The following is a 288,358-nucleotide window of genomic DNA, read 5'->3' on the forward strand; positions in this document are numbered from 1 at the left end:
TTCTGCCTCATCTACCAGCACTTCTGCTCTTCTCTCTTTGAGGTCTTCCTTGATCGCATCTCTGTACTGCTTTGTGAGCTCAGACATTAGCTTGCGGTTGCCTGAGGCATGCGACAAACCACACTGGTGAATAAGCTCAAGAGTTTTCAAAGACAGGCGTTTTTTTGTGGCTATCTCTCTCTTCGCATTCCTCGCACAGTCATGGAGGTGCTGAACCAGTTGATCGTATTCCTTGTCAATGTTGTCAACAATGGCATTTTCCCATGAAAAAATAATAATCTTTAATCTTTCGGGAAACAATTAAGCACATATCTGCATATATTATCGTTTTCATTCTTTTGTTGAAGAAATAGTTACTTCCTTTTAAAATCTTGATACTTTATACTTAATCTTAATGCATCTTAAAGATTGATTTGTGATTGCATGCAGACTATTTTATAATTTTAACACTGTATACTCCATTATATGGACCAATTCCCTATTGATATATATGTTAGTTGCTTCCAGTTTTATTTATTACAATGCTGCAACAAACATTCATTTACATATATTTTGGTGAATTTCTTCAAGGATATCCAAAAGGAAAATTTTTACTGACAAGATTGTTGAAGATAAGGAGGTATGGTGCCGCCAGCAGGTCAATCTGTACCTGTGAGGTGAGTGCATCAGCAGCCTGGTGGCACCTTCTGTCTTCCAGATTGCTGCTGTGCCTTTGGCCAGACCCCAAAAACTTGGGGCAAAGTTTACCCAGAAAGTAAATGGCCAAAAGTTAGGTATGTGGGAGACACACCCACAAACCACCTCCGGCTCAGCTATATAATTGGAGGCACGGCCTCTCTGGTTCCTGATCAAACTGCTTAATGGCCATGATCCCAGAGACTCAGAAACAAATCTCTAAACCCAACGGCTTTTGGCAGAAATGCATCTGGTCCCTGCAGTAGGTTACCGGCGCTAGCTAACTCAGGTAGGAATAGGTTTCGTGCCTTGGCCTATTTCCCTTGGTGGCCCGGTGGCCGCCATCCTCTAGAGGCCACTGCACAGTCAAGTTTGGGCCCGCCGTGATGAGACACATGGGGCCTCACGGGATGGGGGGAAGCCGCCCTTTCCTCCCCACCTGAAGGAGACCCCAAGTCGTCACCCATGAACGGCCTCTCTGGCTCCTGATCAAGCTGCTTAACAGTCATGATCCCAGAGACTCAGAAACAAATCTCAAAACTCAGCAGCTTTTGGCAGCAATACTTCTGGACCCCGCAGTAGGTTACTGTCGCCGGGCCACCCCAGGGCGGAAAAGGGTGCTGTCCTTCCACCTGCTCCCCCCAGGGGGCTCAGTGGATGCCATCCTCCAGAGGTCATTGGACAGTCAGGTTTGGGTCCTCAGTGATGAGACACGTGGGGCTTCATGTGATGGGGGTGGAGCCGGCCCTTTCCTCCCCACCCTAACGAGACCCCGAGTCGCCGCCCATGAACGGCCTTTCTGGCTCCTGATCAAGCTGCTTAATGGCCATGATCCCAGAGACTCAGGAACAAATCTTGGAACTCAGCGGTTTTGGCAGAAATTCCTCCAGATTTAATTGTTAAAATTTCGGAATTTCAAAATTGTGTGGCCACTACTGCAGCATGCAACATCATATGTTATTCTTAACCAGCAATAGAAAACAAATTGTCTACTGTTGCCTTTTCAGCAGATCTGAGTGTAAAATCCCAAATAATAATGGTGGGTCTGGTGTCAAAATATTGAATGTGATCAAAGTAGAGAGAGAGCAATGTGGAAATCATCTGCCCCACAGGTAGGGGGAGGGTGTGGGATGGTGGTATACTGGGGTTTTTGGTGGTGGAGAATGGGCACTAGTGAAGGTATGGGCGTTTCATTGTATGACAGAGACTTAAACCCGAAAGCTTTGTAACTGCTCTCACGATGATTCAATAAAAAAAAAATTATAAAAAATGAAAAAAAAAGATTGTTGAAGATATTGGTTAAAATACCTTTGGTTTCAAGAAAAAAGTCACAACTGTGGCAGTATGATGAGTTTGAATTAGCCAATTCCTTTCCTTCTCTAAGTCTGGCCCCAAGACCAGCAGCATTAGCATCATCTAGGAATTTCTTAGAAAATGAGATTCTTAGTCTGTCCTTCAGACTTAGAGAATCTGAAACTCTAGAAGGAGAGCGCAGTCTGGATTTTAAAATATTAGGTGATTCTTATGCATTCAAAAGGTAGACAACCATTTCTTTATCCAATGCCACAGGGGAGGCTGTGATTGGCTTCCTTTAAGTTCCACAGAGAAAAATTCTGACCCAGAATTCCAAAGGAGCATGACTCTCAAGACTTACTATAATTAGGTTCCCAGACCTCCCTTCAATTAATAATGCCTGTGGCCAGATCTAGCATTGATTTACCCCAAAATACATAGTCTTAAATAAATGCATGAACCATGAATAGGAAGAAATACACAATAAGAATCAAATTTGTTAGAAAGGTAAAAGTAGGGAATGATTCCTGAGAGGGTAAAAAAACACATAACATTCATAGTATAAACTTGTTCTATTTTCATCTATATGCCAAATTGTACCTGCAAAAAAGTTGAATCAGGGTCTGGAGCAATGGTACAGTGGGTAGGGTGTTTGCCTTGCACGCGGCCAATCTGGGTTCGATTTCCAGCATCCCATATGGTCCCCCAAGCAACCGCCAAAAGTAATTACTGAGTGCAGAAGCAGGAGTAACCCCTGAGCAACGCTGGGTGTGACCCCCCAAAATAGTTGAATCAACTTACAGTCCCACCAATATTTTATCTTCTTACTCGTGCCCTCGGGGTGGAGCAATAGCACAGCGGGTAGGGCATTTGCCTTGCACGCGGCTGACCCAGGTAGGATTCCTCTGTCCCTCTTGAAGAGCCCGGCAAGCTACCAAGAGTATCTTGCCTGCATGGCAAAGCCTGGCAAGCTACCCATGTGTATTCAATATGCCAAAAACAGTAACAACAAGTCTCACAATTTGTTGTGAGATGTTACTGGTGCCTGCTCGAGCAAATTGATGAACAACAGGAGGACAGTGCTACAGTGCTACTCATGTCCTCACTTGACTCTGTATATAATTTTAATTGAGACTCTGTGGTTCACAATTAATAAATTAATTAATGCACATAATTACAGTACCACACTGTCACCAGGTTCCTATCTCCCACTCCAAAGGCCCTAACATCCCTTCTTCTTAGTGCCCACAACTCAAATGTGTAGGTCAGCTCTCCCATAATTTTGTCTTGGGACCTTTGTTGCTACATCACTGCAAACTTTAAGTCCCGGATATGAGAGATCATTCTGTTTCTATCCTTTTCCTTCTGACTGACTTCACTCAGCATGACATCCTCTAGTTCCATACATACTGCTGTAAATTGCATGATTTTGACTTTTATTTCTTTGTGAATGAGCCTGAACATCTCATCAAAATCTCTATAGATGTGTATATGTGTCTCTATAAATCACTTTCTGTGTGTGTGTTGGGGCCACACCTGGTGGTGTTTGGGAGCTACTGACTGATCAAGAATCACCCTTGCATTGTGCAGTTTTGGGTATCTCATTACAGTCACATGTGAGGCAAGCATCTTAACCCCAGTACTAGCTCTTCTGCCCCTCAAGACATTACTTGTGTGTAATTTTTTGCAATTTTTATATATTTTATTTTCATAAACTAGTTCACAATAGGTCATTGCAGATAATATTCAAACACCAATCCCAGCACCGAGCACCTTCCCACCACAATAGGAGGGAAGTGTGTGAAGATTGTTGTATGTTATTGTATTTCATTCTGGAGCCATTTAAGCCCGTATACAAACAAGTATGTTAAAACCAAACAAATGTGTGCTACTTTTGGTACATAAGTGGGCTAGAGTATAAGAGGTTGCTCCAGTACATTCTGTGTTGATCTCTTCTGGGAGCTTGAGTTTATAGTCTCTGCACCTTGGCCATTTATGAGATTACATGACGCCTGGGGCTGTTTGTGAGTGTGACTGCCAATCTACTGGAAAACCGGGGAGCTGGGAGGAGGAGGCCCAGTTCTGATATGAGCAGGTTTGGAGGTCTCAGTCATGGGGCCTACATACTTGGGTTCTTCTGCTGGTTCCCGCCTTGGTGAAGCTTATCTGAGTGTGTGGAAGGTAGCCTTGAGCATGGCAGCAGTTGGGTTCTGGAGGTTTTCTGCTGCTGGGGTTCTGCTTAGGGTGGGGAGAGAAACTCAAACTTGTGTGTATTTATATTATGTTTGGATGTTTAACTTTTTTTTTTGCTTTTTTGGGGTCTCACCCAGAGATGCTCAGGGTCTACTCCTACTTCTGCACTCAGGAATTACTCCTAGAGATGCTCAGGGATGGGATGCTGGGGATCGAACCCAGGTCTGCTGCATGCAAGGCAAATATCCTACACACTGTACTACTGCTCCGGCCCCAAGATGTTTAACTTTCATATGGTTTCTTCTGAACACTTTATAAATTGAAGAAATTAGTCTGTTGGCATACACATGGCAAATTTGTTTTCCTAGTTTTGCTCTTCTAAACATTTCTTTATTTGCCTCACAAAGCAATTTTTGTTTGTTTGCTTTTGGGCCAAGCCTGAGTGTGCTGATGGCTTACTTCTGGCTCTGCACTCAGTCAGAGAATCAGTGTCCAGCTAGAGATCGAACCTTGGTCAATTGCAAGCAAGGCAAGAGCTCTACCCATTGTGATATGGTACAATTCTGTTCTTTTAAGCCAAACACTTTTTTTTGTACTTTGTTATATCATGCCTAGGAAACTAATATAACCCTATATTAAAACTTATTTTAAAATTCTCAAATACAATTCTGATATACCACCAGTGTTGAGAACTACTAAACTAAATAATAATGATAATTATCCTTGACCATTATTAATCATTATAAATAATAATGATAACCATATATTAGAAGGAGAAATAAAGATGACTGAAATACTCCTTTAGGCATGGTATTCATACCATCAGTTTCCTTTGGGTTGGGGAGGTTATTCCTATATCATATCAAATTCACTACAAAAATAAATTTTAGGGGCTGGAGCGATAGCACCGCAGGTAAGGCCGTTTGGCTTGCATGCGACCGACCCGGGTTTGATTCCCAGCATCCCATATGGTCCCCTGAGCACCGCCAGGAGTAATTACTGAGTGCAGAGTCAGGAATAACCCCTGTGCATCGCTGGGTGTGTCCCAAAAAGAAAAATAAATAAATAAATAAATAAATTTTAAAAGAATTCTCAAAGCTAGAACAAGACAAAATTCCTAGCTTTGTGGGTTACAATTGATTATGGAGCTTACAATAAAAGGAAAGAGATCATGAACAAAGAAGCAAATAACTTCACAGAGGTGATCTATTCAAGAAAAATCAAGGCAATAAAACAGAGCATGTTTTAATGGTTACTGGGTGGTTAGTTTAGTAGGTCAGGACATACCTCTTATATGAAGCAGTATTTAAGCTGATCTCTGAATGTGTCAGTCATAGTAGATACAGGGAGGCAAAGAGTTCCAGACAAGAGAAAAAAACAAAGGTTTTGAGGAGAAAATTAATAAGTAGATTATATACCTAGCAATGGGTAGTAAGAGCGGTAGGCTCAATGGCAAAGCCTTGCAAGCATGAAGCCTCAAATTTGATTTCTGTACTGAGCCCCTATGCACCAAGCCCAACTCAGCATCTCTGCTATTTGGGACCTCAGCACTGCAACAGAGTATGTGATCTCCAGCACACTGCAATTAAAGTGTGTGATCCCCATTAAGCAAATGTTCAAGCATTATTTTTAACTAAAATAGTTGAAATTGACGTTGCTAAAATTTTTGATGACTTAACTGAATTTGCAAAAAAAGTGAGTCCAAAAGATCTTCAAATTATCACATTAGACAAAAGAAAATACAAAAGAAAAGAGATAAGAAAATTGTGTTGGGAGGATCCCCAAGAAGTGCTCAGGAGGTCCAGGGACCACTCCTGGTGATACATAGCTGGACTATGTGGGCCTTAAAGTTTAGTGCTTGGGTCTGAAATTCTGTGCTGCTCAATCCCAGAAGCACAGGGAGCAAACAGGACCACCCCAACGGTACTCAGGGGCCATTAGGACTGTATCTGGTGGTGCTTGGGGTGGGCATGCTGTGCTAGGGTTGAACTGGGAAGTTAGTACATGAAAAGCTTGTACTCCAACCCTTTCAGTTATCTTTCCAGCACTAATATGGTTTTCTTACTAAAATGGAAGTGTTGTGAACATTCCAGTGAAGGTGTCCTTTTTCACAGGCATATTTCTGTAGGCAGACCCTCAGAAGTGGATTTCAAGGCCCTGGGTTATGGATATTTTATGCATTTTAAAATTTTATTTTTAGCACAGCAGGTAGGGCATTTGTCTTGCACGAAGTCTGCTCAGTCGGCCCAGGTTTGATTCCTCCGACCCTCTCGGAGAGCCCAGCAAGCTACCGAGAGTATCTCGCCCACACGACAAAGCCTGGCAAGCTACAAGGAGCAAAAAAGACCACCCCAACGGTATTCAGGGGCCATTAGGGGTTTCTCCCAAGTGGTGCCCAGTAGTCTGGGGCCCCTTCCCAATGCAAAAGGCCCCTCATAGAGAGGGACCATGTGGTGCTAGGAATCAAATTGGTATCATCCTTATGCAAAGCAAGTGGCACTATTTTGTATCTGCAGTGCACTGCGATCCATTTCTGACAAATTATTTAAAAATAAATTTTAGTGCAAGTAGACTTGACGATTCTCGTGGAACAATTTTTATAAAAGATTTAACTTTATAAAATCACTTTTGTATGTCTGACTCTTACTTTAAATATAAATTTAAATTTATTTATTTATTTATTAATATTTATTTATTTATTTATTTATTTTTTAATAATTTAGGAGTACTGCTACTTATTCAGCCATTGATTAAGCTAATTGAATTGGAAATGATCTGCACATTACTTTTTAAAATTCAGAATGTTAATTTTATTTTATTATTATTATTATTATTCTCACCTCCTCCCTTTTTTTGATTCACCGTGAGATACAGTTACAAAGCTTTCATGTTTGAGCTTCGGTCATACAATCATCAAACACCCATCTCTTTACCATTGCACATTTTCCACCACCAAAATCCCAAATATTCTCCTCCACTCCCCCATTCCAACCCTTCCCCTGCCTGTGTGGCAGACAATTTCCCCCATACTCTCTCTCTCTCTACTTTGGTTACATTCAATATTTTGACACCAGTCCCACCACCACTCAAACCTGCAAAAAAAGGCAATGCTAGATGATTTGTTTTGTATTGTTTGTTATGGATAGAATATGATTTCCAGGAAATTTTGTGTCATTCTCTTCTGGGAGCTTTGGTTTATAGTCTCTGGGTCTTGGCCTTTGATGAGATTACATAGTGCTGGGGGCATTTTGTGGATGTGACTGCCAAGCTTCTGGAAAACTGGGAACCTGGGGGGAGGAGGTCCAGTTCCAATCAAAGCGGGCTTGAAGATCTCAGTCACGGGTTCCAGCTTACCTCTGAGCTACAGGCCCTAACTGCATCTTTTGATCTCTTTTGAGATTTATGGGTCTCTGAAATAAGGCCAATAAATGAGCTTATATAGCTGAGCTAGAGGAGGTTTGTGGGCGTGTCTCCCACATACCTAACTTTTGTCCGTTTAATTTCTTGGCCGACTTGGCCCCTAGTTGTTGGGGTCTGGCCAACAGCACAGCAGCAATTTGGCGGTATCTGGAAGTCTGAAGGCACCATCAGGCTGCTGATGCACTTGCCCTGTAGGTATAGGTTGACCTGTTGGCGGCACCACACCACCTTACATATATACAATGATTTTTTAATGTTTCCTATGACACCTTCTGTAATATGTGGCAAGACCACTCTAGTGGTCAGCTACAGCTGGATGTTTATATCCTCCCCAATTTATCCGTTAATTTTCTAACACCCAATCTGATGGTATTAGGAGGTGGGGCCTTTGGTAAGTGATTAGATTTTGAGGGGAGAGCTCTTAGAAATGGGATTAGTGCCTATATGAAAGATAAACTGAAGAACTCCCTCACTCCTTCCACCACACAGCAAGAAGATGGTCATCTATGGTTTATTTTGAGGGGACACAATCAGTGGTGCTCATGCTTTACTCCTGACTCTGTGCTCAGGTATCACTCCTGGCAGGCTCAGGGGACCATATGTGATGCCAAGGATCAAACCTGGTCCTTTGCGTGAAAGGCAAGTGCCCCTATCCTCTTGGAGGCCCAAGCCCCAGAGATGGCTATCTATGAACAATAGATTGAACCCAGACACAAAATCATTTTCAAAACTGGCAGAATTAGGTACCCAGTAAATTTTTTGTTATAACATCTTCAACAGACAAAGAGTCAAAGAAGAAATAGAAAATGGCTTCATGATATGTTTATAATTCAAAATACAAGGGAAATTCCTTTAAAAAGTTTTCCTCATTAGTAACTGGTAAATTGGAAGTTTTCCAACTAGTGTGATAATATTCACACTTAATTTTTATTTCTAAGCTTATGTATCTTTGATTTTCAATACCAAAGATTTCAAAGAATTTTACTTGCAAATGTATTTTATTGCAGTGATCATGAGTACATTTTATTTTATAATAATCTACTGGCAAAATGTATTTCCTGTACACCAGCAGTTCCTGATTAGGCCAGAGTTAGTATTAGAGCATATGCTTCAGGGACAGACTTTCATGACAGAAGTGCAAGTTTTCCCCTCACAAGCCCCTTCATTGGCTTCATGCAGGGGCTGTTCTCTCTCAGGGCTATGGTAATTGCCACCATCACAAATATATGCCACCATCATCATCACTAGTCCAAGGATCCCCTCCAGGGCCCAGTGTGCCCTAGCTGCATTTTGCATATCAGGTTCTGGACCAAAACTCCACCTGCTGTACCCACAAACTGTATGTACCGCCACCCAATGTATCTCTTTCATCTCTATGCTTTACTATCAAACTGGAGTAAGAAGTAACATGTTCAAAGATAAATTTATTATGAATGTGAAGGCAGAAATAGGAGAAGAAGCAATAGCCCTGGGAGAATGAATTTGCGTTCTTAGTTTCCTAGTTTACAGTACTTGGGGGAACATCCTGTTAATTTTTATTCCAAGTGAGTATAAAGCCTGTTTTCTTTCTGTGATTCAAATTAGGCAAAGAACTGTTAATTATTTTTTCCTATTAGTATCCCAGTTGCTGTTAATTCACAGCAGTGGTCTCAGGGAGCCTGGACCTACCTGTATTGCCAGGAACTCCAGCTTGGATACCCACTAGCTATGTATCCTTGAGCAAGTGATTAAAGTTTCTATTTATATGAACTCAGTTTCCTCATTCATAAAAATGGGGATCAGACTAATATCTACCTCATAGGGTTATTGCTATAAATATTCATTCAATGCATGTAAAGACCTTAGAACAGCAATAAGCATACAGAAAATTCTTAGATGTTATTTGTCATTACTTTCTCTCTGCCTCACCCCCTCTTTTACACTGTCCTTATGCTTTCAGATCTGTTTTGGAGCAAGTCTGTTCTTCTGCATGGAGTTTTTCTCTTACCCTTGTTTTCCTCACCTATTTTTATAGTACTCATAATTTTAAAAAATCTGTTATTTGTATATATATTCAGTGACATAAATCAGAACAGAGCCCACTAAGGTTCCTTCTGGGGAGATCAACAGGAATTGCATGGTGAGTTTGGGATCTTCAGCCTCAATGTTTAACTATTTACAATGGGAATGTATTTACTACTTGTGTTTTTAAAAACAAATGTGGAGAAGGAGAGAAGTGTGGAGTGGAGATGGAAAGGGAGAAGAGGAAGATGAAAAGCAAAAGGAGTCAGGAGAGGCACATGTACAAAAGTGATGTTAAGGAATGATAGAGTCAAATATCCAAACCACAGAGTAAACAACACTGAAATCAAGAAACTCAAATTTTAAGCCATATTTAGAAAGGTGCCTGTCATAAGGGCAGACTGTGGAGGAGCAGGGGCATATGGAAGGGATTCTGGGAACATTGGTGGAGGGAACTTGACACTGGTGGTGGGAGCAGTGCTGCAATATTGTATGTCTAAAACTCAACTATGAATAATTGTGTAAATTACAGTGGCTTTAATAAAAATGTGGAACATAAAATAAATAAATTCAAATAAACAAATATGTGTTAAGTGGAGGTTGCATAGAGGAGGAAGGTTTGTAAGGCAGAGCAGCTAGTTTAGATTATGCACTAGATTGGAGTACCTATTTCCAGGGCAGCAGGTGGCTGCCTCCCATCATTGACAATACTAAAAGTTCCTTTGTCAGCATATATAATTGTCTTGAATTTGGGTCTAATGAAAAAGTTCTAACTTTTACATTATCGTCTAGCACTCCAGCTCACCTCTCAAGAACATGAGGAACTGTTAGGGCTGCTTGTTAGTACCATAATATCTGGGTCAAAATTCTTCTCCTGTGAAGCCCTTCCTGACACACCTACTGAATGTGAACCCACTTCCGTCTGTTCCCAAACATATTGCTCTAGGGGGCACTGAGGACTTGATCTTTCTCAACTTTGTTATTGTTCATTGTACTATGCTTCCCACATTAAACTGAAACCACTTTAAGGACACAAACAGGGCCTCATAGTCACGTCTAATACATCACCCCAATCCCTACCTGTTCCCTACCTAGTCTGTCTTTAATGCTCAGGAGGTATGCTTGAGAGGTTGCATTGAGCAAGCCTCACCACTATTTATGTGCATTTATTAAAAGTTTTGGTCCACCCTGGCAATGCTCAGGACTTAGTCCTGGCTCTGTGCTGAGGATCACTCCTGGAGGGGGTCCAGGGACCCTATGTGAAGCCAAAGATTGAATCCAGGTCAGCCACATGCAAGCAAGCATTCTACCCACTGTGCTATTGCTCCCACTATGATATTGTACAAATGGATATTTTCTTTCTATTGTTCTGTCCCTCGCAAGTTCCTGTTATTCAGGTCTCAGCTCATGTGACACCTCCAAAAAGCCTGTGAATATTCTAACAATAGATCACCTTCTATCTAAATCATCCTCTATCCCATAACTTGTTTTATTTTCCTCATAGCACTCACCACCACAATCTCAAACTTGACTAACTTTATTGTTTATCTCCCTTGGTGGAATGTGTTTCACAAATAGACAGAGACAGTGTCTATTTCTTTACTTCTGGTGTATTGTAGGTGCTCAATAAATATTATGAATGAAATTGTATATTGTTATTGACTGAACACATAGTAGAGTGATTTTCAAAGTTTGTGTGTATATGTGTGTGTGTGTGTGTGTGTGTTCAGAGGGAGTGGGGTATGCTGTAGTCATAGGTGAGGGTGATAGATGTTTATGCTTCTTCACATCAAGAAGGTAGATTTCTAGGAAGTCACTGAATAACTATTTTTCTAAAATAGAGGCAGTAAACCAAGTAAGTTTGTGAACCTCTGTACTAGTAAAAGGCCAAGACCTTCTCAGGGTTACTATTATATTCTAGGCACATAATATAGTTCCTGGAACATAGTAGATGCTCACGAACGAAAGTATTTCGGGTGAATGGATTAACGTCCTAAACACAGCTTACTCAAAATTTTTACTTGGTCTCTTCTTCCTGCTTTATACACCTTTTCCTTCTTAGGAGGAAATCTTGGCTATGTATCCTCTGGCAACAACATCTACTTTAATACCCAACCTAGAAATGAACTGTTTTCACTCTTTCACCTACTATTTTCAATTAATCCCATGCTCCATTCAACCTCCAAAATATCCATCCCACTTATGTGAACTTTTAGTACCTCTGTTGGTTCAGGCCTTATCTTTTTGAAGAACTAATGCAAAAAACTTTTCCCTCCATTTTCTTTTATCATAGACTTCATGAATTTAGGTGCCATTATTTTGTAGAGTCACAGTATTTTTTTCTATCTTTCACTTTTTTTGGTTTTGATTTTTGGGCCTCATCAGGTGGTGCTCAAGGGATGTTCCTGGTTTAGAGTCCATAAGGTATTGGGGATTAAACCTGGGACTTTGGCATGCAAAGCATATACTCCAGCTTATTGAGCCATCTCCCTAGCTGTCTTAGCTACTTAAATATATGTTCTGCTTGCCAAACCAAGGCTACTACCCTCTTCCTCCCTGTGGAGCTAAGAAAGCTTAAGCTACAGAGTCTGTCACTTATAATATGGTCATATAAAAAATAACTATGTTTAATAAATTTTTCAAAATATATTTAAACCACAATTGGTTTAAACTGCTGTCCCAATCCACAGAGAGTTTTCACGGCCACAATTTCCCTTGTAGTATGTGCTGGAGCTGCTTCAGACAATTTTTGTGAACAAGCTAAGTGAGTGGAAGTTGATCTGGGAGATACATTAATTTTGGGTTTAGTGGGACATTTATATGTGGTTTTAAATTGCTTTCATTTATATACCCAGGTGTAGGAATGGTTTCTAGAAACACTTTATTTTTGAACTTAATTTTGTGTACACAAATATAAAATGTTCTTTTCTAAGATAAATTCCACCTCACAGACTATAAAAGTTCATGTCCCCCTAGATCTAGATTTTTCTTTTTTCTTTTCTTCTCTCTCTCTCTTATTTTTTTTTTTTTGCTTTTTGGGTTACACCCAGTAATGCACAGGGGTTACGCCTAGCTTTGCACTCAGGAATTACTCCTGGCGGTGCTCAGGGGACCATATGGGATGCTGAGAATCAAACCCAGGTTGGCTGCTTGCAAGGCAAACTCCCTACCTACCGTACTATTGTTTCAGCCCCATTTTTTTTGCTTAGTTTTTTTAAGGCAGAAATATGACCCCATTGCTTCAGTTCAAAAACTTTAGTTGTTGGAAATAATAGATAAAATATAATATTCAACTTTTGTGTAAACATTCACAATGTACCTCTATGCATTTGTCTACATATTGATCTTTTTATCTATTAAGGTTTTTTTTTTTGCTTTTAGGGTCACACCTAGCAATGTTCAGGGGTTACTCCTGGCTCTGCACTCAGGAATTACTCCTGGCAGTGCTCAGGGGACCATATGGGATGCTGGGAACTGAACCTGGGTGGCAGCGTGAAAGGCAAACGCCCTACCCGCTGTGGTATTGCTCCAGCCCCCTCTATTAAGTTTTTTCTTGTTAATTTTGTGGAATTTATCTTTCAAGTCTCAATTCCATAGCACTTTCTTAGATTCATTTTATACTTTGCTAGAGGTTAATAGATGTTTTCCAACTGCTTACTTGTGACCTTGTAAGGGCCCTACACTGGCAGTTTATAACAGTAGAGTCTTGTTATAGCATCACATCTCTAGATCTTAATGTACCCTCACTTAGGAATATGTGTACTCATACACATTTTTGTGTGTGTATTGGGCCACTACAAGCAGTACTCAGGCTTACTCCTGGCTCCGCACTAACGAAAAACTCCTGGTGATGCTCAGGGCCATGTGTAGTGCCAGGGATCGAATCTGATCTGAGTTGGCTACTATCTCTCTGACCCCTCTACATTCTATTTTTTAAAAAAGTGGTAGGGCTCTGTAAGGAAGAGAATTCCAAGAGACTATTCTAGAACATCTGGAGCGGAAAAGCAGTACCATCTTGAAGCACTATAGCTAAGCAAAACACTTATTACGGTCAGTTCTGTCAGGCATTTCTGTACTACTCCTCCCTCAGGCTCACGACATATGAGCAAGTAAATAAATTTATACTGAATTGAAATGAAAAGAGTAGGCTCAAAGAAAAAAAGTTCAGAGGGAGCTATTAAGTTGACAACTTAAGGAAGAACTCCAATGGAAGGACCAAGGATAGAGCTCAGAAGTAGAAGGTATAGTGTTCCCGATTTGGCTTGGGAAGTGAAGTCACTAAATTTCCCTAAGCCAGGGTCCTCATTTGGGCATACTAACAGAATTTCCATTGTAGGGGGAAGAATGTAGAGGGAAAACTTGGAGATGGACCATGTGAAAGAGACCAGCACTCTGAAGTTGTCCCCATGAGTACCGTGAGTCCCTTTAAGTATTTTGCGCTCCTGCCTCCTCATTGATTTTTCATCTTCCTGGAATTTGGTATTCTGTGTGGTCTTAATTCTTTGCGGGGGTGGGAGTACTGAATTGAAATGATGCTTGGCCTCACTCAAAATGGAGCCAAGTGACTGCCGTGCATAAGATGGCTGCTTCTCCGCCTCTCGGCTCAGGGTCCGCGGCGTCAATTGGGTCCCTTGTGGAGATGAGTGTGTCTAGAGGTAATTGAGTCCCGCCCCTCTTTCTCAAGGTGGCTCTCCGCCCCAGATGGCGTCACTAGGAAGCAGGCAGCCCTTCCTTCCCCGCCTCTGCCGCTGTTACCTCGCTTGCCCGGCCCTCATAAGATGGCGGTAGGGTCGCCCCTGCACGGCAGCGCCGCCACTCTTAATATGGTAACTGTTTACCCAGATTTCCCCTCCCCTCTTACAGTTCAACTTCCTCGTTGTTTTGAATAAACTTTATTGACTACTTGAATTTCTTACCACCGCCACTGGGCTTTCCCGGAGACTTTTCGGGACCATCTTGATCCGATTTGGCCGCAGGGTCATTACATTCTTCGTTGCTTTACTCAAGACTCTCTTACGGACCCAGCGAGGACGCCGCTTGCCCGTTGCCCGGTGATGCCGCGGGACTAGGCCCGAGTCAAGGTTACCGGTAGGCCTTAACAGCCGGGCCGGGGCAGAGCTCCGGGTAAAGCTGCCCAGAAACATCGCCGGGCGAGCGGGGCCTCACCACCCAGCGGGTGGCTAGTGGGGAAGGCGAGTAAGGTTCGCGGCACAGCCGTGAAGATCCCAGAATTCGGCGCGCGCGTCGCCGGTGGTGCCCGGAACTGCCGTCCGAGCCTCAGCTGAACTAAGCCCAGAGTCGCTCTGGAGCGAACCGGGCCGCCGGCGCCTCGGTGGGACCGAGCTCCATTGGTCTGAAGAATCCTTGCAGCTTAGCAGTCGAAGAGGTTTCCGTGGGGCTCGGGACGGAAGACATTCTTGTCAGGTTTGGGGCGTGAGAAGGTTCCTGTCAGTTTGGGAGGCGTGAAGAGATTAAGTTTCGGGGGACTGTAATGATTATACTTGACAGTTTAAGGATTAGTGATGGGCATCCTGTCAGTTTGGGAGGTCGGGGGCGGGGGTAGGGGCTTTCTCGTTACTTTGAGGGGCTGTGAGGGCATGTATGTCTTGACCGAGCGGTGGCGAAAAATTCTTATATAGTTGCCATAACGCAAAGAAATTCTAGACCGTTTAAGGGGGTTCAAAGAGATCCTTTTTTAATTTTGGAGGTGTGACGAGAACATTTGTCATTTTTGAAGTAGAGGACGAGCTGATCAGTTTTGAAATTTGCATTGATTTCAGTTGTAGTGGGGGTGGGGGAATAAGACCACAGACTAGTGAGGGCTGGAAATGCTAGAGTGAATGATTTTTTGAGCGAGGAAAAACATCATTTAAACTCTGAGAACGCGACCCCAGAACTGCGTTTTGAGTTGGGCGCTTCGTCGTGTCTGCCGTGTTACTGAAGGCATTGAGATAATTTTCAAGTCATCTGAGTCGACTTGCAGGGATCCCATCAATCTCACTCTTCTCTCTCCTTTCTCTCTCTCCCTCCCTCCCTCTCTCTCTCTCTCTCCCTCTTTCCTTCCCTCCCTCTCTCCTTCCCTCCTTCTCTCCCTCCCTCCTTTTCTCCCTCTCTCCTCCTCTCTCCTCCACTGTGTGTGTGTCTCTCTTTCTGTTTCTGTGTCTCTCCCTTGTGGCCCTTGTTTGAGGGGTGAGAGTAGGGTATTTTTTTCTGAGGTCCTTCACCTCAGTTCTTAAAGCATGACTAGCGTCATAATTAAAGCTCTGGGAGTAAGATTGTGAGGTAGGAGAGGACGCCGTCTAGAACTCAAGATTCTTTCTGAGAAGGCGTCAGATTGTCCCCTGAAACCCAGCTGAAGTTCTCACTTACTGGGGGCCAAAGGAGGTAGGGAGATAAAAAGAAAGATAGAAAGCAAGCAAGCAAGCAAGCCAAACAAGCAAGCAAGCAAGCAAGCAAGCAAGCAAGCAAGAAAAAACCGCCTTCGCAGCAGAGCGCCTTTCTTTATTTGTTAAAGAAATTCTGAAAGCCGGTGGACTTTCTACGATTGCCCCCTACCGCCTCACCAGCTGTGTTGCATCCCAGAGCGTTATCTCCGCATTAATGCAGAGGGTTTGGTACGCTGGGGGATTTCATTCACTAGGTGAAAAGTGTTGTTTGTGCCTAGCCTTCGTCGCGTGCCGCTCCCAGCTTCTGTTGACCTGGACACTGGCTGGTAGCAGAACGCCGAAAGACCGGGCGAAGATGGCCTCAGTGCCAGTGTACTGCCTCTGCCGTCTCCCGTATGATGTGACACGTTTCATGATCGAGTGTGACATGTGCCAAGACTGGTTTCATGGCAGGTAAGAGAATCATACCAGACTGGATAGGGTGCAGTGGCCAGGTATTCCCTGGGACCTTCACCTTAACTCAACTGTTTTAGGTTCTCTTTCTGAGAATGAATTTCAACCCACTTCTCACCGCTAGGTTCTTTAATCTTTGTAGACCTTATGTATTTCTTTTTGGGGAAAATTTTAACCTTTTTTCCAGCCATAAATAAAGTGACTTTTTAAATTCTGCCAATTTTATTTTTCTATAGGGGAGATACTATAGCATTTTGGGGTTTGTTTTTGGGTCATAATTGGTGGTGCTTCGGGGTTTCTCCTCTCTCTGCACTCAGGAATTATTCTTGGTGGTGCTCCAACCTGGGACAGCCTCATTACAAGGCAAGCACCTTACCCGCTGAACTATCTCTCCCACCCACTACTGCATTTTTAAGATACATGAGCTGTGGTTTTGCAACTTACTATCAGAGGGACCTTGGGCAAGTTGCTTTGTCTCTCTAGCGCTCATACATCTAATACTTCCTTTCTGATTGTTGAAAGCATTCTCATGCACTCAGTAAATGGAAGCAGAAATGCAATCGTATTATTTGTACAGTACCTTTTAAATTTAATTTTTAAATTTACTGTGATTTACGAAGTATTTATATGGTATTTATCTGAAGAATGGTTCAACTAAGTTGAATTAAGCGCAAGAGACATTGGGTAAAATAGTTGGAGTACAACAACTAATGAATTCCCCATACCTGTCACCCAGGATTACAGACAAGTTAGAGTGTGGAATAAAATTGTAGTATTATCCATTATTATGACTTAAAGCCAAGTTTTGGAACAAAAATCACGAGAGGGATTTGTTAACTGGAGTATAACAAAATAGTATATGATGCTCTGCTTCTGTTGGCATGTTATATTTTAGAATTTTTAGCTGTCATTAGTCCTTTCTAAGGAGCTGTTACTATTATCGTACCCAAGACTAAAGTGGAGGTTTTAGTGCTGCTATAATTCTGTTCACTAAGGGGACTGCTCTATGTAGTACATCCAAATTCAGATTCAGCTTATTTCTAGTGAATATTTAATATGTGGTTGGTGCAGTGTTCTGTTTACTGCCTCGTGTTATTTGAAAGAGGATAGACCTATAGGGAGGTGCTTTTCCCGTTCCTCTTAAAGTAAGATGTCTTTCAGGGTTCCTGGTATATTTGTTAGTGCTGATCAAGTCACTCCTCTGCTTAAAATTCTTTTGGTGATTCCCCTACATAATAAAATCCGGTTTTCTTTGTGTGATAGACAAGACTTTTGTCATCTACTGATTCGGTCTCATTTCCCACCACTCCTCCTCTCTTGTTCTTTATACCCCAGCAAGACTAAACTAGTCTATAGTTCTGGGAAAATTTACTCTCCTTTATGCCTCTTTGTCTTTGCATATGCTCTTTCATTAATGTTGTCCCTTTCACATCTCACAGGTTACCTCCTCTGTAAAAGGCCTCCTTCCTCTGGATCCAATTATAGTTTCTATACATTCTTATTGATAGTAATTCTTCCATCATATCATTTAGGTGTTTGTAGCTTTCACTAGCCAGAGCTACTTATTTGAGTGTTGAGATGTCATCTTTCTCTTTATTTTAATTTCCAGAACCTAGTTCAGTTGTTAAATGTATAGTAGTTGCTGAGTACATTATAGAAAGAAGAGATGATTGAGTCCTCTCAAAAGAAAACACACATAAAAAACCAACTATGACCTTTGCTATGGATCCTATGGGAAGCATGTAGGTTTGTGTAAGTTCAAACCTGAAAAATTAACTCTTCCCCATGATCCAGAGAATTGGAAGCAGGAATGAATTTGGGAAATTTCCACAGGAATAAATGCTTCCTGAATGCTGAATTCTAGACCCCATGATAGGGAATTTGCATAAATTGTTCTTTTAATCTACATCCAAACCTCAAAATTAGATATTTCCTCTTTAAATGTTTTACATTTTCCTAATTAAGTACCTGAGTATGCTCATTGTAGGAAATACAGAAAAAAGAATAATGATGAAAATAAAAATTACTTATTTTTCTACTCTCCAGCACAATTTGCTATTAAATACTTCCTTTCATTATCCCCCCATTTAGCATAGAATGTGAGTATGCATTTTAATTGCATAGGATTTTGTCATAAGTAATGTCTTATAAAATGACTTCTAATCCTACTTAAACATTATAATGTGACTATTTTATCAATTCCTTAAATATTCATCTGAATCTGATTTCTGATATCCCATCATTTATGTGTTATATTTGGCTCTTTCCTTCCATAGCTGGATAATGATTAGAAATGTATAGGTTTTGCTTTAAAAAAATTGTGGTGAACTTTTGCACTGACACTTGAAATTTATAAGAAATACCACTGAGGCTCTCAAGAATTTAAAATTTACAGGCATGAGAGATAGTACAGCTTGCCTTGCATGTGACCTACCTGAGTTCGATCCCTGGCACCACATATGGTTTCATAATCCTAGCCAGGAGTGATCTCTGAATTCATTGTGAGGAGTAAGCCCTGAGTACCACTGGGTGTAGTCCAAAAACCAAAATAAAATTGAGAATTTGGACCAGTCTCCATACTAATCACATTTCTATGAGAATCCTGTGTTTCTCTGTATCTGTCACTGTCACTGTCCTCCCGTTCTTCATTGATTTGCTTGAGCGGTCACAGTAATGTCTCCATTGTGACACTTGGTACTGTGTTTGGCAGTTTGGCATATCAAATATGTCACAGGTAGCTTGCCAGGCTTTGCTGTGTGGGCAAGATAACTCTTGGTAGCTTGCCGGGCTCTCTGAGAGGGGCGAACGAATCGAATCTGGGTTGGCAGGGTCAGCAAGGCCCTACAAACTGAAAAAAAAAATAACTCTATTTTTTCCCCATGAGCAACCAAGTTTTTAATCTCTTCTAATGTTTCTCTTTCTGGAATGCTAGAAAACAAAAAAGCCAGTTCAGAATCAGATCTTTGATTGCTAAGTGACTGCTCTTATATACTCAGTGCATAAGGCTAGGTTCGCAGTGCTCCATTTCAGTTTATATGTAAGGACAATTGAAAATTACTACAGGGGCCAGAGACATAGTAAAGGCATCAAGGCATTTGTTTTGCACATGGAAACCTCAGTGTTCTGTTTTGTTTGGGGGCTACCCCAATTGGTGCCCAGGGATTACTCCTAACTCTGCACTCAAATTTCAAAGATCACTCCTGGTAGGCTCAGGAGATCATATGGGACGATAGGTATCAAACCCGGTCAACCACATGCAAGGCGAGCTCTGGAGAGTACTGTCTCTCCAGTCCCCGAAACCTCAGTCTGATCCTGAAGCAGTTCCCAAGGCTGCCAAGTCTGACCAAAACTTACTCCTCCCCACACCCCACAATGAAGAAAAATACTACATATTGTGGACTCTCCACAGTAAAAAAGTTGCAGAGATATTTAAGCCCACAAATACTTATAGATGATTTAAATCTCTGTTAACTTCTCTTGATGGCTTCCATAGGCTCTGATGACTTCCATATTTTAAAGTAATTTTAGGGATTAGTGATGGCAAGTTACTTTCAGGGAAAATCATAGCAGGGAAGGCTACTATTTCATTTTAGGTTAGCATCTGGAATACACAGAGGGTAAGTGACTCTGAATCTTTATTTGAATTTAGAATTATCTGGCTCCACCGATTCCAGGATCTCAGAATAGAGGGAATATGATTTAGTTCGATTTCCCCTACTCTAAGGGGCTTTTTTCAGAAACGTTTAAAATTTTTTTAATGAAACATCATGAGATACAATTACAGACTTACACACTTTTGTGATTATGTTTCAGTCATACAATGGTCGAGTACCTATCCCTCCACCAGAGCCCATTTTCCACCACCAACGTTCCCATTATCCCTCCTGCTACCCCCCACCCCATCCCCCACCCCCTGCCTTTCAGAAACATTTTAATTTATACAGTATTTTTAATCTACTTTAGCACTGCATCAGAACAATTTGGAAGATCTGTTAAAACACATGATAGGTAGGCCTGTCTAGAAGATTTCTGATTCAATAGGTGAATGGAGAATTACCCTTGAGAATGATCAGTTTAGAGCATTAGGCCATCTAACTTTCTTTTCCTTCTCTAGAGTGTGATAGCTTCTGATACCGGGGAATGGACAAACTAACATACCATTACTTACACTGTTGTTTTCAAGGCATGGTTCATTAACTCTGAATTTTTTAAAGACACATTTTTGACCTTGGACCCAGTAGTTTTTAACAATCAGGTGATTCTGAAGCACTTTAACATTTGAGAGTCATTGTGATATGCTGATGAAGGAAGTTAGGTGTTAGGCATTTACTGATGACAGGGGCTTTCATAAAAACTCTACCCCTTTACAGATTTTCTATGTATAGAAGAAATGTTGGTTGGCACGTACTTTAGAATGTGGTTCCGCTCTGGACTATAAACTCTAGAGGATATGGCACTGGTTTCAGAGCTGGATTTAAATTCTGACTGGTGCTTGGAGGCTTGGGAGTTGATGCTTGGGCATTGCTCCCAGTGGTGCTTGGGGATACAACCATGGCATCCCAATGCAAAGCTGTCTTCGTACTATTCTGTGAACTTTCTCCCTGGTAGTGAATGTTACCAATATTTTTTTGGTGGGGGAGGGTGGGCCACACCTTGTTTTAATAATATTTTCTTATGTTCAAAATTCTATCACCTGTGTACCCACATCAGTACCCCAAGGACTCCATTGGCCCTCCCTCTAACCCCCCAGACCAACTCAGTTCTGTGAATCAGTTCTCATTATTTTGAATGTTTTTTGAGCACGAACATCAAAGTCTTTATTGTACATTATTCATAGGAAAGGAAGGAAGTAAGGGAAAATAAGAGAACTAAGAGGAGATTGGTATAAAGAAACAAATTCTTCATTTTAGTTTGGAATTGATCTTATTTCACACATTTCTTTTTTTTTTTTTTTTTTTTTTTTTTTTTTTTTTTTGCTCTTTGGGTCACACCCGGCGATGCACAGGGGTTATTCCTGGCTCATGCACTCAGGAATTACTCCTGGCGGTGCTCGGGGGACCATATGGGATGCTGGGAATCGAACCTGGGTCGGCTGTGTGCAAGGCAAATGCACCCTACCCGCTGTGCTATCGCTCCAGCCCCTCACACATTTCTTGCTGAAATATAAAGAATATGAGTTTTGAGAAAACTTCCCAAACTACTTAAAGCAGGAAATTTGCTTGTTTTCTATGTGGAGAGCCCGGCAAGCTGCCGAGAGTATTCAATATGCCAAACACAGTAACAACAAAGTTTCCAATGGAGACGTTACTGGGCCCGCTCGAGCAAATCGACGATCAACGGGAGGGCCTTTACCTTTACCTATCTATGTGGATATAATAATATTTGCATTTCATACTGTTTGCTAGGACTGGAGCGATAGTGCAAGCACAGTGGGTAAGGTGTTTGCCTTGCACGTGGCCAACATGGCCAACCCAGGTTCGATTCCTCTGCCCCTCTAGGAGAGCCTGGCAAGCTACCAAGAGTATCTCGCCTGCACGGCAAAGTCTGGCAAGGTACACATGACATATTCAATATGCCAGAAACAGTAACAAGTCTCACAATTTGTTGTGAGATGTTACTGGTGCCCACTTGAGCAAATCAATGAACAACGGGAGGACAGTGCTACAGTGCAGTGCTACTGTTTGCTATATACACTAAACCAGTCTATATTCCAATCAACAGTGAATGATGGTTCCTTATTTCTATGTCCCTAATAGTTTTCGATGTTTCTGGCCTTTTGATATAAGCCATTCTCATTGGTGTGATGTCATAATCAGTGATTATGAGAATTATGATGCTCATTTGATTATAGCATCATAATCAGCAAAGATCAGCATTGCTTTTTTGCTTTTGGGGTCCCAGTCAGAGATGCTCAGGGGTACTCCTGACTCTGCACTCAGGAATTATTCCTAGCTGTGCTCAGGGGACCATATGGGATGCCGGAGATTGAACCCAGGTTGACCACATTCAAGGCAAGTGACTTATCTTTTGTACTATCTTTCTGGCCCTAGATAAGCATATATTTTTCATCTGCCTATTGTCCAGATGTATGCCCCTGGAGAAGTGACTGTTCAACTCTTTCCTGCACTTTTTGTTTGTTTTGGGGCCACACCTGGCAGAGCTCAGGGCTTACTCCTGGCTCTGCTCAGAGATCACTTCTGGTGAGGTTACCATATAGGGTACAAGGGATTGAATGTGGGTCACCTGTATGCAAGGCACGTGCCCTGCCTCCTGTGCTATCTCTGGCCCCTTTCTCACACTTTTTGATGGGGTCTTTGTCATTTTGTTGTTGGTGTTTTAAAAATTTAAAAAATAAATTTTAATTTGCGGGTGTTTAGGGTTCAGTGCTAGGGAGCTATTCTAGGCTCTGTATTCAGGAGTAAAGTGCCTTACCCACTGTATTCTCTTTCCAGCTCTAAAATAGAATTTAAGTTGGGGAATATGATGCCTCCCAAAAAGAAGATATTATCATCTTCTTTTGTTCTAAGGATTGCTCTGGCTATTTCGGGGATTTATTTTCATTCCATATAGATTTTAGCAGCATTGCTTCTATGTCCTTCACTATAATGCTTTTGGTAGGATGGTCATTTTATATATGTACGTGTATAATCTATCCCGCCCACATGGCAGAGCCTGGCAAGCTCCTCGTGGCGTATTCGATATGCCAAAAACAGTAACAAGAAGTCTCACAATGGAGATGTTACTGGTGCCTGTTTGAGCAAATCAATGAACAATGGGAGGACAGTGCTGTAGTGCTACATGTATAATATTATGTATGTGTTTATGTGTGTGGTGTGTGTACATATATATGTGTGTGAGTATATATATATACATATATATACATATATATATATTTTTAGTTTGAGGTCACACCCAGCCATGCCCAGAGGTGACTCCTGGTGGTGCTTGCAGGAGGATCATATGTGATTCCAGGAATTGAACTAGCATTGGCTACAGGCAAGGCAAGGCAAGCATCTTAAACTCTGTACTATCTCTCTGGTCACACAATGGCCATTTTAATAATGTTAATTCTTCCAGTCTGTGAACATGAAATATTTTCCCATTTTCTTGTGTTATATTTCTTTTAATATTGTTGCATTTTCAGTGTTTAAGTCCCTAGCTCCTTTGTTAAATTGATTCCTAGGTACTTGATTTTTGTCTCTCTGTTGTAATTGAAATATTTTTTTTTGTTTTCTTTCATTGTTTACAAACAGGAGTGCAACAGATTTTTGTACTTTGACTATGTACTACCTTGTTGTATTTGTTGTTTTTAACAGCTTTCTGTTGAGTCTTTTGAGTTTTCTATGTGAATAGTGATAGTTTAACTTCTTTTACAGCTTGAATATATTATATTTGTTCTTATTGCCAAGTTGTTATAGTTTGAAATTATTTCCCCCCAATTTTATTTTATTAAAGCAGTGTGAATTACAAAGTTATTCATGGTTGGTTTTTTGACATAGTGTTCTATCACCAAGCCCCTCACCAATGTCAACTTATCCCGACTAGTATTCCCAGGTTCCCTCTCCTACCCCACATCCCCACAAACCCAGTCTGCCATTTTGATAGGCACCTTTTAAACTTGGTTATTGAAGTTTGGATCTTGTGATTTTAGTGTTATTGACTCTGGTTTGGATATTTAGCTCTTTATTCCTTAACATCACCTATGTACCTGAATCTTCATGCTCCCTGCCCCTGTTGCTTTTCATCTATCTCTTCTCCTGTTCCCCTTCACTCTATTTCTTTCCTTCTCTTCTCTAAATTCTGGAACCAAGGGTGATCCAATACTATATTGAATAATAATAGTGAGAGTGTCTTGTGCCTGACTTTAGAGGAGAAGCTCTTGGTTTTTTACTATTGAGTATAATTTCACGTGTATGTTAGTTGTGTTTGTGGTTTGTTTACTAATAAAGTTCCTTTTCTCATCTTTTTGTTGATAGTTTTTTTGGAAGGGCTTTGGGGCTACCTACAGGTGCTTAGGGGTTACTTATGGTGGTTCTCTGGTGATGATATGAAATGCTAGAGATCAAACATTCAAGGCCTTATACCTTGAATACCTTAACTCCTGTATTCTCTCTCCAGCTCCTGTTGAAAGTACTTAATCTCATAAATGGTTGTTTAGTTTTCTTTTTTTTTGCTTTTTGGGACACACCCATTGATGCTCAGGGGTTATTCTTGGCTCTGCACTTAGGGATCACCCTGGGGACCACATGGGATACTGGGGATCGAAGATGTGTCGGCCATGTGCAAGGCAAACACTCTACCTGCTGTACTTTTGCTGGGGCCCCAAGGATTGTTTTATCTTGGCAAAAGCTTTATCTGCTTCTCTTGATAAATTAGATGATTACTATCTTTCATTCTCAAGCTCCTGCACAAATTTTGAAGAAACTGAAATTCTTACAGTTCTTATGAGAAAAATAAATAGCAGAGGCATCACTAAAACTGAAAATTACATATATATATATATATGTTTTCTTTTTCTCCCTGAGATTGGTTGTTTTGTACTTTATACCCCATCAAATGTGGTGCACTACTCTTGGTATATCAGTGGTGTAGTGTATGCGCTCCAGGAATTCTAAAATTTTAACTATGGTTATATAATGGGCTGGAGCGATAGCACAGCGGGTAGGGCGTTCGCCTTACAAGCGGCCAACATGGCCGACCCGAGTTCGATTCCTCCGCCCCTCTCGGAGAGCCCGGCAAGCTACCGAGAGTATTGGATATGCCAGACACAGTAACAACAAAGTCTCCAATGGAGACGTTACTGGGCCCGCTCGAGCAAATCGACGATCAACGGGAGGGCCTTTACCTTTACCTATATAATTGAGGTTAATTTAATTTTTTAACTGGATGGTGACTTTGGGGTCCGGAGGCATCATTGTGGTGTGTTGCTCTCTTCCGAGAGATTTGTGAATCTCTGGATCATGGTCATTAAGGAGCTTATATGGCACCAGAGGCAGTTCGTGGATGTGACTGTTATTGGAAACAGGGAGATGAGGGAGGTTGCCTATTACCCACTCTGGGTGAGCCTGGAAATTTCAGCCACAAATCCCGCATATTTGGGTTTTTCAGCAGATTCACTCATGGATGATGCTCGTCAAGTCTGCGAAGATTGGCTGTGAGCATGGCAGAGAATGAGTTCTGAAGGTTTTTCGTTGCCAATGCTCTGTTGGGGCGGGGAGTGGAACTCACCCACCCACCTCCAGGTTTCCCTTGATGAGACAGCCTGGTGTGGGGTCCGGAGGCATCTCTGTGATGCCAACACATTTTTTAAAAAAATTTTATTAGTGAAACATCATGAGGTACTGTTGTAGACTTATTTTTGTGCTTGGGTTTTAATTATACAATGATCACGTACCCATCCCTCCACCAGTGCCCATTTTCCACCACCACGAATCCCAGTATCCCTTCCACCCCCCAACCCCCCCGCCCCCCCCCCCGTCCCACCCTGCCTCTGTGGCAGGGCATTCCCTTTTGTTCTCTCTCTCCTTTTGGGTGCTGTGGTTTGCAAAAGAGGCATTGAGTGGCAATCATGTTCGGTCTATAGACTACTTTCAGCATGCTTCTCCCATCCTGGGAGGATCCTCCCAACACCCTTTATTTGATGCACCCTTCTCTATCTGTGCTGCCTTTTCCCCTAGCATGTGTGGCTGGCTCTTAGCCATGGAGTAAACCTGCTGGTACTTATCTCGGCTATTCTTGGGTGTTAGTCTCCTATTTTGTTACTTTATGTTCCCCAGATGAATGCAATCTTTCATTTTTTTTATTAGTGAAACACCATGAGGTACAGTTGTAGATTTACAAATTTTGTGCTTGGGTTTCGGTTATACCATGATCAAATACCCATCCCTCCACCAGTACCCATTTTCCACCACCATGAATAATATCCCTCCCACTCCATCCCCCCCCCATCCCACCCTGCCTCTGTGGCAGGGCATTCTCTTTTGTTCTCTCTCTCCTTTTGGGTGTTGTGGTCTGCAAAAGAGGCATTGAGCGGCAAACATGTTCAGTTCATAGTCTACTTTCAACATGCATCTCCCCTCCTGGGAGGATCCTCCAAACACCCTTTATTTGGTGCTCCCTTCTCTATCTGAGCTGCCCTTTCCCCTAGAATATCCGGCTGGCCTCTAAGCTATGGAGTAATCCTCCTGGTGTTGATCTCAGCTATTCTTGGGTATTAATCTCATATTTTGTTATTTTATATCCCCCAGATGAATGTAATCTTTCTATGTCTATCCCTCTCTTTCTGACTCATTTCGTTTAGCATGATACTTTCCATATTGTACCACTTGTATGTAAATTTCATGACTTCATCTTTTCTAACAGCTACATAGTATTCCATTGTGTAGATGTACCAAAGTTTCTTTAACTAGTCATCTGTTCTTGGGCACTCAGGTTTCTTCCAGTTTCTGGCTATTGTAAAGAGTGCTGCAATGAACAAACAAGTGCAGATGTCACTTCGACTATACAGTTTTGCCTCTCTGAGATATATTCCCAGGAGTGGTATTGCTGGGTCAAATGGGAGCTCAATTTCTAATTTTTTGAGAAACGTCCATACTGTTTTCCAAAAGGGCTGAACTAGTCGGCATTCCCACCAACAGTGAAGGAGTGTCCCTTTCTCGCCACATCCACGCCAGCACCGGTTGCTTTTGTTCTTTTGAATGTGGGCCAGTCTCTGAGGTGTGAGATGGTATCTCATTGTGGTTTTGATCTGGAATGCAATCTTTCTATGTCTGTCCCTCTCTTTCTGACTCATTTCGCTTAGTCACCTTTACATACCATTTGTATGTAAATTTCATGACTTCATCTTTTCTAACAGCTACATAGTACTCCATTGTGTAGATGTACCAAAGTTTCTTTAACCAGTCATCTGTTCTCGGGCACTCAGGTTTTTTCCAGATTCTGGCTATTGTAAGCAGTACTGCAATGAACAAACAAGTGCAGACGTCACTTTGACTATACTTTTTTGGCTCTCTGGGGTATATTCCCAAGAGTGGTATTGCTGGGTCAAATGGGAGCTCAATTTCTAATTTTTTGAGAATCGTCCATACTGTTTTCCAAAAGGGCTGAACCAGTTAGCATTCCCACCAGCAGTGAAGGAGGGTCCCTTTCTTGCCACCTCCGCACCAGCACCGGTTGCTTTTGTTCTTTTGGATGTGGGCCAGTCTCTGTGGTGGCCAACACATATTTTTAACTATCTGAATTTAACAGTATACGTAAAGGATTATATATCATGATCAAATTTGACTTATTTCATGAATTCAAGGATGGTTAAACATACATTAATCAAAAGAGATGTAATGTATCACATCAACAAAAGGTAAAGAGCTTAGAATTTTTAGATGTTTTCTAATGTAAGCATACTGTCAGTTTCCCCTTTATTGTTGATTTAGCTATATCCTACAAATTTTGATATGTTTTTCTTTTTATTTGTTATGTTATTTTAATATTGCTTGAGATTTTCTGTGTGACTAAAATTATATATATATTCTGTCTTTTACACCAAGTGTTGTAGATTTTCCTGTTATATTGTATTGATTTGTACTTGTTTTTATGTTATCAGAATATAAATTCTATATGAGATTTCAACTCCTTTAAATTTGTTGAGGTTTGTTTATATGTTGTATGTTAGGAACTTCTGTCTTATTATATATCTGTGGTCACTTGAAAATATATATATTCTGAAATATACATCTGAAAAGATATATATTTTGAAATGAGGGGGACCAGGTTTGCTGAAGTAATTACAGTGATAGAAATGTATAATTTTCAAATACTTTTGAGATTGTCTACTAAAGATGTATGTTCTGCTGATTTTCAGTAGAGTGGTTCTTACATGTGAACTTACTCCTGTTGGTTGATAGTATTGAGAAATTCGTGTCCTTGATGATTATCTACTTACTTGTTTAGTCACTTGTTGAGAAAGGAGGGTGTTGTGTCTAGCTATAATTGTTGGTTTAATTCTACTTTCAATCTTTTCATTTATTGCTTCACATTTTGCCTGTTATTTGATGTATATGTATATAAGATGTCTGATTTTCTCCTTTTATTATTATATAATGCTCTCTGTTCCTTCCAGCTTTCTTTTATGGAAATCTTTCTTATCTGATATAGCAACTTGTACTTTCTTTAGATTAAAGGTTGTAGAGTATACCTTTTCCCCATCACTTTACATTCACTGTACATCCTAATACACTGTGTTTCTTGTATAAAGCATGTAATTCAGTAGGGCAAATGCCCTACCGACTTTTGGCCTCCCGAGTTTTGAGAAATATGTTAAGACTATTTTTTAATTGGAAAAATGTCATAGTAATTTTGCAAACCTAATAATATAGCCTAATACTTAACTACCATCCCTTATAAGGCATAACCTCTTGGACCCACTGTTGTTTATTCAATACAGCTGTTCAACTCAGCTGTCACTGTCACTGTCCTCCCCATTGTTTATCGATTTGGTCGTGCGGGCACCAGTAACATCTCCATTGTGAGACTTCTTGTTTCTGTTTTTGGCATATCGAATATGCCATGGGGAGCTTGCCAGGCTCTGCCGTGCGTACGGGATACTCTCGGTAGATTGCCGGGCTCTCTGAGAGGGGTGGAGGAATTGAACCTGAGTCAGCTGCATTCAAGGCAAATGCCCTACCTGCTGTGCTATCGCTCCAGCCATTCAACTCAAACATCTTCAAGCAATGTGTGATTGTGTAGCTTTTCAGTATTCCTTAGGTATTAATTTACTTTACTGTTATATGCTTTTAAAGGGTAGAGATATTTTTGCCTCCTTTAAGCAATAAACCCATTACATTTATTTCTAGCTGTTTTATTGGTGTTGATGTTATGTTAACTTGATCACTTGATTACGTGACTTCCCGTTAATCGTCGATTTGCTTGAGCGGGCGCCAGTAACATCTCCATTTGTCCCTATCGCGTGTTAGTGTAGCCCAATGGCATCTGTTCGCTCCAGGAACATGAAGATCCTCAAACCGATCATTCAGGGTCTTGACGAAGATGTCTGACTATCTGGTAGGCGGGCGACCATGCCGTGTTTTGACATTCCTTGGAATCCATTCGGTAACAGCTCTAGTCCAGTGGTCATCTTTAAATCTCATTATGTGACCAGCCCATCTGATTTTTGACACCTTGGCAAACGAGATAGCATCCCTGATTCTTGATCGTCGACGGATGTCGGAACTCCTGATTCTTTCTCTCATTTGAGTGAAACGTGATATTCCAAGCATAGCTCTTTCAATTCCTCTTTGGGAGACCCGAATAGCATTCTCATCCTGTTTGCATAGGGCCCAGGTCTCTGAGGCATATGTTAATGCAGGAAGAACAGTGGAATCAAAGAGATGTGCCCGGAGCTGGAGGTTCTTCGTCCTCTTAGCTATTTCTTCGATGCTCTCGAAGGCGTTCCAAGCTGCTCTCTTCCTCCTGTGCACCTCGGTGCCAGGTCATTTGTCATGTTGACTTCTCGACCTAGGTACACATAGCTGTTGCATTCGGAGATGGTCATTCCGTTGAGAGTGAATGGGGCGTCAGGAACCAGGCTATTTCTCATAAACATTGTCTTCGTAAGATTCAGCTGCAGTCCGACCTTTCCACACTCATGGTCGAAGTCGGCCAGCATTTGTGCCGCTTGGCTGATGTTTGGTGTTATTAAAAGAATGTCATCAGCAAAGTGGAGGTGGTGTAGTTGCCGACCATCTATCGTAACGCCCGCCTGTCCTTCGCCAACTACAAGACCAAGATATCTGCCCTCCGACATCCTGATGGATCTATCACATCCTCCAGAATGGCAATGGAGATTATCCATGACTTCTACTCAAATCTCTTCGATAGCCATGTCCACTTGCCGACATACCAAATTCCACAGGATGGATATGTCGTTCCTAATGTTCTCCCTTCCGAAATCCGACACGCCATTTCGTCAGTAAAGAAACGAACAGCTACTGGCCCAGACAAGGTCAGACCTGAACACCTGAAGAACCTGCCGTCAGTACTCATCAATACACTGGCTCGGCTCTTCACACACTACCTGTCTGAATGCAAGGTTCCGTCCCAATGGAAAACCAGCAGGACTGTACTACTATACAAGAAGGGAGACAACCACGACATTGGCACCTATCGCCCGATCTGCCTATTGTCTGTCATCTACAAGTTGTTCACTCGAGTCATTCTAAATAGGATTGGCAGAACACTAGATGAAGGACAGCCATGCGAGCAAGCTGGGTTCCGCAAAGTATTCAGCACCATCGACCATATCCACACGATATCCAAGCTCTTTGAGGTTTCTCGGGAGTTCAATTTTCAATACATCAAGATCCTCCGTGAGCTGTATTACGGATTCACTACCAGGATCTCACCATTCTACAAAGAAGTAATCATTGATGTCAAGAGAGGGGTTCGGCAGGGTGATGCCATTTCACCAAAACTCTTCAGTGCCACCCTCGAGAACATCATGCTATGACTGGAATGGGAAGGAATGGGAGTGAAGATAGATGGTTATGTTAACAGGGTCCTTTATTTGTTTTTGTTTTGGGGGCTATACCTGACCATGTTCAGAGGTTACTCTGGACATTGCACTCAGAAATAACATCTGGCAGTACTCATGGGACCATATGGGATGCCAGGAATCGAACCTGGGTCATCCATGTGCAAGCGAACACTCTATCTACTGTACTATCACTCTAGTTCTACTTTAGAAAAAAATTCTTATTCAGGTAATTTATTAAAAAAACACTTTACTTTTAAGAATAATTGTGGATTTTTTTAAAAAAAAAACTATATACTCACAACCCTGGGGGCCAAATGTGGCTCTAACTGGTTTTCTTTCTTCCATGACATTTTGAAAATAGCTTAAACAAATAGTACATTATCTTATCCTACAATATTGTACCCTATTTTAGGAGTTCAAGAGACCCAAGATTGTTCATAATTTGTTCATAAATTGTACCCTATTTTAGAAGTTCAAGAGATCCAAGATTTGTAGTAATGGGCAAGCATATAAACTCATGGGAAAAATTAATAGATCCAGAGAATTTTATTTATTTTTTTGTGAAGCAAGAAAGTTTTTTGTTTTTAAATTTTATTTAATCAACGTGAGATAGTTATAAGCTTTCATGTTTGGGTTACAATCACAGAATGATCAAACACTCATCTTTCCACCAGTGCACATTCCCCACCACCAATATCCCCGGTATACCTCCCCTTTCCCACCCTCCCCCTGCCTCCCTGACAGACAATATTCCCTATACTCTCTCTCTACTTTTGGGCATCATGATTTTCAGTTGGTCCGAAGGATGTGAGTTATTGTTAAACTGGTCTACTTTGGGGCATTATGGTTTTCAATACAGATACTGAGAGGTTAACATATTTGGTCCATTATCTACTTTCTGCACACATCTCCCATCCCAGCCAATTCCTCCAGCCATCTTTTTCTTAGTGATCCCTTCTCTATTCCATCTGCCTTCTCTCATTTGCTCATGAGGCAGACTTCCAGTTTTGGAGCAGTCTATCTGTCCTGTGTATCTACTATCCTTAGGTGTCAGCCTCATGTTATGTTTTATACTCCACGAATGAGTGCAGTCCTTTTATGTCTCCCCCTCTCTTTCTGACTCATTTCACTTAGCATGATATCCATTTCACTTAGCATGATATCCAGGGGCTGGAGTGGTACAGTGGTAGGGCTTTTGCCTTGCATGCAGCCAGCCTGGCAGAGCCGGGTTCAACTCCTCCACCCCTCTCAGAGAGCCCAGCAAGCTACCGAGTATTTTGCCCGCACGGCAAAGCCTGGCAAGCTACCTGTGATGTATTCGATATGCCAAACACAGTAACAACAAGTCTCAAAATGGAGACGTTACTGGGCCAGCTCAAGCAAATTGATGAACAACAGGGGGACAGTGTTTGTTTGTTTTGATATCCATCCATCTCTATCCATTTATAAGCAAATTTCATGACTTCATCTCTCCTAACAGCTGCATTCCAATGGGTAGATGTACCAAAGTTTCTTTAATCAGTCATCTGTTCTAGGGTACTTGGTTTGTTTCCAGATATTGGCTATTGTGAACAGTGCTGCAATGAACATTGAGGTATAGATGTCATTTCTACTGTGCTTTTTTGCATCCTTGGAATATATTCCCAGAAGTGGTATTGCGTTGTCAAAATGGAAGCTAAATTTCTAGTTTTTGAAGGACTGTCCGTATTGTTTTCCAGAAAGGCTGGACTAGTGGGCATTCCCACCAACAGTGAAAGAGCATCTCTTTTCCCCCTTATCCATGCCAGCACTGGTTGCTTTTGTTCTTTTGAATGCGTGCCAGTCTCTGGTGTGAAATGATATCTCATTGTTGTTTTGATTTGCATCTCCCTGATAACTAGCAAAGTGGAGCATTTTTTCATGTGCCTCTTGGCCATTTGTATTTCTTTTTTGAGGAAACTTCTGTTCATTTCTTCTCCCCATTTTTGATGGGGTTGGAGGTCTTTTTCTTGTACTATTCTACTAGTGTCTTGTATATCCTGGATATCAATCCCTTATCAGATGGGTATTGAGTAAATATTCTTACCCATTCTGTGGGCTCTTTCCGTATTTTGGTCACTGTTTCTTTTGAAGTGCATTAGCTTCTTAGTTTGATATAGTTCCATTTGTTTATGTTTGCTTCCACTTGCATGGTCAGTGCTGTTTCATCCTTAAAGATGCTTTTAGCTTCAATTTTGTGCAGAGTTCTGCATACATTTTCCTCTGTTTACCTTATGGATTCATGTCTGATATTGAGGTCTTTAATCCACTTTGATCTGACTTTTGTGCCTGGCATTAGACAGAGGTCACTGTCAAACACTGTCTTCCTGTTGTTCATCGATTTTGCTCGAGCGGACCCAGTAACGTCTCCATTTTGAGACTTGTTGGTAACTGTGTTTGGCATATTGAATACATCATGGGTAGCTTGCCAGGCTTTGCTGTGCGGTCAAGACACTCTTGGTAGCTTGCTGGGCTCTCCAAGATGGGTGGAGGAATCGAACCCAGCTTGGCCGGGCTGGCTGTGCACAAGGCAAATGCCCTACCACTGTGCTATCGTCCTTGATCTCAGACAGAGATCAGAGTTCAGTTTTTTGCAGGTAGCTATCCAGTTTTCCCAGCACCACTTGTTGAAGAGGCTTTCTTTATTCCTCTTCACATTTCTTGCTCCTTTGTCAAAGATTAAGTGATCATATATTTGGGGGGTCTGTGACAAAATATTCAGCTCTGTTCCATTGGTCTGAAGGTCTGTTTCTAGCCCAGTATCATGCTGTTTTAATTACAGTTTGAAGTTGGGGAGAGTGATGCCACCCATCTTCCTTTTCCCAAGGATTGCTTTAGCTATTTGTGGGGATTTATTGTTCCCTATGAATTTCAGGTGTGTTTTGTCTATTTCTTTGAAAAATGTTATGGGTATCCTGGTAGGGACTGCATTAAATTTGTATAGTGCTTTGGGAAGTATTGCCATTTTGATAATGTTAATCCTCCCTATCTATGTGCAGGGGATGTGTCTTCATTTCCTAGTGTCCTCTTTTATTTCTTGAAGTCATGTTTTGTAATTTTCCTTATATTTGTCCTTCACCTCTTTGGTTAAGATGATTCTGAGGTACTTGATTTTTCTGAGCTACTGTTGTAAACGGGCTTGCTTTTTAATGTCTCTTTCTTCTCTTTCGTTATTTGTATATAAGAAAGTCATGGACTTTTGGGAGTTGATTTTGTAGCGTGCCACATTACTAAACCAATCGATTGTTTATAGGAGCTTTTCTGTAGAGTCTTTAGGGTTTTCTAAGTATAGTATCATATCATCTAGAAATAGTGATAACTTGACCTCTTCCTTTCCTATCTATATGCCTTTGATAACCTTTCTCTTGCCTAACGGCAATGGCCAGTATTTCCAGTACTATATTGAATAGGAGTTGTGAAAGTGGGCAACCTTGTTTTGTGCCCGATCTTAGAGGGAAGGCTTTTAGTGTTTTCCCATTGAGAATGATGCTTGCCGTGGGCTTGTGGTAGATGACTTTGACTATATTGAGCAAGTTCCTTCAATGCATATTTTGCTGAAAGTTTTCATCATAAATGGGTGCTGGATCTTGTCAAATACTTTCTCTGCATTTATTGATATGATCATATGGTTTTTATCTTTTCTTTTATTGACATGATGGATTATGTTGATTGATTTCCAGACGTTAAACCGTCCTTGCACTCTTGGGATGAATCCTGCTTGGTCATGGTGTATGGTTTTTTTTTTTTTTGATGAGTCGTTGGATTCTATTTGCTAATAGTTTGTTGAGGATCTTTGCATCTGTGTTCACCAGGGATATCGGCCTGTAATTCTCTTTCTTTGTGGTATCTCTGTCTGCTTTTGTTATTAGAGTGATACTTGCTTCATAGAAACTGTTCGGAAGTGTTTTTTTGATACTTTAATTTCGTGGACAAGCTTAAAGAGGATTGGGAGTAAGTCCTCTTTAAAGATTTGGAAGAATTCACTGCTGAATCCATCTGGGCCAGGACTTTTGTGTTTCGGGAGACTTTTTATTACCATTTCAATTTCCTTGATGGTGATAGGTATTACAGTTCTTCTTGGTTCAGCCTTGGGAGGCTATAGGAATCTAGGAATTTATCCATTTCCTCGAGGTTTTCGTGTTTCATGGCATAAAGCTTCTCAAAGTTATCTCTTAGGATCCTTTGAATTTCTGTAGTTTCTGTTGTAATTTCCCCCTTTTCATTTCTGATTCGGTTTATTAGGGTTTTCTCTCTCCCTTTTGTGAGCCTTGCTAGAGGCTTATTGATCTTGTTTATTTTCTCGAAGAACAAGCTCTTGGTTTACTTGATCTTTCGGATTGTTTTTGGGGTTTCATCTTGTTAATTTCTGTTCTGAGTTTTATTATTTCCTTCCTCCTGTTCGGATTGGGCTCCTTTTGTTGATCATTCTCCAAGTTCTTAAACTGTGAGGTTAGATTACGTATGTGGGCACGTTCTTCCTTCCTGAGGAAATATTGTAGAGGTATAAACTTTCCTCTTAACACAGCTTTTGCTGTGTCCCATATGTTTGGTAACTCGTGTCCTCATTTTCGTTCGTTTCCAGGAATCTTTTGATTTCCTCTTTGATTTCCTTTCTGAGTCACTTATTGTCCAATAGTGAGCTGTTTAATTTCCAGTTGTTTTATTTAGTTTTCTGTTTGTGTGTGTGATTTACTTCTAATTTCAGCACATCATGGTCTGAGAAGATTGTTGATACAATCTCTATGTTCTTAATTTTATGGAGGTATGTTTTGTGGCTCAGCATGTGGTCCATCTTGGAGAATGTTCCATGTACACTTGAGAAGAATGTGTATTCAGCTTTTTTGAGGATGAACTGTCCTGTATATATCTACTAAGCTCCTTTCTTCCATTGTTTCCCTCAGATGAAGTATGTCCTTGCTGAGCTTGAGTCTGCTTGATCTATCAAAAGGTGATAAAGCGGTGTTGAAGTCTCCCACTAGTATTGTGTTGCTATCCATGTCTTTCTTTGAGTCTCTGAGTAGTTGTTGTATGTACTTTGCTGGTCCCTCATTAGGTGCATATACATTTAGTATTGTAAGTTCTTCCTGTTGTACAGATCCCTTGATCAATAAGAAATGACTTTCACTGTCTCTTGTGACCTTCTTTAGTCTGAAATCAGTGTGGTCTGATATTAGGATGGCTACCCAGCTTTTTTATGGGGGTTGTTTACCTGTAGAATTGTTTTCCAACCTTTGACTTTGAGCCTGTATTTTCTCTGACTGTTGAGAAGTGTTTCTTGCAGACCGCAGGACTGCAGAATGTTGGGTTCGATTTTCTAATCCATCCTGGCACTCTGTGTCTTTTAATCGGTGTGTTTAGCCCATTGACATTGAGAGAGATTATTGTTATCGGGGGTTTTGTCCCATTTTTCTGCTGAAGTTTGTTGTATTTGAGGGGCCTGTCTTAAAGTAGCCCATTTAGTTGTTCTTGTAACCATGTTTTGAGTCTATGAAGTTCCTGAGCCGTTGTTTGTCTGTGAAACTGTGTGTTGTTCCTTCTGTTATGAATGAGAGTCTAGCTGGGTAAAATATTTTTGGTGAGGCATTTATTTCATTGAATTTTTCCACTATATCCCACCACTGTTTGGGGGTTGTGAAGGTTTCATCAGACAAATTGGCTGTGAATCTTAAAGATGCTCCTTTAAAGGCAATTTCTTTCTTTGATCTTGCTGCTTTCAGAATTTTGTCTCTATCTAAGGTTTTGGTCATTTTGATCAGAATGTGTCTTGGGGTATTTTTATTTGGATTTATTCTAGCTGGTACCCTTTGGGCCTCCTGAATATGTTTGCATGTTTTCTTCAACTCTGGGAACATCGTCGCAATGATGTCTTTGACAGTTTCTTCTTCATCAGGGTTTTCTTCCTGTCCTTCTGGGACTCGAATAATTCTTATGTCACTACTCTTGGCTTCATCACAATCTTCTCTTGCCATCTGTTCTCAGATTGTGGGTCTCTTTTCCATTTTCTGCTCTTCTCTGGAGAGTCTCTGAACTTCATCTTCGAGCTCACTGATTTTGTCCTCAGCAGCTGTTACTCTGCTCCTGAGACCTTCTATTGAGTTTTCAGTTCACCTACCAGATTTTTCAGATCTGACATTTATGTTTGTAATTGTGTTTGCATTTACTGAATTTCTACTTTCACATTCTCTTGTATTTTATTGGCGGTGCTTTCCATTGTTTCTTTTAGCTCCCTATGCATCCTCAATAGCTCCCTTCTAAATTCCTTGTCAGAGAGGTTGTCTAGCACTTCATTACTGTTGGGGTCTTCTGGACTAGCCTCTTTAATAAGTAAGCTTTGTGGGCTAAGCTGTGTTGCTTTACCATTGTGACCTGTGTGGTTTAGCCCTTCATGCTCACTGTTGCTATTCTGCTATTAACGCAGTGATAATTGAGGTGGACTTAAAGAACTATTGGTTAATATGGTTCTGGTGGTTAAGCTAAACTACTTAAAGTTCCACCTAGGAGGGTAACTTTAGGTTCTTATGGGATATGGAGGGGGAGAATAACTCGAGGCTGCTAATGCGGCCTCGGCTCCAGAAGGGGCTGTGTATACAGGGCGGGTACCTGGATGCGATAGTGGAGAGGGTGTCCGGAATGCTGCAGCTTTGGGTCTGTGCTTTGTGCCTCAGTTCGCATCCCCTGCAGCTCAAGGATGAAAACCGGCTGCCCTAGGGGCTATTTAGACACATGCTCTGGAAGGGGCCCTGTATACCTGGCAGGTACCTGGATGAGATGAGGGGAGAGGGTGTCCGGAATGCTGCGCTTTGGGTCTGTGTTGTGTCGAAGCAAGAAAGTTTTTATTGAAACTTTATTTAGAAAGATGTGAATGGAGATAAAGGGATAAAAGTACATGTTCGAGAGTGAACATTCTTCTCCAGATTGGAAAAGGCAAGCAAAGAAACAGACGTGCCAAGCAAGCAAGATACGTGTTCTCCCTTGAACACAGGCTTGATGAGCAGGCCTGCTTCAGAGATTTTATAAAGATCAGTTTATAAAAATGATTCAGGGCCGCATGGGAGCCTGGTGGAGAGCAGGTCTGAGCCGGGGGTGGGGGCGCGATGGATACCTCATGGGACGGGGGGCGCTCCGGCCTGTCCTTCACGTCCGACCGAGGTAACCAGTTGCCCCCCACGAGCGGCTCTCCGGCACGGCCACAGCCCCAGAAGCACAGGGACTTAATACAGAAATCCAGCAGCTTGGAGCAGAAAAGCGAACGGACTATGCATTAATCCGCGCCATCTTGCCTGCCCGGAGGGGAAAGGGTGTTGCCCCATTCGCCCTCTCCTCTCTGGAAAGAAAGATGGCGGCTGCATGGGAGCCTGGTGGAGAGCAGGTCTGAGCCGGGGGTGGGGCCGCGATGGATACCTCATGGGACAGGGGGCGCTCCGGCCCGTCCTTCACGCCCGACCAAGGTCACCAGTTGCCCCCCACGAGCAGCTCTCCGGCATGGCCACAGCCCCAGAAGCACAGAGACCAATCTCTTAATTATCTGACTCTCAGTAGAAATACTTGCAGGGTTAATAAATAAAATAGCAGAAATCCAAAACCGCGACATAATTTAATTCTTGAACCCAGCTGTAGAAAGCAGATCATTTCACAATGCTTTTTCAGCATGGCTGAGTTTGGTGGGGGGGTAAAGTCTAAATAATAATGGTGCAACTTTTATCAAAACAATGAAGCTAGTCAAAGTAGACAGAGTGTTAACTAGAATTCATCTACCCCACAGACATTGGGGGGGGGGTTGGGGGGTGGGGGTTTATTGGGGTTCTTCGTGGTGAAAAATAAGTATTGGTAAAGGGAATTGTGATTGATATTTGCATGACTGAGACCTAAACTTGAAAGCTTTGTAATTTTTCCCACAGCGATTCAATAAATAAATAAATAAATAAATTTAAAAAATATGATTCAGTCACTTCTGGAACAACATGGAGTAGATATACTTCTCCCTATTCTTCCTGCTAAATTTATTTATTTATTTATTTTTGCTTTTTGGGTCACACCTGGCGATGCACAGGGGTTACTCCTGGTTCTGCACTCAGGAATCACCCCTAACAGTGCTCAGGGGACCATATGGGATGCTGGGAATCGAACCTGGGTTGGCCGCGTGCAAGGCAAACGCCCTACCCGCTGTGCTATTGCTCCAGCCCCCTTCCTGCGAAATTTAGCTGAAATTTTCATATTATATTCTGGAAAAGCTGTCTTTAAAAAGAACAGTTTTTGTTTTTGTCATAACAAGAAGAAATGTTGGGTACAAAATTAGGTAGATTTGGTGTGGGAATTTGTGATAGTTCCTATTTGATTATTTCAATTTACCTAAAAAGTAGGAGGCAGGAATATTAGTTGAGAGTGAAGAGAGAGGGAAAAGGGTCAGAGATTAGAAATAGCCATGGCAGATAATGGGAAGAAGAAATGAGAAAGGAAATACAGGAATAGTGTTAGCAGCATGATCCAGATATATTATTAAATAGACTTTGTTTTTTAGAGAAGTTTTTGAATCATAGCAAAATTGAGCAGAAGGTACAAATATTTCTGATATTCCTCCTTCCCACACACAAATAGCTTCTTTCATTAATATCCCACACAAGAATGATATATTTGTTACAGTTGTTGAATCTACACTAACATGATTGTCAGCTAAAGGTTTTAGTGTTTGTTTAAAAATTTTTTATTTAGGCATTATTATTTACTGTTAACAGTGTTTCACACATGCAGTTTTGCTATACCACACCAACCACCAGAGTGTCTATATTCTTCTACCACTGTGTCTAGACACCCTCTTACCAGCCCATCTTAGTAAACTCAGTTCTATAAGCTGACCCTAGTCTCCTGGAAGTGCTTTGGTGAACATCTAGGGTTCTGGGGATTGATCCTGGGTCAGCTCTTAGAAGGCAAGTGTTATTTCTTTGAGATATATTAACTTCTTTTTAAATCAAATTTTTAATGTTACTGAGTTTTAAGATTTAAAAAATTAAATTTTGGATAGCAGTTCTTTACCAGATGTCTCTTGCAAATATTTAGCTTATCTTTCCATTGTCTTTTTTTTAACATTTTTGCGGGGTGCTTGCAACTTAATTATGGCTTTGTGCTCAGGGATCACTCCTGGTGGTGGTCCGGGGACTATATTTGGTGCTGTGATCAAACTGGGTTGGTCATGTGCAAGGCAAGCACCTTAATCCCTGTAGTATCTCTCAAGCCCCCTTTCTATTATTATAGCAGTGTTTTTCTAATGACAGATTTTCATAAAAAGTTTTTTGTTTATAAATTTCTCCTTTGGTGTTGTATCTAAAAAGTTATTGCAGAACCCATTGTTATCTATATTTTCTTTTAAGGTAATCTTTTAGGACTTCTATTGGTTTGTATTTTAAACTTTAAATTCACTATGATCTATAGTGAATTCATTTTTGTGTATTTTATTTTCAAATATGTCCAGTTCTTCTAGGACCATTTGTTTGAAAGTATTGTCTTGATTACTGTGACCTTATATAAAATGTAAAATATTATTTTTGCGCCACACCTGACTGTACTTGAGGGCTAGTCCTGGCTTGGTGCTTGGAGGTCACTCTGGATCCTTTGTTGCTGGGAATCAGACCCGGGGCTCCTGCATTAAGTTCTATACTCTAGTCCTTTGATCTAGCTTCCTCGCTTTAACAGTATGTTTTGAAGTTAGGTGGTACCAGTTCTCCAGCTTTGTTATTTTTCCTTACTGTTTTTCTATCTTATGACATAGATATATTGAAGAGTCAGAATTTATTGAGACACTAATCTAATGGGTGGCTTTTCTTCTCTTGTGTCCATTGGTACTGTATCACTGTATCACTGTCTTTCTGTTGTTCATCGATTTGCTCGAGCAGGCCCAGTAACGTCTCCATTGTGAGACTTGTTGTTACTGTGTTTGGCATATCAAATACGTCACGGGTAGCTTGCCAGGCTTTGCTTTGCGGGCGAGATACTCTTGGTAGCTTGCCAGGCTCTCTGAGAGGGGTGGAGGAATCAAACTCGGCTTGGCCAGGCTGGCTGTATGCAAGGAAAATGCCCTACCACTGTGCTATCGCTCTAGAGTCCAGTGTACAGGATATATAATTAGATTGAGCCAGGGTTGGGATTTGCATGTGTGGGTGACAGGACGACAACAGGGCAAGTGAACTGAGGAGGCCTATTAAAAAAGTTGATGAAGAATATCAGAATCTATCCTAGGTAGAAAAAAATGGTGGTCAGAAATGGGTAAGTAGGGTCCCAGGATAGTACCTCTAAGAACTTGTACACATGTTTTGCATACTCGAGGCCCTAAATTCCATCCATGAAACTTCAAACTCCCCCTATCCACGCATCTCCAGGTGTAGTTCATGAGCACCATGGGGCCTGATACTCAATTGTCAGGCATGCACAGCCAAATTAATTATTGCCAGGAGTTACTTTGTGGGCCCTACCTTTGCTTGGAGGCCCTTATCCCAAAAAAGAAAGGGTAAATAGAAATAAGAAAAAGATTTTGAGGGCTAAGAGCAGTGTGATGAATACAACTGGATGGATATACTTGTGGTCTGAGTGATGTATGAATTTTATATTCCAGAAGTGGAGTGTTTCAAAGTGTTGACAAGATCTGTGGGATGGCCATGAGAGTTAGTAGTTGAAATAAGATTGAAGTTAGTAGTCTGTGAAGATGCAGAGGTCAAAAGACTAAGAGATTAGGTTATTGATTCTTTACAATGATGATTGATTTCATATGGGATATTGGCAGGAATTGGGCTCGAGGGAAATCTGTGAGCAGATTCTTCAATAAATGAAGATGTTGTTTGGGAGATGAGCAGTTAATAGTAAAGAAGAGTAGTAACTGTTATAGTAAATCTCAGAGAAAGTAGAACAGTTTATACAAGGGTAGAGGAGGATGATCTTGAAGTTGTACTATTGAGAGAGAGAGAGAGAGAGAGAGAGAGAGAGAGAGAGAGAGAAAGAGAGGGTGTTTACCTTCAGTGTAGCTATAAGTTGTAAGAGTGTGGTAGAATGTGCAGCTTCTTCCTCGCAGGGCTCTATCTTACACAGTGCTTCTTGGACTTTCTATGGTGAAGAACAAGGGTGTTTTTTTTCTTTATTTCTAATCCATAGTTAATCGATCATTTTGCAAAGTAGTAGAAAGTGGCATGAACAAAAAATGCTATAAAATGTGTATGACCAATTTTCTCATTTATTTTTTGAAATAACATGGCTTTATTTAGAAAAAAATGTAAGCGGTAATCAGAGAATGTATAGGTCATTGATTCTGATGTGCACAACAGAGAATGAGCACCCAGGTTTTTGCATGGCTTGCCTTGCACATGACAGACTTCAGTTTAATTCCCAGTACCACATGTGGTCCCTCCAAGCACTGCCAGGAGTGAGGCCTAAGCAGCATCAAGCTAGAAATAAGCCCAGAGCATCACTGGGTACGACTTTCTTTTTTTTTTTTTTTTTTTTTTTATTTATTGAATCACTGTGGGAAAGGTTACAAAGCTTTCAGGTTTATGTCTCAGTCATGCAAATATCAAACACATTTCCCTTTACCAATACTTATTTTTTACTCTGAAGAACCCCAATAAAACCCCACCCCCCACCCCTCCCCGTCCCTGTGAGGCAGATGAATTCTAGTTAACACTCTATCTGCTTTGATTAGATTCATTGTTTCAATAAGATTCACCACTATTATTTAGAGTTTACCCCCCCCCCCAAATCAGACATGCTGAAAAAGCATTGTGAAGTGATTTGCTTTCTACAGCTGGGTTCAAGAATTAAATGTTGGTTTTGGATTTCTGCTATTTTACCTGTTGACCCTGGAAGTATTTCTACTGAAAGTCAGATAGTTAAGAAATTGGTTTCTGTGTTCTGGAGTCGTGGCCGTGCTGGAGAGCCGCTCGTGGGGGCAACTGGGTATGACTTTCGACTGGCCCTGTTACCCCCTCCACAAACAGTAAAATTGTGCCAAATTGCTAATAAAAGTTTTTGTAATATTTCATTTTCTGTAACTTTTCCTGTTACAGACCTGAAGTAAGTAGTTTACCACTTGGCTGATCCACACTTTCAGTGGTTGTAGTTTAAATTTTTCCTTCTCAGGTAGAAAGTGAGTCTGTATACAACTGTATAAAATCTGTATACAACTCCTTATAAATTATAAATTTATCTTTTGCTTCCCCCATATTTAGTTACATGACCCTATGTTGGGTCATAAACCACAGTTTAAGAAACTGGGCTCTTAGTATAGAGAAGTGTTTATTTTGTAAGAGAAGCTGTGTTCCATTAATCCAGGAAGGTAGAAGTGCTTACTCCTGAGCTTTCCACTCAGGAATGATTCTCAGGAGTGATGTATTTTTATATTCTCTGCTATATCTGCCTAACCAAATATTTGAGAAGTTTGATCTTTGCTAGAAGTTATTTAGAGAGTGATGTCTTTGGTGAGTAAAGTTTTAGTTTTGTGAGATTACCACTTCACATTCATGCAGACTCATTTTCAAAATTAAGTCTTTTTAAACAAAAAAAATTTAGATATTCTAATATGAAATAAGTAATACATTTCAGTGAAGAAAATTAGATAGTATTGGGATCCAGAGTGATAGTATAGCAGATAGGGCACTTGCCTTGCACTCGACTGACCCAAATTTGATTCACAGCATCCCATCTGGTTCTCCAAGCACCACCAGGAAAAATTTCTGAGTCAGAGCCAAGAGTACCCTCTGAGCATTGCTGGGTATGGCTCCAAAATTTAAAAAAAGCAAACCAAAAAAAGGAGAGCAAGAGAAAGAAAGAAAATTAGTATTGAAAAAGAGAAAGGAAAAAATCCTATAATTATTCTCTTGGAGAAACTCTTGATAAAATATTTCATTCACTACTTTTAAAATATCTCAACTAAGTTACAATTCTATTTTCTGTTAAAATAATACTTTATGTGTAAATTTAAATATCATTAAGATTATTTTATCTGCTTTTTGCCATTTTGTTTTAATTATTTAAGTTTTCCAAAGAGGGTAATATTGCTTCCTTGGAGGGACCACAGGGTTGTGGTAGCCTTGGGCGCAGTTGGGGGCTGCTTTCTGTTTTCTTAATGGAGGTAGATTTCCAGGTGGATTCCTAAGGAATTTTTTTCCTGAGAAGGTGTCATTCTGACATGTTGGGTCCACGGAACCGGCAAGAGAGCTGGCAGTCCACCCAACCCCACCTGTTGCACAACAGACAGGGAAGGATGATAGCCCCTAGAGGGAGGATGACTACGTGAAGCTGTATGAAAAGATAAGACAGAAAAAACATGACAGACAAAGACATATGGGGAACCTTTGCAGGGAGAAAAACTCAGTTTATTGCAATTAGGCTTAAGTTTATATATTTAAGAGAAAAGGGAGAGCAAGGATGAATACTTTTTGGGGTTAGATTCCCTTACAAGCCTACAAGCAGTCATACAGAGTATTCTAGTTTCTCATTCTCCCTGGCTGGCTGGGAATTAGCTGGCTCAGTGGTCCCTGACTTTTTATTTTATGCATAGTAACTGGACACTGTGTCTGGCTTTTTGAAGAGGGAGGGAGGAGTCATTGATGGGAAGTCAAGGGAGGGGCCGCTTCGGTCAAATCTCATGAACTCATCCTTGACCCCATCTGTTCCCCCATTCATCCACTGCAGCACCCCATAAAGAGGGCAGTATTTCAAATAAGTTTGGGAATCCTGGTTTAATAGTAAGGAAAATGAAAATGGCCATCACCACAAAGGGGCTTTTTCACTACAAAAGATATAATGTGTATAATAGATCAGGGATACCTAGAAAATGCCACAAAAAAATAGGAAAACCTCAACAAATACCAAACTGTCATTTTCAATGGTTCATTAACACAGAACAGTGAAAGTATTATAATATATTAAACCTGATTGCATATTAAATATACAGCAGTTCAACATTAGATCTGATGTGCTTCAAAATGGAAATAGAAAATTTTACCTCTTAGGGAAAAATCACTATTTTTTGTACTGTTGTTAAAAGATGACTTGCAGCAGCTTGAAAAATTGCGCAGGGGATACAGTGTCTTACTTGTATGCCACCCTGGCAATTTATAGATATGGTCCCCTGAGCACCGCCAGGAGTGCCTAAACAAACAAAAAGATGACTTTCTGAATTCCTGTACTTTGATATTTCTTTTTTAAATCAGTTACTCCCCTCTCTTCTCTTATTTTTCTTTGTTGCGATGACCAGAGGTTGCACACACTTGGTGTGGTATACTGGAGATCACATACTTTGTTGTGGCACTGGGGATCCCAGACAGCAGAATTATGTAGATTATGTGGCAGTGTCAGGGACTGAATATGTGACCTTACTAGTTTCAAGCTTGCAAGGTAGGTGCTTTTGCCACTAAAGTGTTCACTCCTTCGAATATTTATTTCTGAAGATAACTAGTAACAATCAAGGATGTTAGGGTGAGCTTTAACAAAGTATCAGCACTGTCCTCCCGTTGTTCATCGATTTGCTTGAGCGGGCCCAGTAACAGTCTCCATTGTGAGACTTCTTATTACTGTGTTTGGCATATCAAATAAGTCACGGGGAGCTTGCCAGGCTTTGCCGTGCAGGCGAGATACTCTTGGTAGCTTGCTGGGCTCTCTGAGAGGGACAGAGGAATTGAACTAGGGTTGGCCATGTTGGCCGCGTGCAAGGCAAACGCCCTACTGCTGTGCTATCTCTCCAGCCCTAACAAAATATATTTACAATTTATTAAGAAAAATATAATTACGGTTTTCATACTGAGAGTCTTTTAAACATTACGGATGGATTATTTTCCTAAGGATTTCTTATATATTTGATTTATTTCTCATATTGATTTGTTCCCTGTGGGACTTCTCACATTGAAGGTTGTGAGCCAATTGAAGTCTTTTTTCATGCTGTTAAATTCAGGATGTTTTAATACAGTGGTTATTCTTACACCATTAAAAATAACTGGATTGACAAAACTTTCTGTTCTTTTTTTGTTTTTGGGGGGCCACATTCAGTGGTCCACAGGGGCTACTTCTGGCTTGGTACTTAGGGGTCATTCTTACCAGTACTGGGGGACATACCGGTCTCCTGCATGGAAAGCGTGCATTCTAGCCTGTTTAACTATCTCTCCAGCACCCATTTTTTCACATAATTCTTTGTTATTATATTGAAAGCACTACTGATTTCTGTTAATTTTGTATTATTTTACTGTACTGAATGTGTTGATTTAGATTTAATAGGGTTTTTGTGAACTCGTTAGGGTCTTTATACATAAGGTCATGTCATCTGCAAATAGGGACAGTTTTAATTGTTATTTTTCTAATTGCTGATGCTTTTTCTTTCTTTTCTGAAGCAGGGAGTTGGGCCACACCTGCCACTATTCAGGGATTACTCCTAGTAGCACTTAGGAGACAGGGATTGAACTGGGATTGATTGCATGCAAGACCAAGTGCCTTAACTCCTGCACTATCTCTCTAAACCTACATTTTCTTGCCTAATTGCTGTGTTTGGACGTCCAGTTCTTTGTTGAATAGGAATGGTGAGAGTGGGATTCCTTGTCCTGTTGCTGATCTTAGAGGGAGAGCTTTTCAACCTTTTACCATTAATGTGAAATTGTCATATAAAGACATATAAAGACTTTATTAAGTTAGGGTACTCTTTTCTATGCCTAATTTATTGAGAGCTTTTATCAGGAACAGATGTTGAATTTTGTCAGATGCCATTTTCTATATTTGTTGAGTTGATCAGGTCATTTATATCTGTTGAACCATCTCTACATTCCTAGAATGTATTCTACACATCATGGTGAATTTTCAATTTATTTATTTATTAAAATGTTCATTTTGCTGTGTTACTGAATTTGATTTGCTAGTACTTTATTGAGATTTATTTATATTATTCAGTCATAATTGGCCTGTACTTTTCTTTTCCTTATATTGTTCTTGTTTGGTTTTGGTATTGGAATCTTACTAGACTCATCCACTGAATTTGGAAGTTTTCTTTTACTTGAATATTGGAAAGTTTTAGGATTGATATTAATGGTAGTTTTAAAATTTTTTCTATATTGCTTATTTCTATGTTACTAATTTAAATTTTTAACATTAGATATAAGAAATTATAAGGCCTATCATAAGTATCTAAAACTAAAATTATTTATGGGTAATGCTGTTGAAAAAGAATAAAACATAATGAATGATTATTAGAAACTTAACTTTTCTTTCAAGAGTAAATAACTCTTTGGGGTGGATGGTGCCCTAGGAGCATTCAGTGGATTGAGGGCAACTCACAGCAATTTTTTCCCCTCAATTTTTATTGAGGCACTGTGATTTTCAATACTGATAATAAGAGTTTCATGCATTTTAACATCATATACACCATCACAATATGTGCTTTTCTTCACCAGTGTCCGAAGACACCCCCCTCCTAGCCATCCCCCCTCATCCCTCTATTGTCAGCCCAGTTTTGTAGATCATCTCTCAGGTTTGCTTGCCTTTGGCCCTTAGTATTCCCTTACTATTCTTTATATCCTACATCTAAGAGAGATAATTCTGTGTATGTCCTTCTGACTTCACCCAACCTCATACCTTTTTTTTTGCTTTTTGGGTCACACCCAGTGATGCACAGGGGTTACTCTTGGCTCTGCACTCAGGAATTACTCCTGGCGGTGCTCAGGGGACCATATGGGATGCTGGGAATTGAACCTGGGTCGGCCGTGTGCAAGGCAAATACCCTACCTGCTCTGCTATCACTCTAGCCTCAGCCTCATACCTTCTAGTTTCATTCATATAATGTCAAATTGTATGATTTTATCCTTTTTATAGTATTTCATTATATAAATGTGTATACAGCTCTCTCCCTCTCTCTTTCTCTCTCTCTCTCTCTCTCTCTCTATATATATATATATATATATATAGCAATTTATGCAATTTATTTACCCAATTGTCTGTTCTTGCTCACTGAGTTGTTTACAGATATTGGCTTGTGAATAGATGTTAATTATTCTTTACCTTTTCTGTTAAATGAAGCCATTTGGTTCTAGGCTTTTGTTTGTTTGGAAAGTTTTGATTACTGATTCATTCTATACTGATAATTGGTGTGTTCAGATATTTTTTTTCTTGTGGATTGAGTCTTGCTAGATTTTATGTTTCTAAGTAGTTTTCCATTTGTTCTAGGTTGTCCAGGTTTTTGGTGCATAGGTTCATAGTAACCTCTCCATATTTCTGTGGTATATGTAGGACTCACCAGGACCACCTTGGTAGTGTTTTGGAGGCCCCCTGGGCTATACCCAGAGATGCTCGGTGGCCATATGGTACCATAGATTGAACTCAGGGCCCAGTACATGCTAGACATGCTCTTCATCTCTCATGATGTCTTCCTAGCCCCAGTCTTTAAATATTTCCCTTTTTGTAGGAGTCAAACATATCAGTGCTCAGAGATCACTCCTGGTGGTATTTGTGGTGCTGGGGATTGAACCCATATCTGCCAAGTGCAAGACAAGTTCTTTAACTGCTATACTATCTCTCTGACTCCTCAGCCCTTATTTTTAAATGTAAGAATTTATTGCTACAAATAAAGTCTGTTGGAACCCCTTTGCTATGAGGTGGAATGACCGTACAGAGGTTAAGGCACTTGCCTATAGAATACTGGGTGAAAAATGTGTTATAGTAAAGAGGGCTGGAGCGATAGCACAGCAGTAGGGCATTTGCCTTGCGTGCAGCCAGCCTGGCAGAGCTGGGTTCGATTCTTCCGCCCCTCTCGGAGAGCCTGGCAAGCTACCGAGAGTATCTTGCCCGCATGGCAAAGCCTGGCAAGCTACCCGTGACGTATTCAATATGCCAAAACACAGTAACAACAAGTCTCAAAATGGAGACATTACTGGGCCCGCTTGAGCAAATGTGACAGTGACAGTAAACGGGGATTGCTAAGATCACCCATGACCCCAGTGTTTAGAGAGGAGAACAGAGAAGGAACGAAATCAATGGGGGAAGAAGAGATCAGAAAGTAATGACTTTAGTTATACTGGTGATATAGGTGAGTGATATCCATATATCCACAACAGATTCAACAACACTGAAAATATGAAATATAAGCTGCAACCACTGGAACTTTTTTATGTGTTTTTTTTTTTTTATGGTTGACAGGTGGGAGATAGCACAGGCGTTGAGGGCGGGAATGTAATATGAGAACACTGGTGGAGGGAAGTTGACACTGGTGGTAGAATTGGTGTTGGAATATATTTGCATAAAACTCAATTATCAATAACGTCATAAATCATATTTCTACAATTAAATTAAAACATTTATTAAAAAACACACATGGTTCCCTAAACCATGCTTAGTTTCCTGAGCAGAGAACCAGGAAAACCACAATGTGTTGCCCCAAAAGAACTAACTTTACCTATCCCAGAAAATTTGGTATGTTTAGTTTCCTTTTTCATTGTTTAAAGGTACTCTTTTGTGGTTTTGAAGTCACACCTGGCAATGATCAGGGTTACTTCTGGCTCTGCACTCAGGAACCACTCCTGGCAGTGCTCCAGAGACCATATGAGTTGCTGGTAATCAAACCTTGGTTGATCACTTTTAAGGTAAGCACCTTATCTGCTTTACTCTCTCTTCATCCCATCAAGGTACTTTTTTTTTTGGATTTTTGGGTCACATCCAGCAATGCTTAGGTATTACTCCTTGCTCTGCACTCAGGGATTACTCCTGGTGGTGGTACTCGGGAGACCATATGGGATGCTGGGGATTGAACCCGGGTTGGCCGCTTGCAAGGCGAACACCCTACCCACTGTACTATCACTCCAGCCCCCCCCCCCCCCCATTAAGGTACTTTTAATTTTTCCTTTTATTTCTTTACTGCAGTGGTTGCTGAGAGAGTTCTTCACTTTCCATTTCTTTATCAGTATTCCATTTTTCTCCTCTTATGGCTTCATATTTTCGTAGTTAAAGAAGATATATGGTATGATTTTAATCTTAATTTGCTAACACTTGGTTTGTGAGCAACTACATAGTCTATCCTAGAAAATGTTTCATGTGCACTTGAGAAGAATGTGGTTTATTGTGTCATACAGAATGTTCTGTATATGCCAATTGAGTTCATTTGGTCTTTAGCATTGTTCAACTATACTATATATTTATTGCTTTTCTAGATGATCTAGACACTTTACACATTTTATTTTTTGTTTTTTGGGTTACACCAAGCTGTGCTCAGAGCTTACTCCTTGCCCTGAGCTCAGGGATCACTCCTGGAGTGCTCAGGGAAACAGGGTGCTTAGGGTGCCAGGTATTTGAACCTGAGTCAGCTGCATGCAAGGCAAGCCTCTTATCAGCTGTACTATTTTCAGGCTTTATCTAGACATTTGTTGAGAGTATTAGAATCTTCAATTATTATTTTTAAATTAAATTTAATTGCAATATTATAGTGTATGATACTATGAAGATGTTGTTTTATAGTTGCAGAGCTGCTACACCAATCCCTATGCCAGTGTTTAAAGATTCTTCCACTGATATCCCACAGACCGTTGCCCCCACCCCTACACTCTTCAATCCCTAGTTTTACTGATTATATCTCAGGGATTGTTTAAAACAGGGATCGTCTATCCCTTTGTTTCTTTATATATTTCTGGAGCGATAGCACTGCGGATAGGGCATTTGCCTTGCATGTGGCCAACCCGGGTTCGATTCCTCCACTCCTCCCCGAGAGCACGGCAAGCTATCGAGAGTATCCCACCTGCACGGCAGAGCCTGGCAAGCTCCCCATGGCGTATTTGATATGCCAAAAACAAACAACGAGTCTCACAATGGAGATATTACTGGTGCCTGCTCGAGCAAATTGGTGAACAATGGGAGGGCAGTGCTACAGTGCTACTTTATGGTACAGGTTTATAATTTCTAGGAGTCTTTTATTTATTTATTTTATTAGTGAGACATCATGAGGTACAGTTGTAGACTTACAAATTTTTGTGCTTGACTTTCAATTATACAGTGATCAAATACCCATCCCTCCACCAGTGCCCATTTCTCATCACCACGGATCCCAGTATCCCTCCCCCCCCCCCCCCCCCCCGTCCCACCCTGCCTCTGTGGCAGGGCATTCCCTTTTGTTCTCTCTCTTATTGGGTGTTGTGGTTTGCAAAAGAGGCAATGGGTGACAATCATGTTTGGTCTATAGTCTACTTTTAGTGTGCTTCTCCCATCCTGGGAGGATCCTCTCAACACCTTTATTTGGTGTTCCCTTCTCTATCTGAGCTCCCCTTTCCCCCAGCATGCGTGCTGGGCCTCTAGGAATCTTTTAAATGGAGTCTTTAGAGTTTTCTGTGTACAATATTATGTCATTTGTAAATAATGACGGTTTAGTTTTATATCAATTTGGGTTTCTTCAATTTTTCATTTTTGTCTAATTGTAATGGTAAGGACATCCAGTACTGTCCTGAGTAATAGTGGTGAAAATGAACTTCCTTGTTTTGTGCCTGATCTTAGAAGAAAGGCTTCAGTTTTTCCTTTTAAGTATTGTGGTAGCTGTGTATCTGATGTATATGGCCCTTAAATTACTGAGATAACTTCTTTAGTGGATGTATTTAATTGTCACTAGTCTCACCACCAAAGTTCCAGTGATATCATGCCACAAAAGACCCCTGTACTCATTCCTCCCACTTATCTACTTTCATTCTAATATAATAATCACCATGGTTCTTATAGAATCTGGGATCTAGTTTTGCCCATTTTTTTTTTTTTGCACCTAATGATGAAAATATTCTGCATCAAGGTCTGGGAATGAAGCCGCATTTGGGCATATTACAGATGAGGAATAATCCATCTATGTTGAGTACAAAACCCAATTGCAGAATTATTTCTTAGTTATTACCAGATACCTCAAATCATTAATGCTTAATTGAAATAAAACACAATTTGCCGCACTGGAAAGCTATAAGTGAAACATGATGTAATTTAACCAGCAGAAATAAATACAGCACTGATATATTCCTGATTTTTAATATATATATTAAAAACCAAACCCACCAACTATTGGACAAAATAAAATATTGAGGAAGAATCCTGGCCTTATGCGCATCTTACCTGACATTCAACTAGAAAGCTAGACCATGAATTTTTATTTTTTAATTTAATTTTTATTAGTGAAACAACATGGGATACAGTTGTAGACTTACAAACTTCGTGCTTGGGTTTCAGTTATACAATGATTGAGTATCCATCCCTTCACCAGTGCTCATTCTCCACCACCAATGATCCCAGTAACGCTCCCACCCCCTCACCACATTCCCCCACCCCGCCCCACCGCTGTGTCAGGGCATTCCCTTTTGCTCTCTCTTTCCTTTAGGGTGTTGTGGTTTGCAATAGAGGTATTGAGTGGCCATCGTGTTCGGTCTATAGTTTACTTTCAGCATGCATCTCCCATCCCATATGTGCTGTTCCCTTTACTTGGTGTTCCCTTCTGTATCTAAGCTGCCTTTTCCCCCAGAAGGCACTGCCGGCTTCCAAGCCTTGGAACAAACCTCCTGGTACGCATCTCAACTATTCTTGGGCGTTAGTCTCCCATTCTGTTACTTTATATTCAACAGATGAGTGCAATCTTTCTGTGTCTGTCACTCTCTGACTCATTTCACTTAGCATGATACTTTCCATGTAGAACCACCTATATGCAAATTTCATGACTTCATGTTTTCTAACACCTGCATATTATTCCATTGTGTAGATGTACCAAAGTTTCTTTAACCAGTCATCTGTTCTCGGGCACTTGGTTTTTTTTCCCAGATTTTGGCTATTGTAAACAGTGCAGCAATGAATATAAAAGGGGAGATGTTATTTCTACTGTACTTTTTTGCCTCTCTGGGATAAATTCCTAGGAGTGGTATTGCTGGGTCAAATGGGAGCTCAATTTCTAATTTTTTAAAAATTTTTATTAGTGAGACATCATGAGGCACAGTTGTAGACTTAAAAATTTTTGTGCTTGGGTTTCAGTTATACAGTGATCAAATACCCATCCCTCCACCAGTGCCCATTTCCCACCACCACAGATCCCAGTATCCCCCTCACCCCCCATCCCCCCCATCCCACCCTGCCTCTGTGGCAGGGCATTCCCTTTTGTTCTCTGTCTCTCTTATTGGGTGTTGTGGTTTGCAAAAGAGGCAATGGGTGACAATCATGTTTGGTCTATAGTCTACTTTTAGTGTGCTTCTCCCATCCTGGGAGGATCCTCCCAACACCCTTTATTTGGTGTTCCCTTCTCTGAGTTCCCTTTTCCCCTAGCATGTGTGGCTGACCTCCAAGCCATGGAGTAAAATTCTTGGTACTAATCTCGGCCATTCTTGGGTGTTAGTCTCCTATTTTGTTACTTTACTTTATGTTCCCCAGAGGAATGCAATCTTTCTATGTCTATCCCTTTCTTTCTGAGTCATTTCGCTTAACATGATACTTTCCATTTAGTACCACTTGTATGTAAATTTCATGACTTCATCTTTTCTAACAGCTACATAGTACTCCATTGTGTAGATGTACCAAAGTTTCTTTACCCAGTCATCTGTTCTCGGGCACTCAGGTTTTTTCCAGATTCTGGCTATTGTAAAGAGTGCTGCAATGAACAAACAAGTGCAGATGTCACTTCGACTATACTTTTTTGCCTCTCTGGGATATATTCCCAGGAGTGGTATTGCTGGGTCAAATGGGAGCTCAATTTCTAATTTTTTTTAGAATCGTCCATACTGTTTTCCCAAAGGGCTGAACCAGTCGGCATTCCCACCAGCAGTGAAGGAGAGTCCCTTTCTCGCCACATCTGCGCCAACACCAGTTGCTTTTGTTCTTTTGGATGTGGGCCAGTCTCTGTGGTGTGAGAGGATTTCTCATTGTTGTTTTGATCTGCATCTCCCTGACAACTAGTGATGTAGAGCATTTTCTCCTGTGCTTTTTAGCCATTCGGATTTCTTCTTTTTTTTTCTTTTTCTTTTTGAGTCACATCCAGCAATGCACAGTTGTTACTCCTGGCTCTGCACTCAGGAATTACTCCTGGCAGTGCTCAGGGGACCATATGGAATGCTGGGAATCGAACCCGGGCCGGCCGTGTTCAAGGCAAACACCTTACCCGCTGTACTATCACTCCAGCCCCTGGATTTCTTCTTTGAGAAATTTTCTGTTCATTTCATCACCTCATTTTTTGATGGGGTTGCATTGGAGTTCATCACTGCCCTGTATATCCTTGATATTAACCCGTTATTGGATGGATATTGGGTGAATATCCTTTCCCATTCTGTAAACTTTGCATTTTGGTCACTGTTTCTTTTGAGGTGCAGATGCTTCTTAGTTTAAGATAGTCCCATTTTTTAAATCTCTGTTTTCACTTGCTTGGCTAGTGGCATGTCTCTTTGAAGATATTGTTAGCTTCAATGTCGTGGAGGGTTTTGCCAATCTTGTCTTCAGCGTACATTATGGATTCTGGTCTGATGTTGAGGTCTTTAATCCATTTTTATCTGACTTTTGTACATGGTATTAGGTAGAGTAGATCATGAATTTTTAGCACTTTATTGTGTGGAAAAATTAGTATCAATGGATTTAGTGACTAAAGGGGCATATTTTGGTGAAAACAGCAAAATAAACTCTTTAGGAAAACGTTTCAAATTGTTTTCACAATATCTAATGAATATGCTGATGTTTAGGAAAATATCTAGTCTAGTCTGTAGAAATTCATCTTGAAATATGAATGAAGCAAATAATTTTTAAAGGGTTATTATATATGCTTTTCAGATTCCAGTAACAATGATTATGATCATTTTATAACAAAGCAATGCAATTTAGAGAGCATTGTTGCTTTGGAGACCACCCACACCCACATAATTGAAGAAACCAGTCTTTGCCATCAAGTTAAGAGATGGGTAGATGAGGTCAGTTTCAGATGGTAGTTCTTATCACGGTCATTCAGATTAAATTTCAAAATTCTTTTCTTCTATCGTTTGACTCATCTTCAGATAACCTTTCACAGACAACTCCTTTTCTATTTTATGTAACATTTGGGGGGCTTTCATTTTCCTCAAGTTATTATGATTTAAAAATCTTTGAGTAGCATATTGTGATGCTTGTTGCAGTGCCTCACACATGAAAAGTTAGCCTTGAGTTGCTTTAAAGACTTTCATACCATCTGACTGCCGTATTGGTCTTTACAAAGCAGTTATTCTGGAATCTGCTAAAAGCACAGAACTGGTCTGAAGTGTACTGACAAGGTGATGCTTGCTTTTTTTGCAAGTCCGTTTGAAGTTCAACGGGGCTTCATCCCTTCACCAATGTATTTTCTTTGGTAGTGGTTGTCAAAAGCAGAAAGCATGTATGTGTCCAATGACATACATGTTTTCACAAATCTGAAACAACTTTGCTCTGTTAGTACCATGAAACACTTTCTTTGCAAAAAATTAATGGTATTGCTGCTCTTCATGTATGGGCACTGCTCCACATCCCTGAAATGAATTGCTGTGCCAAAAGCCACAAAAAATATGAAATTAATTTTACACCTGCCAGTAGTTAATTTTTCCCTATTATTTTCCTGTTAAGCTGATTAGATTTTATGGGTTTTTTTTTCTTTTTGAGTCACACCCAGCAATGCACAGGGGTTACTCTTGGTTCATGCACGCAGGAATTACTCCTGGCCATGCTCGGGGTATCATATGGGATGCTGGGGATCGAACCCAGCTTGGGCCGTATTCAAGGGTAACTCCCTACCTGCTGTGCTATCATTCCAACCCCTGTTTCTTTCTTTTTTTTAAAAAAAAAGTTGGACTTTTATATTTATAAATTACGTAAAATTTTCAAAAAACAAAAAAACTTTGCTTTCATCACATTAGTGAATACCTTGAAGTAGTTGAGTGAAAATGCACATTTAATACCCCTACCAACACTGTTCAGCACTTCCGTTATGTTATCTCTATTAGTTTTAGATTAAAACAGAGAACAGTTTTTCTATAACAGTTTAATGCAAGTTCTGTAATAATTTTATTCTGATCCAATTTTAATAACTGGTTTAGGAGCAAATTTTTATTTGAGAAATTTAGCCAATACATTATTAAACTTATTTCTGGCACTAGAGGTGAATATAAGAAAAATTATAATTTTTGTTATATTGAGAATACAGCAAAAGAGAAGTACAGAGCTTCTCTTTCCCAGCTCCCTTCCCCATTTTTAAAAATCTAGATATCATTCATTTTAGAGAACATGAAGTGTACATTCTCACAGGAGTTTTGAAAGTTGCCTGGTTCTCAGGCAACCCTTGATAAGATGGAGGCTGCTTTTCCACTAGCTGGACTGGGTGATTGGGAGCATGTCCTTAGCGGCCTCTGGCTGAGAAGCAGGAAGCTTTCTCTACCGAGCCACTCTTGGACTCAGAATCCAAGGAGTGGCAGCAGGCTCATCATATCCGCATCACTTTCATCTCATGCACTGGGAGTGGAGCTATATGGAAGAGATGAGGGTCTCTCAGTAAGGAACATTAATTCACCAGCATCAGAAATATTTTTACTTTGAAAGTGCATTTCTACTGGAAACTGAGTCTCTTTCAGGACTTGTGTATGAGAGGAGCTGAGGAAGTCTTATATCTCTCCTCAACTGTATATCTCCAAAACTGGAGAATAGAATTAACAGTCTCCCATGTAACCCAGAATTCCATGGGGATTTTAGTCCCCTCCTTACATGCCATGTAGACACTTTTCTTATTTCCAGATCCTGGTCTCTAGAGTCCCTTCATCTGGGAGTCATGGGTTTATTTCATAAACTACTTTAAAGCAGGCCCAGAGTTGGTCTCTGGAAATGCAGTCTTCTGGGACCCCTGTTCTATAGGAGAGATACTGAATCAAATTCATAAATGGCTTGGCCCATTCAGTCTGGCTCGAGAAACACTGGAAAAGCCTGGGGAGGCCCAGAATCTGTTCCATCTTAGTTGGGGGATTGCTGCTAGGATTCTAACTCCCAGCACCCTAAAAAACTACTATCTCACTCTCTTCTGAGTGGGGGATATAGATAGGACTTTTAAGTCCCCAGAAATGTGAAACTTTGTTCTCCCACTCACCTCTGTACGTGGGGGTCCACCAATACAGTCCTTACCTTTAGATGCCCAGGCACAGGGATGTCAGCTGTGAGTTCCCAAGAAAAAGCATGGGAGCACGAGAGGAACTCAAGCATTCATTCAGTGGCTGAGATCCATTCTCCTAGCTGGCCCCCATGGTGATTGATGGATGAATGACAGGGCGGTGGGGGGTGGGGGAGGCGGGGAACAGAATAACAGGGCTCTGGGCTGGTTGTTAGTCAGTTTATTTCTCTCTCCTCCCAGGAGGTGTAATTTGACCTCTCCCCTTTAGGCACAATCATAGTCTTGTTTTGGTCGTAGTCCCAGTCATCATAGTTTCATCATCCTTGTCTTCTTGTAGACCTCAAAGTCTTCTACCTGTTATATTTTCTTCCTCATCTCCTCATAGTCTCATAGTCCTCTACTTCCAGTCAACATTGTCATCTAATCATCCTCCTAGTCCCCAAAGGCCTCAAAGTCCCAAAGTCCCAAAGTCTCAGTTCTCATCCTCCCCTCTTTCCCCTTACAGCATACTTATATAGGAATCATGAACAATGGGGCTACACATAGGTGGGGTTGAACATTATCATAAGAAGAAACAGGTAAAGCCACCCCTTTAGGAGATTAACTCAAGGACAAAATCTCATCTGAGGGTTCAGCACTCAAGATTACTAGGAGATCAGTTCAAGGGTGGGATTCCATCCAAGGTGTATTGCTTTCTCCTTTCCTCAGCTAGTAATGCATTTAAACAATCATAGTAAATTTACTTCTTATAATATTTCTAGTCATTTTGTATGAACACAGTAAGAGATATATTAAGCTTAAAGATTGACTCTTCCTGGGGACATCTTGCTATATATTCCAGGCCATAGTCCTCAGGCCAGGTTAGTCTTTCCTAACTCTAGCAGGGTCCTTATTCAGTTACTCCTTTTTGGGTCATGACAAGAGTTTGTCCCATGACCATGCTCTTACTATACTTATGGCACTTAGCTTGTCTCCTTTCAATGCCAGGGTAGCTTACAGCTTGCCCTGGGTCCATCCAGTCCCTTTGTCAGGACCCTGCTTTTGGAATGCAAGGAACTAAGGGCAGTTGGGGCTTAAGTCCAGTAAATATGGATGCCCAGGAGTAAATATTATTTTGGAATCAAATAACTCCCATGTTATAAAGCATAGCATGAACTGTTTTCCTGTGTCTATACAAAAAGGACTTTGCTAAATAAACCATGCAAATGACAAAGGAAAAAGAAAAGCAATATAGGATTATTAGTCTTAATGGAATTGGGTGTGCCTCAGGGGCACTGTTGTGGGAGTAACTCAATGAACCTTAAGTACCTTCAGGAGGAGCAAGGGTAACTCAATGTTATCCAACAGTTGAGTAAAAATGCACATTTAATACCCCTACCAACACTGTTCAGCACTTTCCTTATGCTATCTCTCTTAGTATTAGATTAAAACTGTGAACAGTTTTTCTATAACAGTTTAATACAAGTTCTGCAATAATTCTATTCTGATACAATTATAATAACTGGATTTATGAGCAAATTTATATTTGAGAAATTTAGCCAATACATTATTAAACTTATTTCTGGCATTAGGGGTGAGTATAAGAAAAATTAGAATTTTTATTATACTGAGGATATAGCAAAAGAGAAGTACAGAACTTCTCTTTCCCAACCCCCTTCTCTATCTTTTTAAAATCTGGGTATTATTCATTTAGAGAACATGAAGGATACATTCTCACAGACACGAGTTTGAAAGTTGCCTGGTTCTCAGATATGTGAGTTTGAATAGAAGTTCAGCATCCATCTGATCATCTACCTTTGGTTTGGCATCTGCCTCTGTGGTGGGCTATTTCCTGAGCATTTACTTCCACTTTGACTGAAGTGGTTCACTTTGCAGAGCTTCCTGCTATTGGTGCTGCTTCACCAGGGTCAATATTTCCTTAATTTTTCTCTGGGCTACCCGGCAAGCATAAAAGTGACCAATTGTTTTGACAACCACTTTATCATTTTTATCACAAGGGACAACAACTTCTGCACTTGACAAATTCTGGAACTCATTCATCATATTGCTTCATTTTCTAGTAATTATGCCAGCAACAAAGGATGGCACTCTGATATGAGCTTCAAGTTTCACCTCTTCTTTAGGACAAAAAATCTTTTCTTAATTTTTCCATAAACTCATCCCTAAGCCTTAAGCTGAATCTCTAGTGGCCCAGTAACAATCATCATCCTCACTTTACCATCTGGTGCTGGAGCAATCTTAATAGAAGTTCCTACAAAGCAAGAAAGCTAGTTTGATATGCTGCCCCTGCTTGCTGATAAAGGTGTCAACAAATAAGGGCTAGAATTAACAAATGAATAGTTTTCATTTCTGAATACTCAAACTGTTGGTAAGGAGGAGTCATAGCTGAAGGGGGCCCTGAGGTAGGAAGTGACTTCGCTGAAGTGGGTAGGAACAGACCCAAAGCATCAAGATGTAGTCCAGGAATTAAATGTGCTTGAAGATTCATAGAAGCAATATTGTTTTTATTAGGCTCCATGATTTTCTCAATCTCTTCCTCAGCTTTGTCACATTGCCTTTAACTGTATTGGTGCACTCCAGATGGTACAGCATGAATTATTGCATTGGAAATATCGTGTTTATATTGGCTGGGCATACTCCATCCAGATCCTCCACCTTCCAGTAGGCAGGGATCACACCCAGCAACTGGCCCCCTGGCGCCGTGTGATCCCATCAATGGCCAAGACCCAGAGACTATAAAACCCAGCTCCCGGAAGTGCAATGCGGCCGCGCGACATCTTATTATCTCATTCTTACTTTGGACAAACTGGCAGGCTACCGAATGTAACCTGCCCACACAGCAGAGTCTGGCAAACTCCCCGTGGCGTACCCAATATGCCAAATACCAGTAACAATGATGGGTCTCATTCTCCTAAGCCTGAAAGAGCCTTGAATATGGCACTTTTAAAAAAATCTCAGGGCTAGGATGAAGGAGACGTTACTGGGGCCTGCACGAGGCAATCGATGAACAACAGGATGATCGTGATCATGATTGTCTATGCCTTTCTCAATTTTCTTTACTTTTTGGGCCACACCTGGCAGTGCTTAGGGGTTACTCATAGCTCTGCACTAAGGAATTACTCCTGGCTGTGTATTGGGAACCATTTGGATGCCAGGGATCAAACCTGGGTTGGCCACGTGCAAGGCAAGCACCCTACTGTCTGTACTATTGCTCCAGCCCATTTTGCTCATTTTTTAAAAGATTTCTTCCTTCTTCACCAATAAGATAACCTACAATGAGTATATACTTTGGATATTAGTCCTTTATCTGAGGTATTGTGTACAATTATCTTCTCCCATTTGGTTGGGTATCTTTTTTGTTATTTTTGGGTTACACCTTGTGGTGCTCAGTGTTTCCTTCTGGGTCTGCTTTATTTAGGCTACCTGGTTAGGTGGACTGAAGGCTATATTCAGTAATGGACAGGATTTACTTTACTTGCCCAGATGGAGCATAAGAGCAAGCTCTTACGCTTGCGATCTTAACTCAAGCCAATTCACACGTTTAAATTCCCTTGCTAAAGAGGGCACTGAATTTGCTTTGCAGATGATCAGATCTGCCTGTCATAATCTCTCTGCTTAAATATTGTTGGGTAGTAACAGTTTCTGGGTGTTCTGGCTATCTGGTGAGATGGGGCTAGGAGCTACACTCACTCATGTGTTAGGCTATGTCTCAGTTGTCATCACTGGGTGGGGACGGACCAGGTTGCAGGAATAGCAATGTTCTTTTAAGACCGAGGTACATAGCATTTGTACCATACCAAGTTCCCTGATCAGACTGTGCTACAGATTTGGCATTGCAAATAAGCAAAGTTTGGAATTGCTGCTTGAGTACTGTATCACTGTATCACTGTCATCCTGTTCATCGATTTCCTCGAGCAAGCACCAGTAATGTCTCCTTCGTCCTAATCCTGAGATTTTAGAAAGTGCCACATTCGAGGCTCTTTCAGTGTCAGGAGAATGAGACCCATCATTTTTACTGTTTTTTTTTGCATATTAAATATGCCACGGGGAGTTTGCCAGACTTTGCCTTGTGGGCAGGATACTTTTGCTAGACTACCAGGTTCCACGTGCTTCTGGGAGCTGGGTTTTATAGTCTCTGGGTCTTGGCCATTGATGGGATTACACGGCACGGGGGCATTTGGTGGGTGTAATGCCTACACACTGGAAGATGGGGGATCTGGGTGGAGGAGGCCCAGTCCCAATCCGAGCAGGCTTGGAGACCTGCACCCTGGGTCCCGCACACCTGGGTTCCTCTGCCGGTTTCTTCATGCGTTAGGCTCGTCTAAACATGTGGAGAGTGGTCGTAAGCATGGCTGTGGCTGGAACCGGAGGTCTTCAGCTGCCGGGGCTCTGCTCGGGGTGGGGAGGGAATCTCAACCCACCCTCCTCCAAGGGGCCCCAGTGAGGATAGTCAGGTGCAGAGGCAGGAGACTCTGTGCTGTTCTCTTTCGGGAGCTCAGTTTTATAGTCTCTGGGTCTTGGCCATTGATTACCACAGAGTCTCCTGCCTCCGTGCCTGGCTGTCTTCACCAGGGCTCCTTGGAGGAGGGTGGGTTGAGTTTCCCTCTCCGCCCCGAGCAGGGCCCTAGCAGCCCCTCGGAGGAGGAGCAGAGGAACCTAGGTGTGCAGGACCCAGGGCATATATCTCCAAACCTGCTCGGATTGTGACTCAGCCTCCTCCACCCAGATCCCCCATCTTCCAGTATGTAGGCATTACACCCACCAACCAATTGCCACCCCCCTGCCCCCGCGCCGTGTAATCCCATCAAATTGAGTACTCTAGATAGAAAATAAGTCTACCAAGATCTAAGACCTGGTTGGTGCAAACTCTACTCCGTCATTCTAGATCACAATTAAAATTCTTGTGGTCACGGTCCACAAATTCCTCTATAGGAATTCCACGATTCACTTTTAATTTCTATATGGTAAAACTGGAATGGAGGCTCCCAGGAAATTACCCACAATACTGGAGATGCTGGATAGTTACCCCCTGAGCTTTCTTCCCATTAGAGAAACTGTAGACTTAGGGGAGACTGATTGTGGTTCTGTGCTCATCTTGTGTCAGGAGCTTTGTAGTCAGCATCATGTAGCTGCTCTCGTTACTTTTCAGATGCAGCCTCTGGTGCAGAGAATGCTTCGGCCCTTCCCCATATATGATTTACTCTGAGTTCTCTTGATCATGAGAGGTTCTTACTACTTCTTAGGGGAAAGGAAACTATGGGAAAACCTATGTTACCATCTCAGGCCATTCTGAGTCTTTTTTTATTTCATTTTTTATAATTTTAATTATTGAATCACCGTGAGGGCAGTTACAAAGCTTTCGGGTTTAAGTCTCGGTCATACAATGAAACACCCGTACCTTCACTAGTGCTCATTCTCCACCACCAAAACCCCCAGTATACTCCCATCTCAAACCCTCCCCCTACCTGTGGGGCAGATGGGATTTCCACATTACTCTCTCTCTACTTTGATTACATTCAATATTTTTACACCAGACTCACCGTTATTATTTGGGATTTTACCCCAATACTTAGTTCTGCTGAAAAGCCAACTGCAGTTGTTTTCTATTGCTGGTTAAGAATAACATATGATGTTGTGTGGCTGCAGTAGTGCTCACACAATTTTGAAATTTCGAAATTTTAACAATGAAATCTGGAGGGATTTCTGCCAAAACCTGCTGGGTTCCGAGATTTGTTCCTGAGTCTCTTGGATCATGGCCGTTCAGCAGCTTGATCAGGAGCCAGAAAGGCCATTAGTGGGCGGCAATTCAGGTCTCATTGGGGTGGGAAGGAAAGGGCCAGCTCCACCCCCATCCCGTGAGGCCCCACGTGTCTCATCACTGAGGGCCCAAACCTGACTGTCCAATGGCCTCTGGAGAATTATGGCTACCGAGCCTTCTAGGGGGAGCCAGCGGAGGGACAGCACCTTTTCCCCCCTGGAATGGCCCGGTGACAGTAACCTATTGTGGGCTCGGACGAATTTCTGTCAAAGGCCACTGGGTTCCGAGATTTGTTTCTGAGTCTCTGGATCATGGCCGTTTTAAGCAGCTTGATCAGGAGCCAGAGAGGCTGTTTGTGCGCGGTGACTCGGGGTCTCATTGGGGTGGAGAGAAAAGGGCCGGCTCCACACCCATCCTGTGAGGCCCTGTGTGTCTCGTCACTGCGGGCCCAAACCTCATTGTCCAGTAGGCCATTCTGAGTCTTAATGAAACTTTGTTTGTACTTATTTTGGATTTTGAGGCCATCCCTAGCTCTGTGCTGAATGTGTGCTCAGGGATCACTTCCTGGTAGTGCTCAGGATACCATCTGTGGTGCTAGGGATTTAAACCTGAGATAGCTGCATGCATAGCAAGTGCATCACCTTCTGTACTATGTCTTTGTCCCATATATGTACATTTTTAACTCATAATTATAACTGTGGTTCAATAGAACTTCATTTTGGTTGTTTGATAATCTGTTCAATATGGTAACCTCTAGCCACATGTGACTATTGAGCTCTTAAAATGTACTTGGTGTGTTGGAGAAACTGCATTTAAATTTTCACAGTGGATAGGGCATTTGCCTTGCATGCGGCCGACCTGGCCGACCCGAGCTCAATTCCTCCGCCCCTCTTGGAGAGCCTGGCAAGCTACCGAGAGTATCTCGCACAGCAAATCCTGGCAAGCTACCCGTGACTTATTCGATATGTCAAACACAGTAACAACAAAGTATCACAATGGAGATGTTACTGGGCCCATCAAGCAAATTGATGAACAATGGGAGGACAGTGCTACAGTGCTACAGTGATACTTTAAATGTAAATAGTTATATGTTCTGGACAACACACTTCTAGGCCTTGTGAGAAAATTTCCATAAACTTTTGTTGGTTTTCTCTTTTCTAGCTGTGTTGGTGTTGAAGAAGAGAAAGCTGCTGACATTGATCTCTACCACTGCCCTAACTGTGAGGTCCTACATGGCCCCTCCATTAGTAAGTAGAGATTTGAGTTTTTAAAGGAAGGTGGTCAAGAGAAATGACAGACAAAGGAATCGTGGACAGGAAATTGCCTTTTGTCTGAGTGCTTCAGATTTATCTTTCTTGGTAGACAGAAAAATCAGTGCAGACTCCTTAGTCTAACAGCTGAATCATTGCAAGGGCAGAATTGCATATCTTAACCCCTCCTTTCCTAGGATTTTCACAGAAAAAGTGCTAATACCTGTTAGAAACTTTCCTGGAACAGCAAGGGCCTCATTAATTCTAGATGCTCTAAAAGGTTGTTAGATTGGATCAAAAGTAAGACTTGCTGAGGTTTTTGCTCTGTGACCCATTCATTGCTCATTGCTGTTCTGATTCATAATCTTTTTCCCCCCTCTCCCCGGCTCAGTGAAAAAACGCCGTGTCTCTTCAAAAGGGCATGATGCACACAGGGGGAAAGTAGTGAAGACTGGGAGCACTACATTCATTCGAGAACTCCGAAGTAGGAATTTTGACAGGTGAGGACGCTTACCCTTAAGGCATGTGAATACCATGGCCTATGGAAGCACACATCCGCGAGTGTCAGCCGGAAAACTCTTAGTTCTGTTCCCGGGGAGAAACTTTTCTGAGAAATGTTGATAGTTTCATTTGATATACAGAGTACATTAAAGACTACTTGTAGTAAAAACTTTTGGTTGATTGGCAGTGGGAAACTGTTACATGGGCCCTCCATTAATAAGTAACGGTTATTTTTATGCATCCAGGAAATATTAGAACCAGGATTCTTAAAGATAAGTTTAATTTTCTCATAGAAAAAATTTGATTGTTCATGTTTAGCAATCAAAATTTTTAAAAATTTAAATTAAAAAATTTACTTAAATTAGAAATAACTTTTGTAATGAATTTACTAGAAATGAAGTTTTAAATTTATTTGGTCCATTTTAATTTTCCTGTGATTGAAATGTTATTTAAAATTATGTTTCTTCAGTGTAGCATTTTAATTTTGTTTATTTAAAAGCAGTGAGTCTCCTTTCTAGCTTAGACTCCTTAAATCCCTTCTCCAAAGTCAACTAATTTCTTCCTATTCTTTTTGGTTTTTGGGCAACACCTGGCTGTGCTCAGGGTATACTCCTGGCTCTGCACTCAGGGATTACTCCTGTTGGTGCTCAGGGGACCATATGTGGTGCCAGGGTGGAACTTGGGTTGGCTACATGTAAGGCAAGCATCCCACCCACAGTACTCTCCCTCGTCCAAAGTCAACTAATTTCTTGATAATTTTTCAGAAATAGTTTGTTTTTGAGGGTGTTAGGGGTTGGGCCACACCTGGACATTCTCTGGAGTTACTCCTGGGTCAGTGCTCAGGCGTCACTACTAGTGTTCAGCGAATAAATAGCCTCATGTAAGAGAAGTTTGTTAACCCCTGTACAATCTCTCTGTCCCCAGAAAGAGTTTTTTTTAAACATATAATCATGTGTGCATTGTATGAGTGTTCATCTTTTAAATTTGTCATCATTATTATTATTTTTTTCTTGAGGTTCTTCACAAGTTATGCTCAGAGGGCCTAGGGGCCACTCCTGGTGACACTTCGCTGTGCTATATATTTGCAAAAAACACTAAAATACTATATTGTTATGTCTTTTTTTTTTTTTTGCTTTTTTGGTCACACCTGGCAATGCACAGGGGTTACTCCTGGCTTTGCACTCAGGAATTACTCCAGGCGGTGCTCAGGAGACCATATGGGATGCTGGGAATCAAACCCAAGTTGGCCATGTGCAAGGCAAATGCCCTACCCGCTGTGCTATCCCCCAGCCCCTATATTGTTCTGTCTTACGTAAAAATATTTTTGTTCTTGTTTTCACCCAGTGGTACTCAGTGCTTGCTCTTATTCTATGCTCAGGGATAACTCCTGGCAGTGGTGCTGAAGTTGGAACTGGGGTTGGCCTCTAGCAAGGCCTTAACCTCTCTTTGGTTCCTGTTTTGCTTTTCCCTTCCTTCCCATTATTTTGTCTTTTAAAACCCAAATCTGTAACACTACATTCAGATTATCTTCATTCTTTTTCATGGCCGATTAGTGTTTCACTATATGAATATACAATTTATTTAATTGGTTCTCTCTTTAAGGTGGCTCTACTTTGCTATTAGAAAAAAAGTGCTGCAATGAACATTTTCTAAGTTTTTTGTTTGTTTCTTTGGGGTTTTTGGTTTTTGTTTGGGGGCTACACTGGGTGGCACTCAGGGCTTGCTCCTTACTCAGGGATCAATTCTGTTGGTCAGGGTACCATATATAATGCTGGGGACTGAACCCAGGCTGGCTGTGTTCAAGGCATACACCTTAACCTCTGTACTATCTATCTGGCACTATACTTTCAGTTTTTATTTATGGGGGTAAGTTTATATGTAGATTTACTCACTAAAAGAGAAACCGCTAGTCAGAAAGTATGTACTTAAAGCACATTCTTCTGAAACATTTGAAAAGTATTTATAAATATTGCCAATATTTTTCCAGGGGCCAGAGAACTGATACAGGGGTTAAAGATACTTGCTTCCTATGTTTAATCCCTGTGAATACATGTGGTCCAGTGAGCACAGAACTATGACTAGCTACTGAGTATTGCCCCAAACCCCAGAACTAACACGGCACACAACAAAACAAATTATTTTCAAAGTGGCCATACCTTTTAATACTTCCATTAGACAATATGTGAGGTGCTAAATATACCCTACTATCAAAATTATTTTGACATTTTTGATAAGACAAAAAATGGAATACTGGGGCTGGAGCAATAGCACAGTGGGTAGGGTATTTGCCTTGCACGCGGCCGACCCAGGTTCTATTCCCAGCATCCCATATGGTTTCCTGAGCACCACTGGGGGTAAGTCCTGAGTGCAGAGGCAGGAATAACTGTGCATCGCCAGTTGTGACCCAAAAAGCGCTAAAAAATGGAATACTGTTTCCACATATATTTCTTTTGTTATATATATTAAACATCTTAAAGTCATCTTTATATCTTTTTATGTTAACTGCTTATTATTGTTTCACAAATTTTCTTTTGAATTTATGGTTTGAGCCTCACCCAACAGAGCTTAGGGGATAGTCCTGACGTGGTGCTCAGGAATGGCTTCTAGCAGTGCTCAGGGTCCAGGTAGTGTTGGGAATAAAATCTTCAAATCTTCATGTGAAGCATACCCTCCATAAATGCTTTTTGTTTTTTGGATCATACCCGGCGATGCACAGGGGTTACTCCCGGCTCTGCACTCAGGAATTACTCCTGGCGGTGCTCAGAGGACCAAAATGGTTGCTGGGAATCGAACCTGGTCCGGCTGTGTGCAAGGCAAACGCCCTACCCGCTGTGTTATCGCTCCAGCCCCTCCATAGATGCTTTGATCTCCTTGATCCTTTGATAATTTTCCTATTGGATTACTATTTCTTTCTGTTTTATAATAGCTTTTCATGCAGAAATTTTTGTATTTTATAGCTAAATTACCATTTTAAATAACAACCAGGCCTTGTCTGTCTAATGCTGTGTCTACTGCTCTGTGACTTTATTTTTTCTAGTTTAATATTTGAGATGTCTATAATTATGTAGAGTGAGACTGACATTGAGTTCATTTTTTCCCAGATGTTTGTCCCAACATAACTTGTCATAGCTGTTTTGTGGCATGATTTGAAAAATCATGTGGATCACTGTGAGGAACACAATGTTCCCACACTCATCCCTTCACCAGTGTATATCTCCCACCACTTAGCATGACTTTTTTTTTGCTTTTTGGGTCAAACCCAGTGATGCACAGGGGTTACTCCTGGCTTTACACTCAAGAATTACCTCTGGTAGTGCTCAGGGGACCATATGGGATGCTGGGAATCAAACCCGGGTCGGTTGCATGCAAGGCAAACGCCCTACCCACTGTACTATCGCCCCAGCCCCTTAGCATGATTTTTTAAGGTAATTAATTTTGATTTTTGCAATACTGAGGCTTGAACACAAAGCATATACTTACCATTGAGCTAAATCCCAGCTCTCCAGCATGGTTTATTTTAACTTGTTTTTTAGGTAACTGAGTATGCATAACAAGTAAGTGGTTCCAATTTTTTAATTTTTTTGTCCTTTGGCTTTTTGGGTCATACCCAGTGATGCTCAGGGGTTACTCCTCTATACTCAGGGATCATTCCTGGCAAGGTTTGGGGGATCAAATAGGGTACCAGAGATCGAACGGGTCAGCCGCATTTAAGGCAAGTGCCTTACCCAATTACTATCTCTCCTGCCCCTAAACTTTTGTCTTTAGTTGCCAAAGTTTTAAATAGAATAATACTGATCTTGGTTACAGTCAATCAGATAAACTTGTTAGATATATCTTTTCTTCTTGGACAAGCTATTGATTACTTTCTTCCTTTATCATTCAGAAAGGAACACCAATTAACAGTCTTAGCTGCTAGGTTTAGTTCTTTACTTCTGCCGGTGATCTGGTCCTTGCGCTTGGAAAGGCCATTTCTTCCCTGGCAATTGTGGTTTATGCCATTAATTGTTAACCATATTAAGTTCCTTCTGGAAGACCCCACCCCTTTGGGTAAGTGTCTGCATCCAGTGAGACCTTCAGTGGACAGGACTTTGAGGCTCAGGCTTTGTCTCATGTGGCCCACAGCTCAGATGAAGTGATTTTGAAGCCCACTGGAAGTCAACTGACTGTGGAATTTCTTGAAGAAAATAGCTTCAGTGTGCCTATCTTAGTTTTGAAGAAGGATGGGTTGGGCATGACACTGCCTTCACCATCATTTACTGTGAGGGATGTGGAACACTATGTTGGTAAGTACCACTAAATCTTAATTGTGACATTGTTTATTCCTTTGAGACCTGTGATTCTTCCTCTCCAATCTACTTTTCCATTTTCTGTCTTGTCTCTTGTGAATCTGAGGTCACTCTTTGGCAAAATTAGAATCAAAATCCTGGTCTTCTCTTCCTTTTCCTTCTAAGAGACCACAAAACCTCAGACTGAGCCCTATTTTTTTGTTTTGTTTTTTGGGCCACATCTGGCAGTACTCAGGAGTTGCTCCTGGCTCTGCACTTAGGAGTTACTCCTGATGGTGCTCAGGGGATCATATGGGATTCCGGGAATCAAACCCTGGTTGACTATGTGCAAGACAAGCCTTCTACCTGCTGTACTATTGCTCCAGCCCTAGGCCCAATTTTTTTTTACCTGGGAAAAAATTCACCTAGATTGTGCTATAAATCCAGCTGAGAAACCTGGGTTGGGCACATTGGTCTGAGGTGATTGTGAGGAATTCCTACTCCCAGCTCCCAAACATGCACATACAAATACAGTGTCTGAGGACAGAAAATTTGAATGTTAAGTCCTTTGTAGGTACTGGTGAGTCTTTCTCTGTTTCCGAGACTTCCTGATACAGAACCTGTCTATCCTTTTACTTTAGGCTCTGACAAAGAAATTGATGTGATTGATGTGACCCGTCAGGCTGACTGTAAGATGAAGCTCGGTGATTTTGTGAAATACTATTACAGTGGAAAGAGGGAAAAAATTCTCAATGTCATTAGTTTGGAATTCTCTGATACCAGGTAGGAGGGTCTGCAGTAACTAAAAAGCATGATATATCTTTTTCTTTAATTTGGAGTAGCATTATGTAAGTTTCAAGTGTGTATCATTGAAAATTAAAATGTGATTATACTACATTAAGTTCACCACTAAAAGTACAATTCTGATCTTCACCATAGTATATTCTGTTTGTCCTAATTTTAACTAATTTCCTTTCGCCTTTCCTTCTAGTAACCACTTATAGTATAAAAATTTATTTCTGCTTTAGTTTACCTAGTTGATATTTCTATATTCCGCATGAGTGAAATCATTGTCTTCTTACTGACTTTGTTGTTTTTCTCTCTGACTTAACTTCACGAAGTATAATACTCTCTATATCGACCCATGGGCTGGAGCGATAGCACAGCGGTAGGGTGTTCACCTTACAAGCGGCCAACATGGCCGGCCCGAGTTCGATTCCTCCGCCCCTCTCGGAGAGCCCGGCAAGCTACCGAGAGTATTCGATATGCCAAACACAGTAACAACAAAGTCTCCAATGGAGACGTTACTGGGCCCGCTCGAGCAAATCGACGATCAACGGGAGGGCCTTTACCTTTACCTTATATCGATCCATGTCTCTGCAAATAGCAGGTTTTCCATCTTTTTTCATTATATATGTATATATATATATCACTATATAACTGTATCACTGTCATCCCGTTATTCATCAATTTGCTCGAGCGGGTGCCAATAATGTCTCCATTTGTCCCAGCCCTGAGATTTTAGTAGCCTCTCCTTACTCGTCCTTCCCAATGGTTCCTTATTGGAGGCTCTTTCAGGGTCAGGGAAATGAGACCCTTTATTGTTACTGTTTTTGGCATTTTGGATATGCCACGGGGAGCTTGCCAGGTTCTGCCATGCAGACGAGATACTCTCGATAGCTTGCCAGGTGCTCCGAGAGGGATGAAGAATATATTTTTAGGTATGCCAGTGGGCTAGACTATAAGAGATCTCACGGCTGCAAATGCAGCCACGTACTTCTGAGATCTTTGTTTTATAGTCTGGATCTTGGCCATTGATTGGATTACATGGCTCTGGGGGCAGTTTGTGGGTGTGGCTGCCAAGCTACTGGAAAATGGGGGATCTGGGTGGAGGAGGCCCAGTCCTAATCCAAGCAGGCTTGGAGATCTCAGCCCCGGGTCCCACATACCTGGGTTCTTCTGCCAGTTCCTTCATGTGTGCGGCTAGTCTGAGCATGTGGAGAGTGGCCTTGAGCATGGCTGTGGCTGGGTTCTGGAGGTTTTCGGCTGCCAGGGTTCTGCTTGGGGCGGGGAGGGAAACTCAACCCACCTCCCTCCAAGGGGCCCCAGTGAAGACAGCCTGGCGCGGCGGCACTCTCCACATGCTCGGATGAGCCTCACACATGAAGAAACCAGCAGAAGAACCCAGGTATGCGGAACCCGGGGCTGAGATCTCCAAGACTGCTCAGATCGGGACTGGGCCTCCTCCACCCAGATCCCCCATTTTCCAATAGCTTGGCAGTCACACTCACAAACAGCCCCCGCCATGCAATCCCATCAATGGCCAAGATCCAGAGACTATATACTTACACACACACACACACACACACATACACACACACACACACACACACACACACACACTTTCCATAACCTCATTTTGGGAATTGAATTTGTCAAAGTAAAAGGGTGTGTTTTCATTGGACATTATCTTATTTCTTTATGAGCACATATGAATAAGACAATTTAAGATTTCTTTTGCTCTTTCTGACATTTCACTGTTTATTCTACCTTGTCTTGATATTATTTCATCATGCACTGTTAAACAGAGGATGTTCAAAACTATTGTTTATATATACTCATTTCATCTTGAGAGACTTTTGTGGGGGGTTTTGGGCTGCATCTGGTGGAGCTCAGGGGTAAGTCCTAAATCTCAGCTCAGAAATTACTCCAGGGGCTCTGGGGACTGGGATGTTGGAGTTCAAGCCTAGGTTGGCCACATGCAAAGCAAGTACCCTGCTCGCCATACTAGTTTTCTGGGCCCTTGAAAGACTACTTGAAATAGTTTATAAAAGATGCAGAGAAAAATGAGAAAATTGGAATTTTTATGGAAAAACAAAGGTGAGAAAATAGGATATGTTTGATTTACAAGTTTTTATAGGACATATATGGAATATCTCTGCACACAAAATGCATGTATAGTCATTCATGTGCAGATACATGGTAGAAAAGAACTTCACTGAATTATCTGAAGGTCAGGACAGAGTGTAATGCACTATGTTTATAGTTTTATATACTGTAAAAAGAACCAGATATATTTTGAAGAAACACTTCTTCACCTAGAATTGAACTCTGATAAGTTTCTCTGAAGGTTCCTCATAAGAAAGACACTGATGTGGAGAGAGTACATACATAATAATAAATCAGTATTGTGGGAATGGGGAACCTAAGCAATTATGGGTGGAAATAATCACCTTCAAGTGGAGGAGACTGTGGAGTTAGAACCTGGGACTTCTGGAGATGAGAAGAATGAGGATGCTGACTAGACTTAGAAATAAACTCTATGTGACTTTGGGGATTCTGTGGGCATAAGTTATTCTTTGTCTTATCTGACTCTCACTGAGATGGGGGAGCACATTTTATTCATGTTTCAGCTTTCAAGTTCCAATTAACTGATACCTGCTCTATGCTACTTTCTTCCTAGGCTTTCTAATCTTGTGGAGACACCCAAGATTGTTCGGAAGCTTTCATGGGTGGAGAACTTGTGGCCAGAGGACTGTGTCTTTGAGAGGCCCAATGTACAGAAGTACTGTCTCATGAGTGTGCGAGATAGCTATACGGACTTTCACATTGACTTTGGTGGCACTTCTGTGTGGTACCATGTGCTCAAGGTGAGAATAGAGACTGCCAGAAATTGAGACTTCCTATTTGTCACAGCACAAAATAGGTGACTGAAGCCTTTCTCCCAAATTGGGTGACATTCTGTATATGTACTCTTTGCTGGGTATGCCATGTAATGTGTCTCTACAATTTTCATGCTTAACATTTTAAAAAGTAGTAACAACAGATACCTAAAGTTTTACCTTGCTGTCATCTTTTTAATTGAATCAACCTATACTCATATGCCCATATTTACTGCAGAAATGCCTGGTAACATTACTTTCCCTTACCCCAGCTTTATTAAAGTATCATTGCTAGAATATAAAATCTATTTTGAATGTATAGTTTTATGAGTCATATAGCTACCACATCAGTATAGAGCATATATATGAGAAGTGTTTTGCTTTTGGGCCACATCTGACTGTGCCCAGGGCTTATTCCTGGCTCTGTGCTCAGGGATCATTCCTGGCAATATTCATGAGACCATATGTGGTGCCAGTGATAGAAATCTGGTTAGCCACATGCAAGGTGAAGTTCCTTAACTGCTGTACTATTTGGCCCCATTTGGAGGATTTTTGATGATTGGAAAATTTTTCTTAAGTAATTTTGAGATCCATCACTGTTCATACTACTTGGTTATTAGAAATTCTAAGGAAAGAGCAAGAAAGTCTGGATGTGGCTTTTTCCCAAATGCTCATAAATCCTGAACTAGTTGTTTCTGTTGGTTTATCATGAAGTATATTTAAACGAAAGTGCTGTTATGCGAATTTTATTTTATTTTGTTTTGGGGCCATACCTGGAGATGCACGGGGGTTACTCATCGCTCTGCACTCAGGAATTACTCCTGGTGTTGCTCAGGGGACCCATATGGGGTGCCGGTGATTGAATCTAGGTTGCTTGCATGCAAGACAAGTGTCCTACCTTCTTTGCTATTTCTCCAACCCTGTTATCATGCAAATTTTAGACTTTAATTTTTAATTTATACTTTGGGGAGTTTCTAAGACTGATGAGGTTACCAGAGCTACGCATGAGATGCTTGGGAAGCCACGTAATGCTTGTGGTTGAATGTAGGGCCATGAGCAAGCCAGGCATGTACTCTAGTCCTTTGCGCAATGTTCCCGGCTCTTGTTTTAAATAACTTTTTGCATAGAAAAATTGCACAAATAATACAATTTTTGTGTGTTCTTCACATAGATTCCTAAATGTTACATTTTATTACATTTCCTTGTTCCTAAAGCAAATATCATAGAATGCTTTTACATATTTTTTTCTGAAATATTTGAATAGTTGCAGACTTTGCATTAAGTGTCCCTTTAGATTATATATTTTTGGTAAATAGTATATGTGTTATACATAGATAGGTTTATTTCTATATAGTTTTTTAAAAAATGCATTATTCACATGCTTTCCAAATAACCCTTTCCCCGCTTATACTGCACAAAAACGGAGTATAAGTCTTTCCAGTATTGCCTCAGACTTTCCAATGCAGCCAGGGCCAAGAAAGAACCCTATCTCAATATCTTTTTGTTTGTTTGTTTTGGGGCCACACCCTATAGTATTCAGGACATACTCCTGGCTCTATGCTCAGGGTTCACTCCTGGCAGTGCTCAGGGGACCTTATGGAGTGGTGGAGATTGAATCTAGGTTGGCCATGTGTGACTAAGTGCCAGACCACCACAAGGCAAACACTGTATCCTTCCCTTTGTCTTAAGCACCTAAAGAAATAACTTCCCTTCTTAGGTTCTGGGGGTTATTCATGCAGCATCATTCTTAGGACCAAAAGGGAATGGAGAGGAGAGGAAAACAACTATATACTGTGACATGGTTTTCAGATGAAAGTATCTAATGATTCCTAGGATAACTTCCAGAATATTTAGCGTGGGAATAAACAGGGTTATGTCCTGTTTGACTCTTCACATGCTTTCCAAATAACCTACGGTTTGAGAGTAGTTTGGAGATTAGGCTTGCAGAAATAGGGATAGCTAGGAGAAGATTATGCTGGCAATACAGCATTTCTACCTACTCACTGATATGTTAAATGGGGATAGGCATGGTTCTTAAAAAAACAGGGAAATAGCAGAGTGGGAAATGGGAATAATTAAGAAAATCACCTAAACAGAAGTACCAACAAAAACAATTTGTATTCACCACTTATGCTGAAAAGGTGTAATCTCCTGGATATCACTACCAAGCATCTCTCTTTCTCTCTTCCAGCTTTCAGTGGGGTGATATCTATTGTTTTCCCTTGCTATGATTTTTAGATTATTTAAGTAAACTGTGAAAATTAAATGTCGTTCCCAATGTTCTCCCTTCCGAAATCCAACATGCCATCTCGTCGGTAAAGAAACAAAGAGCACCTGGCCCAGACAAGATCAGACCTGAACACCTGAAAAACTTACCATCAGTACTCATCAATACATTGGCTCGACTCTTCACACGCTATCTGTCTGAATGCAAGGTTCCATCCCAATGGAAAACCAGCAGGACTGTACTACTATACAAGAAAGGAGACATCCACGACATTGGCAACTATCGCCCAATCTGCCTATTGTCTGTCATCTACAAACTATTCACTCGAGTCATCCTGAATAGGATTAGCAGAACACTAGATGAAGGACAACCATGTGAACAAGCTGGATTCCGAAAAGGATTCAGTACCATTGACCATATCCACACAATAACCAAGCTCATTGAGGTATCTCGGGAGTTCAAGATGCCGCTCTGTCTAATGTTCATTGATTTAAAGAAGGCCTTTGATTCTGTTGAGACGGAAGCGGTCATGGAAGCCCTAGCCAATCAGGGCGTACAAACTCAATACATCAGGATCCTTCGTGAGCTCTATTGCGGATTCACTACCAAGATCTCACCATTCTACAAAGAAGTAATCATCCATATCAAGAGAGGGGTTCGGCAGGGTGATACCATTTCACCAAAACTCTTCAGTGCCACCCTCGAGAACATCATGCGACGACTGGAATGGGAAAACATGGGAGTGAAGATAGATGGTCGGCAACTACACCACCTCCGCTTTGCTGATGACATCGTTCTAATAACACCAAACATCAGCCAAGCGACACAAATGCTGAACGACTTTGACCGTGAATGTGGAAAGGTCGGACTACAGCTGAATCTTACGAAGACAATGTTTATGAGAAACAGCCTTGTTCCTGACGCTCCATTCGCTCTCAACGGAACCACCATCTCCGAATGCAACAGCTATATATACGTAGGTCGAGAAATCAACATGATGAATGACCTGGCACCTGAGTTGGGCAGGAGGAAGAGAGCGGCTTGGAATGCCTTCAAGAGCATTGAAGAAATAACTAAAAGGACAAAGAACCTCCAGCTACGAGCACATCTCTTTGATTCCACTATTCTTCCTGCATTAACATATGCCTCAGAGACCTGGACCCTATGAAAACAGGATGAGAACGCTATTCGGGTCTCTCAAAGAGGAATGGAAAGAACTATGCTTGGAATATCACGATTCACTCAAATGAGAGATAGAATCTGGAGTTCTGATCTTCGTCAACGCTCAAGAATCAGGGACGCTGTCTCATTTGCCAAGACATCAAAAATCAGATGGGCTGGACACGTAATGAGGTTTACAGACAACTGCTGGACTAGAGCCATTACTGATTGGATTCCACGGGACATCAAAAGATCACGTGGACGCCCACCTATAAGATGGTCAGACTTCTTCGTCAAGACCCTAAATGATCGGTTTGAAGCTCTGCATGTTCCTAGAACGAACAGATACCATTGGGCTACGCTAGCACGCAACCGGGATGAATGGAGACGTTACTGGCACCCGCTCGAATAAATCGATGAATAACGGGGATTAAGTGATTAAGTGATTAAGTGAAAATTAAAAGGCACTGGAAGTAAAAGCAATTTCAGGAAGCGTTAGTTTTAGAGTTCTTCTGGAAGCACAAGGAGATGGGAGAGGGCTTCCATTCCTGACTCCTTTTGAGCCTGGAGATTTCAGTCACAAAATCTGCATCTATTTTTCATTGGATTCATTCTCTTGTGTGAGGGGCTGATCCCGAGCCTCTTAAGATTGGCCGTGAGCATTCTGGCAATTGGGTTCTGGAGGTATTTGGCTGCCTGGGCTCTGATGGGACAAGTGGTGGACACATTGGATGAAGTCAGCCTAGTACAGGGTGAGGAGTCATCTCTGCAGTGTTTTGCTCTCTTCGAGATTTATTTGTGAGTAAGCTCATTAATGGTCATGATCCAAAGACTCACAAATAAATCTTGGAAAAGAACAACATGCCGGAGATGCCTCTGAACCGCTGAATCATTGTCCAGGTAAAAATTTAACTCCAGCTCTATCACCCTATTTAAAATTTTAGAATTCCTAAAATCTCATATACTCTGGGCTGGGGCAATAGCACAGTGGGTAGGGCGTTTGCCTTGCATGCGGCCGACCCGGGTTCGATTCCTCTGCCCCTCTTGGAGAGCCTGGCAAGCTACTGAGAGTATCCCTCCTCCACAGCAGAGCCTGGCAAGCTCCCCGTGGCATATTCGATATGCCAAAGACAGTAACAACAAGTCTCACAATGGAGATGTTACAGGTTCCCGCTTGAGCAAATCGATGAACAATGGGAGGACAGTGCTACAGTGCTCATATACTCTACACAACTGGTATGCTAGGAGTAGTACACCGCATTGGATTGGGTGAAAAGTAGATCTTGAGATGTATATATATATATATATATATATATATATATATATATACTGTTTGACTCTTCACATGCTTCCTAAATAGCCTAGGGTTTGAGATTAGTTTGGAGATTAAGCATGCAGGGATAGGGATATCCAGGAGAAGATTATGCTGTCAATACAGCATTTCTACCTACTCAATGATATGATATTATATATGTATATATATACATATTTATATGTATATACACACATACATACGCACACAAAACTCAACCTGTACCATGTTAGTGATCTCTTATACAGGGGCTTAAATGGCTCCAAGGAGACTTGCAGTCATTTACTTGGAGTACTTTTACTTCAAAATAAGTGAAATGCATATACTTCAAAAATTATATTATAAGGAAGGTAATCTTAAAAAGACTTGCTCCTACAACCTGGACTTACCTGCAACAAGGGAGAGCTTAACAGCTTTGTAGGTTTCATTCTTCTGGCCACTGCTGAGGATAGCACAAAGCTTGGTCAAGATCAGCTTGACAGAATGGGACTAGGTGGTAAGGGGTGAGATCTGGCATTACTCAAATATTTATCATTTACTACTCACTACTCCCAAAGAGACACTCCTTTGAAGATATCTCACAGTAAAGAGCCTAATTAGAATAAATCCATGATAATGACAGAATTGCCAGTCAGGTAACAATTGGGGAGTATCAACAGAAGGGGAATATTTAACCAAAAAACTATCCGTAACAGGAAATACAGACATACGTCTGAATTACATATATTTTTTATTCTAGCCCAGTTGCTATTTTAACTCCAAACCACAATGTTTTACTTAGAATCTGTGGATTGAAAAATGAAAACAACACAAAAATCTAAGAGAATACTACTCAACTGACAAGGCAGAAGGCAAGGATTCCAGGAAGGAAGGAAGGAAGGAGGAATGAATAGTGTTATTAAATATGATCCAAGTGCAAATTCCCTTCTGGTAGGCCCCTGTGAAGTGACATGCTAATGGATGTTCTATACTGGCGCAAAACTAACTAATGTCACTCAACTCATCTTTGGCAGCTGCAATGATAAATGATGGGTTGTTAAAGTTTATTCTTCTAAAAGTCTGTGAATGGGGGAAGATTCTCAACTTAAATTAAGTATTCAACATATTTCTCAAAAGGAAATATTGTGCAGCAGTTGTAATGTAGGAGCAGAGTTACTCAGCCAGCTCTCTAACATTAGGCATACCCAGCAATTTCTCTGGTTTGAGTGATTTGGCCAGGAGTAAAAATTGTTCTTAGTTCTTCCTTGTCACCTTCACCTTGGGATTTATAGCTATACTGAACTCGGGGACCTGAACAGATGCTGCAGATCATTATATGGAAGTTTCCTCTTCTAGTACACAGAGCAGAACAGAAAACCTGGCTGTTTTTCCTGGTGTTTCTTGCCACCCCCCTTAGAAATCTGCTCTGGCCACTATCCAGTTTGTATTTCTTTAAAACAAGGTCATTATCTTTGATAATCATGGTACAGTTATCAAAATCAGGAAATAAACATTGATATACTACTATTACCTACTGTATAGAACTATTACCTACTGTATAAAGTTCCTCCACTTGTGCCGTAGATAAATGCATTGTTGTTGCTTTTCTGCATTATAATTTATAATGAAATATTAAAATAATCAAGCTGTGGATTGGAGATATTTTTATGCTAATTTTTTTTCCTGTTAAAATACTATCTGATGATTATCCAGGCAAAACTTAATTAGGAAATAAAATACTCTCCAAACAGAAAAATCACCTAACATCTAATCACCTAGAAGTTCTTGGGTGATTACTAAAGTTTTACTCTTTTTTTAGCTTGATTGCAGGTATGAGAAGAACACTTTCTGTAAGTGGCATTTAAAGGCAGTTTTAATTTTCTTAACAGTAATGTGGCCTTAAGTTGCGCTAGGACTGATAGTATTGATATACTCCTCTATAAAGGTAATTTTGAATTTTGGCATTGCTTTAAAAATGCATCGTACATTGCATTGTTTTACATTATTTGTCCTAATTTAAATAATTATATTTTAAATGTTTGAAACTCTTTTTGTCAATTTTATAATGCAGAATTCAGATTGATCTTTGGATGTTTTCTAAATTTAAATAAAAATGATTATTGTATGCTTTGAGAAAAGAATTTTGACATACTGTGCGGTTTTGAAGCATGGGGAAAGAGTAGCCTTTTGGAGATCTCCCGGAGGACTTTACTGGAAACTAGACATTTTTGTCTTCAACCTTTTTTGTTTGTTTTCAGGGGGAGAAGATCTTTTACCTGATCCGCCCAACAAATGCCAACCTGACCCTCTTTGAGTGCTGGAGCAGTTCCTCTAATCAGAATGAGATGTTCTTTGGGGACCAGGTGGACAAGTGCTACAAGTGTTCTGTGAAACAAGGACAAACACTTTTCATTCCTACAGGTCTTTTCTTGGGCCATTCTGGGAGGATTGATGGAGAGTGAGAGAAGGAGGGGAACTTGCAGCAGATCTAACCCCTACCCTTAAATGTAGGCTATCCCTGTCATATCAACTGAAGGCTCAGAATTGGCCTTCAAGAATCATTGTATGCCTAATGTATGCCTAACTCAACTATCAGTAACTTTGTAAATCATGGTTCTAATTAAGAAAATTCACATCATGGGGACTAGAGTGATTATACAGGCAGGTAGGACGTTTGCTCTTTCACGCAGCTGACCTGGGTTTAATCCCCAGCACCTCATATAGGCCTAGGAGCTTGCCAGGAGTGTTCCCTGAGCACAGAGCCAAAAAAAGAAAATTCACATCATGGCAACATAGTTTCTTGGTAAGGTTTCAGGTGGGGAATACAAGAAAGAGGTGGATGGACTCCTTTGCAGTGGCCTAATATTGACTTGGTTGACAAAGAACAAGATTCTTAGACCCTAGAGTCTAGGGACAATGACTGGAAGGCCAGTATTGTAGGCTGTAAATTATAATGGACTGGGGTTGGGGTGCAGCTTTTTGCCTTAAACAATGCATGCTTAAGTATTGCCCCTGGAATCATTGATTTATAGGTGTGGCATAGGATCTGAGTGTGTATGTGTGTTTGTATTTTGAAAAATTTCCCCCAGTTTTCTTCTTTAAGGAAAATTGGTTATCTTCACTATGTTTTTTAATGATCTTTACCATGAGCCTTTACTATGAGTCTTTAATAAAAATAGCATTTCTTTATGTTTATTTAGATTTTCCTTGATTTCTTAATTCCTTCACTTGAGAATTTATGTTAAACTTTCTCAAAATGTTTAATAGAATTCTTTAGTGCAATCATATAGACCTGAAATTTTCTTTTGGGGAGAAAGTTTTTAATTCGCATTTATTTTCCTTAAATTTTAATCTATTCAAATTGTCTGTTTTGTGTTGGATAAATTGTGATAGTTTGTGTGTCTTAAGGAATTGATTCATTTTTCTCTCAGTTGTCAAATTTATATGTATAGACTTGTTCATAGTATGTTCTATTCATCATTTTGATGTCTTCGAAGACTAGTGATATTCTCTCTTTCATTCCCAATATTTGTTATGCTTGTTCTCTTTCATTCTTTTGATGAATGTTTGTTTTTTTCAAACTTTTTTGCTTTTTTTAAATCACCATGAGATACACAGTTACAAAGTTGTTTATGATTGAGTTTTAATTATACTATGTTCTAATACCCTTTCTTTCACCAATGTACATTTCCCGTCACCAATGTCCCCAGTTTCCCTCCCATCCTCCATCCCCTGGCCTGCCTCTGTGGCAGACACTTTCTTTCTCTCCCTTTATTCCCCTTTTCCCTTTTTAGGCACCTTACTGAAAGGTTATCTTTACCAGAAAAGCTATTTGTTTTACTGATTTTCTCTTTTTCCATTTTCAATTTCATTAATTTCTTAACCCGCTTTGTGTTTATTTTTTCTCCTTTTTCCAGTTTTGAGATGTCTTCTGATATGTTAAATATTTTTTAAATGTATTTAAAAATGTTCTGTCAGAAGTTTAGATATAATTTATATGCTATAATACTTAATCATAGTAAAGCATGTAGTTATTTAAAAAAATTTTATGCAGCTATATTTGATACCAGAAAGAAATTTTTAATATATATATTAAAAAGGTAAAGGCCCTCCCGTTGATCGTCGATTTGCTCGAGCGGGCCCAGTAACGTCTCCATTGGAGACTTTGTTGTTACTGTGTTTGGCATATCGAATACTCTCGGTAGCTTGCCGGGCTCTCTGAGAGGAGCGGAGGAATCGAACTCGGGTCGGCCATACTGGCCGCTTGTACGGCGAACGCCCTACTGCTGTGCTATCGCTCTAGCCCTAATATATATATATATATATTAAATATATTTAATACCAGAAAGAATTTTTTTTGAGTTACACTCAGTGATGCTCAGGGCTTACTCCTGGCTCTACACTCAGGGATCACTCCTGGTGGGACTTGGGGTACGATATGGGGTGCCAGGATTCAAACCCAGGTTGGGTTCAAGTGCCTTAGCTGCTGTACTATCTTTTTAGCCCCCTACTAGAAAATTTGAATTGCTTCATAATGGAACCCTGCACCCATTAGCAATCATTCTTTAGTCCTCATTTTTTTAGCCCCTGTCAGCCACTTTTATATTTTTGTTGTATTTGGAATTTGCCTGTTCTGAATATTTCATATAAATTGAATCATGAAATATCTAATTTATTTTTGGTATCTGACTTCTTTTAGTGAGAATATGTTAGAGATTATTCAGGGCTAGAGTTGATAGTACAGTGGATAGAGAGTGTGCTTTGGTCACAACTAAACCAGGTTTAATCTCTGACAACGTATATGGTTCCCAGGAGTGATCCCTGAGCACGGACCCAGACGTAAGCCCTGAGCACAGGCAGGTGTTACCCCCCCAAAAGCAAACAGAAGAACTATTCAGTGTTACAGCATTTATCATAATTATTTTTCAAAGGGGGCTGGAGCGATAGCACAGCGGGTAGGGCGTTCGCCTTACAAGCGGCCAACATGGCCGACCCGAGTTCGATTCCTCCGCCCCTCTCGGAGAGCCCGGCAAGCTACCGAGAGTATTCGATATGCCAGACACAGTAACAACAAAGTCTCCAATGGAGACGTTACTGGGCCCGCTCGAGCAAATCGACGATCAACGGGAGGGCCTTTACCTTACCTTACCTTATTTTTCAAAGATGAATTTTTTATCTCGATGTACCATGTTTATCTATTCTACATTTATAGATATTTGAGGTTTTCACTTTTTGGCTATTCATAATGCTATAAATATTCATGCATAGATTATTGTATGTGAATTTTTTGTTTTTATATTTGGACCACACCCAGTGGTCCTCAGGACTATTGTCAGCTCTCTACTCAATGTTCAAAGGTAACTCCTGGAGGAGTTCAAGGAACCATATGTTATGCTGGGGATCAAAAGTGGAATTCCTGCATGCAAAACATATTTTCTGTCCTACTGAGCTATCTCTACAGCCCTTTTTTTCAGTTTTCTTGGCAGTTTGTTTAGTAGAGGAATTGTTGAGTCACATTTAACTTCCGAAGAGCTTGCTATATTGTCCTAAAGCAGCTGCACCATTTTACACTTCCACCAACAATTTATGAAGATATCAATTTTCCATATCTTCCCCAACACTGGTTCTTATCTGTCTTTATTATTATTAGCCATTCTGGTTGGTATAAGAAGTATTATTGACATTTTAATTTGTGTTTCCCTAATGACTATTGATGATGAGCATCTTTCCATGTGCTTATTGAACATCTATATATCACTCTTGGAAAAATGTTTGTGTAAAATCTTTTTAAATTTTTTAATTGGGTAATTTGTAATATTTTTAATTGTAAGAAATATTTATCTGTTTTTGATTATTATCAATTATTATCAAAATTATCTTTTATCCAGTTTAATGATTTACAAATATATTTCTGCTTATGGAAGTTGTCAATTCACTCTTTTGAAAATATCTTATGAAATGTAAATATTACAAATTTTCATGTTCAGTTCATTTTTTCCTGTTCTTTGGGATATAGCCATAGTGGTCAGAGCTTACTTCTGGCTCTGTGCTTAGGAATCGCTCCTGACAGGGCTCAGAAGATCACCTGGGATGTCAGCGATCAAACTAGCGTCTGCTATATGCAAGGCAAAAGCCCTACCTGCTTCATTACCACTCTGGCTTACTTTATTTTTTTTGCTTGGTTTTTAGTATCATATCTAAAAGACTATTGACTAATTCAAGAGCATGGATATTTGTATGTTTTCTAGGAGTTTTTCTAGTTTTTATTCTTATATTTAGGTCTTTCATCATTTTAAGTTAATTTTATTTTGTTTTAGGGCCATACCCGTGCACAGGGCTTATTTCTGATTTTGTGCCCAGGGCACAAAATTACCCCTGGTAATTCTTTTTTCCCCCCTTTTTAAAAATATTTTTTAGTGAATCACCGTGAGCTATTGTTACAAAGCTTCCATAATTGAGTTTCAGTCATATAATGATCGGGCACGTATCCCTCCACCAGTGTACATTTTCACCACCAGTGTCTCCAGTATCCCTTCCACCATTCCACCACACCCCACCTCCTGCCTCTGTGGCAGACAATTTCTTTTTACTCTCTCTTTACTTTTGGGCATTATGGTTTGCAATACAGATACTGAGAGGCCATCATGTTTGGTCCTTTATCTACTTTCCCATACATCTCCCACCCAAAGTGATCCCTCCAGTCATCTAAGTCCTGATAGTTCTTAGGGGACCATATGGAGTGCTGGGGATTGAATTTGGGTTAGCTTATTCAAGCCAAGCTCCCTATTCACTGTACTATCTCTGACCCTTCAAATTCTACAACTGAAGTAAAATTCCAAGTTAATTATTTATTTTTGTTTTGTGTGCCATATCCAGGGCTGGAGCGATAGCACAGCATGTAGGGCGTTTGTTTGTCTTGCATGCGGCCGACCTGGCTGATCGGAGTTCGATTGCTCCACCCCTCTAGGAGAGCCTGGCAAGCTACCGAGAGTATCTCGCCTGCACGGCAAAGCCTGGCAAGCTACCCATGATGTATCTGATATGCCAAACACAGAAACAACAGGTCTCACAATGGAGACATTACTGGTGCCCGCTCGACCAAATTGATGAACAGTGGGAGGATAGTGCTCATGCTAGTGCATATCCAGCTGTGCTCAGGGCTTACTCCTGGCTCTGCGCTCAGTGATAATTCCTGTCAGGGTTTTGGGAACCATATGCGCTGCCGGAGATTGAACTCTCAGCTGATAAATCAAAAAAGATATAAAAGACAATTCAGATAGAAAAGTATAAGCACATCATGACTATGTGAAGAAGTTTATGGATATTGGAACCTAAAGTTTAAAGACTGGTAGCAGAAAAAGTGGGCAGGCTAAACTTACCTTAGAGATAGCTTTGATTTATGTGGTTTATATTGATTAATAATCATAAATTAGTACTGAGAAAAATTTTAACTAGTGAGAAATAAAAATAAACCTAATATATTTAACATAGCACAGCGGCAAGGCGTTTGCTTTGTGCGCAGCCAGCCCGGCTGAGCCAGGTTCGATTCCTCTGCCCCTCTCAGAGAGCCTGGCAAGCTACCAAGGGTATATTCAATATGCCAAACACAGTAACAACAAGTCTCAAAATGGAGACATTACTGGGCCTGCTTGAGCAAATCGATTTAACATAAACAATAAAAATTTATTCCCCTTTTCTCCCTTTTTAGTTTTTGTTGTTTTGATGACCAGAGATCACACACTTCATTGCTATATTTATTCACTTGATTGTGGTGTTTGTACACTTGAACTTGATTGTGATAATCACATGCTTCATATGGTGCTTTAACATGTATGTGCCATGGTTTGCACTTCTTAGTTTTGGTGCTTACACACATTTTGGTTGCAGTGCTTTCCAGGGGGTCACATATGTGGTTGTGATATTAATACACTAGTTGTGGTGCTTGCTTTGGTTTGAATACTTATGTTGATGCACACTTTAGTTGTGGCACTTGCTGTAGTTCTCATACTTAAGTACACCAGAAATCATATACTTTGTTATGCTTGAGTTCCCAAATGGCAGTACTGCTGGAATTGTGCTCGGTGCATATGGGGCAGTGCCAGGAATCATGGCCTTATCCTTGCAAGGCAGGCACTTTGCCACTGAGCTATCCCTGGGGCTTTTTAGCAATTTTTTATAAAAAATAGCAATTTTCAAACCAAGAAGATTTAATGATGTGAGTGACATTAGATGTTTATGGTAAATATTTAAATGTGTAGGTTAAATGACTGAATTTTCAAATCTTCATCTGTATATTGTGCTTACATATCATATAACCTCTGGAAAACAGTACATACTCATGAGACAGTAAGGGTAAAAAGCACAATTAACATTTTAGTATTACTGTGAACATAATTTTACTTTGTACATGCTCTGAAAGAATATCAAGGAGCCCACAATTCTCTGGACAACACCATGAGAACTGGTATAAATTGAACATTTAGAACATGATAAGAGATTCTAATTGCTGATAATATGAGAGATGATGAAGGATCTGAACTAAGCACTTGTAAGATATATGAATGGATGGAGAAGATGCTCTGAGCATGAGACTTAAGAAGAAAAATCGAGGGACTAGAGAGATAACGGAGTTTTGGTTAGGCTAGATTTTGAGCCTCATAGTACAGCAGGTAAGGCTTGCCTTGCACACAACTGACTCAAGTTTGATCCCTTACACTGTGTACTCACCATCCTCTGAGCCTAGCTAGGGGTGATCCCTGAGCACAGCTGGCTGTGCCTCCAAAAACAGGAGAAAAGAAAAATCAAAAGGTTCCAGAAAGAGGCAGAAGGGAGTATTTGAGTTCCAGCTAGATATGTATTTCACCACTGAACCTGTGAAAACAGTATTCCTCTAGAAAAAGGCAGCATTTTAGCATAGGTTTATCTAACACAAATCTCTTTGTTTTACCCAAGGCAGAGTTAGGAATAATTTCACCAAGAGGAGCTCTTCTTAGAGGCAAGAGAGGGGACATTTAAGGCCACAGAGTGTTGTTGTTGTAGTTGTTGTTGTTGTTGTTGTTGTTGTTGTTGTTGTTGTTGTTCTTCTTCTTCTTCTTCTTCTTCTTCTTCTTCTTCTTCTTCTTCTTCTTCTTCTTCTTCTTCTTCTTCTTCTTCTTTTTCTTCTCCTTCTTCTTCTCCTTCTCCTCCTCCTCCTTCCTCCTCCTTCCTCTTCCTTCCTCCTCCTTCCTCCCCCTCCCCCTCCCCCTCCTCCTTTCCTTCCTTCTCTCCCTCCTCCTCCTCCTCCTCCTCCTCCTCTTTCTTCTTCTTCAACTTCTTCATTATTATTTGGGCTGGAGCGATAGCACAGCAGATAGGGCATTTGCCTTGCACACGGCCAACCCAGGATCAATTCCTCTGCCCCTCTTGGAGAGCCCAGCAAGCTACCGAGAGTATCCTACCCACACTGCAGAGCCTGGCAAGCTCCCCATGGCGTATTTGATATGTCAAAAACAGTAACAACAATTCTCACAGTGGAGACGTTACTGGTGCCCACTTGAGCAAATTGATGAACAATGGGAAAACAGTGCTACAGTGCTCCTATTTTCATAAAATTGTTCATAATCATTGATTACATTCAATATTTCAGCACCAGTCCCATCACCATTACACTTTCCCACTACTATTATTTCGAAGTTTCCCACCACCACTCTAGCTGACCCCACAGGCAGATGCTAATTTATTTTGTATTGCTTGTTATGAGTAGTATAAGATGTGTATAAAGGTCCATCTCACAGTGATTCAACAAAAAAGCAAAAACAAATAGTGTGAGATATTGCATGGCTGCTTTTGTGGCCACGTGCTCCTGGGATTGTAAAAATTTAAATAATTTGGGTTTGGAGCCATCCCTGCAGTGAGCTGCTCAGTTCCAAGATTCATTTGTGAATCTCTAGATCATGGCCAGTAATGTGCTTAAATGGCACCCAGAGGCAGTTCATTGGCAAGATAGCCATGACCCCAGAAGGGCAGAGAGATTGGAGGGAACGACCCAGTCCTGACCCTGTGAGGCTTGGCGTTTTCAGTCACTGGTCTCACATGGCTGGGTTTTTCAGCCTATTTAGTCTCTTGCGTGGGGGGCTCAGGACAAGTTTGTGAAGATTTGCTGTGAGGGTGGTGGCAATTGGTTTCTGGAGGTTTCAGGCTGCCGGGGTTCATCTGTTGCAGGCAGAGAGAGAAAATGCCTGCTCCCATCTGAGATTCCCCTGTATAATCAGCCCAGCGCATTGTCTGGAGCCATCCCTGCAGTCAGCTTCTCAGTTCCAAGATTCATTTGTGAGTCCAACAGAGAGGTTTTAAAGTGAGAAAACAGAAGTAGGAGTTTTTTTTGTTTGGTTTTGGGTTTTGGGCACCCAGTAATGCTCTGAGGGTACTCCTGGCTCTGAACTCAGGAATCACTCCTGGAAGGGCTCGGGACCATATGGAATGCTGGGGATAGAACTTGGTTTGGACTTGTACAAGGAAAGTGCCCTATTCACTGTGATATTGCTCTGGTCCAAGATATAGGAGTTTCTTTTTTCTTTTGTCTTTTTGGGTCATATACAGCCATAACTGATTAGCAGTTACTCCTGACTCTCCACTCGGGAATCACTCCTAGTGGGGCTCGAGGTACCCTATGGGATACCAGGGATCAAACCCAGGTTGACTGCATGCAAGACAAATGCCATACCTGCTGAACTATCACCCTGGCTTAAGAAATAGGAGATTTTCTTTTTCTTTTTCTTTTCTTTTTCTTTTTGCTTTTTGGGTCATACCCAGCGATGCTCAGGAGTTGCTTCTGGCTCTGCACTCAGGAATTACTCCTGGCAATGCTTGGGGGACCATTATGGGATACTGGGGATTGAACCCGTGTCGGCTATGTGCAAGGCAAATGCCCTACCCGCTGTACTATCACCCCATCCCTGAAATAGGAGTTTCTTAACACCGTATGTTGATTCAGCTCGAAGTTATAATGATGACAGACTTGGCCAGGAGAATTGTTGGAATAGTGGAGGAACAGGATGTGTTGAGTCACTACCACACTTGCTGCATGAGGCAGTTGAGTATTTGTTAAGCAGGCAGTGGAGTACACAGAGCAGAAAGGCTCTTTGTCAACTACGTTTTTATCTTGTTACTCTGCAGGATGGATCCATGCTGTTCTGACACCTGTTGACTGCCTTGCATTTGGAGGGAATTTTCTACACAGCCTTAACATTGAAATGCAGCTCAAGTGAGTCTTGAAACTGCAGTGATCCTGACTTGACCATTCTCATCTGCTATAATTCTTGGGTTGTCCCCTGTAGTGAGGAGTGTATTATACAAGATGCAAGCTGACTAGAAGTGAAGGGATATTGGTTCATTCTTAGGATAAATACTTCATTCTCCATACCATTTGAACTCAAGATTCCTAACCCATAAAGTAGGATTTTACAGAGTATATGTAATAAGAGGTAATGGATAGAAAGCTTCCAAAAAATACTTGATGTTTAGCTAGGTGTTTAGTTAACAGCAGCCTTGTTATTGTTTTTAATGTGTCTAATTCCTTCAGAGCCTATGAGATTGAGAAGCGGCTGAGCACAGCAGACCTCTTTAAATTCCCCAACTTTGAGACCATTTGTTGGTATGTGGGAAAGCACATCCTGGACATCTTTCGAGGTATAGTATCATTTTCCAACTTTCCCTTTTGTCCTATTCCAGTGTGTACATATGTGTGTTTATGAGGCTATCTCCTAAATCAAATTACAGTACTACTCCATCACCCCAAAGTGACCCTTTTACAATCTTATTCCCTCTCTTTCCCTGCACTATTAATAATGAAAATAATTCATCTGTTCTTTCTTATAATTTTATCACTTCAGAAATTCTATAAAGTGTAATAATATGATCTTTTGAGATTGACTTTTTACTAAAATATAATGTAACACAAAGGGCATGGATTTTGATGAATTTATTTAGGAAAAATGACAGAGATTATTGGATCACAGTGAAATTATCCCTCCTTCCTGTTAATTAGGGTAATAAACTGAGTCTGGATAGTCTGGATAGAGTTTCCTGGCTATTCGCATAGGGACAGGTCCAGTCTGGATTGCCCTGGCACCATTGTGTTGGTTCCTGGTTATCACTAATACGCCCTTTCTTCTTTCCTTTCTGCTCTGAAATATAGTTTCTCTCTAATTTAAGATTCTTCTTTGTCTTGCCTAAGGGTGGAATCTGTATCTCAAAATTACAAAGACCTTCCAAGGCTAATGAATACAGTCTCCTACCCAACACCTCAAGTGCTTATTCTGTCATCTAGAAAGATTGTCACTAAAGTGTTCGGCGACAGAGTGACTATCTGTTCATTACCTGTTATGAATAGTTCAATAGAATATTCTTTATTGAGTCAAAAGCTGACTGTTATAAACTTGTCCTGGAGTAACCCAGAACAGCTAATCTTTCCTTTGCACTAATTGCCCTTTAGATTCACAAAAGCGGCAGTCATGGTTCTTTTAGTCACATTTTGAGCCCAAGAGGAAGAGTAGAGCAGTAGAAAGAGAACGGGCCTTGGATTCAAAAGTCTTTCATAGTTTCCAGTCTTTCCTTTGGCACATCTTAGCTATGTTTCCTTAGTAAAGTCTTTTTGTCTCTTTGAGCCTCAAGGTAAGTAATGCAGAGTAATGCCTAGTGAACAAGGTAGATATATGAGGTCCAGAGAGATAGTACAGCAGGTAAGATGCTTGTCTTGCATGTGGCTGACCTGGATTTGATAACTAGCACCACATATGGTTCCTTCAAGCTTGCCAGGAGTCATCACTGAGTACAGGGCCAGGAGTGAGCACTACTGAATGCAAAAGCTCCTTCCTCCAAAATAAGATAGGTATATGGATTAAATAGTATAGTAGGTGTCAGTGCTTGGCAGACAAGAGGTTCTCATTGAATAGACTCTATTCTAAGAAATGAAATCAAGTTGTACTCAGAATTTGAGCATTTTCTCTGGTTACCTGAAAATGGCAGCATATGCTTTACTGCTGCCTGACTTCATTGACGTTCCACTTTTCTCTTTCACTCTCTAGGTCTGCGAGAGAACAGGAGACATCCTGCCTCCTACCTGGTTCATGGTGGCAAAGCCTTAAACTTGGCCTTTAGAGCTTGGACAAGAAAAGAAGTAAATAAACATTTCTTTATCTCCTCTAGAATCTCTCCTCCATAGGGAGTGGCTTTGGGTAAATGAGTTGTGGAGGCACAAGAGAACAGGGAGGCTTGTCTGCTCCTGGAATTACAGCGAAGGACTACATTAGGATTTTTTTTTCTCTTTTTATATGTAGGAGTACTGCTATTTATTCAGCCACTGCTTAGCTGACTGAATTGGGCATGAACTCCATCTTATTTTTTTTCTCATAATTTATTATTTTTTCTTCTTATATTTATTTATTGAATCACTGTGGGAAAAGTTACTAAGCTTTCAGGTTTAAGTCTTGGTCACACAATGATCAAACACTTCTCCCTTAACAAGTACTCATTTTTCACCACCAAGAACCCCAATATACCCCCCACCCCTCCCAATGCCTGTGAGGCAGATGATTTCCACTTAACTCTTCTCTACATTGATTACATTCATTATTTCGACAAAAGATGTACCATTATTGTTTAGAATCCCCCCCAACAATCAGAATTGCTGAAAAGGCATTGTGAAATACTTTGTTTTCTATAGCTGGTTATGAGAATCAAATAATCTCGCGTGGCCGCAATAGCGGCCTCATGATTTTGGATTTCTGCAAAAAGCCAGATAATTACAAGATTGGTTTCTGTGCATCTGTGGTGTTATGGCTGTGCCAGATAGCCGCTTGTGGGGGGCAACTTGTGACCTCCATAGGGCGTGCAGGACGAGCCGGTACCACCCCCCTTCCCATGAGACTGCAGTTGCCCCGTCACCGCTGGCTCATACCTGGCTTTCCAAGAAGCTCTGAGGTGGCGGCCACCTTGTATATGGTCCAGATGCATTTCTGCCAAAAGCCCCTGGGTTTTGAGATTTGTTTCTGAGTCTCTGGGATTATGGCCATTAATTAGCTTGATCAGGAGCCAGAGAGGCCGTTTGTAGGCAGCAACTTGGGGTCTCGCTGGAATGGGGAGGAAAGGGCTGGTTCCACCCCCATCTGGTGAGGCCCCATGAATCTTGTCACCGCAGACCCAAACCTGACTGTCCAGTGGCCTCTGGAGGATGGCGTTCACTGGGCTGCTAGGGGGAACAGGCCAAGGCACAAAACCTATTCCCACCTGGATTGGCCCAGTTCCTGCTGCAGGAACAGGATGCATTTCTGCCAAAAGCTTTTGGGTTCCGAGATTCGTTTCTGAGTCTCTGGGATCATGGCCATTAAGCAGTTCGATCAGGAACCAGAGAGGCCATGCCTCCAATTATATAGCTGGGCCGGAGGTGGTTTATGGGTGTGTCTCCCACATACCTAACTTTTGGCTGTTTACTTTCTTGGTAAACTTTGCCCCAAGTTTTTGAGGTCTGGCCAAAGGCACAGCAGCAATTTTGGGGTATCTGAAAGTCTGACGGTGCCATGAGGCTGCTGGTGTACTCGCCTCACAGGTACAAATTGACCTGCTGGCGGCACCATACCCCCGTAGATTAGGATTTCTTAAATTGCATTATTGGATTTCATTTTGAAATCTTTATACTTTTTTTTAAAAAAGTAGAAAAATATAGAGGAGTATAAGGAAGGAAAAACGGCAACTGTAATTCCAATACTAGGAGAGACATAATGTTTATTTTGTGGTTTTCTTTGGTTTTTTTTATATTATTTAAAAAGCAACTGTGATAGGCTAGAGAGGTACTAAGCAGGTAGGGCACTTGAGGTTTGATCCCTGCACACCATATGGTCTCCTTAGCCCTGCCAGGAGTGATCCCTCAGCACAGTCAGGAGTAAGCCCTGAGTACTGCTGGGTATTGCCCAGAAACAAACAAAAAATAAGTAAAAATAAAAATAATTGTGATCACTCTATGCATACAATTTTGTATCTGAATTGGTTGACTTAATTTTTATGTAACACCAAACTTGTTCATAACATTTAATAGTTACATGATATTCCTTTCTTGGGATGTTATATCTTTACCTAACACTCTTTTTATTGTTGTTTTTAAAAAATTTTTGAAATTGTAGATACAGAGAAACATCAAGTAAATACCTGTATACAGCAATCTTTGTTGCTCATCTCTTGATTTGTTTATTCAGCATAGATTTCTAGAAGAGCAGCTACTCTTACTAAAAGAGCAAAGTATATGAAAATAAAAGGCTCTCTATACATATTGCCAAATTGATTTTTAAGAAATATGCCAATATCCATTTATCTGGATATTAAAATAGCTATAAAAGAAAATAAGAGAGTTCTCTATGCACCTTTTGGGAACAAACTCCAGAATTCTCAAGTAAAGGTGTAAAACAGTTTGTGTTTTGTGTTACCTTTTTTGTACAGAGTAGGGGCAGGAAAAAATACTTGTATTTACTTATATTTATCTGTACACATTATTGAAGGATATAAAAGAAACTAATAAAAGTGGTTACACCGGGGGCTGGTTTCTAATGGAGTTCATGGCAGGGACGAGGTAGGAGTAAAGCTTTTCAGTATGTATATTGTTGTATTGTTTGATTTTTTTTTTCAGGGGCCACACTCAGTTTTACTCAGGGCTTACTCCTGGCTCTGCACTTAGTGATCATTCCTGGCAGGGCTCTGGTTTTCATGGGGCACCAGGGATGGAATCCAAGTCGGCTTCTTTCAGGGCAAGTGCTTTAGCTGATGTATTCTCTTGCCCCTATTGTTTTATTTTTTAATCATATGAATGGTTTATTTTGTAAAACCTTTTAATTAAAGGTAGCACTGTAGCACTGTCTTCCCGTTGTTCATCGATTTGCTCAAGTGGGACCAGTAACGTCTCCATCATGAGACTTGTTACTGTGTTTGGCATATCGAATACGTCATGGGTAGCTTGACAGGCTTTGCTGTGCGGGCAAGATACTCTGGATAGCTTGCCGGACTCTCCAAGAGGGGTGGAGGCATCAAATTTGGGTCGGCCAGATTGGCTGTGTGCAAGGCAAACGCCCTACCTACTGTGCTATCGCTCCAGCCCTAAAACCCTTTAATTAAAGGTAAGAAATGCAAATAACCAAAAGAAATATTAATATAAGGGTATAGCCTTAAGCTTCTGATACTTTAGATTGTGGTATATAAAGTACTTTATACAGTGGTGTATAAGATCCTTCATCAGCTGAAGGCTTAAATTGCTCAATTTCCCCATTTCCTGTTGCCAACTTTCTCTTCACATAACCTTGGAATTCATGTTTTGAGCTTTTCCTTTGTTCCCCAGACTTAGCCTGTGAACCTGTTTCTCCTCATTTTTCAAATGTGGTTCCCGTGGGTTTCATCTCTTAAGTGCTCCTCCTTACCCATCTAACCCTTGTGAAATGAAATTTAGAATGACTATGTCTCAGAATCATCAAAATGGAAGATGGAGATGAGTCATAATCACTTATGCTTGGGCCAGGATTCCCCCATATAACTTGACTGAAAGGAGCTGGAGAGAATAGGGCATATCTAAGAAAGAAGTAGTGCTTGTAGGCTGGGGAGATAGTATAGCTGGCAGGTTCATTCCCTGTAGCCCCATATGATTCACCACTGGGTGTGGTCCAAAAATACCCCCAGACAACAGTAAAAAGAAATAGTACGTGTGAAAGAATTATTTGGATAAGTGCAGATGACTTCAGTGGGATACACCTGACCTCTCACCTCCCCATAGTGCCTGCCTGTATTTGGACAAAGAAACTTTTAGTTATCTAGCTAGGTCACATAATTTTTTAGCCCCCACTCTAGCCACCAAAATAAATTACAGATTGGTGATATTGGCACATCTGTGGTATGGTATCTACCCCTAAATCATATAAACATTTGCAGTTTTGTAAACCAGTATTACCTCAATTTTCAAAAAGTTAAACAAGGTCTGAAGCCATAATAAAGCAGATAGGGTGATTGCCTTGCTTCATGCAGCTGATATGGCTTCAATCCCTATGATCCACTGGGTCCTGCCAGGAGTAATTCCTGAGTGCAGTTCAAGAAATAACCACCGAGCCTTGCCAGGTGTGGCCCCTATACAAGCAAAATAATAAAATAAATTTAAAAAATTTAAATAAGAAGAAGACTAGAGGAATCAAGAAGGAAATGCTAAGGAATTTTTTGCATTTCCTCGGAATACAAAGGTGAAGTGGAAACTGGTGGACAAAATTGCAAAAGGAAAGTTTGAGGGCTCTGTCTATATAAATAATGAAATTTTTAAAGACTAGATGGATTAAAAGGGATAGAGGTAGCAGTTCTGTCCTTGAATTGACTCTTTTTTATTAAATGTAGTAGTACACATTTTATTCATTCATTGATTAAGCTGACTGAATTGGGCATGAACTCCACATTACTTTTTTTCTTCTTTTTTTTAATTGAATCATTGTGAGATACAGTTACAAAGCTTTCATGGTTAAGAGTCAGCCGTATAATGATCGAACACCCATCCCTCCACCAGTGCAGACTTTCCACCACCAGTGTCCACAGTATATCCTAACCCCCATCCCTGTCCTCATCCTGCCTCCATGATAGGCAATTTCCCCAATACTCTCTCTGTACTTTTGGGCATTGAGTTTTGCTTGAATTTTCCCACCACCATTCAAGCCTGCCTGCCAGGAGCAGATACTATATTATTTATTTTCCATTGCTCATTTTGAAAATCTTGAGTGTCACAGCCACATGCTTCTGGAATCCTAGATTGTAAATGGTTGGGCTCCAGAGACATTTCTGTAGGGCACTAATCCATTTTGGGATTCAATTGGGCAACGAGTAGGCAGAGAGCCGGGGAGGGACAGCTTAGCGTCTCTGCCACCATGTGGCATGGAGAGTTAGTCCTGGAACCTGTATTCTTGGGCCTTGATTGTGGAAGCTCTTGGTCGCTGGGATTCCTTCTGGAGTAGGTGTGGAGACTGCACCTGCTCCATCTGGGGTGCCCTGGTGAAATTGGCTTGGTATGGGGCCTGGAGAGATCTCCAGTTCTGTGGTGTCTTCCCAGACTCGCTGCTTTGTCTCTGGCTTTTGATCTCTTTCGAGATTTATTTATGGGTCTATGAAGCAAGGCAGTTTACAGGGTGGTGCTGGCGTTGGTTTGTGGGGTGACTGCCAGTGCTTCCATGTGTATTTGGAAGTGGGAGGAGGTAGCCCAGCCCAACTCAATGAAAGCCTGAAGATTTCAGTCACAAAACCCTCATACCCAAAATTTCAGCAGATTATATCTTGGTGAGGTCCATCCTGAGATGGTGGAGTCAGGCCGGGGGTATGGCGGCGATTTTGGATTGTGGAAGCAAGCAGCTGCTGGGGGCTCTTCTTGGGCAGGCACAGGCCAACCTGCCCCCCTCTGATTTATCCCAGTCTCTTCAGCCATGTGTGGGTCCGAAATTAATTGTGGCTTTTTGTTTCTTTGAGATTTATATATGGGTCTCTGAGATAAGGCCAATAAATGAGCTTGTATAGCTGAGCCCGAGGTGGTTTGTGGGCATGACTCCCACAAACCTAACTTTTGGCCATTTAATTTCTTGGTAAACTTGGTCCCAAGTTGTTGGGGTCTGGTCAAAGTCACAGCGGAAATTTGGGGGTCTCAGGAAGCATGAAGGCATCATCAGACTGCTGATGCACTTGCCCCAAAGGTACAGGTTGACCTGTTGGTGGCATCATACCCTCTGAATTGAATCTTGAAATATCTATAGGACTCTAGCTGTTCAGCACTGAGTTGTTTCCTCATAAGTGGAAAGACAGTATTGTCCCTAGAGAGCTCCCAGAGTTTTTTTCTTTTTTATTGTAATTTTTGCTTTTTTGGGCCACACGGATGCTCAGTGGGTACTCCTGCCTCAGCACTCAGAAATCACTCCTGGAGGTGGTCAGGGCACCTTATATAATGCTCGGTCTGCTGCATGCAGGGCAAGCTCCTTAACTGCTGTACTGTTGCTTCCTTCGGCCCCAGTTTCCAGTTTTTCTCTTTTTGACAGGTATAGCTCAAACCTGCACCTGAAATTCTCATACCTTTGTCACCATATTTTATTAGACATATGTTTTACAAATATTTTCTCCATGCCCATGTCTTGTTTTACTAGGGTTTCTAAATAGAAGTTTTAATTTTAAAAAAAAAATTAAACTCATTTGGATGTGGGCCAGACTCTGTGGTGTGAGATGATATCGCATTGTTGTTTTGATATGCATCTCCCTGATGATTAATGATGTAGAGCATTTTCTCATGTGCCTTTTTGCCATTCGGATTACTTCTTTGAGAAAGTTTCTATTCATTTCATCGCCCCATTTTTTGATGGGGTTGGATGTTTTCTTCTTGAGGAGTTCAACAAGTACTTTGTATATCCTTGATATCAACCCCTTGTCGGATGTGTATTGGCGAATATCCATTCCCATTCTGTAGACTGTATTTTGGTTACTGTTTCTTTTGAGGAGCAGAAGCTTCTTAGTTTAAGATAGTCCCATTTGTCTATCTCTGTTTTCACTTGCTTGGCCAGTGGCGTGACATCTTTGAAGATACCATCAGCTTCAATGTCATGGAGGGTTTTGCAACTTTGTCTTCAATGTACCTTGTGGATTCTGGTCTGATGTTGAGGTCTTTAATCCATTTTGATCTTACTTTTGTACATGGTGTTAGGCAGAGTTCTGAGCACATTTTTTTGCATGTAGCCAGTTTTGCCAGCACAATTTGTTAAAGAGGTTTTCCTTACTCCACTTCACATTTCTTGCTCCTTTATCAAAGATTAGATGATAATATATTTGAGGGGAGATGTCAGTATATTCAACCCTGTTCCATTGGTCTGCAGCTCTGCCTTTGTTCCAGAACCATGATGTTTTAATTATTACTGCTTTGTAGTAGAGTTTGAAGTGAGGGAGGTTGATCCCTCCCATTTTCTTCCCAAGAATTGCTTTAGCTATTTGTGGGTGCTTATTGTTCCATATGAATTTCAGGAGTGTTTGCTCCATTTCTTTGAAGAATGTCATGGGTATTGTTATAGGGATCACATTGATTTTGTACAATGCTTTGTGAAGTATTGCCATTTTGACAATGTTAATTCTCCTGATCCATGAGCAGGGATTGTCTTTCCATTTTCTCGTGTCCTCTTTTCTTTCCTGAAGTAGTGTTTTGTAGTTTTCTTTGTACAGATCCTTTACTTTCTTAGTTAATCTGATTACTAGGTACTTGATTTTCTGGGGCACAATTGTGAAAAGCAACCGGTGCTGGTGTGGATGTGGTGAGAAAGGAACCCTCCTTTACTGCTGGTGGGAATGCTGAATGGTTTAGCCCTTTTGGAAAACAGTATGGAAGATTCTCAAAAAATTAGAAATTGAGCTCCCATTTGACCCGAAATACCACTTCTGGTAATATATCCCAGAGAGGCAAAAAAAGTATAGTCGAAGTGACATCTGCACTTGTTTGTTCATTGCAGCACTCTTTACAATAGCCAGAATCTGGAAAAAACCTGAGTGCCCGAGAACAGATGACTGGTTAAAGAAACTTTGGTACATCTACACAATGCAGTACTATTTAACTGTTAGAAAAGATGAAGTCATGAAATTTACATACAAGTGGTACTATATGAAAAATATCATGATAAGTGAAATGAGTCAGAAAGAGAGGGATAGACATAGAAATATTGCATTCATCTGGGGAACATAAAGTAACAAAATAGGAGACTAACAGCCAAGAATAGCCGAGATAAGTACCGGGAGATTTACTCCATGGCTTGGAGGCCAGCCACACATGCCTAGGGGAAAAGGCAGCTCAGGTAGAGAAGAGAGCACCAAATAAAGGGTGTTGGAAGGATCCTTCCAGGATTGGGAGATGCGTGCTGAGAGTAAACTTTAGACAGAACATGATTGCCACTCAATGCCTCTTTTGCAAACCACAACACCCAAGAGGAGAGAGAGGGAACAAAAGGGCAGGGTAGGATGGGGTGGGGGGTAGGGGGTGGGAGGGATACTGGGATCAGTGGTGGTGGAAAATTGGCACTGGTGGGGGGATGGGTACTTGATCATTGTATAATTGAAACCCAAGCACAAAAGTTCGTAAGTCTACCACTGTACCTCATGGTGTTTCACTAATAAAAATTAAAAAAAAATAAACTTATTAGGTTTTTTTGTGTATGGGTGTTGTGGGGTGGAGGTGGCGTATGTCCTTTATGTCCTATGAAAACTTTGCCAATCCAAGATCACAAATATGTTTTTTCCTGCCTTCTTAAAAATGTAGTTTCATATTTTACATTTTGGTATCTTTTCTGTGCGTGTGTGTATGTATTTGTGTGCACCTTAATTTATGGTGTATGATAGTAATTGAGGTTATTCTCTTGACTTATTAGTATACAGTTGGTCTATTGTCATTTGTTAACTACCATTTTTCCATTGAGATTTCTGTTTATCATGAACAATTCCTTGTTCCTTTTATTTGACAGGCTCTGCCAGACCATGAGGATGAGATCCCAGAGACAGTGCGGACTGTACAGCTCATTAAAGATCTGGCTAGGGAGATTCGTCTGGTGGAAGTAAGAAGCCTGGGAGCAAGGGAAGTGTTTAGGAAGGGCTCAAGATTTAAGTGGAAGTTCAGGCTTCTTTCTTCGGCACGAAAACAGAGTGGGAAGGTTGAGGAGACTTCATGAAAGAGCTTGTTCATTCATTCAAATTATGTATGTTAAATATGTACATATCAGGCTCATTATGTTGGATACATGAATAATATGATATCTTGGAACAGGGAGGCAGTTTACAGGGACAGAACACATACCTTATGTGTATTAGGCCTCAGGTTTGATTCTTGGCACCTCATGGCTCCGTGAGCACTAGTGGTAGTAGAACTTGTGGTTCCCCAGCACCAACTGGCCTAAGTACCAAACCATCGGGCATGCTTTTTGGGGCAGAAATCACTAGATGTAGATCTTGCACTCCCTGATGCTGAGGAGGCCCCTAAAAATAATACAAGGCTTGCCCACATGGAACTCAAAATCAAGTCCAAGACTTTGGCATAGTTGCTTGAGCCTTAGCTTTCTTATCTTTAGAGTGGGGGTAATTATTTACTCTGGAGTTGTTGAAAGGGATTAAATAAGGCAATAGAGGTTAAGCAGTAATGTTGCACATTGGCCCACAGTAAAATCTAAAGGTGGATCATGTTGAGTTAGGGTGGCAGAGGTCATAGTAGTTATTATTGATAATATACTCAGTCACTGCATTATAGAAAATGACACTTCTCCCAAGTTGAAAATGATTGCAAAACCATGTTTTAATAGACATCATCTTTCATGAGGCAGAAAGGTATAGTGGTAAGAGATTCAGAAAAACTCAGTTTTTTATTTCCTGCTCTGTCACTTCAAAGCCTTTCAGAGGTTCGGTATCCAATGAGACTATCACCAGATTTTCAGAATTTTGTTAAGAGTTAATACATGTAGTTTCTCATGCAGTTCCTGGCAGAGTAAGTACTTAATAAAAGAGAGCCATTGTTGTTAATAGACTTTACACCAAAGATTGTTTCATAAGGGCTGGTGAAGTAGTAGAGGCACCAAAGGAGAACTAGACTTGAGGAAAAATAAAATTTCCTTTCTGTCAGAAGCTGTATAGTTCCATTTAATGCCTAGTATGCAGGAAATAAATCCTTTCTAAAGGGTGGTCAGAGTGAGCTACTGGGAATTTAGCCTTCCACTCTTACTGCTTATAGCATGTTTCTCTGTCTATACTGTATTGTGTTCCATTTCCTGCTTCATTTCCATTCACTCCTATCTTTCAAAATTCTTCGGAGTTTGGTTAAAAATCATACCTTTTCTCTGGCTCTTTCTACTTAAACCAGTTTGAATACACAGAACTTTGGACTGGTTAGAAGAGGACTGATGAGTTCTATTTGGTCCACTGGCTTTCAAATATTTCAAAGCAGTAGAATCTTTTATTTCCAAATGAACTTTTTTTGTTTCTTGGGGCACACCCAGTGATTCTCAGGTTTTAGTCTTAGGAGTTAGCTCTGGGCTAAAGATCACTCTTGCTCAGGGACCATATCAGGTGCCAGGGATTGAACTCAGGTCAGCTGTGTACAAGGCAAGCACTTTACCTACTTTACTATCTCTCCGGCACCTTCAAATGAGATTTTAATATAGAGCTCATTTTATACCACCAAGCAGTACAGATCATCTTTGAAGTAATGGGGAGTTTTAGTGCTGCATTCCTCTGCCTCCCATCTATGTCTTCAGTCCTTGAGAAGCTTGAAAGCGCAACAACATCCTTAGAAATCACCTTTCTAGTATGTTTCTTTTAATACCTAATACAGCAGAATAATTCCACAGTGGTCAGATGTCTTTCCCAAGGTCACAGACCCAGTTTGTAGCAAACCAGATCTTATCTCCTCCTTTCAGATTTTTCAGTCCTTAGAATTGGAATTGAACAATTTAATTCTTAGTTATTTTCTGTCTATGTCAACTACTCTTGAAGTCCTTTGTCACTAGTTTTGACAGTAGTGCAGGGCATTTCCTCTGCTTGTCTTCTTTATATGTCAATTGACTAGGTAAAGAAAATTCCACCCAGTAAATAAGTGATGACTTGTGCAAAAACTGGGTAGTGCACATCTGGAGCATATCACAACATATCTGTAAATCATAGCAGTTCTACTGCTAGTACCTAGTACCATGAAAAGACCTCTCTGCTTTTAGCATAGAAAGAAACTTTGAGTAAGCTCTAACTCCATTGTACTAATACTTTTATAGGATATTTTCCAACATAATGTTGGCAGAGCAAACAATATCTTTGAGCTGCAGAGGATCTTCCCATTTGGCTCTGTTCTCTTAACCAGGCCAGTCCATTCCACTTCAGTGTCCATATCCAGACTGTCATTATCCTCCAAAAATAATTCAAAGAAGAAAGTCCTGAAAAGGGCAAGGAGAGCTCAGCCTTTGGGCCTGCTGTCCAACTGAACTCTAATCTCATGGATACATACAATCATCAGGCACTGTGAATCAACATCACATCAGGCTCTTCCGAGAAAGTGAAGGTGGGTGCTGACCCATAGGTTCAGCCCAATTTTGGGGGCCCTTTGGAAGAGCAGGCATATTGTCCTTTATTTTGTTTTTATATTATTTTGTTTTTGATGGTGAGAGCTGTTTGTACCACACCCAGCTGTGCTCAGGGGTCACCACTGGTGGTGCTGAGGAAACCGTATATGGTTCCAGGAATTGAATTAGGGGAAGCCTGTGGAAGCCTGTGGAAGCCTTAACCCCCATGCTATCTCTTCAACCTGGAAGATCCTATTGGAAAAATAGGCTATGCTTTCCTGTTCTCATCTCCTTTAGGATCCCTGGTGTTTGGTTTCCAGTCCCACTCATTTAACAGGCATTTATTGAGACCTTGTCTATGCTGGGCACTGTTGCTTGTGAGAAAGATAGATATAAAAACAAATGTATGCAATAAAGTATTATGGATGTCACACCGAAGAGTGCATCACATTCAGTGTGACACTGAGATAAAACAGGATTATTCTATGTAGGGTCAGTAATCAGAAGCTCATCTCAGAAAACATTACACTTGAGTTAAATCTTGAAATGCTGGGATAGGACTGTCTTTTGACAACCAAGTGTCAAGTTTTAGCCTTGAACAGGTACTTGAGAAAACATGAGTCTTCTACCTTGCTCCAAGATTCTTGTGCCCTTCATATACATGTGAAGATACACATCACCTCATCTCTTTTCTGAAACATACTTTAGCTGATTGATAGGCTCCCTCTGAGCCAGCTTTGCATTCTCAACTTCTACCCGTGTGATAATTTTGAGTGGGGTTGGGGAGCAATGTAGCAGAAGACCTTGGTTCAGTATTGACAGTTATCTCAGCCTGTGAAACTGGGGGCATTTGGTGATACTTATTCACATGGGAGTTTCAGACAGGTGACAACTGAGCTTCCTCCTTCTGCAGTTCAACATCACTGGTACCTGCTTGAATAATTCCGAAGAAGACTCACCAGACTTGGACCTGGATGGGAGTGAGGGCCCGCTGACCCTATTGATGCATAATGGCAGGTGAGGTGGGGAAGTGCACAGAAATACTGGGTCAGTTTGCTACTAATAGGGCATGAATTAGGACATAGGAACTGAGTGGGGGAGGGAATGTACTTGAAAAATCTCCAGATATTAATATTTACTTCAGAGAACCCAATAGGGGATAATTGTTTATCTTAAGAAAAATATAAGTTCTAGAAATTTGAGTAAGTGGGTTAGAATTGCTTGCATGAACAAGAGTTAGTATACAGATTGGCTAATAAGTACATTAGATTTTTTTATATATCCCAGTCCCCTGAGCACTGCTTGGGAGTTTATATATATATATATATATATATATATATATATATAAATATATATATATATATAAATGACACCAAATTTGGGCTGGAGCGATAGCACAGCGGTAGGGCGTTTACCTTGCACGCACCCAACATGGCCGACCCAAGTTCGATTCCTCCGCCCCTCTCGGAGAGCCTAGCAAGCTACCGAGAGTATCTCGCCCACATGGCAGAGCCTGGCAAGCCACCCGTGATGTATTTGATATGCCAAACACAGTAACAACAAAATCTCCAATGGAGACGTTACTGGGCCCGCTCGAGCAAATCGACGAATAATGGGAGGGCCTTTACCTTTACACCAAATTTATAATCACAATTAACTCTGGAAAGTAGAATAAGGGAAAGGGGAAGCAGGGGGAAAATTTTACTTCAGTAATGTTGAATTTTATAAAAGTGAGCATGTATCATTTTTCCTCAAAATTATTGAGGCCCTAGGTTTGATCACTGTACAAAGAGAAAAAAGTAAAAGTTTTTCATATGAAAAGCATGGACTTAGAAATCAAATTTTGAGCTCTGACATGTATTCACTGTATGACTTTGGAATGTTAATTAACCTTTCTGAGCATCAGTGTCCTCGTTGTACCTGTATATAAGTAAAACTTACCTCATGATGGGTGGTTGGAAGACTAAGTGAGATAATAAATATAAGGAGCTTATCACAAGACCTGAAATATAATAATTACAGTGATTATAAAAATAATGATGAAATTAAAGGTGAAAGATGTTGATTTTGGTAATACTGATGTGGTAGGACCAGCTATTAGGTTATTAGAAACACTGAAACATCTTTAGGGAGACTGAAGAAGGCAAGAAAGATTATCATTTGGATAGTCAACACAGTACAGAGTAGTTAAGAGTCACGTAATGAGCATCAACAGTGTACGAATACATAGATACATTTTTAGTTTTTTTCAAAGAAAAGATTGTCTGTACATTCCAAGGTAAAATATAAGGATTCTTTTTTTAATGTAGGAGTCACAAATCACGAATAATGACTGTCATGTTATTCGTCGATTGCCTCGAGCAGGCCCCAGTAATGTCTCCTTCATCCTAGCCCTGAGATTATATCCAAGGCTCTTTAGGAGAATGAGACCCATCATTGTTACTGGTATTTGGCATATTGGGTATGCCACGGGGAGTTTGCCAGACTCTGCCGTGTGGGCAGGCTACATTTGGTAGCCTGCCAGTTTGTCCAAAGTAGGAATGAGATAATAAGATGTCATAATAAGATGTTGCGCAGCCGCAAATGCGGCCGCGCAGTTCTGGTAGATGGTTTTTATAGTCTCCGGGTCTTGCCCGTTGATGGGATTACACGGCGCCAGGGGGCCAGTTGGTGGGTGTGACCCCCGCCTACTGGAATTTGGAGGATCTGGGTGGAGGATGCCCAGCCCCAATCCGAGTAGGCTTGGAGATCTCGGCCCCGGAACCCACGTGACTTTGTCCCTCTGCCAGTACCTTCATGTGTGCGGAGAGTGGTGGTGGCTGGTCCTGGAGGTCTTTGGCTGCCGGAGCCCTGGTCGGGGTGGGAAGGAAAGCTCAACCCGCTCCCCTCCAAGGGGCCCCGGCGAGGGCAGCCAGGTGCGGGGGCAGGAGACTGCACTGTTCTCTTCCAGGAGCTGGTTTTTATAGTCTCTGGGTCTTGGCCGTTGATGGGATTATACGGCACCAGGGGGCCAGTTGGTGGGTGTAGGAGTATTGCTATTTATTTAGCCATTGATTAGGTTGATTGAATTGGGCATGAAATCCACCTTACTTTTTTTTTCCTTTTTATATATTTATTGAATCACTGTGAGAGCAGTTACAAAGCTTTCGGGTTTAAGTCTCGGTCATATAATGATGAAACACCTGTCCCTTCACCAGTGTCCATTTTCCACCACCAAAAACCCCAGTATACCCCCCATCCTACACCCTCCCCCTACCTGTGGGGCAGATGACTTCCACATTACTCTCTCTCTCTGCTTTGATCACATTCAATATTTTGACACCAGTCCCACCATTATTATTTGGGATTTTACCCCAACACTAAGATCTGCCAAAAAGGCAACTGTAGACCATTTGTTTTCTATTGCTGATTATGAATAACATATGTGGCTGCAGTTGTGGCTGAGCAATTTTGGAATTCCGAAATTTTAACAATTAAATCTGGAGGGATTTCTGCCAAAACCTTCTGGGTTCCGAGATTTGTTCCTGAGTCTCTGGGATCATGTCTGTTAAACAGTTTGATCAGGAACCAGAAAGGTCTTGCTTCCAATTATATAGCTGAGCCAGAGGTAGTTTGTGGGTATGTCTCCCACATACCTAACTTTTGGCCATTTACTTTCTTGGTAAACTTGGCCCCAAGTTGCTGGGGTCTGGCCAAAAGCACAGCAGCAATTTTGGGGTATCTAGAAGTCTGAAGGCACCATCAGGCTGCTGATGCACTCGCCTCACAGGTACAGATTGACCTGCTGGTGGCACCAGACGCTAGAAATATAAGGATTCTTGAGAACACAGTAAGTCCTTTTTATCTTCTCCACTAGTTTTTAGTGTGATGGTTTTGTTAACTCCTACAACTTTCAGAGGCTGCTAATAAGTGAACATAGAGAATTGAGGTGCAATATTTATAGGTGCCGGAGACATAGTACAGGGGATAGGGTGTTTGCTGTGCACACACATAACTGCCACATAATACAAAGATCAAACTATATATGGGTTCCCGAGTTCACCAAGATTGATTCCTGAGCACAGAGCCAGGAATAAGCCCTGAGTACTGCCATATGTTGTCCAAAAACAAAAAAAATGTGTAGTGTTTACAGAATGTATCGCATGTTTCAACTTTTCTTCAAAATAATACATTGTTATGCAGGGACTGAGGTGTGATTAAATTAATTTGTCTGTGGATTCATAATTGGTAAAACTTAGTAGGTGTTAGATACATGGAAGCTCATTATACTTACATATTTTGATATTTGATAGATGTTTTTTCCTAATTAGAAGTTAACAAAACATCAGATTATAAACAGCTACCATTTATTGAACTCTACCAGACTCTTAGCTTTTTCATTGTATAGTTCTCAGAACAACTCTAAAGGTAACTATTTTTATCCCCATTTTACTAGTGTGAATTCTGAGGCCCAGAGAATGTAGTTACCAGATCATCTAATTTACACTGGCCATGTCTGAGCCTCAGCATTAGCTCATTTAATCCTATAAACAACCCTATGAATTAGGAAAAATTTAATTTAATGGCAACTTATTCACTATAAGCCAGTTAACTCAGTGGCTGCTGAATCTATTAAGTATACTGTTATAAAATTTTTTTTCTTTTCTTTTGTTGTTGTTTTGGTGCACTCCTGCTGTGCTCTGCACTCAGGGATCATTCCTGGCAGGCTTGGGGGACTTTATGGGGTGCCAGGGATTGAACCAGGGTCAGTCCTGAACAAGAGAAGCATTCTATTCATTATACTATTGCTCTTTTCCCCCCCTCCCCAGTCTTAGTACTTTTATTTGCTTGTTTCTGTTTGTCTGGGGCCATAATTGGCAGTGCTCTTGGGGATACTGGGGATTGAACCTGGGTCTGCTGCATACAAGGCAAGCACCCTACCCACTGTACTATCTCTCTGCCCACCAAAAACCTTATTTTTACCTATATTTATTTTAGCGTTTGTATTGATTAATATTGTTTTCCATATATTAAGTTTTATATGTATATATATATTTCCATATATTACTTAAGCACTCTGGAACAACATGTTGCAACCCTCGATCTGGAAGTCCACCAGACATGACTTCGCATACAATTGAGATAAACTCTCATGTCCAACTGTTGTGAGTAAATGGCCTACTTGGATGCTGGGACAGATGCCTGGGGTCTGAAATGGGTATTCACTTCCCTCTGGAAGCACAGATACTGCTCCCCTCCAACTCTCCCCCCCTAGGAGAATTTATCTTCATACCCTTTCAATCATCCCTTTCAACCTCCCTACCTATTTCCTTGAAACTTCTCACCTCCTTAGGATTGGGAAACTAGGTGAAGGATGGTGAAAATTAACCATTTACAGGGAGGTGAGGGGAAACTTTCAGGGAGGCAGTGTACTAACACTGACCAGTGCCAGACATCATCAGCATGTTGAGGGATGTCAGGCATCCTCTGCCCTGCACCCATGTGGAGGAGCTGTCATGGAGCAAGCTGTTGTCCTGGCAGCTGGAAGCACCAACTGAAATAAGATACAGGTTCTATTTGGGGATCTGGTGCCTCTTTCATCATCCCACCACCACCTGTTCCAGGCTCTACCTGCCATTACTTGGTTCATTTACAAAGTCGTTAACTAGTATCTCCACCCACTCCTTTCTGTCCCTCCATCCATCCCAGAATTCCTGCCAGAACATATGATTGACCTGGTCATTCCTCAAGTTCTGGCAGGGCTGCTTGACACCTCCCCTGGTCTCTGGTCCCTACTACCTGTTGGATAGTCCTGAGGGAGGCCCACATTCCTCTGTCATGAGAACAGACTCCGTTGTCCTATAACTGGATCTGTTCCCCATGTGACCCCATGATGGCCACTGTTTTGCTGCTGCTTCTCCCCTCCTCTCCTTTTGGGGGCTCATCCTCTGTCTCTGGCACATGGAGCATGCTCATAGTCTGCCAAGCCCAGTCTCTAAGTAGTCATTCCCATCTTAAACAGAGCCTCTGTGGACTCCCTTCATCAGCCCTGTCTCAGTTTCCTCCTCTGTGAGGTAATTATTTCGGAACATGGCTTCTCCCATCATGAGAGTAGAGTCAGACCATTTCAGCTTCTACTTTTGAGCTCCACCCAGCAGGACAACCCACTGTTTTCAGATAAAGGAAAGCAGAGAGGTGGGTTAAGGGAAGAAGAAACTCAGGTATACAGGTCCATGTGTCTTTCGCCAGTCTTTTTTAGCTTTGTACTATAATCTATATCCAAATCTCTGTTCCCTGAGCATCCTTGTGATGGGTGGGAAGACAATAGGAGTGTGTAAGCTGGATAAGAGCTACTGGCATGGAGAATAATGTACTATTTTTGACTTGTGGACTGAAACCGGCATTGGTGGGCACATGGATGTTTTCTAGTGTTCTTAACCGCTGATCCTTCCACCTATACAGGATCGACCCTAAATGTACTCTGAAAGGAATAGTGATGGAGAATTTTTTTTCTGGTTCCTTGTTGCACTTCTATTTTTACTGTTCATCTTCATGGTCACTGTCACTATGACAATGTTGTTTAAAAGACGTATTGAGGGGACTGGACAGTTGCAGGAAGGATTACAGAAGGCACCTGCAGGAACTAAGACAACGCCTAAAATTGGTGCATATGGTGCAGCCAGGTGCCTAATGTTAGGGAGTTGGACACTGACTTCTAGGCCTGTGTGCAGGAGCTTCTCTTCACCCCTAGCATCATTTCTCACCAGTTGTCTACATCAGCCACCCCTGACTATCAAGCAGAATGTTTATTTCCACAACCAGTGACACTAGAAACTCAAGGAACAGTGACAGTGTCTCAGGATCTGGGGGCTAAGTATATCTGCTTGGAAAATTTAATTAAAGTCACATGTTTATGTTGTGTGGTCTTTTTTGTGGCTTTCATTCTCTGTTTATTGTGTTGCCCTGTTTGGTACGTAGAAACTTTGCTGTCCTGTTTCAACCACAGGGCTGTAGCGATAACACAGTGGGTAGGGTATTTGCCTTGCACGCAGTGGACTTGGGATCGATTCCTCTGTCCCTCTCGGAGTGCCTGGCAAACTACTGAGAGTATCCCGCCCGCACAGCAGAGCCTGGCAAGCTCTCCGTGGCATATTCGATATCCTAAAAATAGTAACAAGTCTTACAATGGAGACGTTACTGGCACCAGCTCGAGCAAATTGATGAACAACGGGAAGACAGCTCTATATTACTTAAGTTACTTTTCATTTTTTCTGCTTCCTTTTACATTTTAAAAGCTTATTTGAGGTATATTTAACATATACAATTAACCATTTTTTCTTTTTTATTATTGAATCCCAGTGTGAATTTCAGAATGACAAAGTTATTCATGTTTTAGTTTCAGTCATATAATGTCTAACACCAGTGCCTCCACCACTGTCCCCAGTTCCCCTCCCTTTCCCCCATCCTGCCTCTGTTTCAGTCTCTTATGCCTAATTTCAACTTTTTGTCTCCTTCAGAGAGACTACTTCCCTCCACCAATGTCATATTGTACCCTTTCCTGACTTATTCCTTCATCCCCAGTGGCAAGCTTCCTACTGTAAATCAGTTCTCTTCCTCATTGTTTTAGCTGGTTTTTAGTATATAATTAAATAATGTAATAATTTAAAGAATGTATTCTTTAAATATGCTTTTCGACAATCCAACTGTAGAAAAATTTGGTCACCCCCAAAAGATGTTCTTAATCACTTACATTTAGTCTTTGTTCTCATCCCCAAACACCTCCTAATTTACTTTCTCTCTCTATAGATTTATCTTTTCTAGACACTTCATGTGAATGAAATAACACAATATTTAATCTTTTGTATCTGGCTTCTTTCACTTACATGTTTTTGAGGTTTATCTGTGATGTAGTATTATTACTTGCTTCCTTTTTATTGTTGAGTATTAGATATACCATATCTGTCCATTCAGTGAGTGATGCTATGACTATTTGTGTGTAAATTTTTGTGTAAATATTTATTTTTATTTCTCAGAAGTAAAATTTTGGGTCATGTTTAGTTTTAAAAAACTTCCAAAATTTATTCCAAATCTCTTTACCATTTTACATTTTCACCAACAGGTAAAAATTTCTCCATGTACTATTAATACTTGTTACTGCCTGTTTCTTAGATTTTAGTAAAGTGATATTTCATTGTGGTTTTATTTTGTATTTCCTTAGTGATATTGCATATCAGTAATGAATATTTATCATTTGTTGTTTTTACATTTTATTGTGGTTGATTTAACATAGTTACAATAGGGTCAGTATTTATGCTTTTGGTATATAGTTACTGCACCTCCATCATAGCCCAAGTACCAGTTATCCTCTACCCATGTCCCTTTGTTTCTTCTATTTTTAAATAAATTTGTATTCATTATTACATTTTTACAATAGAAGCAATGTAATTGTTAGATACTTGAAGTGCAGCTACAACATGCCTACCACTTTTGACCATCTTTAGAGAAATACTTATTTAGGTCTTGTTCATTTTTAATTGATACTTATTTTATTGTTGAGTCCTAAGAGTTTTATCTTAAAATGTTGAATACAAATCCTTTACCAGATAAAAGTGATTTTTCCCCAGTCTGTGACTTGTTCTTTCATTTTCTCAATGATGCTTTTGAATCACAAAAGTTTTTAATTTAACCTAAACTCATGTTCCAAAGAAAAGAATGAGTTTTCTTCTTTCCTTGCTGAGGTGGTGGGGGGAGGGGGATGGAGATGGAGGATGGGGGAAGGGAGATACATCCATTAATACGTAAGGGTTTGCTCTTTTTACTCTGCACTCAGGAATCACTCCTGGCAGGCTCTGGAGACTATATGGGATGTCAGGAGTTGAACCTGGGTTGGCTGTCTCCAAGAATGTGTCTTCTTATATAAGTTGTATAGTTTTACCTTTTCCATTTATATCAAATTTTATTTTTTTAATCAAATTTTAATACTACCTTAACTGCAGTAACTTTATAGTAAAATTGCCCAGTATAAAGTCTCTAACTTTTGTTTTTCAAAATGATTTTGGCCATGTTGAGTTCTTTGTATATGCATTTTAATATCAACTTGCTAATTTAATTTGTGGGGGTTGGGGTCAGGATCACTCCTGGCAATGCTCAGGGGACCATATGGGATACTCAGCATTGAACAACCATGCGTGCAAGGCAAGAGCACTAGCCTCTGTACTATTTCTCTGGCCCTCTACCTGCTGATTTCAACCAAAGGAAGCTACATGGATTTTCATAAGGATTGCATCGAATCTATAGATCAATTCTTAGTAATACTGAATGTGATTGTTTTTATATTCTCTTTTTCCTCTCAAGTACCAAGAGGATGAAGAGTTTATCCAAGTCTAGGCGAGCAAAGATTGCTAAGAAGGCAGACAAAACCAGGCTGATAGCAGAAAAAGCACTGGAGGATGAGTTTGACTTGGATTCAGATGATGACTTGCAGATTGATGAGAGACTGGGAAAGGAGAAGGCAGCTCTGATAATAAGACCAAGTATGTACCTGTTTTCTTCCCCTGTCCTTTTCATAGCTGTTTTTAGTCCCCTTGTCAGAGTCAAATCTTTAAGCCTGAGCTTATTGGAATTCTGATTTCCCACCTCTGTAGTCCTCTATGTTCTAGGGGTTTATTTGTAAGCTAAATCCTAACCTCCCTAAAGTAGCTGTGGTCAGTAATTTCAGGAAAATAAGTCATTGTAACTTCCTTGGGCTATTGACTCATATAGTAATATTAACTTTATGGTAAGTGCATTTCATTGTTTTACAGAATTTCCCCGAAAATTGCCCCGTGCAAAACCTTGCTCTGACCCTAATCGAATTCGTGAACCTGGAGAAGTGGAGTTTGACATTGAGGTAGGAGCCTAATCTGTGGGTTTAGTCTTCTGCTTGTTTTAATCACAGTGATAAAGCACAGATTGTTTTTCTAGTTGGTAGGAGAAAAAAATCCTATCTATTTATTATCTAAAATATTCATTAAGTGAAAGATTGCCTCTATGAATACAAATGGAATATTATTTTGTAAATTAAATATTTACAAAATCTTTCATTACAGAGTATAATAAAAGCTAGTGATAAGTAGCACAAATAGTATCCAATTTGGAATATCTAATTATAATCTTAAATTATTTAACTTCTGAGCATTTGTTTCCTTATCTGTAAAAATGGGAGGTAGAATAACAACCTCACAAAGATCCTATGGAGATTAAAGTGAAAGAATATATATACTGGTTAGTACTTGGTGCTCAGAAGATAGGAATATCAGGAGGGAGATTGTTGATGCTTTATTGGGACCTTAGCAGAACAACCCTGACCAGCTGAGGTGATACCCTCTTTCCCCAACAGGAAGACTATACAACAGATGAGGACATGGGTGAAGGGGTCGAAGGCAAGCTTGGGAATGGGAGTGGAGCTGGTGGAATTCTTGATCTTCTCAAGGCCAGCAAGCAGGTGGGAGGACCTGACTATGCTGCCCTTGCGTGAGTATTGTCTTTGAACTTCGCTTTTCAGGCAATCACAGTTACTCTTTTCCTGCCCCAGTGGGATAGGTCAGCCAATCAGCAGATTTTTATCAAGTTATTTAAAGGGACAAATAATTAGCTAGGTCATTTGGCTGAAAGAAAAAAATAGACTTAAAATCTGCCCTAAGGGACTTATGATCTGACAGAGGATATATAGACATCAAGGGGATATTTTTTTTGAAATTTAAAGGAAGAGGCATAAAGGAGAACCAGCACTTTTTGAGCAGTGTTTTTAAAAAGGGAAGAATGCGGCATGGTTTGTCATCTTACCTGCCATTTATGGAGCTATTTGAAGAAAGAAACACTGGCTATTTCTTTTTATTTGTTTTTTTTTTTGGCCACACTCAGCTGTGCTCAGGGCTTACTACTGTCTCTGTATTCAGGGATCACTCCTAAAGGGACTTGAGGGACAATATGGGGTGACAGGAATCAAACTGGGGCCAGCTCGTGCAAGGCAAGTGCTTTGCCCACTGGATTTTTTATGAAAATGATCTTTGATACTAGTTTGATTTCTTGTTTTTCACCTGGGGTAGTTTTCTCCTTCCCACACTGGTGTTCACAACTGTTTTCTTTTATTCTTGATTATTCTGATTACTCATGTCTTCTGACAACTAGAGAAACTCCTACAACATTTCTCCTCTGTACCTTGCAGCGAGGCCCCTGCCTCTCCGAGCACTCAGGAGGCCATCCAGGGCATGCTGTGCATGGCCAATTTGCAATCCTCATCATCATCACCAGCTACATCCAGCCTGCAGGCCTGGTGGACCGGGGGGCAAGACCGAAACAGTGGAAGCTCCAGCAGTGGGCTGGGCACAGTGTCTAACAGTCCTGCTTCCCAGCGCACCCCAGGGAAGCGGCCAATCAAGCGGCCAGCATATTGGAGAACCGAAAGCGAGGAAGAGGAAGAAAATGCCAGTCTGGATGAACAGGACAGCTTGGGAGCATGCTTCAAGGACGCAGAGTATAGTAAGGGCAGCAATTAGATCCTGGCCAAAATGGTTTCCCCAGGCATAACCCCAATCCAGGATAGCCAGTAGTGATGAAATGAATGCCTGATCTTAAGCCTAAATTTAGCTTCTCATATCCATATTTTCTTAATCTTTAAAATGTGGGTATCTCAGACATTGATGTAAGAATTAGAGATGATTCTTTTATATAGAGCCCCATTGCCTTGCTCATGGGGATCTCATTGAGCCTTTTAAATTTTTTGTTTTGAGGTCACACCTGGTGATGCTCAGGTACTACTCCTGGCTCTGTGCTCAGATGTTGTTCCCAGGGGAGACTATGTGGTGGTGGAGATAAAATTAAGATTTCTGTAATGCAGAGCATGCACATTAGCCTCGAGCTATCTTCAGCCCCTCAGTGGACTTTTTACGTTTAGGACATGATTTCTTTTTTAAAAGCTCAGATTTACTGAATATGTATTGATACTGCAATATAAAAAATACTTTATGATTGGTACAGCTAACTTTAAAGTGTGTTTTGTTTTTATTTTTTAAAAGAAATCAATGCTTATTGACCAAAATTAGTACCAAAACAGAAAAAATGAAAATTTTTTAACTCTTTCCCCTTCTAGAAAAGTTAATTTACTCAAAGATAGCCTTTGTTTTCAATTTGATAACTGCTTATTATTCATTTTCTTGTGTTTATAGCTGCATAACCACAATATATCTATACAAATAGAAGTATCATTTAGCTTACTATGTATATTTTAAATTCATAATAGAAGCAATTCTACCTGCTACTTACTAGTATGTAGCATTGGTGTATCATGGCATATTTATTCATTCTCTACTGATTAAGACTTAAGTTGTAGCTGATTTTTTAAGTATTTATGACAGTGTTATAATGAAACTTGTAATAAACTACCCTTATCCAAATGCCAGTTATCATTTCTCTGGGGTAGTTAGGTCTTCTGGATTAAGGGTATATACAAAGTAAATATTAACAGATAGTGCCAAATTACCTTCCCAAATGTTTTGCCAGCATATGAGCAGTGCATGAAAGTTCCTCTTTCCTCGTTACAGCAATGGATATATTATCAGCTTTTTAAATTTTTGCCAATCCCTCCATTTGATTTATATGTCTGTTGCCTTTTTACTCCTTTTCTCTGAATCATCTATTCAGACTTTCATCCATTTTCTGTTAGGATAAATATATTTTATCCTTACTGATTTATAGTTCTATGCATATTCTAGATATGTTAAAGTATTCTTTCATGTATTCTGGAAATTTTAAAAAATATTTTTTGTCTGTCATTTATATTTTGATTTTATTTATGACATATTTTAACACCTGGATGCGATTTTTTTTTATTTTAGGGCCACATCCAGTGGTGCTTATGGGTTACTCCTAACTCTGTTTTCAGAGATCATTTCTGGCAGTGCTGGGGATCCAACCCAGGTTGGGTGATTGCATGGCAAGCGCTCTACCTGTTATACTATTTCTCTGGTCCCACATTTTTAAATATATTTTTTGGTTTTGGGGCCACACCCAGCTGTTCTCAGGATTTACTCCTGTCTTTGCATTCAGGAATCACTCTGGGCAGGTTCTGGAGACCATTTTGGGTGCCAGGGATTGAACCACGTCAACTGAGTGCCCAGCTACTGTATTGTCTCTCTGGCCCAAATTTTTTAGGAGCTATTTTATTTTCCCCTTTTCCTTTCCCATTCTTGTGTTGTTACAGTGACCAGGGGTTATGCTCACTTGGTTGTGGTGTCTGTGTACTTGATTGTATTGCTCACAGCGTGTTGTACACTTAATCGAAGTGCTCACTAGGGTCACACATTATAGTTTTGATGGTTGTACACAGTTGGTTTTGGTATGTCAGAGATTGTAAATTTTTGTTGTGGTGCTGTCATTACAAACAGCAATGCTATAAGGTTCACTCTTGGCATGTGGTGAGGTACCAGGGAGATTAAACTTGTGACCTTTAGTGCTGGTGCTATACCACTGAGACACAAGCCACCCACAGATTTCACTTTTTGTATAGTCTTCTTCATCAACTTTGTAAATTTTTTTTTATGTTTTGAATAAGACATGTTTTTACCTAAAACTTGTATAGAAGTTAAAAATTTTACTTCTTTTTCTGTAATTAAATTTTGTAAATTATGAAAGCTAGAATCTGTTTTTTTTCCATGTGGATAATCATTTGCCCAACATCACTTTATTGACTAGTTCATTATTATCCCCCAATTTGAATGTCCACTTTTTCTATAACACATGTAGATTTTTATTTTTTCTTTATTTTTATTTATTTTTTTGCTTTTTGGGTCACACCTGGTGATGCACAGGGGTCACTTCTGGCTTTGCCCTCAGGAATTACTTCTGGTGGTGCTCGGGGGACCATATGGGATGCTGGGAATTGAACCCAGGTCGGCCTTGTGCAAGGCAAGCGCCCTACCCCCTGTACTATCACTCCAGCCCCCAGATTTATTTTTTTATTCTAATCACAGTCCTGTTACATAATAGCTAAGTGATCTTGGATAAGCTAGTTCACCTTTCTACTTCTCTTGAGAATAAATTATACCTCATAAACCAAAAATTGAATTGTATATTATACATACAGAACTTAGAACATTGACAAGCAAATGGTAGGCATTGTTAGATTATTTCTTTGGTTTGGGGGCTGTACCCAGGAGTGTTCATGGTTTATTCGTGGGATTGTGCTCAGGGATCACTCCTGGCAGGACTCAGGGGACCATATGGGATATCAGGAATCAAACGGACGTCAGCTATGTGCAAGGCATACAACCTGCCCACTTTATTATCTCTCTGCCCCCTAGATATTATTCATATTATTCTCTTCTATAAAGTCAGTTTGTCAAGTCCTGTGGCAGTTTGGCCACAAGAAGAGCACAGATGAATTCAGCAGATCCATTATCTTGAATAATCTGTGATTTGTGTTAGAGCCATGCTAAGTTTTTCTGTAAACCAATCTTATCTTTAGCAGGCAGTCATACTGACGTATATAACCAAGACATCCAGAATTGGTTGTAACTAGTACCCTTTGAACAAAAAACTCACTCCCTCATCTCCCCCTTGATTTTTCCAGCAACACTGGAAAGGTAGTTTAACAATGAGATCCTGATCTCCTAGTTCTTCCAGAATTCCTAGGCCATTATTGAGCTTTTTTGAAATTAAGTTTCTGTTAGAAGCAGTTTGTCAGATTGTATATAAAATTTTATTAGAATGTTTTCTTGACATGACATTTGTAGATTAATTTATGGAGACTTACCATCTTCCAGCAGAGGATTTTCAGCTATAAAGGGATAAGATGTATACATTCCTGAATTTGTAGACGTCCTTATATTTGTACACATATACAAAATAAGTCCTAGCAGAAAAAAGTGGGTTAGAGGCACAGTCTGAAGAAGCTCTGACTTTGAGGCCAAATTGCTGACCCATATATGACAATCCTAATAATAATCCTTGCTCAGTTAGAGCCATTTGGCATTAATAATCAGCATCCATCCAGCCCATGCGTTTTACCCCAGGGTCCAACTTTTTCCTTTCAGATGTAAATTCTTGAGATCATTTTCTTAAAATAGATGTCTAGTCTTTAGCACCCTTTTTAATTTGTTTAAACAAAGTGGGCAGTGTCTTTCCAGTATCTTTATCTCCTCTCTCAGTCATCTTCTTCTTCCCCCCTAGAGCTTTTTTAATGGAAAATAAGCTCTCGTATTTATAACTGTAGATTTTTGTAGTTTTAATAAAGCATTTGAGTAGTAATGATGATTGGAGGCAGGTATTCTGGCTTTAGAGATAACTCTATTAATGTTTCTCCACTCAAAACAAGACTATGTAGGACACTGGTAGACTACTTTCATAAAATTCAGGGAAGTTTCTATATCAGTTCTGCTATGCTATCTCTTTACCCCCTGTCTCTAGTTTGAAAGGGGTTTGTTTCAAAATCAAAAGTGGAATTGGGTTTAATCAAATAGTTTTCAATGTCTTTTGACAATAATACGTGGTTTTTCTCTGACTGGTGGTTTATATGCATAGAATTACTAATTTTGCATCCTTTGGAAGTAGCGGTAGTTTTGGAGCAATAGCACAGCGAGTAGAGCATTTGCCTTGCATGTGGCCAACCCAGTCGACTCGAGTTTGATTCCTCCGCCCCTCTCGGAGAGCCTGGCATGCTACCGAGAGTATCTCGCCCGCACGGCAAAGTCTGGCAAGCTACCCATGACGTATTCGATATGCCAAACACAGTAACAGCAAGTCTCACAATGGAGACGTTACTAGGCCTGCTTGAACAAATCGGTGAACAATGGGAGGACAGTGCTACAGTGCTACATGATTCTTAATATAGTGTATTTTTTAAAAAATCAAAACAATAATACATCCATTTTTTGCTATTCCTCTCTAACATATGGTTGTTTACTGTTTTTTTAATTTCTATTGCTTTTATTTTACTCTTTAATATTCTTTGTATTGTATCTCAAGTTGAAAGCCCTGCTTATTTATTTTCAGTATCTTCCCTTTTGATGGTTTGAAATTTTTTATTTTTAAATTTCACATTAAGTAAAATTAGGTTTGTTGATATACACGTTTCTGTTCTTTATTGTTTTTAGTTGTGGGGGGCTACTTCAAATGCTGTTCAGGATCCCAACAGTACTTGGGGGTCCCTAGGGCCATACCCATCCATGCTTGGTATGGCCTTGTTATGATAGATTGAACCCAGAGCCTAGAACATGCAAGGTGTGTGCTCTATCACTTGGGCCACAGCTTCTATTCTTTAACTGACATCAGGAGTACAATGAAGATTCAGAACAGTTTCATTACCCTTAAACTTCCTCATAAAGACATGACGTCCATCTGTCCCTAACTCCTGGCAACCAGTGATTTGTTCATCATTGTGGTTTTGCCTCTGCCAGAATGTCATATTAATAAAAGTGTAGTATATTTGAGATTGCCGTTCTTTACGCAGCATAATGCCTTTAAAACTCATCCATTTTATTGCATGTCAGTATTTGTTTCTTCTTATTGCAGGTAGTTTTCATAATATAGGTATACCAGTTTCTTATTCCATTGAAGGACATTTAGTTTACAATTTTTGTTGACTGAATAGAGCTCTGCACATTTATGTTCAGGCTTTCATGTGAAGATGAATTTTCATTTCATTTAAATACCTAGAAATGGGATTCTTGGACAGGATGGGTAGTAGATCAATGTTTTAACTATATAAGAAACTGCCAAAGTGCTCCCCAAAGTGTCATTTTACATTTGCATCAGCAGTGTTTTCCAGTTCTTCCACATATCATCATTTTATTCCTTTAAACTGTTTATATTTACTTTAAAAATTTATTCCTTTTCCATTCCCTTTTTTGTTGTTGCTGTTATGACTGGAGGTCACGTACAATATGCCGTAATACTCCAACAGTTGGTTGTGGTGCTACTGGGGGTTGTACACTTAGTTGATGTGGTCACACATTTTAGTTAACAGTGCTCTCACACAAATAATTATGGTGTGCCAGACATAGAGACTTAGCACTCTTTTCAGAAATCTTTAATATTGATTTAGGTATTGTGACATACAGTAATTTTTTTCCTTAATTTTCTTAATGAACCACCATGAGATACAGTTACAGACTTACTAACTTTCGTGATTACGTTTCGGTCACACAATGATTGAGTACCCATCCCTCCACTAGTACCCATTCTCCACCACCAATTTTCGCAGTATACCTTCTGCCATGCCCACCCCATTCCCTCTGCCTCTGTGGCAGGCACATTCCCTTTTACTCTCTCTCTTTATCCTTTTGGGTATTATGGTTTGCATTACAGGTACTAAGTGGCAATCATATTTGGTCCATAATCTACATTCAGCATGCATCTCTCATCCCGAGCAAGCCCTGCAACCATCATTTACTTTGTAGTCCCTCCTCTATCCCAGCTGCCTTTCCTCACAGCATGTGAGGCCAGCTTCCAAGCTGTGGAACAATCCTCCTGGTCTTTATCTCTATCTACTGTGCTTGGGTGTTAGTCTCCCATTATGTTATTCTGTATTCCAAAAATGAGTGCAGTCATTCTATGTCTGTCCCTGTTTCTTTAACCAGTCACCTGTTCTCGGGCACTTGGGTTTTATCCAGATTCTGACTTTGTGAATAGTGCTGCAATGTTTATACAAGTGTAGATGTCATTTCTTCTATGTTTTTTTTGCATCTATGAATATATTCTCAGAAATGGTATTGCTATGTCAAATGGCACCTCAGGTTTTAGGTTTTTGAGAAACGCCCATAATGTTTTCCAAAAAGGCTGAACCAGTCATAATTCCCACCAACAATGATGGAGAGTCCCCTTCTCCCCACATCCACACCAACACCAGTTGCTTTTGTTCTTTTAGATGTCTGCCAGTCTCCGTTGTATGAGATGATATCTCATGTTGTTTTGGTCTGAATCTCCCTGATGATTAGTGATGCAGAGCATTTTTTCATGTACCTTTTGTCCATTCAGATTTCTTCTTTGAGAAAGTTTCTGTTCGCTTAATCGCCACATTTTGTTAATGGGATTGGATGTTTTCTTGTAGAGTTCAACCAGTGCCTTGTAGCACTGTCCTCCTATTGTTCATCCATTTGCTCAAGCTGGCCCAGTAATGTCTCCTTTGTGAGACTTGTTGTTACTGTGTTTGGTATAACGAATACGTCACAGGTAGCTTGCCAGGCTTTTGCAGTGCAGGCAAGATATTCTCGGTAGCTTACCAGGTTCTCTGAGCGGGGTGGAGTAATCGAACTCGGGTCGGCCGGGTCGGCCATTTGGAAGGCAAATGCCCTACCAACAGTGCTATCGCTGCAGCCCTTGATATTAACTCCTTACCAAAGGGTAGTAGTAGCACTGTAGTAGCATTGTCCACCCATTGTTCATAATTTGCTTGTGCGGACCCAGTAACATCTCCATTATGAGACTTGTTACTGTGTTTGGCATAACAAATACGTCACATGTACCTTGCCAGACTTTGCCATGAGGGTGAGATACTCTTGGTAGCTTGCCGGGCTCTCCGAGAGGAACGGAGGAATCAAACTCAGGTCGGCCATGTTCAAGGCAAACGCCCTACCCACTGTGCTATTGCTCGAGTGGTATTGGGTGAATATCCATTCCCATTCTGTAGACTGTCTTTGTATCCTGGTCACTATTTATTTTGAGGTGCAGAAGCTTTTTAGTTTTAGATAAATACTATAAAATAATAAACACTGTCATCCGGTTGTTCATCGATTTTTCTCGAGTGGGCCCTGTAACATATCCATTGTGAGACTTCTTGTTACTGTGTTTGGCATATTGAATACTCTCAGTGGCTTGCCAGGCTCTCCGAGAGGGGCAGAGGAATTGAACCCGGTTCGGCCGGGCTGGCTGCACACAAGGCAAACGCCCTACTGCTGTGCTATCACTCCAGCCCTTAGTTTAAGATAGTTCCATTAATTTATCTCTGTGTAATTTATTACTTTAAGATAGTTCCATAAGATAATTTAAGATAGTTCCATTAATTTATTTGTTTTCACTTTCTTGGTCAGTGGCATTTCTTCTCTTTTTTTTTCTTTTTTTTTGCTTTTGGGTCACACCTGGCATTGCACAGGGGTTACTCCTGGCTCATGCACACTCAGGAATTACTCCTGGCATTGCTCAGGGAACCATATGGGATGCTAGGAATTGAACCCAGGTTGGCCGCATGCAAGGCAAATGCCCTACCCGCTATACTGTCAATCCATCCCCAGCATTTCTTCTTTGATGATGCCTTTAGTTTCAATGTTGTGGAGGCTTTTGCCGACCTTTTCTTTACGAATTCTGGTCTGATTTAATCCATTTTGATCTGAGTTTTGTGCATGGGGCTAGCTAGAGGTCTGAGCCCATTTTTTTGCATGTAGCTGTCCAGTTTAGCTAGCACCATTTGTTAAAGAGGCTTTGCTTACACCACTTTACATTTCTTGCTCCCTTATCAAAGATTAGATGATCATATATTTAAAGGTGTGTGTAAGGATATTCAGTCCTATTCCATTGGTATGCAGATGTTTGTGTTCCAGTACCATGCTGTTTTAATTATTACTGCTTTGTAGTACAGTTTGAGGTTGGGGAAGGTAATGCCTCCCATCTTTTTTCCCCCAAGAATTACTTTAGCTATTCATGGGGGCTTGTTGTTCCATATAAAAATTCAGGAGTGTTTGAACAATTACTTTGAAGAATGTCATGGGTCATAGGGATCACAATGAATCTGTAGAATGTTTTGGGGAGTATTGCCATTTTCATAATGTTAATTCTCCCAATCTATGAGCAGGGGATGTGTTTCCATTTCCTCGTGTCCTCTTTTATTTCTTTTTTTTATTTTTATATTTTATTATTTTTAAAAAATTTTTATTAGTGAAACACCATGAGGTACAGTTGTAGAATTACAAATTTTTGTGCTTGGGTTTCAGTTATACAATGATAGAATACCCATCTCTCCACCAGTGCCCATTCTCCACCACCACTGATCCCAGTATCCCACCCACCCCCACCCCCTCATCCCACACTTTCTCTGTGGCAGGGCATTCCCTTTTGTTATCTTTCTCCTTTTCAGTCTGTGGTTTGCAAAAGAGACATTGAGTGGCAATCATGTTCGGTCTATAGTCGACTCTCATCACGCATCTCCCATCCTGGGAGGAACCTCCCAATAACCTTTATTTGGTGCTCCTTCTCGATATGAGCTGCCTTTTTCCTTAGCGTGTGCAGCTGGCCTCAAAGCCATGAAGTAATCCTCCTGGTACTTTTATCGGCTATTCTTATGTGTTACTCTACTATTTTGTTACTTTATGTTCCCCAAATGAATGCAATATTTCTATGTCTGTCCCTCTCTTTCTGACTCATTTCACTTAGCATGATACTTATCATGTAGTACCACTTGTATATAAATTTCATGACTTCATCTTTTATAACAGCTGTATCGTACTCCATAGTGTAGATGTACCAAAGTATTTATATATATACATATATATATATATATATATATATATATTCCGTAATATGTTTGGGATGCTAGTGCCATTTTTTTCTTTTTTTTTTAAATTTTTATTAGTGACAAACCAAGAGGTACAGTTGTAGACTTGCAAATTTTTGTGCTTGGGTTTCAGTTATACAATGATTAAGTACCCATCCCTCCACCAGTGCCCATTTTCCACCACCATTGATCCCAGTATCCCTCCCACCCCCATTCCCCCATCCCACCCTGCCTCTGTGGGCATTCCCTTTTGTTCTCTCTCTCCTTTTGGGTGCTGTGGTTTGCAAAACAGGCTTTGAGTGGCAATCATGTTCGGTCTATAGTCTACTTTCAGCATGCTTCTCCCATCATGGGAGGATCCTCCCAACCCCCTTTATTTGGTGCTCCCTTCTCTATCTGACCTGCCTTTTTCCCTAGCATGTGTGGCTGGCCTCCAAGCCATGGAGTAAACCTCCTGGTACTTATCTTGGCTATTCTTGTGTGTTAGTCTCCTATTTTGTTACTTTATGTTCCCCAGATGAATGCAATCTTTCTATGTCTATCCCTCTCTTTCTGACTCATTTCGCTTAGCATGATATTTTCCATGTAGTACCACTTGTATGTAAATTTCATGACTTGATCTTTTCTAACAGCTACATAGTACTCCATTGTGTAGATGTACCAAAGTTTCTTTAACCAGTCATCTGTTCTTGGGCACTCAGGTTTTTTCCAAATTCCAGCTATTGTAAAGAGTGCTGCAATGAACAAACAAGTGCAGAAATGGGAGCTCAATTTCTAATTTTTTGATAATCTTCCATACTGTTTTCCAAAAGGTCTGAACCAGTTGGCATTCCCACCAGCAGTGAAGGAGAGTCCCTTTCTTGCCACTTCTGCGCCAACACTGGTTGCTTTTGTTCTTTTGAATGTTGGCCAGTCTCTGTGGTATGAAATGATATCTCATTATTGTTTTGATCTGCATCTCCCTGATGATTAATGATGTAGAGCATTTTCCATGTGCCTTTCAGCCATTCGGATTTCTTCTTTGGGAAAGTTTCTGTTCATTACTTCGCCCCATTTTTTGATGGGGTTGGATGTTTTCTTCTTTTGGAGTTCAACCAGTACTTTGTATATCCTTGATATCAACCCCTTGTTGGACGTGTATTTGGCGAATATCCTTTCCCATTCTGTAGACCTCTTTCATTTCTTGAAGTAGCGTTTTGTAGTTTTCTTTGTACCTCCTTAGTTAAGCTGATTTCTAGGTATTTGATTTTCTGATGCATTATTGTGAACGGGATTGCTTTTTTCCACATCACTTTCTTCTCTCTCATTATTTGCATATAGGAAAGCCATAGACTTTTAGTTATCGATTTTATAGCCTGCAGCTTTACTGTAGCACTGTCCTCCCATTGTTCATTGATTTGCTTGAGTGGGCACCAGTGAGACTTGTTGTTACTGTGTTTGGCATATCGAATGTGCCACAGGGTGCTTGCCAGGCTCTGCTGTGTGGGCGGGATACTCTCAGTAGCTTGCCGGTCTCTCCAAGAGGGATGGAGGAATCGAACCTGGGTCGGCCCCATGCAAGGCAAACACCCTACTTGCTGTGCTATTGCTCCTACTCTGCAACTTTACTATACAAGTGTATTGTTTCTAGGAGCTTCTTGGTAAAGGCTTTAGGATTCTCTAAATATAGTATCATGTCATCTGCAAATAGTGAGAGCTTGATTTTTTTCCTTTCCTATCTAGATGCCCTTAGTATATTTTCCTTGCCTAAATACTATGGTAAGTACTTCCAGTACTATATTGAAGAGATGTGAGAGTGGGCATCCTTGTCCCTGATCTTAGAGGGAAGACTCTTAGTTTTTCCCCATTGAGGATAATGCTTGCCATAGTTTTGCGTTAGATGGCTTTGATGATATTGAGTAAAGTTCCTTCAGTGCCCATTTTGCTGAGAGTTTTCATCATAAATGGGTGCTGAATCTTGTCAAATGCTTTTTCTGTATCTATTGATATGATCATATGGTTTTTATCTTTTCTTTTTTTGATATGATGGATTATGTTGATTGACTTGCGAATGATAAGCCATTCTTGCATTCCTGGGATGAATCCCACTTGGTCGTGGTGTATGATCTTTTTGGTGAGTTGTTGTATTCTTTTTGCTAATATTTTTTTTGAGGATCTTCGCATTCGTGTTCATCAGGGATAGTGGTCTGTAATTTTCTCTTTTTGTGGTGTCTCTGTTTGCTTTTGCTATTAGTGTGTTATGTGCCCCATAGAAACTGGGAGTGTTTCTTTTTCTTCAATTTCCTGAAAAAGCTTGAAAGGAACTAGCATTAGGTCCTCTTTAAATGTTAGGAAGTATTTGGGACTGAATCTATCTGGACCTGGGCTTTTGTTGTGGGGAGACTTTTGATTACTGTTTCAATTTCCTCAATAGGAATAGGTCTACTCAGGTATTCCAAATCTTCTTGGCTCAGCCTTGGGATGTTATAGGAATCCACGAATTCATCCATTTCTTCTAGTTCTCTTTTTTCGTGGCATGCAGACTTTCAAAGTAATCTCTGATGATCTTTTGAATTTCTTTAGTTTCTGTTGTGTTGTGTCCCTTTTCATTTCTGAATCGGTTAATTAGGGTTCTTTCTCTCTTTGTGAGTCTTGCTAGTTTTTTTTGTATCAACCTTGTTCATTTTCTCAAGGAAGAAACTTTTGGTTTCATTGATCTTTCGTATTGTTTTTTGGGTTTCCATGTTGTTAATTTCTGATCTAAGTTTTATTATTTCTTTCTCCTGCCTGGTTTTGGCTCCTTTTGTTGGTCCTTTTATAGGATCTTGAGCTGTGAAGTCAGGTTATTTATGTGGGCCCTTTCTTCCTTCCTGAGAAATACTTGCAGAGCTATAAATTTCCCCTTTACATGGCGTTAGCTGTGTCCCACAATTTCTGGTAGCTCGTGTCTTCATTCTCATTTGTTTCCGGGTGTCTTTTGATTTTTTCTTTGTTTTCTCCCTGACCCACACGTTGTTCAACATTGAGTTGTTTAATTACCAGGTGTTTGATTTGGTTCTCCGTTTCTGTGTGTGATTCGTTTATATCGTGCATCGTGCATGTGTATCATGGTCTGAAAAGATAGTTGGTACAATTTCTATTTCTGATTCTATTGAAGTATGTTTTGTGACCCAGCACATGGTCTATATTGGAAAATATTCCGTGTGCACAGGAAAAGATTGTGTATTCCTTTTTGGGGGGAAGGAAAGCCCTGTATACATCTTTTAGCCCTCTCTCTTTCATTTTCCCCTTCAGAGCCAGTACTTCCTTGCTGAGTTTTAGTATTGTTGATCTACCCAAAGGTGATAAGGCAGTGTTGAAGTCTCCAGTTACTATTGTGTTGCTACCAATATCCTCATGGAAGTCTATTAGCAGATTTTTTTTTTTTAATTTATTGAATCACTGTGGGAAAGGTTACAAAGCTTTCAGGTTTATGTCTCAGTCATGCAAATATCAAACACATTTCCCTTTACCAATACTTATTTTTTCCCATGAAGAACCCCAATAAAACCCCACCCCCCACCCCTCCCCGTCCCTGTGAGGCAGATGAATTCTAGTTAACACTCTATCCGCTTTGATTAGATTGTTTCAATAAAAGATTCACCACTATTATTTAGAGTTTACCCCCCCCCCCCCAAATCAGACATGCTGAAAAAGCATTGTGAAGTGATTTGCTTTCTCCAGCTGGGTTCAAGAATTAAATGTTGGTTTTGGATTTCTGCTATTTTACTTATTGACCCTGGAAGTATTTCTACTGAAAGTCAGATAGTTAAGAAATTGGTTTCTGTGTTCTGGAGTCGTGGCCGTGCTGGAGAGCCGCTCGTGGGGGGCAACTGGTGGCCTCGGTAGGGCGTGAAGGGCGGAGCGAAACGCCCCCCTTCCCATGAGGTTTTAGTCGCCCCCACACTCCCGGCTCATACCTGCTGTCCACAAGGCTACCATGTGGCCGCCATCTTTCTTTCCAGAGAGGAGAGGGCGAATGGGGCAACACCCTTTCCCCTCCGGCAGACTTGATGGGCTGGATCAACGCATAGTCCATTCACTTTTCTGCTCCAAGCTGCTGGGTTCTGCATTAAGTCCTTGTGCTTCTGGGGCCATGGCCGTGCTGGAGAGCCGCTCGTGGGGGGCAACTGGTGACCTCGGTAGGGCGTGAAGGACGGACCGGAACGCCCCCCGACCCATGAGGTTTTAGTCGCCCCCACTCCTCCGGCTCATACCTGCTGTCCACAAGGCTCCCATGTGGCCGCCATCTTTCTTTCCAGAGAGGAGAGGGCGAATGGGGCAACACCCTTTCCCCTCCGGCAGACTTGATGGCCTGGATGATTTTTTAAGTATTTGACTGATCTGTCATTGGGTTCATATATGTTTAGGAGTGTGATTTCTTCCTGATGTACATATCCCTTAATTATTAAAAATGCTTTTTGCTGTCCCCTCTAATTGCTTTCAGTCTGAAATCTATGTTGTTGGAAACTAGTATGGCCACCCTCTCTTTTTTGAGAGAGTTGTTTTTTCTTGAAGGACTATTTTCCATCCATTGTCTTTGAGTCTGTGTTCTCTTTGACTGTTCAGATGTGATTCTTGTAGGCAGCAGAATGCTGGGTTCATTTTCTGAATCCATTTTACCACTCAGTGTCTCTCAATTGGTGCATTTAGACCAGTGACATTGAGAGAGATTATTGTCATGGGTTTTGTGCCATCTTTCTGTAGAGGTTTATTGTGCATGTAGGATTTTTTCTTTTCTTACAATCGTCCCTTTAGTCCTTCTTTTAAGGTTGGTTTTGATCTCTGATGTTCCTGAGCTGTTGTTTATCCATGAAATAGTGTATCATTCCTTTGAATTTGAGTGAGAGTTTAGCCAGATAAAGTATTCTTAGTGAGATGTTCATTTCATTGAGTTTTTTTTACTATATCTCACGATTGTCTTCGGGCTCAGACGCTTTCCTCTGATAGGTCTGCTGTAAAGCTAAGGGATGCTCCTTTGTATTTGTTTTCCTTCTTTGACCTTGTTGCTTGCAGTATTGTGTCTATCTGAGGTATTCATCATTCTGATTATGATATGTCTTGGAGTCTTTTTACTAGAGTCTCTTTTAGCTGGTACCCTTTGGGCTCCTTGGATCTGGATGCCTGCATTCTCTAGCTCAGGGAACTTCTCAGCAATGATATTTGTATCTGTTGCTACTTCATTGGGGTAGCCTCCCTGTCCTTCTGGTACTCAGATGATTCTTATGTTGTTCCTCTTGAGTTGTCCCCTAGTTCTCTGATTCGCCCTAGAGCTATTTTGAGGTCTTTTCCCATTGTATGTTGTTCCCTATATGTTTTTGGCAGCCTATCTTCAAGCTTACTGATTCTGTTTTTGTCTGTAGTCATTCTACTGTTGAGGGCACCCACTGAGTTTTTAATTTCATCGACCAAATCCTTTATTAGTGATACTTCTGTTTGTAGCTTTCTTATTTCTGTTCTCATTTCTTCCTGTATTTTCTTGGCTGTTCGTTCCACTGTTTCTTTTATGTCCTCCTTTTATTTACTGGATGCCTATTCTGCCATTTCTTTGAGTTCATTGAACAGACTCAACATTTCATCTCTGAACTCTTTTTCGGAGAGATTGTATTTGTGGGTCTTCCCTGTTGAGGCTTCTGGGCTGTTTTCCTCATCCACTCATCGTGGTGGGGATTCGTGCTTTTCCTTCATGTTGCTGTGGTAGTATGGAGGCGGGACCTTCCAGCTCACTATCAGTGTTCCCCTCTTGTTGCAAGAAAGAATTCTGGATGAGCTCAGTCGTTGGTGGTCTCCTTTTTCATCTTCTAGAAAACTAACTTCCTCTTTGTTGCTCCTCTGTGACTTATGTGAGGACTTTAGTGCAGCTTCAGAGGATGTGTTCTTTTATATTAAGCTTGTTCAGTTTCTTGTGTTCACCAGTATTTTGGTGAGATTGGAATAGGGTAGTGAAATGTTGTCATAATGTGTTTAGAATAGCCAGGCTGTCCTCCTCAGAATTAGATAATGAAGATTGAGATATGAGTCCAAAGCACTCTGAAAGGGGAAAATTACTGGCTTTGTGAGTGTCATCTGCCCCAGAGGCCACGTCCCTGCCACCTCTGTATCTGTGGGAGAATTGGCCGCATTGGCGCCTGAGCAGGAATAATGTCCCACTTCTGATGCAGTCCTAAAACTTGCTGGGAATCCCCTCTGACTTGGGTGCTTGCAGTTTCTTATGTACATTCCAGCATCACACCCATATCCACCTCACTACCCCAACATCCTCTATGTCCTGCTTTTTCATTGCCCCTCCCCAACACACACAAATTGAGTTATGTGGCTCAGTTCTCCTGTTTATAGCACTCAGTTCTCCTGTTTATAGTGTTTTATTGTGGTACCAGGGATCCCAAACAGCGAACCTGCTTGGACCACACAATTATATAGGGCAGTCCCAGGAATCAAACTTGTATCCTCAACTGCCTTGTGCTTACCACTAAGCCATCATTTGGCCTATGTATTTTTTGGTGTAAAGTATGATATTTAGGCAAAATATCATTCACCTTTATTAGGAGGTCATAAAAATGGATGTTCAATTGTTTCAACTCCATTTGTTGAAAAAACTGTTAACTCCATATACTTATATTCGCACCTTTGTTAAAAAAAATCAAATGGCCATATTCTTGTGTGTCTGTTTTTGAGTTTCCCTTTGCCAGTACCTCAATGGCTTAATTATTGTAACTTTATAGTGATTTATAGTGATTTCTGAAACCAAGTCATTTGAATTTTTCAGTTTTTCTTTTCCATATAATTTTTATTGACATAAAAATAGTTTAAACAAGTATGCACATTAATGTTTTAGGGGAACACATCCAACACCAAAGTACCAATATTCTTCCACTGTTTTCCATAGGACCCTTCTATTCCCATCTGCTCCCTCCAACCTACCCACTATTGTCAGAATCTAAAGATTTGCTTTCATTGGGCATGGTCTATTTCTTTGCTCATTATTTATATATCCTACATGTGAGTCATTCAGTATTTGTCTTAATCCTTCTGACTTATCCTTCTCTTATTTCTTATTTCATAGCAGCATTTAGTACCATTCATATATAGCAAAAGGCAAGCTTTCATCTTTTCTTATGGTTAAATAGTACTTCATTGTGTATATAAACCACAATTTCCTTGTTCACTTATCTGTTGTTGTGGATACTCGGGTTGTTTTCAAATTTTGACTATTACAAAGAGTGCTGGAATGAATATATATATATATATATATTATATACATGCACACATATACATGTATACATTGCATATGTATATATATGTATATATACATCACTGTATCACTGTATCGTTGCCATCCCATTGTTCATCGATTTACTCGAGCAGACGCCAGTAACATCTCCATTCGATCCAGCCCTGAGATTTAGCAACCTCTCCTTACTCATCTTTCCCAACGCTGCTGTATTGGAGGCGCTCTTTCAGGGTCAGGGGAATGAGACCCATTATTGTTACTGTTTTTGACATATCGAATACGCAAAGGGTGCTTGCCAGGCACTGCTGTGCGGACAGGATACTCTCGGTAGCTTACCGGGCTCTCCAAGAAGCATGATTTGTTACCTACTGTCTGAATCCCATCAATTATGGTAAAGGCCCTCCCGTTGATTGTCGATTTGCTCGAGCGGGCCCAGTAACGTCTCCATTGGAGACTTTGTTGTTACTGTGTCTGGCATATCGAATACTCTCGGTAGCTTGCCGGGCTCTCCGAGAGGGGCGGAGGAATCGAACTCGGGTCAGCCATGTTGGCCGCTTGTAAGGCGAATGCCCTACCCGCTGTGCTATCGCTCCAGCCCAATTATGGTAATTATGGAAAATGGGTAGGCAGTGTCTTATGATGTGTTGACTTTTCGCAGCCGCGGGTCCAGTAATTTGTTCACTCTTATGTGAGACTCGGCCGAGTGTGTGGAAAGTGGCCTGGAGTGTGGCAGCGGTTGGGTAGTGGAGGTGGCTGCCAGGGCTGGGTACCTTGGGGCGGGGAGGGCTCTCACCCGTCCCCCTCTGGGTGCCCTGTGTGAAAATACATATTAGAAAGAGCAGTTTTATATCCTTAGGACAAAAATTACTGGATTATAATGCTAGCTCTTTTTAAAAAAATTTTAGAATACTCTTTATGGTTTCCCACAAAGACTGAATCAGGAGTTTTTTTTCAGGGGTTGGTATATTTGATTTTTGGGTCATACTGGGTGGTACTTACGGCTTACTCCTTATTCTGTGCTGAGGGATCACTCTTGGCAGGTTCAGGGGACCATATGGGATGCTGGGGGTTGAAACCGTGTTGGCTGTGTGTAAGGCAAATGCTCTACCTGCTGTCCTATTGCTCTGTCCCCTATATGTTTTTTTTCTTTTTTGGGTCACACCCAGCAATGCTCAGGGGTGACTTCTGGCTTTGCACTCAGGAATTACTCCTGGCAGTGCTCAGGGAACCATAGGGGGTGCTGGGGATCGAACCTGGGTCGGCTGCATGCAAGGCAAACGCACTCACAAAAGTCAACAACAAAAATACAATAACCTCCTCAAAAACATATAGGGGTGGGGCCGGAACAATAACACAGTGGGTACGGCATTTGCCTTGCATGCAGCCGACCCAGGTTCGATCCCCAGCACCCCCTATATCTTGTGTATTAGTCTTTTGTCGGATGTATTGTGCAAATATTTTCTTCAATTCAGTATGATGCTTTTTTATTTTGACCATAGTTTCTTTTATAGTGCTGGGTTGTTTTCATTTGGAGGAATCACACCTGGCTCTGTGCTCAGAAGAGATCACCATCTGTGTTCTGGGGACCATATGTAGTTTTGGAGATCATACTAGGGTAAATTGAATGCAAGGAAAACTCCTTGACCTATCTGATCTCCTGAAATCTTTTATTAGATGTAATGCCATTTGTTCATTTTTGCTTTTGACTTTTTTACCAATGGTGACAACTCATTGAAGACACCTGTGAAGTCAGTGTCAGAGTTCTATTTTCTTTTATATGTCTTATATATTCAAGTCTAACATTAAGGTCTAGCAAAGTCTAACATTCAGTTCAGTTTTGTGTATAGTGTGATGTAGTAGTTCAATTTCTTTTTTGCATATGACTAAAAAGCTTTCCTACTACTATTTGTTGAAGAGTCTTTACTTTCTTCATTTGATGCCTCTGTCTTCTTTGTCATTAATGAACTCTCCATACATCTGAGGATTTATTTATGGGCTATCAATTCTACCCTTGGCCTGAGTGTCTGCTTTTATTTCATTGTCACACTGTTTTTGTTACTATATCATTAGTGTATAATTTAAAATTGGAGAACATAATGCTTCCCATTTTAATATGCTGTTTAGGGTGGGGGTGTGGTTTATGGTTTCTACAAATTTTAGTAGGATTTTTTAAAAAATTAGGCACTGTTATTTACAATACTATTGATGGTAAGATCATGTATAAAACATTCCAGCACCACATCCTCCAGAGTATCTGCCACCTTCCACCATTGCCCAGTGCCTCCTTTTATCCTATCCCACCCATAACATCCCCTGACATTTTAAGATTCTGTTGCCTTTGGGCATTTGTTATTTTTATAGTATGTTTCTTTATATCCCAGATATGACTGAAGATTGAAGATTGTCCTCCCGTTGTTCATCGATTTGCTCGAGCGGGCCTATAACGTCTCCATTGTGAGACTTCTTGTTACTGTGTTTGGCATATTGAATACTCTCAGTAGCTTGCCAGGCTCTCCAAGAGGGGCGGAGGAATCGAACCTGGCTCGGCCAGGCTGGCTGTGCGCAAGGCAAATGCCCTACCGCTGTGCTATCGCTCCAGCCCTATCCCAGATATGAAGGACATTATTCTGTATCTGCTAATATCCACATCTGTTTACATAGCAGCAAATTATGTGACTTAATCTTTCATTATAGCTAAGTATTATTCTGTTGTGTCTATGTATCGCAGTTTATCTAGTCATCTGGAGTTGGATACATTGGTTGTTCCCAGATTTTGGCTATTGTAGATAGTGCTGAAATAAACATAGAAATGTAAATATCTTTTAGAGTTTTGGGATCCTTGGGGGAAATTGCTCAGAAGTAATTGACTAAGAAGCTAAATTCCTAGTCTTTTTGAGAAGTGTCCATATTATTTTCCCAAAAGGTTGAATCAGTTTACATTTCCACCACCAATGAATGAGGGCCCGTTCTTTTACTTGAAAACATTTAACAGTGTTTAATCTGTTTTTTAAAAATGACATGGGTATTTTTACAGAGACTGTATTAAATCTGTGTAAAGCTTTGGACAAGATTAACATTTTGATAAAATTGACCATTTCAATCCATAAACAGGTAATTTATTTCCATTTTCTTGCTTCCTCTTTTATTTCTGTTAGCAGTGACATAGTTTTCTTTATATAAATCTTTTATCTCTTTTGTTTAGTTCATTCCTAACTACTTGATTTTATGAGAAACAATTGTAAATCCTATTATTTTTAAAATTCCTCTTCTATTGCATTATTGTCATATAGAAAAGCCATGCATTTTGTGTATTGATTCTGTAGCATGTAGCTTTACTACACTTTTTAGAGTCTTTAGGGCTTTCTTTATATAGAGTCTTGTTGTCTGCAAAAAGTGAGAGTTTGACTTATTTTCCAATCTGGATGCCCATAATTATCTCTTTCCTTTATTGCTACAGTCAGGATTCCAGTACTACATTGAATAGTGGTGGTGAAAATGGGAAGCCTTATCTTGTACCTGACTTTAGAAGGAGTGCTTGCTTTCAGTTTTTCACTATTGAATGTGTTTGCTGTGGGTTTGTGGTAGCCGGCTTTAAATATGTTGAGGAAAGTTCTCTCAATTCCCATTTTATTTAGTGTTTTTATCATGAATGTGTATTGGATCTTGTCAAATGCTTTCTCTGCATCTATTGAAATGATCATATGATTTATATTTTCCTTGTATCAACAGTGGTAGGGTGTTTGCCTTGCACGCAGCCAACATGGCCGACCCGAGTTCGATCCCTCTGCCCCTCTCGGAGAGCCCGGCAAGCTACCACGAGTATCTCGCCCGCACAGCAGAGCCTGGCAAGCTCCCCGTGACGTATTCGATATGCCAAACACAGTAACAACAAAATCTCCAATGGAGACGTTACTGGGCCCGCTCGAGCAAATCGATGATCAACGGGGAGGGCCTTGTATTGATATGATGTTTTAAACATTAGTTAACTTGTGTATATTAAACCATCTTTGCAACTACACATGAAAAAAATCGTACTTGATCACTTGATGTATTGTTGGATTTACTTTGCTAATAATTATATAAGGATTTTTCATTAATGTTCATCATGGATATAGGTTTATAGTTTTGTTTTTGGTGATGTCTCAGATTTTAGTATGAAGGTTATGTTTGACTCATAAAAGCTGTTTGGGAAGATTCCAGTTTATTCCACTTTCTGAAAAAGCCTGAAAAAGATTATGAGTAGGTCATCTTTAAAGATTTGGAAGAACTCACAAGTAAACCCATCTTAACCTTGATTTTGTTTCTGGGGAGACGTATGAATACCAGATCATTTTTTGATGGTAATTGTTCTGTTCTTCTTGATTCAACCTTGTAAAGTTATGGGGGCTCAAAATTGTATCCATTTCTATCAGGTTCTCCAGTTTCAAAGCATAAAGACTTTGCATAGTAATCTCTGATGATCTTTCAAATTTCTGTGTTATCTGTTGTGACATTTGGGGAGACTTTTGGTTATTTTTTTGGCTTTTGGGGTCACACCTGGTGATGCTTGGGTTACTCCTGGCTCTTCACTCAGGAATCACTCCTGGAAGTGCTTGGGGAGCCAGGGATCAAACCCGAGTCAGCCACGTGCAAGACAAACACCCTACCCACAGTACTATTGCTCCAGCTCCTTGGGGAGACTTTTGATTACCATTTCAATTTCCTGGATAGCAGTTGGCCTATGTAGGTGCTCTGTTTCCTCTTGATTCAACCTTATTGTTGTTCGAGTTTTGGTAGGGATTGAATTGAATCTATGTTTTGCTTAGGAGGGTCATTTTTACAATGTCAATTTTCCCAGTCCACTAGCATAAAATATTTTCCCTTTCTTTGTGTCTTCTGTTTCAGTAGTGAATAATAGTTTTCAATTTATAAGATTTTTTGTCATGATTGTTTATGACTTTGTTCATTTATTTCTTTATATTCCTGTGTGCAAACATAAATACAAATGATTTTTTAAAAATTTTATTAAAGAGCCATGATTTACAAAGTTACTGATAGTTGCATTTTAGGCATACAATAATTCAACACCAATCTCTCCACCAGTGTCAACTTCCGTCCACCAATGTTCACAGAGTCCCGCCCCATCCCAACCTCCACTCCAACTCTGTGTGTGTGTGTGGGGGGGGGGGTTGTACCAGACAACATTCTTTTGTTTGGTGTAACCCCTTTTAATTTTTTCCTCCAAAAATTGCTTTGAGGAGAATAGTGGTGAGAGATGACATCCTCACATTGTGCCTGGTTTTAAAGAAAAGGTTTTCACTAATTTGCTGTTGGATGCAATGTAGCTGAGTTTTTCCCCCTTGTTTTGCAAGCCAAGGCAATGAGATTTTTTTTCCTGATTTCTGTGTTTTTTTAAAATTTTTTTTAATTAGTGAAACACCATGAGAGACAGAGGTAGACTTACAAATTTTTGTGCATGGGTTTCAGTTATACAGTGATTGAGTACCTATCCTTCCACCAGTGCAAATTTTCCACCACCAATGATCCCAGTATCCCTCCCACCACCCACCCTATGCCGCCCCCATCCCACCCCGCCTCTGTGGCAAGGCATTCCCTTTTGTTCTCTCTCTCTTTTTGGGTGTTGTATTTTGCAAAAGAGGTATTGAGTGGCAATCATGTTCAGTCTATAGCCTACTTTCAGCATGCAGCTCCCATCCTGGGGGGATCCTCCCAACACCCTTTACTTGGTGTTCCCTTCTCTGAGCTGCCTTTTCCCCCAGCATGTGCGGCTAGCCTCCAAGCCATAGAGTGAACCTCCTGGTACTTATCTTGACTATTCTTGGGAGTTTGTCTCCTATTTTGTTACATTATATTGCACAGATGAATGCAGTCTTTCTATGTATGTCCCTCTCTTTCTAATTCAATTCACATAGCATGATACTTTCCATGTAGAACCACCTATATGCAAATTCCATGTCTTCATCTTTTCTAACAGCTGCATAGTATTCCATTGTGTAGATGTACCAAAATTTCTTTAACCAATCATCTGTTCTCAGGCACTCAGGATTTTTGCAGATTTTGGCTACTGTGAAAAGTGCAGCCATGGACATATAAGTGCAGATGTCATTTCCACTGTACTTTTTTGCCTCTCTGGGATATATTGCCAGGAGTGGTATTTCTGGTTCAAAGGGGAGCTCAATTTCTAATTTTTTGACAATTGTCCATACTGTTTTCCAAAAGGGCTGAACCAATAGGCATTCCTACCAGCAGTGAAGGAGAGTCCCATTCTTGCCGCATCCACACCAACACTGGTTGCTTTTGTTCTTTTGGATGTGGGCCAGTCTCTGTGGTGTGATCTGCATCTCCCTGATGATTAATGATGTAGAGCATTTTTTCATGTGCCTTTTTGCCATTCATATTTCTTCTTTGAGAACGTTTCTGTTCATTTCGTCGCTCCATTTTTGATAGGGTTGGATGTTTTCCTCTTGTGTAGTTCAACCAGTACTCCGTATATCCTTGTTATCAACCACTTGTAAGAAGGATATTGGGCGAATATCCTTTGCCATTCTATAGACTGTCTTTGTATTTTGGTCACTGTTTCCTTTGAGGTGTAGAAGCTCCTTAGTTTAAGATAGTCCCATTTGTCTATCTCTGTTTCCACTTGCTTGGCCAGTGGCGTGACAGTTTTTAAGATACCATTGGCTTCAGTGTCGTTCTTTTGGATGTGGGCCAGTCTCTGTGGTGTGAGATGATATCTCATTGTTGTTTTGATCTGCATCTCCCTGATGATTAGTGATGTAGAGTATTTTCTCATGTACCTTTTAGTCATTCAGATTTCTTCTTTGAGAAATTTTCTTTTCATTTTATCACCCCATTTTTTGATGGGGTTGGATTTTTTCTTCTTGTGGAGTTCGACCAGTGCTTTGTATATCCTTGATATCAACCCCTTATTGGATGTGTATTGGGTGAATATCCTTTCCCATTCAGTAGATTGTTTTTGTATTTTGGTCACTGTATATTTTGCAGTACAGAAGCTTCTTAGTTTAAGATAGTCCCATTTGGAGCGTTGTCTTTGAAGATACCATTAGCCTCAATATTGTGGAGGGTTTCACTGACCTTGTCTTCAATGTACCTTATGGATTCCAGTCTGATGTTGAGATCTTTAATCCATTTTGATCTGACTTTTGTGCATCGTGTTAGGTCGAGGTCTAAGACAGTTTTTTGCATGTGGTTGTCCAGTTATACCAGCACCATTTGTTAAAGAGGCTTTTCTTGCTCCACTTCACATTTTTTGCTCCCTTATAAAAGATTAGATGTTAATACATTTCGAGTTGAGTGTAAGGATATTCCACCCTGTTCCATTGGTCTGCAACTCAGCCTTTGTCCCTGTACCATGCTTTTTTAATTATTACTGCTTTGTAGTAGAGTTTGAGGTTGGTGAGGGTAATACCTCCCAACGTCTTTTCCCAAGAATTGGTTTAGCTCTTTGTGGGCATTTGTTGTTCCATAGGAATTTTAAGAGTGCATTCATTTCCTCGTGTCTTCTTTGATTTCATGGAGTAGCGTTTTGTAGTTTTTGTTGTAGAGGTCCTTTACCTCTTTAAGTTAGGCTGATTCCGAGGTACTTGATTTTCTGGGGCACGATTGTTAACGGGATTGTTTTTTAAATATCACTTTCCTCTGTCTCGTTATTAGCATATAGGAAGACCACGGATTTTGGGGCATTAATTTTATAACCTGCGACTTTACTATACAAGGCTATTGTTTCTAGGTGTTTCTTGGTAGAGGATTTAGGATTCTCTAGATATAATATCATATCATCTGTGAATAGTGAGAGCTTGATTTCTTCCTTTCCTATCTGGATGCCTTTAATGTATTTTTCTTACCTAATTGCTATTGCATGTACTTCCAGTACTATATTGAACAGAAGTGGGCATTCTTGTCTTCTCCCTGATCTTAGAAGAAAGGCCCTTAGTTTTTCCCCATTGAGGATAATGCTTGCCATGCATTTGGTTTGTCGTAGATGGCTTTGACTATTTTGAGGAAAGTTCCTTCAAAACCCATTTTGGTCAGAGTTTTCATCAGAAACGGATGCTGTGTCTTGTCTAAAGCTTTTTCTTCGTCTGTTGATATGATCATATGGTTTTTATCTTTACTTTTGTTGATATGATGGACTATGTTGATTGATTTTCGAATATTGAACCATCCTTGCATCCCCAGGATGAATCCCACTTGGTTGTGGTGTATGATCTTTTTAATGAGTTGTTGGATTCTACTTGCTAATATTTTGTTGAGGATCTTCACATCCATGTTCATCAAGTATATTGGCTTATAGTTTTCTTTTTTTTCTGTGTCTTTGTTTGCTTTTGGTATTAGGGAAATATGTGCCTCATAGAAACTGTTTGGGAGAGTTCCTTTTTTTTCAATGTCCTGGAAAAGCTTGAGGAAAACTGGCAAAAGGTCTTCCTTAAATGTTAGGAAGAATTTACTAGTGAATCCATCTGGGCCTGAGATTTTGTTTTTGGGAAGACTTTTGATTACAGTTTTGATTTCCTTGATATGACTAGCTCTATTCAGGTATGCCGAGTCTTTTTTGCTCAGTCTTGGGAGTTTGTAGGAATCCAGAAATTTATCCATTTCTTCTAGCTTCTCTTGTTTCATGGCATACAGACTCTCAAAGTAGTCTCCGATGATCTTTTGAATTTCATTGGTTTCTGTTGTGATGTTCCCTTTTTCATTTCTGATTCAGTTTATTAGAGTTCTCTCTTTTTCTTTGTGAGTCTTGATAGTGGTTTATCAATCTTGTTTATTTTCTAAAAGAACCAGCTCTTGGTTTCATTGACCTTTCAGATTGCTTTTTTGGTTTCCATGTCGTTAATTTCAGTTCTAAGTTTTATTATTTCTTTCCTTCGGCCAAATTTGGGCTCCTTTTGTTGGTCTTCTAAGATCTTGAGCTGTGAGGTCAAGTTATCTATGTAGGGCCTTTTTTCCTTACTTGCAAAGCTATAGACTTTCCCCTTAAGATGGCTTTAGCTGCGTCCCATAGGTTCTGGTAGCCCTTGTCTTCATTCTCATTAGTTTCTAGGTATCCTCTGATTTTGTCCTTGACTTCCTTCCTAATCCACTCGTTCTTTAACATTGAGTTGTTTAATTTCCAGGTGTTTGATTTGGTTCTCCGTGTTTGTGTGTGATTAGCTTCTATCTTCAGCGCATGTGGTCTGAAAAGAGTGTTGATACAATTTCTGTCTTCCTGATTCAGTTGAGGTATGTTTTGTGGCCTAACATGTGATCTATTTTGGAAAGTGTTCTGTGTGCACTGGAGAAGAATGTGTATTCTTTCTTTATGGGGTGTAAAGCTCTGTGTAGGTCTATTAGCCCTTTCTCTTCTATTTCTTCCTTCAAAGCCAATGTTTCCTTGCTGAGTTTTGTTCTTGTTGATCTATCCAGAGATGATAAGGCGATGTTGAAGTCTCCGTCTACTATTGTGTTGCTAGCAATGTCCTCCTTAAAATCTGTTAGCAGTTGTTTTAAAGTATTTAGCTGGTCCCTCATTAGGTGTGTATACATTTAAGAGTGTGATTTCTTCCTGTTATACATATCCCTTGATAAATAGAAAATGGCCCTCACTGTCCCTTCTCATCTTTTTCTACCTGAAATTTATGTTGTCAGATACTAGTATGGCCACCCCAGGTTTTTTTTTTAATTTTTATTAGTGAGACACCATGAGGTACAGTTGTAGACTTACAAATTTTGTGCTTGGGTTTCAATTATACAATGATCAAATACCCATCCCTCCACTGGTGACCATTTCCCACCACTACCACCCCAGGTTTTTTGAGGGAGCTGTTTGCTTGCAGGATTATTTTCCATCCTTTAACTTTGAGTCTGTGTTTGTTCTGTTTAGATGTGTTTCCTGTAGGCAGCAGAATGTTAGTTTCAGTTTCTGGATCCATTTTGCCACTCTGTCTCTTTATTGGTACATTTAGACTATTGACATTTAGAGAGATTATTGTCATGGGGTTTTGTCCCATCTTTCTGTGGGGGTTGGTTTTGCTTATAGGTGTTGTCCCTCTTGTCTTACAGGAGCCTCTTTAATCCTTCTTTTAGGTTTGGTTTTGAGTCTATGAAGTTCTTGAGCTGTTGTTTATCTATATAAAATGGTGTATCATTCCATTGAGTTTGAGTGAGAGTATAGCTGGATAAAATATTCTTGGTGAAGCTTTCATTACATTTTTTCACTATATCCCGCCATTGTCTTTGGGCGTGGAGGGGTTCCTCAGATAGGTCTGCTGTAAATCTAATGGGTGTTCCTTTGTATGTGATCTCCTTCTTTAATCTTGCTGCCTTCAGTATTGTGTCTCTATCCACGGCATCCATCATTCTCTCTATGATATGCCTTGGAGTGTTTTATTAGGGTCTCTTTTAGCTGGCACCCTTCTGGCTCCTTGGATCTGGATGCCTGCATTCTCTAACTCTGGGAACTTTTCAGCAATGATTTCTTTTTTTTTTTTCTTTTTGGGTCACACCCGGCGATGCTCAGGGGTTACTTCTGGCTTTGCACTCAGGAATCACTCCTGGCGGTGCTCGGGGGGACCATATAGGATGCTGGGAATCGAACCCGGGTCGGCCACGTGCAAGGCAAGCACCCTACCCGCTCTGCTATTGCTCCAGCCCCAGCAATGATTTCTTTAACTGTGGCTTTTTTGTTCGGGTTGCCTCCCTGTTCTTGTAGTCTGATGTTTCTAATGTTGTTCCTCTTGAGTCATCCCCTAGTTCTCTGATTCACCTTAGAGCTATTTTGAGGTCTTTTCCCATTGTTTTTTGCCTATTCGATTTCTGTTGCTCATCTTCTAGCTCACGGATCCTGTCTTCGGCTGTAGTCATTCTACTGAAGAGGGCACCCACTGAGTTTTTTATTTCATCTACCGCATTCTTTATTTGTGACACTTCTTTTTGTAGCTTTTTTATTTCTGCTCTCATTTCTTCCTGTATTTTCTCGACTGTCTGATCCACTGTTTCTTTAATTTTTTCCTTTAATTTTCTGGATGTCTGTTCCATTGATACTTTAAGTTCCTTGAACATCCTCAGTATTTTATGTCGGAATTCTCTGTCAGAGAGATCATATTTCTGGGTAACCTCTGTTGAGGATTCGGGACTCTTTTCTTCGTCCTCTCCCTGTAATGGAGATTTGCACTGTTTCTTCATGTTATTGTGGTTGTATAGCGATATAACCTTCAAGTTCACTAGTACTGTTCCCTCTTATAGTGGCAAAGGGTTCTGAATGAGCTCAGTTGATGGTGTTCACCCTTCTCCCCTTCTAGAATACGTCCTTCCTTTCAGAATTTATTCTGTGACTTATAGGCATCTAGTGATGCATTGGAGGATATGCTCTTTTATAAAGGGCTTCTACAGCTTTTTTCGTACACTGGTCTTTTGTTGGAATTGGAGTAGGCCGATGGATTATTGTCCTATTGTGATTGTGTCGGCCAGGTCTTTATCCACAGAATTAGGTGATAAAGTTTGGGATATGAGTTGAGAGTGCTGGGAGTGGGAAATGTAACTGTGGACTCCAGCGGCCGCTGGACACACAAAAGGCCACGCCCACTTTTGAGGAGGCCACGCCCCCTACAGTGGACGCCGTACCCCAGCCAGTCTCAGATACTACTCCCAGGTCCTGTCCAGCCATCCGGTGGTGGCTGCACGGCGCAGGGAAGGGGAGCGCAGTGCAGGGACGTGCTCACCGAAAAACCTGCAGAGAAGGGCAGAACTGTCCCGAGGTGGCAGGCGCTTAGGCGGAACTCCAAAGTTCCCAAAGTGTTCCCCAAAGTCCCCTCTGGTTGCCTGGCAGTGGGTGCACTGTGTGGGGAAGGAGCACGCAAGGCAGGAAAACGCTGACCGAGGAACCTGCACAGAAGTTTTTAAGTTTTTTTTGAATCGCTGTGAGATAGAACCTTACAAAGCTGTTCATGATTGGATTTTAGTCATAAAGTATTTCAACATATATCCCTCCACTAGTATCCCCAGGTTCCTTCTCATCACCCCCACGCCCACCCTCTATCTGCCTCCATTGCAGGTGCTTTTCTTCTCTCCCTCTCTCTCTCTCTCCCTCTCTGTCTCTCTCTCTCTCTCTCTCTCTCTCTCTCTTTCACTCTCCCTCTCTTCCTCTCTCTACTTTTGGGCATTGTGGTTTGCAATATTGGTACTGAAAGGTTATAAAAAAATCCCTTTACCTACTTTAACCCTCAGATCTTGTCCAGTGATCATTCCCGCTATTACTGTCATACTGGTCTCTTCTCTATCTTACCTACCCTCAGCTTCTGTAGCTGTCATTTTATTGTACATTCCCGGTATTATATTGAGGCGAGTTCCTTCTGTCCCTGTTTTATCCAATTTTTAATATAAATGGGTCCCTTCTCCTATTGATATGGTCATACAGATTTACTTTTCTTTTGGTGCATACTTGGTCATATTCGGGCTACTACCGCCTTTGTGATTGGAGGTTGCTTTGGTGCTGCTTGGGAACTATGCAGTGCCAGAGATTGATCTGGGACTTTGACATGGAACTTTCACATCAACTGAAGTCCTTTGAGTTATCTTTCCAGTCTGAGATCTACTGGGCCTGAACTCTGACCTAAATTTCACAGTCGCTGATTTCTGGCACCAAATGTGGTGTTAAATGTATAGCCAGCCTGGGCAGTGATGGGATCACAATCACATGTTTCCCCATGGCAGCTGTTAATCTTTCTGCCCTTTGTAACTACCAGAGGATTTCTGTTTGCCAGCACATGCCTATCACTATATTGCCAGGCCTTGGTAGCAACCAGTGGTGTTATATTGAAAGTGCTTAGCAAGACCTGTTGCCCCAAGTTGTAGCTTTGCTGCTGCCAGATGCTCAGAATCATAGGTATACAATTGTATATTACTTGAGTTATGTTTGAGCAGACCTGGATGATGACTAGGCGTGCAGTCACAGTTACCTTGTGGTAAGTCTGTGCAGTTATTAACCGGCCAGTTGGGCTGCCCAACTGACCTAGAGGTACTATGTTTTGAGTGTCTGGGGGTATCTTTGCATGAATTTCCTTTGTCCTGGCAGTGGGGAAGGGAGGTTATATTTGTGTGTGTGTGTGTGTGTGTGTGTGTGTGTGTGTGGTTGGGGGGAACATCTGGTTGTTTTCAGGGATTACTCCCAGATCTGCACTCAGGGATCACTTCTGGTAAACTCTGGGTCAGCTGCACACAAGGCAAATGCCTTTTGCTGTGTGGCTCTTGGTCTAAGAGTTTGGATTTTTCATGGCCCTAGAATAACTGTGTACCACCTTATTTCAGCCTCGTTGGCAGGACTTCAGATCACAAGCATCCCGAGGCACTTTGGCATATATATTGAGAATGCCAGAGTGGGAGTTAGGGTCTCTAGATTTCAAGAGTCTTATAGTTCCACAACTGCCCTGCTGTGGTCACATAGACAAAAATGTGAATTAGTACCCTGTTTGGGGCAATGTAAAATTTCTTTCATTGATGTTTTCTAGTTTTCAAATATAAAGGCTCTGTATGCTATTCTAACAAAACTTTCCTCTTAAGTTCTGAATTTTTTTTTGATTTTTGGTGGGGTTTTTGGAGGGATATTTTATTATTTATTTATATTAATTTTTTTAATTCCATGAAGTAGTTCACAATATTTGATTACATTTAATATTCAAACACCAATTCCACCACAATTACACCTTCCCACCACCATATTTCAGATGTTTCCATTCCGAACTCCAGCCCCTGCCCCAAAGCAGAACCAAAATAATATATTTTTTATTGTTTATTATAAAAAACCACTTAAAATTCTACAAAAAAAGTTTCCTTAGAGGAAAGAATGTAAAGATTGTTGTTTTTCACCCAGGGGCCATTAACTCCTTCTATAAGAGATCACTAAAATGTTGTTAAAGTTTGAGCCTTATGTGCGTGTGTGTATGCATATATGTATATATTATACGAAAAATATATTTCCTTCTAAGATTTGTTGCCTCCTACTTTGAACCTCATCAAATGTGGTGCAATACTCTTGGAGTATAGGTAGGGTGTGTGGTATGAAGTGTTGCATGGCTGTGAATGTGGCTGCACGCTCCAGGAATAAATTCACTCGTGGGTGAGGCTCGACCCAAGTGTGTGGAGAATTGCTGTGAGCATGGTGGCGGTTGAGTTCTCTAGGGTTTTGGCTACAGGGCTGGGTCCTGTGGAGCAGGGAGGGGTCTCACCCGCCTCCTCCGGGGCTCCCTGAGCAAAACTGCGTGGCGTGGGGTCCGGTAGCATGGTTATGGTGAGTGTCATGTTATGCTCCCTTCCGGGATAGAAGGACAGGCGATTCTGGATGGTAGCCGATGACAAGATTATCTGGCGTCAGCTAGAGGTGGCTTATATATATGCGTGACTGCTGAGTTGCTAGAGACAAGGGGATATGGGCAGTGGATCTCCGTTCCCAGTTCCGTTGAACCCAGAGTTCTCGGTCACAAAGTCCCACATATCTGGGTTTTCTGGGGATTCACTCATGGGTGGAGCTTGACCTGAGCATGTGGAGAATGGCCATGAGCATGGCGGCAGTTGAATTCTGGAGGTCTTCAGCTGCCAGAGCTGAGTTCCTTGGTACGGGAGGGGTCTCACGTGCTTTGGGTGGGAGATATTATAATGAGACATTTCTTAAGCCTTTGGTTTCCTATTGTTTGGTGATATACATAATATGTACATGTGTTTTTATACTAATATTAATTTTTATATGTTGATCTTTGTATCCTGGAACCTTGGTAAACTCCCTTATTGATTTGTGTATAGTTGATAATTGTCACATAAATAGTAATTTTTTTTCTTTTCCAATCTGTTGTCTTTTTTTCCTTGCCCTTTTTTATGACTGTGTGACTTGAGTAAACTCTCCTTGTTCCCCTATTCATTCAGTCTTTCACTACTATGAAGTTTGCTGTAGGTTATTATGTTAAGGGACTTTACTTCTAGCTTTATTTTGCTGGAAGATTTTTTTTAATTAATAGGTTTTAATGAATGAGTGATTTTGCTTACTATTTTTATTTCATCAATAGATACGCTCTTATAGGTTTAAATATTGTTATATGGGAGGTAACATTGATTGGTTTTCAGGAAACCATAGTTGGAGTCATAGGATGGAAATCATTTGATTTCTACCAGGTGTATTATTATTTTTAAGTAGTGCTGGACTAAATTTACTAGTATTTCACTAAGGTTTTTTTTGTATCTCTATTGATGAGGGATATTCTTTTATTGTCTTCACACCACTCACAACATTTCCATGCATTTATGCAATACAATTTTGGGATTTTTTATGGAGGCTTTCTCACATAGACATAAATTAGTTATTGATTCCATTTCAAGAACCTCTTTCTACTCTGGTGAATAGAAAGTGGAACGAAAAAATCCAAGTTTCTAATCATAGCTTGCTAAAATAATATGAAAAATATATACTATATTTATATTGTTTTAATCAGCCCATTTATTAATATGTAGTATTCTTTACTTAAAATCCCTTTTCTAGATAAATATTATTAGAATAGTGCCTACCCAGCTCTCTTTTTGAATAGTGTGTTCATAGAATGTCTTTTTCCATGCTTTCACTTTCTTGCTTGTTGATTTTTTTGGTATCTAATGTGAATCTTTTCTGTAAACAGTTGAGTGAGAATATTTAGGTGGGGGTGGATGGGTCATATCCAGCAGTGCTCAGGCTTACTTTTTGTTCTGTGCTCAGGCATCACTCCTGGGAGTAATTGGGGAACCATATGTAGCATCAGGGATCAAATCAGGATTGGCTGCATCAAGGCAAGTGCTTTAATCCATGTACTATTTCTCTTAGTCCATTATCTATCAATCTTTGACTTTTAATGGTGAATTCAATCAACTTTTTAAGTCATTACTGAAAGTAAGGTATTGGAATTAAAGTATACTCACAGATCAGTGGAATAGATGTGAGATCTTAGAAGTAAATCCTCACACATATGTACAGTTCATTATGGTAATGGAGAAAATGCCATGAAATGGAGAAAGAAAAGTCTCTTCATTAAGTGGTACTGGGGCAGTTGAATAGCTATATGCTCACACCATGTACAAAAATTAACTCAAAATGGATCAAAGACTTGAGACCTCAAACCATAAAACACATTGAAGAGAACATTGACAAAACACTACATTATATTTGCTTCCATGATTTATCCAGAGATTCAACTACAACAGCAAACAAAAATGAAATGGGATTACATCAAAATAAAACATCCCTGCACAGTGAAACTCCTTAAAATGAGGGGCTAGAGAAATGGATCAAAGGTCTAGAGTATATGCTTTGTATACTAGAGTCCCATGTTTGACTCCAGCATCACATATTTCTTAAGTGCTCTGGGAGTAACTGTTGAGCACCACTGCATATGCCTCACCCCCCCAAAAAAGAGACACCACCGAAAAAAATGAAACAGATTCTACTGAATGGTATATCCAATATATATGTCACAAAACTCAACCAAAAAGAAAGCACTTCTTTTAAAAATGGGAAGACAGCTGAATAGAATCTTCCCGCCAAAGAAGGCATACAAACGATGGCTTATTGGCACATAAAATATGCTTATCATCTGGGAAATGCAAATCAATATAACAATAAGCTCAGAACTGTAGGAGTGGACTTGATCAGAAAGAGGTCAGAGTGATAGTACAGTACGTAGGGTTCTTTCCTTACATGTGGCTCAACTAGGTTTTATCCGCAGCATTCCGTATGTTCCCCTGATCCCAACCTGAAGTGATCCCTGAGTGCAGAACTAGGAGGAAGTTCTGAAAAACAATGTGTCTGGCCCCCAAACAAAACAAAAATAATAAGTAGCTCAATACACTGGTGTGCCAGACTAGCATGTACAAGGTCCCAAGTTTGATCTCTGATACTACTGCATGGTCATTGAGCAGTGCTAGTGTAGTAGTGTATAGCTGAGTGTAGAAGTGCCTCGTGGTCCTAAAGTAATGCTGGATATAGCCCTGGTGACCCCTAGTACCACTGAGCTCAAGCAGCACTGCAGTTTGAGCTTAAAACATTAAACCTTAAAACATTTGGCTTACATATCAAGACTGAGTACCACCATAGTGTTTCTCACACCCCCTTAGCACTACTTGGGAGGCCTACCACCAAAAAAGTGTTAGAAATATGTCATATAGTGTAATGGAACAAAGGGAACTCTCATCTACTATTGATAGAAATGTAAATTGATTCATTCTCTATGGAAAATAGTATTGAGATTTCTCAAAATAGTGCAAAGAGATCTACCATATAATGGAGAAACTCCACTCCTAAGTATCACAAAAATACTAATCCAAAAATTTTTATACACACTTATGCGCATTGAAACCCTATTTATAATTGCCAAAATATGGAAACCCAAGTGCTCAACAACGGACGGTTAGATGACAAGGATGTGCTATATATACATACACAATAGAAAACTACTCAGCTATTAAGTAGAGATGTACTCTTGTTTTTTTTTTCAACAACATGGGTGGAACTGCAGAGGGTTATGCTAAGTGAAATTAGTCATAAGTAAAAAGACATGCTCGATGATATTCATATGTGGAATATAGAGAAGCAAAGTAAGGGCATAAATCAAATGAAAAGCCCTTGGACTCAGAATTCACAACTAATGTTATAGAGTGGCAAAGACAGGAATTAGTTAGGTAAAGGGGTTAATGAACTCTGATGAAAGGATATTGGTACTTTGGTGTGGCAAGTAGAGTAAGAGTTTAAAAAGGTGTGAAATCACACACCTAAACATACACAGTTGTTTAAACCATTACCTCAAAAATTCAGTTTGGCAAAGTGATAACTGTTTTTAGGTTCTTCCAGTACTGCTTTCTTTTGTGTTAGTTTGATTTTGTGGAGTGTATAACTTTTACATGAAATCAGTATACACATTAATCAATTTTACCAACTTGATTAACTCTCATTCTATTTTTTTGTATATTTTTATTTTCATAGTGGCTGCTCTGAGGATTGCAGTTAATGTCCTAACTTTTTATAATTGGTTTGATCAACACCATGTAACTTCTTTAGCATTTCTAAGTTTAGTTTTAATGACAAACTCCTTTGCCTGCTTTTATTTTTTGAGAATGTTTTAATTTGCTTTCATTTTTGTTTTAATTTGCCCTCATTGTTCAAGAATAGTTTTATCAGAAATAGTATTCTTGGTTGACAGGATTTTTTTCTTTTAGCACATTAAATATATCATTCTTTTGCTTTCTGGCCTCTATTCTTTTTGATGGTAAATTAATTATTAATCTTTATTATAATTTCTTTTTAGATGACAGGGTAATTATTCATTACTGTTTTCAAGGCATTTTCCCTTGAATTTGCCTAATTGACCTTTTCTTTTTTTAGTACCATTTTTCAGTTTACTCCAAGGTATAGCAATGACCATTTCAGTAAACATAATACTGAAACAAATGTGTTTACTGCAGAGATAATTGACCTTTTCAATGTAATGTGACTTAGTATGGATATCTGAATTAATCCTACTCAGAATTTTCTAAGATATATATATTGTGATGTATCTTTTAAAATGTGATTTTTTTTGCCCTTTCATATCTTCATGTAGTCTTTATGCCTCTTTCTCTTCTTTCCTTCTGGAAATCACATATTAATATATCAGTTAGCTTAATAGTGTTCCACAGGTCTCTTTATCTGTTTTTCATTTTTCTTTGGGGGGGGCTGGCTGGGGTTTGTGCCACATATTATGGTGTTCAGAGGCTGCACTTGGCTCAGAGGTTATTCCTAGTGGTGCTTGGGGGACCCTGTGGTGCCAGGGTTCAAACCTGGACTTTCCACATACAAAACATGCACTCAACCCATTGAGCTATCTCTCCCTTTTTCTTTATTCTTTTTATTCTTCTGTTTTTATTTATTATGCTTATTTATTATGATTTTTAAAAAATGAAAAATTAATTGAATCACTGTGAGATACAGTTACAAAGTTGTTCATGATTAAGTTTCAGTTATACAGCATTTCAACACCAATCCCTTCACCAGTGCACATTTCCCACACCAATGTCCCAGTTTCTCTCCAGTCCCTGCACCGTGCCTCTATGACACTTTACTTTTCTTCCTCCCCCTGCCTCTTTCTCTTTCTCTCAGACACTGTAGTTTGCAATACTATTACTGAAAGGGTATCATGCATATAACTTTACCTCTTTTCAGCATTCCGTTCTTGTCTAGAGTGATCGTGGATCATTTCCAACTATCATTATCATAGTGGTCCCTTCTCTGTACTAACTGCACTCCACCTTCCCCTTTGAGGCAAGCTTCTTACCATGGACCAGTCCTCTTGACCCTTATCTCTATTGTCCTTGAGTATTATTCTCATACTTTGTTTTTTCTATCTTGCAAATGAGTGCCATCATTCTATGTCTGTCTCTCTCCCTCTGACTCATTTCACTCAGCAAGTTACTCTGCATGTCTGTACATGTTGTTATGCTTTTAAAATATTCACCTTTGTTTCTTTTATTTACTCAGACTTTGTTGTTGAGCCTCCTCTAGTGAATTTTTCATTCAAGCCATTGTATTTTTCAGTTTAAAAATTCTTTATTGGTTCCTTTGTAGTTCAGGTGATAGGGTTACAATATTGTCAATGTTTAAGCTTTTGATATATACTATTGTTTCTACTGCCTCCAAATCAGTTTCATGTTTTTATCCCCTTATCAATATTCTTATTTTTGTTGAGACATGGTTCTCTTTAAGAAGTTTTTCTAAACTAACAGACTAATGGATCCAGAATTACACCACATTTCTTTTCTTGTAATGGAAAAACCTTTTATGTGCAACAAAATACCACTGGCAGCCTTTGGGAGTATTAGGAAAGGGAACATTTTGGTGATTTTCCCTCTTTTCCTTGCCTTTTGTTGTTTATATTACTAGAGGTCACATGCACTTGATTGTGTTGCTCATCAGATGTTGCACACTTCATTGCAGTGCTTACACTCTTTTTAGTTGTACTTGCTAGGTCACACACTTCAGTTGTGGTACTTGCATATTTAGTGGCCTTCACCTGGTCTTATGTTTGTGGTATACCAGATGCCACACATGTTTGTGGTGCTTGAGATCACGAAACAGCAGTGTCATTGGTATTGCACTCAGCATGTGGGATGTACCAGGGATCAAACCCAAGCACAAAAATTTGTAAGTCTACAACTGTACCTCATGGTGTTTCACTAATAAAAATTTTAAAAAATAGTTGTTTATATTGTACATAATGGTATACTTAGATATACATATATCTACTTAATTTTATAGTTTCATGTGCTTTATCATTTACATCATTCATTTATAATATTCTTGTTCCCAGTTCAGTCCAAAATATCTTTTTGTTTCTTTTGAATAATTTTGTATGAAGTAAGTCTTTTTCTGTAAATTCTGCAAACACAAAGTCTCAACAGTATGATTAGTCTCCTTAGCTTGAAATTAAGTAATTCATAGCTTTGTCCTCACAGTAAATTGGTGATAAAAGATTTTCCAATTAGGTCTTAAATACTATATTACACGTAACTCCAGTGTATAAGAGAAGGCTTCTTATACAAAATTAATCTAGGAAATACTCATAGCTATTTCCAGTAATGTATATAGGAAGAAAAATGAAAAATATATGACAATTCAAGGATTCCTGCATTTAAATATGGATTAAGTAAAGGATCCACTTTTAGATGAGTGGGAGTTGCTTTGATGTAGTATCATTTTGTGTTCGCACTTCAGGATGAGATCTCAATTTACCCTGCTTTTCCCTCTCTCTACAGTCTACCCTTCATTGGAGTCTGATGATGATGATCCTGCTTTGAAATCTAGACCCAAGAAAAAGAAGAATTCAGATGATGCTCCATGGAGTCCTAAAGGTATTCTGTACTTGAAATTTGCAGGTAGTAGAGAAAAGTAGTCTTTCCCAAAAAAGTTAATATAGGAGTATATGATTGAACCATTCATTTGTTGTTTACTCAAACATTTGGGGTCTTTATTGGAGGCACCCCTGACTCTGTTCAGGGATCACTCATGGCAGTTTTGGGGACCATATAAGGTACTGGGATACAAGTTTGCATTGGCCAATATGCAAAGCAATCACCCTACGTGCTGCACTATCTCTCTGACCCCACCTTTCGGGGAGTTGGGCCACATCCAGTGGTGCTAACAGAATTATATGGGGTACCAGGATCAAACTTGGATCAGCAGCATGCAAAGCATGTACCTCAACCACTGTACTGTCTTTCCAGTCCAATTTACTCAAACGTTTGTTGGAAACCTGCAGTATGCCAGAAACTGTGTTAAAGGTGCTAGTGTAATTGGTAATGTAGAGTTTTTTGGTCTGCAAACATATAGGTAATGGAGCATGTTGCTTCTGTTATTATATGACTTGAGCTGAAAAGAGTAAGACATTAAACAATTTTTACCAAGGAATCTAAGGCTGTAAGAAATTTTTGCACCATCATCCCAATACTTATGAGAGATTGTTGACCAAGGAAGGAAAATCTGTTAACTATTGAGTACCAGACTCTGTGGATTATCATCATTGTACATATCTGAGAAAGGGAGAAAGGACCAAACATGATGGCCTCTGATCTGTATTGCAAACCATAATGCCCATAAGTAGAGAGAGATTAAGAGGGAAATTGTCTACCATAGAGGCAGGGGGAGGGGTGGGACACAGAGGGTAGGTAAGGGATACCGGGGGCATTGGTGGTAGAAAAAGTACACTGGGGAAAATCTGAGCAAAATATAATGCCCAACCGAAATGCATCTGGACTGTCCATTTAACCAAGGTGCTATGCCACCCTGGGAGGGGAAGGGTGTTTGTCCCTCTGCCTGTCCCCCCTTGTGGCAGCAGCATGGTGGCCTCCATCTTTTAGAGCCTAATAGACAGCCAGGTATGAGACTGCATTGACAAGGCAGGCGGAGCCTCTTGGGATGGGGGTTGGAATCAGCCCTGCTCCCCACTCTGACAAGGCCCCGGGTTGCCACCCAAAAACGCCTCCTCTGGCTCCTGAATGACCATGATCCCAGAGGTACACAAACCAAGCTCAGAACCCAGGGGCTTTTGGCAATATTCCCTCTAGGCTTATTACTAAAATATCAGAAATCCAAAATTGTGTGGCTGCTATTGCGGCTACACGACATCATATGCTCTTCATAATCAGCAATAGAAAACAAATTATCTAATGATGTCTTTTTGGCAGGTCTGAAAGTTGGGGAAAATTCCAAATAATAATGTTGGGTCTTTTGTCGTAATATTGAGTATGGTCAATGTAGAGAGTGAGAGTAAAGTGGAAATCTGCCACACAGGCGGGGGTGAGGGGGTGGTTGGAGGGGGGTATACTGGGGTTCTTGGTGGTGGAAAATGTGCACTGGTGAAGGGACGGGTGTTTGATCATTGTATGACTGACCAAGACTTAAACTGAAAGGCTTTGTGACTGTTCTCACAGTGATTCAATAAATAAAACTTAAAGAAAAAGAAAAAGAAAAAAGTACACTGGTGAAGGGATGGGTGTTTGATAATTGTATGACTGGAACTCAAACATGGAAGCTTTTGTTGCTCAAGGTGATTCAATAAAAAAATGAATGAAAAAAATGAATGATCATTAAAAATGGAATTTGGAGGGTAATAAAATTACTTATGTCATTGACTGGATATATTTCATGTTGAAGGGTATTGTGAGCTTTTGTTGTTTCTCAAAGTACCCAAAACTTAGTGGCTTAGTTTGCTTATTTATTTTTGCGGGTCTCATGCAGTGCTCAGGGGCCCAGTGATGCAGCATTGCTCAGGCTCAGTATTTCTGGCCATTTATTGCTACAGATTGAATTGGACTTGGGTCTTTTCACATGCAAAGCATGTACCTCTGATGCCTAGCTTATTTCCCGAGCCTCAAAACTTAGTATTTTAGAAAGAGCAACAGTAGTTATCATGTCTCATAGTTTTGTAAGTTAACACAACTGTTGTTCTTGCCTATAGAGGTGGGGTGGGACTGTATGGTCTGAAAGTGATCTCCCTGAGGTCTCTGAGACCTAATTTGGGGTGTCTAGGGCCTCTCTACTTACAGTATTCCGTTTATCAGAAAGCCAGTCCAAGCTTTTTCATAAGTTAGCACAAAGGTTTCCAGCAACAGGAGAGCAAGGGCAAACCCCAGTATGCAGGTAATTTTCAAGTCTCAGTTTGTATCATGTTTGCTATTGTCTCATTAACTAAAGCAAGTTACTTAGTTAACAATTCAAAGGATGGAGAAATAGTTTGTCTCCATTTTTAAGTTGTTGTATTTTATTTTGGGGCCACACCTGGCAGTGATCAGGGCTTAACTCCTGACTCTGAGTTCAGGGATCACTCCTGGTAGGTCTTGGGAAACCATATGGGGTGCCAGGGATAAAACCCAGGTCAGCTGAGCACAAGGAAAGCACTCTGCCTGCTGTAATACCTCTCTGGACCTCCAACTCTTTTTTTTTTAAAAAGAGTTTTTCCACTTTTTCTTAGCTTTATTGATGTTATAAGGATCAGGGTTGCCTATGCTTTTATGTGGTGTTCCCACACTTATGCTCACCAGGGTTTGCTTTCTCCTGACTGAAAAACTCACACATCTTTCAGTTGTAGTGCTTACACATAGATTGGCTACAGGACATCAGGGATCACACACACTATTGTGGTGCCAGGGTTCACAAACAGCAGAGCCACCGGGACCAATTTTATCACAGGTCGAAGGCACCAAGGATTGAATTCAATGATTTTATTACTTACAAGGCAAAAATTTTAGGTACCGAGCCATCCCTAAAGCTATATTTCCATCTCTTGATAGAGGAAGCTGCAAAATCTTACTTTGTACACAGAGAAATATGACTGAAATGAGAGTCACTGCTATAAAAGTCTCATAGAGAAGATACTGGCATCTTACTACTTGTGATTCTCTGTAAAATCAAAGGCCTGCTCTCCTAATTCAACCTTACTGGCATTTGCTTGGAGTTTGGAAATTTGTGTGGCAGGGAAGTCCTGGAGAATGTTCTCTTACTAAACAAATGTTTTATTATTTTTAGTTTAGGCCTGTTTTCTGATTTTTCTTTCTGTTGTTTCCAGCTTATTTGCAAATTGGAAACTACAGAAAGTAGGGGGACATATAAATAAATAAGAAACTGCCCATAATTTTATTATTCAAAAGCAATCATAATAACATTTTGACATATAACCTTCTAGTCTTTTATTTTCTACCTGTCTTTATATCCGTGATTAAAATCACACTTGCAATACAATAATATACCCTACTTTAATTTTTTTGCCTTTTAATCAAAATAGTGTGTATATCTGGTAGTGAATCAAAAAGTGCAGAGGATTTTAGGATGAAATGTAAGGTTTTACTTCTGCTTTCCTACCTTCAGTGCCATGCCTAAAAGGAAATTTTCAGTTTTTGTCTTCTGGTAGTTATCTCCAAAACTCAGAATAATAGAATTAATGTCTCCAGTCTTTTTTTCTTGATCTCTGGATTACTCACTTTCTTTCTTAGGATATTGGTGCCACTTTTATTCCTTCCCTCTTCCAACTTTCTGAGTTGTTCTTTATTGTTCACATTTTCAAGGTTGTTAACACATACTTTGACTTGTGATTAATACTCTACAGAAATGTAGAGTATAAGAACTATAAGAAATTTTTTAATGACTGCAAACTATTTTGTTCCAGGGATATACCTAATTTACTTAACTAATTTAATGTGGGGCACTTAGCCTAATGCCAAGTTTACACAATTACTGATAGTGCTTTAAATGAACTGACTTAGAATATCCATAAAATTTTAGAAGAAAATAAACAGTGAAAAATCTGCCTACCAACCCTGTTTTGCAGTCTTCCAAATTCCAAACAGTAGAGTCAGCCACTATTACTGGTTTCATCGTTTTTTTAAATTTTATTTTTATAAAGTTGTTCACAATAATTTATTACATGCAATAATCCAGTGCCAACCCACCACCATTATACCTTTCCACCACCATTATTTTAAATTTTAACACTACCACCCAAGCCAGCCCCCAAAGGCAGATCCTAAATAATTTATTTTGTATTGCTTGTATTAATAGTTGGCTAAAATGACCAAAAAGGTTTCCTTAGAGTAAAGTGTATGAAAATTGTTGTATCTCATCTTGGAGCCATCAAGACCTTGTGTAAGAGGTTACTAACTTGTTGTAACATATTGTAAGATTGAGTCTTGTGTGATTATATAATTTTTTCTGAGATAGGTTGCCTTCTATTTTACACCCCATCAAATGTGGTGTGCTACTCTTGATAGATCAGTGGAATAGAGTATGTGATGTCATACAGCCATGAAATTTAGGAACTAAAATTTATAATAGGGTGATAGACCTGGAGTTAAATTTTCAACTGGATGGTGACTTTGGGGTCCAGATGCATCTCTACAGCTTGTGTCTCTCTTCTGAGATTTGTCCGTCTTCAGATCATGGCCGTTAATGAGCTTATATGACACCAGAGGCAGTTCACAGGCATGAATGCCCGGTTGATGGAAGCACAGGGAGATGGGAGGAGGTTGCCCATTCCTGACTCCATGAGAGGCTGGAGATTTTGGTCACAAAACCCACATACCTGAGTTTTTCAGCGGATCCATTCTCATGCATGAGAGGCTTATACCAACCTGTGGAGATTGACTGTGAGCATGTCGGCAATTGGGTTCGGAGATTTTCAGTTGTTGGGGTTCTGTTGAGGTGCTGGGCTCTCCTGCTCCTCTCCACAGTGCCCTGGATGAATTCAACCTGGCACAGGGTGTGGAGGCATCTCTGGAACTTGTATCTCTCTGAGATTTATTTATGAGTCCTAGTGGTTTCATCTTTATCCACACTGAAATTATATATAAACAAATAAAAACACGGATATATTTTATTTTTTAGTTAGTTGCAGACATACTTTATATAGTTATGTGCTTTATTTTTCTTAGAGATTGTTTTGCATTCACGATCACGATTATGACCATCCTGTTGTTCGTCGATTGCCTCAAGCAGTAACGTCTCCTTCATCCTAGCCCTGAGAATTTTTTTAAAAGTGCCATATTCAAGGCTCTTTCAGGGTTAGGAGAATGAGCCCCATCATTGTTACTGGTATTTGGCATATTGGGTATGCCACGGGGAGTTTGCCAGACTCTGCCGTGTGGGCAGGTAACATTTGGTAGCCTGCCAGTTTGTCCAAAGTAAGAATGAGATAATAAGATGTTGCATGCTTGCGGGTGCTGGGTTTTATAGTCTCTGAGTCTTGGCTGTGATCGGATTACACGGCGCGAGGGGGCCAGTTCGTGGGTGTGACCCCTGCCTACTGGAATATGGAGGATCTGGGTGGAGGATGCTCAGCCCCGATCCAACTAGGCTTGAAGATCTCAGCCCCGGGACCCGCATGCCTTTGTTCCTCTGCTGGTCCCTTCATGCATGTGGAGAGTGGTCTCAGCATGGTGGTGGCTGGTTCTGGAGGTCTTCGGCTGCCGGAGCGCTGGTCAGGGTGGGGAGGAAAACTCACCCACTCCCTCCAAGGGGCCCCAGTGAGGACAGCCAGGTGTGGGGGCAGGAGACTCTGCGCTGTTCTCTTCCAGGAGCTGGGTTTTATAGTCTCTGAGTCTTGACTGTTGATGGGATTACACAGGTATTGTTTTCCCTATTCATTTGCAATACAGTTTGTGAACATGAATGTTTTAGAAACTTTTGAAATGTGTTGCTAAATAGCTTACCAAAAAGGTTGTGCTTGTTTACATTCCCACTGGCTATGTGTGAGTGCACTTTTTTTTATGAAATCCCCACAAATGCTGAACATAATAATTTGTTTACCTGTGAAAAGAGGCACCTCTCAGGCACCCTTAGTGAGTGCTTATCAATAAATAGCCTTAGGGTCACAAGATGGCTGCCATACCTCTGACATAAAGGATATAAAGAACAGGAAAAGTAAAAGCACAAAGAAACAGGACTGTTCAGAAGCACCCACACCAAAAAGTTCTAAATTCCACTTTAAAAAAGTTTCCTTTGGCTGAAATTGTTACATGGCCAGGATTTTCCTCCACAGAAGCCAGAAGACTATTTTTAGTGACAATTATTGCTATTCCACCAAGTCAGATTCTGTTAGCATGCCAAAAAGAGAGAACTGTACTAGGTTAAGAACAAGCAGTGTCTATATTTGTACTATTTTGATCTTTGTTAACTTACAATAGTATCTCATTTATTTATTTACTTACTATGTATTTATTTCTTTGTTTTGGGTACTAGGGAATTTAACTGAGGGCCCTATAAATATGAAGCATGTTCTCTACCACTGAGCTTCATCTGATTTAATTTGCCTTTCTTTAATTAAACATTTCCTGTATGTTTGTATTAGCATGAGAATTTCTTCTTTTGTGAAATTTTATATGGTAATTGCCCATATTTCTAACTCTTCGAAATTTTCAGTCATAGCTTTTTGCATAGTTAGGAATTAGTCATCTGTGTGTGTGCTTAGATTCAACTGGAGGGAACATGTACTCATCTATCAAAAAAAGTTGTCCAAGAACTCAGGGCCTTCTTTTAAAACTACCACATTTACAAAATTAAGGAGAACCATACAAAATATACTTAAGAATTTATGAGTAATACTTGTGCATTGATATAGAATGCTCGAGCGGGCCCAGTAACGTCTCCATTGGAGACTTTGTTGTTACTGTGTCTGGCATATCAAATACTCTCGGTAGCTTGCCGGGCTCTCCGAGAGGGGCGGAGGAATCGAACTCGGGTCGGCCATGTTGGCCGCTTGTAAGGCGAACGCCCTACCCGCTGTGCTATTTACCCAATACCTGACTGACAAGGGGTTAATGTCAAATATATATAAGGCACCATTAGAACTTGGGGAGATTCAAACAACAGTGAAATAGCATCTCACACCACTGAGACTGGCACACATCAAAAAGAACAAGAACAACCAGTGCTGGTGCACGCAGATGCAGGGAGAAAGGGACTCTCATTCATTATTGGTGGGAATCCCAGATAGTCCAGCCTTTTTGGAAAACAGTATGGTCACGGTCCTCCCATTGTTCATCGATTTGCTCAAGCAGACCCAGTAACGTCTCCATCGTGAGACTTGTTGTTACTGTGTTTGGCATATTGAATACGTCACGGGGAGCTTGCCAGGCTTTGCCGTGCGGGCGAGATACTCTTGGTAGCTTGCTGGGCTCTCCGAGAGGCGCGGAGGAATCAAACTCAGGTCAGTCATGTTGACTGCGTGCAAGGCAAACGCCCTACCGCTGTGCTATCACTCCAGCCCAATATGGTCACTTGTAAAAACAAAACTAGGAATTGAGCTTCCGTATGACCCAGCAATACCAATTCTATGAATAGACCCTGGGAGCCTCAAAATGCACAGCAGAAACACCATCTGCACCCCGATGCCCATTACAGTACTATTTACCATAGCCAGAATCTGTAAATGAGTGCCCAAGGACAGACTACTGGATAAAAAAAAAAACTGTGGTATATCTACACAGTGGAATACTATACAGCTGTTAGAAAAATGAAGTCATGAAATTCACTTATAAATGGATGAATATTGTTTATTTTTCTTATTTAGTCATTGTGAATGACATTAATTGTTTCTTTTCTTATTTTTTAAAAAACTTATTTAGTCTGTGAAATTACAAAGTTACTCATGATTGTGTTTCAGGTATACAGTGTTTCAAAACCATTCTCTTCTCCAGTTTCCACTTTCTTCCACCAATCCCCCCTACCCTCAGCATCTCCATTGCATCCCACCCACTAATCTGCTTTTATGAGTCATTTTCTATTTTTTATATTAAATTTTCCCCCTTCTTTTTCAAAAAAGTTTTTTAATTTTAGCTGCTGGAGAGATACTATAGCAGGCTGGGTAATTTTCTTGCACATGACCAACCTGGGTTTGATACCCTGGAATCCCATATGGGCCCCCAATCCCCACTAGGAGTGATCCCTTAGAGAAGAGCCGGAGTAACTCTGAGCACCACTGGATAGTGGCCCCTCAAAAAAAAAGATAATTCATTTTCAATTTAGTAACCATGATTTATAATTTTACTGTCAACATTAGAGTTTCATGAATACAAAATTCTGTACAATAACCCCCAAGAGTGTCTATTTTCTTCTATCATTGTCTCAAGGTCCTCCTCTCACTCCTCCCTACCTCAATACCTCCCTTCTCCCTACATTTCACTGCTATGCTAAGCTCAGTTCTGTCGACCAGTTCTTAGATTGTGTTGCTCTTGTCCTTTTGTTATTCCATTGCTGTGCTTCTTTATATTCCAGAGAGAGATTGTTCTGTATCTGTGTCTCTCCTGGCCTTCTTTACTCAGCATGATACATTTCAATACCATCTACATAGTGGCAAATTGCATGATTTTCTCTTTCTTTAGGCTAATAGTAATTTCATTATATATATATATATCATGAGCAGATATTTCATTCTCTGTGTGTGTATATATATATATATATATATAAACAAAGATGATATATATATCATCTTTGTTTATCCAGTCATCTGTCCTTGGCATGGTTTGTTTCTAGATTTTAACTGTTTTCCTGTTGTTCATTGATTTGCTCAAGTGGGCACCAGTAATGTCTCACAACAAACTGTGAGACTTGTTACTGTTTTTGGCATATCGAATTGGCCATGGGGAGCTTGCCACACTCTGCCATGCATGCTGGATACTCTCGGTAACTTGCCAAGCTCTCTGAGAGGGATGGAGGAATCAAACCCGGGTTAGCTGCGTGCAAGGCAAGCACCCTACCCGCTCTGAAAATAGCATCAAAATGCCTTTTCTAATTAGATTTTTTTGGTTCTTATGGTCTATGCCCAGAACTGGAATTGCTGTGTCATATGGAAGCTCAGTTCTTAGTTTTTTGACAGGTTGCCTATGTTTTCCAAAAAGATTAAACTATCCAGCATTCCCACTAGCATTGGATGAGGGTTCTTTCTCATCACATCCACGCCAACACTGGCTGGTTTTCTTCTTTGTGATGTGTGCAAGTCTCACTGGTGTGAGATGATAGTGTGTTTTTATTTCCATTTCCTTCATGATAGTGACAGAGTATTTGGTAGGGCGTTTGCCTTACAAGCGGCCAACATGGCCGACCCGAGTTCGATTCCTCTGCCCCTCTCGGAGAGCCCGGCAAGCTACCGAGAGTATTCGATATGCCAAACACAGTAACAACAAAGTCTCCAATGGAGACGTTACTGGGCCCGCTCGAGCAAATCGATGATCAACGGGAGGGCCTTTGCTTACTTGCTTGCTTACTGTCCATCTGTATATCTTCTTTGGGGAAGTTTCTGTTCACCTCTCCATTTTTTGATGAAACTGGTTTTTCCTTATTTTTTTTTTTGAATTACCATAAACTATAAAGTTACTCCTGGTTGAGTTTCAGGTGTACAGTATTCCAACACCAATCCAGTGCCCACTTCCTTCCACCAATGTCCCTTGTTTCCCTCCCACCTACTTACCTGCCCATGTAATAGGTACCTTTTTGTCTTTTCTTTTTAGGGTCTGTGGTTTACAATACTGTTACTTTTATTGTATCATACATATTATATTTATGCTCCCTTCATGGTTATATCCCACCCACCCCCACAATGACATGCTTCCTACTGAAGACCAGTTCTCACATTCATTGTTGTTTCTATTGTATTTGGGCATTTGTTGTTCCTCTTCTATGTTTCTTTATATTCCACATGTAAGAGCGACCATCGGAATTGTAGATAAATGTTTCTCCCTATTTATAGGATGTCTTTTTATTCTGGTAATCATTTGTTTTGTGATACAGAAGCTTCTAAGACTGTTATAGCCCCATTTGTTTATTTTTCATTCTGATGGCTTAGTCAATGATATTGAATCATTGTATTGAATATGCATTTGGTGTCATGAAAGTTTTCCTCAATATGGATTCAGGTATTATATTGAGGTTCTTAATATATCTTGTATTGGCATTTGTGCAGGGTGTGAGAAAAGTGTCTGAATTCATTTTGTTTGCTTTTGGCTCATACTGAGTGCTGCTCAGGGCTTACTTCTGGCTCTGCACTCAGGGATCACTCCTGTTCAGGCAGGAGACTATATGGAATGCTGGGGATCAAATCTGGATATGCCATGGGCAAGGCAAGTGCCTTGCCCACAATACTATTGCTTTGGCCCTAAATTCTTTTTGTTTACATATGATGACCAGAGTCCATCTCTGAATTCTCAATTCTATTCCATTAATCTGAGAGACTGTCTTTATTCCAGTACCACACTATCATGGTTACTACATCTGGGTTTATAGTGTAGTTTTAAGATGGGAAAAGAAAAGCCCCCATCTCTTTTTTCCTTGGATTGCTTTGGCTATTTTGGGTGTTTTATTAATCCATATACATTTTAGCAGCATCTGATCTGCCTTTTAAAAATTTCATGAGGACACCGAGAAATAGTACAGTGGGTAGGGTGTCTACCTTGCATACAGTTGACGCAGGTTCCATCTCTGGCACTCTGTATGGTCCCTTGAGCCCTGCCAGGAGTGATCCCTGAGCGCAGAGCCAGGAGTAATATCTGAGTACCACCAGGGTGTGAAAAGAAAACAAGTCATGGGCATTTTTATAGGAATTACACTGAATTTGTATATTTCATGTGTAGGATTGTGATTTTGACAATATTAATCCTTCCAGTCTATGAACAGGGTTGTGTTCCTATTTCCTTATGTTTCCTTATATTTCTTCTAGAAGTATAATATCATTTTTTCTTTATATATCTTTTCCCTCTTCAGTTAAGCTGATTCTGAGGTACTTGAAATTTTGAAATGCAATTGTGAATGGGACTATTTCTTTATTTCTCTCTCTTTTATTTCAATGTTTGCATATAGAAATGCCATAGATTTCTATCTGTTGATCTTTCTTTTTTTCTAAATTGAAAAAGCAGACAATTTACTATACTTTTTTTGAATTTTATTTTTTTTATTTTCTTTTTTCTTTCTTTTTTTATTAGTGAAACACCATGAGGTACAGTTGTAGACTGACAAACTTTAGTGCTTGGGTTTCAGTTATACAATGATCGAGTACCCATACCTCTACCAGTGCCCATTGTTCACCACCAATGATGCCAATAGCCCTCCCACCCCACACCCCATCCCCCCCACCCCACCCCGCCTCTGTGGCAGAGCATTCTCTTTTGCTCACTCATTCCTTTAGGGTGTTGTAGTTTGCAATGGAGGTATTGAGTGGCCATCGTGTTCAGTCTATAGTCTACTTTCAGCATGTATCTCGTATCCCGAGCGAGTCCTCCAAACATCCTTTACTTGGTGTTCCCTTCTCTATCTGAGCTGTTTTTTTCCCCAGCATGTGCTGCCGGCTTCCAAGCCATGGAGCAGACCTCCTGGTACTTATCTCAACTATTCTTGGGTGTTCGACTCCCATTTTGTTACTTTATATTCCCCAGATGAGGGCAGTCTTTCTATGTCTGTCCCTGTCTTTCTGGCTCACTTAGCATGATATTTTCCATGTAGAACCACTTGTATGTAAATTTCATGACTTCATCTTTTCTAACAGCTGCATAGTATTCCATTGTGTAGATATACCAAAGTTTCTTTAACCAGTCATCTGTTCTCAGGCACTCGGGTTTTATACAGATCTGGGCTATTGTGAACAGTGCAGCAATGAACATAGAAGTGCAGATGTCATTTCAACTGTACTTTTTTGCCTCTTAGTGATGCATTCCCAGGAGTGGTATTGCTGGTTCAAATGGGAGCTCAATTTCTAATTTTTTGGGAATTGTCCATACTGTTTTCGAAAAGGGCTGAACCAGTCGGCATTCCCACCAGCAGTGAAGGAGGATCCCTTTCTCGCCACATCCACTCCAACACCAGTTGCTTTTGTTCTTTTGGATGTGGGCCTGTCTCTGTGGTGTAGGATGATATCTCGTTGTTTTGATCTGCATCTTCTGATGATTAGTGATCTAGAATTACTATACATTTTTTCAGGTAGATCAGACATTCTGAAAATTCATACACAAAGTTTATTTATTAAAAATAATGACAGTTTTGTTATTCAATCAAGCTTTTTAAAATATGTTTACTTTTTAAAGGCATAGATAGTTTTAGTGATACTCTTTTCCCTTTCCAAAAATTGTTTTTCAAAAATTTTTATTGAATATCTATGAGATAGACCACTACAAAGATGTTTGGGTTTCAGTCATACAATGATTTAACACCCACCAGTGAACGTTTCCCACCATCAGTGTCTCCTGTTTCCCTGCTACCATTCCTAACACACACACACACACACACACACACATGCCAGCCTTCCTTTACAGTAGGCACTTTTCTTCTTTATCTCTCTCTCTCCTTTTGTGCATTACAATTGCAATATAGGTACTAAGGTCATCGTGTTTGTTCACAGTGTTCAGTGTTTTTTTGCGATGGGAAGGCTGGAGTAGAATTTTTAACAGGGTGGCAGCTTTTGGGTGTGGACATGACTACTGAGGCTTCTGAAAGTACAGAGAGGTGGGGGAAGGTAGCCCATCTAACCCCAAGAAACCAGGAGATTTCAGTCACAAAAGCCGCATACCCAAATTTTCAGCAGATTAATGTCTCATTGAGGTCCATCTCAAGATAGGGGAGTCCAGCCGGGGGCATGGCAGCGATTTTGGATTGTAGAAGCAAGTGGCTGCCAGGGGCTATTCTTGAGCAGGCATCAGGCTGATCTGTACCCCTCCAATGTACCCAGTTTGTACAGCCTTGCACAGTTCTGAGAGTAACTGCAGCTTTTGATCTCTTTCGAATTGTATGGGTTTCTGAAGCAAGGACAGTAGAAGAACTTACATGGTGGTGCTGGAGTTGGTTCATGGGGGTTACTGCCAGTGCTTCCAGGACTATAGGGAAGTGGGGGAAGTAACTCATCCTAACTCTGAGAAATCCTGGAGATTTCAGTGACAAAAACTGCAAATCCAAATTTTCAACAGGTTAATATCTTGGTAAGGTACATCCTGAGATGGTGGAATCTGGTTGGGGTCATAATGTTAATTTTGAATTGTGGGAACAGACGGCTTCCAAGAACTCTGCTTGGGTGGGCAACAGGCTGATCCATCCTCCTCCAATTTACTTTAGTTTGTTCAGCCTTGCACGGGTCCAAGATTAATTGTGGCTTCGTATCTCTTTCAAGATTTAATTATTGGTCTCTGAAGCATGGCTGATAAATGAGCTTGCATAGCTGAGCTGGAGTTGGTTTGTGAGCATGGCTCTCACATAGAATTTTTGGCTGTTTAATTTCTTGGGAAACTTGGTCCCTAGTTGTTGGGGTCTGGCCATCTTGGGGTTTCAGGAAGCCTGAAAGCACCGTCAGCTTGCTGATGTACTCGCCCCCTGGATATAGGTTGATTTGCTGATGACACTGTACCCCATGCATGTTGATCTTGTAGCCTGCTGCATTACTGTACAAGTTTATTAATTCTAGGAGATTTCAGGAGGGTATTTTTCAGTTCAAGTTTTGAACCCACAGCTAACATGTTACTCGACGGAGAAGACCTAAAATCCTTTCTACTAAGATCAAGCACAAGACAAGGTTTCACACTCTCACCATTATTATTCAGTATAGTATTGGAAGTCCTGGCCATACCATTTTGGCAAGGGAGGGTATCCAGAACGGAAAAGAAGTAAACTATTTGAAGATGACATACAGAAGTATGTTTTTAAAGTATACCTAGAAAACCCTAATGACTAAAAATCTTCCTAGAAACATTGACCATTTCTGTAATTTATAATAGAATAGTACAATGAATTTCCATATTTCCACTACCAAGTATCACTAATTCTCAAGATTTTGCCATATTTGATTTAATCTATCACTTCCTTTTTTTTCAAAATTAAGTGTTTTATTTTATTTTATTATTTGGTTTTACAACCACAGCTGCCTATGTTCAGGGCTTATTCCTAGCTCTACACTCAGGAATCACTCCTGGCAGGACTTGGGGGACCATATGGGATGCCAGGGATCAAACCTTGGTAGGCCCTGTGCACTTTACTGTCTCTCCAAGCCAAAATTGTGTATGTTTTAAAGCAGATCCTAGACACTGAATTCATACTTCATGTACTTCAATATGCCACTCTAAAAATGTGGACATCTTCTCATATAAGCACAATCCCATAACTATATATAATAAAATTTATGATTAGTTTTAATAATAATAGTAAGTTAATATTTTTATCAAGTTTCTAACCAAAAATATATGTTCTACAGTGTACTTGTTTAACTCAGATACTAAACAGGCTCCATATTGGCTATCATACATTTTTGGGGGGGGATCTCAATCAAGACCAGTCTGCCCTTTTTTGTTTTATGCTATTTATTTGTTGTAAAACTGGCATAGTTGTCATATAGCATATCCCATCTTTTTTTTTATTAGTGAGACACCATGAGGTATAGTTGTAGACTTAAAAATTTTTGTTCTTGGGTTTCAATTAAACAATGATCAAATATCCATCCCTCCACCAGTGCCCATTTCCCACCACCATGGATCCCAGTATCCCTCCCACCCCCTATCCCCCCATCCCACCCTACTTCTGAGACAGGGCATTCCATTTGTTCTCTCTCCTATTGGGTGTTGTGGTTTGCAAAAGAGGCAATGAGTGGCAATCATGTTTGGTCTATAGTCTACTTTCAGCATACTTCTCCCATCCTGGGATGATCCTCCCAACACCCTTTATTTGGTGCTCCCTTCTCTATCTGAGCTGCCTTTTCCCCTAGCATGTGTGGCTGGCCTCCATGCCATGGAGTAAAATTCCTGGTACTAATCTTGACCATTCTTGGGTGTTAGTCTCCTATTTTGTTACTTTATGTTCCCCAGATGAATGCAATCTTTCTATGTTTATCCCTCTCTTTCTGAGTCATTTCGCTTAACATGATACTTTCCATGTAGTACCACTTGTATGTAAATTTCATGACTTCCTCTTTTCTAACAGCTACATAGTACTCCATTGTGTAGACGTACCAAAGTTTCTTTAACCAGTCATCTGTTCTCAGGTACTCAGGTTTTTTCCAGATTCTGGCTATTGTAAAGAGTGCTGCAATGAACAAACAAGTGCAGATGTCACTTCGACTATACTTTTTTGCCTCTCTGGGATATATTCCCAGGAGTGGTATTGCTGGGTCAAATAGGAGCTCGATTTCTAGTTTTTTGAGAATCATCCATACTGTTTTCCAAAAGGGCTGAACCAGTCGGCATTCCCACCAGCAGTGAAGGTGGGTCCCTTTCTCGCCACATCCGTGCCAACACCGGTTGCTTTTGTTCATGTGGATGTGTGCCAGTCTCTGTGGTGTGAAATGATATCTCATTGTGGTTTTGATCTGCATCTCCCTGATCATTAATGATGTGGAGCATTTTCTCATGTGCCTATTAGCCATTCGGATTTTTTGAGAAAGTTTCTATTCATTTCGTCGCCCCATTTTTTGATGAGGTTGGATGTTTTCTTCTTGTGGAGTTCAACCAGTACTTTGTATATCCTTTATATCAACCCCTTGTCGGCGCATCCTATCTTTTATTTTTATTTATTTATTTATTTATTGAATCACTGTGGGAAAGGTTACAAAGCTTTCAGGTATAGGTCTCAGTCATACAAATATCAAACACATTTCCCTTTACCAATACTTATTTTTTACCATGAAGAACCCCAATAAAACCCCACCCCCACCCCTCCCAGTCCCTGTGAGGCAGATGAATTCTAGTTAACACTCTATCTGCTTTGATTAGATTCATTGTTTCAATAAAAGATTCACCACTATTATTTAGAGTTTACCACCCCACCCCAAATCAGACATGCTAAAAGAGCATTGTGAAGTGATTTGCTTTCTACAGCTGGGTTCAAGAATTAAATGTTGGTTTTGGATTTCTGCTATTTTAATTATTGACCCTGGAAGTATTTCTACTGAAAGTCAGATAGTTAAGAAATTGGTTTCTCACAGACTCAAAGTCAAAGGATGGAAAACAATCCTGCAAACAAACAACTCCCTCAAAAAAGCTGCGGTGGCCATACTAGTATCTGACAACATTAATTTCACCTTGAAAAAGATTAGAAGGGACAGTGAAGGCTATTTTCTCATCATCAAGGGATACGTACAACAGGAAGAAATCACACTCTTAAATGTATATGCACCTAATGAGGGAACAGCTAAATATTTAAAACAACTGCTAACAGATTTTAAGGAGGACATCACTACCAACACAATAGTACTTGGAGACTTCAACATCGCCTTATCACCTCTGGATAGATCAACACGAACAAAACCCAGCAAGGAATTATTGGCTTTGAAAGAAGTAATAGAAGAGAAAGGGCTTATGGACTTATACAGGGCTTTACACCCCAAAAAGAAAGAATACACATTCTTCTCCAGTGCGCACGGAACATTTTCCAAAATAGATCATGTGCTAGGACACAAAACATACCTCAACAGAATCAAGAAGATAGAAATAGTATCAGCCATCTTTTCAGACCATGATGCACTGAGGATAGAAGTGAATCACACACAGACACGGAGAACCAAATCAAACACCTGGAAATTAAACAACTCGATGCTGAACAATGAGTGGGTCAGGAACGAAGTCAAGGATGAAATCAAAAGATACCTGGAAACAAATGAGAATGAAGACACAAACTACCAGAACTTATGGGATGCAGCGAAAGCTGTATTAAGGGGAAAATTTATAGCTCTGCAAGCCTATCTTGCAAGTCGATAGAAACGATGCACATAAACAATTTGACCTCACAGCTCAAGACCTTAGAAAAGGATCAACAGAAAGAGCCTAAATCAGGCAGAAGGAAAGAGATCATAAAACTTAGAGCAGAAATCAACGACATGGAAAACGAAGAAACAATCCGAAAGATCAATGAAACCAAGAGCTGGTTCTTCGAGAAAATAAATAAGATAGATAAACCACTAGCAACACTCACAAAGAAACAGAGAGAGAGAACCCTAATAAATCGAATCAGAAATAAGAATGGGGATATCACAACAGAAACTAAAGAAATTCAAGAGATCATCAGAGACTACTTTGAAAGTCTCTATGCCACGAAACACGAGAACCTAGAAGAAATGGATAAATTCCTGGATCTCTACCATCTCCCAAAGCTGAATCAAGAAGATATAGAGTACCTGAATAGACCCATTCACATCAAGGAAATTGAAACTGTAATCAAAAGTCTTCCCAAAAACAAAAGCCCAGGCCCAGACGGATTTACTAGCGAATTTTTCCAAACATTTAAAGAGGACCTATTGCCAATTCTTCTCAAGCTTTTCCAGGAAATTGAAAAAACAGAAACTCTCCCAAACAGCTTCTATGAAGCCCATATCTCTCTAATACCAAAAGGAAACAAAGACACCACAAGAAAAGAAAACTACAGGCCAATATCCCTGATGAACACGGATGCGAAGATTCTCAACAAAATACTAGCCAATAGAATACAACAACTCATCAAAAAGATCATACATCATGACCAAGTGGGATTCATCCCAGGGATGCAAGGATGGTTCAACATTCGGAAATCAATCAACATAATCCATCATATCAAAAAAGAAAAGATAAAAATCATATGATCATATCAATAGACGCAGAGAAAGCTTTTGACAAGATCCAGCACCCATTCATGATGAAAACCCTTGCCAAAATGGGGATAGAGGGGACTTTCCTCAATATAGTTAAAGCCATCTACCACAAACCTACAGCAAACATCATCCTCAATGGGGAAAAACTGAGACCCTTCCCCCTAAGGTCAGGGACGAGACAAGGATGCCCACTCTCTCCACTACTGTTCAATATAGTACTGGAAGTACTTGCAATAGCGATTAGGCAAGAAAAAGATATTAAGGGCATCCAGATAGGGAAAGAAGAAATTAAGCTCTCACTATTCGCAGATGACATGATACTATACTTAGAGAACCCTAAAACCTCTACCAAGAAACTCCTCGAAACAATAGGCTTGTATAGTAAAGTGGCAGGCTATAAAATCAATACCCAAAAATCCATGGCATTCCTATACGCAAATAGTGAAAGAGAAGCAAGTGACATCAAGAAAACAATCCCATTCACAATTGTGCCCCAGAAAATCAAGTATCTAGGAATCAGCTTAACTAAGGAAGTAAAGGACCTGTACAAGGAAAACTACAAAACGCTACTTCAGGAAATAAAAGAGGACACGAGGAAATGGAAAAATATCCCCTGTTCATGGATGGGGAGAATCAACATCATCAAAATGGCAATACTTCCCAAAGCACTGTACAAATTCAATGCAATCCCTATAAGGATACCCATGACATTCTTCAAAGAAATGGAGCAAACACTCCTGAAATTTATATGGAACAATAAGCCCCCACGAATAGCTAAAGCAATTCTTGGGAAAAAGAAAATGGGAGGAATCAACCTCCCTAACTTCAAACTCTACTAGAAGGCAGTAATAATTAAAACAGCATGGTACTGGAACAAAAGCAGAGCTGCAGACCAATGGAACAGAGTTGAATATACTGACATTTCCTCCCAAACATATAATCATCTAATTTTTGATAAGGGGGAAAGAAAAGTGAAATGGAGCAGGGAAAGCCTCTTCAACAAACTGTGCTGGCAAAATTGGACTGCTACATGCAAAAAAGTGGGCTCAGATCTCTGCCTAACACCATGCACAAAAGTAAGATCAAAATGGATTTATGACCTCAACATCAGACCAGAATCCATAATGTTTATTGAAGACAAAGTCGGCAAAACTCTCCATGATATTGAAGCTAATGGTATCTTCAAAGATGTCACGCCACTGGCCGAGCAAGTGAAAACAGAGATAGACAAATGGGACTATCTTAAACTAAGAAGCTTCTGCACCTCAAAAGAAACATTGACCAAAATACAAAGACAGCCTACAGAATGGGAAAGGATATTCACCAAGTACACATCCGACAAGGGGTTGATTTCAAGGATATACAAGGTACTGGTTAAACTACACAAGAAGAAATCACCCAACCCCATCAAAAAATGGGGTGAGGAAATGAACAGAAACTTTCGCAAAGAAGAAATTCGAATGGCAAAAAGGCACATGAGAAAATGCTCTACATCACTAATCATCAGAGAGATGCAGATCAAAACCACAATGAGATATCATTTCACACCACAGAGACTGGCCCACATCCACAAGAACAAAAGCAACCGGTGCTGGCGCGGATGTGGCGAGAATGGGACCCTCCTTCACTGCTGGTGGGAATGCCGGCTGGTCCAACCCTTTTGGAAAACAGTATGGACGACTCTCAAAAAATTAGAATTTGATCTGCCATTTGACCCAGCTATAGCACTCCTGGGAATATATCCCAGAGAGGCAAAAATGTATAGTCGAAGTGACATCTGCAATTGTTTGTTCATTGCAGCACTCTTTACAATAGCCAGAATCTGGAAAAAACCTGAGTGCCTAAGAACAGATGACTGGTTAAAGAAACTTTGGTACATTTACACAATGGAGTACTATGTAGCTGTTAGAAAAGATGAAGTTATGAAATTTACATACAAGTGGTACTACATGGAAAGTATCATGTTAAGCGAAATGAGTCAGAAAGAGCGGGATAGACACAGAAAGATTGCATTCATCGGGGGAACATAAAGCAACAAAAAGGGAGAGTGACACACAGGAATGGCTGAGATTAGTACCAGGAATTTTGCTCCATGAATGGAAGGCCAGTCACAGACTCTAGGTGAAAAGGAAGCTCAGATAGAGAAGAGAGTACCAAATGAAGGGTGTTGTGAGGGCCCTCCCAGGGTGGGAGAAGCATGCTGAAGGTTGTCGATAGACCAAACATGATTGCCACTCAAAGCCTCTCTTGCAAAACCCAGTACCCAAAAGAAGAGAGAGAGAACAGGGGGGAATACCCTGCCACAGAGGCAGGATGGGACGAGGGGGGGGGGGATGAGGGTGGGGGGGATGCTGGGACCCATGGGGATGGATGACGGGCACTGGTGGAGGGATGGGGACTTGATCATTGTATAACTGAAACCCAAGCACAAAATTTGTAAGCCTATAACTGTACCTCATGGTTTTTCACTAATAAAAAAAGAAAAAAGAAAAAATAAAAAAAAAAAAAAAAAAAGAAATTGGTTTCTGTGCTCTGGAGTCGTGGCCGTGCTGGAGAGCCGCTAGTGGGGGGCAACTGGTGGCCTCGGTAGGGCGTGAAGGGCGGACCGAAACGCCCCCCTTCCCATGAGGTTTTAGTCGCCCCCACACCCCCGGCTCATACCTGCTGTCCACAAGGCTCCCATGCGGCCGCCATCTTTCTTTCCAGAGAGGAGAGGGCGAATGGGACAACACCCTTTCCTCTCCGGACAGACATGATGGCCTGGATTAACGCATAGTCCATTCACTTTTCTGCTCCAAGCTGCCGGGTTCTGCATTAAGTCCTTTTGCTTCTGTGGCCGTGGCTGTGCTGGAGTGCCGCTCGTGGGGGGCAACTGGTGACCTCGGTAGGGCGTGAAGGACGGACCGGAACGCCCCCCCTTCCCATGAGGTTTTAGTCTCCCCCACACCCCCGGCTCATACCTGCTGTCCACAAGGCTCCCATGTGGCCGCCATCTTTCTTTCCAGAGGGAGGAGGGCGGAAGGGAGCAACACCCTTTCCCCTCTGGGCAGACATGATGGCCTGGATTAACGCATAGTCCTTTCACTTTTATGCTCCAAGATGCTGGGTTCTGCGTTAAGTCCTTGTGCTTCTGGGGCTGTGGCCGTGCTGGAGAGCCACTCGTGGGGGGCAACTGGTGACCTCGGTAGGGCGTGAAGGACGGACCGGAACGCCCCCCTTCCCATGAGGTTTTAGTCGCCCCCACACCCCCTGCTCATACCTGCTGTCCACAAGGCTCCCATGCGGCCGCCATCCTTCTTTCCAGAGAAGAGAGGGCAAATGGGGCAACACCCTTTCCCCTCCGGCAGACTTGATGGCCTGGATTAACGCATAGTCCGTTCACTTTTCTGCTCCAAGCTGCTGGGTTCTGCATTAAGTCCTTGTGCTTCTGGGGCTGTGGCCGTGCTGGAGAGCCGCTCGTGGGGGGCAACTTGTGACCTCGGTAGGGTGTGAAGGACGGACCAGAACGCCCCCCTTCCCATGAGGTTTTAGTCGCCACCACACCCCCGGCTCATACCTGCTGTCCACAAGGTTCCCATGTGGCCGCCATCTTTCTTTCCAGAGGGAGGTGGGCGCAAGGGAGCAACACCCTTTCCCCTCCGGGCAGACATGATGGCCTGGATTAACGCATAGTCCTTTCACTTTTCTGCTCCAAGATGCTGGGATCTGCATTAAGTCCTTGTGCTTCTGGGGCTGTGGCCGTGCTGGAGAGCCGCTCGTGGGGGGCAACTGGTGACCTCGGTAGGGCGTGAAGGACGGAACGGAACGCCCCCCTTCCCATGAGGTTTTAGTCGCCCCCACACCCCCAGCTCATACCTGCTGTCCACAAGGCTCCCATGCGGCCGCCATCTTTCTTTCCAGAGAAGAGAGGGCGAATGGGACAACACCCTTTCCCCTCTGGGCAGACATGATGGCCTGGATTAACGCATAGTCCATTCACTTTTCTGCTCCAAGCTGCTCTTTCTGCATTAAGTCCTTGTGTTTCTGGGGCTGTGGCCGTGCTCCAAACTTAACTCTGATTTTCAGGGAGAAACGTTGGGTGGTTTACTTTCCATTGATCACTTTGTATATAGAGAGATGTTGCGTGGCCGCTTATGCGGCCGCGTGGTTTTGAGGAAAAGTCCTTGTTCCCGCATACTCGAGCTGTGGTTGTAGAGGCTTCTGGTCACCGGGGTTCCATCTGGGGGAGGCGGGATGCGGTACGTACCCCATCTGGGACTTCCCGATGATCTCGGCTCTTTTTGGAACCTGTTTTTTTTTTTTTCCCCTCCGGGAGCTGTGGATCCTGCCCTCCATGTGGCCCTTCTCTTCGGCTGTATGCTGTAAAGATGGCGCTGGGGGGCGGGCTGTGGGCGTGACTTCCAGAATCAGAGGTTACCTGGGAGCTATAGTCCCGGCAGATTGGAGGAAAAGTCCTAGTTCCTGCATACTCGAGCTGTGCTTGTAGAGGCTTCTGGTCACCGGGGTTCCATCTGGGGGAGGCGGGATGTGGTACCTACCCCATCAGGGACTTCCTGATGATCTCGGCTCTTTTTGGAACCTGTTTTTTTTTTTTCCCCTCCGGGAGCTGTGGATCCTGCCCTCCATGGGCCCTTCTCTTCGGCTGTATGCTGTCGCATCCTATCTTTTAAATCTGCTTGCTTTCTTATGACATTGTCTTAAGACATTGGTCATTGTTTTAAGGGGTTAGGGATCTAGAGCCACATCAGGGGCTGCTCCCCAGCTCTGTGCTCCGGGGTTGCTCCCTGGTGGTGCTTGGCAGACCGCCTGGTGCCAAGGATTGAACTGGGATCTGCTGTATACAAGGCAAGTATGTTAACCCTATACTTTCTCTCTGGCCTGTTGATTCCTTTTCAGAGAAAACAGACCCGTTATCTTAGAAATGCCTAATTTCTCATGGTGCCATTTAACTCATTCTTTTCTACTCATATTTCCTGAAAATGAAAATATAATAAACCAATCATTTCATTTTAGACTTTTTGCAAAACTTCTTCCCAGGTAGTGCTGTAAATATCCTTTTATATTGTGTTAGGAGGTAGATGAAGTCTTGTTTCAGTATCAGTGTCACTCAGTTAAAAGATTGATTTCCTGATCTTACCATTATGAAGTGAGTCTTCTGAAATAGCTACTACTCTACTAAGCAACAGCTGATAGCTATAGAATAAGGTAAAGGCCCTCCCGTTGATCGTCGATTTGCTCGAGCGGGCCCAGTAACGTCTCCATTGGAGACTTTGTTGTTACTGTGTCTGGCATATCGAATACTCTCGGTAGCTTGCCGGGCTCTCCGAGAGGGGCGGAGGAATCGAACAGCATATCAATATTAATAAATGAGATATGATGGTATATATTGAGTACATTATGTGGTATATGTTAAGTAACCTGTACGTATCATAAGTTCAGAGGTGGAAAAGGTCCAGTGTAAGATCCTAAATGTTTCGCATAGAGGTTGACTTCTGCTTACCTTTGAAGAATGATTAAGTTTTGAATACATGGACCAAAAAGAAGAATGTGGTCCAAGAAGTTTAAATGGTGAAATTGAAGCCACAAGGAAAAAGGATGAGTTGTACAATGGAACCAATTGCGCCTGGAGAAGTTTATAATATGGTTGTCGTAATTAGATTAAGGGAAATAGGTTAAGTCAATGACGGTTGGATGGATCGCTTGGAATGGGAGATGTGTGCTGAAAGTAGATAAAGGACCCAACATGATGGCCTCTCAGTATCTATATTGCAAACCATAATGCCTATAAGTAGAGTGAGAGTAAGAGGGAAATTGTTAGCCATAGAGGAAGGGGGAGGGGTGAGACAGGTGGGGAAGGGATACTGGGGACATTGGTGATGGAACATGTGCACTAGTGGAGGGATGGGTGTTCAATCATTGTATGACTGAAACTCAACCATTAAAGTTTTGTAACTGTAGCTCACGGTGACTCAATAAAAAAATAGTTTTTTAATTTAAAAAAAATAATGGAAATAGGTAGGCCAGAAGTAGAACTAGCATTTCTACTTTAATTAAATTTCTACTATTTAATTAATTTAATGCCATGAAATGAAATACTACTTCAAGAAGGTTAACTTTTAAGGTATACAATGGGTTCTCTGTGCACATTGGGCATTTGTGAAATTAAGTCTTGTTGATGGGAAGCAAACATCTAGATTTATAAATAGCTAGAAGCAGAAAGAAGAATAAGATGACTTTCATGTTTAGCATTCAGATAAATGTCTATTTTGTTTCCTCTGCAGCTCGTGTGACCCCAACTCTACCAAAGCAGGATCGTCCTGTGCGTGAGGGAACACGGGTAGCTTCCATTGAGACAGGCTTGGCTGCAGCAGCTGCAAAGCTGGCTCAGCAGGTAGGTGATGCCAAGCAGGCCTAGGCAATGACTCTACTGCTGAGACTACTGATGATGTAGTCTCAAAACTCAGACCTTTAGGCTGATAGGATCCCACTGATCTTTCCTATCCCTGTTCAGTAACAAGCTGTTTTTACAGGCCATACAATTGACAAGGTGTAGAATGAAAGAAAATAGAAGATGTGTCCTTGCTGATGTCACTTGCTTTTTCAGTTATATAAAAACCTCTAAGATGAAAAGGATTAAGTTTGTCTTTGATAAAAACATTTGCTTTCATATTGAACCCAAAATAAATGACTCAGCTAAGTACACTAAGGGTCTCGGAACCCACCAGTATCACATAAATTGGATTTTGGGCAAAGAGACTGCTCTTGTCCACTTTCACAAACAATATTTCCTTGATCTTTACCCCTTCTTCCTTAAGAAGGCTTTACTTGCTAATTTTTGTCCTTCAAGACTCACTTCATTAGAATTCATCTAACATTTTGCAGTTTTCAAAGTTTTTTAATGTATATAATACGCTATTAACTTTGTGGACCATGGGAGGTAAATCATCCCTTTAGGTCTTCATGTTTCATCCTTCAGTTTAGAGTATTTATTGAGGATCTGCTTTGTGTTAGTTCTTCCATGTACTATGTCTCGTGTAATTTACCTAGTAGCCCTGTTCAATAGGTTATATTTTCATCATTTTACAGGTGAAGAAAATGAGGCTCTCTTTAAGTGACTAGTCCAGAATAATACAGCCAGTAGGAGGAGGAGACAAGATTCAAACTCATATCTTCTAACTACAAGTTTCATGTTACTTGATATTCAAATAAAAATGAAATAGTTTAATGTATATAGTTTAATAATTTATACTATTTAAATAAAATTTAACAGTAATGTTTTAATATGTTGTTCTATGGAACTCTAGAGTTGTTTAGAAATGTCTCAGAGGCTATTACTGGGAGTTAGCAGAGAATAAGCAGACCAGAGGCCGTTTTTGACCGAAATTTCCCTCAATATGTAATATATGGTTTTATACATATACATATATATAGTATATATAAATACACACACATGTAATTTGATAAAGGGCTCTAACTACTTTAAATAAACTTATAAATTAATTTTGAGGGGGGTCACACCCAGCTACCCTCAATGGCTATTTCTGGCTTAGAAGTCACCCCAGCAGTGTTTGGAAAGCATGCATGCAACCCTTTGAGCTATTTCTTGCCCCCTTCCACAGATAAGTTAATTAAAGATGTGTAAACTATTTAGTGCCTTTTACAGTACTCACTTCTGTTTTGGTCAATCAAATATTACATCAAAGAAGATTTTTTACTTAGTTTTGCAGGCTAAATTCTTGGAGAAAACAGGGAAGCATTCCAGAAGAAGGAAATTCCTCAATATGGCACATAAGGCCCTTGTGATTTGGTTCCTGGTCACCTCTTCTCCCTAATATCTAGCCAGACTCTCAGGCATGCCTTTTGCTAGCCATATATTTGTACTGTAATACTCAGTGTTTATTCATTATATCAGATTGTCTTATGCCTCTGTCTCTTTGCTGTTCACTGGAACTTACACTCTTTCAGAAAACACTCCTAACACCCTCTTCACACCAGTTGATTTCAGTAGCCTTCTGTTTTCTGTAGCATTTTATCATAGTACCATATTTTCTGTGTTCCTTGTGTTCCTTTTTAAATTGTAAGTACCTCAGTGTGTGAGTGTGTATACATATGTTTAGTCAGTAGTTTGGGGTGAGTGAATAAAAGATGAATGAGTAGATATTTCTGGATTGGACGTCTCATGGTGGGAAATGAGTTAGCATACAAAGAGATTAGGAACTGTATCTCCAAAACAAACCCCCCAAAAGGTTAAAAGTGAATTAGTGAGTTAGGCTACCTTAGTTTGAATCTTTCTTCACCAAGTTATTTTCTTTGTCCCTCAGCTTCCTTGTGGGTTTTAAATGAAGATTAGATAAAATATATATGTAAAAGTTCTCAAAGTTATATTAGCCACAGATTAAGTACTACTTACTCTATTAGCTTCTCAGTACTACTTTGTTAGCTTTTCATAATTACCATTATGGGTTGCCTGATTATGGAAAACCAGGTGGAGAATTAGAACTTGCACGGGGACCTAGTAACATCTTTTTTAATGAAGCAAAAGGGGCCCTGTCATAATACAGTCTAGTCTTCTTGATGGAATCTGGATGAATTATATGAGGAGATTGACAACAAAGGTAGAAAAATCAATACATGATCACTTCTATATTTGAATGAGAGAAATTTAGAAATAGAGAATAGAAATGCAGCTCCTGGTGTGTGTGAAACAACACTGTGGCCAACAAAGATTCTGAAGCCAAATGGCTTGGGCCTGAATCCCTGATTGTCTACTTATTGATTGGTTTTATAACCCTAGGGAAATGACTTTGCCTTTCTGTGTCATAGTTTATTCTCTTAATAACAGAATTCTGAATCTTTCTTCTCTAAATGAGTTAAACTAGGCATATGTTACTAATATTATTATTCTTGTCTCCCAGAAATACCTATGGTAACTACATAGCCTGCCAGATCTTCTGAAGGCAGAGTCAGGCCTGTGTTGCCAAGAGAAGGCAAATAAATGTAATCACTGATTTTGTCTGTGAGGCTCCTAACACTCATCTCAGAAGCAGCATCTCAGAAGATGAAGCATTTACATACTATCAACACCAGGTTCTCAGGCTCCAGAGACCCAAAACACACTACACAGTGGATGGTAGATCCATAAAGCAGTGGATGGATGAATTTCAAGATACTGGGAAAAGTGACAATGCATTTGTCATCTGTCCCATTCAAAATTGAGGTTTTAAGACTCCCATGGCCCGGAGGATTAAGTCTTCTATTAAAATAAAAGGACTGGAAAGAGTAAGAGAAATCATTGTAAGAAAGAATAGTTTTTATCATTTTCTAGTCCATTCTGTGTGCTGTGTTTTTATATCATTATTTAACCTTTCAAACAATCCTCAAAGGTGGGTATTTTGCAGGTGGGCATTTGGACTTGGAAAGGTTAGGAACTTGTGTGAAGTTATCCAACATAGGGAGCAAAGACCTGGATTTGAGCTTGTTCCCTTTGTTCAAGAGTTACTACTTTTTTCTTCTCAGGTGTTTGAGAAGTATGCATATAGGTATTTGGGCACGCTAGTTGAATAATGAATAATTCTTCTGCTGTGAAGCTTTGAGCTCAAATTACTTTTTTTTCATTTAATTAAAAATTTTTATTGAAACATTTTACGCCTCTGTGGCTGGAGTGATAGCACAGCGGGTAGGCCGACCTACCCGCTGGGTAGGGGCCGACCAAGGTTCAATTTCCAGCATCCCATAAGGTCCCCCGAGCACCACCAGGAGTAATTCCTGAGTATAGAACCAGGAGTAACCCCTGTGCACTGCCAGGTGTGACCCAAAAAGAAAAAAAAAACATTTTATGCCTCAGTTTTCTCATCTGTACACTGAGGAATTTTTTTAGGAATATTCTGATGATTAAATGAGATAAAGTATGTAAAGCACCTCAGCTGCTGCCATACATTTAGCTATTATTCCAAGTGTTATGGTCTACCACTTAAGATACAACATTAGGACCAAAACCCAAGTCTCTGAACTCCATCACCCTCCTCTTGCCACTGTTCTTACTAGTGGCATTGGTGACTTAAGAACAGATGGTACCAAAGAGATGACCTCAGGTTTCAGAAAGCCTATATGTATTTACATATATCCAGGATACATTTGAGGTAAGGTTGAGTAATAGAACCATATTCACCATTTTCTACTTTCCTTTCTAGGAAATTCTCTTTTTTACTCTTATATTATTCCTCCCAATTGGCTTGTATTTCAGGAGCTGCAAAAGGCCCAAAAGAAGAAATGTATCAAGAAAAAACCATTGTTGAAGGAGATAGAACAGCCTCGCCTTCAAGACTCAAGTCTTAGTGTGGCAGCGTCAGCTCCCACTCTCGCCGTTACACCCCAACTTCTCACCTCCTCCTCACCTTTGCCGCCTCCTGAGCCTAAACAAGAAGCACTCTCTGGAAGTCTTGCTGACCATGAATATACTGCTCGCCCCAGTGCTTTTGGTATGGCCCAGGCAAACCGTAGCACCACACCCATGGCCCCTGGTGTTTTCTTGACCCAGCGACGTCCTTCAGTTGGCTCACAGAGCAGTCAAGTAGGACAAGGTATGACTACCATGTGGTTGTAGAACTGAGAAGGATTATAGGGTCACCTAAGCCCTCTGATAGAGTGAATATCTGAGGACACTGATGGCCAACCTCAGATACTTGATCTCATAAGTTTTGAAGAGATATTAACTGTCATTAAGCAGAGAGAAACACAGATACAGGTTTACAAAGATCCTTCTGTGGCCAGCATGAAGAGCAGGTTGCAGAAGGGATGTCTAGAAAGGAAATACAGGTTTAATGAAGAGTAGGAATCTAGCAAAGGAAATGAGGAGGAGGAGGAAATTGATCAACCATGGAAGAGATCACATGGCATATAGGAAATGATCTGATGTGGGGTGAGAAGAATAGCTGGGGCAAGGAAGACAAGCCTCCTTTTCCTTTTTCTTCTTGACTCTCAAAACCAGATTTCTAGAGTACACAGGTCAGGTAATGATGTTGGGGGTTTCTAATGAAATAAGACCCTGAGGATGGCAATTTCAGGATTCCAAGCTATAATCACTAACCAGGCATTTATCTAATCCTGGTTGGCAGTATAAAAATGATGGAGATGCACAGTCAACTCTCCCTGCAGACTTTAGGAAGGAAAATGATTAGAACCAAAGAAATAATTGAGGAAAAGGAACTATGCTCTTACCAAAGAATTCATAGATGCTGCAGGAATTAGGAGAAAAAGCCAAGACATGTGGCTTTGGATGGAAGTAGTTAAGGAAGATGTCTTCCCAAACATAGACCTGGAGCCAAGTATAAGGAAGAAATGAGATGAGGTGGGGGACAAAGGAATGGGGTGAGGTAGGAGAGGGGTATGTGCAAAAAATTGGTGCTGGAGTTGCTATTTCCTTTGCTTATTCTCCTTTCCCCATAGGAAAGCGCCCCAAAAAGGGCCTGGCCACAGCAAAGCAGAGACTTGGCCGTATCCTGAAAATCCACAGAAATGGCAAACTACTTCTGTGAACCTCCTTGTGTGCTGATCCTGACCCTTTCAACCCCATTGCCTTCTCCATTGTCAACTCTCGGGGCACTCCTGGATCGTATTGGCCCCGGACAAGGTGCTGAGGCGCGTTGTCCTGCTTTCTTGGAACTGACCAAAGGCATGGACTCCCCCAACACCCTTCCCCACTTCTACTAAAGCGTCCTACCTTCTTTATCGATGCCTCCGAGTTGCTCTTAAATGGGACAACTTTCTAGCAAAGTAACACCCTCTTTTCTGCTGCTCCAACCTATTTCCCTTTCATGGGCTTTGCCTGCCCTTTAATCTCATCCCTACCTATAGCTTGATTGCTGGAGGAGAGAAACAAGGAAATCGTGAATCCTTGGGTATTTCCCTGCCCATGGGATCCCAGCATTTAACTTTCTACAACTATAGCTTTTTATCTAGTAACTTGTCCACATCTGCCCATTCTTTCTTCCCCTTCCTTCGCCCAGCAGATGTCACTCACCTCCAGATTCTGCCCCCTCTTGCCAAATGTTTCATGAAAATAAAAGAAGAGGGTCCAGAGAGTTTCCTTACTGCCCCAGCGCAGGCCACTTACAGAGAGATGGCCTAGAAGAACCATGAGCTGATTTCACTCATCCTTGGGAAAATAGGAGATCCCTTTCACCTCTCAGAATGGAGAAAAGAATGACGCCTAAAACCTTGATATAATTTTGTAGTCCCCTGGAGGGAGCTACTTGGGTATGGCTACAAATGAAGCCCCTTGTATTTGTGAGACCCCAGAATTTGCCAGGAATGAAGTCCTACAGAACATTATGTGGCTGTTACTCAACCCCAGCAGATTAAAAACCACCTTCCAGAAGCTTGAAAGTACCTACATCTGAAGCAGACACCCCTGTTCCTTTATCTATACCACACAGCATCCTGGACCTTCTGTAAAGAGTGTGGCTGGAGTTCAGCCCTGGGTTCTACATGGGGAAACACTCTGCTTCTTTTCCCACTTGAAGAACAAAGAACTCACGCTTTCACTCCTGGCTTTTGCACTCCTGGACATTGAGTCGGCATTCAAGCAGTGTGCAAAAAGGCCACTTAGAAGTCCACACACAGGAGAGAAGACACCATCTGAAAAGGAGCAGATCATCTGATCACCTTCTTTGTGTACATCTCTGTTGTTCAGACAGTGCCCACCCCCTCCTCTCCATGCCATTGTTTCCCTCACTTCTTCTGGCCTTGCCTCCTTGGCAACCTGGACTGAAAGGAGAGTGCCCCCTTCCATTTTGGCACTACCCAAGTGGAGCACGACCTTGCTCTCTATTCCCCACTTCAGCCTCAGTGCTTCTGGGGAACTTCACTCCATGCAGGTCACAGGGAATGTGTAAGCCTTCCCTTGTAATCTTTTTGTCTACGGTTTGTCTTTCTTTTCTCCTTAACACTGTCTATGCCATATCCCTTTTCTGTCTTGGGGACCCCAGAGATCAAGAAGTCTAGTCACACCAAAGGCAAAAAGCCTGGCTACCTCCCCCTGGTATGTGAGGTCCCCACCACTCTCCTCTCTGTTTCCACCCAGCTTTGCTTTTATCTGGGGATTTCAAAGTAGCAGAGGATAGTGAGAAGAAAGGAGGGGATATCCTGTGTCCCAGTGTAAGTAACTGCCTGACTGCTGTCACCAAGACCAGAAACCCACCCCTTTTGCCCATTAACCTCCCCTTTGATCTTCCAAAGGCAGCTAATTGCTAGCAAATCCCCCTTCCCTCATTCTGAATCTCTTTGCTCTATTTCTTTATAAGAAGTTTCTGTGGAACTGAAACCAACCTCCATTTTACTGGGTTTAGTTTAGTTGGGTTCTCAGAGCCCTCTGTTTGTTTTTTGTTTCAAATGAAAAGCAAGTTTACCTTCGGTTTTGCTTTTCCAAAGAGGCTAGTGTGCTCCCCGCCCCCCCTCCTTTTCAGTTTCTCAGTGAAGTGAGCTAGGAGGGGTTGATACTGATAATAATCAAGGTTTTTTCAACAGTGATTTTCCACCATTTTGCTCTTGAAGATGGATGGAAATGTTTTGTGGACTGACAAAATGATGTTCATCTACATACTGCCACTTAAATTTGTCATCACAGGCAGCACTGTACCACTCTACTGCTACGTGATCCAGGCATACCATGTGTTAAGTGGCAATAACTTTGAGGACCGGCAGGAAATTTCTGCAGACTGTGGACTGGCAGTTGAAAACCACTGGTTTAGAACATGCTGAGAGTTACCTCTAGTCTCTAATCACCAGCACAGAGCTGGGGGTTAGATGGGGGCAGGAAGAGAGGATTTCTATTCACCTTTAATATATTTTTACAAAAAAAAAGCAGTTTAAAAGCAAGCCCACCGCTTCTGTACATGTCTAAATATATTTTTAGAAGTGGGTAGGATTGTGAATTTCTGATGCAGGGCCTTTTTATAAACAGGTTAGAATAGCATCATACAGACTTCTTTATTGTTTTTCCCCATTTTTTTCTTATGTTGTGTTACTAATGTAATTTATATTTTTTTTAGATCCTTCCTTTCCTATAGAGATAAAAGTGATTTATCTTGGCAATTGCTTTGTTTGGATTTCTTTTTTTCTTTTCTCTTTTTTGGTGTTGGGATGGTGCCGCCTTATCATGCATTATCACTCCGTCATATCTACTCAGCATTCCCTAGCCCCAGTCTTATCCCTTAAGTGGGGAGGGGATGGGTCTTTGATCCCAAGAGTGTTCACATGATTCACACACCATAAACAGATGATGTAATGTACAGCAAGCAGAAAAGAGAACAGCAATTCAAAGATCCTGACAAATTTGTTGGAAAGACATAGCACAACTTTCATGAGCTGTTTTTAGAGGCTACACTTGTATCTTGCTTCTTTGAATATGAAGTTCTGGAGTTTTTCTCTCTTCCTACATTATTCTTCCTCCTCTCACCACTCTCTCCTTTCCCAACACTTACAACAGTGCAGAGAGACTACTCATTTTCTTGAGCCAGACTTCGCTCTTAACATTCTATATATATTGACTCATTTTATCCTCCCCAACATATGCATCCAACTAATGAGGAAACTGGCAAAGAAATTTCCCAGTTTTACACATAATAAGTTATAGGGTCAACCTGGGTCCTGAGACTGTGTTCTTACTATTCTATTCTATCACTGCTAATAATTGCTACCATTTTTGAAGTGCCTTTTCTGTGCTAGGCATTATTCTGTGTCAGAGGTTGTCAAAATTAGTTGGCCTACTGTTTTCTTTCAGAAAGAAAATTGCTGAGAAATCCAGCCCATCCCTAGAAATTTATTTCCTTTAAGTTGAACAAACAAAATCACCCTCCTCAATTGCACTGGAAACGACTACTTTGAATCATTGTGGCATTTCCCAGTTCGGGGGAGGGTAGGGTGGTATTGCCCACGTTGGGAAATACTGGACTAGGATTTTCCTTAGTATATGCCACTGAATTCTCACAGGCCTGTGAAATAGTTATTAGCTCTGTTATAGAGCGAAGGCCACTGAAACTTGCCAGTGGTTTCCCACAGCAGAATCTGGCCTGACTCCAGAGCTCACTTTCATTACTCAACCATGTTATAAGCCTTTAGCAGCTCAGTTACTCCACAGATTCTTACTGAGCACATGTTATATGTAAGCTTTTAGCACTGAGAATCATGTCCTGAGGAGAATCCCTGGGTAATGTTGAAAGTCTCAGTTCCAAATTTACTATGACTACCCTCTCTGTTTGACCCAGGGAAAGTTGCTACTCTCTGAGGGTCACTGTGACAGAAACATGAACCCAATAAGAATTCCTTTATTCTAGAGATTCTGCTTCTGTGGGGTTCAGGGTGAAACTATTTCGGCTTGGCATTTTGGATAAATGACCTCCCTTAGCTCTCAATCTGAATCTTGGTATTACAATTTGGATAGAAATAGTTCTTATCTAGGACATGGAAAAAGTGTTTCCTGTTAAAAAATAAACAGGGAAATAGAAAGGGATTTCAGAGCCCTTTTGGGAATGGCGAACTAGGAATTTGCTATCTCACCCTCTTCATGAGGGCCAAAGCACTGTCGTTAACCTCGGATTAGAAGATAAACTAGCGGTGATCAATTTACTCCTTATCCAGGCAGAAGCCCATGTCGAAAAATTGGAAGGAGAAAAAATGCATCCATCTTCAGTCTTGACTCTTTCCAGTATGGAGTTAAAAGATGCACAAGACTCTCCAGTAAGAACACAATTTCTCTGTCACTGTCACTGTCCTCCCATTGTTCATTGATTTTGCTCGAGCGGGCCCAGTAACGTCTCCATTGTGACAATTGTTACTGTGTTTGGCATATCGAATATGTCACAGGTAGCTTGCCAGGCTTTGCCTTGCACCAAGATACTTGCGGTAGCTTGCTGGGCTCTCCGAGAGGGGCGGAGGAATTGAACTTGGGTCAGCCATGTTGGCCTCTTGCAAGGCAAACGCCCTACCTACTGTGCTATTGCTCCAGCCCTACAATTTCTCTATAACCAACTAATTTAGGTGAGATTACTTGTCTGGATATCAATTTCTATATTTCCCAGCTGAAATTATCTGAATTATTAAGACCTACAGGAGATGCATAACCGTGGAGTTAGTCACTCATTAAAGCCAAGACACAAATCAATTCATTTTTCAACTTTAAATCTCAAAATATCTCACTTTCCAGTCTCTTGCCTTTCCCACAGGGCCACGGCATTATGCCAGCACTCACCAGGTAAGAAAGATATAGCATTTATTTTGTATTTACTCCGTTAAGAGTTTAGCAGTCCCCCACATTATATTACACTTAATTACATACAGTCTTTCAAAGAGCTATCACTTCAAAATCCTACTTTCATCTTCCCTCCTGCTTAAGAGTATTTTATGCTTTGCCACTTTTTAAATAATACCTTCAAGGCTTTTCAGAACCTGTCCCAAACTAAGAAATGTATTTTAAAGATGTGGTAGAAAAGGATGTACCAGGGAGCAGAGATCAATGATTTAATATAGTCCTGTCACCTGTGTGATGTTGTATTTACTATGTATTTCTTTGACTTGGTTTCATCATCCATAAAATGAAGCTATAATCTCTGCTTCATAGGGTTCTTGGGGAGGAGAGTAGCCAGTGTCTTTAAAGAACTTAATTCTCTGGCACTAAGTTTATAGTGTAATTTTCATTATTTAGAAGTTGCCCATGGGGCTGGAGTATAGTGGCCAGGGCGCTTGTTTTGATCCCTTGTACCACTGAGCCCTGCCAGGAGTGATCCCTGAGCTTAGAGCCAGGAGTAATCCCTGAGCACCGCTAGCTGTGGGTCACTCCAAAATAAATTTGCTCAACACTGCTTGTAATCTTATAAAACCATAGAGGAAGGCTTTCATAGAATCAGAGAGAACATTTCAGATCGGAGCAGGGAATTGGCTTAATGAGAAAAGTGGTGTTTGAAGGACAAAGTGGTGGGATGAACTTTACATTCCTAAGAGGAGGATACAACTAAATATATAATAGTTTCTGTAAGGGTGCCACAGAATTATTTGTACCATTTCAATGTCAGAAACTCAGTTCTACGATGGTTTATTAAAGCCTCTTTGATTTTCAGGTCCTGTGCATGTTGTTGCCTTGAGGACTTGATCCTCAAGGAGAATGGAGCATATGGCATGTAGTACACACATGGATACTCAAGTATTGAATATTGGAATACATACTAGGTACAAATAAGTATGGGGTGTTATGGAAGCATTAAGAAAAACTAGAATTAGTCTGAGTAGTAGCAAAGACTTTTAGGAAGAGGTAAGACCTGGATTGAATATTGAAGGGCATTCACCAAGCAAGATGAACATAGAAGAATGATGGAATAGAGCATTCCAAGCATAAGCAAAAGGACAAAGGGTAGTTTGGTATATGTATAAGCTCCTGAGTTTTCCTGGTGTACATGCTAAAGTAAAACGACAAGTGTTGGAAGGATGAAGCTGAAGAGGATGGCAGGGACCCAATCATAGAGGTCTGATTTTGTCCAGGATTTTGTCTTTAGTGAATTTTGTGGTGGGGAGAGACTGAAGCAGGTTAATGTGGAGGCCAGTTGGAAGGTGGTTGTGAGATTCCTTTTAAGATCACGATCACAATCATCCTGTTGTTCGTCGATTGCCTCGAGCAGGCACCAGTAACGTCTCCGTCCTAGCCCTGAGACTCTAAAAAGTGCCACATTCAAGGCTCTTTCGGGGTTAGGAGAATGAGACATTGTTATTGGTATTTGGCATTGTTACTGGTATTTGGCATATTGGGTACGCCACGGGGAGTTTGCCAGACTTTGCCGTGTGGGCAGGTTACATTTGGTGGCCTGCCAGGTTGTCAAAAGCAAGAATGAGATAATAAGGCATTCACGGCCACACGCTTCCGGGAGCTGGGTTTTATAGTCTCTGGGTCTTGGCCGTTGATGGGATTACACGGCGCTGGGGGGCAGTTGGTGGGTATGACACCTGCCTACTGGAAGATGGAGGATCTGGGTGGAGAATGCTAAGCCCCGATCCGAGCAGGCTTGGAGATCTCAGCCCCGGGACCCACATGCCTTTGTTCCTCTACCGGTACCTTCGTGCGTGTGGAGAATGGTCTCAACATGATTGTGGCTGGTTCTGGAGGTCTTTGGCTGCCGGGCCCTGGTGAGGACAGTCAGGCATGGGGTAGGAGACTCTGCTTTGTTCTCTTCCAGGAGCTTGGTGTGATATAATGAACTATAAATCAGGGTAGTGGTTGTAAGAGATACCAGAGAGATTAAACCATGCCCCTTTCAAAAAGTCAAGTAATTCATGTATCCACTATGTAAATACTTTGTTATTTTTGTTGTTAAACTCAGGGGTCACTCCTAGCAGGGTTTAGGGCACTATATGTGGTGCCGGAGATTGATAGCAAAGTGTCTCTAACTCCAGCCCCATGACTACGTAGATTCTACAGTTAGCATTTTACTAGTCTTTGAATGCATTTTATCCCTCCATCCATCGACAATTCTTTATTGTGATGCGTTACAAAATTAGACATCTTTACATCAAAATACTTAGTGTGCATAACTACTGGAGTTTAACATGTTTGACTTTTAGTTAAAATATCCGTACAACAAAATGTAAGTATCTTGACTATAATTTTAGACATTTTATTGTTTTTTTGGGGGGGGGTTACTTTTGTTTAGGGACCACAACTATTGGTGCTCAGGGTTTTCTCTCAACTCAATGCTGAGGGCTCATTCCCAGTGGTGCTGGGGGATTCAAACCCTTGGCTTTAGCATGCTAAGTATGTTCTCAGTTACTTGAGTATTTCCTTGGCCCTGACTTCATGTGTTTTGATAAATGTAAATCACCTGTGTTTCTCACACCCCTATCAAGAGACAACATTGTGCTGGAAAATGAATACATTGTGGTGGAAAAATAATAGTGACCTTGCACACAGCCAGCTTGAGTTCAATATTCAGCACTACATATAGTCTCTCCCAAACATTACCAGGATTGATCCAGTAGTGAGTCTTGAGCATAGCCAAGTGTAACCCAAAACACCCCTCCCTCCCACTCCAAAAAGAAACCTGGCAATTCCATTGCCCCAGAAAGTTTCCAATTATCCCTTCCCATTCAATCACAGCCCTTATCTTTTCCAGTGTAAACCTTGAGCTTGAAAGGGTAGTATTTGGAATATATGAAAATAGATGAACCAGATGTAGAAGGCCTGAGTGGCACTCTAGAGATTGCATAAGCATTAGTAAAAACAAAAGTGGGTATATATCTTTAGCTTACTTCCTCTCATGGTGTGCATTACTTTTATGTGTGAATGCATAAAGTAAGCAGGTCCTCAGAAGTTTACAGACAGTGGAGGCTGTGAGCAGGGAGAAAAAAAATGATAGTCACAATTTAGTGTAACAAGTGGAATGTTGCATTGCATACAAAATGTGCAATAAAAGGATATAATTTAGAAATTATATAAACACAAAAGTGCCACGTGTGTGTGAATAGTGGGGATGTAGGTATGAGATATTAGGGAGAGAAGTGATAAGGTTCTTAAGAAATGATAAGATTTAGACTCTTGGAAATAGATTTTCTCGAAGGGAAAAACATTAGCCTCTAAGAAAAAATTTATGGAAGTGAGAGAAGTTAAATCTTCAAAGATGTTGACTTTGACCATAAGTTTGACAGATAGAAGGATGTCTCAAGTTGCAAATATGCGAAAATGCAAGTCAAACATTGGGCACTGACTCAAATAAATGAAATAATATGGTGTTTGTTTCCCCTTCTGTTCCTTTATATTCCACAAATGAGTGCAATCCTTCTTTCTCTGTCCCATTCTTTCTGACTTATTCACTTACCATTATACTCTCGATCATAATCCAGTTTTATGCAGATTTCATGACTTCATCTTTTCTAAGAGCTGCATAGTATTCCATTGTGTAGATATACCAAAGTTTCTGTTACCAGTCTTATCTTGGGCACTCAGGTTTTTTCCAGATTTTGGCTATTGTAAACAGTGCTGCAACGAACATACAAGTTCAGATGTCATTTCTACTAAAATTTTTTGCATCTCTGGGATATATTCCCAGAAGTGGTATTGCTGGATCAAATGGGAGATCAATTTCTAATTTTTTGAGGGACTGTCCATACAGTTTTACAAAAGGGCTGACCCAGTCGGCATTCTCACAAGCAGTGAAGGAGAGTCCCTTTCTTCCAATATCCACGCTAACACTGGTTGATTTTGTTCTTTTGGATGCGGGCCAGTCACTGTGGTGTGAGATGACATCTCATTGTTGTTTTGATATGCATCTCCCTGATGATTAGTGATGAAGAGCATTTTTATGTGCCTTTTGGCCATTCAGATTTCTTCTTTGAGAAAGTTTCTGTTCATTTCATCACCCCATTTTCTGAAGGGGTTGGATGTTTTCTTCTTGTAGAGTCCAACCAGTGCCTGGAATATCCTTGATATGAGCCCCTTACCGCATGGGTATTGGGTAAATATCCATTCCCATTCTGTAGATTGTTTACTCGACACTGTTTCTTTTGAAGTACAGAAGCTTCCTAGTTTAAGATTTGTTTATCTTTGTTTTCACTATAGCTTGGCCAGTGACATGTCACCTTTTTTTAAATTTTAATTAGTGAAACACTGTGAGGCACAGTTGTAGACTTACAAGATTTTGTGCTTGAGTTTCAGTTATACAATGATTGAGTACCCATCCCTCCATCAGTGCCCATTCTCCACCACCAATGATCCCAGTATCCCTACCACCACCTCATTCCCCCCATCCCATCCCACCTCTATGGCAGGGCATTCCCTTTTTCTCTCTCTCTTCTTTTGGGTTCTGTGCTTTGCAAAATAGGCATTGAGTAGCAAGCATGCTCGGTCTATAGTCGACTTTCAGCATGCATCTCCCATCCTGGGAGGAGCCTCCCAACACCCTTTACTTAGTGCTCCCTTCTCTATCTGAGCTGCATTTCCCCCTAGCATGTGCGGCTGGCCTCCACGCCATGTAGTGAACCTCCTGGCGCTTATCTCGACTATTCTTGGATATTAGTCTCCTTTTTTGTTACTTTATATTCCCCAGATAAATGCAATTTTTTTAAGTCTGTCCCTCTCTTCCTGACTTATTTCACTTAGCATGATACTTTCCATATAGTACCACTTGTATGTGAATTTCATGACTTCATCTTTTCTGACAGCTGCATAGTAATGTATTGTGTAGATATACCGAAGTTTCTTTAACCAGTCATGTGTTCTCACGCACTTGGGTTTATTGCAGATTTTGGCTATTGGGAACAGTGCAGCAATGAACATAGAAGTGCAGATGTCATTTCGAGTAAGCTTTTCTGCCTCTTCGGGATATAATCCCAGGAGTGGTATTGCTAGTTCAAATGGGAGCTCAATTTCTGATTATTTGAAAATCATCCGTATTGTTTTCGAAAAGGGCTGAACCAGTTGACATTCCCACCAGCAGTGAATGAGAGTCCCTTTCTCGCCGCATCCACACCAAAAGAGTTTGCTTTTGTTCTTTTGGATGTGGGCCAGTCTCTGTGGTGTGAGATGATATCTCATTGTGTTGTTCTGATCTGCATATCCCTGATGATTAGTGATGTAGAGCATTTTCTCATGTGCCTTTTAGTCATTCGGATTTCTTCTTTGGGAAAGTTTCTGTTCATTTCATCACCCCATTTATTGATGGGGTTGGATGTTTTCTTCTTGGGGAGTTCAACCAGTACTTTGTATATCCTTGATAATAACCCCTTATTAGATGGGTATTGGGTGAATATCCTTTCCCATTCTGTAGATTGTCTTTGTATTGTGGTCACTGTATCTTTTGAGGTACAGAAGCTTCTTAATTTAAGATAGTCTCTTTTGTTTATCTCTGTTTCCACTTGGCTGGTCAGAGGAGAGTCGTCTTTGAAGATACCTTTAGCCTCAATATCAAGGAGGGTTTTGACAACCATGTCTTCAATGTACCTTATGGATTTTGGCCCGATGTTGAGGTCTTTAATCCATTTTGATCTGACTTTTTTGCATGGTGTTAGGTCGAGGTCTAAGCCCTTTTTTGCATGTGGTTGTCAAGTTATGCCAGCACCATTTGTTGAAGAGGTGTTCCTTGCTCCATTTCACATTTTTTGTTCCTTTATAAAAGATTAGATGTTCATTCATTTAGGGTTGTGTTATGGATATTCCACCCGATTCCATTGGTCTGTGGCCCTGCCTTTGTTCCAGTACCATGCTGTTTTAATTATTACCGCTTTGTAGTAGAGTTTGAGGTTGGAGAGGGTAATGCCTCCCCATGTCTTTTTCCCAAGATTTGCTTTAGCTATTCGTGGGCATTTGTTGTTCCATATGAATTTCAGGAGTGCTTAATCTATTTCTTTGAAGAATTTCATGGGTATCCTTATAGGGATCACATTGAATATGTATAATGCTTTTTTGGGAGTATTGACATTTTGACAATGTTAATTCTTCCTATCCATGAACAGGGGATATGTTTCCATTTCCTCGTGTCCTCTTTTATTCATGGAGTAGCATTTTGTAGTTTTCATTGTAGAAGTCCTTTACCTCTTTAGTTAGGCTGATTCCAAGATATTTGATTTTCTGGGGCACGATTGTGAACGGGATTGTTTTTTTCATGTGACTTTCCTCTGTTTCATTATTTACGTATAGGAAGGCCATGAATTTTGGGGCATTAATTTTATAGCCTGCGACTTTACTGTACAAGTCTATTGTTTCTAAGAGTTTCTTGGTAGAGGATTTAGGAATCTTGGGATATAGTATCATATCATCTGTGTATAGTGAGAGCTTGATTTTTTCCTTTCCTATCTGGATGCCTTTAATGTATTTTTCTTGCGTAGTTGCTATTGCAAGTACTTCCAGTACTATGTTGAACAGAAGTGGTGATACTGGGCATCTTTGTCTTTTCGCTGATCTTAGAGGAAAGGCCCTTAGTTTTTCCCCATTGAGGATAATGCATTCCATGGGTTTGTTGTAGATGGCTTTGACTATCTTGAGCAAAGTTCCTTCAAAGCCCTCTTTGGTAATAGTTTTCATCATAAACGGGGGCTGTATCTTGTCAAATGCTTTCTCTGTGTCTGTTGCTATGGTCATATGGTTTTTTTCTTCACTTTTGTTGATATGATGGATTATGTTGATTGTTTTCCAAATGTTAAACCATCCTTGCATCCCCGGGATGAATCTCACGTGGTCGTGTTTTATGATCTTTTTGATGAGTTGTTGGATTCGATTTGCTAATATTTTGTTGCAGGTCTTCGCATCCGTGTTCATCAGGGATATTGGCCTATATATTTTTTGTTGGTGGTGTCTTTGTGCTTTATATATTAGAGAGATATGTGCCTGATAGAAACTGTTTGGGAGAATTCCTGTTTTTTCAATTTCCTGGAAAAGCTTGAGGAGAACTGGCAACAGTCCTTCTTTAAATGTTTGGAAGAATTCGCTAGTGAATCCATCTGAACATGGGCTTTTGTTTTTGGAAAGACTTTTGATTACAGTTTTGATTTTCTTGATATGAATGGGTCTATTCAGGTACCCCGAGTCTTCTTTGTTCAATCTTGATAGATTATAGGAATACAGGAATTTATCAATTTCTTCTAGATTCTCTTATTTCGTGGCATACAGACTCTCAAAGTAGTCTCTGATGGTCATTGGTTTCTGTTGTGATTGGTTTCTGTTTCATTGGTTTCTGTTGTGATGCCCCCTTTTTTATTTCTGATTTTGTTTATTAGGGTTCTCTCTGGGCTGGAGCGATAGCATAGTGGTAGGGCGTTTGCCTTGCACGCAGCCAACATGGCCGACCCGAGTTCAATTCCTCTCAGAGAGCTCGGCAAGCTACCGGGAGTATCTCGCCCGCACTGCAGAGCCGGGCAAGCTACCCGTGATGTATTCGATATGCCAAACACAGTAACAACAAAGTCTCCAATGGAGATGTTACTGGACCCGCTCAAGCAAAGGGTTCTCTCTCTCTCTCTTTCTCTCTTTCTTTCTTTGTGAGTCTTGCTAGTGGTTTATCAATCTTGTTTATTTTCTCAAAGAACCAGCTCTTGGTTTCATTGGCCTTTTGGATTTTTTTTTGGTTTCCATATCATTGATTTCTGCTCTAAGTTTTATTATTTCTTTCCTTCGGCCAATTTTGGGTTTCTTTTATTGGTCTTTTTCTAAGATCTTGAGCTGTGTGGTTAGGTTATCTATATAGGCCCTCTCTTCTTTCCTTAGGAATGCTTGCAACGCTATAAAATTTCCTCTTAGCATGGTTTTAGCTGCATCCCATAGGTTCTGGTAGCTCGTGACTTGATTCTCATTTGTTTCCAGGTCTCTTTTTATTTCGTCTTTGATTTTATTCCTGACCCAGTCAGTGTTAAACATTGAGTGGTTTAATTTCCAGGTTTTTAATTTGTTCCTCGATGTCTTTGTGTGATTCACTTCTATCTTGAGTGTATTGTGGTCTGAAAAGATTGTTCGTACTTCTTCTATCTTCCTGATTCTATTCAGGTATGTTTTGTGTCCTAGCACATGATCTATTTTGGAAAATGTTCCGTGTGCACTGGAGAAGAATGTGTATTCTTTCTTTTTGGGGTGTAAAGCTCTGAATAGGTCTATTAGACCTTTCTCTTCTATTTCTTCCTTCAAAGCCAATATTTCCTTGCTGAGTTTTGTTCTTGTTGATCTATCCAGAAGTGATAATGCAATGCTGAAGTCTCTGACTACTATTGTGTTGCTACCAGTGTTTTCTTTAAAATCTGTTAACAGGTGTTTTAAGTATTTAGCTGATCCCTCATTAAGTTCTTATACATTTAAGAATGTTATTTTTTCCTGTTGTACATATACCTTGATAAATAGAAAATGGCCTTCGCTATCCCTTCTAATGTTTTCCACCTGAAATTGATGTTGTCGGATACTAGTATGGCCACCCCAGCTTTTTTGATGGAGCTATTTGCTTGCAGGATTGTTTTCCATCCTTTAACTTCAAGTCTGTATTTTCTCTGACTGTTCAGATGAGTTTCTTGCAGGCAGCAGAATGTTGGTTTCAGTTTCTGGATCCATATTGTCACTCTGTGTCTCTTGATTGGTGCGTTTAGACCATTGACATTGAGGGAGATTATTGTCATGGGGTTTTGTACCATCTTTCTGTAGGGGTTGGTTGTGGTTATAAGTGTTGTCCTTCTTTTCTTACAGTAGCCCCTTTAATTCTTCTTTTAGATTTGGTTTTGAGTCTATGAAGTTCCTGAGCTCTTGTTTATCTACAAAATGGTGTATAGTTCCATCAATTTTGAGTGAGAGTTTAGCTGGATAAAGTATTCTTGTTGAGGCATTCAGTTCATTGAGTTTTTTCACTATATCCCACCAATTGCCTTCGGGCTTGGAGAGTTTCCTCTGATAGGTCTGCTGTAAATCTTAGGGGTGCTCCTTTGTATGTGATTTCCTTCTTTGACTTTACTGCTTGCAGTATTGTTTCTCTATCCACGGCATCCATCATTCTGACTATGATATGTCGTGGAGTATTTTTATTAGGGTCTCTTTTAGCTGGCACCCTTCTGGCTCCTTGGATCTGGATGCCTGCATTCTCTAACTCTGGGAACTTTTCAGCAATGATTTCTTTGACTGTGGCTTTTTCATCTGGGTTGCCTCCTTGTCCTTCTGGTACTCCAATGATTCTAATATTTTTCCTCTTGGAGTCATCCCCTAGGTATCTGATTCTCCTTAGAGCCATTTTGAAGTCTTTTCCCGTTGTTTTTTGTTTCCTGTGCAATTTCTGTTGCTCATCGTCAAGCTCACTGATCCTGTCTTCAGCTGTAGTCATTCTACTGCTGAGAGCACCCACTGAGTTTTTAATTTCATCTGCCAAATCCTTTATTTGTGACACTTCTTTTTGTAGCGTTTTCATTTCTGCTCTCATTTCTTCCTGTATTTTCTCGACTATCCATTCCACTGTTTCTTTCATTTCTTCCTTTAATTTTCTGGATGTCTCCTCCACTGATTCTTTGAGTAGTTCCTTAAACATCCTCAGCATTTCATCTTGGAATTCTTTATTGGAGAGAGCATATTTGTGGATTACCCCTTTGAGGATTCGGGACTCTTTTCTTCGTCCTCTCCTTGTAGTGGAGATTTGCACTGTATCTTCATGCTTTTGTGTTTGTCTAGAGGTAAAACCTTGGAATTCACTAGTACTGTTCCCTCTTATCGCAGGAAAGGATTCTGAATAAGGTCAGTCAATGATCGTCACCCTTCTCCATTTCTAGAATCTTTCCTTCCTCTCAGGCATTATTCTGTGGCTAATGACGGACATCTAGTGAAGCATTGGAGGAGGTACTCTTTTATTTTGGGCTTGTACAGCTTCTGGCATACTGGTCTTTTGTTAGAATTGGAGTAGGACAGTGGATTACTGTTGTGTTGTATTTGAGGCAGCCAGGAATTTTTCCACAGAATTAGGTAATAAAGGCTGGGATGTGAGTTGAGACTGCTGGGAATGGGATATATAACTGTGGCCACCATACCGAAGGCCATGCCCACATTTAGCATGCCACGCCCCTACCATGGAAGCCATGCACCCAGTCTGTCCCAGGGACGCGGTGAGTTAGCAACCTGAGGAGGGGGACAGCACCCTGAAGTGGTGGGCAGGCACTCCTGCGGAACTCGGGCAGGTGTTCCCCAAAGTCTCCTCAGGCTGCCCGGAGGTGGGGGCCTGGCGCTGGGAAAGGGGTGCGCACCTGGGGCGAGAAAGGGACGCACTCCCTGGCTCCCTGATGAACCTGCAGGCATGTCATCTTTGAAGATACCTTTAGCTTCAATGGCATGGAGGGTTTTTCCGGCCTTGTTCTTTCAATGTGCCTTATGGATTCTTTTCTGTTCTTGAAGTCTTTCATCCATTTTGATCTGACTTTTGTGCATGGTGTTAGGGAGAGGTCTGCGTCCATTTTTTGCATGTAGCTGTATAATTTTGCCAGCACCATTTGTTAAAGAGGCTTTCCTTGCTCTACTTCACATTTCTTGCTCCCTTATCAAAGATTAGATTATCATATATTAGAGAGTGTGTAAGGATATTCAACCCTGTTGCATTGGTCTGTGGCTCTGCCTTTCTTCCAGTACTATGCTGTTTTAATTATTACCACTTTGTAGTAGAGTTTGAGGTTGGGGAAGGTGATGCTTCCATTCTTCTTTTTCCCAAGAATTGCTTTAGCTATTCATGGGAGTTTGTTCTTCCATATAAATTTCAGGAGTGTTTGATCTATTTCTTTGAAGAATGTCATGGCTATCCTTATAGGGATCACATTGAATTTGTACAATGCTTTGTGGAGTATTGCTATTTTGACAATGTTAATTCTCCCAGTCCATGAGCTGGGAATATGTTTTCATTTCCTCGTGTCCTATTTTATTTCTTGAAGTAGCATTTTGTCATTTTCTTTGTACAGGCAGAATAACAGGTTTTCGTTTTGATAAATTTCAATGTACCATTTTCTAATGTTATAAATTGTCATATTTAAGACTTCTACAATTAATCCTACATCATAACATTTTCTTCCACATTATGAAAGCTTTATGTTTGCATTTAGATTTATGATTCGTTTTCATATCATTTTGTATGTGATAACAGATTTAGGTTAAATATATATTTTTGTTATAAAATATCCAGTCGTATCAACACTTTTTTGGGAAAAAATCTCTCTTAACTATTGAATTGACTTTGCACCCTTTGACAAAAATGGGGTAGTTTTACTTGCTTGAGTCTATTTCTGGAATCTGTTCTATTGATTGATCTTAAATTTCCATCCTTTTACCAATACCACACTTTTTATTACTGTCACGGAGTAACATATTACTACCACATAGAAATCCTTAAACAAGTAGAATTATCATTCCATTCTATTTTAATGTTGGCTCACAACTCTAGGGTCTGCATCTTTTAATATAAATTTTATAATAAGTTTTTCTGTGTTAACATGCACCATGTTGGCATTTTGAAAGGAATTGTACTAACTGCAATGAAAAGGGATAGAATTTATATATTAAAGGTTTAAACATACTTTATATTTTTATTGAAGTATATATAGAAAGGCATAACATCTTTTAAAATTTTAACATTTTTAAAATCTATTATTAGTGAATCACCATGAGGTACAGTTACAGACTTGCAAACTTTCATGCTTGCATTTTAGTCATACAATGATCGAGTACCCATCCCTCCACCAGTGCCCATTTTCCACCACCAATGGTCACAATATCCCTCCCACCACCCCCACCCCGTCCCCTCCACCCCATCCCGCCTCTGTGGCATGGCATTTCCTTTTGCTTTCTCTCTCCTTCTGGGTGTTGTGTTTTGCAATAGAGTTATTAAGTGGCTATCATGTTTGGTCTATAGTCTACTTTCAGCCCACATCTCCCATCCTGAGTGGACCCTCCTAGCACCCATTACTTGGTGGTCCCTTCTCTATCTGAGCTGCCATTTCCCCCAACATGTGAAGCCAGTTTTTAAGCTGTGGCTTAATCCTTCTGGTACTTATTTCTACTATTCTTTTAGTCTCCCATTCTCTTTATATTCCACAAATAAGTGCAATCCTTCTATGTCTGTCCCTCTCTTTCTGACTCATTTCACTTAACATGATACTTTCCATGTTGATCCACCTATATGCAGATTTCATGAGTTCATCTTTTCTAACAGCTGCATAGTATTCCATTGTATAGATGTGCCAAAATTTCTTTAACCAGTCATCCGTTCTTGGTCACTTGGGTTTTTTTTCCCCAGACTCTGGCTATTGTAAACAGTTCTGCAATGAACATACAAATGCAGATGTCATCTCTACTGTAATTTTTTGCATCTCCCGGTCATACTCTCAGAAGTGGTATTGCTGGATCAAATGGGAGCTTAATTTCCAATTTTTTTTTGAGAAGCGTCCATACTGTTTTCCAAAAGGGGTGAACCAGTCGGCATTCCCACCAGCAGTGAAGGAGAATCCCTTTGTGCCCACATCCGCGCCAACACTGGTTGCTTTTTTTCTTTTGGATGTGTGCCAGTCTCTGGTGTGAGATGATATCTCATTGTTGTTTTGATCTGCATCTTCCTGATGATTAGTGATGAGGAGCATTTTTTCATGTGTCTTTTGGCCATTTGGATTTCTTCTTTGAGAAAGTTTCTGTTCATTTCATCGCCCCATTTTCTGATGGAGTTGGATGTTTTCTTCTTGTGGAGTTCAACATGTGCCTTGTAAATCCTTGATATCAACCCCTTATCAGATGGGTATTGGGTGGACATCCTGAAAAGCATAATATGTACAAATTGAGGAATTATCACAACAGGAATGTAATCACATGTAATTATCACAACAGAAATGTAATCACACAGTTTAAGAAACAGAAGTAGCATATAGAGAATTGAATTTTTTAAATGTTTAAATTTTTTACTATAGTGTAGGAAACATGATTGCACACACAAAAAATTATCTCGATTTCCTACCTCACATTAACAAAAACTGAATTAAGTTCTCTCCAGGATGCAGTAAGAAGCTGGATACAGAGTGCTAAGTGGAGAACCTGAACTCCACCCCTACGTGTCAGTAATGAGGTGGGATTAAACTTTTTAAGAAACTTCTCAGAAGAAACCAGCTCAAAGAGATTTTAATCAAGGTTCAGAGTCTCATAATATTCCAAATGTACAGGCTTTCAGGAAAAAATCATTATCTAAGAACCTCAAATGAGAACAGAAAACATGCTGACACCAAACTGACCCACAATAGAATTATCTGACTCCCACCCTCTCTCCACTAGGAACTACCACAAAAATGCTTCAAGGGACCAGAGATATAGGAGGTAAGGCAGACCTTGCTTCAAACTCAGACACTACACATGATCCCCTGAACACTACTTAGAACTTGGAGTAAGGCCTGAGAGGTATCAGTTGGAAGAAGAAGAAACCAATAAGAAATTACAGACCCACTTAGTTTTAGGGGGTGCACAGCCGATTGTACTCGGGGCTTACTCCTGGCTTTGCACTCAGGGTTCACTTCTGGTGGAGTTTGAGAAACATGGGGTTCTGGGGATAAAACTCAGGTCAGCTGCTTTTAGGCAAGCACCTTATCCACTGTACAATCTCTCCATCTCCTGTTTTGTTTCCTGAGAGTTGTTCGTTGGCTCAGTTTGTTAGTGTGTGCTAAAGGTAAAAGGTAAAGGCCCTCCCGTTGATCGTCGATTTGCTCGAGCGGGCCCAGTAACGTCTCCATTGGAGACTTTGTTGTTACTGTGTCTGGCATATCGAATACTCTCGATAGCTTGCCGGGCTCTCCGAGTAATAAATAACAAATTAGAAAACCAAAGCAATATAAGATAAAAAGAACAAAGTAAACTTTAGAACTAAAACATAATATATCTTTAACTTAGTGTGTTTGCAATAGCTGAAGAAAAGGTTTAAAATAATTAAAGAAATTGGGGATAGAACAGTATATACCAGTCTGAAAAGAGAAGCTAAAATTGAGAAATTTTTTAATTAAAGTTACAGATATAAGATCAGCATACAAATTCTCAATTGTGTTTCTGTCAATACCCAAAAGCTGGAATCTATGTAACGTAGAACATGTAAATTTAACGAATGATCATGAAAATTGCAGTGCTTATGTATAAATCTATTAGCACATATATAGGACTTATATGCTGAAAATTACAAAGTGATGATAAATCAAAGATCTAAACTGACATTCTCTCTTCATTGCTTAAATACTAGAGTAAGAATATAAGATATAGCAATTTTTGTGGATAAATATAATTCATAATTTTCCTAGTATTTTTATGGAAAGGCAAAGGAATTACATTCACTTTAGAAATTTAAATGTTGGTACCCCAGAAGATATGTTCCTGCCCATATCCTACAAACCTGTTAATGTTACTTTATTTAGTGCAAGGGTCTTTGCAAATTTGGTTCAGTTAAGGATTTTGTTGTGAGTCATCCTGGTGCCTGGTGATGCCTAAATGCAGTGGCGATTATCCTTATAAGACAGAAAAATGATTAAGCTATGTAAAGATGGAGGCAGATATTGGAGTTGTTTAATCACAAGTAAAGGAACATCTTGATCCATGAAAACTTGGAAGATAAAAGCCCTGAGAGCCTTTAGAGAGAGGTCAGCCCTTGATTTCCAGAACTGTAAACTTCTGGAATAATTTCCTCTTGTTTTAATCACCATGTTTGTGATATTTTTTATGGCAACCCAGAAAATCCATGTAACTTTTAGAAAAGAAAAATCATTCTACTTGCCTCCAAGGCATTGTATAGTCACAGGGATAAAGTGCGAAAGAGATACAGAAATGGAACAGATAGCTAGGCTATGTATACTTAAATAAAAATATTTTTTATAAGGGTGAAAAAGCAATTTCATATAAGATAATTTTTACAATAAAAGGGTGCTTAAGCAGTTGAACATCTATAGGCATGAATCTTGAAATAGACCTTTATAGAAATTAATTCAAAATGCATCATTAATTTAAATGTAAATAAAATTTATAAAATACTTGTTACATGATAAAATCTCCAGAGTCTTCAGCCTACTGAAAAGATTTTAGACATGGTATCAAAACATATCGATAAAAGGAAAAAAGTAATTGTACTTTGTCCAAAATTGTTATGACTTTGTTAAAAGTATAAAATCGCCAACTAAATGTGGAAAGTTCTTTTGCAAACCATATATCTGACAAAACAATCATATATAGAATATATGATGGACTCTTAAAACCAAATATCTGGGGCTGGAGCAATAGTACAGCGGGTAGAGTGCTTGCCTTGCACACAACTGACCTGGGTTCTATTCCTGGCACCCCATCTGGCCCCCCAATCCCTGGAATGATCCCTGAGGGCAGGATTAGGAATAAGTCTTGAACACCTCTGGGTGTGACCCTCACCCCCCCCCAAGAAAAACCCTCTTGAAACACTTAAAATATAAAATGGTCAAAAGAATGAAGAGACTTCATTGATGAGGATATGTTGGTGGAAAATAAATGCATGAATAAGTGTACATATCATTTGCCATTAGGGAAATGCAAAGTGAAATTGATAAGATAGCTCTACTGATAAATTGATATGTTCTAGTAGAAAAGCTGTAGTATAAAGTTAATGACAATACTAAATACTGGCAAAACTGATGAGAAATTGGATCTGTGTGTATCATTGATGGCACTGTCAAATTATACAGCCAATTTGGGAAATAGTTTTTCAGTTTCAAAAAAAAAAACCCTAAGATGTATTGTATGAACGGCAAGCCTATTCCTAGATATTTACTCTATAGAAATCATATGTCTGTATAAAACATATGCACAAACATTTATAGCTTTACTTGTAAAAGTTAAAAACTGGAAATGAACTGTTTATACTCACACTTGTATAGATCTCAAGGACATTATGCTGAGCAAAATAACCAGTCCCAAAATATTATATGTTCAATATCAGTTGGTAAATGGTTAAACTGTGGTAGATGCATGCCACTGAATACTACTCTGCAACTAAAAGCTATAAACTACTAATGCATACAAATTATACAAAACATATGCTTACAAATATGCATACAAAATACACAAAACATATTAATATGGCATATTAACATATTAACATATAAAGGTCATTATACTGAATGAGAAAAGATAATCTCAAACTTACAGACTATCACTCAAAATGATATTAGTATATTATTTTGAAATAATATTCTGAAAATGACAAAATTATTTTTTAAATGGCATAACATTACTAGTTGGAAGGAGTTAGGAATGGTGGTAGGGTGAGTGAGGAGTGTAGCTATAAAGGGAGAGCATGAGAGATATCCATATGGTGGTGGAATACATCTTTATCTTGAGTGAGATGGTTACATAAATATATATGTGATAAAATGACAGAGAATGCTATACAACATAATGCAAAAATTTCATGTTTCTAATTTTACACATAGTCCAATAGAATATTGGACTATAATTGGAATCTATCCATTAGTTGAAACTGAATGAATGTGAGACCTCTTTAAATTGGCTTTCCAACAGTCTTTTTTAAATATTTTTAATTATATTTTTAATTTTTATTAGTGAAACGCCATGAGGTACAGTTGTAGACTTACAAATTTTTGTGCTTGGGTTACAGTTATACAATGATCGAGTACCCATGCCTCCACCAGTGCCCATTCTCCACCACCAATGATCTCAGTACCCCTCCCATTCCCCAACACCCCCATCCCACTCTTCCTCTGTGGCAGAGCATTCCCTTTTATTCTCTTCTTTTGAGTGCTGTGGTTTGCAAAAGAGGCATTGAGTGGCAATCATGCTTGGTCTATAGTCTACTTTCAGCATGCATCTCCCATCCTGGGAGGAAAATCTAAACACCCGTTACTTGGTGCTCCCTTCTCTATCTGAGCTGCCTTTTCCCCGAGGATGTGCAGCTGCCTCCAAGCCATGGAGTGAAGCTCCTGGAACTTATCTTAACTATCCTTGGTGTTCGACTCCCATTCTGTTACTTTATATTCCCCAGATGAATGCAATATTTCTAAGTCTGTCCCTCTCTTTCTGACTCATTTCACTTAGCATGATACTTTCCATGTAGTACCACTTGTATGTGAATTTCATGACTTCATCTTTTCTAACCGCTGCATAGTACTCCATTGTGTAGACGTACCAAAGTTTCTTTAACCAGTCATCTGTTCCTGGGCACTCAGGTTTTTTGCAGATTTTGGCTATTGGGAACAGTGCAGCAATGAACATAGAAGTGCAGATGTCATTTTGACTATACTTTTTTTTTACCTCTTCGGTATATATTCCCAGGAGTGGTATTGCTGGGTCAAATGGGAACTCAATTTCTAATTTTTTGAGGATTGTTCATACTGTTTTCGAAAAGGGCTGAACCATTTGGCATTCCCATCAGCAGTGAAGGAGGGTCCCTTTTTCGCCACATCTGCGCCAGCACCGGTTGTTTTTGTTCCTTTGGATGTGGGCCAGTCTCTGTGGTGTAAGATGATATCTCATTGTTGTTTTGATGTGTATCTCCCTGATGATTAGTGATGTAGAGAATTTTCTCATATGCCTTTTAGCCGTTCAGATTTCTTCTTTGAGAAAGTTTCTGTTCATTTCATCACTCCATTTTTTGATGGGGTTGGATGATTTTTTCTCGTGGTGTTCAACCAATGCTTTGTATATCCTTGATATCAACCCCTTATCGGATGGGTATTGGGTGAATATCTTTTCTATTCTGTAGATTGTCTTTGTTTTCTAGTCACTGTACCATGCTGTTTTAATTATTACAGCTTTGTATTAGAGTTTAAATTTGGGGAAGGTAATGGCTCCCCACACCTTTTCCCCAAGAGTTGCTCTAGCTCTTCGTGGGCGTGTGTTGTTCCATATGCATTTCAGGAGTGCTTGATCTATTTCTTTGAAGAATTTCCTGAGTATCCTTATAGGGATAATGTTGAATCTGTATAATGCTTTTGGGAGCATTGCCATTTTGACAATGTTAATTCTTCCTATCCTGAGCTTGGGATATAATTCCATTTCCTCGTGTCCTCTTTTATTCGTGGAGTAGCGTTTTGTAGTTTTCATCGTAGAGGTCCTTTACCTTTTTAGTTAGGCTGATTCTGAGGTATTTGATTTTTGGGGGCACGATTGTGAACGGGATTGTTTTTTCCATGTCACTTTCCTCTGTCTCATTATTTACATATAGGAAGGCCATGGATATTTGAGCATTAATTTTATTTTTTATTTGTTTTTTTTTTTGATTTTTGGGTCCCACCTGGTGATGCACAGGGGTTACTCCTGGCTCTGCACTCAGGAGTTACTCCTGCCAGTGCTCAAGGGACCATATGGGGTGCTGGGAATCGAACCCGGGGTGGCTGCGTGCAAGGCAAACACTGTGCTATCTCTCCAGCCCCTCAGCATTAATTTTATAGCCTGAGACTTTACTGTACAAGTCTATTGTTTCTAGGGGTTTCTTGGTAGAGGATTTAGGATTCTCGGGATATAGTATCATATCATCTGTGTATAGTGAGAGTTTGATTTCTTCCTTTCCTATCTGGATGCCTTTAATGACTTTTTCTTGCCTAATCGCTATTGCAACTACTTCTAGTACTATATTGAACAGAAGTGGTGATAGTGGGCATCCTTGTCTTTTCCCTGATCTTAGATCTAGGCCCTTATTTTTTTCCCATTGAGGATAATGCTTGCCATGCATTTGGTTTGTCGTAGATGGCTTTGACTATCTGAGGAAAGTTCCTTCAAAACCCATTTTTATGAGGGTTTTCATCATAAACGGGCGTTGGATCTTGTCAAATGCTTTCTCTGTGTCTATTGCTATGGTCATATGGTTTTTATCTTCACTTTTGTTGATATGATGGATTATGTTGATTGATTTCCGAATGTTAAACCATCCTTGCATCCCCTGAATGAATCCCACTTGGTTGTGTTGTATGATCTTTTTGATGAGTTGTTGGATTCTACTTGCTAATATTTTGTTGAGGATCTTCACATCGTGTTCATCAGAGATATTGGCCTGTAATTTTATTTGTTAGTGGTGTCTTTGTTTGCTTTTGTTATTAGGGAGATATGTGCCTGATAGAAACTGGGAGAGTTCCTGTTTTTTCGATTTCCTGGAAAAGCTTGAGGAGAACTGGCAGCAGTCCTTCTTTAAATGTTTGGAAGAATTCGTTAGTGAATCTATCTGGACATGGGCTTTTGTTTTGGGGAAGACTTTTGATTACAGTTTTGATTTCCTTGATATGAATGGGTCTATTCAGGTATTCCAAGTCTTCTTGGCTCAATCTTGGGAGATTCTAGGAATCCAGGTTTTATCCATTTCTTCTAGGTTCTCTTGTTTCGTGGCATACAGACTCTCAAAGTAGTCTCTGATGGTCTTTTGAATTTCTTTGGTTTCTGTTATGATGTTCCCTTTTTAATTTCTTATTTGGTTTATTACGTTTTTCTCTTTCTCTTTTTTTAATGAGTCTTGCTAGTGGTTTATCAATCTTGTTTATTTTCTCAAAGAACCAGCTCTTGGTTTCATTGACCTTTCAGATTGTTTTTTTGGTTTCCATGTTGTTAATTTCTGCTATAAGTGTTATTATTATCTTTCCTTTGCCTGGGGTTGGGTTTTTTTTGTTGGTCTTTTTCTAAGATCTTGAACTGTGTCATCAAGTTTTCTTTGTGGGCCCTTTCTTCCTTCCTGAGGAATGCTTGCAAGGCTATAAATTTTCCTCTGACCATGGCTTTAGCTGCATCCCATAGGTTCTGGTAGCTCATGTCTTCAGTCTCTTTTGTTTCCAGGCTTTTTCTTTTTATTTCGTCTTTGACTTCCTTCCTGACCCACTCATTGTTCAACATTGAGTTGTTTAATTTCCAGGTGTTTGATTGGTTCTCCGTGTCTGTGTGTTATTAGCTTCTATCTTAAGAGCATCGTGGTCTGAAAAGATTGTTGATTCAATTTCTGTCTTCCTGATTCTATTGAGGTATGTTTTGTGATCCAACACATGATCTATTTTAGAGAATGTTCCATGTGCACTGGAAAAGAATATGTATTCTTTCTTTATGGGGTCTAATGCCCTGTGTAGTCAGGGAGTACTTCCAATAGTCTTTTTAAAAAAAAAAAACCCTTAAAATTTAAAAAAAAATTTTAAATATTTTAAAAAACTACATCAAATATCATGCCTCAACTCAAAATTTTCCAATGATTCTCATTTCATTCATATTAAAAATCACAAATTATTGGGTGTAGGTTCTGTCAAGTGGTGGTCAGGGGGCTTTGGGTCACTTTCCATGATAATTTGAATATACAAGTTATCAGATCTTTATGGGACACCAGAAAAACAGTGGTAGGAAGGAAGTTCATGGCAAGACAAAAAACCAAAAATGCTCAAACAGTCTAACTTCACTTGTCAAGAAACTAAAGAAAGAATATGTAAAACCCAAAGTAAGTAGAAACATGGATATAATAAATATCAGAGCAGAAATCAATGACATAGAAATCAAGAGAACATTATCAAGCCTCTTTTTTCCTTTTTTTTGGGTCACACCCGGAAATGCTCAGGGATTACTCCTGGCTCTGCACTCAGGAATTACTCCTGGCTGTGCTCAGGGGACCATATGGGATGCTGGGAATAGAACCCGGGTTGGCCACGTGCAAGACAAGCACCCTACCTGCTGTGCTATCGCTCCAGCCCCCAAGAGAACAATATCAAAAGCATTTTTAATTTTAATATTTAATTGATTGGATCTTTATATTTTTATGGAATTAAAGAACTGTTATTTAAAAGTTCCTGATAGTTGAGTTTTAGGCACATATTATTTCTGCACAAATAACACAACCAATATCAACTTTCCTCCACCAGATATTCCATCCCCCCACACCGCAATCCCTGGCTTATACTCCACCAGTCATCTTGACAGCTGCATTACAAAGTTCCAGTGGCTGCAGCTTAGATTTTACATTTTCAGTCTTTTTGAGTCTTTGTTTTTAGATATATTGCTATACCAATCACCCTACCACCATTGTTACTGAGGCCCTGACCCCTATTCATCACCACCACCATCACTTCCTTCTCTTCCTCTTTCTCTTTTTGATTTCTTTCCTTCTCTGTTCTCTCTAAGCAGTGGGGTCAAGGTTGATCTACCCACCTCTCCTTTACTACGATACATTTCCTCATCCAATATTTTACATACCACAGACAAGAACGATCATCCTGTAGGAAAAATTTTTTAATGTCTATAAAACCCATAGCAGTTTCTTTGCCACAAATAAACAGGAATGACAAAGTCTTGGGTAGATTAACAAAGAGAAACAAAAACTAATAATAGGATCATAAATGAAAGAGTTATAATAATAGGATCGGAAATGAAAGGATCATAAATGAAAGTTAAAACAGACACTTAAGGAGTAGAAAGAAACTAAGAGTTGAACAATTTTATACAAATAGAAGAAATGAATGAATTTTAGATTTATACAACATCTCAAGACTGACTTAAAATTGGAACAGGGCCTGAGAGATAGTAAAGTGCGCAGGATGCTTGCCTTGCATGCAGTAGACCTGGTATTTTCCCCTGCACCTCAAGCCCTGCCAGGAGTGATTTCTGAACACAGAGCCAGGAGTAAGTTCTGAGAACCACTGAGTGTGGCCCAGAAATAAAAAAGACAGAAAATTGAAACACACTAATTATTAGTAAGGAAATTAAAACAGCCATCAAAATCACAAAAAACAAAAACCAGGTTAAGATGGGTTCAAGATCTTCCAGAAAATCAAAGAAACAGGACTTCTTAATAAATTTAATGAGGCAGACATTACCCTAATACCAATAGGACAGCAATTACTAAAAAATTACTAAATAAAAATATTACATGTATAGTAAACATTCCTACTTAAAAATTCTAGTCTAGGGGCTAGAGCACAGCGGGTAGGGCATTTGCCTTGCACATGGCCGAACCTGGTTCGATTCCCAGCATCCCATATGGTCCCCCCAGTACAGCCAGGAGTAATTTCTGAGTGCATGAACCAGGAGTAACCCCTGAGCATCGCCGGGTGTGACCCAAGAAAAGAAAAAAAATTCTCATCTAAAAATTACACATATAACAACAATTTCATGTACATAAATTATTGAAAAGATATAAATAAAAAGACAAATTATTTAAATGGAAATTCCTAATATATAGAAATACAAATATTTTCAAAAAAATTTTTGCCAAATATAACAACATACCAAAAATAAGATACACCATGATAAGTGGGATTCCACGGATGCAAGGATGGTTCAATACTCATAAATCAATGTGATGCACTACATCAACAAAATAAACCAAAAAATTATATGATCATATGGATGAATGTAAAGAAACATTTTAACAAGTTTAACTCTAATTTATGATAAAATTCTCCACAGAATAAGGAACTTGTCTTAATAAAGACATCTACAACAAACCAATACCTGTGGTTAAAAACCTGAGAGCCTCCTTCTTACATCAGGCACAATGCAAGGATTTCCACTATCACCACTATCATTCAACATGGTATTGAAAGTCTAAGTCATAGTCATTAGGAAAGAAAAAGAAATCTCTATAGGATTTTATATAATCTAAACCTCTGAACTATCTTTCTAGCTCCAAATATAAAAAATATTTTCAAGTTTACCACTGTGATCCTGTTTCATTTTAAGTTTGCCTGAATCATTCCTCAAATATAGCCTCTTTATAAGGATTTAAGCAAATTTTGACAGGTACTGTTAATAAGTTTGCTAGGGCTGCTATAACAAAAATACTGCAAGCTATGAGGCTGATATAGTAGCAATGAATTTTTAACTTTTTTAAAATCACTATGAGTTACAAAGTTACAAAGATACTCATGATTGAGTTTCAGTCATACAATGTTCCAACACCAATCTCTTCAAAAGTCCCCTACTTTGCACCAATGTCCCTAGTTTCCCTTCTGCCTTATTTTGTCACAAGTGAGGAGACTAGAAGCCTAAAATCAAACAAGTTGTTAGTATTTTAGCTTTTGTTGGTGCCTCTCTTGCCTTGCTTTGCTGAAGGCTGCCTTATGAAAATTCACATGGTCAGCCCTTATTTTCAGTGTTGCCTATGTGATACCTTTTTTGAAATATATAGTTTAGATTATGTGTTTACAATAATGTTGACACACATGGTATTAGTGTACATATTTACCTAACCTTGCCACTACCAGAATGCCCATAATATCCCCGTCACACACACACACACACACACACACACACACACACACACCACACATATACACTCATACTCCTGACTCTCCTTAGGGATCATTCCTGGCAGGATTTGGGGGGGGGGGGGGGGAGACAGGAATTTAACTAAGACCAGCTATGTGCAAGGCAAGTGCCCTACCTGCTGTACTATCTCTCCGCGATTTTTAAAAAATTTTATTTTATTTTTATAAAGTTGTTCATCGATGATCAATGGGATGAAAGTGATACAAGTGATTATTCTTTTACTGGCTTAAGCCACTTCCTGCCGGCGCCAGGTAATCTCTCATGGCTGCTTCTCCCAGAAGGGAGCATAAAATGAGGCTTTCATAATCATGCCACTGGACTCCGTGCCAGGCTGTTTCCACTTGGGGTGCCCCAGAGGGGGACGGGTGAGAGCCCTCGCCACCCCAAGGGACTCAGCCCCGGGAGCTGACTTCCACTACCCAACTGCCGCCATGCTCCAGGCCACTTTCCACACAGCCACTTTAGACACTCCCTACACGTTTTCCATAATTACCACACCACACCATGTTTGATGGGGTTCAGACAGTGGGCAATATATCACAGAGAAATTATATATATATATATATATATATATATATATATATATATATATATATACTTCTCGGAGAATCCAGCAAGCTACCGAGAGTATCCTGCCTGACGCTGATGGGCCAGAGCCTGGCCAGCTCCCCTTGTCGTATTCAATATGCCAAAAACAGTAACTATAACAGGTCTCATTCCCCTGACCCTCAAGGAGCCTCCAATCCTTGGGAAAGATGAGTAAGGAGAGGCTGCTAAAATCTCAGGGCTGGGATGAATGTAGATGTTACTGGTGCCCGCTCGAGTACATCCACAAACAATGTGATGACAGTGGTATAGTGTTACAGAAAGTTGTTCATGATGATTTATAACATTCAATATTCCAACACCAATTCCAAAAGCTTTACACATTCCTACCACCATTATTTCCAGTTTTCCCAACCACTAGCAATGCATGCTCCAATAGCAGGACCTAAATAATTTATTTTATATTGCTGTTATGAATAATTTGCTAAAAATTACCAAAAAATTTCTTTAGAATAAAGTGTGTGAGTGAAGATTGTTGTCTCTCACCCTGGCACTATTAAACCCTTGTATAAAAGATTATTAACATGTTACAGGTTAAGCCTTGTATGTTAATATTTTCTTTTATAAAAAATTGAATCACTGTGAGATACAGTTACAAAGCTTTTATGTTTGAGTTTCAGTCATGCAATGATCAAACACATGTCCCTCCACCATTGAACATTTTCCACTACCAATGACCCCAGTCCTCCTTTCCAACCCTCCCCCTGCCTCCATGGCAGACAATTTCCCCGTACTCTCTGTCTATTTTGGGGGCTTTATTGTTTGCAATACATATACTGAGAATTTATCACGTTTGGTCCTTTATCTACTTTAAGCACACATCTCCCATCCTGAATGATTCCTTCCAACCATCATTGTCTTAGTGATCCCTTCACTATTCCAGCTGCCTTGCTCCACAGCTCATGAGACAATCTTCCAAATATGAGGCAATATTCCTGGCCCTTGTGTAAACTGTCCTTGGGTGTCAGTCTCATATTATGTTATTTCATATTTCACATATAGGAGTGCAGTCCTTCTATGTCTGTCCCTCTCTTTCTCACTCATTTCACTTAGCATGATATTCTACATGTCTGTTCATTTATAAGCAAATTTCATGACTTCATCTCTCCTGACAGCTGCATAGTAGTGTGTACAAGTGCCAAAGTGTGTTAATATTTTCTTAATCAAGATTTGTTGCCTTCTACTTTAGACCCCATCCAGTGTGGTGTGCTATTCCAGGTATATCAGTGGTGTAGAGTTTGAGAGGTCACATTTGCAGCCACGTGCTCCAGAAATTCTAAAATTCTGAATGGGGTGATACAGCTGGAGTTAAATTTTTTTATTAGTGAAACACCATGAGGTACAGTTGTAGATTTACAATTTTTTGTGCTTGGGTTTGATTATACAATGATCAGATACCCATCCCTCCACCAGTGCCCATTTTCCACCACCATGGATAATATCCCCCCCACCCCCATCCCCGCATCCCCCCCTGCCTCTGTGGCAGGGCAATCCCCTGTGTTCTCTCTCTCCTTTTGGGTGTTGTGGTATGCAAAAGAGGCATTGAGTGGCAAACATGTTCAGTCCATAGTCCACTTTCGACATGCATCTCCCCTCCCTCCTGGGAGGGACCTCCAAACACCCTTTATTTGGTGTTCCCTTCTCTATCTGAGCTGCCCTTTCCTCTAGAATGCCCAACTGGCCACTAAGCTATGGAGTAATCCTCCTGGTGCTGATCTCAGCTATTCTTAGGTATTAATCTCATATTTTGTTACTTTATATCCCCCAGATGAATGCAATCTTTCTATGTCTATCCCTCTCTTTCTGACTCATTTCGCTTAGCATGATACTTTCCATATTGTACCACTTGTATGCAAATTTCATGACTTCATCTTTTCTAAGAGCTACATAGTACTCCATTGTGTAGATGTACCAAAGTTTCTTTAACCAGTCATCTGTTCTTGGGCATTCAGGTTTCTTCCAGTTTCTGGCTATTGTAAAGAGTGCTGCAATGAACAAACAAGTGCAGATGTCACTTCGACTATACATTTTTGCCTCTCTGGTATATATTCCCAGGAGTGGTATTGCTGGGTCAAATGGGAGCTCAATTTCTAATTTTTTGAGAATCGTCCATACTGTTTTCCAGAAGGGCTGAACCAGTCGACATTCCCACCAACAGTGAAGGAGTGTCCCTTTCTCGCCACATCCGCGCCAGCATCGGTTGCTTTTGTTCTTTTGAATGTGGGCCAGTCTCTGAGGTGTGAGATGGTATCTCATTGTGGTTTTGATCTGCATCTCCCTGATGATTAATGATGTAGAGCATTTTCTCATGTGCTTTTTTGCCATTCGGATTTCTTCTTTGAGAAAGTTTCTGTTCATTTCATTGCCCCATTTTTGGATGGGGTTGGATGTTTTCTTCTTGTGGAGTTTAACCAGTACTTTGTATATCCTTGATATCAACCCCTTGTCAGATGTGTATTCGGCGAATATCCTTTCCCATTCTGTAGACTGTCTTTGTATTTTGGTCACTGTTTCTTTGGAGGTGCAGAAGCTTCTTAGTTTAAGATAGTCCCATTTATCTATCTCTGTTTTCACTTGCTCGGCTAGTGGCGTGGCATCTTTGAAGATACCATTAGCTTCAATGTCATGGAGGGTTTTGCCAACTTTGTCTTCAATGTACCTTATGGTTTCTGGTCTGATGTTGAGGTCTTTAATCCATTTTGATCTTACTTTTGTACACGGTGTTAGGCAGAGTTCTGAGCCCATTTTTTTGCATGTAGCCGTCCAGTGATGCCAGCACAATTTGTTAAAGAGGCTTTCCTTACTCCACTTCACATTACTTGCACCTTTATCAAAGATTAGATGATCATATGATTGAGGGGAGATGTTAGTGTATTCAACCCTGTTCCATTGGTCTGCAGTTCTGCCTTTGTTCCAGTACCATGCTGTTTTAATTATTACTGCTTTGTAGTACAGTTTGAAGTTCGGGACGTTGATTCCTCCCATTTTCTTTTTCCCAAGAATTGCTTTAGCTATTCGTGGGGGCTTATAGTTCCATATAAATTTCAGGAGTGTTTGCTCCATTTCTTTGAAGAATGTCGTGGGTATCCTTATAGGGATTGCATTGAATTTATACAATGCTTTCGGTAGTATTGCCATTTTGACAATGTTAAGTCTCCCGACCCATGAGCAGGGGATATCTTTCCATTTCCTCATGTCCTCTTTTATTTCCTGAAGTAGCGTTTTGTAGTTTTCTTTGTACAGGTCCTTTACTTCCTTAGTTAAGCTGATTCCTAGGTACTTGATTTTCTGGGGCACAATTGTGAATGGGATTGTTTTTTTCATGTTGCTTTCTTCTCTCTCACTGTTTGCATATAGGAATGTCATGGACTTTTGGGTACTGATTTTATAGCCTGCAACTTTACTATACGAGTCTATTGTTTCTAGGAGTTTTTGGTGGAGGTTATTGGGTTCTCTAAGTATAGTATCATATCATCTGCGAATAGTGAGAGCTTGATTTCTTCCTTTCCTACCTGAATGCCCTTAATATCTTTTTCTTGCCTAATTGCTATTGCAAGTACTTCCAGTACTATATTGAACAGCAGTGGAGAGAGTGGGCATCCTTGTCTCGTCCCTGACCTTAGGGGGAAGGCTCTCAGTTTTTCCCCATTGAGGATGATGCTTGCTGTAGGCTTGTGGTAGATGGCTTTAATTATGTTGAGGAAGGTCCCCTCTATACCCATTTTGGCTAGGGTTTTCATCATAAAGGGGTGCTGGATCTTGTCAAATGCTTTCTCTGCATCTATTGATATAATCATATGCTTTTTATCTTTTCTTTTGTTGATATGATGGATTATGTTGATTGATTTCCGAATGTTGAACCATCCTTGCATCCCTGGGATGAATCCTACTTGGTCATGGTGTATGATCTTTTTGATGAGTAGTTGGATTCTATTTGCTAGTAGTTTGTTGAGGATCTTTGCATCTGTGTTCATCAGGGATATCGGTCTGTAATTCTCTTTCTTTGTGGTATCTCTGTCTGCTTTTGGTATCAGTGTGATATTTGCTTTGTAGAAACTGTTTGGAAGTGTTTTTGATATTTCAATTTCGTGGAAAAGCTTAAAGAGGATTGGGAGTAAGTCCTCTTTAAAGATTTGGAAGAATTCACTAGTGAATCCATCCGGACCAGGACTTTTGTTCTTGGGGAGACTTTTTATTACCATTTCAATTTCCTTGATGGTGATAGGTCTGTTCAGGTATTCCAGGTCTTCTTGGTTCAGCCTTGGGAGTCTGTAGGAGTCTAGGAATTTATCCATTTCCTCGAGGTTTTGATGTTCCTTGGCATACAGTTTCTCAAAGTACTCCCCGAGGATCCTTTGAATTTCTGTAGTTTCTGTTGTAATGACCCCCTTTTCATTTCTGATTCGGTTTATTAGGGTTTTCTCTCTCCCTTTCTTTGTGAGTTTTGCTAGAGGCTTATCAATCTTGTTAATTTTCTCGAAGAACCAGCTCTTGGTTTCATTGATCTTTCGGATTGTTTTTTGGGTTTCCATCTCGTTAATCTCTGCTCTGAGTTTTATTATTTCCTTTCTCCTGTTCGGGTTGTGCTCCTGTTTTTGGTCCTTCTCCAAGCTCTTAAGCTGTGAGGTTAGGTTACTTATGTGTGCTCGCTCCTCCTTCCTGAGGAATGTTTGTAGAGCTATAAACTTTCCTCTTAACACAGCTTTTGCTGTGTCCCATAAGTTTTGGTAACTCGTGTCCTCATTTTCATTCGTTTCTAGGAATCTTTTGATTTCCTCTTTGATTTCCTGTCTAAGCCACTCGTTGTTCAGTAAAGCACTGTTTAATTTCCAGGTGTTTGATTTAGTTTTCTGTTTTTGTATGTGATTTAGTTCTAATTTCAGCGCATTATGGTCTGAGAAGATTGTCGATACAATCTCTATCTTCTTAATTTTTTGGAGGCATGTTTTGTGGCTCAGCATGTGGTCTATCTTGGAGAGTGTTCCATATACGGTTGAGAGGAATGTGTATTCAGCTTTTTGTGGATGAAGTGTCCTGTATATATCTACTAAGTCCCTTTCTTCCATTGTTTCCCTCAGATGAAGTATGTCCTTGCTAAGCTTGAGTCTGGTTGATCTATCAAGAGGTGACAAAGCAGTGTTGAAGTCTCCCACTAGTATTGTGTTGCTGTTGATGTCTTTTTCCAAATCTATCAGTAGTTGTTTTAAGTATTTTGCTGGTCTCTCATTAGGTGCATATACATTTATTATTGTAAGTTCTTCCTGTTGTACAGATCCTTTGATCAATAAGAAATGACCTTCACTGTCTCTTATGACCTTCCTCACTCTGAAATCGATGTGGTCTGATATAAGGATGGCTACCCCAGCTTTTTATGGGAGCTGTTTGCCTGTAGGATTGTTTTCCAGCCTTTGACTCTGAGTCTGTGTTTGCTTTGACTATTGAGATGTGTTTCTTGCAGGCAGCATAATGTTGGGTTCAATTTTCTAATCGATCCTGCCACTCTGTGTCTTTTAATTGGTGCGTTTAGCCCATTGACATTGAGAGAGATTATTGTTATGGGATTTTGTTCCATTGTTCTGTTGAAATTTGGTGTATTTTTGGGGCCTTTCTTGCCTTAAAGTAGCCCATTTAGTTGTTCTTGTAACCACGGTTTTGAGTCTATGAAGTTCCTGAGCTGTTGTTTGTCTGTGAAACTGTGTGTTGTTCCTTCTATTATGAATGAGAGTCTCGCTGGGTAAAGTATTTTTGGGAAGGCATTTATTTCATTGAGTTTTTTCACTATGTCCCACCACTGTTTTCGGGTCATAAGGGTTTCATCAGAAAAATCAGCTGTGAATTTTAAGGATGCTCCTTTGTAAGAGATTTCTTTCTTCGATCTTGCTGCTTTCAGAATTTTGTCTCTGTCTAAGGTTTTGGTCATTTTGATCAGAATGTGTCTTGGGGTATTTTTATTCGGATTTCTTCTAGCTGGTACCCTTCGGGCCTCCTTAATATGGTCACAAGTTTTCTTCAGCTCTGGAAACGTTGTAGCAATGATGTCTTTGACAGTTTCTTCTTCATCAAGGTTTTCTTCCTGTACCTCTGGGACTCCAATAATTCTTATGTCATCCCTCTTGGCTTCTTCACGATCTTCTCTTGCCCTCTGTTCCCGAATTGTGAGTCTCTTTTCCATTTTCTGCTCTTTTCTGGAGAGTCTCTGAACTTCATCTTCGAGCTCACTGATTCTGTTCTCAGCAGCTGTTATGGAGTTAAATTTTTAACTTTGATATTGCAGGGTCACATGGAAGCTCAATTTCTAGTTTTTGAAGGGCTGTTCATATTGTTTTCCATAAAGGCTGGACTAGTGGACATTCCCACCAACAGTGAGTATCCCTTTTTCCCCACATCCACGTCAGCACTGGTTGCTTTTGTTCTTTTGAATGTGTGCCAGTTTCTTTGGTGTGAGATGATATCTCATTGTTGTTTTGATTTGCATCTCCCTGATAGCTAGTGATGTGGAGCACTTTTTTATGTGCCTTTTAGCCATTTGTATTTCTTTTTTGAGGAAACTTCTGTTCATTTCTTCTCCCCATTTTTGATGGGATTGGAGGGATTTTTTCTTGTACAATTCTACTAGTGTCTTGTATATCCTGATATTAAATCCCTTATCAGATGGGTATTTGGTAAATATTCTTTCCCATTCTGTGGGCTCTTTCTATATTTTGGTCACTGTTTCTTTTGAAGTGCAGAAGCTTCTTTTTTGACATAGTACCATTTGTTTATGTTTTCTTCCACTTGCATGGTCAGTGCTGTTTCATCCTTAAAGGTGTTTTCAGCGTCAATGTCGTGGAGAGTTCTGACTACGTTTTCCTCTATGTACCTTATGGATTCATGTCTGATATGGAGGTCTTTAATCCACTTTGATATGACTTTTGTGCTTGGCATGGGAATATATCCCGAGGATGCAAAACAGCACAGTAGAAATGACATCTGTACCTATATGTTCATTGCAGCACTGTTCACAATAGCCAAAATCTGGAAACAACCCAAGTGCCCTAAAACAGATGACTGATTAAAGAAACTTTGGTACATCTACACGATGGAATACTATGCAGCTGTTAGAAAAGATGAAGTCATGAACTTTGCTTATAAATGTCATGGAGAGTATCATGCTAAGTGAAATGAGTCAGAAAGAGAGGGACAGACAACTGAAAGACTACACTCATTTGTGGAGTATAAAACAACATAACATTAGGCTGACACCTAAGGATAGTAGATATATGGGACAGATAAATTGCTCCATAGCTGGAAGCCTGCCTCATGAGCAAAGGGTAGAAGGCAGATGGAATAAAGAAGGAATCACTAAGAAAAAGATGGCTGGAGGAATTTGGTTGGGATGGGAGATGTGTGCAGAAAGTAGATAAAGGACCGAACATGATAACCTCTCAGGGTCTGTATTGCAAACCATAGTGCCCAAAAGTAGAGAGAGATTATGGGGAATCATGTCTGCCATGGAGCCAGGGGGAGGGTGAGAGAGGGGAGTATACTGGGGATATTGGTGGTGGGGATTATGAAATGGTGGAGGGATGGGTGTTTGATCATTGTGTGATTGTAACCCAAGCATGAAAGCTTGTAACTATCTCATGGTGATTCAATAAAATTTAAAAAAAAAGAAAACATTTTCATACAAAAAATTTTTTAAAAAAATAAATTTTTAACTTTGAGGTCCAGAAGCATCTCTGCAGTTTGTTGATCTCTTTCAAGACTTATGAGTCTCTGGATGATGGCTGGTTAATGATCTTATGCGAATGACTGCCAGGCTTCCAGAAGAACAGAGAGATGCGGAGAGGTAGCCCATCCCCAACTCCATGAGAGCGTAGAAATTTCGGTCACAAAACCTGCATACCTGAGTTTTTTCAGCAGATTCATTCCTGGTTGAGACTTGTCCTAAGCCGGTGGAGTCTGGCCGTGAGCATGGCGGTGATTGGAGTGTGGAGTTTTCTGCTTCCAGGTCTCTATTTGTGTGGGTGGAGGGCTCACCCACCCCCCTCCAGGGTGTCCTGGATATGAGACTCAGCCTGGAATGTGATTTTGAGGTCTGGAGGCATTTCTGTAACAACTGGATGGTGACGTTGGGGTCTGAGGGCGTCTCTGCAACTTGTTGATCTTTTTTGAGATCTATTTATGAGTCTCTGGTTAATAATATTTTAAATGAAAAATAGAGATTTAAGTAAGAACTGGTATGGTGAATTCTCACAATGTCATATTAATAGCATTGATTTTAAAATATTACAGGGGCGGAGAATTAGAATAGGGGTCAAGGCTGACCCCAGTTTGATTGTTAGTGCTGCATTGTCATCTAAGCACCACTGGGAGTGAACCTGGAGGCACTTTTCACACTGTGGGAGTGGTCCTGGAGAATTTCGAGCACTTCCTGGTATTAATATAATGGGAGTTTGCTTTAAGCACACTGAGAAAATCTATGATGTGAGAACAAGGAGGTCTTTAGTACACTGGTTGATCAGACCAGTGGGCCTAGGCTAGGCAAGCACTGAAACCTTAGACAAAGCTCTGGAGTTCAAATGCCTGTTTCTATAGTGCATCAGTGCAAACTCATTTCTTTGCTTCAAGCTCAATGTAGGGGCTCACACACATGATTGCATCTTATCAGTTTGGTTACAGGGAATTTTCTAAAATCAGCATTTTCTTAACATGAAATAGGGAAGTTCATCCTAAGTGCAATTTTAGTATATGTGCTGCCGAATATTTAGTATATGTGGTTCCAGAAGCTGGTTTTTATAGTCTCTGGGTCTTGGCCGTTGATGGGATTACACAGCGCCAGGGGGCCAGTTGGTGGGTGTGACCCCCGCCTACTGGAGTTTGGAGGATCTGGGTGGAGGATGCCCGGCCCCAATCCGAGTAGGCTTGGAGATCTCGGCCCCGGAACCCATGTGACTTTGTCCCTCTGTCAGTACCTTCATGTGTGCGGAGAGTGGTCTCAGCATGATGGTGGCTGGTCCTGGAGGTCTTTGGCTGCCGGAGCCCTGGTTGGGGTGGGGAGGAAAGCTCAACCCGCTCCCCTCCAAGGGGCTCTAGCAAGGGCAGCCAGGCGTGGGGGCAGGAGAAATCTTATTATGACATCTTATTATCTCATTCCTACTTTGGACAAACTGGCAGGCTACCGAATGTAGCCTGCCCACATGGCAGAGTCTGGCAAACTCCCCGTGGCATACCCAATATGCCAAATACCAGTAACAATGATAGGTCTCATTCTCCTAAAGAGCCTTGAATATAATCTCAGGGCTAGGATGAAAGAGACGTTACTGGTGTCTGCTCGAGGCAATCGACGAATAACAGGATGATTTCTGATTTTGTGATTGTGATCCTAAGTGCAGACCAGGTGGGCATCTTTTTAAAACTTTCTACCCAAGAGCAAAATTATTTCTTCAAAATACATACTATAAATTAATTATAAATTAATTGAAAAACTAAAAATACATATAATTAATTTCCACCATAACAGTATGACCTGGTGATTGATAGTACATCTGATTGAGTGTTTGCCTTGCATGTGGTCAATCAGAGTTTAATCTCCAGCACCCTACATGTTCTCCCAAGCCTGGAAGGATTCCTGAGTACAGTGAGCCAGCAATGATTCCTGAGTGCAGTGAGCAAGAGGTAAGCCCTGAGCACAAACGGATGTGGCTTCATACTCCCTCCACTCCCCGCCCCCAAACTATACCTAATGAACTATTCTGGTAATTCCACTGACAAACTCCTGAGAATATCTTGGGTGCTCTCCAACCCCCTGGAAATTCTGATCTATGTTGAATTGGGATCTGTTTTTATTGTATGTTGCCTCCAAATTTTGCAGTTTCCAAGTTTTCAGTTTTCAATAGTTTTCAGTCATTATTTAAATGAATGTTCATGGCAGTACTATTCCCAATGGTCAAATGACCATAAGAAAATGGAGTTTTCCAATATACCATAAAATAGAAGACTATTTTTTCTTTTTTTCCCCTTTTTTATTGATTAACTATGAGATACAGTTACAAAGCTTTCATGTTTCAGTTTCAGTCATACAATGATCAATCACACATCCCTTCACCAGTACACATTTTCCACTACCAAAATCCCCAGTATCCCCCCCATTCCAATCCTTCCCCTACCTGTGTGGCAGACAATTTCCACAATACTCTCTCTCTACTATGATTACATTCAATATTTCGACCCAATCCCACCACCACTAAAACCTGCCAAAAAGGCATTTCTAGACAATTTGTTTTGCATTGCTTGTTATGGATAGCATATAATGTTGTGCAGCCACTCTTGTGGTCACATGATCTAGGAATTTTAAAATTTTAATAATTAGGGTCTGGAAAGATCTCTGCAGTGAGCTGCTTGGTTCCAAGATCCGTGTCTGTGTCTCTGGATCATGGCCGTGTAGGAGCTTAATAAGCAGCCAGGGGCCGTTTGTGGGCATCATCTCAGGGTGCCATGGGTGCCATTGGGGTGGGGAGAAGGAGAAGGACCGGTTCCTCCCCTGTCCCGGGAGGCCTGGCATTTGCTGCTTCTGCTCCCGCCTACTTGGACTTTATGTTGGGTTCTAGAAGATGCCGGCTGCCAGGATTCCTAGGGGGCATGCGGAGGGACAGCACCTGCTCCCATCTGGAGTGGCACAGTGAAAGTGGCCTATTGGAAAGTCCAGATGCATCTCTGCAGTGAGGTGCTAAGTTCCGAGATTCATGTGTGTGTCCAAAACTAATGTCTTTATTTCTTTTTTAAAGACCTTTCCTAAAGGTGAGCAATTGCCTTTGGTTCTATTAGTTAAATGTCATATTTTCTTCATGTAATAGAACTCACTCTCTTTTAATATACTTGTCTACAATGATATCTGCTACTTTATTCTAAATTGAGAATACTAATAGTTTATATTTCTGATAGAAATAATCCTGAGTAAAATAACAACTATGGAAAAAATGTATCACCATGAGGTACAGTTATAGACTTACAAACTTTCGTGCTTACATTTAAGTCATACAATGATCGAGTACCCATCCCCCCACCAGGGCCCATTCTCCACCACAAATGTTCCCAGTATCCCTCCCACCACTCCCACCCCATCCCCCCTGCCTCTGTGGTAGGCACATTCCATTTTGCTCTCTCTCTTCTTTGGGGTGTTGTGGTTTGCAATTCATGTATTAAGTGGCCATCATGTTCAGTCTATAGTCTACTTTCAGCACACATCTCCCATCTCAAGCGGGCTATTGATTGACTTCCAAATGTTAAACCATCCTTGTATCACCAGATTAAATCCCACTTGGTTGTGGAGTATGATCTTTTTTGATGAGTTGTTGGATTCTATTCTCTAATATTTTATTGAGTATATTTGCATCCGTGTTCATCAGGGATATTGACCTGCAGTTTTATTTTTTTGTGGTGTCTGTTTGCTTTTGGTATTAGGGAGATATATGTCTCATAGATACTGTTTGAGAGAGTTTCTGTTTTTTCAATTTCATGGAAAATATTGAAAAGAACTGGCAATAGGTCCTCTTTCAATGTTTGGAAGAATTCGCTAGTGAATCCATCTGGACCTGGGCTTTTGTTTTTTGGAAGATTTTTGATAGAGTTTCAATTTCCTTGATAGTAATAGGTCTATTCAGCTATTCCAAATCTTCTTGGTTTAGCCTTTGGAGATTATAGGAATCGAGGAATTGATCCATTTCTTCTAGATTCTCTTGTTTCATGGCATACAGATTTTCTTTTTCTTTTTTAAATTTTGTTGAATCACCATGAGATTGTTACAAGCTTTCATGTTTGGTTTGCAATCACACAATGATCATACACCCATCCCTCCATCAGTGCACATACTCCACCACCAATATCCCTGGTATACCCCCTCTTTCCCACCTTCGCCCTGCTCCATGGCAGACAATATTCCCCATACTCTCTCTCTACTTTGGGGCATTATGGTTTGCAATACAGACCCTGAGAGGTTATCATGTTTGTTCCTTTATCTACTTTCTGCACACATCTCCCATCCCAACTGGTTCCTCAAGCCATCATTTTCTTATTGATCCCTTCTCTATTCCAGCTGCCTTCTCCCCTCTACTCATGAGGCAGGCTTCAAACTATGGTGCATCTTCCTGTCCTGTGTATTTTCTGGCACACAGATTTTCAAAGTAAACTCTGATGATCTTTTAATTATCTTTGGTTTCTGTTGTGATGTCCTCCTTTTAATTTCTGATTCTGTTTATTAGGGTTCTTTTTCTTTGCCAGTCTTGCTAGTGGTTTATCAATCTTTATTTTCTCAAAGGACCAGCTCTTGATTACATTGATCTTTCAGATTATTTTTTGGGTTTTTGTGTCTTTAATTACTGCTCTAAGTTTTATTATTTCTTTCCTTCTACCTGGTTTGGGCTCCTTTTGTTGGTCCTTTTATAAGAACTTGAGCTGTGAAGTCAGGTTATTTATGTGTGCCCTTTTTTCCTTCCTGAGAAATGTTTGCATAGCTGTAAATTTTTCCCTTAATAAGGCTTTAGCTGCGTACCACAGGTTCTGGTAGCTTGTGTCTTCATTCTTATTTGTTTCCAGGTATTTTTTGATTTCTTCCTTGATTTCCTTCCTGACTCACTTGTTGTTCAACATTGAGTTGTCTAACTTCCAGGTTTTTGATTTGGTTCTCTGGATCTTCTATCTTTGGTGCATAGTGGTCTAAAAAGATAGTTGATACAGTTTCTATCTTCCTGATTCTATTAAGGTATGTTTTGTGACCCAGAACGTGGTCTATTTTGGAAAATCTTCCTTGTGCACTGGAAAAAAATGTGTATTCGGTTTTTTGGGAATGGAAATCCCTGTATACATCTTTTAGCCCTCTCTGTTACATTTCTTCCTTCAGAGCCAGTACTTACTTGCTGAGTTTTAGTGTTGTTGATCTGTACAGAAGTGATAAGACAGTGTTGAAGTCTCCAGTTATTATTGTGTTGCTACCAATATCCTCCTGGAAGTTATTAGCAGATATTTTAAGTATTCGACTGTTCCCTCATTAGGTTCGTATATGTTTAGGAGTGCGATTTCTTCCTGATGTACATATCCCTTGATTATTAAAAATGGCTTTTGCTGTCCCCTCTAATATTTTTCAGTCTGAAATCTGTATTATTGGATACTAGCATGGCCACTCTGGCTTTTTTGAGGGAGTTGTTTTTTCTTGAAGGATTATTTTCCATCCATTGACTTTGAGTCTGTGTTCGCTTTGATAGTTCAGATGTGATTCTTGTAGGAAGCAGAACGTTGGGTTCATCTTCTGAATCCATTTTACCACTTTGTGTCTCTCAATTGGTGCATTTAGGCCATTGACATTGAGAGAGATTATTGTCATGGGGTGTTGTGCCATCTTTCTGTAGAGGTTTATTGTGCCTTAGGGTTTTTTCTTTTCTTACAGTAGTCCCTTTAGTCCTTCTTTTAAGGTTGGTTTTGAATCTCTGAAATTCCTGAGCTGTTGTTTATCCATGAAATAGTGTATCATTCCTTTGAATTTGAGTGAGAGTTTAGCCAGATAAAGTATTCTTAGTGAGGTATTCATTTCATTGAGTTTCTTCACTATACCCCACCATTGTCTTTGGGTTCAGACGCTTTCCTCTGATAGGTCTGCGGTAAAGATGAGGGATGCTCCTTTGTATGTGATTTCCTTCTTTGAACTTGCTGCTTGCAGTATTGTGTCTATCTGAGATATTCATCATTCTGATTATGATATGTCTTGGAGTCTTTTTATTAGGGTCTATTTTAGCTGGCACCCTTCTGGTTCCTTGGATCTGGATGCCTGCATTCTCCAGCTTGGGAACTCTTCAGCAATAATATCTATAACTGTGGCTTTTTCATTGAGCTTGCCTCCCTATCCTTCTGGTACTCAGATGATTCTTCTGTTGTTCCTTTTGGATTCATCCCCTAGGTCTCTGATTCGCCCTAGAGCTAGATTGAGGTCTTTTCCCATTGTTTGTTGTTGCCTGTAAGCTTTCTGTAGCTCATCTTTAAGCTCACAGATTCTGTCTCCAGCTGTAGCCATCCTACTGTTCTGGGCACCCACTGAGTTTTTTTTTTTTAATTTCATCTACCAAATCCTTTATTTGTGACACTTCTGTTTGTAGCTTTCTTATTTCTGCTCTCATTTCTCCTCTATTTTCCTGGCTGTTTTTTCCACTGTTTCTTTCATGCCCTCTAATTTACTGAATGCCTGTTACACTGTCTGTTTGAGTTCACTGAACATCAACATTTCATCTCTGAATTTTTTAATTTAGATTTTTATTAGTGAAACACCATGAGGTACAGTTATAGATTTACAATTTTTTGTGCTTTGGTTTCACCTATACAATGATTGAATACCCATCCCTCCACCAGTGCCCATTCTCCACCACCACTAATCCCAGTATCCCTCCCACCTCCCATCTCCCACCCCACCCTGCCTCTGTGGCAGGGCATTCCATTTTGTTCTTTCTCTCCTTTTGGGTGCTGTGGTTTGCAAAAGAGGAATTGAGTGGCAATCATGTTCGATCTATAGTCTACTTTCAGCATGCGTCTCCCATCCTGGGCGGATCTTCCCAACACCCTTTATTTGGTGCTTCCTTCTCTATCAGAGCTGCCTTTACCCCTAGTCCTCTCTGAATTCTTTATCAGAGATATCGTATTTGTGGGTAACCCCTGTTGAGGTTTCTGGACTCTTTTCTTCATCCTCTCTCGTGGTGGGGATTTTCCCTGTTTCTTCATGTTGCTTTGATGGTATGGAGGTAGGACCTTTGTGACTTATGTGAGGCCTCTAGTGAAGCTTTGGAGGATGTGTTCTTTTATATTGGGCTTGTACAGCTTCTTGTGTTCACCGGTATTTTGATGAAATTGGAATAGGCTAGTGGACTATTGACCTATTTATTTGAGATAGCAAGGATGTTCTCCACAGAATTAGGTAATGGAGATTGAGATGTGAATCCAGAGTGCTGGGAAAGGGGGAAATGACTATGGCTGAGTGATCGGCTGCCACCACCCTAGGAGGCCATGCCCATTTCGTGGAGGCCACACCCCCTACCATGGAATCCACACCCTCTATAGTTGGGGCGCTGGCTGGGTATCACACACCTGAGAAAGTGAGCACGCCAGCAGCGCTGGAGGGGCGGCATTCAAATAGAACTATATGAATCACAAAATGGATGATGTTCTGAAACATCCAACAATGCAGATAGTATGTTTATACTTCCACAACCAAATCTATAGGGCATGTCCATTTGCTCAACTGCCTTTCCTTCAGTTATCTAAACTTCACTAACTATTATGCACCTAGTTTCCTTTATTTTCAGCTTCTTCCTCTAATGTGTTTAACTATATTACAACCTTTCCATCTTAACTGATTCTATCTCAGGAGTACTAAAATATATTCATGTATATTAAAAATACAGTCTATATAATATTGTCTTCATTTCTTCACCACACATATGCTTCTTAATTGATAACATGGTTTAGGTCTCCATCACGCCTTAAAGTTCTCTTATAACAAGTTTACTAAACTCTGTACTACTGTACAAGAAGGGAGACATCCATGACATTGGCAACTATCACCCGATCTGCCTGTTGTCTGTCGTCTACAAGCTGTTCACTCAAGTCATCCTAAATAGGATTGGCAGAACACTAGATGAAGGACAACCATGCGAGCAAGCTGGTTTTTGAAAAGGATTTAGCACAATAGACCATATCCACACGATATCCAATCTCATTGAGGTTTCTCAGGAGTTCAAGATGCCGCTGTCTAACATTCATTGATTTAAAGAAGGCCTTTGATTCTGTTGAGACGGAAGCGGTCATTGAGGCCCTAGCCAAACAGGGCATTCAAAGTCAATACATCAGGATCCTCCATGAGCTGTATTGTGGTTTCACTACCAGGATCTCACTATTCTACAGGGAAGTGATCATTGACACCAAGAGACGGGTTCGGCAGGGTGATACCATTTCACCAAAACTCTTCAGTGCCACCCTCGAGAATGTCATGTGATGACTGGAATGGGAAGGAATGGGAGTGAAGATAGACAGTCAGCAACTACACCACCTCCACTTCGCTGATGACATTCTTCTTGTAACACCAAACATCAGCCAAGCAGCATAAATGCTGGCTGACTTCAACCGTGAGTGTGGGAAGGTCGGACTACAGCTAAATCTAATGAAAACAATGTTTATGAGAAATGGTCTTGTTCCTGACATTCCATTCGCTCTCAATGGAATGACCATTTCCGAATGCAACAGTTAATGTGTACCTAGGTTGAGAAGTCAACATGACGAATGACCTGGCACCTGAGTTGCACAGGAGGAAGAGAGTGGCTTGGAACACCTTCAAGAATGTCAAAGAAATAGCTAAAAGGACAAAGAACCTCTGGCTCTGAGCACATCTCTTTGATTCCACTGTTCTTCCTGCATTAACATACGCCTCAGAGACCTAGGCCATATGAAAGAAGGATGAGAATGCTATTTGGGTCTCTCAAAGAGGAATTGAAAGAGCTATGCTTGGAGTATCACGCTTCACTCAAATGAGAGAAAGAATCTGGAGTTCCGACCTTTGTCGACGGTCCAGAATCAGGGGCGCTGCCTTGTTCACCAAAGCATCGAAAATGAGATGGGCTGGACACGTAATGAGATTTGGAGATGACTGCTGGACTAGAGCTATTACCGACTGGATTCCACGGGACATCAAAAGATTGCATGGCCGCCCACCTATGAGATGATCAGACTTCTTCGTCAACACCCTGAACTATCCGTTTGAGGCTCTTCGTGTTTCTAGAATGAGCAGGTGCCATTGGGCTACATTAGCACGCGACAGGGATGAATGGAGACGTTACTGGCGCCCGCTCGAGCAAATCGATGAGTTACGGGATATCAAGTGATCAAGTATATTTTTATTTTAACTTAGGTACACCTAAGGGCTGGTGTGGTAGCACAGCGGTAGGGCGTTTGCCTTGCACGCAGCCAGCCTGGCCAGAGTCAGGTTTGATTCCTCCGTCCCTCTAGGAGAACCTGGCAAGCTACCGAGAGTATTCAATATGCCAAACACAGTAACAAGAAGTCTCACAATGGAGACGTTACTAGGCCCGCTCGAACAAATTGAACAATGGGAGGACAGTGTTTGTATTTTTGTTTGACACCACCACTGTCCTCCCGTTGTTCATCAATTTGCTCGATCGGGACCAGTAATGTCTCCATCCTGAGGCTTGTTGTTACTGTTTTTGGCATATCGAATACATCACGGGTAGCTTGCCAGGCTTTGCTGTGTGGGCGAGATACTCTTGGTAGCTTGCTGGGCTCTCTGAGAGGGGCGGAGGAATCAAACTCGGGTTGCCGGGTTGGCTGCATGCAAGGCAAACGCCCTAGCCACTGTGCTATCACTCCAGGTTACAATAGCTTTAATGCTTATTGCTTTATTTTTAAATAAATTTATTTTTATTTTAAAGTACATTTTTTAATTTAGATTTTAAAAATATTTTAAAATAAATTCATATTTAAAAACACCATGATTTACAAAGTTGTTCATTACACAGTTGTTTCAGGGATTTGTGTTCCAACACCACCTGTGTGACCTTCACTACGTGAATGTTCCTGTTTTCCCTCCCATCCCTAACCTGCCCCCTTAGGCACATAACAAGTTGACACTGTATTACTTGCTCCAACAAAATTTTAAGAAATGACAAATAGAACGATAAGAACATAAATCAGTAAGATCCAAGTTGGTGTTGCTATATCATTTGAACCTATGTAAATTAGGACAACAAAACCCTTTAGTACAATATGGAGCTGGAGCGATAGCACAGCGGTAGGGCGTTTACCTTGTGCACAGTCAGCCTGGCCAGGTTTGATTCCCAGCCCCCTCTCAGAGAGCCCAGCAAGCTACCGAGAGAATCGCACCTGCATGGCAAAGCCTGGCAAGCTACCCGTGACACATTCAATATGCCAAACACAGTAATAACAAGTCTCAAAAATTGAGACGTTACTGGGCCTGCTTGAGAAAATTAATGAACAACGGGAGGACAGTGTTTGGCATTTTGTTTCGTACAATATAATTAAATGTTTATTCTCATTTACATACGTTCTCAATTCTGAAATATATAGTATATTTTATTGTATTTTATTTTATATTTGGATATTATGGTAGTAACCATGCCTTACCTGTCTTTAATAAAACTTCAAAAGAAATTCTTTTAAAGAAATATTCTCCAAATATTTTGGAAAGAATCTCCAAATATTTTGGAGTTTCCATAAAATGGGTAGGCCAACTATGTTAATTTTCCCTATAGTTTATATAAACACTGTGGTTTGCAAAGTTATTCATGATGATTCATTATAGGCATTCAATATTCCAACAACAATCCCCCCACCATTATCACCTTCCTTCCACCATTGTCTCCAATTTTCTCAACCACTCCCCAAGTCTTCCCCCATAGCAGGTCCACAATAATTTATTTTATACTAATTATTATTCTTAAATTGCTAACAGAGTGATCAAAAATGTTTCCTTAGAAGAAAATTAGTGTAAATTGTTGTATCACTATGGAGACTTTAAGTCCTTGTGTGAGTTATTACTAAGACGTTTTTACAAGTTAAGCATTCTGTGTTACTGTTTGGTTAGTCGATATTGGTTGCCTTCTATGTTGCGTTCCATCCAATCTGGATTGCTACTACTGGGTTTTCAGTGTTGTGAAGTTTGAAGATGTTGCAGCTGCGAAGGTGACTGAACATTCCAGGAGTCTAGAATATTTAACTGGGTAGTAGACCTGGAGTTAAGTTTTTAACTGGGTGGTGACTTTGGGGTGTGGACATGACTGGCAGAGCTTCTGGAAGTACAGGGAGGTGGGGGTAATTAGCCCATTCTGACCCTGAGAAAGCCTTGAGATTTCAGTCACAAAGATGCACATACCTGAATTTTGAGCAGGTTAAATCTCCGTAAAATTTGTTCCCGAGACAATGACGTCCAGCTGGAGGCATGGTGGTGATTTTGTAGTGTGGGAGCAAACAACTGCTGGGCTCTGTTTGGGTGGGCCCTGGGCTGGCCCACCCCACTTTGGGTGACCCTAATGTCGTAACCATATGTGAGTGTCCAAAGGATTTTTGGCGTCTTGTTGATGTACTTTGAGACTTATCTATTAATCTCTGGACCAAGGTTAGTAGATGAGCTTACATGGCATCAGATGTGGTTCGTGGGCATGACTCAATGCTTATTGTTTTAATGTGCAGTTGCTGAACCACCATTAAAGTGCCCACCACATCCTTATGTGAACACTTTCAGTTTGTATCTCATTGACCTCTCATCATCATTAAACACAGAAGATTATAATTCTATTCTGATCTTACTTTCCTTGCTATCACAAAGTTATATTTTCCTTCATTCCTTTAGTTGCTCTTCTGAAGCATTATGCCAGAAATTCATAGTGCATCCGTCCATTAACTGTGGATGTTCTTGAATGTTTCCTAATGCTTTTCTTATTTCTCTTGGTTTCACCCCTATGCTTTCATCCTTAGAAATATGACACAAGCCTGTATATGTAAGCATATATGCTTATAGAAACATACTTTCTATCAGACTCCCCCTCCCATTATATATACCTAACACATTTTTATTATCCACTCATTTGTTGTTAGGCATTTGGATTGATTCCATCCTAGAAATTGTACTAAGTGTTGCTGTGAACAAAGTTATGGAAAGATCTTTTCAAATGAGTGTTTTTGTGTCTCCTAAATATATGCCAAGAATTGGAATCGCTAGGTCTTAATAGAAGCATTATTCTTTTAAAAAATTTTAACGGAATCATCATGAGATACAGGTACAAGCTTTCATGATTGAGTTTCAACCATACAATTTTAGAACACCCATTACTCCACCAGTGTACATTTCCCACCACCAATGTCCCCAGTATCCCTCCTGCCACCCCCACTGCACCCGACCCTCTGCCTCTATGGCAGGCACTTTCCTTTTTTCTCTACATTTTTGTATTATGGTGAAATCCTTATTCTTACTTTGAGAAATCTCCATACTCTTTTCCATATGGGCTAGACCAGACAACATTCCCACCATCAATGAATGAAGTTTCTTTTTTCTTTAAACACATCACTGATATACATGTTGTTTCTAGCTTTTTTTGACATATGCCATCTTCACTGGTGTGAGATGATATGTTGTCATCATGGTTTGTATTTCCCTGACAATATATGACAGTGAACACTTTTCATATGACTACTGGCCATCTGGCTGTCTTTCTCAGAGAAGTGACTGCTCATTTTTCCCATTGTTGATGGGGTTTTGGGATTTTTTGCTGTTGATCTTTGTGAATGCTTTATATGTGTTGAATATTAACATTTGATCTGACATATTCTATGCTAAATATCTTCTTCAATTCAGTAGGGGACCTTTAAAATGGCCTGTGTTTCTTTTGACATGTGGAAACTTTTTTTTGTTTTGAGGCCTCACCAGTGGGGTTCAGGGGTTACTCCTGGCTCTGCACTCAGAAATCATTCCTGGTAGGCTTGGGAGACCATATGGGATGTCGGGGATAAAAGTTGTTTGGCCTCATGGGAGGCAAGCACTCTACGCATTGTACTATCTCTCTGGCTCCAAGAAACTTTTGAATTTTATGTAGTCCCATTTTAAAATTTTTGTTTCTTTCTTCTTTGCAATGGAATCATACCAATAAAAAAATTTGCAGTCCAAATTCTGGAGCATTGTGCCAATACATTGACAATGTATTTTATGGATTGTGGTTTAATCTTAAAGTCTTTAATCCACTTTGAACTTTTTGTGTAAAGTGTGAGGAACAGATACAGCTTCATGATTTTGCATGTGACTATAAAAATCAACACCACTTGTTGAAGAAGCCATATTTACTCCATTTTATGTTCTCAGATCCTTTGTAGTAACTTAGTGGTCCATAGATATGAGGGTTTATCATTCAGTTCTTAATCCTAATCCATTGATCAATCTATACTTATTCATTACTATGCATTATATATATCTTTATAATATAGTTTCAAGTCAGTAATATTATGCCTCCCAACTTACTATTTCTCATATTGACTTTGGCTATTTGGGGTCTTTTAAGATTCACACAAATATTATTAGTGACTGCTCTAAGTCCTTGAAAAATATCATTGGGATTATAATGAGGATTGCATTGACCATATATAATAATTTAGGTAGGATGGTCATTCTGACAGTACTGATTTGTCCTATCCATGAACATTGTTTTTCCATTTCCTGTGGTATAGAACTTTCACATCTTTTGTTAATTCCTTTTTTGCATTTAAGACTGCAACAGATTTTGGGTATTAATTTTTTATCATTCTATTCTGATATATTAGTTTATTTCTATGAGTTTCTAAGGGCTGGAGCAATAGCACAGCGGGTAGGGCGTTTGCCTTGTATGCAGCCAGCCTGGCCGAGCCAGGTTCGATTCCTCTGCCCCTCTCAGAGAGCCCAGCAAGCTACCGAGAGTATCTCGCCTGCACGGCAAAGCCTGGCAAGCTACCCGTGATGTATTCAATATGCCAAACACAGTAACAACAAGTCTCAAAATGGAGACGTTACTGGGCCCGCTCATGCAAATCGATGAACAACGGGAGAACAGTGTTTGTTTGTGTTTGTTTTTGAGTTTCTAAGAGGAACCTTTGGGTCTTATATGTATATAGCAGTGTCACCTCTCAGTAGTGATAATTTGGCTTCTTTTCCAATTTGGGTTGTTTTTATTTCATTTTCTTATCTAATTGTTGTAGGGAGAACGTCTACTACTGCAATCAGTAAAAGTGGAGACACTGGATTTCCTTGACTTGTACCTGATATCAGGGGTAAATGCTTTTAGTCTTTCACCATTGAGAATGATACTGGCTGTGGGTTTGTTGTGAATGGCCATTAACATTACATAATGGTTATTACATTATCTTGAAGAAGGTTCCTTCTGTCCCTATTTTGTTGAGAATTTTTCAAAATTATTAAAACACCACAATTTACAAACTTCTATATAATTAAGTTTTAGACATACATTATTTCAGTCCCAGTGTCAATATTCCTCCTTCATATTGTCCCCAGATTCCTTCCCATCCACAACCTGCCTCCGTAGCAGGCACATTTTAGCTCTTGTAGTTGTAATTTGGATCTCATGTTTCCAGTGTAACTGGTTTTGTGGTTTGTATATATAACTCATTTTTCCACATTCCTGATGTATCTGAAGTCCTGTCCCACATTACTTCCCTTCAGCTTCTTATCTCCTCCCTCAATTTCTATCCTTCTCTGTCTTGCTATACTCTGAAGTCATGGGTGATCTAGGTAATCCCAGTTTTGTGTATTACATTTCATTGTCCAATTACTCCATATACCACAGATCATTGAGATCATCCTGTGTGTGTATTTTTTCTTCTGAATTCACTTAACATGATATCTTCTAAGTCCATGAATATTGAAGAGAATCGCATGATTTCATTGGTCCTAACAGCTGCATAGTATTCCATTGCGTATATAGACCACATCTTCATAATTCACTTATCTATCACTGAAAACCTAGGTTGATTCTCTATCTCAACTATTGTACTAAGTGCTGCAATAAATAATAGTGTGCATATGTTATTTTGAATGGATGTGCTTGTGTACTGGCAATAGATGTTCAAGAGTGGGATTACTGGGTCATATTGCAGCTCAGTTCTTTGTTTAGTGAGAAATCTCCATACCATTTCCATAGGGGGTGATCCAGACTATGTTCTCACCAGCAGAATATGAGGTTTCTTTTTGCCATATCCTGCCAACACAAGGTAGTTTCCTGTATTTTTTTCTTTTATAAAAAAATGAATCACAGTGAGAAACACAGAAAGCTGTTCATGATTGGGTTTCAGTCATACAATGTTCCAACACCCATCCCTAGTGTACATATTCCTGCTACTAATGTCCTCAGTTTCCCTCTCACCTCCTATTATATTAATCCTATTATATTACTTCTATTATATTACTTCCCCCCACAGCCTGACTCTATGGCAAACACTTTTCTTCTCTCCCCATCCCCTTTCCTTTTAGGCACTGTGTTTTGCAATACTGCTACTGAACGTATTTTTCATGTGTCTCATCACTGTTGTAAGATGATACTTCACTGTTGTCTTGATTTGTATTTCTCTAATCATAATTGATGAGAGACATTTTTATTCATATGTCTGTTGACCATTCATTGGTCTTACTCAGACAAGCGTCTTCATTTTCTCTCTCCACTTTTGATAGGGTCTTGGGATTTCTTTTTATTGCTCTTTTTGAATACTTTATATATCCTTGATACCAATCCTTTGTCTGGTATGTTGAGTGCAAATATTTTCTTTTTTAAAATTTTTTAATTTTTTATTTTATTGAATCATAGACTTACAAATTTTTGTGATTACATTTCAATCAATGTTCGAGTACCCATCCCTCCACCAGTGCCCATTTTTCATCACTGATGTTTCCTCCTGCCACCTCCACCCCTTCCCACCCCCTGCCTCTGTGGCAGACACATTCCCTCTTACTCTCTCTCCTTTTGCATGTCACTGTTTGCGATATAGGCACTAAACAGCCACTCTATTTGGTCCATAGCCTACTTTGAGCACGCATCTACCATCCCAAATGATACCTCCAACCTTCATTTACTTAGTGCTCTCTTCTCCATCCCACCTGCCTTTTCCCTCAGCACATGAGATTGGCTTCCAAGCCCTGGGGACAAACTTCTGGCCTTTATCTCTACTATCCTTAGGTATTATTCTTCTATTATATTACTTTATATTCCACAAATGGGTGCAGTCATTCTGTGTCTGTCCCACTCTTTCTGACTCATTTCGCTTAGCATGATACTCTCCATGTTGATACACTTATATGCAAATTGCATGGTTTCAATTTTTTCTAACAGTGAGTGCAAATATTTTCTCCCATTCGGTTGTCTTTTAGTTTTTGCCTGTATTCCCTTGTCATGCAGAGCTCTTTAATTTGATGTGGTCCCATTTGTTTATTTTTGGCTCTGTTGTCTTTGTCAACGGCATATCATTGAAGAAAACCTTGAGGTCCAAATCATGGAACATTCTACCTATATTTTTCTCAGTTTACTTTATTGATTCCAGTCTTATCATCATATTTTTGATCTAATTTGAATTTACTTTTGAGTAAGATGTGAGATATCAAGCATGCTTTAATTTTTTACACGTGGTTACCCAGTTTTCCCAGCACTATTTGTTGAAGAGGTTTTCTTTACCTCATTTTGTGCTTTCAGCTCCTTTGTCAACTGAGCATTTATATGGGGATTTGTCCTTGGACTGTGACCATGGATTCTAACCAAGGTAAGAACTCAATTGGCCTGAGACTTTATCCTTATTCCAGTACCACATGTTTTAATCATTATGGCTTTAGAGTATAGTTTCAAGTTGGGTAGTAAGATGCCTCTCAGTTTCTTAATTTTCAGGATGGCTTTGGTTACTCAGGGCTTTTAGTGATTCCATATGAACTTTGACTGAACATATTGACTGTTGTAATTCCTTAAAGAATGTCATCTGTATTTGAATAAAAAGTGTATTGAATTTATATAGTAGTTTAGGAAGGATGGTCATTTAAGCAATATTTTTTCTTTTGATCCATGATCATGGAATATTTTTCCATTTTGTAAGGTTTTTTCTATCTCCTTCTTGAGTTAGTTTTCCTGTTATATCACTGATGATAAGCAATGTTGAACCTACTGTTCATGTGCCTACTGACCAACCACCTGTCTTCCTCTGAGAAGTGTCTATTCATTTTCTTTCCCAGTTTTTCCATAGGGCTTTTAATTTATTTGGTTGATATTTGTGAGTACTTTATATATTCTAGATATCTAATCTTTATCTAATGTATTGAATGCAAATATTTCCCCAATCAGTTAACTGTCTTTTATTTTTAGGCCATGTTTATTTTGCCATGTAGAAACTCTTTAATTTTATGTATTCTCATTTAAAATTTTTTATTGTGTTGCCTTTGATGGATTCATATGTATTTCAGGAGTGTTTCTTTTTCAATGATATATTTCTTTTAAAAAATGTCATGGGTATCCTTATTGGGACTTCATTAAATCTGTATAATGATTTTTTTGGAGTACTGTCATTTTGACAATGTTAATCTTCCCAATCCATGAGCAGGGGAAGATTTTCCATTTCCTTATGTCCTCTTTTATTTCTTGAAGTAGTGTTTTGTAGTTTTATTTGTATAGGTACTTCACCTCTTTACTTAAACTTATTCGTAGGAACTTGATTTTCTGAGGCATGATTGTGACGGGATTGTTTTTATAACATCTCTCTTTTCTCTTTCCTTTCTTGTATATAGGGATTTGATTTTGTAACCTGGCACTGTAGTATAATAAATATATTGTTTCTAGGAGCTTTTTTGTGGAGTCTTTAGGATTCTCTTAGTGTCATGTCATCTGCAAATAGTGAGAGCTTGACTTCATCCTTTCATGTCTGGATGCCTTTGATATCTTTATCTTGCCTAATTGCTATGGCAAGTACTTCCAGTACTATATTGAATAGAAGTGGCAAGAGAGGGAAACCTTGTCTTGTGCCTGATCATAAAGGGAAGGCTTTCAATTTCTCCCATTTAAGGATAATGCTAGCTGTGGACTTGTGGTAGATGACTTTGACTATACTGAGGAAAGTTTTTCAACTTCCATTATCTTTAGAGTTTTTATCATGAATGTGTGTGGAATCCTGTCAAATTATTTTCTACACCTATTGATATGATCACATGATTTTTATCTTTTCTTTTATTGATATGTTGCATTATGCTGATTGACCTTCGAGTGTTAAATCATCCTTTCTTTGCCAGGATGAATCCTACATGGTCACGGTGTGTGATCATTTTGATGAGTCGTGGGATTCAATTTGCTAGTATTTTGTTGGCGATGTTTAAATCTATGTTCATCAGGGATATTGGTCTGTAATTTTCTCTTTTTTTGTGGTGTCTCTGTCTGCTTTGGATATCAGGGTGATATTTGTCTCATAAAACCTGTTCTGGAGTGTTTATTTTCTTTCAATTTCCTGGAAAAGCTTGTAAGGTATTGCCAATATGTCCTCTTTAAAGGTTTGAAAGATAGTTGCTGCCCCCACCAACAGGTCTGTACCCACTTGGCGTCCCCTCCCCACCTAAACTCGCAACCCTGAAAGCAGGCCGCCACCAGGACCCCAACCTGGGGCACCTGCCTTCACTTCTGCAGCAAGTGCCAGCCCAACTAGTTGCAGCCCTAACAGGTCTGTGGACTAGCATCTGGAATGGCTAGGGGCATGGCAACCACTGTAGGGGCGTGGCCTCCTTAAAAGTGGGCATGTCCTTCTCTGAGGCAGGCGGCTGCTCACGTGGCCACAGTTACATTTCCCACTCCCAGCACTCGACTTTCATCCCAGCATTTATCACCTAATTCTGTGGAAAAATTCCTGGTCACCTCAACTACAATACAATAATCCACTGGCCTACTCCAATTGTAACAAAAGACCAGTATGCAAGAAGCTGTACAAGCCCAATATTAAAGAGCACCTCCTCCAACGCTTCACAAGATGCCTGTCATAAGCCAAAAAACAATGCCTGAGAGGAAGGTCAGACTCTAGAAAGGGAGAAGGGTGACCACCATCGACCAATCTTATTCAGAATCCTTTCCCACGATAAGAGGGAAAAGTGCTAGTGAATTCCAGGGTTTTACAACTAGAAAACCAAAGTAACATGAAGAAACAGCGCTATCTCCACTACAATGAGAGGACGAAGAAAAGAGCCAGAAGAGTGCCAGCTAAAAGAGACCCGAATAAAAACACTCCAAGCCATATCATAGTCAGATTGATGGATGCTGTGAACAGAGACACAATACTGCAAGCAGCAAGGTCAAAGAAGGAAATCACATAAAATGAAGCATCCCTTAGATTTACAGCAGACCTATCAGAGGAAATCCTCCAAGCCTGAAGGCAATGGTGGGATATAGTGAAAAAACTCAATGAACTGAACACCTCACCAAGAATACTTTATTCACTTAAACTCTCACTCAAAACGACGGAACTATACACCATTTTGAAGATAAACAAAAGCTCAGGAACTTCATAGACTCAAAACAAAATCTAAAAGAGGGACTAAAGGGGCTCCTGGAAGATAAGAAGGAAAACATTTATAAACACAACCAACCCCTACAGAAAGATGGCACAAAACCCCATGATAATAATCACTCTCAATGTCAATGGTTTAAATCAAGAGACACAGAGTGGCAAAATGGATCCAGAAACTGGAACCAACATTCTGCTGCCTGCAAGAAACTCATCAGAATAATCAGAGCAAACACAGTCTCAAAGTTTATCACCTCTGGATAAATCAACAAGAACAAAACTCAACAAGGAAACATTGGCTTTGAAGGAAGAAATAGAAGAGAGAGGTATAATAGACATATAAGGGCTTTACATCCGAAAACGAAAGAATACACATTCTTCTCCAGTGCACACAGAACATTTTCCAAAATAGACCATGTGCTAGGTCAATAGAATCAAGAAGGTAGAAGTAGTATCAACAATCTTTTCAGATCATGATGTGCTGAAGATAGAAGCGAATCACACAAAGATACTGAGAAACAAATCAAACAACTCAATGTTGAAATTAAACAACTCAATGTTGAACAATGAGTGGGTCAGGAAGGAAGTCAAAGATAAAATCAATAGATACCTGGAAACAAATGAGAATGAAGACAAGAGCTACCAGAACCAATAGGACACAGCTAAAGCCATGCTAAATGGAAAATTTATAGCGTTTCAAGCATTCCTAAGGAAAGAACAAGGGCTACATAGATAATCTAACCACACAGTTCAAGATCATATAAAAAGACCAACAAAAGGAACCTAAAATTGGCCGAAGGAAAGAAATAATAAAACTCAGAGCAGAAATTAATGACATGGAAACCCCCCCCCCAAAAAAAAAACAAAAAAAGCAACTTGAAAGGTCAATGAAACCAAGAGTTGGTTCTTTGAGAAAATAAATAAGATTGATAAACCACTAGCAAGACTCACAAAGAAAGAGAGAGAGAACCACAATAAACCGAATCAGAAATGAAAAAGGGGGCATCACAACAGAAACCACTGAAATTCAAAAGATCAGCAGAGACGACTTTGAGACTCTGTGTGCCACGAAACAAGAGAACCTAGAAGAAATGGATAAATTCCTGGATTCCTATAATCTTACAAGATTGAACCAAGAAGAATTGGGATGCCTGAATAGACCCATTCTTATCAAGGAAATTGAACCGGTAATCAAAAGTCTTCCCAAAAACAGAAGCCCAGGCCCAGACAGATTCACTAGTGAATTCTTCCAAACATTTAAAGAAGATCTTTTGCCAGTTCTCCTCAAGATTTTTCAGGAAATTGCAAGAACAGGAACTCTCCCAAACAGCTTCTATGAAGCATATATCTCCCTAATACTAAAAGCAAACAAAGACACTACCGACAAAGAAAACTATAGGCCAATAGTTCATCAGGGGATGAATACGGATGCAAAGATCCTCAACAAAATATTAGCAAATAGAATCCAACTCATCATAGTCGCTTTTGTGTTTTGGACAGAGTGTAGATTGTTGTAAAGGGTTCTGTACTTTCGGCCTATTCTGGTTGGGTGGTAGAGCTGCCCTCAACAGTTCTGGAGAAGAGGCTAATTTGTGTCTCTAATGGGAAATGATAGGGAAAATTATCTGGCAGCCACAGTAGCATCAGCTCTTGTGAGTCCATACAACCTGGGCTTCTAACCTGGGAAGTCCAAAAGTTACTGTCAGTAGTTTCAGATTACTGCAACATGGTTGGAATTTGAAGATCTCATGTTGAGTAAAGTAAGCCAGATGAAGAAAGACTAACACAGGATGATCTCACTTATCTGTGGCATATAGATTACTGATAAGGAAATGTACTGTAGTTAAAGGGGGTGTGTGTCTAAATCACCCTCGACCTCAGTGCTTAGAGAGGCAAAAGGCAAAGATGGAAAGAAATCTACGGGGGAAGAATGATGTAAAGTAATGGATTGAGCAGGCATCAGTGCTTCAATTATACTGGTGATATGGGTGCGTTGTGTAGCCATACATCCAAAACGCTGATTCAACAAAACTGAAAACATGAGATCTAAGCTGCAACTACTGAAATATTGTAATGTACCTGTCAAGTTGAAAGGCAGGGATAGGGTGAAGGCTGTGGTGTGGAGGGAATATGGGAACAGTGGTGGAGCAAAGTTGACATTGATTGTGGGAATGGTATTGAAATATTATATGCATAAAACTCAACTTTGCAAATAACAGTCCTTTTTAAAGATAAAAAAATCTATAAATTTACCTTTAAACAACAAGAAAGTTAAAGTATATAACTTCCACCTTGTCTGTTAGTTGATTCCTAAGTAATTGATGGAATTAACCACTATTTTAAATGGGTTCAATTATTTGTTTCCTTTCTTCTCTTATTCACTAGTTGTGTAAGGAATGCTACCCATTTTTTTTGTGTATGACTTTTAGCCAGCTACTTTTCCATATTCACTTATTGTTTCTAAAAGCTTTATTTGTTAGACTCTTTAAGGTTTTCTGTGTATATTATGTCATTTGCAAACAGTGATAATTTGACTTCTTATCCATTTTGGATGCTTTAAGTTTCTTTATCATGCCTTATTACTGTTGCTAGGACTTCTAATAGTCTATTGAATAAACGTGGAGATAGTGGGAATTCTTGTTTTATACATGATTTCACTGGGAATGCTTATAGCTTTACACCATTAAGAATGATATTGCACATCCTTCACGCCCTACCGAGGTCACGAGTTTTCCCCCATGAGCGGTTCTCTGGCATGGCCATGGCTCCAGAAGCATAAAGACTTAATGCAGAGCCCGACAGCTTGTGACAGAAAAGTAAACGGACTATGCGTTAATCCACGGTACCATGCCTGCCCCGGGAGGGAAGGTGTGTCACTCTTTTCCACCTTTTTCCCCTGGGCAGCAAGATGGCAGCCTCCTCGGAGCTTTTTGGAAAGCTGGTGGTGACGGGGCAACTGAAACCTCATGGGAAGGGGGGCGTTCCCGGCTTGTCCTTCACGCCCCACCAAGGTCACGAGTTGCCCCCCGCGAGCGACTCTTCGGCACGGCCATGGCTCCAGAGCCACAGAAACCAATCTCATGATTATCATAATTATCTGGCTCTTGGCAGAAATACCTCCAGGCTTAATAAGTAAAATATCAGAAATCCAAAATTGCGTGGCTGTGATAGCGGCCGTGCGACATCATATAGTTCTCATATCTAACTGAAGAAAATAAATTATTTTGCAATGCCTTTTCAGCAGTTCTGATTGTTGGGTGTAAACTCTAAACAATAATAGTGCTCTTTTGTTGAAATAATGAATGTAATCAAAGTAGATAGAGTGTTAAATAGAGTTCATCTGCTTCACAGGCATGGGGAGGGGTGGGAGAGGGTATATTGGGGTTCTTGGTGGTGAAAAATAAGTGCTGGTGAAGGGAAATGTGTTTGATCATTGTATGACCGAGACTTAAACATGAAAGCTTTGTAACTTTTCCCACAGTGATTCAATAAATAAATATAAAAAAGGAATGATATTGCACATCAGAAAATGGGGCGATGAAATGAACAGAAATTTTCTCAAAGAAGAAATCTGAATGGCCAAAAGGCACATGAAAAATGCTCTTCAGGGGCTGGAACGATAGCACAGTGGGGTAGGGTGTTTGCCTTGCACGCAGCCGACCCGAGTTCGATTCCCAGCATCCCATATGGTTCCCCGAGCACCGCCAGGAGTAATTCCTGAGTGCATGAGCCAGGAATAACCCCTGTGCGTCGCCTGGTGTGACCCAAAAAGCAAAAAAACATGCTCTTCATCACTAATCACCAGGGATATGCAGATCAAAACAACAATGAGATATCATATCACACCACTAAGACTGGCACACATCCAAAAGAACAAAAGCAACCAGTGTTGGTGTGGATGTGGGGACAAGGGGACTCACCTTTAATGCTGGTGGGAATGCTGACTGGTTCAGCCTTTTTGGAAAAACAATATGGACATCTTTCATAAAACTAGAAATTGACCTCCCATTTGACCAAGCAATACCACTTCTGGGAATATATCCCAGAGGTGTAAAAAAACACTGTAGAAATGACATCTGCACTTGTATATTTATTGCAGCGCTATTTATAATAGCTAGAATCTGGAAAAAACCTGAGTCCCCGAGAACAGATGACTGGTTAAAGAAATTTGGTACATTTACACAATGGAACACTATGCAGCTATTAGAAAAGATGAAACCATGAAATTTGCATATAAGTGGATCAATACGGAGAGTATCATGCTAAGTGAAATGAGTTAGAGAGGTACAGACATAATATGACTGCACTCATTTGTGCAATATAAAGTAACTTAATGGGAGACTAACACCCAAGGATAGTAGAGGTAAGGACCAGTAGGATCGCTCCACAGCTTGGAAGTTGGCCTTACATGCTGGGGGGAAAAGCAACTGTGCTAGAGAAGGAACTACTAAGTATATGATGGTTGGAGGGCTCTCTCAGGATGGGAAATGCATGCTGAAAGGAGACTATGTACCAAATATGATGGCCACTTAGTACCTTATTGCAAACCATAACACCCAAAAAGAGAGAGAGTAAAAGGGAATTTGCCTCCCACAGAGGTGGGGTGGGGAGATGGGGTGGGGTGGCGGGAGGGATACTGGGAACATTGGTGGTGGAGAATGGGCACTAGTGGAGTGATGGGTACTCGATCATTGTATGACTGAAACGTAATCATGAAAGCTTGTAAGTCTGTAACTGTATCTCACAGTGATTTGTAAAAAAAAAAAAAGAATGATATTGGCTATGGGCTTCTTATAGACATCCATTACCATCTTGAGAAAAGTTCCTTCTCCCCCTATTTTGTTGAGGGTTTTTATTATGAATGGGTGTTTGATCTTGTCAAAAGCTTTCTCTTATAAATTAATATAATAATGTTATTTTTTACTGTGTATTATGTTAATTTGTGTAAGTTGGACCATTTTTGCATCCCTGGGATGAATCCCACTTGATCTTGATGTACAAATTCTATTGATGTGATGTTGGCTTCGGTTTGCAAATATTTTGTTGAGGATTTTTTACATCAGTGTTCATCAGGAAAATTGGCCTGAAATTTTCTTTTCTAGAAGGGTCTCTTTGGGATAATTGGAATTTTAGCTTCATAGAGGGTGTTCAGAGCAATTCCTGTTTCTTCAATATTTTTGGAAGAGTTTAAGGAGTAGCAGCCTTAATTCTTCCCTGAATATTTCATGGAACTCACCAGTAAACTCATATGAACCAGGACGGTTTTCATTTTCTTGCTTGTGATTGGCCTGTTCTGCTTCCTCCTAGTTAAGTTTTTGGGGGGATTACATGATTCAAAAATCTGTCTTTTTCGTTTAGGTACTTAAGTTTAACAGAATAAAATTGTTCATAGTAATCTCACATAATATCTTGTATTTCTAAAAGGTGTGTTGAGATTTCTTCCCCTTTAGTCTCTGATCCGAGATGATTTGGATGTTCAATCTTGTTTCCCTCATGAATATAGCTAAGGATTTGTCTATCTTTTTATTGTCTCAAAGAATCAGCTTCTGGTTTTGTTGATTCTTTGTACTGCTTTCTTAGTTTCTATATTATTGATTTCTGCTCTAGTTTTTACTGTCTCCTTCCTCCTACTACTTTTGGGTTCATTTGTTATTTCTTCTCTAGATTTTTAAAAAAAATTATTTATTTATTGAATCACTGTGGGGAAAGTTACAAAGCTTCCAGGTTTAGGTCTCGGTCATGCAAACATGAAACACATTTCCCTTTACCAGTACTTATTTTTCACCACGAAGAACCCCAATAAACCCCCACCCATCCCCAACCCTCCCAATGCCTGTGAGGCAGATAAATTCTAGTTAACACTCTATCTACTTTGACTACATTCACTGTTTCAACAAAAGATGCACCATTATTATTTAGAGTTTACACCCCCCAAATCAGACATGCTGAAAAGGCATTGTGAAATGATTTGCTTTCTACAGCTGGGTTCAAGAATTAAATGATGCTGCGCAGCTGCGCGGTTTTGGATTTCTGCTATTTTACTTATTAACCCTGGAAGTATTTCTGCTGAGAGTCAGATAATTAAGAGATTGGTTTCTGTGCTTTGGAGCCATGGCCGTGCAGGAGAGCCGCTCGTTGGGGGCAACTCGTGACCTCGGTATGGCGTGAAGGATGAGCTGGGAGCATCCCCTTCCCATGTGGTTTTAGTCGCCCCACCACGACCAGCTCATACCTGGTTTTCCACAAAGCTCCCAAGCAGCTGCCATCTTTCTTTGCAGAGGGAAGAGGGCGGAAGGGACCAACACCCTTTCCCCTCCGGGTAGACATGGTGGTGTGGATTAACGCATAGTCTGTTCACTTTTCTGCTGCAAGCTGCTGGGCTCTGCATTAAGTCCTTGTGCTTCTGGAGCCATGGCCGTGCGGAAAGCCGCTCGTGGAGGGAAACCGGTGACCTCAGTAGGGCGTGAAGGATGGTTCTCTAAATTTTTGATATGTGTGTTTATGTTGTTGACTTGGGCTTCCTTCCTTCCTTCCTTCCTTCCTTCCTTCCTTCCTTCCTTCCTTCCTTCCTTTTCTTTCTTTATCCCTCCCTCATCCCTCCCTCCCTCCCTCCCTCTTCCCTCCCTCCTTCTTCCCTCCCTCCCTCTCTCTCTTTCTTTCTTTCTTTCTTTCTTTCTTTCTTTCTTTCTTTCTTTCTTTTCTTTCTTTATCCCTCCCTCCCTCCCTCCCTCCCTTCCTTCCTTCCTTCCTTCCTTCCTTCCTTTGCTTTTTGAGTGACACAAGCCAATGCTCCAGGGTATTCCTGGTTCTGCAGTCATGAATTACAGCTGGCGATGCTCATATGGGATGCAGAGGATCAAACCAATACTGACCACTTGCAAGGCAAGCTCCCTACCCGTTGGTCTATAGCTCCAGCCCCCTTTTTCTTCTTTCTTAATGTATGCCTACTTGCTATGAACTTTCCGCTTAAAACAGCTTTTCCTGTATTCCTTAGATTCTTTATTATTCATTATTATTCGTTTCAAGTAATCTTTTTATTTCTTCCTGTTTTCCTCTTTGATCCAGTTGTTATTTACCAGTGATTTATCCAGCTTCCCAGTACTAAGTTTCCTCTTCTTTTTGTGATTGATTTACACTTTCATGGCATTATGGTCTGAGAGCATACTTTTTATGATTTCTATATTTGAAAATTAATGTATATTTGGGTTATGCCCTAGTATGTTATCTATTCTGGAGAATGTTCCACCTGAAGTAGAGAAGAATGTATACTTGCCTTTTCTGGGATGAAAAGTCCTCTATTTGTCCATTAATCTTATTTCTTCTAACACCTCATTTAGGGCTTTTGAATCTTTGCTGATATTTTGTCTGGTTGATCTATCTAGTAGTTTGGTTGATCTATTTAGTAGTGAAGGTGGAATGTTGAAGTCTGCCACTACTATTGTTCATCCATCAATGTGTTCCTTTAGGTTTGTGAGCAAAAGCTTTGTAAAGTTTACTGATCTTTTTCTTGGTGCATAAATGTTGATAAGAGTTAGTATTTCTTGATCTATTTTTCTTTAAAAAAACAATAAGTAGTGTCCACCTTCATCTGTAAGATTGAATGCTATTTGTTCTGATATAGTTGTCTCGTATATTTTCTGCCTACCATTGACTTGTATGACTGTTTTTCACCCTTTAACTCTGAACCTGTATTTATCCTCTGAGTTTAGGTGTGTTTCCTGTAAGCAGCAGATGAACGGGTTTTCTTTTAAAAAAATTTTTATTAAATCACAGTGAGATAGATACAAGCTTTCATGATTGGGTTACAATCACACAATGATCAAACACCCATCCTTCCACCAGTGCACATTCCCCACCACCCATATCCCCGGTATACCACCCTTTCCCCACCCTCCCCCGCCTCCGTGGCAGACAATATTCCCCATACTCTCTTTCTACCTTTGGGCATTATGGTATGGAATGCAGATACTGAGAGGTTATCATGTTTGGTCCATTATCCACTTTCAGCACACATCTCCCATCCCGACCAGTTCCTCAAGCCATCATTTTCTTAATGATCCCATGAACAAATTTTCTTTCCTGACCCAACAGGTTATTCTATGCCTTTTGATAGGAAAGTTTAGTCCCTCAAGGTTCAGAGAGAGTATAGATAGGACTGTGTTGCCATTTTAGTGTTTGTGGTTTCATTATTTTTAAATATCTGCTTGCTTTTCACAGGAAACCTTTCAGTAGTTCTTTCAGGATTATTTTAGTTGTTGCAAATTTTGCCTGGTTATATTTGTCTGAAAAGGCTTTTATTCCTCCCTCAAACTTAAATGAGAGCTTTGGGAGGTTTTTTTTTTCATTCAGTACTTTGAGTATGTCATTCCACTCTTTTTTTTCCTTTTTGGGTCACACCCAGCGGTGCTCAGGGGTTACCCCTGGCTCTGCACTCAAGAATTACTTCTGGAAGTGCTTGGGACCATATGGGATGCTGGGGATCAAACGTGGGTCGGCCGCATGCAAGGCAAACACCCTACCTGCTGTGCTATCGGTCCAGCCCCATTCCACTCTTTTCTTGCTTGAATGGTATGATATAGGAGATCTAGTGATTATTATGTGATTGTCCTTGTACTTGAGATTTTTCTTCGCTCTTGATTCTTTTAGTCTGTCATTGCTTTTTGTTTTTACCCTGTTGATTATTGTGTGTCTTAGTGTTGTTTTGTTTGCATCTATTTTTATTGGTACTAGTTAGGATTCTGGAATCTGTACAAAAGCTTCTTTCCATAAGCTGGGGAAGTTCTCAGTTATTATTTCTTCCATTATTAGTTCTTTAGTCACTAGTTCTTCCCTTTTCTCTTTTTACTTTCCTTGTATTACTATAACCCAGAGAATATTACTATTGTTTAGTATAATTATTGTCTATTATAATTATCATATAATACTGCACTGCACTGTCCTCTCATTGTTCATCTATTTACTCGAGCGGGCACCAGTAAAATCTCCATTGTGAGACTTGTTACTGTTTTTGGCATATTGAATACATCACGGGTAGCTTGCCAGGCTTTGCCGTGAGGGCGAGATACTCTCAGTAGCTTGCCAGGCTCTCTGAGAGGGGTGGAGGAACTGAACCTGATGCAGAGGAATCAAACCCGGGTCAGGTGCGTGCAAGGCAAATGCCCTACCTGCTGTGCTATCATTCTGACCCAACTATATAATAAAACAATATAATTATTATTGATGATTATAATTACTGTAGATTATTATTATTACTTGGGGATTATTTTATCAGTTCTTCCCGGTGTTGGAATATTGTATAACTGAAACCAGTCATGAGTAACTTTGTAAGTGTCTCTCACAGTGACTCAATGAAAGTAAAGTAAAGTAAAGTAAAGGCCCGTTGATCATCGATTTGCTCGAGCGGGCCCAGTAACGTCTCCATTGGAGACTTTGTTGTTACTGTGTCTGGCATATCGAATACTCTCGGTAGCTTGCCGGGCTCTCCGAGAGGGGCGGAGGAATCGAACTCGGGTCGGCCATGTTGGCTGCATGCAAGGCAGACGCCCTACCCGCTGTGCTATCGCTCCAGCCACCTTGTATGCGGTCTAGATGCATTTCTGCCAAAAGCTGCTGGATTACAAGATTTGTTTCTGAGTCTCTGGGATTATGGCCATTAATTAGCTTGATCAAGAGCCAGAGAGGCCATTTGTAGGCAGCAACTCGGGGTCTTGCTGGAATGGGGAGGAAAGGGCTGGTTCCACCCCCATCTGGTGAGGCCCCATGAATCTTGTCACCGCAGACCCAAACCTGACTGTCCAGTGGCCTCTGGAGGATGGTGTTCACCGGGCTGCTAGGGGGAACAGGCCAAGGCACAAAACCTATTCCCACCTGGATTGGCCCAGCACCCAGTAACCTACTGCAGGAACAGGATGCATTTCTGCCAAAAGCTTTTGGGTTCCGAGATTCATTTCTGAGTCTCTGGGATCATGACCATTAAGCAGTTCGATCAGGAACCAGAGAGGCCATGCCTCCAATTATATAGCTGGGCCGGAGGTGGTTTATGGGTGTGTCTCCCACATACCTAACTTTTGGCCGTTTACTTTCTTGGTAAACTTTGCCCCAAGTTTTTGAGGTCTGGCCAAAGGCACAGCAGCAATTTTGGGGTATCTGAAAGTCTGACAGTGCCATCAGGCTGCTGATGTACTCGCGTCACAAGTACAGATTGATCTGCTGGCGGCACCATACCCCCGGAAAACAAATGAGTTTTACTTTGAATCTGTCACCGAGCACTTTCACATCCCAACAATGTTAATTTCATTTAATTTCATCTCTTAAGTATATCTTCAATATTTACATATGTTCTGTCACCTCTCAAGTCCAACTCAGCAACATCTATAATGCACTACCAAAACCAATCCTCATCGTATCATTTTTGACACATCCCTCATACATTTTCCAGAAACAGCAAAAAGAATTAGAAAGAACCAAAACTTCTGATGAAGTCTGTCCAGTTGTTTGATATTTCTCTAATGGGTTTCCATTTCTAGTTAAATCCCATCTCTTTACATAGCCTACATAGCCTATAAGTTGTGCGAACCTTGTCTACAACACTGCCTTTAGCTCTACTTTGTCCTCTGTACTCTCTTGATTTCACTTTCTCAACCAGATTTTTAAGCTCTCTCTATACAAATATATATAGAAGATGTCTATATACATATAAAGAAGTTATATATAACACGATGATCATGATCACGACCATCCTGTTGTTCGTCGATTGCCTCGAGCAGGCCCCAGTAACGTCTCCTTCATCCTAGCCCTGAGATTTTTTCAAAAGTGCCATATTCAAGGCTCTTTCAGGATTAGGAGAATGAGACCCATCATTGTTACTGGTATTTGGCATATTGGGTACACCACGGGGAGTTTGCCAGAGTCTGCCGTGTGGGCAGGTTACATTTGGTAGCCTGCCAGTTTGTCCGAAGTAGGAATGAGATGATTCGCGGCTGCGCGCTTCTGGGAGGTGGGTTTTATAGTCTCTGAGTAATATAACATATATTGCATATAATTCTTCAACCTAGATAATTTTCTGTCATTTGTTCATTAGTCTCAATTTACATGTATTTTCTTAGTAAGCGTTCCATGTACCCTTGAGACTAGGTAAAATTCTTTATACACTTTCTCATTTATTGGTAACACAAACCATTTTCCTTTCATATACCTATAACTTCTAATGACTTACTCCTTTTCTCTGTACCTAAAGCTTCTAAGAAAATCACCATTCTATTTCGGAAAGCCCTAATCCTTCCATAAACAAATTTCTAGATCTATGTTAGTTTGTGTTAATTATACACTTAAAACTTAACTTCTACCTCCTGTTACTCTAAGAAATACTTCTTCTATCCCTTAATTTGCACTTTATGTATTTTTTAATTGAAACACCATGAGATTGACAGCTACAAACCTGTTCCTGGTCAGGTCATATGTTCCAAAACCCACCCCTCCACCATTGTCCCTTTCCCACCACTAATGTTCCCAGTTTACCTCCTGCCAATGACCCCCAGCACGTATGTATAGCAGTCACTTTCCTTCTTTCTTTCTCGCTCATTTTGGACATTCTGCAATACAGATACTGAGTGGTTACCATGTTTTTTCCTTTACCCATTTTCAGCATGCATTTCTTATCCAGAGTGATCATTTCTATCCTTGTTTTAGTGGTCCCTGATCTATCCAAACTGCCTTCTACCCAGATCTTGTGGTAGGTTTCCAACTGTGGACCAATCTTCTAGCTCTTGTTTCTACTATCCTTGGGTATTTGTCCCATATTATGTTTTTTATATCCCACAAATGAGTCCAATCATTCTATGTCTCTCCCTCTACTTCTGACTCATTTCACTCAACATGATACTCTCCATGTACATCCATTTATAAGTTAATTTCATGACTTTGTTTTTCCTAACAGGTTCATAGTGTTCCATTGCGTAGATGTACTATGCTTTCTTTAAATAGTCATCTGTTCTTGGGAACGCGGGTTGTTTCCAGATTCTGGCTATGTGAATAGTGCTGCAATGAACATTTAAGTACAGGTGGCATTTCTGTTATTCCTCAAAGAAGAAATAAAAATGTACAAAAGACTCATGAAAAAATACTCTATATTGCTAATCATCAGGAAGATGCAAATCAAACAACAATGAGATAGCTCACACTACAGAGACTGGCACACATCAAAAAGAACAAGAACAACTGGTGCTGATGTGCATGTAGGGAGAAAAGGACTCTCCTTTATTGTTGGAGGGAATGCCAACTGGTCTGGCATTTTTGGAAACCAATATGGGCATTCCTTAAAAAACTAAAAATTGAGCTTCCATATGACCCAGAAATACCATTTCTGCGAATATATTCCAGGGGCCCCCAAATCACTTGCCCTTTAAATCCCATTTACCCCCTCATTTTCTCAAGAACAGATTACTACTCCTACCACACCTCACCAGCATACATTTCAGAATGAATCATTAATGTATTCCTTTCCTCTATATCATTAGCATAAATATTTAAGAATTTTCTTGAAGTTCTCATCTTAAAAAGATAAACACCCTTATATAACTGACCATCTTACTCCTGTTGCTTTTTTACTGTCCTTCATAGATAACTTCACACCAAAGGAGTTGACAAAATATTGAGATTTACACAATTCTGCATGTTCGTAAAAATACATATTCGTGTTCGAAAGCAGAATTTAGAGAATCTTTAATAATATAGTAAAGTCAAAAATGTAATCTATAAACCAGACATAAGACTGGCATCAGTTTTAGGTGTGTCTCATAGAACAATGCTTTTCAAAAATCCTGAGTCAACATTTTAGAAAATGTATTGTCACTGTCACTGCCCTCCCGTTGTTCATTGATTTGCTCGAGCGGGCCCAGTAACGTCTCCATTGGAGACTTTGTTGTTACTGTGTTTGGCATATTGAATACATCACGGGTAGCTTGCCAGGCTCTGCCGTGCGGGCAAGATACTCTCGGTAGCTTGCCGGGCTCTCCAAGAGGGGCGGAGGAATCGAACCCGGGTCAGCCATGTTGGCTTCATGCAAGGCAAACGCCCTACTACTATGCTATCGTTCCAGTCCTAGAAAATGTATTATGAAAGTAATTTCAAGTGTTGTGATCATCGTTAAATAAATGAAACAGAAGAACCCCAAAGAGAAAATATCAGATTGCACTGCATTTTGTCCTCATAAATATTGTTTTATGAGAAGTTTATTTCATTTTGTGCTTATGTGTGTAAGTATGTGTATGCATGCTTGCACTTACCCGGGTACAATGAATAATAATTCTGGGATCTCTGTTATAAAAATTTGCAAACACCATCCTAGAGAATCTCTTCTCCGCCAGGACTTGAGGCATAGGGAGAACTGTATACCAATCCTCCTGGTATGATTCTCTCCAAGTCCATTCATTTATAGGCAAATTTCATGATCTCATTTTTTTCTAACAGCTGTGTACTATTCCGTTATGTGATGTACCAGAATTTCTTTAATCAGTAATCTGTTCTTAGGCACTAGGGTTGTTTTCAGATTCTGGCTATTATGAATAGTGCTACAATGAATATAGAAGTTTAGATTTCTGCTAAGTGTTTTAGCCCCCCCACCCCCCGAGTATATTACTAGAAGTGGTTTCTACTGTCCTTGGGTATTAGTCTCATATTATGTTTCTTATATCCAACAAATTAGTCCAATCATCCTATCTATCCCTCTCCTTCTGATTCATTTCACTCAACATGATACTCTCCATGTCCATTCATTTGTAAACGAATTTTATAATCTCATTTTCCTTAACAGCTGCGAAGTATTCCATTGTGTAGATATGACCAGTTTCTTTATTTTAATATTAATTTTAAATTTTATTGAATATCTGTGAGATAAATCATTACAAAGCTGTTTATGATTGGGTTTCATTCATAAAATGTTCCAGCACCCATCCCTCCACCATTGCAAATTCACATCACCAATGTCCCAAATTTCCCCCTCACCCCCACCCCAAACAGCCCCCCAATCTAGTCTGCCTCTATGGCAGGCACCTTTCTTCTTTCTTTCTCTTTCTTTCTCTCATTTTAGGCATTATGGTTTACAATACAGATGCTGAACGGTTATCATGTATATCCATTTACCTACTTTCAATACTCAATTCTCGTCCAGGGTGATCATTTCCATCTAATGTTGTCGTAATAAATCCCCCTCTATCTTTTTTCTAACTTTATTGTTGAATCACTGTGAAATAGACCATTACAAAGCTGTTCACTATTAGAATTCAGTCATACAGTAATCCAACACCCATCCCTCCACTAGCATACATTTCACAGTAGCGGTGTCCCCAGGTTCCCTCCTATCATCCCCAACCCCACCCTTTCCTGCCTCGATGGCAGGTGCTTTTCTTTTTCTTCTCTCTCTCTTTCTCTCTCCCTTTGGGAATTGTGATTTGCAATATTGAGACTGAAAAATTATTAGTAATATCCCTTATTAACTTTTAACACTCAGATCTTGTCAAGTGTGATCATTCCCAGCTATTAGTTTCATACTGATTTCTTTTCTATCTTACCTACTCTCAGCCCCCTACACACTTGTGGCTAGTTCCAACCATTGACCAGTCCTCCTAACCCCTGTTTTCCCTGTCCATGTATAATCTTATCCTACTATATATATTTTTATGTACCACAAATGAATGCAGTCATTCTATATCTGTCCCTCTGCATCTGACCCATTTCACTCAGCATGATACTCTCCATGTCCATCCATTTATAGGCAAATTTCATGACTTCATTTTTCCTGACAACTGCATAGTATTCCATTGCGTAGATGTGCCATAGTTTCTTTATCCATTCATCTGTTCTTGGGTGCTCGGGTTGTTTCTAGATTCTGGATATGGTTAATAGTGCTGCAATGAATATAGAAGTGCAGATGAACCCTCCTCTATCTTAACTACTCTCCACCTCCCACATTTTTGCAGTAATTTCCAAGCATTGCCAAGTCTTCCTGGCCTATTTTTCCTGGCATTGGATATTAGTTTTATAATTTTTATTTTATATCTCACATATAAATGCAGTCATTCTATATCTGTCCCTCTCTTTCTGACTCATTTCACTCAGCATGATACTCTCCAAGTCCATTCATCTATAGGAAAATTTTATGACTTCATTGTTTTTTCTAACAGCTATCTACTATTCTATTGTGTGATGTACCATAGTTTCTTTAACAAGTCATCTGTTATTAGGCACTCGGGTTGTTTTCAGATTATAGATATTATGAATAGAGCTGAAATTAACATAGAAGTTTAGATAGCATTTCTGGTATGTGTTTTGTCCCCCTGGGTATATTTCTAAAAATGGTATTACTCTGAGTTTCATCAATTTCTAGCTTTTTGAAGAATGCACCTATTGTTTTCCAAAAAGACTGAACCAGTTGGCATTCTTCCCAACAATGAAAAAGAGTCCCTTTCTCCCCACATCCACGTCATATTTTGGTTACTCTTGTTCTTTTTGATCTACACTAGTCTCTGTGGTTTGGGATGATACATCATTGTTGTTTTGATCAATATGGCTTTATATTATAGTTTTAGGTTCATTGATGAGGTGGAACCCAGTTTCTTATTTTTCAATATGATTTTAGCTATTCAAGGTCTTCTATGATTACACACAAAATGTTATTGAATCTTATAAGTCCTTGAGAATTTTTGCCTGAACATGGATAGGGATATCATTAAATAAATATAGTAGTTTAGGCAGGATGATCATTTTGACAATATTGATTCTTCCAACCCAAGATCATAGGATATTTTTCCTTTTTCTCCTTAAGTGTTTTTGAAGTTTCTGTGGTATAGATCTCCCACTTCCTTTGTTAAGGTGATTCTAAGTAATTGCCATTTTTGAACACTATTTAAAATGGGATATATCCTTTGGTCTCTTTTTCCTTTGATTCGTTATTTGTGTATAGGAATATGACTGATTTCTGCGTATTAACATCGTAGTAAGCAACTGTGTCATATTGATTCATTGTTTATAGAAGCTTTTTTGGTGGAATATTTAGGGTCTTCTATGTATATTATTGTGTCATCTGAAAATAGAGATTATTTGACCTCCTATTTTCCAATACCAGTCCCTTTAGTTTCCTTTTATTGCATAAATGCTATTGCTAGGACAATGTTGTATAAGAATGGCAACAGTGGAAATCCTTACATTGTGCCTGAACTTAATGGGATGCTTTCAATTTTTCATCATTGATAATAATATTGGCTATGGGATTTTATTTATTTTCAACTGAATCATGGTGAGATACAGAGTTACAAAGCTGTTTATGGTCAAGTTTCAGTCATACAGTGTTCCCACACCCATTCTCCCACTAGTGTACATTTCCCACTACCAATGTTTCCTGTTCCTCTCCCACACCCTTGCCCCAGCCTATGTCTATGGCAGATTCTCTCTCTCCCCCCCCCTCTCTGTCTGCTTGGGCATTATGGTTTGCAATATAGATACTGAGAGGTTATCATGTTTGTTCCTTTGCCTATTTTCAGCATTTAGTTCTTATCCTGTTTGCGCAGGGCCCAGGTCTCTGAGGCATACATATGTTAATGCAGGAAGAACAGTGGAATCGAAGAGATGTGCCCGGAGCCAGAGGTTCTTCGTCCTCTTAGGTATTTCTTCAATGCTCTTGAAGGCATTCCAAGCCACTCTCTTCCTCCTGTGCAACTAAGGTGCCAGGTCATTCATCATGTTGACTTCTTGACCTAGGTACACATAACTGTTGCATTCGGAGATGGTCGTTCCGTTGAGAGCGAATGGAACGTCAGGAACTAGACTGTTTCTCATAAACTTTGTCTTTGTGAGATTCAGCTGGAGTCCGACCTTTCCACACCCACGGTCGAAGTTGGCCAGCATTTGTGCTGCTTGGCTGTTTGGTGTTATTAGAACAATGTCATCAGCAAAGCAGAGGTCGTGTAGTTGCCAACCATCTATCTTCACTCCCATTCCTTCCCATTCCAGTCATCGCATGATGTTCTTGAGGGTGGCACTGAAGAGTTTCGATGAAATGGTATCACTCCGCCGAACCCCTCTCTTGACATTGATGATTACTTCTTTGTAGAATGGTGAGATCCTGATAGTGAATTCATAATACAGCTCACGGAGGATCCTGATGAATACAGGAGTTTGAATGCCCTGATTGGCTAGGGCTTCAATGACTGCTTCCGTCTCAACAGAATCAAAGGCTTTCTTTGAGAACGCTATTCGGGTCTCCCAAAGAGGAATTGAAAGAGCTATGCTTAGAGTATCACGTTTCACTCAAATGAAAGAAAGAATCCGGTGTTCCGACCTCCATTGACGATCAAGAATCAGGGACGCTGTCTTGTTTGCCAAGGCGTCAAAAATCAGATGGGCTGGACACGTAATGAGATTTAGAGATGACCGCTGGACTAGAGCCGTTACCTACTGGATTCCATGGGACATCAAAAGACCACGTGGCCGCCCACCTACCAGATAGTCAAACTTCTTCATCAAGATCATGAATGCTTGTTTTGAGGCTCTTTGCGTTCCCAGAACGAACAGACACCATTGGGCTACACTAGCACGCGACAGGGACAAATGGAGATGTTACTGGCGCCCGCTCGAGCAAATCGATGATTTATGGGAAGTCAAGTGATCAAGTGATCAAGTGAAGTTCTTATCCAGAGTGATCATTTTCAACTATCTTTGTCATAGTGATCCCTTCTCTATCCAATCTGCTTTCTCTTACAGCACTTGAGACAGGCTTCCAACTGTTGACCATTCTTCCTGGACCTTGTTTCTACTGCCCTTTTAGGACATGTTCTGAGGTCCTAGAGAGTTTGGGGGGGTCTTCTTCCATTCAGAGGACCAAAGAAGAGCTCACTAATTGTGCAGAAGTCATATGGTGGTAGGGAGATTGAGAATCTTGATGCACCTGGATAGAGAAAGAGGTTCCAGAATCAGTTCTTTGGGTCCTTGGAGGTGTGCCCTGTGTTCAAGAATGGTTCAGGGGACACAAGAAGAGGTAGTTGATAGTGCAAGTATCATGAGGCAGCAATGGGAATTGAGTCCTTGATGTACCTGGATGATGAAAGAGGCAGGTACCAGCTTTCTGGATTTTATTGGGTATGACCTGGGTTTAGAGGAGTTCTGGGGGGTAGTGCTTGGTCTGGGGAACCCAAGAAGAGCTCACAGATGGTACTGGAGTTACAGGGCAGTAGAGGGGTGGAGCTGGAGAACTGATGCACCTGGAGGACAATAGATGACAGGATCAAATTTCTGGATTCTTTGGATGAGTGCCCTGGATTCTAGATGATTCAGAGTGGTCTACCTAAATCTGGAGAACCCCAGAAGAGGTCGCCATGGCGCAGAATTGATATCATTTACATATATAGTCCCCACTTTGGGCTGTAGCAATAGCAGGGCTGTAGTGATAGCACAGCAGTAGGGCGTTTGTCTTGCACGCGATCAACCCGGCCGACCTGGGTTCGATTCCTCCACTCCTCTCAGAGAGCCCAGCAAACTACCGAGAGTATCTCGCCTGCCCGTCAAAGCCTTGCAAGCTATCCATGACGTATTCGATATGCCAAACACAATAACAAGTGTCACAATGGAGATGTTACTGGGTCCGCTGAAGCAAAATCGATGAACAACGAGAGGACAGTGACAGTGACAGTCCCCACTTTATCTTATTGATGACATGAATTATGTCGTTATTTACTTTGTACCTATTAACATAGATTTATGGAATTTTATGCTTTTGTACTTTAACTAATAAAATAATTTTAAGTGGACCTATAGATAAAAATCTAATAACATATACCTTTTATTTGTCCATATATGAACATTTACCAGAAAGCTTTTAGTTGATTTTTTATGATTTGACTTTACTATATGGCATTATTTTGTTTCAACTGGAAGGGACCCCAGTTAGCATTTCCATAGTGGTAATGAACTTCATTAGTTTTAGTTAACTTTTCCCTAGAAAAGCTTTATAAAAGAGAAAGCCATAATTTCTTCTTAATATTAAATGGACAATTTATCTGGAAAATATTCTTGCTTGATGAATATTTCTTTCCACACTTTAAAGATAATAATATACTGCCTTGGCCAGCAAGGATTCTAATAAGATGCCTGTCTATAAACAAAGGCTCCTTATAGATAAAAAGTCAGTTTTATTGTATACATTTCAAGTTTCTCTTTATCTTTTCTCTAAAATAATGTAGGAGTACTGCTATTTGTTCAGCCATTGATGAAGCTGCTTGAATTGGGCATGAACTCTGCATTGCTTCTTTTTTTTAATTGTACCACTGTGAGATAGAGCTACAACGCTTTCATGTTTGAGATTCAGCCATACAATGATGGATAACCCATCCCTCCACTAGTGCATATTTTCCACCACCCACATCTCAGTCCTTACTTTGCTTCTATGGCAGACAATTTCCCCAATACTCTCTTTCCAATTTTGGGCATTATGTTTTGCTCCAAATTTCCCACCACCATTCAAGCCTACCTGCCAGGAGCATATGCTAGATAATTTATTTTCCATTGCTCATTTTGAATATCATGAGAGCTCGCATGGCCACGATTGTAAAAGTAAATTTCTAGATTGTAAATGGATGGGTTCTAGAGACATCGCTGTATGACACTAATCAATTTTAGGATTCAATTGGGAGTCTGTGGGCCAGGACAGTTGGTGTGCTAAGATGGCATCTGGAGGAAAATTGTGAGCATGACAGCCAGTCTACTGGGCGGGCGGAAAACTGAGAAGGGGCAGCCCAGGTCCTCTGCTGCCATGTGATCTGGAAATTCAGTCCTGGGACCCACATACCTGGGCCTTGCTTGTGGAAGCTCTTGGTCACCAGGATTCCATCTGGAGTAGGCAAGAAGACTGCATCTGCTCTATCTGGGGTGCCCCAGTGAAATTGGCTCACTATGGGGCCCAAAGAGATCTCTGGCACTGTGTTGTCTTCTGGGACTCACTGCTGTGTCTCTGGGCCAGGGCTGTTGGTGCACTAAGATGGTGCCCGGAGGCAAATTGTGGGCGTGGCAGCCAGTCTGCTGGGCAGGCTGGGACCCGAGGAGGGACAGTCCGGGTCTCTGCCACCATGGAACCTGGAGATTTAGTCCTGGAATTCGCATACCTGGGCCTTGCTTGTGAAAGCTCTTGGTCAGTGAAGCAGGTGGGGAGAGCACACCTGCCTCATCTGGGATACTCCGGTGAAATTGGCTCAGTATGGGGCCCAAAGTTTCTCTTTTTTAAAAATTTTTATTAGTGAGACACCATAAGGTACAGTTGGAGATTTACAGATTTTGTGCTTGGGTTTCAATTATACAATGATCAAATACCCATTCCTCCACCAGTGCCCATTTCCCACCGTAGGGTTTCTCTTTATTGTTGATATTCAACAGTTTAATTATAATGGATTTCAGTTTGAGTCCTTTTGGATTTATCCTGGTTGGAACTGATCAGATATCTTTTATAATTATATATTTTTATTTACTCAAATTGGTAAAATTTATGACGTATTTCTTCAAATAAGATGCCTATTCCATTTTCTCCTTCTCCCAAAATGCTTCTATGACTTTTTGATGTCTTTTATAAGTCCTTTAGAATATGTTTACTTTTCCTTATCCTTTTCTAACCCTTCTGACTAAATAATTTGAAATAATTTCTTTAACTTCACTGATGATTTTTCCCGTTCAGATAGTAATTACGCCCTTCAAGGTAAATATTCAAAGTCACTTATCATTTTTATATTTGTCAACATTATCCACAAAATAAATGGAATATAACATATATTCTATATAACATACATAAAAAGTTTATTATGAGGAATTTTCTCCTGAGTTCTGGCAGTGTTCAGAGAACCATATGGGATGCCAGAGAATCAGAACCCAGTCAGCTGCATGCAGGCCAAGCCACCTTTCCCTCTCTCCAGCCCTATAATTTTCTTTTTTAGTTACTCTTATCTGCTTTTTTCCAGGGTAATATTTACCTCATATAAACTCTTCAGGAGAATTACTATTTTCTGACTTTCTGAAAGATCTGAAAGGGTAGGGATTAGGTTCCATTTGACGGTTTGGAAGAACATACAGTGAATCCATCTGTACCTGGGTTATTATTTTCAGGTACACTTGACTACTGGTAATAATTTGTCTGCTCATCTGCTTTGATTCAGTCTTGGGAAGCTATAGAATTTCCAGAATCTATCGAATTTATTTTCTCATTTCACTGTTTATTTGATTTGGATAGAGTCCCACATTTACAGAGACAACTACTTTTTTACACTTGACTTCCTGTTAATCGTCGATTTGCTCGAGCGAGCGCCAGTAACATCTCCATTTGTCCCTGTTGCGTGCTAGTGTAGCCCAATGGTGTCTGTTCGTTCTAGGAACGCAAAGAGCCTCAAACCAATCATTCATGATCTTGATGAAGAAGTCTGACCACCTGGTAGGTGGGCGGCCACGTGGTCTTTTGATGTCCCATGGAATCCAGTTGGTAACAGCTCTAGTCCAGCGGTCATCTCTAAATCTCATTATGTGACCAGCCCATCTGATTTTTGACACCTTGGCAAATGAGACATCATCCCTGATTCTTGATCGTCGATGGAGGTCAGAACTCTGGATTCTTTCTCTCATTTGGGTGAAACGTGATATTCCAAGCATAGCTCTTTCAATTCCTTTTTGGGAGACCCGAATAGCATTCTCATCCTGTTTGCATAGGGCCCAGGTCTCTGAGGTGTATGTTAATGCAGGAAGAACAGTGGAATCAAAGAGATGTGCCCAGAGTGAGAGGTTCTTCATCCTCTTAGCTATTTCTTCGACGCTCTTAAAGGCGTTCCAAGCCGCTCTCTTCCTCCTGCGCAGCTTGGGTGCCAGGTCATTTGTCATGTTGATTTCTAGACCTAGGTACACATAGCTGTTGTGTTCGGAGATGGTTGTTCCATTGAGAGCGAATGGGGTGTCAGGAACGAGGCTAGTTCTCATAAACATTGTCTTCGTAAGATTCAGCTGTACTCCGACCTTTCCACACTCACGGTCGAAGTTGACCAGCATTTGTGCCGCTTGGCTAATGTTTGGTGTTATTAGAACAATTTCATCAGCAAAGCGGAGGTGGTGTAGTTGCCGACCATCTATCTTCACTCCCATTCCTTCCCATTCCAGTCATCGCATGATGTTCTCGAGGGTAGCACTGAAGAGTTTCGGTGAAATTGTATCACCCTGCCGAACCCCTCTCTTGACATCAATGATTACTTCTTTGTAGAATGGTGAGATCCTGATAGTGAATCCGTAATACAGCTCATGGAGGATCTTGATGTATTGAGTTTGAATACCCTGATTGGCTAGGGCTTCAATGACCACTTCTGTCTCAACAGAATCAAAGGCCTTCTTTAAATCAATGAATGTTAGACAGAACGGCATCTTGAACTCCCAAGAAACCTCAATGAGCTTGGTTGTCATGTGGATATGGTCGATGGTGGTGAATCCTTTGCGGAATCCGGCTTGCTCACATGGTTGTCCTTCATCTAGTGTTCTGCCAATCCTATTCAGGATGACTCGAGTGAACAACTTGTAGATGACAGACAATAGGCAGATCAGGCGATAGTTGCCAATGTCATGGATGTCTCCCTTCTTGTACAGTAGTACAGTCCTTCTTTTTTTCCATTGTGATGGAACCTTGCATTCAGACAGGTAGCGAGTGAAGAGCCGAGCCAGTGTATTGATGAGTACTGACGGCAGGTTCTTCAGGTGTTCAGGTCTGACCTTGTCTGGGCCGGGTGCTGTTTGTTTCTTTACTGACAAAATGGCGTGTCGGATTTCAGAAGGGAGAACATTGGGAACGACATATCCATCCTGTGGAATTTGGTATGTTGGCAAGTGGACATGGCTATCGAAGAGATTTGAGTAGAAGTCATGGATAATCTTCTCCATTGCCGTTCTGGAGGTTGTGATGCATCCATCAGGACGTCAGAGGGCAATCATCTTGGTCTTGTAGTTGGCGAAGGACAGGCGGGCGTTACGAATACTTTTCCCGGCTTCTGCTGCATCTACCAGTACTTCTGCTCTTCTCTCTTTGAGGTCTTCCTTGATCGCATCTCTGCACTGCTTTGCGAGCTCGGACTTTAGCTTGTGGTTGCCTGAGGCATGCGCCAAACCACGCTGGCAAATAACCTCAAGAGTTTTCGAAGATAGGCGATCTTTTGTGGCTATCTCTCTCTTGGCGTTCCTCGCACATTCATGGAGGTGCTAAACCAGTCGATCGTATTCCTCGTCAATGTTGTCAACAATGGCATCTTCCCATGTTGCTGCAATAGTACCAAAGAGTTCCCAGTTGGTGGTCATTCTGGGAGTTCTCTTTTTGAACTTTGCAGCCCTTTCTCCCCGCTCTGTGAAGTAGAATTTTGCACGAAGGAGACGGTGGTCCGATCCCGTTCGAAATTTTGGGACAACAGCGACATCAGTCAGGCAAAACCATCGATTGAATATGATGTGGTCTATTTCGTTGTGGAATCGTCCACCAGGAGACTCCCATGTCCATCGTTTAGATTCTGCCTTCTGGAACTGTGAGGTAACATGAATGGTCTTGGTCGACATGATGAACTCAGACAGTCTCTCACCCTGTTCGTTCCATTCTAGGCCATTGGTCCCAATGTGAAGTTCTTCAGCTGATCTTCTCGGTCCTATCTTGGCATTAAAATCACCCACAATGATCTTGTAGAAGGTGTGGTCTTCCTTATAGATCTTCTCTAGCTCCATGTAGAACTTCTCGATTTCTCTTTCATCATAATGAGATGTTGGTGCATAGACAACGAAGATAGAAACTGCAGGCAGTGAGCCACATCTATTCAAATGTAAACGTCCGATTCGGGTTGTTAGGCATTCGAATAAATTGATGCTCTTGGCCAAGTTTGTGTTGACAAGGACACCGATGCCTCCAACACCTCTGTTATCGCATGTTCCGAGGAACAATTCTTCTCCAGTGTCGAGAACGGCATGGTGAGATTCGTGCCTTGTTGTCTCAGTCAGACCAATGATGTCGTACTTGATCTTTTGTGCTTGTATCATCAGGTCCTCGATCGATGCATCTGATGCTAGTGTACGTGCATTGAAAGTATAGGCGATCATTTTTGTCTTCCTTTGTTTTGGCAGCCTAGTTCGGCCTTGAGATTTTATCGGCCTCTCCTTTCTCATCCTTCTCAATGCTGCCATATCGGTGACGCCTTCAGGGTCAGGGGAATGAGACCCATTGTAATTACTAGTTTTGGCATATCGAATACACAACGGATTGCTTGCAAGGCTCTGCCGTGCGGGCAGAATACTCTCAGTAGCTTGCCATGCTTTCTGAGAGGGATAGAGGCCTTTGGGGTGACCTCTAATCGCCCTTTTAAGTGTTACCATATTTGAACCCTATCAAATATGGTATGGCAATTCTGGAAGATGGGTATTTAGTGTCTTATAATGTGACGCGTGGTCACTACCTCCACTACCCAGCCGCCACCACACTCCAGGACACATTATAAGACACTTTTTTACATAGGTTAGAAAAAAAAATCTCAGATCATCTTCAAAGTATATATCCAATTCCTGGTGTAGGTTTTCCTACATTTAATTTTTTTAAGGCAGTCTCTTGCCCCTGCGCCTGACTGTCCTCGCCACCGGGGTCCCTTGGAGGGGAGCGGGTTGAGCTTTCCTCCCCACCCCGACCAGGGCTCCGGCAGCCAAAGACCTCCAGGACCAGCCACCACCATGCTGAGACCACTCTCCGCACACATGAAGGTACTGGTAGAGGGACAAAGTCACGCGGGTTCCGGGGCCGAGATCTCCAAGCCTACTCGGATTTGGGCCGAGCATCCTCCACCCAGATCCTCCAAATTCCAGTAGGCAGGGGTCACACCCACCAACTGGCCCCCTCGCGCCGTGTAATCCCATCAGCGGCCAAGACTCAGAGACTTTAAAAACCAGCTCCCGGACGAGAACAGTGCAGTCTTCTGTCCCCGGCTCCGGCAGCCAAAGACCTCCAGGACCAGCCACCACCATGCTGAGACCACTCTCCGCACACATGAATGTACTGGCAGAGGGACAAATCCACGCGGGTTCTGGGGCCGAGATCCCCAAGCCTACTCGGATTGGAGTCGAGCATCCTTCACCCAGATCCTCCAAATTCCAGTAGGCGGGGTTCACACCCACCACCTGGCCGCGCAACATCTTATTATGACATCTTATTATCTCATTCCTACTTTGGACAAACTGGCAGGCTACCGAATGTAGCCTGCCCACACGGCAGAGTCTGGCAAACTCCCTGTGGCTTACCCAATATGCCAAATACCAGTGACCCAATGATGGGTCTCATTCTCCTAAAGAGCCTTGAATATAATCTCAGGGCCAGGATGAAGGAGACGTTACTGGAGCCTGCTCGAGGCAATTGACGATTAACAGGATGATTTGTGATTTGTGATTTGAATTTTTTAAAATTTTATTTTATTTTTATTTTGTTTTGTTTTGTTATATTTATTTATTGGCTCACTCTGAGAAAAGTTACAAAGCTTTCAAGATTAAGTCTCGGTCATACAATGATCAAACACCTTTCCCTTCACCAGTCCTTATTTTTCACCACCAAGAACCCCAATATACCTCCCTCCCACCACTCCCAATGCCTGTGAGGCAGATGATTTCTACTTAACTCTCTCTCTACTTTGATTACATTCATTATTTCAACAAAAGATGCACCATTATTGTTTAGAATTTCCGCCTCCCAACAATCAGAACTGCTGAAAAGGCATTGTGAAGTAATATTTTTTCTATAGCTGATTATGAGAGCCATATGATATCTCTATCATGTCCGCACGATATTGGATTTCTGATATTTTACTAGGTAAGTCTGTAGGGATTTCTGCCAATAGCGAGATAATTACAAGATTGGTTTCTGTGCGTCTGGTGTTATGGCCATGCCAGAGAGCTTCTCATGGGGGGCAACTCATGTCCTGGGTAGGGCGTGAAGGGCGAGCTGGTACCTCCCCACTTCCCATGAGACTGCAGTTGCCCCGTCACCACCGGCTCACACCTGGCTTTCCAATAAGCTCTGAGGTGGTGGCCACCTTGCTGCTGGGTTGGGAGGGAAGGCGCACGGGAACGACACCCTTTCCCTTCCGGGGAGGCATGGTGAAATAGTTTAACGCATAGTCCATTCACTTTTCTGCCGCAAGCTGCCGGGCTCTGGATTAAGTCCTTTTGCCTCTGGAGCCATGGCTGTGCTGGAGAGCAGCTCGTGGGGGGCAACTCGTGACCTCAGTTGGGTGTGAAGTCTATCGATATTTTTTAATTAAAAAAATTACTCAGAGTGAAATTACAGAGTAATTCATGATGAGTTTCAGACAATACAATGTTACAATTCTGATTGTTTCACCAGTATCCACTTCCTTCCACCAATGCTCCCCCACCCATTTGCTTCCCGCCCACACTGCTTTTACAAGAGTCATTTATTAAGTATGTTTTAGCAATTTATTTTAGGGTCTCCAATTTCATGGAATAAAATTGATCATAATACTTTTTTTCGGTTTTTTTGTAAAAAAATATATAAGTTTTGCTTTTTGGGTCACACCCAGTGATGCTCAGGGGTTACTCCTGACTCTGCACACAGGAATCATTCCTGGCGGTGCTCAAGGGACCATATGGGATGCTAGAAATCAAACCCGAGTTGGCCGTGTGCAAGGCATACGCCCTACCCGCTGTGATCTCGCTCTAGCCCCTTGTAAAAAAATTTATTGAATCACCGTGAGATACAGTTGCAAAGCTTTCATGATTGAGTTTCAATAATACAATGATCAAACACCCATCCCTCCACCAGTGCGCATTTTTCACCACCAATGTTCCCAGTATCCTTCCCCCACCCCAACCCATCCCAACTGCTGCCTCTGTGGCAGGTACTTGCTTTTTACTCTCTCTCTCTACATTTGGGCATTATGGTTTGTAATTCAGGTACTGAAAGGCCATCATTTTTGGTCCTTAATCTACTTAATCTCCCATCCTGAGCGATCCCTCTAACCATCATTGACTTAGTGGTCCCTTATTCATACCAACTACCTTTTCCCCTGCACATGAGACAGACTTCTAAACTGCAGAACGATCCTCCTGTCCCTTGTCTCTACTGCCCTTAGGTGTTAGTCTCATATTGTTATTTTATATTCCACAGATGAGTGCAGTGGTTCTGTCTCTCTTTTTCTGAATCATTTCACTTAACATGGGCTGGAGCGATAGCACAGTGGTAGGGTGTTTGCCTTGCACGCAGCCAACATGGCTGACCCGAGTTCGATTCCTCCACCCCTCTCGGAGAGCCCGGCAAGCTACCAAGAGTATCTCGTCCGCACGGCAGAGCCTGGCAAGCTCCCCATGACGTATTCGATATGCCAGACACAGTAACAACAAAGTCTCCAATGGAGACGTTACTGGGCCCGCTCGAGCAAATCGACGATCAACGGGAGGGCCTTTACCTTTACCTTTTCACTTGACATGATACTTGCCATTTCTATCCACTTATAAGCAAATGTCTGCTTTCATCTGTTCTAACAGCTGCATAGTATTCCATTATGAAGATGTACCACAGTTCCTTTAACCAGTCATCTGTTCTCAGGCACTCGGGTTGTTTCCAAATTCTGGTTATTGTGAATAATGCTGCAAAAAACATACAAGTGAAGATGTCATTTCTACAGTGACTTTTTTTGCATCTTTGGGATATATTCCCAGAAGTGCTATTGTTGGGCCATGTGAGAGTTCAATTTCTTGTTTTTGAAGGAATGTCCATATTGTTTTACAAAAATGCTGGACCAGTTGTCATTCCCACCAACTTTGAATGAGAGTCCCCTTTCTTTTTTTAATTTTTTAAAAATTTTTATTAGTGAGACACCATGAAGTACAGTTGTAGACTTACAAATTTTTGTGCTTGGGTTTCAATTATATAATGATCAAATACCCATCCCTCCACAAGTGCACATTTCCCACCACCACAGATCCCAGTATCCCTTCCACACCCCATCCCCCCATTCGACCCTGCCTCTGTGGCAGGGCATTCCATTTTGTTCTCTCTCTCCTTTTGGGTGTTGAGGTTTGCAAAAGAGGCATTGAGTGGCAATCGTGTTTGGTCTATGTCTACTTTCAGCATGCTTCTCCCATCCTGGGAGGATCCTCCTAACACCGTTTATTTGGTGCTCCCTTCTCTATCTGAGCTCCCATTTCCGCCTCTGTGGCAGGGCATGCCCTTTTGTTCTCTCTCTCCTTTGGAATGCTGTGGTTTGCAAAAGAGCCATTGATTGGTAATCATGTTCGATCTCTAGTCTACATTCAGCGTGCATCTCCCATCCGGGGAGGATCCTCCCAAAACCCTTTATTTGGTGCTCCCATCTCTATCTGAGATGCCATTTGTCCTAGCATGTGCGGCTGGCCTCCAAGCCATGGAGTAAACCTCCTGGTACTTATCTCGGCTATTCTTGGGTATTAGTCTCCTATTTTGTTACTTTATGTTCCCCAGATGAATGCAATCTTTCTATGTCTGTCCCTCTCCTTCTGACTCATTTCACATAGCATGATACTTTCCATGTGTTACCACTTGTATGTAGATTTCATGACTTCATCTTTTCTAACAGCTACATAGTACTCCATTGTGTAGATGCACCAAAGTTTCTTTAAACAGTCATCTGTTCTCGGGCACTCAGGGTTTTTTTTTTCCAGATTCTGGATATTGTAAAGAGTGCTGCAATGAAAAAACAAGTGCAGATGTCACTTCGACTATACATTTTTGTCTCTCTGGGATATATTCCCAGGAGTGGTATTGCTGGGTCAAATGGAAGCTTGTGTAAACACACAAAAAATAAAACGGCCGGCAGTCTTGCCATTTCCCCACTCCAGGGAGGTCGAAGGCGATGGTCAGGTGAAGGAAGGAAACGAGGCCAAGCTAGTTGGTCTTAGTAGCCGTTTATTACATGGAAGAGATGTATGTCATGGAGGCCTCAGGAATCCTCGAGCACGTGCGCCTTTGTTCTCTCCGCTTCTGTCCTCAGCCCCATCTTCCCAGGTTCTCTGATGCACGTGTCCCCCCGTTCTCTGGTGCACGTGTCCCCCCAGAGAGCCCTGAAATCTCCCTTATATAGATCATAGTACCTCTAAAGGGCGCAATATAATGATGTCATCAGAAGGAGTTACAGAATGAACGTTGAGGCGGCAAACCATACATTGTTTCCTTACATCCGCAGGAATCTACATCTCCAAAAAGCAGTCTCATCCAAGCTAGTCAGGACACACAGAAAACTGCTTCTAGGACGCGTTTCTCCTCTCCTTGTCCAAACAACATATAAGCATACATAATATTAATCATTTCGTATGGACACAGTAAGAAATACTTTGAGCTTATAGAATTGCTCTCCTAGGGCCATCTTGATCTCAGACTGCAATGCTCAGGCCAGATATCTTTCCTATTCCTAGCAGCAGGGCCCTAGTCTCGTCGTTACTTTTGGATCATGACAGCATTTGCCTATGATCAAACTCTTAACTTACAGTTAAGAATCGTGGCACCTTGGCCTGGCCCATCGCGATGCCAGGGTAGCACATAACTTACCGGCTTGCCCTGGTTCCATCCAGTCCCACGTCGGGACCCTGCCCTTGGAATGCTAGGAAGTGAGGGCAACTGAGGCTTAAGTTGAGAAGGCAGATGCCCAGGAGTGAATAATATTCAAAGCCAATCAATTCCTAAGTTATAAAGCATAATATTAATTAATTGTCTTCCTGTATCTATACAAAAGGACATTGCATTAAAGTAAACTGCTCAAAGACATAAGGAGAGGAGAAAGGCAATATTGACTTACAGTACAGCTTCAGTGTCTAAGAAGGATGAGACCTTACAAATTGGTTGGGGAAGAGAGCATAGAAGAGGTTTCAGACAGACAAAGTAATGGGAGTGACTCGGGAGCACTGTGATGGGTACAATCTGATAAACCTAAGCTCCGTGTACTCCAACAGAAGCTCAATTTCTAATTATTTGAAAATCGTCCATACTGTTTTCGGAAAGTGCTGAACCAGTCAACATTCTCATCAGCAGTGAAGGACGGTCCTTTTCTTGCCACATCCGTGCCAACTCCGGTTGCTTTTGTTCTTTTGAATGTGGGCCAGTCTGAGATGTGAGATGGTATCTCATTGTTGTTTTGATCTGCATCTCCCTGATGATTAATGACGTAGAGCATTGTCTCATGTGGCTTTTTGCCATTCAGATTTCTTCTTTGAGAAAGTTTCTGTTCATTTCGTTGCCCCATTTTTGATGGGGCTGGATTTTTCTTCTTGGGGAGTTCAACCAGTGCTTTGTGTAACTTTTATAGCAACGTATTGCCAAATGGGTATTGGGTGAATATCCTTTCCCATTCTGTGGACTGTCTTTGTTTTTTGGTCATTGTTTCTTTTGAGGTGCAGAAGCTTCTTAGTTTAAGATAGTCCCATTTGTCTATCTCCGTTTTCACAAGCTTGGCCAGTGGCGTGCCATTTTTGAAGATACCATTTGCTTGAATGTCGTGGAGGGTTTTGCCAACCTTGTCTTCAATGTAGATGCCGGTCTGATGTTGATGTCTTTGATACATTTTGATCTTACTTTTGTACATGGTGTTAGGGAGAGATCTGAGCCTACTTTTTTGCATGTAGCCATCCAGTTTTGCCAGCACAATTTGTTGAAAAGGCTTTCATTGCTCCACTTCACATCTATTTCTCCCTTGTCAAAGATTAGATGATCATGTGTTTGGGGGGAGATGTCAGTATATTCAACCCTCCCAATTGGTCTGCAGTTCTGCCTTTATTACAGTACCATGCTGTTTTAATTATTACTGCTTTGTAGTAGAGTTTGAAGTTAGGGAGGTTCATTCCTCCCATTTTCTTTTTCCGAAGGATTGCTTTAGCTATTCGTGGGGGCTTATTGTTCCATATGAATTTCAGGAGTGTTTGCTCCATTTCTTTGAAGAATGTCATGGGTATCATTATAGGGATCATATTGAATTTCTACAATGATTTTGGAAGTATTGCCATTTTTACGATGTTAATTCTCCCAATCCATAAACAGGGGATATCTTTCCAATTTCTTGTGTCCTCTTGTATTTCCTAAAGTAGCATTTCGTAGTGTTCTTTGTGCAGCTCTCTTGCTTCCTTAGTTAAGCTGATTCCTAAGTATTTGATTTTCTGGGGTACAATTGTGAACGGGATTGTTTTTTTCATATGACTTTCTTCTCTCTCACTATTTGCGTGTAGGAAAGCCATGGACTTTTGGGTATTGATTTTATAGCCTGCGACTTTACTATACAAGTTTATTGTTTCTGTGAGTTTCTTGGTAGAGGTTTTATGGTTTACTAAGAATGTATCATATCATCAGCAAATAGTGAGAGCTTGATTTCTTCCTTTCCTACCTGAATGCAACTTAATAAATTTTTCTTGCCTAACCGCTATTGCAAGTACTTCCAGTACTATATTGAACAGCAGTGGAGAGAGTGGGCATCCCAGTCTCATCCCTGATCTTAGAGCAAAGACTCTCATTTTTCCCCATTGAGGAAGATTCTTGCTGTAGGCTTGTGGTAGTTGGCTTTAACTATATTGAGGAAAGTATCCTCTCTATTCATTTTAGTGATGGTTTTTTTTCATAAACGGGTGATGGATCTTGTTAAATTCTTTCTCTGCATCTATTTATATAACCATATGGTTTTATCTTTTCTTTTGTTGATATGATGGATTATGTTGATTGATTTCAGAATGTTAAACCGTCCTTGCATCCCCAGGATGAATCCCACTTGGTCATGGTGTATGATCTTTTTAATGATTTGTTGAATTCTATTTTATTTTATTGAGAATCTTTGCATCCATTTTCATCAGGGGTATCAGCCTGTAGTTTTTTTCTTGTGGTGTCTTTGTTTTTTCTTGGTATTAGAAAGATATGGGATTCATAGAAACTGTTTTGGAGAGTTTCTGTTTCTTTGGTTTCTTGGAGAAGCTTGAGAATAGGTCCTCTTTAAATATTTGGGGAAATTCCCTAGTGAATTGGACGATTATACTTAAATAGATGTGGCTCAATGCCAGCAGTTTCTATCTTCGTTGTCTATGCACCAATATCCAATTACGATGAAGGAGCTATTGAGAAGTTCTACATGGAGCTGGAGAAGTTCTATAAAGAAGACCACACCTTCTACAAGATCACTATCGGTGATGTTAAGGCCAAGATAGGACCGAGAAGATCAGTCGAAGACCTCCACATCAGGACCCATGGCCTAGAATGGAACAGGGTGAGAGACTGTCTGAGTTCATCATGTCGACCAAGACCACCGATGGTAACTCACAATTCCAGAAGGCCAAATCTAAACATTGGACATGGAAGTGTCCCAGTGGATGGTTCCACAATGAAATAGACCACATCATATTCAATCGACGGTCTTGCCTGACAGATGTTACTGTTGCCCCAAAATTCCAAACGGGATCGGACCACCATCTCCTTCGTGAAAAATTCTACTTCACACAGCAGGGAGAAAGGGCTGCAATATTTAAGAAGAGAACTCCCAGAACGACCATGGACTGGGAGCTCTTTGGCACTATTGTGGCAACATGGGAAGATGCCCCTATTGACAACATTGACGAGGAATATGACTGGTTCAGCACCTCCATGCTTGTGCAGAGAACACTGATAAAGAGATAGCCACAAAAAGATGCCTGTCTTCAAAAACTCTCGAGCTCATTCACCAATGAGGCTTGGCGCAAGCCTCCGGCAACCGCAAGTCAAAGTCCAATCTTGCAAAGCAGTTCAGAGAAATGATAAAGGAAGAACTCAAATAGAGAAGACCAGCAGTGCTGGCAGATGGGGCAGAAGCTGGGGAAAGCATTCTCAATGCTCGCCTATCCTTTGCCAACTACAAGACCAAGAAGACTGCCCTCCAACATCCTGATGGATCTATCACATCTTCCAGAAGGGCAATGGAGAAGATTATCCATGACTTCTACTCGGATCCCTTTGATAGCCATGTCCACCTACCCACATACCAAATTCCGCAGGATGGATACGTCGTTCCCAAAGTTCTTCCTTTCGAAATCCAACATGCCATTTTGTTGGTAAAGAAGCGAAGAGCACCCGGCCCAGACAAGGTCAGAGCAGAACACCTGAAGAACCTGCCATCAGTACTCATAAATACACTGGCTCGTCTCTTCACACGCTACCTGTCTGAATGCAAGGTTCCATCACAATGGAAAACCAGCAGGACTGTACTACTGTACAAGAAGGGAGACATTCATGACATTGGCAACTATCGCCCAATCTGCCTATTGTCTGTCATCTACAAGCTGTTCGCTCGAGTCATCCTGAATAGGATTGGCAGAACATTAGATGAAGGACAACCACGCGAGCAAGCCGGTTTCCAAAAAGGATTTAGGACAATCGACCATATCCACATGATAACCAAGCTCATTGAGGTTTCTTGGGAGTTCAAGATGCCTTTCTGTCTAACATTCATTGATTTAAAGAAGGCCTTTGATTCTGTTGAGACAGAAGTGGTCATTGAGGCCCTAGCCAAACAAAGTGTTCAATGTCAATACATCAGGATCCTCCGTGAGCTGTATTGCAGATTCACTACCAGGATCTCACCATTCTACAGGGAGGTTATCATTGATGTCAAGAGAGGGGTTCAGCAGGGTGATACCATTTCACCAAAACTCTTCAGTGCCACCCTCGAGAACGTAATGCGATGACTGGAATGGGAAGGAATGGGAGTGAAAATAGACTGTAGGCAACTACACCACCTCCACTTCGCTGATGACATCATTCTTATAAAACCAAACATCAGCCAAGCGGCACAAATGCTGGCTGACTTCGACCATGATTCATTGTATAATTGAAACCCAAGCAGAAAAATTTGTAAATCTACAACTGTACCTCATGATGTTTCACTAATAAAAATTTTTTTTAAAAAGCCAAGGTCAAACAAATCACTGCTGAAAAATTCCCAGAGCTCGAAAATGCAGCCATTTGGATTCAAGGAGCCCAAAGGGTGCCAGTTAATGAGATCCTAACAAAATCACTAAAGACATCATAGTTAGAATCATGGATGCCTCGGATAGAGACGCAATACTGCAAGCAGCAAGTGCAAAGAAGGAAATCACATACAAAGGCACACCCCTTAGATTCACAGCAGACCTATTAGAGGAAACCTTCCAAGTCCGATGGCAATGGTGGGATACAGTGAAAAAAACTCTCTGAAATGAATGCTTCAAGAATAATCTATCCGGCTAAACTCTCACTCAATCTCGAAGGAACAGTACACTATTTTCTAGATAAACAGCAGCTCAGGAACTTCACTTGATCACTTGATATCCCGTTACTCATTGATTTGCTTGAGCAGGCAGGCACCAGTAACGTCTCCATTCGTCCCTGTCACGTGCTAATGGAGCCCAATGGAATCTGCTCATTTTAGGAAAACGAAGAGCCTCAAATGGATAGTTCAGGGTCTTGACGAAGAAGTCTGATCATCTCATAGATGGGAAGTCACACGGTCTTTTGATGTCCCGTGGAATCCAGTCAGTAATGCCTCTAGACCAGTGGTCATCTCCAAATCTCATTATGTGTCCAGCCCATCTAATCTTCGACGACTTGGCAAACAAGACAGCATTCCTGATTCTTGACCATAGATGGAGTTCGGTACTCCGGATTCTTTCTCTCATTTGAGTGAAGTGTGATACTCCAAACATAGCTCTTTCAATTCCTGATTGGGAGACCCAAATAGCATTCTCATCCTGCTTGCGTAGGGCCCAGGTCTCTGAGGCATATGTTAACGCAGGAAGAACAGTGGAATCAAAGAGATGTGCCCAGAGCTAGAGGTTCTTTGTCCTCTTAGCTATTTCTTCAACATTCTTGAAGGTGTTGCAAGCTGCTCTCTTGCTCCTGTGCAACTCAGGTGCGAGGTCATTCGTCATGTTGATTATTGTCCTAGGTACACGTAACTGTTGCATTCGGAGAAGTTTGTCCTGTTGAGAGTGAATGGAACATAAGGAATGAGACCGTTTCTCATAAACATTGTCTTGATTAGATTCAGCTTCAGTCCAACCTTTCCAGGGCATTCCCTTTTGTACTCTCTCTCCTTTTGGGTGTTGTGGTCTGCAAAAGAGGCATTGAGTGGCAATAATGTTCAGTCCATAGTCTACTTTCAGCATGCATCTCCCCTCCTGGGAGGATCATCCAAACACCCTTTATTTGGTGCTCCCTTCTCTTTCTGAGCTGCCCTTTCCCCTAGAATGCCTGGTTGGCCTCTAAGCCACGGAGTAATCCTCCTGGTACTGATCTCGGCTATTCTTAGGTATTAATCTCCTATTTTGTTACTTTATGTCCCCCAGATGAATGCAATCTTTTTATGTCTATCCCTCTCTTTCTGACTTATTTCGCTTAGCATGATACTTTCTATGTTGTACCACTTGTATGTAAATTTCATGACTTCACCTTTTCTAACAGCTACATAGTACTCCATTGTGTAGATGTACCAAAGTTTCTTTAACCAGTTCTTGAGCACTCAGGTTTTTTCCAGATTCTGACTATTGTAAAGAGTGCTGCAATGAACAAACAAGTGCAGATGTCACTTCGACTATACCTTTTGTCCTCTTAGCTATTTCTTCAACATTCTTGAAGGTGTTCCAAGCTGCTCTCTTGCTCCTGTGCAACTCAGGTGCGAGGTCATTCGTCATGTTGATTATTGTCCTAGGTACACGTAACTGTTGCATTCGGAGATGTTTGTCCTGGGTCAAATGGGAGCTCAATTTCTAATTTCTTGAGAATGGCCCATATTGTTTTCCAAAAGGGCTGAACCAGTCGGCATTCCCACCAAAAGTGAAGGAGTGTTCCTTTCTCACCACATCTGCGCCAGCATCATTTGGCTTTGTTATTTTGGATGTGGGCCAATCTTTGAGGTGTGATATGGTATTTCATTGTGGTTTTGATCTGCATTTCCCTGGTGATTAATGATGTAGAGCATTTTCTCATGTGCTTTTTTGCCATTCAGATATCTTCTTTGAGAAAGTTTCTGTTCATTTCATTGCCCTATTTTTTATGGGGTTGGATGTTTTCTTCTTGTGGAGTTCAACCAGTACTTTATATATCCTTGATATCAACCCCTTGTCAGATGTGTATTCGGCGAATATCCTTTCCCATTCTGTAGACTGCCTTTGTATTTTGGTCACGGTTTCTTTGGAGGTGCAGAAGCTTCTTAGTTTAAGATAGTCCCATTTATCTATCTCTGTTTTCAGTTGCTCAGCCAGTGGCGTGACATCTTTGAAGATAACATTAGCTTCAACGTCATGGAGGGTTTTGCCAACTTTGTCTTCAACGTACCTTATGGTTTCCGGTCTGATGTTGAGGTCTTTAATCCATCTTGATCTTACTTTTGTACATGGTATTAGGCAGAGTTCTGAGCGCATTTTTTGCATGTAGCCGTCCAGTTTTGCCAGCACAATTTGTTAAAGAGGCTTTCCTTACTCCACTTCACATTTCTTGCACGTTTGTCAAAGATTAGATGATCATATGATTGAGGGGAGATGTCAGCATATTTAACCCTGTTCCATGGGTCTGAAACTCTGCCTTTGTTCCAGTACCATGCCGTTTTAATTATTACTGCTTTGTAGAAGAGTTTGAAGTTAGGGAGGTTGATTCCTCCCATTTTCTTTTTCCCAAGAACTGCTTTAGCTATTCGTGGGGGCTTATTGTTCCATATGAATTTCAGGAGTGTTTACTCCATTTCTTTGAAGAATGTGATGGGTATCCTTATAGGGATTGCATTGAATTTGTACAATGCTTTGAGAAATATTGCCATTTTGACAATGTTAATTCTCCTGACCCATGAGCAGGGGATATCTTTCCATTTTCTCATGTCCTCTTTTATTTCCTGAAGAAGCGTTTTGTAGTTTTCTTTGTACAGGTCCATTACTTCCTTAGTTAAGCTGATTCCTAAGTACTTGATTTTCTGGGGCACAATTGTGAACGGGATTGTTTTTTTTCGTGTTGCTTTCTTCTCTCTCACTGTTTGCGTATAGGAAAGCCAAGAAATTTTGGGTATATATTTTATAGCCTGCAATTTTACTATACAAGTTTATTGTTTCTAGGAGTTTCTTGGTGGAGGTTATAGGGTTCTCTAAATACAGTATCATATCATCTTCGAATAGTGAGAGTTTGATTTCTTCCTTTCCTACCTGAATGCCCCTCATAACTTTTTCTTGCCTAATCGCTACTGCGAGTACTTCCAGTACTATATTGAATGGCAGTGGAGAGAGTGGGCATCCTTTTCTCGTCCCTGATCTTAGAGGAAAAGGATCTCAGTTTTTCCCCATTGAGGATGATACTTGCTGTAAGCTTCTGGTCAATGGCTTTAACTATGTTCAGGAAAGCCCCCTCTATACCCATTTTGGCTAGGGTTTTCATCATAAAGGGGTGTTGGATCTTGTCAAATGCTTTGTCTGCATCTATTGATATGATCATATGCTTTTCATCTTTCCTTTTTTTGATATGATGGATTATTTTGATTGATTTCCAAACGTTAAACCATCTTTGCATCCCTGGGATGAATCCTACTTGGTCATGGTGTATGATCTTTTTGATGAGTCGTTCGATTCTATTTGCTACTAGTTTGTTGAGGATCTTTGCTTCTGTGTTCATCAGGGATATCGGTCTGTAATTCTTTTTCTTTGTGGTATCTCTGTCTGCTTTTGGTATCAGGGTAATATTTGCTTCGTAGAAACTGTTCGGAAGTGTTTTTCATATTTCAATTTCGTGGAAAAGCTTAAAGAGGATTGGGAGTAAGTCCTCTTAAAGATTTGGAAGAATTCACTAGTGAATCCATCCAGGCCGGGCCTTTTGTGCTTGGGGAGACTTTTTATTACCATTTCAATTTCCTTGATGGTGATAGGTCTGTTCAGGTATTCCAGGTCTTCTTGGTTCAGCCTTGGGAGTCTGTAGGAGTCTAGAAATTTATCTATTTCCTCGAGGTTTTCATGTTCCATGGCATAAAGCTTCTCCAATTACTCCCTGAGGATCCTTTGAATTTCTGTAGTTTCTGTTGTAATGACACCCTTTTCATTTCTGATTCTGTTTATTAGGGGTTTCTCTCTCCCTTTCTTTGTGAGTTTTGCTAGAGGCTTATGGATCTTGTTAATTTTCTCGAAGAACCAGCTCTTGGTTTCATTGATCTTTCGGATTGTTTTTTGGTTTCCATCTCCTTAATCTCTGCTCTGAGTTTTATTATTTTCTTCCTCCTGTTCGGGTTGTGCTCCTTTTGTTGGTCCTTCTCCAAGCTCTTAAGCTGTGAGGTTAGGTTATTTATGTGGGCTAGCTCCTCCTTTCTGAGGAATGCTTGTAGAGCTATAAACTTTCCTCTTAGCATAGCTTTTGCTGTGTCCCATAAGTTTTGGTAACTCTTGTCTTCATTTTCATTCGTTTCTAGGAATCTTTTGATTTCCCCTTTGATTTCCTCTCTAAGCCACTCGTTGTTCAATAGCACACTGTTTAATTTCCTGGTGTTTGATTTAGTTTTCTGTTTTTGTGTGTGATTTACTTCTAATTTCAGTGCATTATGGTCTGAGAAGATTGTTGATACAATCTCTATGTTCTTAATTTTATGGAGGTATGTTTTGTGGCTCAGTATGTGGTCTATCTTCAAGAATGTTCCTTGTACGCTTGAGAAGAATGTGTATTCAGCTTTTCGAGGATGAAGTGTCCTGTATATATCGACTAAGTCCCTTTCTTCCATTGTTTCCCTCATTCCCTCAGATGAAGTATGTCCTTGCTAAGCTTGAGTCTGGTTGATCTATCAAGAGGTGATAAAGCGGTCTTGAAGTCTCCCACTAGTATTGTGTTGCTATTGATATCTTTCTCCAAATCTATGAGTAGTTGTTTTAAGTACTTTGCTGGTCCCTCATTAGGTGCATATATATTTAGTATTGTAAGTTCTTCCTGATGTTCAGATCCTTTGATCAACGAGAAATGGGCTTCACTATCTCTTGTGACCTTCTTCACTCTGAAATCGATGTGGTCTGATATTAGGATGGCTACCCCAGCTTTTTTATGGGAGCTGTTTGCCTGTAGGATTGTTTTCCAGCCTTTGACTCTGAGTCTGTGTTTGCTTTGACTGTTGAGATGTGTTTCTTGCAGGCAGCAGAATGTTGGGTTCAATTTTCTAATCCATCCTGCCACTCCGTGTCTTTTAATAGGTGCATTTAGTCCATTGACATTGAGAGAGATTATTGCTCCCTAAGCATCCTAAGTAGCTCCCTTCTGAATTCCTTGTCAGAAAGGTTGTCTAACACTACACTACTGTTGGTGTCTTCTGGGCTAGCCTCTTCACTAAGAAAGTTTGTTGGGCTTTTGCATTGCTTTACCATTATGACCAATGAAGGCATTCATGTTCACTGTTACTATTCTGCTTGATATGCAGAATGAACTTAGATAGGCTTAAAATTAGTTATTTACTAATGTGTTTCTAGTGGTTGAGCTAATCTAGAGAAGGTTCCATCTAAGAGGGTAACTTATGGTTCCTATGGCATATGTAGTGGGAGAATAATTCTCGGCCGCATTATTGGCCGTGACTCCGGAAAGGGTCCCTCGTGCTGGGCGCCAGGCAGTACCTGTTTGAATGAGGATAGAGTGCTCGGAGCCATTCCGCTTTGTTTCCGTGAAATGTGCCTCAGTTCCCGTCCCGCGCAGATCAAGGGGGAAACACGGCTGTTCAAGAGGATCAAGCTAGCTGCGCATGCCCAGAAAGAGTCCCTGGCCTTGGGCACCGGCAATACCTGTTAGAATGAGAAGAGAGTACTCGGAGCCGTTCTGCTTTGTTTCCACAAGATGTGCCTCCGTTCCTGCCCCATGAAGATCAGGGAGGAAAACCGGCTGTTCTAGGGGATCAAGTTAGCTGGCATGCGGTTTCTTTTTAAGGATTCGTTTTATTTCTTAACCACATTTTTTTTATTTCCAACTGAAAAAAATCATGTTTTTGAACTTTATTACAAGGTATAGCACTGTAGCACTGTCCTCCCATAATTCATTGGTTTGCTCGAGCGGCCCAGTTACATCTCCCTTGTGAGACTTGTTGTTACTGTGTTTGGCATATCGAACACATCACAGGGAGCTTGCCAGGCTTTTGCCATGCGCGCAAGATACTCTCAGTAGCTTGCCAGGCTCTCCGAGAAGGGTGGAGGAATCGAACTCGGGTCACCCTTGTCGGCCGAGTGCGAGGCAAATGCCCTACCTGCTGTGCTATCGCTCCAGCCCAATACTCGGCCTTTTGGCTAAGGTCAAGTGTAGTATCTGTTCTTATCGGTTTAATACCAGGTATATTAAGGAAAATGTATTAAAGTTAAGTTTATCATGCATATGGCTTAAAAGTTGTCATCACAGGCAGTTAATTATTGCTCAATATACTTTTTTTCTAAGATCACTTGTTTCTTCAGGAGATAAAAATGTCGGAGGCTAAGGAAAAATGATGAATAAGTTAGACATGTTTCATTGATCCCAAGAAACAAACCTAAGTTTAACCAAGAGGAATTTTATTGTGAGGCTGCAGAAATGATATTTAAGAATAACACTTTTTTTCTGTACTTAATAGGTGCCGAAAGCTGTTCTCAGCACTTTACAAATTGTCTAATTTAATCATCACATATCCCCTGAGATATGCTATTGATGTTCTGTTTTTTCTTCTCACACAAAAAACTAGAGAATTAAGTAGATTTCTCAAGATTATACAGTACATTTCCCAAGGAATGAAATCAGGGAAGCTCTGGTATCTATGTTAAAGAACTACACGTTTAGTTGTATTGTGTTTGAGGAGCAGCTGGTCTAAGTATATGCCAATACATTTTCCAAGGAATGAAATCAGGGAAGCTCTGGTGTCTATGTTAAAGAACTACACGTTTAGTTGTATTGTGTTTGAGGAGCAGCTGGTCTAAGTATATGCCAATGGTTCTCAAATCTTTAACATCTTTGTTCAAGATTCAAAGGTCCATAAAAGACCTCTCATTGATCTAACTTGACTTTAGCTGAGGAGTGCAAAATGCTTCTACAATATACAACATGGGAGGTAGCTAATTCCGCCAAATGATCGTTGAGTGTTCTGAGGAAGGCAAGCAGATTATAGGTCATTCTCTAAAAATTGAAGAGGGGAGGTAAAAGTCAAATATTGTCAAAGGATTCAACAAAGTCCTCACCCTATAGAAACAAAGGTTGATTAATTTTAGATAGAGGTTTTTTAGAATTAAAGATGAGGGTATATTCATCAAACAATATTTTAAAATTTCCTAAAACATGAACTGTGACCACGGCCTCTTTTTATAAAACATACATAGATTATGTGACCACCAAAAGATAAAATTAAGAAGACTAATTGCTCTGCAAATGAGAATAGTACAGTATTTACCCTTTAATTCATTTAAAGCACACAGATAACTATAAATCATATGCAATAGTACCTGAGTAGTGAAAAGGTACAGGAAAAGAGTTGTATTTTTTCTTAGCTAATAAAGATAACGTTCTTACAAGGATACATGTCTTCCGGAGCTGAGCACATACTGATATGTCCAGTGTCATCCTTTCTTTATAATGGCTAAAATACAAATTTTACTTCCTTTTTAGAAACACTTTGTATAAGCGGAACTTTACATGAAAGTGTCATTCAAAGCATGCAGTTTTTATGCTATTCTTTTTTTCCCTTTTTTAAATTTTTTTTTTATTTTTATTAGTGAGACACCATGAGGTACAGTTGTAGACTTACAAATTTTTTGCTTGGGTTTCAATTATACAATGATCAAATACCCATCCCTCCACCAGTACTTATTTCCCACCACCACGGATCCCAGTATCCCTCCCACCCCCCATCCCCCCATCCCAACCTGCCTCTATGGCAGGGCATACCCTTTTGTTCTCTCTCTCCTTTTGGGTGTTGTAGTTTGCAAAAGAGGCATTGAGTGGCAATCATGTTTGTTCTATGTCTACTTTCAGCATGCTTCTCCCATCCTGGGAGGATCCTCCTAACACCCTTTATTTGGTGCTCCCTTCTCTATCTGAACTCCCTTTCCCCCTAGCATTTGTAGCTGGCCTCCAAGCCATGGAGCAAAATTCCTGGCTATTCTTAAAGATTCTTTGTAAATTAGAAAATTTTAAAGACAATTAACTACAAATATACTAATAAAAATCCACACACATCCAGAAGCACACGTTTGCTTAGAATATCAACACAAAGTACATGCAAGGATGTACTAACAGGTAAAATTACAAGTGAAAAACTGGGGAACTGAGGGAGAAAGGTGAGAAATCGACATATATTACACTATACATTTTCTTGTATCATTTGAAAGCTTTATCTAGTGCATATTTAACATACCACAAAGTTCCCCTCAAATTCTTGTGTTTGTAACAAGCTCTTCCTATTTTCCCTATCTACTAAAATAGTACACAAACTTAAAACCTGGCCAAGCAATTAGAATTTGTTTTAGAACAAAGAACAAAGAAAGAAAAGTAATACAAGGAATACCAAAACCCATACAGAAAAGGACTCCGTAAGTATATTCACTAAATAGAATAATTTTGAGCTATTGAAATTGTGTTTGTAAATAATTTTAGTGAGAAAATGTTTAAAAGAAAATTTTAGTTTGTATTAGATGTCCAGTACGATATGGGTAGTTTTGTCTTGTCTTGACCCTTCAGGCCATAGATGACAGTGCTCAGGGGCTGCTTCTGAATTGATGCGCAGACGTTATCCATGTTATGTGATTATGTAGGAATCATTTAGTGCCAGGGAATGAACCTGGGAGGATTTCCCATATGTAAGAATATACTCAGTGCTGTGAGTAGTGTGAAATTAAGAGAAGCTGTCACATAGCCACTTAAGCTTCAGAATTTGTGTGGATTGGTTCTTGCTATGGCTGAGTAGCACTGTAGCATTGTCCGCCCGTTGCTCATCGATTTACTCAAGCAGAAACCAGTAACGTCTTCATTGTGAGTCTTGTTGTAACTGTTTTTGGCATATTGAATATGCCACGGGGAGCTTGCCAGGCTCTGCTGTGCGGGCAGGTTATTCTCCGTAGCTTGCCAGTCCCTGCGAGAGGGGCGGAGGAATCAAACCGGGTCGGCTGCATGCAAAGCAAATGCCCTACCCGCTATGCTATCGTTCCTGCTGAGTACAAAGTCAAATATTTAAATACATGTACACTTTTTACTTTTAACAGCAGAAAACTTTTATTATTGTTACTCTTTAATGGGCTAGAGCAATAGCACAGCGGGTAGCGTGTTTGCCTTGCATGCAGCCGACCTGGCTGACCCGAGTTTGATTCCTCTGCCCCTCTCAGAGAGCCTGGCAAGCTACCAAGAGTATCTTGCCCGCACGTCAAAGCCTGGCAAGCTACTGTGATGTATTCAATATGCCAAACAAGTAACAACAAAGTTTCACAATGGAGACATTACTGGGCCCGCTGAAGTAAATCGATAGACAATGGGAGGACAGTGCAGTACTACTCTTTAATAGCAAATGCCCATTCTAGGTCTGGGATCTCTACCACGAAACTTAAACCTCCATTTCAGAGCACAGCCCTGCAAGTACCTCCTGATGGTCATTTTCTACATGCCTATCTTGTCCTAGTCCCTAGTAGACCTATGTCCCACTTTACTTCTGACCCTTTGCTGAAGCCTGATACATTAATTTAAATCCTAACCTTTTTGATTATCAGGTGCCTAAATTTCTGCGAGTTACTTCCTCTTTAGAATCCTCCATGTAAAAGGAATGAAATGGAATATTAGTAATTTCCATGCAAAGGTACTTCGTTGAATATAGAAGTTATATATAGAGAGGCCTAATTTAGTAAGCTGGTCAAATAAATATTCGCATTCCACCCCCAATCCTTGCCCACCCCTCATGGAATTTTTTTCACCATACATCTCCAGTAGGTGTTCCGAAGATTATTTCCTCCCTCTATTTTCATTGACAATTATTTCTTTAGTCCCAGATTTGAGTCACAAGTCCATTATTAACTACGACAGATCTGTGGTCCAAAGGGAAGGAAGAAATAATGTGAAAAAATGATTCAGAGCTGGAAAGTAAACATAATTGCTCTTAACTTGGTGAACTTTGGCAAGTCTTCCCATCTCCCTGTGCCACAACTTTCTTATCTGTTAGGGAGAGGAGAAATAATGCACCTACATCAGTGGACACTCTCACTTTCTATCCCATAGCATACCTCTTCTCTTCCACAATGCTTCACCTCCAGCCTTAAGGCTTGAGTGATTTGCTTGCTTCCTGTATCAACTGATCGAAGCCACATCCCTTCCATAAGGCTATGCTCTAGATGAGAGACAAACCTGTCAGGCAACAACCGGCATTATGGAAACTATTTTTAGCAAAACTGTGGAGCTAAGTTCCAATCTTATTTGTCATTCAACTATTCTACTGAACAATAAATATTCACTGACCCTTCCTCTGGGACTAGCCAGGTATTTTCTTTATTTTTTAAAAAATTTTATTAGTGAAACACCATGAGGTACAGTTGTAGACTTACAAATTTTTGTGCTTGGGTTTCAGTTATACAATGAACGAGTACCCATCTCTCCACCAGTGCCCATTCTCCAACACCAATGATCCCAGTATCCCTCCCAACCCCATCGCCCCCCATCCCACCCTGCCTCTGTGGCAGGGTATTCCCTTTTGTTCTCTCTTTCCTTTGGGGTGCTGTGGTTTGCAAAAGAGCCATTGAGTGGCAATCATGTTCGGTCTATAGTCTACTTTCAGCATGCATCTTCCATCCTGGGAGGATCCTTCCAACACCCTTTACTTGGTGCTCCCTTCTATATCTGAGCTGCCTTTTCCCTTGGCATGTGTGGCTGGACTTCGAGCCATGGAGTGAACCTCCTGGTACTTTTCTCAACTATTCTTGGGTGTTAGTCTCCTATTTTGATACTTTATATTCCCCAGATGAATGCAGTCGTTCTATGTCCGTCCCTCTCTTTCTGACTCATTTCACTTAGCATGATAGTTTCCATGTAGTACCACTTGTATGTAAATTTCATGACTTCATCTTTTCTAACAGCTGCATAGTACTCCATTGTGTAGATGTACCAAAGTTTCTTTAACCAGTCATCTGTTCTCGGGCACTCGGGTTTTTTCCAGATTTTGGCTATTGTGAACAGTGCAGCAATGAACATACAAGTGCAGAAGTCATTTCGACTATATTTTTTTGCCTCTCCAGGATATTTTCCCAGGAGTGGTATTGCTGGGTCAAATGGGAGCTCGATTTCTAATTTTTTGAGAATCGTCCATATTGCTTTCCAAAAAGGCTGAACCAGTCGGCATTACCACCAGCAGTGAAGGAGAGTTCCTTTCTCACCACATCTGTGCCAACACCAGTTGCTTTTGTTCTTTTGGTTGTGGGCCAGTCTCTGTGGTGTGAGATGATATCTCATTGTTTTGCTCTATTTTTCCCTGATGATTAATGATGTAGAGCATTTTCTCATTTGCCTTTTAGCCATTCAGATTTCTTCTTTGAGAAAGTTTCTGTTTATTTAATCACCCCATTTTTGATGGGGTTGGATGTTTTCTTCTTGTGGAGTTCAGACAGTGCTTTGTATATCCTTGATATCAACCCCTTATCAGATGGGTATTGGGTGAATATCCTTTCCCATTCTGTAGTCATGTATTTTCCTTTGCTGGAAACAGTCTCTGTTTCCAGGGACTTTTCCATCTTCTGGATTAAGAAAGAGAATCCAGACATCAGTTCTACACAAAGAAAGGGCAAGCAGGAGTTCTGTGGACTCCAGGAGCCCAGAGAAAGAGTACAATCAAAATTGGGAATCCAAAGGATTTTGTTTGCAGTGACACTTGGAAAGACTTCATCAGGTTTAGGGAACTGTATGAAGGGATTTCCTTAGAAATGATTTGCAGAATCATCTAGATAACGCAGAGAATTATGCATTTAATAATCACTTTTAGTTAGTTAATTGATTAGGTCATGCTCTGTAAAACTAAGAGTGACAGGATATGAGGCTTGACAGCTTTGGTACCAGTCATAACTGTGCTTACCTTTCTTTGCAAAACAAGAAGCTAAAGTTTTGTTCTTGTGGGGTGATGAAGCATCAGAGAAGAAATATGTTGACTTTGAGTCAGTGCCCTATCGCTGCTGATGTGCAGAATGATAGGTTGAAGATAACCTATGTGGAAACTCATAGTTAGGGAGGCTACCTGAGGCTATTCTTGTGAGGGTTGTTGAGCTGGAGCCCAAGTGGCAGAGTGTGAGGAAAGAAGATGAATTTTAGAGCTAGAAAGTACTACTGGTTGGATTTTGTGAGGGATTGGTGAAGAGGGAAGGGGATCTAGGGCTGTACACAAGGCAGAGAACTCAGAGGAAATGTATTCAACAAGTACCAAGGAGAAAATTACATCATAATGACATGAGGAGCTTTGAGAGCTAAGAAATCAGTGTAGGAGAGAAAGGATAAAAACACTTTCAGGGGTAAGAGGAAATCTGGCTAAGACTGGCAGTGCAATCCTGCTCTAGTCACTTTGCTCCCTTTTGTCCTTTAGGTTTACACCTGAAAAACTGAGAAACAAGAGTGCTGTGAGAGATAAAATAATTCCAGAGACTAAAGAGAAAGCTTAATAGGCTGAGTACATGCTTTATATGCAGGAGACCCAGGTTCAGTTCCAGTACAACATATTTCCTCAGAAATAAGGAATTTTTGTGCCAGGAAAAAACCCCAAGCACAAAGTCAAGAGTAGCATTTTAGCATCTCATGGCCCAATACATTAAAAAAGAATTCCAAGAGGTTCTGAGACCTGAGGGTGATTTTAAAAAGAGAGATATAGATATATTTGTTCCATGCTCTGTTGGACCTGGGCTGCTATTTGTATAACAGCACGACCATTGACATATAACGGCAAAAGAAGTATGTGTATATCAGAAAGGAGTGTTGTAGATGTGAACTTATGCATTTTGATTTTGACAAAGCCAAGGAAATCAAGTCAATCTTCAGAACTCCCTCTATATTGACAGCTAGCAGTGAAGGATTTCCTGAACTTTGAACTCTAAACTGCTACTCCCTCAGGGCTCACAAGAACTTAGATTCTGATTTCAAGTCTGCACTTGAATCTGTGTGACCCTGAGTTTTTCATATGAACAGAAAAAAACAAAAAAAAGTACATTCTCATGGAAAGATGAAAATTTCCCCTCAAGCTTCTTTCTAGGTTTGTAGTAATTGAATTCATTGATCCTGAATAATATTTAAGACAAATACTGTCTCCATCCACAAATTGGAGTGATAGCACAGCGGGTAGGGCGTTTGCCTTGCACGCAGCCAACATGGCCGACCCTAGTTCGATTCCTCCGCCCCTCTCGGAGAGCCCAGCAAGCTACCGAGAGTATTTGATATGCCAGACACAGTAACAACAAAGTCTCCAATGGAGACGTTACTGGGCCCACTCGAGCAAATCGATGATCAACGGGAGAGCCTTACTTACTTACTTACTTCACCTCCAGGCAGCAAAGACATACATGTGTCATTATCACATCTAACATATCAGTCTGAGCAGAAAAGTTTCTATTAACCACTGATACTCCCTGGAAGATGCTCAACCTCATCTCTAACTGAACACTTCATACAGATCAGAGGAAAGTAAATTGTTGATCATAGAAAACTCTTCCAAATAATTCGTTTTTCCCCACTGCCCTCCCTTCTGTACTGTCAGTGCTTGCAGCACTGGATGGCTTGCTAAACTTGTTGTCATGACAATGGGTTACAAATAACTCAAAAACAGAGCAAGATTTTAACCCAAAAGCTTCTGGACCAAGGACTTTTTGCTCTCTCACCACACCTTACTGAGGGAACAATTTGACAAATTCTTTGGCATCAAGTCAATGCCCTACTCAGAAATTTACCAGATTCAAAAAGATCAATCCTGAAATTCAAGGCCTTACCCTAAAACCTGATTCAAATCCTGCATTAATGTTTAATAGTTTCATTTAAAAAGTGATCACTCCTAATCTTTTTAACACCTACATTATACCATCACTGTGTTGGATACTTTACATACAGTATGTATAAAAATCTTCTGAAAATTCCAGAGAGAGACATTATTTTTCCAGTTTGTAGAGGATAAAATTAAGGATTTTAGAGGGAAACTTGAGGAAGGAGGTTAGAGTCAGAACTAAAACTGAGAATCACGAGATTTCCAAAACACAGGCCTTTTCCATTTCAATTGTTCATGAACGTTGTTCTACACACTTTGGGACATTTCCAGAAAATATATGGCATTTAAAAGTTCATAGTATATCTTTAACTCAGAAGGTAGAACATACATTAACTCCTGAGACCTCCCTGTAATAAGAATAAAGGAATCAAATATGCGGAACCACATTTTTATACATGGGGGAGAGAGCTAAAATGGGGCTGGAGGGACAGTAACTGGCAAAGCAGGGTCTTTGGGAGGCATAGGCACAGCTAACATATGAGAGACATTAGGCATGGAGAGGGTTGTTCTATATGTAAAATGCTGGTGTAAAGGTATTTTAACAGTGGGAGTGTAAGATGTAGTTCCACACACATAAGTGGGGGGGGGGGTGAATTTGAGAGTTCCATAAGTTAACTTCTCCAGTTTCCTTTTCCCTGTCCCATTCTCATGGGTAGAAATAACAAAGCCAAGTATCTACATTCAAACCAAATACAGAGGGTTCTCCAAATAAATCAAACTATCCCAAAGAATAGCCCCCACTTTATGAACTTATAGGTCCTTCAGTGGTTGTGTAGGTCCCAACTCAAAACCTTAAAGAGAAGGCTGTTAGTGAACTTGATAAGCCACAAATCTTACACAGGCTCCCAAGCAATCAAAATTTTATTAGTTGAATCATTTAAGTTTTATAAGTTTATTAGTTTATTAGTAAATAGTCTGAGTTGAGTGAACATTGGTGGGAGGATATGCTAATTGGTTTACTAGCAAACTAATGAAGCAAATGGAAAGAATTTATGTTGGACAATTTCAAGTGAAAAAGTTATTAGAACCAGTAATATTTTAAAAATTCCATTAAAACAAGTATAGGATATTTGGTTCTGCAGTACCTACTTATTTACTAGAATTGCAGCAAAGGCATAATCAAATAGTAACTGGAGGGAATACAGGGATATGTGTAGAGTAAGTTGTCTTACTCTAAAACCATAAAAAGATGTTAAGAAACAGTGCCTCGGGTCCTTGAAGATAGCATAAGGAACCGTACATGTTTTGCATGAGGGAGGTCCAGGTTCAATCCCCTATACTGCATGGGCCCCAGAGAACCACTGGGAGAGACTCCTAAGAAATAAGCTGGGTGTGGCTCACAAACCAAAAGTGAAAAGAACGTTGAGGTATTATCTCTAATTGCCAGGAAACAGTATGTTTTACAGAGACATGGTGATTAGTTAAAAATCATCTTTACCTACAAGTAACAGAAAACCCACTGATATGACTTTGTGACTTAAACACAGGTGGCATTATTTATTTTGGAGGGAAATTATTTATTAGCTGAAGTGTGATAGCAGTTCAGCTGCTCAGTGATATCATCAAGGAACCAGGCTCTTTCTTTTTTCCTCTTTTAATATGTTGACTTTTTATACTCATGTCCATCTCCTCAGTCACAATGCTGCTATTGAAGATTCAGAAAGCACAATTATAATTAAGTCAGCAAAAAGAAGAGACACTATGAGCCATGTGCATCTAAAGGAAAGCAAAAGCCTTATCAAAAAGAACCTGGAAAATAACTTATGTCAGTAAATGGGACACAGAACCATTTCTAGCTGCAAGGGAGATTAAATACATAAATGTTTCTTCAGCCTTTGAATGGGATATAGCAAGGGAGAAAGAGGTTTGGAGTGGCAAATGGCAGGAAGAAGAAACAGTCCAAAACAGCTAAAATGGCTTAAATTTCTTGCCTCTAAGGAACAAGACTTGCAATGGAAAGTAGGACAGGATATTGATGTTTTATTATGAACTATTTAGAAAGAAATGCTTAGATAAAAAATAGCAGTTTTCTATAAAAATATTAAAGATATAAAAGTTGGTAACAGTTTTCTGTCTCCAGAGGAAGGAAATTCAGTTCATAGTGGCTCTTTGAGTAAATGAAGATACCTCAGGTGTCTATTCACTTATCTTAGAAAGGAATACGTTCTCTTCTAACCTTATTGTAAGCTGGTGGAAACTACTACAGCTCTGTGTAGTATTAACTTTTAAAAGTCATTAGAACAGTTTCTTACATGTCACTTGTTAGTTATATAACCCTGGACAAGTGACACCTGAGATCCTCACTTTCCTTCTTTATAAAATGAAGGTGATTCAAATGCTCGATACAGAGTAAGACCATATCAAATATTATTTACTCTAATGTCAGAGTTCAGTGCTCTATGTAATGACATAATTTAAGGGTATTTTTAATAATATCATGCTTCTAGCTGTGTGGCAAAGAGCATATATATGTTTATATTTATGAGACTCACATATATGCATGGGCTGGAGCGATAGCACAGCGGTAGGGCATTTGCCTTGCAAGCGGCCAACATGGCCGACCCAAGTTCGATTCCTCCGCCCCTCTTGGAGAGCCCGGCAAGCTACCGAGAGTATCTTGCCCGCACGGCAGAGCCTGGCAAGCTACCCGTGATGTATTCGATATGACAAACACAGTAACTAGAAGTCTCACGATGAGATGTTACTGGGCCCGCTTGAGCAAATCGATGAACAATGGGAGGACCGTGACCATGACATATATGCATATATATACACATAAATATACATGAAGCTCTGTGTTCAATCCACAAGACCAAAATAAAAGAGTAACCAAAGAGAATAAAATGTTTCCACTGAGTTAAATTTTATCCTAAACTTCAGTTTGAGATAAACTCTCACTAGCAATTATCCTTCTGATTGGAACAATAGCTCAACAGAATGAGCACACTCTTTGAATGCAGGAGGCCCAGGTATGATCACTGGCATTTCATGGTCCCCCGAACACTGCCAAGAGAAACCCCAATGTACCAAGCTGGGAGTAAGAATGCTGGATATCCCTCCAATGAATATTATATTTTTAAAGACATGTGTTTTTAGTTTTTCATTTATTTAGGCTTTGGGACCACACCAAATTGTGCTCAGGGTTTACTCCTGGCTCTGTGTTCAGGATTTATTCCTTGTGGTGTATAGGGGATCATATGTGATGACAAGGATTGGAACCAGGATTGACTGTATTTAAGGAGAGCATATTACTAACTGTACTATCTTTCCTGATCTTGAGATCTTATATTTGTTCTTCAGCCTTTTCTTACAGAAGATACTTAATTTGAACATTAAGAGATGGGCACTAAAATGCCCAAAATAACTGTTTACGATGTTAGTCTTCTCCTTTGATGGTGGCAAAACCTATACCAAAACTAATCATGGTATCTTGCTTGAGGCTTTGTCACATAAGCTATAAAGAGAGCTATGAAATGGAGTGGAGTCAAAGATACTCTCTCATGATAAGAGAAACCACAGAGCAAAACAAAAAGTTTCATTACAGAAGTGAAATTTAAAGTGGAGAATCGTATTCTAGGACACAAGCAGCAGTCCAGAAGAGACTTATAAGGTACCAAACACTACTCTTTAAAACAGAGGTGGAGTGGTTAGGATAAATTCCTAGCTCCCAAACACCATAGTCTTATTTTCACAGTGGGAATCAATCAATAAGCTATACAGGGCTTTTCTTAGATTCATATCCCAAGCGCAAATTTCTGGGATGAGTTCTGACAATCCCTTAGTTTATAGCAAGCAATCAGGAAGCTGAGTGACACTTGCTTAGTCTAGCAAGATTGAGTTTTTCCCAGTCCACAGCTGATTGGTTGCAAGCTGATGGTGAGTCTACGTGCAAAAAGCATCTGTGGGCCTTAAAAAGTTTCTCTGGACTCATTAGTAAGATGGCCACCATTGCTTACTCCTGTTCAGCAGCACAGAGCATGATTTGAGGGAAGCACCAGTCTTCTCATAAGTCTTATAACCCCACACAGTCAAATGCAGATCTGTGTGAAGAAAGAAGAGCAGACAGAGTGCCTGGAAATTTTCAAATCACTTAGTGTCTCCTTCTCTCACAGGGCCCCTTTCTTCTAGGTCTTTTCTTAATATCAGGGATGGTAGGATAACCTCAGTACTTGCAGGAAGTACTAGCAACTATGAGCTCTTAATTGATACTCAACTCCTTTCCATATCGGTGCACATATGGGGGATTTGAGATCTTGAACACCAGGTTAATCACATTCCTGTCAAGGCTTTGCTAAGAATTTGGTGCACAACTACACTCATTTGTGGAATATAAAATATAATAATATAAGACTAACATCCAAGGACAGTAGAGACAGGGCCAGGAAGATTGTCCCTCGGTTGGAAGTCTGTCTTATGAGCTGGGGGAGAGGGCAGCTGGGATACAGAAGCGATCACAAAGTCAATGATTCTTGAATGGATCCCTTGAGGTGGGAGATGTGTGCTGAAAGTAGATAAAGGACCAAACATGATGACCTCTCATTATATGTATTGCAAACCCATAAGTAGAGAGAGAGTAAGAGGGAAACTGTCTGCCATAGAGGCATCGGGAGGGGTGGGACTCTGGGGGAGGGGAGGGATACTGGAGTCATTGGTGGTAGAAAATGTACACTGGTGAAGATATGGGTGTTCGATCATTGTATGACTGAAACTCAAACATGAAAGCTTTGTAAGTGTTGCTCACTGTGATTGAAAGAGAAAAAAAGAATTTGGTGTACAACTATATAATAACTTATCAATATAATTTTCTGTTGTCCAGACTGTTGGAATTTCATGCATAGATGTCCCCAGGAACTCAAAGTCTTGCAACCCAGTTCATCCAAACACTTTTTCAAGCTTTGTGCAGACATGGCAGTGAGCAATTGTGCATGTACACCCTGATGATTATTCTTAAGGCCTTCTTCAGCTGGTGTTTAGGTACACTGTATCACTGTATCACTGTCATCCTGTTGTTCATCGACTTCCTTGAGCAGGCTTGAGCAAACACCAGTAACGTCTCTTTCGTCCTAGCCCTGAGATTTTAGAAAGTGCCACATTCGAGGCTCTTTCAGGGTCAGAAGAATGAGACCCATCATTGTTACTGGTGTTTGGCATACTGAATACGCCACGGGGAGTTTGCCAGACTCTGCCGTGTGGGTAGGATACTTTCGATATCCTGCCAGGTTCTCCAGAGTAAGAACTAGATAATAAGATGGTGTGTGGCCACAAATGCGGCCACGCTTC

At 40.5% G+C, this 288,358-nt stretch overlaps 1 protein-coding gene and 1 pseudogene across 5 annotated transcripts; both read left to right on the forward strand.

The window, feature by feature from the left end:
- Positions 1-14,961: 14,961 nt before the first annotated feature.
- On the forward strand, positions 14,962-181,699 carry PHF8 (PHD finger protein 8). Of its 5 annotated transcripts, none has more exons than XM_056130102.1 (21): positions 14,962-15,023; positions 16,247-16,421; positions 63,975-64,060; positions 64,455-64,563; positions 68,687-68,847; positions 69,471-69,612; positions 72,293-72,479; positions 79,429-79,591; positions 88,325-88,412; positions 88,731-88,837; positions 90,235-90,326; positions 98,686-98,775; positions 102,170-102,273; positions 110,590-110,768; positions 111,039-111,124; positions 111,614-111,747; positions 112,442-112,755; positions 149,799-149,894; positions 173,890-173,999; positions 177,852-178,188; positions 179,054-181,699. In XM_056130102.1, exons 2-21 carry the CDS (start codon positions 16,324-16,326, stop codon positions 179,140-179,142), a joined length of 2,772 nt encoding a protein of 923 aa, XP_055986077.1. In that variant the 5' UTR covers positions 14,962-15,023; positions 16,247-16,323; the 3' UTR covers positions 179,143-181,699. The 5 variants fall into 5 exon arrangements, with proteins under 5 accessions (XP_055986077.1, XP_055986078.1, XP_055986079.1 ...); XM_056130103.1 differs by having other exon boundaries at positions 14,968-15,006; XM_056130104.1 differs by having other exon boundaries at positions 14,968-15,006; positions 16,270-16,421.
- A 93,644-nt stretch (positions 181,700-275,343) lies between these two features.
- LOC130038278 (uncharacterized) lies at positions 275,344-275,501 on the forward strand (annotated as a pseudogene).
- Positions 275,502-288,358: the final 12,857 nt, after the last annotated feature.

Source organism: Sorex fumeus, unplaced genomic scaffold, assembly GCF_029834395.1.
Source record: "Sorex fumeus unplaced genomic scaffold, SorFum_2.1 ptg000073l, whole genome shotgun sequence".
Classification (NCBI taxonomy): domain Eukaryota; kingdom Metazoa; phylum Chordata; class Mammalia; order Eulipotyphla; family Soricidae; genus Sorex; species Sorex fumeus.

What these genes read in the sequence shown, in the direction of transcription:
- PHF8 (XM_056130101.1), top strand. Translation starts at nt 16,183, where the DNA reads ATGCAGAGGGTTTGGTACGCTGGGGGATTTCATTCACTAGGTGAAAAG. An exon ending in TGTGGTACCATGTGCTCAAG is followed by an intron (nt 72,480 to 79,428) that starts GTGAGAATAGAG and finishes GTTTGTTTTCAG; the next exon opens with GGGGAGAAGATCTTTTACCT. An exon ending in CTATTGATGCATAATGGCAG is followed by an intron (nt 102,274 to 110,589) that starts GTGAGGTGGGGA and finishes TTTCCTCTCAAG; the next exon opens with TACCAAGAGGATGAAGAGTT.